This window comes from Bufo gargarizans, chromosome 3 (assembly GCF_014858855.1).
Source record: "Bufo gargarizans isolate SCDJY-AF-19 chromosome 3, ASM1485885v1, whole genome shotgun sequence".
Taxonomy (NCBI): Eukaryota; Metazoa; Chordata; class Amphibia; order Anura; family Bufonidae; genus Bufo; species Bufo gargarizans.
In genome coordinates, this window is record NC_058082.1 from 106,723,372 (window position 1) to 107,011,729 (window position 288,358).

At 46.5% G+C, this 288,358-nt stretch overlaps 5 protein-coding genes across 5 annotated transcripts; all 5 read right to left on the reverse strand.

The window, feature by feature from the left end:
- Positions 1-20,721: 20,721 nt before the first annotated feature.
- On the reverse strand, positions 20,722-30,213 carry LOC122931419 (MYG1 exonuclease-like). Its single transcript, XM_044285492.1, has 8 exons — positions 30,176-30,213; positions 29,909-30,062; positions 24,745-24,857; positions 24,504-24,663; positions 23,798-23,947; positions 21,903-22,025; positions 21,584-21,765; positions 20,722-20,908 (listed from the first exon to the last, which is right to left on the reverse strand). The coding sequence occupies exons 1-8, from the start codon at positions 30,211-30,213 to the stop codon at positions 20,749-20,751; spliced, it is 1,080 nt and encodes a 359-aa protein (XP_044141427.1). The 3' UTR covers positions 20,722-20,748.
- Positions 30,214-47,280: 17,067 nt separating this feature from the next.
- On the reverse strand, positions 47,281-51,508 carry LOC122931420 (MYG1 exonuclease-like). Its single transcript, XM_044285494.1, is given in 7 exon segments — positions 47,281-47,542; positions 48,221-48,402; positions 48,537-48,659; positions 50,414-50,563; positions 51,120-51,279; positions 51,361-51,481; positions 51,484-51,508. Coding segments are annotated over 7 exon segments (921 nt in total). The 3' UTR covers positions 47,281-47,382.
- Positions 51,509-81,582: 30,074 nt separating this feature from the next.
- LOC122932238 (MYG1 exonuclease-like) lies at positions 81,583-100,761 on the reverse strand. The gene is made up of 7 exons (XM_044286531.1): positions 100,503-100,761; positions 86,041-86,153; positions 85,789-85,948; positions 84,711-84,860; positions 82,837-82,959; positions 82,521-82,702; positions 81,583-81,844 (listed from the first exon to the last, which is right to left on the reverse strand). The coding sequence occupies exons 1-7, from the start codon at positions 100,722-100,724 to the stop codon at positions 81,685-81,687; spliced, it is 1,110 nt and encodes a 369-aa protein (XP_044142466.1). The 5' UTR covers positions 100,725-100,761; the 3' UTR covers positions 81,583-81,684.
- Positions 100,762-110,494: 9,733 nt separating this feature from the next.
- PFDN5 (prefoldin subunit 5) lies at positions 110,495-119,182 on the reverse strand. The gene is made up of 6 exons (XM_044286369.1): positions 119,068-119,182; positions 116,519-116,621; positions 116,401-116,432; positions 115,787-115,861; positions 115,536-115,641; positions 110,495-110,818 (listed from the first exon to the last, which is right to left on the reverse strand). The coding sequence occupies exons 1-6, from the start codon at positions 119,137-119,139 to the stop codon at positions 110,748-110,750; spliced, it is 459 nt and encodes a 152-aa protein (XP_044142304.1). The 5' UTR covers positions 119,140-119,182; the 3' UTR covers positions 110,495-110,747.
- An 8,510-nt stretch (positions 119,183-127,692) lies between these two features.
- On the reverse strand, positions 127,693-230,644 carry ESPL1 (extra spindle pole bodies like 1, separase). The gene is given in 32 exon segments (XM_044288289.1): positions 127,693-128,718; positions 130,349-130,494; positions 130,496-130,514; positions 130,602-130,685; positions 131,903-132,018; positions 132,268-132,372; positions 134,429-134,599; positions 139,957-140,112; positions 148,429-148,551; positions 163,085-163,212; positions 163,286-163,461; positions 164,359-164,572; positions 164,746-164,916; positions 165,818-166,193; positions 166,294-167,282; positions 169,000-169,109; positions 170,591-170,747; positions 170,841-170,969; positions 172,735-172,906; positions 176,176-176,295; positions 184,598-184,732; positions 186,584-186,723; positions 186,821-186,974; positions 198,452-198,596; positions 199,906-200,148; positions 214,876-215,069; positions 218,644-218,780; positions 219,627-219,747; positions 224,243-224,347; positions 226,184-227,263; positions 227,563-227,662; positions 230,564-230,644. Coding segments are annotated over 31 exon segments (6,399 nt in total). The 5' UTR covers positions 227,644-227,662; positions 230,564-230,644; the 3' UTR covers positions 127,693-128,516.
- Positions 230,645-288,358: the final 57,714 nt, after the last annotated feature.

Sequence of the window (288,358 nt, forward strand, 5' to 3'; positions counted from 1 at the left end):
TACAACCAAACAGAACGCATTTTGGCGCACTCCATTTCGCTCAGTTCAGTTTTGTCCCTATTGACAATGAATGGGGAGAAAACTGAAGTGTTTTCATCCGCTATTGAGATCCTATGATGGATCTCAAAAGTGGAATTGAAAACAGATGTAAAAGTATCCTTACACTGGTTAAAGCGGTTGTCCAGACTTTAAGTGACAGTCTATCCTCATAATAGGATCACAGGATGCTTGGCAGGGGGTCCAGCACCCCACATCCTTGCCGATCAGCTTTTCCGTGTAGCTCTGTCACCAGCGCTAATCACAGCTCTCATTGACTTCAATGACAGCAGCAGTGACAAGCGCTGGACTCTACAATGCTGATCGTGCAATGAAGTTTCAGCTGATCAGTGTGCGGGAGAGGTGTCCAATTACTGACAATCAGCTATAGATGAACTGTCCTGAGAATGGACTATCACTTAAAAAAAGCTGGACAACCCTTTTTAACAGGAACCAAAAAGACCACCTAAGTCACTATGTCCAGGCTACAACAGCAGACAGGTATAGAAGAAATACTAGATAGAACAGAAGATGGGCTCCAGATACTGGAAATACTTCCATTAGTCTTAATTTCTTTGCTCTTTTAGGTCAGACTATCCTGCGAGAGAGATTAAGATCAGCTCAGAGAACATCTAGGAGAGACAGGCAACATCCCAATGTCTCCGGAGTCAGAGCTCCACCTCGGCAATTACCATCTGCCAGGGAGAGAAGCCGCTCCCCAATAAGAGCTGAGCCGGCCGAAGACCCCCGACACCATCTGGGGAGAGCAGCCGTGAGAGTGCCGAGTCCACCACCCCCGAGTTCCACCATCCTCGGCCCATACCACCGAGCCGCAGGACCAGGGAGATGCAGCCACCCAGGAGGTCTCCCATACACCCTGCAGAAAGCCTATTTGACATCTTAATACAGAGGATGGGCACCATGAGACCTCAGGCCATACCACCGCCAGAGCCCCCAACACCGGCTCCACTGGGTGTGCCCCACCAGCCTCCACCAAGCTCCAGGGCCCAGCAAATTGGAGACCTCCCTGCAAGGACCATCAATGCAGAGGAGAGACAGTCATGCATCATCTGCCTCACCGATTTCATCCAGGGTGAGCAGGTGACATCCCTGCCCTGCGGCCATTTATTCCATCCTACCTGTATCGCCCAGTGGCTCCAAAACAGCCACCACTGTCCCCTGTGCCGCAGGGACTGCTTTTAGCGGCTCAAAAAACATCACCATCTTCTGTCAAATACCACCAAGACAGAAAAAAACTGCACGGGGCGCCGAGGGGGCGTGAAAATTGCTGTAAGAGTCTTTGGAGTTTTCCCAGGTAAGTGACTTTTACATGTAGCAAAATTTACATCATTTTCTCACTTACCCTTTTCTTGACATATATATTTGTTTTTTAGATTCCCACCTATGGGATGACTCCATCTTGGTCACCATCCAATTTCATGCACATAAACAGCAATGACAAAACCACTGCAGGTGCCGTGTTCTGCGGATGTAGCACCTGGGTCAGTCTCTGGACCTCCTGATCTGCAAAACTCTCTTCTACTCCTCAAAAAAACACTAAATCAACACCGACAGCATCAGAGGAGAGACCTGCAAGGCTGCCTCATATCCACCTACCTCTCACCTGAAGAACATCACCTAAAGGTGGAGAACACACTTTCGTCCACTGCATCTACAAGGCCTACAAGACTTGATAATGAGTATCCCTTCTCCAAGTTCCAAATTCCTGCTTGATGCATCAGCACCTGCTATGGGGACTTTCTAATGGACTGTAATAGACCACGTAACATCTCTGGTCCATCTCCACTGCTTGATGAATAAATATTGCTGGTGACTTATCGTACTTCTGCTCGTCCATTCTTAGTGATGAGTGAATGTTTCTTTCTCCATCTTTCTGATCACAGCGGCTGCCTTCCATTTTCCCCCAGCAAGGGGCAGGGCTTGCTCCCTGTAATACTGCATGGGCCTCCTCCTTTTTGGGTGCTGTCCCCTCCAGGTACTCCCTAGACTTGAGTCATCAAATTGTGTTTTCTGACGTTTTTAACAGGAACCTGTCATGTCACACGGTCAAATAATCATTTATTTATGTCCAGTGTTTGTCCAACAACCCACAGGTGTACTTTTTAGATCTAAAGGTGTAAACCACATTACAGTCATGCGACATATTAAGGTGCACCAATTCATACACTTGGCGCAGGCACACAAAGCAAAGCCAGACTTAAAACCAAAACAACCTTAAATTATAAATTACCCCCTTAATGCTTGAATAGGTTATCGTGCTCTATGCATATGAAAAGAGCGCTTTAGTTGAGGAGACTTATAGGCCATCGATGCTCCTCTGGAATTCTGGGAAGAAAGGTATGCAAATGTAGCATCCAAGAACTGCCCATGTAACATCCCTTGCGAAGGAAAGTATTTGGCTCCACCTTTAGGGTACTTTCACACTTGCGGCAGGACGGATCTGACAGGCTGTTCACCCTGTCGGATCCGTCCTGCCGCTATTTCGCCATGCCACCGCTCTATCGCCATTGACTATAAATGGGACGGGGCGGAGCTCCGGCGCAGTACGGCAGTTCGCAGCAAGAGGCCGCCGGACAAAAAAGTCGGACATCCAGGACTTTAAGTGCGGCGGCCTTTCGTCGTGCACTGCCGGAGCTCTGCCCCCGTTCCTATTTTAGTCAATGGGGACGAAGCGGCAGGCACAGCGATAGGACGGATCCGACAGGGTGAACAGCCTGTCGGATCCGTCCTGCCGCAAGTGTGAAAGTACCCTAAAGGTGGAGCCAAATCCTTTCCTTCGCAAGGGATGTTACACAGGCAGTTCTTGGATGCTACATCGCCTGACCAATTATTATTTTTTAACGATAAGGCCCGCTGGGCAGAGTTAACGATAGCGGCTCTGGCAGATAATCTAACAGCGTCTGCAGAGACATCTGCTAAAAAGTCTGCTGCCTTAGCAATAACTGTTCTCTGGGGACTCCATCTTTAATCTGAGACTCGAGCAGTTTGATCCATAAAACCAGGGCTCTGGCTGTGCAAGTAACGGCAATATTAAGAGGCCCCCAGCGATTCCCATGTACGTCTCAAAAAAACTGTCTGCCTTCCTGGGGCCGATCCCAAGATTGACAATCTGACTCCTCAAAAGGGATACTTCCGGGACTTCTGGTTCCGGCGCCGCCATGTGAAGTCGCTTGGAAGTGAAGCTCCCCAGTTATCCACCACAAATCGTGACAAAGTGCCCGGGCGTCCCTCTTTCAGTAGTGAGAAGGAAGATCATAGGGTGCGACCACTTTGTATGGATCGTTATCTTGTGAACATGGGCAAAAAACTGAAGAGCAGAGTGCTTTCGTCGCCGCTGCTACAAGACGAGACATCTAACAACATGGCGCTGGCGCCGACCCCAGATGCCGCGGACGTGGCCGGGATCCAAACCCAGACTGGGCAACTAACAGAGGGGAATGAGGTACAAAACGATATACCTCACTCCCTGATAAAATATATCGATTACAAAGCAATCGCAGTGGAAGTAGCTGCTCACCTAGCTCCAGACCTGCGGGAAACTCTGGATACAGGATACTGTACAACAGCATGATACCAGACTTGATGTGGCCGAATCCAGAATACAAGTGATGGAAGACACTGCAGAATCGATCCTGCACAAGCTACAAAAAGTCCTCACAGAGAATAAAAGATTGGGAGAGAAGGTGGAAGATTTAGAAAACCGCTCCAGACGCAATAACCTGAGGCTGGTGGGGCTACAAGAGTCGGTTCCGGTGGGAGATCTAATGGCCATATGTGAAAATGAACTGCCCGGTATCCTGGGAATTTCGCGCCATTGCAAGGTGGAGCGCGCACATAGAGTGGGCCCGAATAACCGTAGCGACGATCGTCTGCCCACCAGACCTAGGCAGGTCATCATGTGGTACTTAGATTACTCTGATAAGGAACTCATCCTCAGAGCATATAAAGCACGCAAAGGCCCTATTATATTGAGAGGGGCAAAAATCCTGTTGTTTGGGGACTATTCTGCGGAGGTTTCTAAGAGGCGGAAGGCTTTCTCTCCGATTTGTACCCAGTTGCATAACAAGAATATCAGATTTGCTTTGATTTATCCGGCTTCATTGCGAATTTACCGCCCAGATGGCTCCTCCACGCTATATCATTCCCCTGATGAGGCGTCCAGATCCCTGGAAAGAAATGCGTCACCTCCTCGGGGACTGCAGAGATCGCCGAGACGTCACGACCGAGACGAGAGATCTAATGCTCTAACAGATGACCCGCCGATGCAGGGATCACATGAACGTTCCTATGCAGGCCGAGCCAGTTTAAGACAACAGCGCGAGATAAGATGAACTGGCATCTGGATTTGGCACTACATTCTATTGTACAGGTCCAAGATAAAACGTGGACTGAAAAGCGCTAATATCGGTGTGTTTGTCTGGTGGGTCGGCCTTCTATATGGGAGAAGCCGGGGGCGATTTCGCTCTTGAGGGGATGATCGAAGTTCGTTTAATCCCTAGGGCCCGGTTTCTGCGATGTGGGAGGTGGATGCACCACACTAATATATCTGGCTATCACATCATGAACAAGACTTACTCATTTGACGACTTACCTGAAGCCATGGCTGAGGTAATGTGATGGAGCAATACTTTAGTCGTGTGATACTATACTATATAATCCAATTGTTATTGTGATCTGCCTGGTTTGGAAAGCTAGCTACCATAAATATACAGCTGGGTCAGAAGAGGGAAGTACGTTTATAGTCACAGGGTGGTTTGGGGAGTGGAGCGAACATGCGCTCGCTTACACATGGGGAAAAAGTGAAGGTTCAGGAAAACAAAAAATGGCCTTCAAGGCCATATTTAGGGCCTAGAGCTCTTAAGTTTAATACCTGTTATGTTGTTTTCTGTTATTGCTTTCTGGGGGGATTTTGGGTAAAGTTGCTTGCTCTTGAAAATTGGATGTCTACCTCTTCCCGCCTCTATATGCAACTTAGCGTTCGGTGGAGACCTCCATGAGAATAGTCTTCTGGAACGTTAAGGGGCTGCGCTCCCCTCAAAAGCGTAATAAGATACTAAGGCACCTGAAAAACCTCCGAGCCGATATAGCCCTCTTGCAGGAGTCCCATCTGGTAGAGGAGGATTTTGACAGAATGAAGAAGACATGGGTGGGAACTGTGCTGGGTTCTGCAGCGGTCAACCGCAAAGCGGGGGTCTTAATACTAGTACATAAAAATTTGTCCTCAGTTGTGTTAGATCGGTCGTGTGATGATGAGGGGAGATGGTGCATGGCAAGAATTTCGTTGGGAGTGGACGAACTTACGATCTACAATGTCTATGCTCCTAATGGAGACAACAGGCCTTTCCTATCTGAACTGGCTGGGGTCATTATCAAAGACGCGTCTGCCAATAAGGTAGTAGGCGGGGACTTCAACGCTGTGTACTCCTTGAAAGAAGATAGAAAATCCTCTAGGATATCTAGGGAAAAGTTGTCCATAGTGGAAGGAGCTCTGGTAAACTTTGTGGAGGATACGGCGTTGATAGACTCTTGGCGGCTTTTGAATCCTGACAGTAGGGAGTTTACTTTCTACTCTAATCCTCATGACTCGTGGTCGAGAATCAATTACCTTTTTACCTCAGGTAATCTATCTAGTAGAATTACAGGAACCAAGATTCATGACTTAATCATATCTGATCATGCCCCCATCTCTATAAATATTGCAGAACAACAGCCTAGAGGTTTGGACATTCTATGGAGATTCACGTCATTTTTATACCATGATGAGAATTTTCAAGATTTACTTATGGGTTGGTTTTGGGAGTATAAGGGAGATAATAGTTCCCATCAGGATTCACCGTCCATCTATTGGGATGCGGCCAAAGTGGTGTTAAGAGGTCGTATTATGGCATACACCCGGGGAATCAAAAAGAAAGTAGCACATGAATTGATAAAGTATAGTAAATTGCTTCGTTCAGCATATACTGAACATACGTCCAATCCCTCCGATCAAAATAGAGCAAAATGGAAAACAGCCAGGGAAAATTACGAGCTATGGTATGAAAGAAAAGCAAAGACTGACATGTCAATCTCCACGGCCAAGTTTTTTAGAGAGGGGAATAAGTCAGGTAGATTATTGGCGTCATTAGTGAAAAATGCTAAGCGACAGCACCACATAACGTCTATTGTAGACTCTAGGGGTGAGTTACATAAAAAACCAGAGAAAATAATTTCTGTTCTACGTGACTTTTATGCAAAGCTATATGAAGATCCGGGACTGATTGACCCAATGTCCGAGTTCTTTCTGAAATGCACTAATCTCCCTTCGCCATCGCAGACCCAGCTAGAGGCTTTAAACTCACCTATTACTGATTCAGAAGTTATGAGGGCAATTAAATGCTCGAAATTGCATAAGGCGCCAGGTCCTGATGGGTACTCAATAGAGTTCTATAAGATGATGGCAGGAGAAATAGAAGAACCTCTCGCAAAAGTTTTCAACGGTATACTCACGGGTTCACCTTTGTCTACATCTGATAATGTAGCATATATCAAATTGATTCCCAAGCCCGGAAGAGATGCTCTGCTTCCATCGTCGTTCCGTCCTATCTCACTTATCAATGTTGATTTAAAACTAGCCGCCAAAATAATGGCTGACAGACTTTCATTTATAATGCCTGACTTGGTGTCCCCATCGCAGTCGGGATTTATTAAAAATAGAGCAGCGGTTTCTAATATCCGCAAAGTTCTCACAGTGCTGGATGCAGTGAGAGGGACATCTGATAAATCAATTATGCCTTCATTAGTTGCATTTGATGTGGAGAAGGCATTTGATAATGTGAGATGGGATTGGTTAGGTAAAGCGATGGACAAAATGCAGATTCTTGGTCCATTCAGAACCTTCATTTCGGCATTATATAATGATCCTAGAGCTAGAATATCGACTCCTGGATTCCTATCAACAACTTTTAACTTGGCTAGAGGAACACGTCAGGGATGTCCCCTCTCGCCTTTATTGTTTAATATAGCCCTAGAGCCCCTGATCAGATTATTAGAGGAAGGGAATATTTTTCAAGGTATAAAAGTAGGGAAGAGCGAAGTGCGTACATCGCTATTTGCGGATGACTTACTCATTTTTCTGGCTGACCCGTTGATGGACCTTGAAAAAGTGTTACAGCTGTTATCATCTTTTGGACCGGTGTCAGGCTTTAAAATAATACTGGACAAGTGTGTATTACTCACATTGAGACCTCCCTCGCCAGAATTTAAGCTACCAGAGTCATGTAGTCAAATAGTAGTAGCTACTACACATATTAAATACTTGGGTATTAAAATAGGGAGAACCCCTGAATCACTTTATGCTTTAAGCTACATACCATTATTTAAAGCAATACAAAATTATTTGGAGAGGTGGAAAAACTTGCCACTGTCTTTAACGGGCAGAAGCCACCTAATTAAGATGATTTGCTTCCCTAAACTCTTGTACCCCATGCAAACATTGCCGTTACTTTTGAGACACTCTGACATCAAAGGTGTGCAATCCATGTTCACATCCTTTTTATGGTCTGGGAGAAAGCCTAGAGTGTCCTTATCTAAACTGATGTTGCCTAGACACCAAGGGGGCTTGAACATCCCAAATATAAGACTGTATAATTTAGCTTGTTTGTTCAGACACTGCCTAGATTGGATGCACAGATCTCACCATTACTCAAACACCTCTCTGGAACAGCAACTGGCTGGTGGTTGGCCATTGTTAAATCTGTTACATACGAGGAGACAGATACTTCCATCCCATCTAAGACACTCACTGATATTAAAAGACACCATGGTAACATGGAAAGAGGTACGTAAGATAGCCAAGAAATCATTCCTGGCTTCTAGATACCTGGAATTATGGAAACATCCAGAGTTCCCCTTAGGGGCTCAAAACAAAATGTTCAGGACTTGGAAGTCCAAAGGAATACACAGACTCTTGGATGTTCTTCATTTGTCTGAGAAAAGATATCTGACATTTCCAGAGCTATGTGACAGATTTGGCCTTGAAAAATCTCAGTTCTTGGCTTACCAACAGCTTATGCATTTCTGCAAACAGAGGTTACTAGATGTCTCTAGCGAATGTGCAAATCAATCCCTAGCATTTTCACTAACGCATGGGGACGGTAGACACTCTATTTCCCACATATATAGCAATATCAGAGAGTCTGCAGACAAAAAAGTAGTTGCCGGCCTCTTTAAGAAATGGGAAAGGAAACTTAAAAAATCCTTGCCAGTGGAAGAGGTGTTGGATGGGATGGATGAGAGTTTGTAAGGCGGTGCCTTGTGAAAAATGGAGAGAATCACACTTTCGCCTTATACACTCAGCGATTTATGCATTTAATATCTTAAGAAAAGCTCCTAAAACAGACTACTTGACTAAATGCCCGAAATGTGATGCAGACCGAGCAGATTTGCTACATTGTGTTTGGGAGTGTTCACATGTCCAAACCTTCTGGAAGGAGGTGTCTGATTGGATCAGGGGTACATGGGGGGAAACTTTGACTTACAGTCATGAGACACTCCTTTTTCATATATTTGATGAAGCCTCTAAGCCTAAGTTGATAGTGGAGGTTGCTCTTCTGACATCTCTCCGAGGCCTTTTAAACAACTGGCTTAAACCGACTATCCCTCAAAATAGTGAACTAATTTCCCAGATGTCCCATTTTATGTATATAGACAAACTGGACACGGAACATCAAAAAGAAAAAAAGACGAGGGGTTTCTTTCGTAAATGGCAAACCTTTATTGAACGACACCTCTCACGGGGGGATGTCGGAGAGCTGATGGCATCCTTTAGATATACGGAGTGGTATTCAAAAGCGGTAATGAATGGGAGCATAGGGAGATTGCATATAAGAAACTAGGGAATGCATAACACATCATTATACTTTTGAAACATACTGTACTGACAATACAGTAAGAGAAGGGGGTTGAAGGATCAGACATCCTTGAGCATGGGGTGGGAGGGCTAGGGAGGGAGGGGTTTTGTTGAATGTTATTTTACTTATAATTTTCTTTTTCTCTGCAAGGCATGTATCATACTGATCATACTATCGTGATGTTTCAACACTATGACTGATACTCTGCAATGTAAACAGTATACTTTATTCAATGCTCTGCGACATGCAGTGAAAATGCTATGTAAGAGATTTTATTTTGAACAAAATAAAGAAAAATTTGTTTAAAAAAAAAAAGGGATACTTCCGCTTCACAGATGAGAGAATAAAACTCAGTTTAGAATGTCATATGCCCCAGTACATACCCTCCATCCATACCGCAGGGGTAGGAGGCTCCTTCTGGTCACCAGTACTCTCCACGACCTTCAACAGCCTGGATCTGGACCTTCCCAAAAAAGATCTCGGCTTGTGGCTGGGTATCTGAATTTAATCTGGTCTGCAGGAACAAATCTCACATGCTCTCGCGCACACATGACCCACCCGGCCCGTCCTCTTATTATAATATGACTCCACACCCCCAGCTTAGCGTGCCGCACGGGGAGCCTGTCTGAACTGCCGGAGATGCCCGCAACAGCAGGAGGCATTTCCACCCAGTTAGTACACGGGGTGAGGGAAGAGTGAGGCGGAGGTGGACTAGGCAGCTCATTGCGTGTCTCCTCGGCACGTACTAAAGTCAGGCTACAAGTGGGAAGATGAAGGCAGACGCTCAGTACAGATGCCCTGCTTCCCAGTATAGTGCCCAATGGTGCGACCCACATCTTTGGGGTTAAGGAGCGGGGAAGCATCCCGGCACCCCCAGCTTAAAAAAACAAAAAACTCTCAGATGCCCAGGGAGAAACTCCCCTCTATGGCTATACCTGTAGGATCCACTTCCTAGGACAGGAAACCACTGAGGAAGAGAGGGGCTCCTTTTTTATATCTGTGGGTTTCCTGTCCTGGGAGGCAGAACAGCCTGCCTGATCCGTTTAACCCTTTACATGTACGGCGCTCGAGCGATGTGCGAACATGGCTGCCGCTCACACATGCAGCGAACGTCATGGCCAGGATGTCTCTTGTGTCAAACAGCAGAGACCTGGGACTAATTACCATGACAGCAATAATGCCGATCACGGCAATTAAAGGGTTTAGATGCTGTGATCAAGCGAGATAACGGCATCTAAATGCGCAAAAACGCAGAAGCTACCGATGCCCCGTGCGGCCAGTGGAGGCATCAGTAGTTGCACTGAACACGATGAGCCTTGCTGACTAGGCTGATCGTGTTCATGCTGCAATTCTTATTTTGGCCACCAGATGACAGGCCAGGATAAGAAGTGAGCAATTTCCAATGTAAACCCCATTTTCAAAATCCCTGATAGTATATAATGATAAATTTAAAAAAACATAATTTAGGCTAGTTTCACACTAGCAGCAGGGGAGCATGGCAGACTGTTCCAGCTGTCTGATCCGTCCTACCTCTAGTTCACGTGTGGCCCCCGGACTGCCGCTCTGTCTACATTGACTATTAAGGGGGCGGGGGCGAAGGTCTGGCGGCAGCCGGACTAAAAGTACTGCATGTCGTAGCTTGACAAAGGCTCCATTGAGAGAGCTGAAATGCTGTTGGATGTAATAAAATCCACCTTTTTCACCGATTTTGTTCTACTGTTCCTGGCCCAGGAATTCAAGTGGGATTTGCACCTGGCAACCTAAAGAGTGCTGCTTCTTAGACAAAAAAAAACTATACATAAGGGGTATTGGGGTATTGTTGTAATCGGACTGACCCAGAGAATGAAGGGCACAGGTCAGTTTTGCCACAAACGAAAAGCCATTGGAACAAAACCTATAAAACTGGAGGAACTAAGTCCCCCCCCCCCCCCTAATTCCATCCCATTTGGATTTTTTTTTACCGCTTCCCACTACGTTTTATGCCATAATTAATGGTGGCATTAGAAAGTACAACTTGTCCCACAAAAAAAACTACACACAACACACTCCAGTATTGAAAGGGTTAACACAAGTGTGAACCTACCCTTATAAATAATGTTAATCGAAATGAGACACTTTCTGTCCCTGTGAACTAGGGTTTCTGACATGGTTATACTGGGGGAGATGTATTGGGGGACATTGACACTTGGTGTTTGGTATATCTAACATACACCTCATAAAAACCTGTATATGTGAATAAAGCTGAACCTGCCGCCCTGTGTAAGGAAGGCCTATCACAGGGACAAGTTAACCCCTCCTATACTCAGGGGTTCAAGACCCCATGATGGCCAATGGTTACATGATTTCCTTTGGTGCTGGTTAAATCAATAAGTCTTAGGACTCGCCATCAGGTTGCACATTACCCCTTACAAGGCACACAGGGGGTTAATGCCACTGTTCTACAGCGGGAGGCCGAGCGCACCGCTGTGGACCGGGGTGCTCGGTCAGACATGCAGAGGGGGAGCGGAGGAGGCTCCCGCTCCCAACACACCTACCGCCATGATCCACCCCTTTCGGGAGTAGACGCGCTGCAGTAAGAGCGCGCCACTCCGGAGGGGGTTAACCGTGCTTTTGTCTGCCCGGCCCGCGTTGATATCGGCCCGCGGGGTGAACACCCCCGTCCGCCCATTTGCGCTGCTCCAGCCCCTCTGTGACCCGGCTGGTGGCCTCTCCTGAGGCTGTGCGCAGGGGGGGCACTCTCTTTGGATCGTCGCTTAGCGGGCGGCTGGGCTGCAGTCTTCTTCCCAGGAGGTGGGGGGCACTTTGGCGCGAATTCTTCCCGCCCTACTTCCCACTCCCCCAGACACCTGCTGAGCTCCGCCCACCGGTCCTCAAGACAGCTATAACCCTTCCTGGCCAGCCACCTCTTTAGGCCATCATCTAATTACTGGGGTTCTACCTCTAGTACACTGTGCCATAATGTGCAGGAATTTAACCCCTTCCTGCCTCTTGTCATTGAGGCCGGCTTCCTAGTTAAAAAAAAAAAAAAAGTGCTTTCATACGGGTCCCCCTCCTCAGCCCTCATCACCGCAGGACCACCCTGTCTGTGTGGTCCCAGCCTGGGCCCGTGTCCTATCTCGGATAAGGAGGACCTTGCATAGTTCCCAATCCGCCCTCCGGGGCCGTTTGGTTGATAACTCTCCACCTTCGCAAATCCCGTGGACAGCTGAAGTATTCCCAATCCACCCTCCGCTCCGGGTCGTTTGGTTTATAATTCTCCACCTGCGCAATTCAATAAAGGACCTCTGGCATTCCCAATCCACCCTCCGGGGTCGTTTCGTTGATTATTCTCCACCTGCGCAATTCAATAAAGGACCTCTAAGAAAGACATTCCCTATCCACCCTCCTGGGTTGTTTGGTTGATAATTCTCCACCTGTGCAATCAAGTGAGGGTCCACTGGAAGCTCCCATCCACCCTCCTGGGTTGTTTGGTTGATAATGCACCGCCTTCGCGATCCGGTGGAGGGACCTCTAGAAGTTCCCATTCCACCCCCTCGGGAGTTTGGTTGATAAGTCCCCACCTGCGCAGTCCACAACTGCCAGGGGCGAGATTCTGAGGGGTAGCCCTATGCGCAAGCGAACTACAGCAGGACATCTTTCTTCTCGAATATCTCCGCACCCCCACCCTTCCTCCCTGGGTCAACCTCCTCACAGGGGAGGGTCCGTCCGGGGGTGGGGTGGGGTAGAATCACTGATTCAGACTCGGACATGAGTCCGAAGCAATCTCCCGAGATTGCGTCTAAGGTGGCCAGCAGTACTTGTCGTATGCATTACCCCCTTCCTTAGGCGGAGTAACTGCACTACTTCGGGATACAGTACCTGCCTTATACATTGTCCCCTGCCATAGGTGGACTAAGTACAATAACATGGGGTTCGGTACCTGCCATATGCATTAGCCCCTTCCATTGGTGACGCAATGACATCATCACTGGTTACCTTGTGTGCTGTATGCATTACCCCCTTACTTAGGTGCAATAATTGCACTCCCACGGGGTACAGGACTCGCCATATGCACTAGTTCTTGCCGGGAGCATTCGCCCCCCTTCATAGTTGGAGTATTCTCCCTACCGCTGGCTAGTACTTGCCGTATGCTTCCACCTTCCTTAGGTAGGTAATTGCACTACCATTGAATAAGGTTCCGACTGTCGCGCTATCCTTCCATAGGCGGAGTGTTGCACATCACCGTGCTTTCTGTTACATTACCCCCTTCCACATGTGATCCACTAGCGGGGGAATAACTAAACATCTTCGGATGCTGCAATTCTGCGGCACCACAGCTCTAGGTTCCTTCGCTTATTTCACAAGGGGGCGTGGCAACAGTCAGTACTTGCAGGTGCCTAGTACTCTTACTCTAGTGCTATATGGGTGCCACCAGTGGACACGGTGGCTATTCCTCATTGTATCCTTTTCCTTTGGTGCTGGTTTTGCGCATGATTATAACATCCTCTGTCTTCTCAGGGGGTTTCCTAGCATCACTTATGTATCCTAGAGACCCCCATCTCCATGGGCCCCCGTTGTTCCAGTCGGTCATGATATTGTCCGCATCAATACGTAATGCGTACTCCATTGCACATATATGATGAGTACGTTCCAGCGAGTCGAGTGTTTCACTGACTCCGTATTCTCTATCCACCACTCCCCCTTCTCTGGGAAAGTGGTTATGCTGGCACTCTGGTTTAGCTGCTACAGCTTGTTCTCCTCCACAGGTGCAGCATTACCCTGGCAGTTGCGCCTGTTCAGCGCCCTTCCAGGCAGAGTTTTTAAGGTTAGCTCTACTTAACTGGGGCAGTATGGTACGTGGCTTCTACGGATAGCCTCAGTCCTCCCCCTCAGTTTTGCGCTGACGGGGCAAGAGTTGGCTATTACTGTGGGAGCGGTATTGCGTTACAACTACATGCTTGGGTTATTACTGCAGCTCTTTCATCAGGCTGTGGACTCTTTTAGCACTGAATTCGGTGGCCTCTGCGGGTAGCCCCCTCCTCTGCTGGGGTATGGGGCTAGCAATACAGTGTGACTCCCCTTGCCTGGCTTCCTCCTCAGGCGGAGTTTTTGCACTTCCACTTAATCTTTGGCTATTTCTGTATAGCGCCGGTCTCAGACAGGGAATGGGCTTAGACCTAGCCTATTCTTCTGTCTTTTCCTCCTCTGGCTCATGGTTCATAGCCACCCCCCATGCCTTGGTAGTTCCTACGTTACTACCTTCCCTCATCTGCATTTGCACGGGGCATTTGTTTGGTGGTCTTCCATTCTAGGCACGCTCCGGTCCCGACTGGTGGGCTGTGGCGCCCTCCACATGCCTCCTTCTACAGGGACTCTTCCATTGGTCTGGGTGGGCTAACGGTATCTACAGTCTACAAGTTTTGAGAATTACAGAAATATTAGTTTTCACAGTTTGCTGCTAAACTGCTTTTAGATCTTTGTTTCAGTTGTTTCTGTGATGTAGTGAAATATAATTACACGCACTTCATACATTTCAAAGGCTTTTATCGACAATTATGACATTTATGCAAAGAGTCAGTATTTGCAGTGGTGGCCCTTCTTTTTCAGGACCTCTGCAATTCGATTGGGCATGCTCTCAATCAACTTCTGGGCCAATTCCTGACTGATAGCAACCCAGTCTTTCATAATAACTTCTTGGAGTTTGTCAGAATTAGTGGGTTTTTGTTTGTCCACCCGCCTCTTGAGGATTGATCACAAGTTCTCAATGGGATTAAGATATGGGGAGTTTCCAGGCCATGGACCCAAAATGTCAACGTTTTGGTCCCCGAGCCACTTAGTTATCACTTTTGCTTTATGACACGGTGCTCCATTGTGCTGGAAAATGCATTGTTCTTCACCAAACTGTTGTTGGATTGTTGGAAGAAGTTGCTGTTGGAGGGTGTTTTGGTACCATTCTTTATTCATGGCTGTGTTTTTGGGCAAAATTGTGAGTGAGCCCACTCCCTTGGATGAAAAGCAACCCCACACATGAATGGTCTCAGGATGCTTTACTGTTAACATGACACAGGACTGATGGTAGCGCTCACCTTTTCTTCTCCGGACAAGCCTTTTTCCTGATGCCCCAAACAATCGGAAAGAGGCTTCATAGGAGAATATGACTTTGCCCCAGTCCTCAGCAGTCTATTCACCATATTTTCTGCAGAAGATCAATCTGTCACTGATGTTTTTTTTGGAGAGAAGTGGCTTCTTTGCTGCCCTTCTTGACACCAGGCCATCTTCCAAAAGTCTTCGCCTCACTGTGCGTGCAGATGCGCTTACACCTGCCTGCTGCCATTCCTGAGCAAGCTCTGCACTGGTGGCACTCCGATCCCGCAGCTGAATCCTCTTTAGGAGACGATCCTGGCGCTTGCTGGACTTTCTTGGACGCCCTGAAGCCTTCTAAACAAGAATTGAACCTCTTTCCTTGAAGTTCTTGATGATCCTATAAATTGTTGATTGAGGTGCAATCTTAGTAGCCACAATATCCTTGCCTGTGAAGCCATTGTTATGCAACGCAATGATGGCTGCACGCGTTTCTTTGCAGGTCACTATGGTTAACAATGGAAGAACAATGATTTCAAGCATCACCCTCCTTTTAACAGGTCAAGTCTGCCATTTTAACCCAATCAGCCTGACATAATGATCTCCAGCCTTGTGCTCGTCAACATTCTCACCTGAGTTAACAAGACGATTACTGAAATGATCTCAGCAGGTCCTTTAATGACAGCAATGAAATGCAGTGGAAAGGTTTTTTGGGGATTAAAGGGAACCTGTCACCGGGATTCTGTGTATAGAGCTGAGGACATGGGTTGCTAGATGGCTGCTAGCACATCCGCAATACCCAGTCCCCATAGCTCTGTGTGCTTTTATTGTGTCAAAAAAACGATTTGATACATATGCAAATTAACCTGAGATGAGTCCTGTCCCTGACTCATCTCAGGGACAGGACTCCTCTCAGGTTAATTTGCATATGCATCAAGTCGTTATTTTTACACAATAAAAGCACACAGAGCTATGGGGACTGGATATTGTGGATGTGCTAGCAGCCATCTAGCAACCCATGTCCTCAGATCTATAACCCAAATCCTGGTGACAGGTTCCCTTTAAGTTAATTTTCATGGCAAAGAAGGACTATGAAACTCATCTGATCACTCTTCAGCCCATTCTGGAGTATATGCAAATTGCTATTATAAAAACTTAAGCAGCAACTTTTCCAATATTTATGTAATTCTCAAAACTTTTGGCCACGACTGTACACGAAAGCTTCCCACCTTTCTCTCCAGAGCCAGAGTACCGGAAGCATGCAACGTGGACGCCCTGATTTCTTCTTGGCGTTGGTTCTCCCCCCCTACGTGTTTCTTTCCCTCCTTCCCAGGGTTCTACGGAAGATCAAGATTGAGGACATTCCGACAAATCCTAGTTGCGCCGAATTGACCCTGAGGCGCGTGGTACGCCGACCTCGTTCTCCTTCCTGGAGACGTCCCTTGGTCACTGCCACTCAGAGACATTCTCAGGGTCCGGTCTTACATCAGCATTTAGATGACGGCGTGGCCATTCTGACGTGCAGAGGTTTTTTTCAGCGGATGTCATCTGCACTATGATTCAGGCCAGGAGCCTGCATCGCCCAGGATCTATTATGGGACCTGGAGGTCCTTCCTGGGCTTCTGTGAAAGCCGGGACATCCCCTCACTCGGTTTTTTTCCCTCCCCACGGTCCTATCCTTTCTACAATAAGGGTTGGATCTTGGTTTAGCCCTCAGTTCCTTGATGGGTCGGCTGTTGGCGCTTCTGCCCTGAGGCAGCTTTCCAGCGTCCTCTGGTGCCCATGGAAACCTTCCTTCAGGGAGTGGCACATACGGTTCCTCCGTAACGTCCTTACCGCCTGGGGATCTGAATATAGTTCTCTCAGCGTTCCAGTCTTCTCCCCTTGAGCCCTTGCGGGGGTTCTCACTCCGGGTCCTGTCCTAGTAGGTAGTTTTTATTGTGGCTATCACATACATTAGATGAGTGTCTAAGTTGGGAGTGCTCTCTTGCAAAAATTCCCTTCCTGTTTCCTTACAAGGATAAGGCGGTTCTCCGGCCCATTCCTTCTTCCCCCGAAGTGGTCTCTGACTTCCATATCAATGAAGAAATTGTCCTTCCTTCACTGTCCCTCTTCTTCACACCCTACGGAAGGGAGTTACATTATTGGACGTTGTCAGAGCTCTAATCCTTATTTGCAGCCTCCAGTCCCTTCCGGTGTACGGAACCCCTTTTGTCTTCCGGAGGGTCCTCGCTAGGGATTAGCAGCCTCCAAGGTGGCGATTGCACGTTGGATTCGGTCTGCAAGTGCTGAAGCATACCGCTCCCGGATCAGGGTTACGCCCTTAGGTGTCACAGCTCACTCTGTGACACCTAAGGGCGCTTCTTGGGCTAGGAGGAATCGCGCTTCGGCTGCACAGTTGTGTAAGGCAGCTACCCAGGGCCGGCGTCATAACCCGGCATCCCCCGACAAGTGCCCAATGCTCCAGGGGGGGCCCACTGAGCTGCTATGAGCACTTCTATGAAAACAGATAGAAGCTCTCACTGCTGTCATTTCACTTACACAGTACCCCTTTAGTGGGCCCTCTGAGTCACATGGGTCCGGCTGCAGCAGAGACTCAGACACGCCCCTTCTACAAAGGACATGCTGCCTGAGGAGAGAGACCGCAGGGCTGGAGCAGAGAAGTGTGAAGACAGTCTGAGAGTAAGTCTGTGCTGTGACTGTCTCTTCTCTGTGGGACACCCCTCCTGTCCATCCAGGGCCCTTGTCTCACTACTCTGCCTCTCATTATGGTGGCATCTGAACCGCATTCACCATAAGGACCTTCTAACGTCACAGGGTCATGTGACTGTGCCCCCTTATACCCTGCATTGTGCCCTCTTACCACACCCTGTGCAGTGCCATAATAACTACATGGCCATAACTGTATCCCCTTCCCTGCCCACACCACTTTTTTTAGACCTGGCACGAGCGAGAAAAGATACAGATTGCAGTGCTAAGGACCTTTGCACCACAATCTGTCAGAAATACGCCTAATATAGACATATTTCTATATAATAAATGACCACCTAACTGTATTATTATTCGGGGGTAGGGTTAATATCTTTATATCATATAGATTCTAGTGTATTATAATGTGCCCGGTATTTCCCAGTAGAAAATTATCCTTGGGAAACACAGTCCTAATCCCTGACCACCAGGACCAGCTAGCGCTCTGTCATTACATGGCGGCCTCCCCTCTCCGCCACGCTGCTCCGCTGTGTACTGGGGCTTATTCTGACACCTAGGGCTGGGCTCACATCCTATTGGTGCCATCCATTTAATGTATACCAAAAATGTATGCGTTAACAGATGCCTCAGACTGATGCCGTACAGTGGTGTCCGTTCACCTAGACAGTTCCATGGTAGAAAAAACATATGTTAACGTATGCATTTTTTACTTGACTCTGCAGGATACAAAAACATGGAGTGCTGCCCATTTGTATACATTAAACCGATAGGAAAAACGTAATGTGAACACACATTTGGAAAGAGGGAAGGGGGGGGGGGGGGGTCGCGTACTAAAATTTGCTGTGGGGCCCAGTCAGTTCTAGCTACATCACTGCACATCTCCTTCTCTCCTTGAGGCCTGGCCCACTGCTGCAGCGGGCCGGAGGAGTGAATGACAGGACCGCCGGCTCCCCTGCGCTCCAGCAATGATAGGTGAGGGGGCATTCATTACACTGTGAGGGCCCCTTACACAGTATAATGACTCCCAGTGCCTCCCATTTAGTATAATGATCCCCATTGACCCTCCATTTAGTATAATGACCACCAGAGCCCCCATTCAATATAATGATCCCCAGTTCCCCCTCCATACAGTACAACCCCCAGTGTGGGGGCGACTGGGGGGGGGGGGTCATTATTCTGAATGGAGGGCCACTGTGGGGTCATTATACTGTGAGGGCCCTTTACATAGTATAATGACCCCCAGTGTCCACCATTTAGTATAATGATCCCCAATGACCCTCCATTCAGTATAATGACCCCCAGAGCCCCTTCCATACAGTATTCTCCCAGTGTGGGGGCTACTGGGGGGTCATTATTCTGAATGGGGCGCATGGGGGTTATTATTCTGAATGCAGGGCCACTGGGGGGTCATTATACAGTTGGGGGGGAATTGGGGGTTAATTGTACTGTGTGAAGGGCCACTAAGTGGTCATTATACTGTATGGGGGTCATTATACCATGTGGGAGCCACAGGGGGACATGTAAATGTAAAAAAAATGCCTCATGGGGGCCCACTGGGATTTATCGCCCAAGGGCCCACATGAACCTGGAGCCGGCCCTGCGGCTACCAGTCCCCCTTACACATGTTCACAAGAAATTACCAGGTGCATACTTATGCATCGGCGGTCGCTGCTTTGGGCCACATGGTCTTGCAGGCAGCAGTTCCTTAGATGCCTGCTTCCATGGGTCTGTGGATTTTTCCCTCCCTGTGGACTGCTTTTGGACGTCCCACGGTTCCTGTGTGTCCCACGGTTCCTCGACTATGGGCGAGAAAAAGAAATTTTTGCATAACTAACCAGTAAAATCTCTCTCGCTCTTCATTGGGGGGGACACAGCACCCACCCAGTATTGTTGTCCGGCCACAGTTGTGGCTGTTGCTGGTTAGAACTCCGTTGGGTCCTTGGACATGGTTGGTGTTCCACGTGTTTTTCTTTGGTTGGCTTGCTTCTCCTACTGCTTGTACACAAACTGAAGCTCTCTGTCCAGGCTGGAGGGGGTATAGCTGCCAGGGTAGGAGCTAACAGCTTTTACTAGTGTCAACGCCTCCTAGAGGACATACCTATACCCACGGTTCCTGTGTCCCCCAATGAAGAGCGAGAAAGAGATTTTTTGGGTAAGTTATACAAAAAAAATCTCCTTTTTTGAGTAGAAGTCTAGAATCCTTATATTATGCAGTATCTTATTGCTCTGGTATCGGAAACAAGAAGACCCTTCACTATGGTGACTGCAGTTGTGATCAGTTGTTTGCCTCAGTTTCCATCACCCCTGGAAAGGAGCATACTGCTCGTATATACACTTTAGAAGACAAGAAATCGATTTTCTTTCTTCCCGGGTGTGCTGAGAGCATGGATCCTCATCTTCTATCATTTATATACCATTTACAGCCTATAAAAACTTGCGTCATGTCCAAAGATACAAAATCGACATGAAATATTGCTGCAAAGTAAGCCAACCAATAGTTGATATATAGTTAGACAAAAAAAAAAAAAGTGCCTATCCCTGCCCCACATTTATCATCTAGCCTGAGCCCCTAGGATGAATTTGGTGCGTGTCACTGATCTATAGTTTCCACCGTCTATAGGATTAGTAAAGCGCCCCTATGTGCTCTCAACATACATCTCAGCCTTCTGTTTATATAAGAAAGTGCAGCCTGCCATGCTTTACTATACAACTGACAAAGAGTAAGCTGACATACCACCCCTCTTGGCCTCCACTGGCTGAACTAGGGGCCAAAGGCTAACTTTTCTCAGCATATACATTAAACGTATGGTTCACGCTAGTAACTATGCCCGTGTTTAAACAAACCCATCTAAGGGTCAAAAAGGGCTACTGTGACCGACTATCCTGTTGAGTGCCTCAGGTTGTGCATGTACATGAACAGTCACACAACATGGTCAATACAAAAATATTTAGTGATGCCACATGGTATAAATACAAATTGTAGATTTTTCAGCATTGAATAGTACAGTTGGCTGTATCCTACGTAGTAACAACTCTAGGACGTCAATGCTTTCCGTGCCATCTCCAGAGCACCTTCCTGTGTCTCGTTTCCACCGATGAAGCCGCTGGCATGAACAAAGATGCAACCAGGAATGCCACTGATGGAGGAGAGATCATCTGCCCGAAGACCACGCCAATCCTCTGGAAGAGAAAGCCTAGGGAAGAGTACAAGAACGGTGTTTCCAAAAAGAACAAGGAAACCAGGACATCCGATTCTTCTAGAAAACCATCAACTATTCTCTTACATTTCAATGAGACTCATCTAGAAACAAAAATTTCAATTACACCAAATGATCAAAAATATCTAACAATGTGATTTTTAGAATAAGTAAAGCCCATTTTTCCCTCTTAAAGGACCCATCTGTGAATAGTATACGTGCTCAGACACAGAGAAGGTCATAAGTTTGTGTGTGATATAAAAGGTCCTCTACTCAGTTTGCTTTACTACACCCCTTTAATAGATCCCTTAGGGTCCATTCACACGTCCGTAGTGTATTGCAGACCCCTAATACACCCAGCCGGCACCCCCCATAGAACTGCCTAATCTTGTCCGCAATTGCAGACAAGAATAGGACATGTTCTATTTTTTGCGGAGCCGCGGCTCGGAAGTTCAGGGCCGTGGCACGGAAATGCAGATGTGGACAGAACACTGTGCTGTCCGCATCTTTTCTGTCCCCATAGAGAATGAATGGGGACAGATGCGGACATGTGAATGGACCCTTAAGGTAAGTTAATTACAAGTATTTGTTATCCTGTTATTTATGCAATTCCTTTATCTAGAAGAATATAATGCCCCATAACCAAATATGATAATTCATATTACTACTAACCGATTCTGAAAGGTGTTGGGACCTGTGGGAACACACTGCACCCTCCACTTAGCGCTCTGATCTGGATAGATCACGTATTGAATTTGTTTCTCCAGATTGATTTCTTTTTCCACTTGGAATAAGTGCTCCTTCCATGGGCATCCACCTTGGGCCAAGATCACCACTTCTCCACTGCCATCCGCCTGTAAGAGACAGCAGTTGTCACTGCACATTACTGCCCCTAGAGGCAGACCAGAGACAAGTACACTGTCACTATGCTCAGGATTGGTCTCTGTTCCAAAATGCTGAGGCAAAAAAAAATCAACCACGGCTACTGAACCTGGAATCGCTGCCTGATGGCTTCTTCCACCAAAGATCGAGCCGGCAGCCAAGAACAGTGGTAAAAGTCCAAGCGTGACACGAACTCTGTCCCTGCCAGTTCCATCGCCTTCTTAAATCCAGCCTACAAAGTAAATTAGTGAGAATACACATTACAATGCGAGCTGCATGTTCAAAGTTGTACAATTTATGCCATTTCCTCCACATAAGCGCCATGTACATTAAGACGAAAACAGTCACATAGTGAAATCACTCAGGCAGTGGGAGAGATAAGGCTGCGAGCCCCACCTATAACAGGCCATGTGACACAGGCTACCAGGTGGAACAGAATGCTACCAGCAGTACACAATGGCACATTCTAAACATATCAAGAAAAATAACTGAAATAAAGTGGCCTAAGATGGGAGGAAATGCTAAAAAAACGCCAAACCCTGTGGCGGGTTTATAACCGGGGGAGTAACTCCTCCGCATGTGATCCGTTGCTAGCGGCAATCCCCAGTTATAGGTGGAGCTTGCAGCCCCATCTCTTCTCCCACTGCATGAGTGATCTCACTATGGAGGTATGTGGGAGCTTGGCTGCGAGTTAGCTCTTAGCACCATTCAGTGTTCACACACCATAGGTGGTCTAGTGGTAGGACCCATGCCACACTGAGATACCTTGACGGTGTTGCAAAAAGGGCTCCGATGTGTTCCTGGCTGGAATACATTGGCTAAAGTCTGTTTTTAACATCAGCCTGAGGGATTAGCCAGTGTTGTCAGTTGCATATCATTGTGGTGCACCTTTTGCAGTAATTTATGTATTTGTATATTTTCATCCACACACTGCTCCATCTTGTGTAGGATGCCTTGTGGTTCATGTGGTCCGCTGCAGACATCCTCCATTGTAAGCATTTTTATTTGCTGGGGATTGCCACTAGCAATGGATCACAAGCGGAGGAATTGCTCCCCCCGGTTATAAACATGCTACAGTGTTTGGGGTTTTTGAGCATTTCCTCCCACTTAGGCCACTTTATTTTAGTAATAGCCATAAAATGCATCTGTATAGCGCCACCTGCAGTTTGTTTGTTTTTCCTTATTTCTTTGACCTGCTCACTGAGATGGCCGCACATGCTCAGTTTCATCCTTCAGCTGCCTCCTGAGCTGTGATAGGCAGAGCATGGACACGCCCCCTTAGCTGCAGCAAAAAAGACACTCCCCTTGAGCTGTCAGCTTGATATGAGTCTAGCAGAGCAATGAATGAGGAGATCTCTGGATCCATGTGAGGTACAGGGCTGGTTCTATTGTCATGTACTATAGGATGTCCGGTTTTTATTTTTTACATTAGTTATTGGATAACCCCTTTAAAAAAGGTATTATTGGCAGCTTTGATAACTAACACAACCCTTTTAACATTTAGGCTCCAGGTACATCTGTTAATGCTCCCGATGCCAAGTGTAACGGCCCTTAGTGATAAAAGATTTCCAAAGAACATTAGCTTTTGATATGGATACAAACAAAAAAACTGGATTTTCCAGTGTCTACATGTTGACGACTTATCCTCTGGGTCTTCAGCAGCAATTTTTGTATAATGCACTACAGGGGAAGTAATTATTTTGTGGGGTGTACATCTCACAAAAACACCTAAAAATTACTACAACTGAATGTTTTTTGGCAAAAAATAAAAATTCACACTGAAAAAAGTACATGTGGCAACAATCTAAAACACTGCACATACAATGGCGATTTTGAACACACAGTGAATGATACGCTCAGTATGTGAACAAATACTAAATGCACTCATTGCAATAGAATATATAAAAAATATCCACACACACATCCACATATCTCCACACACACACACACACACACACACACACACATTCTAGGAAACGTAACCACAATAGCAGGTCCTATTACTTCTGTGTCCTGATCAGGTTCATTCCAGCGTGGGTTGAGATGTCCAACTCTGGAGCTCAGGTTGGTGGTGATGTTGTATCTCTGCTCCCCATCAAACTGGGATACTCCATTGTCTATAGCATCGATTTCTTCAACAAAGTTCTCATACATCTAGGAAATAGAAAATATTAAATAGAACAGTCCTATGCTTGTCGGTAATGTGGAAGAGACTAGGACATGTTCTATATTTTTGAGAATGCCCTGGAATGGACATACGGATGTGGACAGCACACAGAGTGCTGTACGCATCTTTTGCAGCCCTACTGAATTGGTCCGCATCCGAAAAATATCTGAGTCAACTTTCTACAAGATTTATGGTTAGCAGAAAATGCCAGTGATGGCTAACCTCCGACACTCCAGCTGTGGTGAAACTACAACTCCCAGCATGCTCTATTCATTTCTATGGAGTTCTGAGCACAGCCAAGCAGGTGTACATCTCGGGAGTTGTCGTTTTACCACAGCTGGAGTGCCGGAGGTTAGCCATCACAGCTCTAGAAGAAAAGCAGCTTTTGCTGTCCATAAGCAACCAATCACAGCATAGCTTTCACTCCCTATTCTGCACTTCTAAAATAAAAGCTGTGCTGTGATTGGTTGCTTTGGGCACCAGAGAGTTACTCTTTCAAACTGTTTTATAAATCCTCCCCTGCTTCAGTTTTGGGTCACTCGCCTTGTCATATAGGATTGGTATAATAGGGTCCTCCTCATCGGTTCCCAGGAGTGTGGCTAGTATCTGTGTGCCAAAGTGGGCATATACCAGGCCAGCGCTGCTCAGCTTGGTAACCCACGGCTTGTCAGGATATAGGCTGTTCATGGTTTCACAGAAAGATCTGCAAGATTTCAAAACATGTAGATGTTACAAAGTCAAGAAAAAAAAAAAGGACAAAAGACATAGATAGATGTAGTTTCACCTCTGATGGTGGTCGTAGCGGTTCCGGGAAGGGAACCGCTCGCCGCCCACATCGACAACTACATCACACTGCGATAAAAGCTGCGGGTCCCGGGTTCTAACAATCTCTGCATCCTGATAAAGGGCAATATACGTATTATATTCTTCATTTCATCTCAGAGGCTTCATGTACATTACATAGCAACAAGCTAGTCAGCGGTTAAAACAGTGAGGGTCCTGCTCGCAAGAGCTTACAATCCATCTATCCACATGTACACAAACACGCACATTTCACTCCACTATTCCCTTTGGGTAGGTGGTTTTCTGGATAGAATTTGACATCACTCCATGTATACCACTTCCCGTCCTGGATCTTTATCTTCCTCCTTTCTTGGGACTTTGACCACAACAAACTGTTTCGCTTGACTTTCTCATTCATTCCATTCACTGCGATCAGAGAGGGAAGCGGGTGAGAGACTCCATTACAGGATCACACATGTGGACTTCTTTATCTAGGTCTATCAAGAGAACAATACAGCTGTCATCCTAAATCTACTACTATTCTACTACCAGATAACACCTCACAGCAGCAATAAACTGACCATGGATCACCTATCTATATTAGGAGTTTTATCTCTGTGCCGACTTCTACAGAAGGACAGTAATTTTGTATATAGTTTTCTAGGGCATAGTACTGCTTAAATAAAAAAAAAAACACAGCCAAATAAATAGTTTTCTACGAATATTGAGTAAAAGTAAAAAAAATAAAATTATGGAAGCGTCCCTTTAAAGTTTGGGTGTCAGAAAGGAGGCCATGGGGGTGCTCCATCGTCAGGACACTGCCCTGTCACATACAGTTGTGTCTGCACATTACATCCCCTTTTATACTTAATGCACTCTTATGGGGTTTGTATGTCAGATAAGCTCGGCTATTTTACGGCAAGAGAACCCCATTACATATCCCTCGGCATGGTGCCTACTGGGTTGGGTACTTTCACACTTGCGTTAAAGTTTTCTGGTATTGAGTTCCGTCCTAGGGGCTCAATGCCAGGAAAAACAAAAAAAATAATCAGTTTTAGCCTAATGCATTCTGAATGGAGCTGTTTGCACACGGATTTCTGGATTCGGCAGGTAGTTACGTCCCTTAACTTACTGCAACAGCCAGATGTGAGGCTGATAACCACATGACTTGTCATACATTTTCTGATGCAGTGCTACATGTATGCATGACCGGTACACTGAAGCCAAACAGCGCACTCTGCTGGTAATGCAGCATATCACAATTAAAATACTTAAATAATGCAGCGTGGTCCTGTCTCTACAGAAGACCTTAAAGGGAATCTCCAGGAATAAAATAAATAAGTTACATTATTATAAATATGTTCCCAAATACCTTTCATTAGTTATAATGGCTCATATTGTCTGGGGAGCAATCATTAGGAGAAATAAAATGGCTGCTGTCCCATTAGTACTTACAAAACCCGTCCTAAATCAGACAGCAGGACTTCAGAACACTGAGATAAAGAGCTGCCTCATCCTCCTCTCCTACTTGTAAGGGATTATTATCCTGAATACAGATAGGACCTTCAGCTGAATCTCTGTGGGAAAGGAGTTCACGAGGAGACAAAGTACGGACAAGAGGTGGGGAAAATGATCAGCAGCACTTGTATGCAGTCTCCATTACTATAGCCCCACATTACCGCAGTCTGACTGTCCCTCATGAACTCCATTTCCCACAGACATTCAGCTGAAGATCATATTAACTGTATTCAGGATCACAATTACTGATAAGTAGGAGAGGATGAGGCAGCTCTTTACCTCAGTGTTGTAAAGTAACTTGTCCTGCTGTGCGATTAGGACATGACAGCTGTGTCCTAATAGGACGGCGGCCATTTTATTTCTCCTAATTGTTCCCTAGACAAAATGAGTCATAACTAATTAAAAAGGTATTTGGGAATGTATTTATAATGTAATAATTAAGTATTTTCTTAATTCACAGGTAACCCTTTTAACAAAAGTACCTGTGCAACCTACATCTAAGGTGGCAGTGGAGGTACGGGGAAAGCATAAATAGCCTGTATTACAAAGTGCATAATTCCTTTGTTCCTATAGGAGATAAGCCCCATCCAGTGTGGTCCATCAGCTACATAGTCCCCTTAAAATAGACATGCACACTCGGCCATGCACGGTTATTATGGAGTCGAGTGAAAAAGTGGACAACCTGTAATAAGTTTTACGACTAGCACACCTTCTGTTTTAATGCTTCACCATTTCCAGGATCTCTGCTTGCCATCTATGAATAGGGACTCAGTCAACATCAACAGGTTGCCTTCTTCTCTCGCCATGACATGTTGCTAGACCGCCTTAGTCATGCGACATCACCTCAGATGAGAAAAGGATTCCCAACAGTGATGTCATGAAGACCCCGGCATAATTTTAAAGGCAAATTAAATTTGAAAAGTGGGTCACATTTTGTCCCGTGAAAACTGGCTGATCCTCCATTTCCATAGGACCCCAATATATCCATGACCAGCTGTAGTTCCATCCCCTGCCCACACCAAGGCTTGCCTGGCATTCCTCCCTGGACCAGCATCCTTGGCATTAGGCCTCATGTACACGACTATGTATTTTGTGATCCACAAGATACAGACGACAGACATTTTTTGTTAGTTTTTTTTTACTGATCCACTGATTTCAAAGTGTCCGTGGTCTGCATTTAGTGGCCAAGTATAGGACATGTTCTATCTTTTTGTAGAACAGACATACAGATACTTAAGATACATGGATCATCCGCACTTCATCTGCTGGTAGGTAGTTCATGTTAACCCTTTGTCTTCTGGGTTACATTTCTGTATGTGGTTTTTCAAACTTTATAAAAAAAAAATATATAAAACTTTTGAATGAGAGAATTTCTGGCACACCCCTTTACGCTGTTGGCACTGCTAAACCAACAATAGCTTTATTGTTTAAAGGGAACCTGTCACTAGATTTTTGTGCCCTAGACCCCCAGCATTGTGTAATACTGCTGGGCTAAAAGGGTTCTCCATAAGTTCAGTAGTGATTATCTATCCTTACTGGATGTCAATGTCAAATGGGCGCCACCCCGCTAATATGCCGTTTTCAAGAGCTGCTGTGCAGGTGTAGTCACCACATCTGGTTACTGCAGCACTGCTACTGTTCACTTGAATGCTGCAGTAACCAGGCATGGCCTCTAGGCGGTGTACAGAGCTGGCAGACAGCAGCTCCTGAAAACAGCTGTGCGGTAGCAGTGATCTGATACTGGTGATGTAGCCTAAGGATAGACGATCTGTACATTTTGCTGTCAGATCTCACCATTAGAACAATGGGGGACATTTACTATTCATGTTATGCCAGAATTATGGTGTAAAATATGACAAAAATAATGGCATTTTGATTTGCACCAAATAGATCAGCTCTTTTTTTATTTTATTTTTTTCACCAGAAAGAATGAAACATGCCAGAACAGTGTTTTGAATGTTAAAGTGTGCATGGCTACTAAATTGGCTTATATTGCCCCCCCATTTATTAACTTGTGTTCGGCTTATGAGGTGCAAAATGTAGTGCCAAGTTAAGCCTGCTTCTGTGGTAGTGTAAATTGCTAAAAAGGCAGACAGCAGACCAGATAGACGTGACTTTTATTAAAAACATTTTACATGTCTCATATTGGCCCATACAAAATCAGTTGAGCACAGATGCATCGTCACAAATACAGATAAATATCTGATTTTAACACTTTGGCATATATAAAAAATAAAATAAAATAAAATAAAAAGTGTGTCTGGGGGGGGGGGGGGGGGGGTGGGCTGGTGAGCCTCTCTTCCTCTGTGGTTTTCAGCTTCCTTAGGGTGATCACAAAAGGAAGAGAGAAACACTTCCTGGCCCTTGTTTACATAAAAGACTACTTTGGGGAGAAATGCTGGATTGGGGCGCAGAGTAATGCTGTCCTCCTGAATGGACATATAAGGAGGGATGATGGAAAAAGCTTGCACCTAATTTCTTGGCCGATGTGATGGCCACTAAGACACATTTTAATGTTAGAATCTTAATGGGGACTTCAGAGAGGGGTTCAAAGGGCGCTTTAACCAAAGCCTGAAGGACCAGGCCAAGGTCCCAAGGAGGGACCCTAGAGATCCTAGCCGGGATGTTCCTAGCAAGGGCCTTACAGAATCTAAACAATCAAAGGATGAGAAGCTAGACTTGAATCAAAAGAAACTTAGGGCCAAAATCTGAACTTTTAAAGGTACTTAAGGCCAACCCCTTAGCTAAACCGCTCTGGAGAAACTCTAAAATCCTAGGAATGCCAAGCCGACAAGAAGGTGAATGAGAAATCCTTAAAAACGTAAAGAAAAACGACCATACTCTAGCGTTGGGGGGGGGGAATGTATCACTGGGCCTTGACACAAGAGATCCTGAGTTTCTGGAAGGACCCATGGCTCCCTGACAGACAGTAGTTTTAACCAGGTGATCCATGCTCAACAGGGCTATCAAGATCACAGAAGCTCTGTCTTCCCTTATTTTGTTCAACACCCTGGGAATCAATTGTAATGGAGGGAAAGCATACAGAAGACCTCTGCCCCAGGGCTAAAGGAAGGCATCTACTGCTGTGGGAAAATCCCCTGTACAAAGGGAATATAATTTTTTCACCTTCCTGTAGCAAAGTGGTCCATGTCTGGCAACCCCCACAGGCTTACTATCTTTGCAAATATGTCCTGATTCAAGGACCACTCCCTCTGGTCTAGTATGTATCAACTTAGGTAGTCTGATTTTCAGTTGTCTATACCCCCAATATGAAGGGCTGATATTGGAAGGGAAGGTGTTGTCACCAAGGGAAATATTTGATTCGTAATTCCCATCAACTCCTTGGATCCTGTTACCCCCTGATGATTTAAGTAGGCCACCACGGAACCATTGTCAGACAAAACCCTTAAATGCCGGTTCTGAAGCCAAGCCAGGATCTTCTGCAGAGTCTTCAGAACTGCTGTCAATTCCTTTGCATTGGAAGAAATCTCCCAATCTGCACTGCCCAGGATCCCTCAAAGACTCTGTCCAGAACATGGGCCCCCCACCGAGACAGACTGGCGCCTGTAGTGATTAGTAAAGGGTTTACCACCTTCCACAGGACCCCCTAATCTATATTCTCCTGTATCAACCACCATTCTAGTCACCGATGGGTCTTCCTGGAGATTAGAATCTTGCTGTTCAGCTCCTCTGGTCTCCCTGACCATGACTGGAGAATCTCCCACTGGAGATCCCTGGAATGAGCTTGAGCCCACAGAACTGCTGGAGTCAAGGTACCGAGGACGGACATAGCTTTCTTGACTGAAACGCAAGGGCATAGAATTAGATCTCGCACCAATGACCTTATTTTGTTCATTTTGTCCAAGGTCAGAAAGTATCTCTAGGAGGTCAAGTTGAGCAAAATCCCCAGTAACCTCTGCGACTGTAGGGGGATCATCTTGGATTTCTCCATGTTTACTATCCAACCCAATGATTACAGGATCTGAATTACTTGGTCTGCCTTTGAAAGACAACTCTGCCTACTATAAAAAAAAAAAAAAAAAAAAAAAAAAAAAAAAAACGTCCAGGTAGGGAACAAACAAGATGTCCTCTCCTATGTGAGCAGCCATCTCCACCACCAACTTGGTAAATATGCAGAGAGCCATAGAAATCCAGAATGGAAGCACCTGGAACTGAAAGTGTCTTACTCTCCCCATGTAGCTGGCCAGCTAAGACCTGTCCTGCGTTGCTAGTATAGCTATACGAGTCCTAATATGTGTTTAGTACTGCTAATAAAGCTTATTTGAACTGAGTCCAGACATCATAGGAATAGCTATAGACAGATCGACAGACAGAAAATTAGGCAAAAAAAAATAAATTTAAAAAAAATCAAGAGAATGGGGGGAGCTTGTGCTCCACAGTATGAATGTAGCAGAGGTCATACATGCGTGCTGCCTCTCATTCAGCTCTATGGAGATAGTTGAGCTCCATTCAATGGGGATCATGGGCCTCTGTTCTTGTGATTGAGAACTGGACCCACGCCCATGAGTGAGGCATGGATGGGAATGATTGCACTTCCTACACATGATCTAAGGGGCAGTAATATTTTTTAGGAAAGCGGCGAGATCCCTTGCCCGCAGAGCTATTGTGCAGTTTTGATTTTATATTATATCAGGGATAGAGATCTTTCAGCACTCCACTTGCTCTGCTTTTTTTCAGAAATTTCAAAGAAGTCAATAGGGCATGCTGGGAATTGTAGTTTCACAACAGCTAGTGTGCCGATGGCTGCTGACCCCTGTGTCATGGGTACCATTGCTGCTCAAAAAATAATAGGTGGTGGTCTTCTACTGTATTCCACATGGAGATGATTAAAGGGGTCAGTCACTTTTTGAAGCCCCCTTTACAATGCCATAAACAAGTGGGTGCTGGGAAACCTGCTGTCCATGGACTCCATGTACAAACAGTGGCCACCAGAAGCAGCCGCGTCTACAGCAATCAAGATGGCGGAGGTTACGTCATTTACCCGCGTGCCCGGCTGTGTCCTCTTCTGTGCCAGCTCAGACAGCATTCAGCGCATGTGCAGATACAGGGGGTCCTGCTGCATGTCTGCACATGCGCTGAATGCTTTCAACTGCCATTTTCATTACTATGAACGTGATGCTGGAGTCAACTGTTTACACACAGAATCCATGCAAGGGGCCCAAGAACTGGTGAGCTGCACTAGGAGATGGGGGAAGAGATGGATTTCCTATGTCAGTGCCCCGCAGTGTACGGCATAAAGGGGGTCACCCATTCAGTCCATTGAAAATAAATGGCGGCACGCTCCCCTGGATGCCATATAACCAATGTATTCTCTATGTAACATGGACCCCATAGAGCAACATACAGAGACACAATGAGGGCCTACACTGCACAGTCCTGAGCGGCAGGGACTCTGTGCCCAGATTCATCCAGACTGGAGATTGCTACGTCACACCTGATCTTCTGGGCCCCGGAGTGAGATGGACCAGATATATGAAGGGGAAGATGATGCTTAATAAATCCGACACATCCCAGGCCCACAAAGTCAAATCCATGTCCTCTAGGAGCTGGATTAGACAGGAGTTATAATTTATGCCGGTTCCTGGTGTAAATTATAGTAAGTCCGGGGGAAGCTTCGCTCCTCACCTTTTTGAACCACTTTGCTAAATTGTCGAGAAGCACAAAAAGTCGCATATTATGGTGTAAATACAGCATGTGCCACAATCTGACTTTTTTCCGCCACTATTGTACACACAAACTTAATCATGTGGTTTCCCTACAGACAAAGCCGGGAGGGGATCCAAAAAGAAAAAGTTTAATATCAGGGAAGTGAAAAAAATAAGAGACTAATAAACTAGGAGATAACAACCATTTTAGATACTGAGCAGTTGGCAGGAAGCATCATGGCCGCCAGGCTGTGGTGATGTCACAAAGCACTGACCTACAGCAGGTTCCTCTGTATGACATCACAATGTTCAGGAACCTAGAAGACACCTCTGCACAGTCAGCTCAGCGCCATTTTCTTGAGTTCACACCTCGGTGTAAACTGCATTTTGGCTCCGGAAGAGAGAACTGGATTTTTCTTCTAGTGTTTGCTTCCGATTGTTTTTTTCCTTTGATATTTTTCCCTTAAGGCCCAATAATATCGGGGCCACTTGAGGACAATTTCATCAGGTCCGGCTCGGGAAACCAGAGATGGGATCCCGGGAATTACGACAGCTAAACGCCGATAACAACTCCTGGCTCAGTCGGCCCGAGAACGAGGGTAAGTGATGCTCTGAAGAAGAATTAGGCAGACTTTTGCAGCATACGGGTAGGCTACCCGACACTGCTAGATTTGAATGTGCATTTCCCTTTAAGCCAGTCAGGCCGGTTACCGGCAATCCTTATCACAGCCAGCAGAGGGAGCCCCCAGTTCAGTATAAATAGGCTAGGGCCTAGCTCAGGAAGAGAGAAGTTTCCAGACTCAGTGCAGAGAGGGTTCCCCTCCTGAGTCCGTATGCATAGAAGTCAGAAGGGTATAGCTAAACAGCCTGAAGACACAGAATACCACAGAGGCCAATCTGATAAAGCAAGAGGTACTCAAGATAACAGATGAGGTACTAGATAAAGACAGCTTCAAGGATACGCCAGATAGAGGGCATTAGACCTTGGAGAAAAAGTCACATGTTTCAGGACTAGTCAGGAATAGTGTGCAAGCCGCCTGTACTGCATCTCCTGTAATTAACACTCTGTAAAGAACATTGCTATAACCGGCCAGTCTGTACTTCTAAGAACCAGCTGTATTCAAATAGAAACCAACTGTCTTCCTTGGAACTGCGCTTCCAACTGCGTCCATGTATGATTCTCACTGACGTTCAGTAAAAAGTTCCCGTTTTGGTTGGCTAACCCGTGGTTGCTTCATTCTTCTACATTACTATACACGGCGTGTCACCGTTTAATTGACACTGGCGTCACGAACATTAAATACCCGCCTGTTCCGGTATCTGACCAGAATTGAAGACGACAGTGGATCCCAGGTTAGTGGGTAAATCTGCACTACAAAGCCCAGCATACACTACTGACCCCCTGGGACACTGCACTTTAATTTCATTATCTGTAGTGGGGACAACCAGTCTAAACTCCAACAGGACACATGGGTGCAACTATGTCATCTGGTCATAACCGAGATGTAAAAGGGGGTGAACATTGAGATGTTACAATAATACAACCGCCTGCATCTGTCATAAACGGATCCGGTTGTATTATGACTTACATTGTGTGTCAGGACGGATCCGTCTTGCTCCACACCACTTTGCGGACAGATTCTGTCCGCAATGGGAGTGCAACCAAACAGAACGCATTTTGGCGCACTCCATTTCGCTCAGTTCAGTTTTGTCCCTATTGACAATGAATGGGGAGAAAACTGAAGTGTTTTCATCCGCTATTGAGATCCTATGATGGATCTCAAAAGTGGAATTGAAAACAGATGTAAAAGTATCCTTACACTGGTTAAAGCGGTTGTCTAGACTTTAAGTGACAGTCTATACTCATAATAGGATCACAGGATGCTTGACAGGGGGTCCGGCACCCCACATCCTTGCCGATCAGCTTTTCCGTGTAGCTCTGTCACCAGCGCTAATCACAGCTCTCATTGACTTCAATGACAGCAGCAGTGACAAGCGCTAGACTCTACAATGCTGATCGTGCAATGAAGTTTCAGCTGATCAGTGTGCGGGTCTGCGGGAGAGGTGTCCAATTACTGACAATCAGCTATAGATGAACTGTCCTGAGAATGGACTATCACTTACAAAAAGCTGGACAACCCTTTTTAACAGGAACCAAAAAGACCACCTAAGTCACTATGTCCAGGCTACAACAGCAGACAGATATAGAAGAAATACTAGATAGAACAGAAGATGGGCTCCAGATACTGGAAATACTTCCATTAGTCTTAATTTCTTTGCTCTTTTAGGTCAGACTATCCTGCGAGAGAGATTAAGATCAGCTCAGAGAACATCTGTGAGAGACAGGCAACATCCCAATGTCTCCGGAGTCAGAGCTCCACCTCGGCAATTACCATCTGCCAGGGAGAGAAGCCGCTCCCCAATAAGAGCTGAGCCGGCCCAAGACCCCCGACCATCTGGGGAGAGCAGCCGTGAGAGTGCCGAGTCCACCACCCCCGAGTTCCACCATCCTCGGCCCATACCACCGAGCCGCAGGACCAGGGAGATGCAGCCACCCAGGAGGTCTCCCATACACCCTGCAGAAAGCCTATTTGACCTCATAATACAGAGGATGGGCACCATGAGACCTCAGGCCATACCACCGCCAGAGCCCCCAACACCGGCTCCACTGGGTGTGCCCCACCAGCCTCCACCAAGCTTCAGGGCCCAGCAAATTGGAGACCTCCCTGCAAGGACCATCAATGCAGAGGAGAGACAGTCATGCATCATCTGCCTCACCGATTTCATCCAGGGTGAGCAGGTGACATCCCTGCCCTGCGGCCATTTATTCCATCCTACCTGCATCGCCCAGTGGCTCCAAAACAGCCACCGCTGTCCCCTGTGCCGCAGGGACTGCTTTTAGCGGCTCAAAAAACATCACCATCTTCTGTCAAATACCACCAAGACAGAAAAAAACTGCACGGGGCGCCGAGGGGGCGTGGAAATTGCTGTAAGAGTCTTTGGAGTTTGCCCAGGTAAGTGACTTTTACATGTAGCAAAATTTACATCATTTTCTCACTTACCCTTTTCTTGACATATATATTTGTTTTTTAGATTCCCACCTATGGGATGACTCCATCTTGGTCACCATCCAATTTCATGCACATAAACAGCAATGACAAAACCACTGCAGGTGCAGTGTTCTGCGGATGTAGCACCTGGGTCAGTCTCTGGACCTCCTGATCTGCAAAACTCTCTTCTACTCCTCAAAAAAAGACTAAATCAACACCGACAGCATCAGAGGAGAGACCTGCAAGGCTGCCTCATATCCACCTACCTCTCACCTGAAGAACATCACCTAAAGGTGGAGAACACACTTTCGTCCACTGCATCTACAAGGCCTACAAGACTTGATAATGAGTATCCCTTCTCCAAGTTCCAAATTCCTGCTTGATCCATCAGCACCTGCCATGGGGACTTTCTAATGGACTGTAATAGACCATGCAACATCTCTGGTCCATCTCCACTGCTTGATGAATAAATATTGCTGGCGACTTATCGTACTTCTGCTCGTCCATTCTTAGTGATGAGTGATTGTTTCTTTCTCCATCTTTCTGATCACAGCGGCTGCCTTCCATTTTCCCCCAGCAAGGGGCAGGGCTTGCTCCCTGTAATACTGCATGGGCCTCCTCCTTTTTGGCTGCTGTCCCCTCCAGGTATTCCCTAGACTTGAGTCATCAAATTGTGTTTTCTGACGTTTTTAACAGGAACCTGTCATGTCACACGGTCAAATAATCATTTATTCATGTCCAGTGTTTGTCCAACAACCCACAGGTGTACTTTTTAGATCTAAAGGTGTAAACCACATTACAGTCATGCGACATATTAAGGTGCACCAATTCATACACTTGGCGCAGGCACACAAAGCAAAGCCAGACTTAAAACCAAAACAACCTTAAATGATAAATTACCCCCTTAATGCTTGAATAGGTTATTGTGCTCTATGCATATGAAAAGAGCGCTTTAGTTGAGGAGACTTATAGGCCATCGATGCTCCTCTGGAATTCTGGGAAGAAAGGTATGCAAATGTAGCATCCAAGAACTGCCCATGTAACATCCCTTGCGAAGGAAAATATTTGGCTACACCTTTAGGCTACTTTCACACTTGAGGCAGGACGGATCTGACAGGCTGTTCACCCTGTCGGATCCGTCCTGCCGCTATTTCGCCATGCCACCGCTCTATCGCCATTGACTATAGATGGGACGGGGCGGAGCTCCGGCGCAGTACAGCAGTTCGCAGCAAGAGGCCGCCGGACAAAAAAGTCGGACATCCAGGACTTTAAGTGCGGCGGCCTTTCGTCGTGCACTGCCGGAGCTCTGCCCCCGTTCCTATTTTAGTCAATGGGGACGAAGCGGCAGGCACATCGATAGGACGGATCCGACAGGGTGAACAGCCTGTCGGATCCGTCCTGCCGCAAGTGTGAAAGTACCCTAAAGGTGGAGCCAAATACTTTCCTTCGCAAGGGATGTTACACAGGCAGTTCTTGGATGCTACATCGCCTGACCAATTATTTTTTTAACCATAAGGCCCGCTGGGCAGAGTTAACGATAGCGGCTCTGGCAGATAATCTAACAGCATCTGCAGAGACATCTGCTAAAAAGTCTGCTGCCTTAGCAATAACTGTTCTCTGGGGACTCCATCTTTAATCTGAGACTCGAGCAGTTTGATCCATAAAACCAGGGCTCTGGCTGTGCAAGTAACGGCAATATTAAGAGGCCCCCAGCGATTCCCATGTACGTCTCAAAAAAACTGTCTGCCTTCCTATCCATAGTGTCTTTTAACTGACCCAAATCAAAGGGGAGGGAGAATCTACGGGAGACCTTTGCTATAGGAACATCAATCTTTGGGGCCGATCCCAAGATTGACAATCTGACTCCTCAAAAGGGATACTTCCACTTCACAGATGAGAGAATAAAACTCAGTTTAGAATTTCATATGCCCCAGTACATACCCTCCATCCATACCGCAGGGGTAGGAGGCTCCTTCTGGTCACCAGTACTCTCCACGACCTTCAACAGCCTGGATCTGGACCTTCCCAAAAAAGATCTCGGCTTGTGGCTGGGTATCTGAATTTAATCTGGTCTGCAGGAACAAATCTCACATGCTCTCGCGCACACATGACCCACCCGGCCCGTCCTCTTATTATAATATGACTCCACACCCCCAGCTTAGCGTGCCACATGGGGAGCCTGTCTGAACTGCCGGAGATGCCCGCAACAGCAGGAGGCATTTCCACCCAGTTAGTACACGGGGTGAGGGAAGAGTGAGGCGGAGGTGGACTAGGCAGCTCATTGCGTGTCTCCTCGGCACGTACTGAAGTCAGGCTACAAGTGGGAAGATGAAGGCAGACGCTCAGTACAGATGCCCTGCTTCCCAGTATAGTGCCCAATGGTGCCACCCACGTCTTTGGGGTTATGGAGCGGGGGAAGCCTCCCGGCACCCCCAGCTTAAAAAAAACAAAAAACTCTCAGATGCCCAGGGAGAAACTCCCCTCTATGGCTATACCTGTAGGATCCACTTCCTAGGACAGGAAACCACTGAGGAAGAGAGGGGCTCCTTTTTTATATCTGTGGGTTTCCTGTCCTGGGAGGCAGAACAGCCTGCCTGATCCGTTTAACCCTTTACATGTACGGCGCTCGAGCGATGTGCGAACATGGCTGCCGCTCACACATGCAGCGAACGTCATGGCCAGGATGTCTCTTGTGTCAAACAGCAGAGACCTGGGACTAAATACCATGACAGCAATAATGCCGATAACGGTAATTAAAGGGTTTAGATGCTGTGATCAAGCGAGATAACGGCATCTAAATGCGCAAAAACGCAGAAGCTACCGATGCCCCGTGCGGCCAGTGGAGGCATCAGTAGTTGCACTGAAGACGAGCCTTGCTGACTAGGCTGATCGTGTTCATGCTGCAATTCTTATTTTGGCCACCAGATGGCAGGCCAGGATAAGAAGTGAGCAATTTCCAATGTAAACCCCATTTTCAAAATCCCTGCTAGTATATAATGATAAATTTAAAAAACATAATTTAGGCTAGTTTCACACTAGCAGCAGGGAAGCATGACAGACTGTTCCAGCTGTCTGATCCGTCCTACCTCTAGTTCACGTGTGGCCCCCGGACTGCCGCTCTGTCTACATTGACTATTAAGGGGGCGGGGGCGAAGGTCTGGCGGCAGCCGAACTAAAAGTACTGCATGTCGTAGCTTGACAAAGGCTCTATTGAGAGAGCTGAAATGCTGTTGGATGTAATAAAATCCACCTTTTTCACCGATTTAGTTCTACTGTTCCTGGCCCAGGAATTCAAGTGGGATTTGCACCTGGCAACCTAAAGAGTGCTGGTTCTTAGACAAAAAAAAACTATACATAAGGGGTATTGTTGTAATCGGACTGACTCAGAGAATGAAGGGCACAGGTCAGTTTTGCCACAAACGAAAAGCCATTGGAACAAAACCTATAAAACTGGAGGAACTAAGTCCCCCCCCCCCCCCCTAATTCCATCCCATTTGGATTTTTTTTTACCGCTTCCCACTACGTTTTATGCCATAATTAATGGTGGCATTAGAAAGTACAACTTGTCCCACAAAAAAAAAAAAAAAAAAAAAAAAACACACACAACACACTCCAGTTTTGAAAGGGTTAACACAAGTGTGAACCTACCCTTATAAATAATGTTAATCGAAATGAGACACTTTCTGTCCCTGTGAACTAGGGTTTCTGACATGGTTATACTGGGGGAGATGTATTGGGGGACATTGACACTTGGTGTTTGGTATATCTAACATACACCTCATAAAAACCTGTATATGTGAATAAAGCTGAACCTGCCGCCCTGTGTAAGGAAGGCCTATCACAGGGACAAGTTAACCCCTCCTATACTCAGGGGTTCAAGACCCCATGATGGCCAATGGTAACATGATTTCCTTTGGTGCTGGTTAAATCAATATGTCTTAGGACTCGCCATCAGGTTGCACATTACCCCTTACAAGGCACACAGGGGGTTAATGCCACTGTTCTACAGCGGGAGGCCGAGCGCACCGCTGTGGACCGGGGTGCTCGGTCAGACATGCAGAGGGGGAGCGGAGGAGGCTCCCGCTCCCAACACACCTACCGCCATGATCCACCCCTTTCGGGAGTAGACGCGCTGCAGTAAGAGCGCACCACTCCGGAGGGGGTTAACCGTGCTTTTGTCTGCCCGGCCCGCGTTGCTATCGGCCCGCGGGGTGAACACCCCCGTCCGCCCATTTGCGCTGCTCCAGCCCCTCTGTGACCCGGCTGGTGGCCTCTCCTGAGGCTGTGCGCAGGGGGGGCACTCTCTTTGGATCGTCGCTTAGCGGGCGGCTGGGCTGCAGTCTTCTTCCCAGGAGGTGGGGGGCACTTTGGCGCGAATTCTTCCCGCCCTACTTCCCACTCCCCCAGACACCTGCTGAGCTCCGCCCACCGGTCCTCAAGACAGCTATAACCCTTCCTGGCCAGCCACCTCTTTAGGCCATCATCTAATTACTGGGGTTCTACCTCTAGTACACTGTGCCATAATGTGCAGGAATTTAACCCCTTCCTGCCTCTTGTCATTGAGGCCGGCTTCCTAGTTAAAAAAAAAAAAAAAGTGCTTTCATACGGGTCCCCCTCCTCAGCCCTCATCACCGCAGGACCACCCTGTCTGTGTGGTCCCAGCCTGGGCCCTGTGTCCTATCTCGGATAAGGAGGACCTTGCATAGTTCCCAATCCGCCCTCCGGGGCCGTTTGGTTGATAACTCTCCACCTTCGCAAATCCCGTGGACAGCTGAAGTATTCCCAATCCACCCTCCGCTCCGGGTCGTTTGGTTTATAATTCTCCACCTGCGCAATTCAATAAAGGACCTCTGGCATTCCCAATCCACGCTCCGGGGTCGTTCGGTTGATTATTCTCCACCTGCGCAATTCAATAAAGGACCTCTAAAAAAGACATTCCCTATCCACCCTCCTGGGTTGTTTGGTTGATAATTCTCCACCTGTGCATTCAAGTGGGGGTCCACTGGAAGCTCCCATCCACCCTCCTGGGTTGTTTGGTTGATAATGCACCGCCTTCGCGATCCGGTGGAGGGACCTCTAGAAGTTCCCATTCCACCCCCTCGGGAGTTTGGTTGATAAGTCCCCACCTGCGCAGTCCACAACTGCCAGGGGCGAGATTCTGAGGGGTAGCCCTATGCGCAAGCGAACTACAGCAGGACATCTTTCTTCTCGAATATCTCCGCACCCCCACCCTTCCTCCCTGGGTCAACCTCCTCACAGGGGAGGGTCCGTCCGGGGGTGGGGTGGGGTAGAATCACTGATTCAGACTCGGACATGAGTCCGAAGCAATCTCCCGAGATTGCGTCTAAGGTGGCCAGCAGTACTTGTCGTATGCATTACCCCCTTCCTTAGGCGGAGTAACTGCACTACTTCGGGATACAGTACCTGCCTTATACATTGTCCCCTGCCATAGGTGGACTAAGTACAATAACATGGGGTTCGGTACCTGCCATATGCATTAGCCCCTTCCATTGGTGACGCGATGACATCATCACTGGTTACCTTGTGTGCTGTATGCATTACCCCCTTACTTAGGTGCAATAATTGCACTCCCACGGGGTACAGGACTCGCCATATGCACTAGTTCTCGCCGGGAGCATTCGCCCCCCTTCATAGTTGAGTATTCTCCCTACCGCTGGCTAGTACTTGCCGTATGCTTCCACCTTCCTTAGGTAGGTAATTGCACTACCATTGAATAAGGTTCCGACTGTCGCGCTATCCTTCCATAGGCGGAGTGTTGCACATCACGTGCTTTCTGTTACATTACCCCCTAACTAAATATCTTCACATGCTGCAATTCTGCAGCACCACGGCTCTAGGTTCCTTCGCTTATTTCACAAGGGGGCGTGGCAACAGTCGGTACTTGCAGGTGCCTAGTACTCTTACTCTAGTGCTATATGGGTGCCACCAGTGGACACGGTGGCTATTCCTCATTGTATCCTTTTCCTTTGGTGCTGGTTTTGCGCATGATTATAACATCCTGTCTTCTCAGGGGGTTTTCTAGCATCACTTATGTATCCTAGAGACCCCCATCTCCATGGGCCCCCGTTGTTCCAGTCGGTCATGATATTGTCCGCATCAATACGTAATGCGTACTCTATTGCACATATATGGTGACTACGTTCCAGCGAGTCGAGTGTTTCACTGACTCCGTATTCTCTATCCACCACTCCCCCTTCTCTGGGAAAGTGGTTATGCTGGCACTCTGGTTTAGCTGCTACAGCTTGTTCTCCTCCACAGGTGCAGCATTACCCTGGCAGTTGCGCCTGTTCAGCGCCCTTCCAGGCAGAGTTTTTAAGGTTAGCTCTACTTAACTGGGGCAGTATGGTACGTGGCTTCTACGGATAGCCTCAGTCCTCCCCCTCAGTTTTGCGCTGACGGGGCAAGAGTTGGCTATTACTGTGGGAGCGGTATTGCGTTACAACTACATGCTTGGGTTATTACTGCAGCTCTTTCATCAGGCGGTGGACTCTTTTAGTACTGAATTCGGTGGCCTCTGCGGGTAGCCCCCTCCTCTGCTGGGGTATGGGGCTAGCAATACAGTGTGACTCCCCTTGCCTGGCTTCCTCCTCAGGCGAAGTTTTTGCACTTCCACTTAATCCTTGGCTATTTCTGTATAGCGCCGGTCTCAGACGGGGAATGGGCTTAGACCTAGCCTATTCTTCTGTCTTTTCCTCCTCTGGCTCATGGTTCATAGCCACCCCCCATGCCTTGGTAGTTCCTACGTTACTACCTTCCCTCATCTGCATTTGCACGGGGCATTTGTTTGGTGGTCTTCCATTCCAGGCACGCTCCGGTCCCGACTGGTGGGCTGTGGCACCCTCCACATGCCTCCTTCTACAGGGACTCTTCCATTGGTCTGGGTGTGCTAACGGTATCTACAGTCTAGAAGTTTTGAGAATTACAGAAATATTAGTTTTCACAAAGTTTGCTGCTAAACTGCTTTTAGATCTTTGTTTCAGTTGTTTCTGTGATTTAGTGAAATATAATTACACGCACTTCATACGTTTCAAAGGCTTTTATCGACAATTACATGACATTTATGCAAAGAGTATTTGCAGTATTGGCCCTTCTTTTTCAGGACCTCTGCAATTCGACTGGGCATGCTCTCAATCAACTTCTGGGCCAATTCCTGACTGATAGCAACCCAGTCTTTCATAATAACTTCTTGGAGTTTGTCAGAATTAGTGGGTTTTTGTTTGTCCACCCGCCTCTTGAGGATTGATCACAAGTTCTCAATGGGATTAAGATCTGGGGAGTTTCCAGGCCATGGACCCAAAATGTCAACGCTTAGTTAGTTATCACTTTTGCTTTATGGCATGGTGCTCCATCGTGCTGGAAAATGCATTGTTCTTCACCAAACTGTTGTTGGATTGTTGGAAGAAGTTGCTGTTGGAGGGTGTTTTGGTACCATTCTTTATTCATGGCTGTGTTTTTGGGCAAAATTGTGAGTGAGCCCACTCCCTTGGATGAAAAGCAACCCCACACATGAATGGTCTCAGGATGCTTTACTGTTGGCATGACACAGGACTGATGGTAGCACTCACCTTTTCTTCTCCGGACAAGCCTTTTTCCTGATGCCCCAAACAATCGGAAAGAGGCTTCATTGGAGAATATGACTTTGCCCCAGTCCTCAGCAGTCTATTCACCATATGTTCTGCAGAAGATCAATCTGTCACTGATGTTTTTTTTGGAGAGAAGTGGCTTCTTTGCTGCCCTTCTTGACACCAGGCCATCTTCCAAAAGTCTTAGCCTCACTGTGCGTGCAGATGCGCTTACACCTGCCTGCTGCAAATCCTGAGCAAGCTCTGCACTGGTGGCACTCCGATCCCGCAGCTGAATCCTCTTTAGGAGACGATCCTGGCGCTTGCTGGACTTTCTTGGACGCCCTGAAGCCTTCTAAACAAGAATTGAACCTCTTTCCTTGAAGTTCTTGATGATCCTATAAATTGTTGATTGAGGTGCAATCTTAGTAGCCACAATATCCTTGCCTGTGAAGCCATTGTTATGCAACGCAATGATGGCTGCACGCGTTTCTTTGCAGGTCACTTTGGTTAACAATGGAAGAACAATGATTTCAAGCATCACCCTCCTTTTAACAGGTCAAGTCTGCCATTTTAACCCAATCAGCCTGACATAATGATCTCCAGCCTTGTGCTCGTCAACATTCTCACCTGAGTTAACAAGACGATTACTGAAATGATCTCAGCAGGTCCTTTAATGACAGCAATGAAATGCAGTGGAAAAGTTTTTGGGGGATTAAGTTAATTTTCATGGCAAAGAAGGACTATGCAATTCATCTGATCACTCTTCATAACATTCTGGAGTATATGCAAATTGCTATTATAAAAACTTAAGCAACAACTTTTCCAATATTTATGTAATTCTCAAAACTTTTGGCCACGACTGTACACGAAAGCTTCCCACCTTTCTCTCCAGAGCCAGAGTACCGGAAGCATGCAACGTGGACGCCCTGATTTCTTCTTGGCGTTGGTTCTCCCCCCCTACGTGTTTCTTTCCCTCCTTCCCAGGGTTCTCAGATCAAGATTGAGGACATTCCGACAAATCCTAGTTGCGCCGAATTGACCCTGTCGCGCGTGGTACGCCGACCTCGTTCTCCTTCCTGGAGACGTCCCTTGGTCACTGCCACTCAGAGACATTCTCAGGGTCCGGTCTTACATCAGCATTTAGATGACGGCGTGGCCATTTTGACGTGCAGAGTTTTTTTTCAGCGGCTGTCATCTGCACTATAATTCAGGCCAGGAGCCTGCATCGCCCAGGATCTATTATGGGACCTGGAGGTCCTTCCTGGGCTTCTGTGAAAGCCGGGACATCCCCTCACTCGGTTTTTTTCCCTCCCCACGTCCTATCCTTTCTACAATAAGGGTTGGACCTTGGTTTAGCCCTCAGTTCCTTGATGGGTCAGCTGTTGGCGCATCTGCCCTGAGGCTCCTTTCCAGCATCCTCTGGTGCCCATGGAAATCTTCCTTCAGGGAGTGGCACATACGGTTCCTCCGTACCGTCCTTACCGCCTGGGGATCTGAATATAGTTCTCTCAGCGTTCCAGTCTTCTCCCCTTGAGCCCTTGCGGGGGTTCTCACTCCGGGTCCTGTCCTAGTAGGTAGTTTTTATTGTGGCTATCACATACATTAGATGAGTGTCTAAGTTGGGAGTGCTCTCTTGCAAAAATTCCCTTCCTGGTTCTTCACAAGGATAAGGCGGTTCTCCGGCCCATTCCTTCTTCCCCCGAAGTGGTCTCTGACTTCCATATCAATGAAGAAATTGTCCTTCCTTCACTGTCCGTCTTCTTCACACCCTACGGAAGGGAGTTACATTATTGGACGGTCAGAGCTCTAATCCTTATTGGCAGCCTCCAGTCCCTTCCGGCGTACGGAACCCCTTTTGTCTTCCGAAGGGTCCTCGCTAGGGATTGGCGGCCTCCAAGGTGGCGATTGCACGTTGGATTCGGTCTGCAAGTGCTGAAGCATACCGCATCCGGATCAGGGTTACACCCTTAGGTGTCACGGCTCACTCTCCCAGAGCAGCGGGCGCTTCTTGGGCTAGGAGGAATTGCGCTTCGGCTGCACAGTTGTGTAAGGCAGCTACCCAGGGCCGGCGTCATAACCCGGAATCCCCCAAGTGCCCAATGCTCCAGGGGGGGCCCACTGAGCTGCTATGAGCACTTCCATCAATACAGATAGAAGCTCTCACTGCTGTCATTTCACTTACACAGTACCCCTTTGGTGGGCCCTCTGAGTCACATGGGTCCGGCTGCAGCAGAGACTCAGACACGCCCCTTCTACACAGGACATGCTGCCTGAGGAGAGAGACCGCAGGGCTGGAGCAGAGAAGTGTGAAGACAGTCTGTGCTGTGACTGTCTTCTCTGTGGGACACCCCTCCTGTCCATCCAGGGCCCTTGTCTCACTAATCTGCCTCTCATTATGGTGGCATCTGAACCGCATTCACCATAAGGACCTTCTAACGTCACAGGGTCATGTGACTGTGCCCCCTTATACCCTGCATTGTGCCCTCTTACCACACCCTGTGCAGTGCCATAATAACTGCATGGCCATAACTGTATCCCCTTCCCTGCCCACACCACTTTTTTTTAGACCTGGCACGAGCGAGAAAAGATACAGAATGCAGTGCTAAGGACCTTTGCACCACAATCTGTCAGAAATACGCCTAATATAGACATATTTCTATATAATAAATGACCACCTAACTGTATTATTATTCGGGGGTAGGGTTAATATCTTTATATCATATAGATTCTAGTGTATTATAATGTGCCCGGTATTTCCCAGTAGAAAATGATCCTTGGGTAGCACAGTCCTAATCCCTGACCACCAGGACCAGGTAGCGCTCTGTCAGTACATGGCGGCCTCCCCTCTCCGCCACGCTGCTCTGCTGTATACTGGTGCTTATTCTGACACCTGGGCTGGGTTCACATCCTATTGGTGCCATCCATTTCATGCATACCAAAAATGTATGCGTTAACAGATGCCTCAGACTGATGCCGTACAGTGGCGTCCGTTCACTATACAGTTCCATGGTAGAAAAAACATATGTTAACGTATGCATTTTTTACTTGACTCTGCAGGATACAAAAACATGGAGTGCTGCACATTTGTATACATTAAACCGATAGGAAAAACGTAATGTGAACACACATTTGGAAGGAGGGGGGGGGGGGGGGGCGCGTACTAAAATTTGCTGTGGGGCCCAGTCAGTTCTAGCTACATCACTGCACATCTCCTTCTCTCCTTGAGGCCTGGCCCACTGCTGCAGCGGGCCGGAGGAGTGAATGACAGGACTGCCGGCTCCCCTGCGCTCCAGCAATGATAGGTGAGGGGGCATTCATTACACTGTGAGGGCCCCTTACACAGTATAATGACTCCCAGTGCCTCCCATTTAGTATAATGATCCCCATTGACCCTCCATTTAGTATAATGACCCCCAGTGGGGGCTCATTATTCTGAATGGAGGGCCACTGTGGGGTCATTATACTGTGAGGGCCCTTTACATAGTATAATGACCCCCAGTGTCCACCATTTAGTATAATGATCCCCAATGACCCTCCATTCAGTATAATGACCCCCTAGAGCCCCTTCCATACAGTATTCCCCTAGTGTGGGGGCTACTTGGGGGTCATTATTCTGAATGGGGCGACGGGGGTTATTATTCTGAACGCAGGGCCACTGTGGGGTCATTATACAGTTGGGGTGGGAATTGGGGGTTAATTATACTTTGTGAAGGGCCACTAGTGGTCATTATACTGTATAGGGGCCACTGGGGGTCATTATACCATGTGGGAGCCACAGGGGGACATGTAAATGTAAAAAAAATGCCTCATGGGGGCCCACTGGGATTTATCGCCCAAGGGCCCACATGAACCTGAAGCCGGCCCTGCAGCTACCGGTCCCCCTTACACATGTTCACAAGAAATTACCAGGTGCATGCATCGGCGGTTGCTGCTTTGGGCCACGTGGTCTTGCAGGCAGCAGTTTCTTAGATGCCTGCTTCCATGGGTCTGTGGCTTTTTCCCTCCCTGTGGACTGCTTTTGGACGTCCCACGGTTCCTGTGTGTCGTCCCCCCCCCCCCCCCCCAATGACTATGGGCGAGAAAAGGAGATTTTGGTATAACTAACCAGTAAAATCTCTTTCTCGCTCTTCATTGGTGGGGGATTACAACACCCACCCAGTATTGTTCTCCGGCCACAGATGTGGCTGGTGCTGGTTAGAACCCCGTTGGGCCTTTTGACATGGGTGGTGTTCCACGTGTTTTTCTTTGGTTGACTTGCTTCTCCTACTGCATGTACACAAACTGAAGCTCTCGCTCCAGGCTGGAGGGGGGTATAGCTGCCAGGGTAGGAGCTAACAGCTTTATCTAGTGTCAACGCCTCCTAGAGGACATAGCTATACCCACGGTTCCTGTGTCCCCCAATGAAGAGCGAGAGAGATTTTATTGGTAAGTTATACAAAAAAAAATAATAATCTCCTTTTTTGAGTAGAAGCCTAGAATCCTCATATTATGCAGTATCTTATTGCTCTGGTATCAGAAACAAGACCCTACACTATTGTGGCTGAACTAGGGGACAATGGCTAACTTTTCCCAGCATATACATTAAACGTATGGTTCGGTGCTAGTAACTATGCCCGTGTTTAAACAAACCCATCTAAGGGTCAAAAAGGGCTACTGTGACCGACTATCCTGTTGAGTGCCTCAGGTTGTGCATGTACATGAACAGTCACACAACATGGTCAATACAAAAATATTTAGTGATGCCACATGGTATAAATACAAATTGTAGATTTTTCAGCATTGAATGGTACAGTTGGCTGTATCCTACGTAGTAACAACTCTAGGACGTCAATGCTTTCCGTGCCATCTCCAGAGCACCTTCCTGTGTCTCGTTTCCACCGATGAAGCCGCTGGCATGAACAAAGATGCAACCAGGAATGCCACTGATGGAGGAGAGATCATCTGCTCGAAGACCACGCCAATCCTCTGGTAGAGAAAGCCTAGGGAAGAGTACAAGAACGGTGTTTCCAAAAAGAACAAGGAAACCAGGACATCCGATTCTTCTAGAAAACCATCAACTATTCTCTTACATTTCAATGAGACTATCATCTAGAAACAAAAATTTCAATTACACCAAATGATCAAAAATATCTAACAATGTGATTTTTAGCATAAGTAAAGCCCATTTTTCCCCTCTTAAAGGGCCCATCTGTGAATAGTATACGTGCTCAGATACAGAGAAGGTCATAAGTTTGTGTGTGATATAAAAGGTCCTCTACTCAGTTTGCTTTACTACACCCCTTTAATAGATCCCTTAGGGTCCATTCACACGTCCGTAGTGTATTGCAGACCCCTAATACACCCAGCCGGCACCACCCATAGAACTGCCTAATCTTGTCCGCAATTGCAGACAAGAATAGGACATGTTCTATTTTTTGCGGAGCTGCGGCCCGGAAGTTCAGGGCCGTGGCACGGAAATGCAGATGTGGACAGAACACTGTGCTGTCCGCATCTTTTCTGTCCCCATAGAGAATGAATGGGGACAGATGCGGACATGTGAATGGACCCTTAAGGTAAGTTAATTACAAGTATTTGTTATCCTGTTATTTATGCAATTCCTTTATCTAGAAGAATATAATGCCCCATAACCAAATATGATAATTCATATTACTACTAACCGATTCTGAAAGGTGTTGGGACCTGTGGGAACACACTGCACCCTCCACTTAGCGCTCTGATCTGGATAGATCACGTATTTAATTTGTTTCTCCAGATTGATTTCTTTTTCCACTTGGAATAAGTGCTCCTTCCATGGGCATCCACCTTGGGCCAAGATCACCACTTCTCCACTGCCATCCGCCTGTAAGAGACAGCAGTTGTCACTGCACATTACTGCCCCTAGAGGCAGACCAGAGACAAGTACACTGTCACTATGCTCAGGATTGTTCTCAGTTCCAAAATGCTGAGGCTAAAAATCAACCACGGCTACTGAACCTGGAATCGCTGTCTGATGGCTTCTTCCACCAAAGATCGAGCCGGCAGCCAAGAACGGTGGTAAAAGTCCAAGCGTGACACGAACTCTGTCCCTGCCAGTTCCATCGCCTTCTTAAATCCAGCCTGCAAAGTAAATTTGTGAGAATACACATTACAATGAGAGCTGCATGTTCAAAGTTGTACAATTTATGCCATTTGCTCCACATAAGCGCCATGTACATTAAGACGAAACCAGTCACATAGTGAAATCACTCAGGCAGTGGGAGAGATAAGGCTGCGAGCCCCACCTATAACAGGCCATGTGACACAGGCTACCAGGTGGAACAGAATGCTACCAGCAGTACACAATGGCACATTCTAAACATATCAAGAAAAATAACTGAAATAAAGTGGCCTAAGATGGGAGGAAATGCCAAAAACACCAAACACTGTGGCGGGTTTATAACCGGGGGAGCAACTCCTCCGCATGTGATCCGTTGCTAGCGGCAATCCCCAGTTATAGGTGGAGCTTGCAGCCCCATCTCTTCTCCCACTGCATGAGTGATCTCACTATGGAGGTATGTGGGAGCTTGGCTGCGAGTTAGCTCTTAGCACCATTCAGTGTTCACACACCATAGGTGGTCTAGTGGTAGGACCCATGCCACACTGAGATACCTTGACGGTGTTGCAAAAAGGGCTCCGATGTGTTCCTGGCTGGAATACATTGGCTAAAGTCTGTTTTTAACATCAGCCTGAGGGATTAGCCAGTGTTGTCAGTTGCATATCATTGTGGTGCACCTTTTGCAGTAATTTATGTATTTGTATATTTTCATCCACACACTACTCCATCTTGTGTAGGATGCCTTGTGATTCATGTGGTCCGCTGCCGACATCCTCCATTGTAAGCATTTTTTTTTTTTTTGCTGGGGATTGCCACTAGCAATGGATCACAAGCGGAGGAATTGCTCCCCCCGGTTATAAACATGCTACAGTGTTTGGGGTTTTTGAGCATTTCCTCCCACTTAGGCCACTTTATTTTAGTAATAGCCATAAAATGCATCTGTATAGCGCCACCTGCAGTTTGTTTGTTTTTCCTTATTTCTTTGACCTGCTCACTGAGATGGCCGCACATGCTCAGTTTCATCCTTCAGCTGCCTCCTGAGCTGTGATAGGCAGAGCATGGACACGCCCCCTTAGCTGCAGCAAAAAAGACACTCCCCTTGAGCTGTCAGCTTGATATGAGTCTAGCAGAGCAATGAATGAGGAGATCTCTGGATCCATGTGAGGTACAGGGCCGGTTCTATTGTCATGTACTATAGGATGTCCGGTTTTTATTTTTTACATTAGTTATTGGATAACCCCTTTAAAAAAGGTATTATTGGCAGCTTTTAGGATAACTAGCACAACCCTTTTAACATTTAGGCTCCAGGTACATCTGTTAATGCTCCCGATGCCAAGTGGAACGGCCCTTAGTGATAAAAGATTTCCAAAGAACATTAGCTTTTGATATGGATACAAACAAAAAAACTGGATTTTCCAGTGTCTACATGTTGACGACTTATCCTCTGGGTCTTCAGCAGCAATTTTTGTATAATGCACTACAGGGGAAGTAATTATTTTGTGGGGTGTACATCTCACAAAAACACCTAAAAATTACTACAACTGAATGTTTTTTGGCAAAAAATAAAAATTCACACTGAAAAAAGTACATGTGGCAACAATCTAAAACACTGCACATACAATGGCGATTTTGAACACACAGTGAATGATACGCTCAGTATGTGAACAGATACTAAATGCACTCATTGCAATAGAATATATAAAAAATATCCACACACACATCCATATATCTCCACACACATTCTAGGAAACGTAACCACAATAGCAGGTCCTATTACTTCTGTGTCCTGATCAGGTTCATTCCAGCGTGGGTTGAGATGTCCAACTCGGGAGCTCAGGTTGGTGGTGATGTTGTATCTCTGCTCCCCATCAAACTGGGATACTCCATTGTCTATAGCATCGATTTCTTCAACAAAGTTCTCATACATCTAGGAAATAGAAAATATTAAATAGAACAGTCCTATGCTTGTCGGTAATGTGGAAGAGACTAGGACATGTTCTATATTTTTGAGAATGCCCTGGAATGGACATACGGATGTGGACAGCACACAGAGTGCTGTACGCATCTTTTGCAGCCCTACGGAATTGGTCCGCATCCGAAAAATATCCGAGTCAACTTTCTACAAGATTTATGGTTAGCAGAAAATGCCAGTGATGGCTAACCTCCGACACTCCAGCTGTGGTGAAACTACAACTCCCAGCATGCTCTATTCATTTCTATGGAGTTCTGAGCACAGCCAAGCAGGTGTACATCTCGGGAGTTGTCGTTTTACCACAGCTGGAGTGCCGGAGGTTAGCCATCACAGCTCTAGAAGAAAAGCAGCTTTTGCTGTCCATAAGCAACCAATCACAGCATAGCTTTCACTCCCTATTCTGCACATCTAAAATAAAAGCTGTGCTGTGATTGGTTGCTTTGGGCACCAGAGAGTTACTCTTTCAAACAGCTTTATAAATCCTCCCCTGCTTCAGTTTTGGGTCACTCGCCTTGTCATATAGGACTGGTATAATAGGGTCCTCCTCATCGGTTCCCAGGAGCGTGGCTAGTATCTGTGTGCCAAAGTGGGCATATACCAGGCCAGCGCTGCTCAGCTTGGTAACCCACGGCTTGTCAGGATATAGGCTGTTCATGGTTTCACAGAAAGATCTGCAAGATTTCAAAACATGTAGATGTTACAAAGTCAAGAAAAAAAAAAAGGACAAAAGACATAGATAGATGTAGTTTCACCTCTGATGGTGGTCGTAGCGGTTCCGGGAAGGGTCATACTCGCCGCCCACATCGACAACTACATCACACTGCGATAAAAGCTGCGGGTCCCGGGTTCTAACAATCTCTGCATCCTGATAAAGGGCAATATACGTATTATATTCTTCATTTCATCTCAGAGGCTTCATGTACATTACATAGCAACAAGCTAGTCAGCGGTTAAAACAGTGAGGGTCCTGCTCGCAAGAGCTTACAATCCATCTATCCACATGTACACAAACACGCACATTTCACTCCACTATTCCCTTTGGGTAGGTGGTTTTCTGGATAGAATTTGACATCACTCCATGTATACCACTTCCCGTCCTGGATCTTTACCTTCCTCCTTTCTTGGGACTTTGACCACAACAAACTGTTTCGCTTGACTTTCTCATTCATTCCATTCACTGCGATCAGAGAGGGAAGCGGGTGAGAGACTCCATTACAGGATCACACATGTGGACATCTTTATCTAGGTCTATCAAGAGAACAATACAGCTGTCATCCTAAATCTACTACTATTCTACTACCAGATAACACCTCACAGCAGCAATAAACTGACCATGGATCACCTATCTATATTAGGAGTTTAATCTCTGTGCCGACTTCTACAGAAGGACAGTAATTTTGTATATAGTTTTCTAGGGCATAGTACTGCTTAAATAAAAAAAAAAACACAGCCAAATAAATAGTTTTCTACGAATATTGAGTAAAAGTAAAAAAATAAAATTATGGAAGCGTCCCTTTAAAGTTTGGGTGTCAGAAAGGAGGCCATGGGGGTGCTCCATCGTCAGGACACTGCCCTGTCACATACAGTTGTGTCTGCACATTACATCCCCTTTTATACTTAATGCACTCTTATGGGGTTTGTATGTCAGATAAGCTCGGCTATTTTACGGCAAGAGAACCCCATTACATATCCCTCGGCATGGTGCCTACTGGGTTGGGTACTTTCACACTTGCGTTAAAGTTTTCTGGTATTGAGTTCCGTCCTAGAGGCTCAATGCCAGGAAAAACAAAACAAAAAAATCAGTTTTAGCCTAATGCATTCTGAATGAAGCTGTTTGCACACGGATTTCTGGATTCGGCAGGTAGTTACGTCCCTTAACTTACTGCAACAGCCAGATGTGAGGCTGATAACCACATGACTTGTCATACATTTTCTGATGCAGTGCTACATGTATGCATGACCGGTACACTGAAGCCAAACAGCGCACTCTGCTGGTAATGCAGCATATCACAATTAAAATACTTAAATAATGCAGCGTGGTCCTGTCTCTACAGAAGACCTTAAAGGGAATCTCCAGGAATAAAATAAATAAGTTACATTATTATAAATATGTTCCCAAATACCTTTCATTAGTTATAATGGCTCATATTGTCTGGGGAGCAATCATTAGGAGAAATAAAATGGCTGCTGTCCCATTAGTACTTACAAAACCCGTCCTAAATCAGACAGCAGGACTTCAGAACACTGAGATAAAGAGCTGCCTCATCCTCCTCTCCTACTTGTAAGGGATTATTATCCTGAATACAGATAGGACCTTCAGCTGAATCTCTGTGGGAAAGGAGTTCACGAGGAGACAAAGTACGGACAAGAGGTGGGGAAAATGATCAGCAGCACTTGTATGCAGTCTCCATTACTATAGCCCCACATTACCGCAGTCTGACTGTCCCTCATGAACTCCATTTCCCACAGACATTCAGCTGAAGATCATATTAACTGTATTCAGGATCACAATTACTGATAAGTAGGAGAGGATGAGGCAGCTCTTTACCTCAGTGTTGTAAAGTAACTTGTCCTGCTGTGCGATTAGGACATGACAGCTGTGTCCTAATAGGACGGCGGCCATTTTATTTCTCCTAATTGTTCCCTAGACAAAATGAGTCATAACTAATTAAAAAGGTATTTGGGAATGTATTTATAATGTAATAATTAAGTATTTTCTTAATTCACAGGTAACCCTTTTAACAAAAGTACCTGTGCAACCTACATCTAAGGTGGCAGTGGAGGTACGGGGAAAGCATAAATAGCCTGTATTACAAAGTGCATAATTCCTTTGTTCCTATAGGAGATAAGCCCCATCCAGAGTGGTCCATCAGCTACATAGTCCCCTTAAAATAGACATGCACACTCGGCCATGCACGGTTATTATGGAGTCGAGTGAAAAAGTGGACAACCTGTAATAAGTTTTACGACTAGCACACCTTCTGTTTTAATGCTTCACCATTTCCAGGATCTCTGCTTGCCATCTATGAATAGGGACTCAGTCAACATCAACAGGTTGCCTTCTTCTCTCACCATGACATGTCGCTAGACCGCCTTAGTCATGCGACATCACCTCAGATGAGAAAAGGATTCCCAACAGTGATGTCATGAAGACCCCGGCATAATTTTAAAGGCAAATTAAATTTGAAAAGTGGGTCACATTTTGTCCCGTGAAAACTGGCTGATCCTCCATTTCCATAGGACCCCAATATATCCATGACCAGCTGTAGTTCCATCCCCTGCCCACACCAAGGCTTGCCTGGCATTCCTCCCTGGACCAGCATCCTTGGCATTAGGCCTCATGTACACGACAATGTATTTTGTGATCCACAAGATACAGACGACAGATATTTTTTGTTAGTTTTTTTTTACTGATCCACTGATTTCAAAGTGTCCGTGGTCTGCATTTAGTGGCCAAGTATAGGACATGTTCTATCTTTTTGTAGAACAGACATACAGATACTTAAGATACATGGATCATCCGCACTTCATCTGCTGGTAGGTAGTTCATGTTAACCCTTTGTCTTCTGGGTTACATTTCTGTATGTGGTTTTTCAAACTTTATAAAAAAAAAATATATAAAACTTTTGAATGAGAGAATTTCTGGCACACACCTTTACGCTGTTGGCACTGCTAAACCAACAATAGCTTTATTGTTTAAAGGGAACCTGTCACTAGATTTTTGTGCCCTAGACCCCCAGCATTGTGTAATACTGCTGGGCTAAAAGGGTTCTCCATAAGTTCAGTAGTGATTATCTATCCTTACTGGATGTCAATGTCAAATGGGCGCCACCCCGCTAATATGCCGTTTTCAAGAGCTGCTGTGCAGGTGTAGTCACCACATCTGGTTACTGCAGCACTGCTACTGTTCACTTGAATGCTGCAGTAACCAGGCATGGCCTCTAGGCGGTGTACAGAGCTGGCAGACAGCGGCTCCTGAAAACAGCTGTGCGGTAGCAGTGATCTGATACTGGTGATGTAGCCTAAGGCTAGACGATCTGTACATTTTGCTGTCAGATCTCACCATTAGAACAATGGGGGACATTTACTATTCATGTTATGCCAGAATTATGGTGTAAAATATGACAAAAATAATGGCATTTTGATTTGCACCAAATAGATCAGCTCTTTTTTTATTTTATTTTTTTCACCAGAAAGAATGAAACATGCCAGAACAGTGTTTTGAATGTTAAAGTGTGGGGGGCGTGGCCTGCGCGTTGATGGCGGCGGCTGCTTGAGACTGTAGCTCCGCTTCCCGCATATCCACAGCGGCTCACATACTACTTCTGAGAGGTCCTGGCATATACTGCGCTCTCCTACCTGATTCCCAGAATGGGGAAGATTCGAAAGAAGCAGGCACCGAAGAAAATGACGGAGTTCTTCCCCAGAACTCCACCGTCAAGCGCCGGTCCTGAGGGATCTCCCGCCTCTTCTCCCCGGCACTCTGTGACTTCTGCTCCCTCTCCTGCAACGGGCAGAGGCCCATCGCTTCTCCTTTCTGCTGCAGATGGGGTTCTCCCGATCACAGAGGACACTCTGCGTACATTACTGGATTCCTTGAGAACCTCGCTGAAAGCGGACATCTCCAGCATGTTTAAAGATCTGCAGCGTGATATACAGGGAGTAGGTGACAGAGTCACACACGTGGAAAACAAAATGGCTGAATATGCTGTGTCACACAACTCACTGATTGATGCGCATGAAGCGCTGGAGGAGGACGTGGCGGCCATAAAAGAAAAGCTCCAAGATATGGAGGATCGCCATCGGCGTAATAATGTGCGCATTAGAGGAATCCCGGAGACGGTAGGCCCAGCAGAGCTGGAATTTTATCTGCAAACCCTGCTTAAAGAAGCTGTGCCTGAATTATCTGAGCGAGACTTGCTGATTGATAGAATCCACCGCATCCCTAAGCCAAAGGGACTAGATCCTTCTCTTACGCGTGACGTTATAGCGCGAATTCATTTTTGAATGTTAAAGTGTGCATGGCTACTAAATTGGCTTATATTGCCCCCCCATTTATTAACTTGTGTTCGGCTTATGAGGTGCAAATGTAGTGCCAAGTTAAGCCTGCTTCTGTGGTAGTGTAAATTGCTAAAAAGGCAGACAGCAGATCAGATAGACGTGACTTTTATTAAAAACATTTTACATGTCTCATATTGGCCCATACAAAATCAGTTGAGCACAGATGCATCGTCACAAATACAGATAAATATCTGATTTTAACACTTTGGCATATATAAAAAATAAAATAAAATAAAAAGTGTGTCTGGGGGGGGGGGGGGGGCTGGTGAGCCTCTCTTCCTCTGTGGTTTTCAGAGTCGAAAAGCCCCCCCCCCTCCCCCCCCCCATCATCCATTCCTCAGACTTTCCTTGCTTGCTTGGCTGAAAAGCATATGCGATCTTCATGTTTAATTATATCTTCTGTTTTTTTTTTTTGCATACCTCGTGACAATATCCAAGAACAGTCACCAACACCGAAGTAAAAAGGGTGGGAAATTTAGGGGTGCTGTCATGGACTCTTGAAAATCAAATTACCGGTAAGTGTAATTATCATTTTTCCCCTATTGTCCATGACAGCACCATGAGAGATCCCAGAAAAAAGTAGGGTGGGACCACGGCCTGGAGAACCTTGCGACCAAAGTCAGAAGGAGAAGAAAGATCCAACCTATTAGTGCTTAAAGAAGTTCAAAGGAGATGACCAAGTTGCAGCTTTGCAGAGGTCTTGGATTGAAGCTTCTGCTCTCTCTGCCCAAGAAGTTGCCACCGCTCTTGTTGAGTGAGCCGACCATCCCCGGGGGAAATCTGCTTCCATAGGGAAACATAATGCTAAACAGATAGCCTGCCTTATCCACCTTGCTAATGAACTTTTGCTAGCTGATTTTCCTTTATTAAGGCCTGCAAGTTGTATAAAACAAAGAAATTGTCTTCCTCCACCCCTTGGTAACCTCTAAGTAAGCCAGTACACATCTCCTAAAATCCAAATGATAGAGTTCAGCTTCCTTAGGGTGATCACAAAAAGAGAGAAACACTTCCTGGCCCTTGTTTAAATAAGAGACTACTTTGGGGAGAAATGCTGGATCGGGGCGCAGAGTAATGCTGTCCTCCTGAATGGACATATAAGGAGGGATGATGGAGAAAGCTTGCACCTAATTTCTTGGCCGATATGATGGCCACTAAGACACATTTTAATGTTAGAATCTTAATGGGGACTTCAGAGAGGGGTTCAAAGGGCGCTTTAACCAAAAGCCTGAAGGACCAGGCCAAGGTCCCAAGGAGGGACCCTAGAGATCCTAGCCGGGATGTTCCTAGCAAGGGCCTTACAAAATCTAAACAATCAAAGGATGAGAAGCTAGACTCGAATCAAAAGAAACTTAGGGCCAAAATCTGAACTTTTAAAGGTACTTAAGGCCAACCCCTTAGCTAAACCGCTCTGGAGAAACTCTAAAATCCTAGGAATGCCAAGCCGACAAGAAGGTGAATGAGAAATCCTTAAAAACGTAAAGAAAAATTACCATACTCTAGCGTGGGGGGGGGGGGGGGGGATGTATCACTGGGCCTTGACACAAGAGATCCTGAGTTTCCGGAAGGACCCATGGCTCCCTGACAGACAGTAGTTTTAACCAGGTGATCCATGCTCAACAGGGCTATCAAGATCACAGAAGCTCTGTCTTCCCTTATTTTGTTCAACACCCTGGGAATCAATTGTAATGGAGGGAAAGCATACAGAAGACCTCTGCCCCAGGGCTAAAGGAAGGCATCTACTGCTGTGGGAGAATCCCCTGTACAAAGGGAATATAATTTTTTCACCTTCCTGTAGCAAAGTGGTCCATGTCTGGCAACCCCCACAGGCTTACTATCTTTGCAAATATGTCCTGATTCAAGGACCACTCCCTCTGGTCTAGTATGTATCAACTTAGGTAGTCTGATTTTCAGTTGTCTATACCCCCAATATGAAGGGCTGATATTGGAAGGGAAGGTGTTGTCACCAAGGGAAATATTTGATTCGTAATTCCCATCAACTCCTTGGATCCTGTTACCCCCTGATGATTTAAGTAGGCCACCACGGAACCATTGTCAGACAAAACCCTTAAATGCCGGTTCTGAAGCCAAGCCAGGATCTTCTGCAGAGTCTTCAGAACTGCTGTTAATTCCTTTGCATTGGAAGAAATCTCCCAATCTGCACTGCCCAGGATCCCTCAAAGACTCTGTCCAGAACATGGGCCCCCCACCCAGACAGACAGGCGCCTGTAGTGATTACTAAAGGGTTTACCACCTTCCACAGGACCCCCTAATCTAGATTCTCCTGTATCAACCACCATTCTAGTCACCGATGGGTCTTCCTGGAGATTAGAATCTTGCTGTTCAGCTCCTCTGGTCTCCCTGACCATGACTGGAGAATCTTCCACTGGAGATCCCTGGAATGAGCTTGAGCCCACAGAACTGCTGGAATGCATGAGTCAAGGTACCGAGGACGGACATAGCTTTCTTGACTGAAACGCAAGGGCATAGAATTAGATCTCACACCAATGAGCTTATTTTGTTCATTTTGTCCAAGGTCAGAAAGTATCTCTGGGAGGTCGAGTTGAGCAAAATCCCCAGTAACCTCTGCGACTGTAGGGGGATCATCTTGGATTTCTCCATGTTTACTATCCAACCCAATGATTACAGGATCTGAATTACTTGGTCTGCCTTTGAAAGACAACTCTGCCTACTATTAAAAAAAAAAAAAAAAAAAAAAACGTCCAGGTAGGGAACAAACAAGATGTCCTCTCCTATGTGAGCAGCCATCTCCACCACCAACTTGGTAAATATGCAGAGAGCCATAGAAATCCAGAATGGAAGCACCTGGAACTGAAAGTGTCTTACTCTCCCCATGTAGCTGGCCAGCTAAGACCTGGCCTACGTTGCTAGTATAGCTATACGAGTCCTAATATGTGTTTAGTACTGCTAATAAAGCTTATTTGAACTGAGTCCAGACATCATAGGAATAGCTATAGACAGATCGACAGACAGAAAATTAGGCAAAAAAAAAACTAAGAAAAAAAAATCTAAATCAAGAGAATGGGGGGAGCTTGTGCTCCACAGTATGAATGTAGCAGAGGTCATACATGCGTGCTGCCTCTCATTCAGCTCTATGGAGATAGTTGAGCTCCATTCAATGGGGATCATGGGCCTCTGTTCTTGTGATTGAGAAATGGACCCACGCCCAGGGCCGGATTAAGAGCATCATGGGCCTGGTGCTGAGGATTTTGCTGGGCCTTTTTATGGAAATATATACATAATATATAAAATCATAAATAACATAACACATTAAAGGGATACCGTCACCAGGTTTCACCCCTGTCAGCTAAAAATATGCTGATGTTCAGGGCGTCTTCACGATTCCTAATGTGGGCTTATAAATGTCATATGTGGGCTTATTTAGCTAAAAAACAGCTTTTACTAACCTGTCAGTCAAACAAATAAGGTGCCCGAGGGGATGTTAATGGATGCAAGGTGCCGTCTGCACCTGCCGCCGTTCGTGCCAGACTTCTGCGCCGCCTCCCGCCCTCCCCCTCCTGCTGTAAGATCTCGCGCATACAAGGGTTGAGCGAAGTGCCGGCGCATGAGCACTTTGCTGTAAGAAGCCAAATGGAGAAGTCCGCACGGCGCATCAGGCAGAGCCCTGTGCGCAAAATCTTACAGCAGAAGAAGGGGGAGGGAGGGAGGCGCAGAAGTCCGGAAAGGCGGCGCTGGGCACGAATGGCGGCGGGTGCAGACTGCACCTTGCTCCATTAACATCCCCTTGGGCACCTTATTTGTTTGACTGACAGGTTAGTAAAAGCAGTTTTTTTAGCTAAATAAGCCCACAGATTACATTTATAAGCCCACATTAGGAATCATGAAGACGCCCTGAACATCAGCATATTTTTAGCTGAGGGGTGAAACCTGGTGACAGAATCTCTTTAAAGAAATTACTGTTTCTAGCTGCTGTGGACTGTGGACTAGCAGCTAGAAACAGTAATTTCTTTATGTGTTGTTATTTAGACTGAGCTCAGTCTCAGCATGCTTAGGCTACTTTCACACTAGCGTTCGGCTGTCCGCTTGTGAGTTCCGTTTGAAGGCTCTCACAAGCGGACCCGAACGCTTCCGTCCAGCCCTAATACATTCTGAGTGGACACGGATGCGCTCAGAATGCATCAGTCTGGCACCGTTCAGGCTCCGCTCAGCAGACGGACACCTGAACGCTGCTTGCAACGTTCGGGTGTCCGCCTGGCCGTGCGGAAGCAAGCGGATCCGTCCAGACTTACAATGTAAGGCTACTTTCACACTAGCGTTCAGAGCGGATCCGTTCTGAACGGATCCACTCATATAATGCAGATGGTGGCTCCGTTCAGAATGGATCCATCTGCATTATATTGTCAAAAAAAATGTCTGTGAAATTAGCCTGAACGGATCCGTCCAGACTTTTACATTGAAAGTCAATGGGGGACGGATCTGTTTGAGGATTGAGCCATATTGTGTCATCTTCAAACGGATCCGTCCCCATTGACTTAGGCTACTTTCACACTAGCGTTCGGGTGTCCGCTTGTGAGCTCCGTTTGAAGGGGCTCACAAGCGGACCCGAACGCTTCCGTCCAGCCCTGATGCAGTCTGAATGGACGCGGATCCGCTCAGAATGCATCAGTCTGGCACTGTTTGTCCTCCGCTCAGCAGGCAGACACCTGAACGCTGCTTGCAGCGTTCAGGTGTCCGCCTGGCCGTGCGGAGGCAAGCGGATCCGTCCAGACTTACAATGTAAGTCAGTCAATGGGGACGGATCCGTTTGAAGATGACACAATATGGCTCAATCTTCAAACGGATCCGTCCCCCATTGACTTTCATTGTAAAAGTCTGGACAAATCCGTTCAGGCTACTTTCACAGACATTTTTTTGACAATATAATGCAGACGGATCCGTTCTGAACGGAGCCACCATTTGCATTATATGAACGGATCCGTTCAGAACGGATCCGCTCTGAACCGAACACTAGTGTGAAAGTAGCCTTTTAGCCAGTCAGTAATTTTCATAGTGCTGTTATGATTTATGGACACAGCTCTCAGCATGCTTAGCCAGCCATCTATCTGGCTGTGCTTCTTGAGAGTCACAGTCCACAGGCTGTTTCTGAGCCTGCTGAGAGCTGTGTCCATAAATCATAACAGCACTATGATTGCCCTGATACACTCATCTAGTTGGAAGGCAGGGCATCTCATACCTGCTGCAGCCTGCCTCCAGAAGCTCCTGCTGCTGCCTGCTGTCTCCGGCTCTCCGTGTGGTGTGTGGGCTGCCTGTGACCCTGTGACCCTGTGACCCAGCGCCTGTGGGCCGTCGCCGTCCTGTGCTGGCCTGGTCGAAACTGTGGTGCAGGAGGAATAATCGCGGGCACATTACTGAGTTCATTTCTGGCGGGCATTATTTATAGGAACCGCACCAGCTGTTCTGACGTCCTGCCTCCGGCTGTGACGTATATCCGGTGGCAGTGGCAGGACGTGAGAGCAGCTGGTGCTGTTCCTGTAATGACGCGGCCCGCCAGATATGAACTCAGTGCGCCCGCGATTATCCCTCCTGCACCATGCGGATGCGCTGTGTACAAATCGGCAAAAGGCCGCTCCCGACGGCCTTTTGCCTGGCACGGATGGGCCTATTTTATGGTAGGGGCCTGGAGCTGCAGCTCCATCAGCCCCTACGTTAATCCGGCCCTGCCCACGCCTATAAGTGAGGCATGGATGGGAATGATTGCACTTCCTACACATGATCTAATAGACAAGGGGCAGTAATATTTTTTAGGAAAGCGGTGAGATCCCTTGCCCGCAGGGCTATTGTGCAGTTTTGATTTTATATTATATCAGGGATAGAGATCTTTCAGCACTCCACTTGCTCTGCTTTTTTTCAGAAATTTCAAAGAAGTCAATAGGGCATGCTGGGAATTGTAGTTTCACAACAGCTAGTGTGCTGATGGCTGCTGACCCCTGTGTTATGGGTACCATTGCTGCCCAAAAAATAATAGGTGGTGGTCTTCTACTGTATTCCACATGGAGATGATTAAAGGGGTCAGTCACTTTTTGAAGCCCCCTTCACAATGCCATAAACAAGTGGGTGCTGGGAAACCTGCTGTCCATGGACTCCATGTACAAACAGTGGCCACCAGAAGCAGCCGCGTCTACAGCAATCAAGATGGCAGAGGTCACGTCATTTACCCGCGTGCCCGGCTGTGTCCTCTTCTGTGCCAGCTCAGACAGCATTCAGCGCATGTGCAGATACAGGGGGTCCTGCTGCATGTCTGCACATGCGCTGAATGCTTTCAACTGCCATTTTCATTACTATGAACGTGATGCTGGAGTCAACTGTTTACACACAGAATCCATTCAAAGGGCCCAAGAACTGGTAAGCTGCACTAGGAGATGGGGAAGAGATGGATTTCCTATGTCAGTGCCCCGCAGTGTACGGCATAAAGGGGGTCACCCATTCAATCCATTGAAAATAAATGGCGGCACGCTCCCCTGGATGCCATATAACCAATGTATTCTCTATGTAACATGGACCCCACAGAGCACCATACAGAGACACAATGAGGGCCTACACTGCACAGTCCTGAGCGGCAGGGACTCTGTGCCCGGATTCATCCAGACTGGAGATTGCTACGTCACACCTGATCTTCTGGGCCCCGGAGTGAGATGGACCAGATATATGAAGGGGAAGATGATGCTTAATAAATCCGACACATCCCAGGCCCACAAAGTCAAATCCATGTCCTCTAGGAGCTGGATTAGACAGGAGTTATAATTTATGCCGGTTCCTGGTATAAATTATAGTAAGTCCGGGGAAAGCTTCGCTCCTCACCTTTTTGAACCACTTTGCTAAATTGTCGAGAAGCACAAAAAGTCGCATATTATGGTGTAAATACAGCATGTGCCACAATCTGACTTTTTTCCGCCACTATTGTACACACAAACTTAATCATGTGGTTTCCCTACAGACAAAGCCGGGAGGGGATCCAAAAAGAAAAAGTTTAATATCAGGGAAGTGAAAAAAATAAGAGACTAATAAACTAGGAGATAACAACCATTTTAGATACTGAGCAGTTGGCAGGAAGCATCATGGCGGCCAGGCTGTGGTGATGTCACAAAGCACTGATCTACAGCAGGTTCCTCTGTATGACATCACAATGTTCAGGAACCTAGAAGACACCTCTGCACAGTCAGCTCAGCGCCATTTTCTTGAGTTCACACCTCGGTGTAAACTGCATTTTGGCTCCGGAAGAGAGAACTGGATTTTTCTTCTAGTGTTTGCTTCCGATTGTTTTTTTCCTTTGATATTTTTCCCTTAAGGCCCAATAATATCGGGGCCACTTGAGGACAATTTCATCAGGTCCGGCTCGGGAAACCAGAGATGGGATCCCGGGAATTACGACAGCTAAACGCCGATAACAACTCCTGGCTCAGTCGCCCCGAGAACGAGGGTAAGTGATGCTCTGAAGAAGAATTAGGCAGACTTTAATTTCATTATCTGTAGTGGGGACAACCAGTCTAAACTCCAACAGGACACATGGGTGCAACTATGTCATCTGGTCATAACCGAGATGTAAAAGGGGGTGAACATTGAGATGTTACAATAATACAACCGCCTGCATCTGTCATAAACGGATCCGGTTGTATTATGATTTACATTGTGTGTCAGGACGGATCCGTCTTGCTCCACACCACTTCGCGGACAGATTCTGTCCGCAATGGGAGTGCAACCAAACAGAACGCATTTTGGCGCACTCCATTTTGCTCAGTTCAGTTTTGTCCCTATTGACAATGAATGGGGAGAAAACTGAAGTGTTTTCATCCGCTATTGAGATCCTATGATGGATCTCAAAAGTGGAATTGAAAACAGATGTAAAAGTATCCTTTCACTGGTTAAAGCGGTTGTCCAGACTTTAAGTGACAGTCTATCCTCATAATAGGATCACAGGATGCTTGACAGGGGGTCCGGCACCCCACATCCTTGTCGATCAGCTTTTCCGTGTAGCTCTGTCACCAGAAGTCACCAGCGCTAATCACAGCTCTCATTGACTTCAATGACAGCAGCAGTGACAAGCGCTGGACTCTGCAATGCTGATCGTGCAATGAAGTTTCAGCTGATCAGTGTGCGGGAGAGGTGTCCAATTACTGACAATCAGCTATAGATGAACTGTCCTGAGACTGGACTATCACTTAAAAAAAGCTGGACAACCCTTTTTAACAGGAACCAAAAAGACCACCTAAGTCACTATGTCCAGGCTACAACAGCAGACAGATATAGAAGAAATACTAGATAGAACAGAAGATGGGCTCCAGATACTGGAAAAACTTCCATTAGTCTTAATTTCTTTGCTCTTTTAGGTCAGACTATCCTGCGAGAGAGATTAAGATCAGCTCAGAGAACATCTGTGAGAGACAGGCAACATCCCAATGTCTCCGGAGTCAGAGCTCCACCTCGGCAATTACCATCTGCCAGGGAGAGAAGCCGCTCCCCAATAAGAGCTGAGCCGGCCCAAGACCCCCGACCATCTGGGGAGAGCAGCCGTGAGAGTGCCGAGTCCACCACCCCCGAGTTCCACCATCCTCGGCCCATACCACCGAGCCGCAGGACCAGGGAGATGCAGCCACCCAGGAGGTCTCCCATACACCCTGCAGAAAGCCTATTTGACATCTTAATACAGAGGATGGGCACCATGAGACCTCAGGCCATACCACCGCCAGAGCCCCCAACATCGGCTCCACTGGGTGTGCCCCACCAGCCTCCACCAAGCTCCAGGGCCCAGCAAATTGGAGACCTCCCTGCAAGGACCATCAATGCAGAGGAGAGACAGTCATGCATCATCTGCCTCACCGATTTCATCCAGGGTGAGCAGGTGACATCCCTGCCCTGCGGCCATTTATTCCATCCTACCTGCATCGCCCAGTGGCTCCAAAACAGCCACCGCTGTCCCCTGTGCCGCAGGGACTGCTTTTAGCGGCTCAAAAACCATCAGCATCTTCTGTCAATACCACCAAGACAGAAAAAAACTGCACAGGGCGCCGAGGGGGCGTGGAAATTGCTGTAAGAGTCTTTGGAGTTTGCCCAGGTAAGTGACTTTTACATGTAGCAAAATTTACATCATTTTCTCACTTACCCTTTTCTTGACATATATATTTGTTTTTTAGATTCCCACCTATGGGATGACTCCATCTTGGTCACCATCCAATTTCATGCACATAAACAGAAATGACAAAACCACTGCAGGTGCAGTGTTCTGCGGATGTAGCACCTGGGTCAGTCTCTGGACCTCCTGATCTGCAAAATTCTCTTCTTCTACTCCTCAAAAAAAGACTAAATCAACACCGACAGCATCAGAGGAGAGACCTGCAAGGCTGCCTCATATCCACCTACCTCTCACCTGAATAACATCACCTACAGGTGGAGAACACACTTTCGTCCACTGCATCTACAAGGCCTACAAGACTTGATAATGAGTATCCCTTCTCCAAGTTCCAAATTCCTGCTCGATCCATCAGCACCTGCCATGGGGACTTTCTAATGGACTGTAATAGACCATGCAACATCTCTGGTCCACCTCCACTGCTTGATGAATAAATATTGCTGGCGACTTATCGTACTTCTGCTCGTCCATTCTTAGTGATGAGTGAATGTTTCTTTCTCCATCTTTCTGATCACAGCGGCTGCCTTCCATTTCCCCCCAGCAAGGGGCAGGGCTTGCTCCCTGTAATACTGCATGGGCCTCCTCCTTTTTGGGTGCTGTCCCCTCCAGGTACTCCCTAGACTTGAGTCATCAAATTGTGTTTTCTGACGTTTTTAACAGGAACCCGTTATCATTTCACACGGTCAAATAATCATTTATTCATGTCCAGTGTTTGTCCGACAACCCACAGGTGTACTTTTTAGATCTAAAGGTGTAAACCACATTACAGTCATGCGACATATTAAGGTGCACCAATTCATACACTTGGCGCAGGCACACAAAGCAAAGCCAGACTTAAAACCAAAACAACCTTAAATGATAAATTACCCCCTTAATGCTTGAATAGGTTATCGTGCTCTATGCATATGAAAAGAGCGCTTTAGTTGAGGAGACTTCTAGGCCATCGATGCTCCTCTGGAATTCTGGGAAGAAAGGTATGCAAATGTAGCATCCAAGAACTGCCCATGTAACATCCCTTGTGAAGGAAAGTATTTGGCTCCACCTTTAGGGTACTTTCACACTTGCGGCAGGACGGATCCGACAGGCTGTTCACCCTGTCGGATCCGTCCTGCCGCTATTTCGCCATCCCCATTGACTATAAATGGGACGGGGCGGAGCTCCGGCGCAGTACGGCAGTTCGCAGCAAGAGGCCGCCGGACAAAAAAGGCGGACATCCAGGACTTTAAGTGCGGCGGCCTTTCGTCGTGCACTGCCGGAGCTCTGCCCCCGTTCCTATTATAGTCAATGGGGACGAAGCGGCAGGCACAGCGATAGGACGGATCCGACAGGGTGAACAGCCTGTCGGATCCGTCCTGCCACAAGTGTGAAAGTACCCTAAAGGTGGAGCCAAATCCTTTCCTTCGCAAGGGATGTTAGACAGGCAGTTCTTGGATGCTACATCGCCTGACCAATTTATTTATTTTTTTAACCATAAGGCCCGCTGGGCAGAGTTAACGATAGCGGCTCTGGCAGATAATCTAACAGCGTCTGCAGAGACATCTGCTAAAAAGTCTGCTGCCTTAGCAATAACTGTTCTCTGGGGACTCCATCTTTAATCTGAGAATCGAGCAGTTTGATCCATAAAACCAGGGCTCTGGCTGTGCAAGTAACGGCAATATTAGGCTTAAAGGAGGCCCCCAGCGATTCCCATGTACATCTCAAAAAACTGTCTGCCTTCCTATCCATAGTGTCTTTTAACTGACCCAAAGCAAAAGGGGAGGGAGAATCTACGGGAGACCTTTGCTATAGGAACATCAATCTTTGGGGCCGATCCCAAGATTGACAATCTGACTCCTCAAAAGGGATACTTCCGCTTCACAGATGAGAGAATAAAACTCAGTTTAGAATGTCATATGCTCCGGTACATACCCTCCATCCATACCGCAGGGGTAGGAGGCTCCTTCTGGTCACCAGTACTCTCCACGACCTTCAACAGCCTGAATCCGGACCTTCCCAAAAAAGATCTCGGCTTGTGGCTGGGTATCTGAATTTAATCTGGTCTGCAGGAACAAATCTCACATGCTCTCGCGCACATGACCCATCCGGCCCGTCCTCTTATAATATGACTCCACACCCCCAGCTTAGCGTGCAGCATGGGGAGCTTGTCTGGACTGCCGGAGATGCCCACAATAGCAGGAGGCATTTCCACCCGGTTAGTACACGGGTGAGGGAAGAGTGAGGTGGAGGTGGACTAGGCAGCTCATCGCGTGTCTCCTCGGCACGTACTGAAGTCAGGCGGGAAGATGAAGGCACAGCCGCTCAGTACAGATGCCCTGCTTCCCAGTATAGTGCCCAATGGTGCCACGTCTTTGGGGTTATGGAGCGGGGAAGCCTCCCGGCACCCCCAGCTTTAAAAAAAAAACACAACCCACTCTCAGATGCCCAGGGAGAAACTCCCCTCTATGGCCATACCTGTAGTATCCACTTCCTAGGACAGGAAACCACTGAGGAAGAGAGGGGCTCCTGTTTTTTATACCTGTGGGTTTTCTGTCCTGGGAGGCAGAACAGCCTGCCTGATCCGTTTAACCCTTTACATGTACGGCGCTGGAGCGATGTGCGAACATGGCTGCCGCTCACACATGCAGCGAGCGTCATGGCCGGGATGTCTCTTGTGTCAAACAGCAGAGACCTGGGACTAATTACCATGACAGCAATAATGCCGATCACGGTAATTAAAGGGTTTAGATGCTGTGATCAAGCGAGATAACGGCATCTAAATGCGCAAAAACGCAGAAGCTACCGATGCCCCGTGCGGCCAGTGGAGGCATCAGTAGTTGCACTGAACATGATGAGCTTTGCTGACTAGGCTGATCGTGTTCATGCTGCAATTCTTATTTTGGCCACCAGATGGCAGGCCAGGATAAGAAGTGAGCCATTTCCAATGTAAACCCCATTTTCAAAATCCCTGATAGTATATAATGATAAATTTAAAAAACATAATTTAGGCTAGTTTCACAATAGCAGCAGGGAAGCATGACAGACTGTTCCAGCTGTCTGATCCGTCCTACCTCTAGTTCACGTGTGGCCCCCGGACTGCCGCTCTGTCTACATTGACTATTAAGGGGGCGGGGGCGAAGGTCTGGCGGCAGCCGAACTAAAAGTACTGCATGTCGTAGCTTGACAAAGGCTCCATTGAGAGAGCTGAAATGCTGTTGGATGTAATAAAATCCACCTTTTTCACCGATTTTGTTCTACTGTTCCTGGCCCAGGAATTCAAGTGGGATTTGCACCTGGCAACCTAAAGAGTGCTGCTTCGTGATTGAATATATATATATATATATATATATATATATATATATATATATAAAAGTTTAAATTTATTTTTACACCAGTTAGACAAAAAAAAACTATACATAAGGGGTATTGTTGTAATCGGACTGACCCAGAGAATAAAGGGCACAGGTCAGTTTTGCCACAAACGAAAAGCCATTGGAACAAAACCTATAAAACTGGAGGAACTAAGTTCCCCCACCCCCCCAATTCCATCCCATTTGGATTTTTTTTTACAGCTTCCCACTACGTTTTATGCCATAATTAATGGTGGCATTAGAAAGTACAACTTGTCCCACAAAAAAAAAAAAAAAAACACACACAACACACTCCAGTATTGAAAGGGTTAACACAAGTGTGAACCTACCCTTATAAATAATGTTAATCGAAATGAGACACTTTCTGTCCCTGTGAACTAGGGTTTCTGACATGGTTATACTGGGGGAGATGTATTGGGGGACATTGACATTTGATGTTTGGTATATCTAACATACACCTCATAAAAACCCGTATATGTGAATAAAGCTGAACCTGCCGCCCTGTGTAAGGAAGGCCTATCACAGGGACAAGTTAACCCCTCCTATACTCAGGGGTACAAGACCCCATGATGGCCAATGGTTACATGATTTCGTTTGGTGCTGGTTAAATCAATATGTCTTAGGACTCGCCATCAGGTTGCACATTACCCCTTACAAGGCACACAGGGGGTTAATGCCACTGTTCTACAGCGGGAGGCCGAGCACACCGCTGTGGACCGGGGTGCTCGGTCAGACATGCAGAGGGGGAGCGGAGGAGGCTCCCGCTCCCAACACACCTACCGCCATGTCCACCCCTTTCGGGAGTAGACGCGCTGCAGTAAGAGCACGCCGCTCCGGAGGGGGTTAACCGTGCTTTTGTCTGCCCGGCCCGCGTTGATATCGGCCCGCGGGGTGAACACCCCCCGTCCGCCCATTTGCCCTGCTCCAGCCCCTCTGTGACCCGGCTGGTGGCCTCTCCTGAGGCTGTGCGCAGGGGGGGCACTCTCTTTGGATCGTCGCTTAGCGGGCGGCAGTCTTCTTTCCAGGAGGTGGGGGGCACTGTGGCGCGAATTCTTCCCGCCCTACTTCCCACTCCCCCAGACACCTGCTGAGCTCCGCCCACCGGTCCTCAAGACAGCTATAACCCTTCCTGGCCAGCCACCTCTTTAGGCCATCATCTAATTACTGGGGTTCTACCTCTAGTACACTGTGCCATAATGTGCAGGAATTTAACCCCTTCCTGCCTCGTCATTGAGGCCGGTTTCCTAGTTACAAAAAAAAAAAATGTGCGTTCATACGGGTCCCCCTCCTCAGCCCTCATCACCGCAGGACCACCCTGTCTGTGTGGTCCCAGCCTGGGCCCGTGTCCTATCTCGGATAAGGAGGACCTCGCATAGTTCCCAATCCGCCCTCCGGGGCCGTTTGGTTGATAACTCTCCACCTTCGCAAATCCCGTGGACGACAGCTGAAGTATTCCCAATCCACCCTCCGCTCCGGGTCGTTTGGTTTATAATTCTCCACCTGCGCAATCCAGTGAAGGACCTCTGCAGGATTTCCAATCCGTCCTCCGGGGCCTTTTGGTTGATAATTCTCCACCTGCGCAATTCAATAAAGGACCTCTGGCATTCCCAATCCACCCTCCGGGGTCATTTGGTTGATTATTCTCCACCTGCGCAATTCAATAAAGAACCTCTAAAAAAAGACATTCCCTATCCACCCTCCTGGGTCGTTTGGTTGATAATTCTCCACCTATGCAATCAAGTGGGGGTCCACTGGAAGCTCCCATCCACCCTCCTGGGTTGTTTGGTTGATAATGCACCGCCTTCGCGATCCGGTGGAGAGACCTCTAGAAGTTCCCATTCCACCCCCTCGGGAGTTTGGTTGATAAGTCCCCACCTGCGCAGTCCACAACTGCCAGGGGCGAGATTCTGAGGGGTAGCCCTATGCGCAAGCGAACTACAGCAGGACATCTTTCTTCTCGAATATCTCCGCACCCCCACCCTTCGTCACGCTCAGACACACCCTCCCTCACAGAGGAGGGTTCGTCCGGGGATGGGGTGGGGTAGAATCACTGATTCAGACTCGGACATAAGTCCGAAGCAATCTCCCGAGATTGCGTCTAAGGTGGCCAGCAGTACTTGTCGTATGCATTACCCCCTTCCTTAGGCGGAGTAACTGCACTACTTCGGGATACAGTACCTGCCTTATACATTGTCCCCTGCCATAGGTGGACTAAGTACAATAACATGGGGTTCGGAACCTGCCATATGCATTAGCCCCTTCCATTGGTGACGCGATGACATCATCACTGGTTACCTTGTGTGCTGTATGCATTACCCCCTTACTTAGGTGCAATAATTGCACTCCCACGGGGTACAGGACTCGCCATATGCACTAGTTCTCGCCGGGAGCATTCGCCCCCCTTCATAGTTGGAGTATTCTCCCTACCGCTGGCTAGTACTTGCCGTATGCTTCCACCTTCCTTAGGTAGGTAATTGCACTACCATTGAATACGGTTCCGACTGTCGCGCTATCATTCCATAGGCGGAGTGTTGCACATCACCGTGCTTTCTGTTACATTACCCCCTTCCACATGTGATCCACTAGCGGGGGAATAACTAAACATCTTCGGATGCTGCAATTCTGCGGCACCACGGCTCTAGGTTCCTTCGCTTATTTCACAAGGGGGCGTGGCAACAGTCAGTACTTGCAGGTGCCTAGTACTCTTACTCTAGTGCTATATGGGTGTAGTGTACGGGAGAGTAATACCCCGTCACTACAGAAGGGTCACTTGGGTACTGTCGTTCCCCCTGTATTTATGGGGAGGTTGGTATAAAATATCTTGTTAATGTAATGCTGTGTACTTCCTGTTACTGTGAAATGTGCATGTGCAGGCCGGCTAGGGTGTCATTCCAGCTCTGAGTCACTAGAGGGAGCTAGGGAACCCTAGTTTATATAAGGCCCAGTCAGGAAGTTGTAGTAGGACAGACAGTGGGAAAAGGAGTCAGAGATGATCCTGTGTCTGAGGCAAGGCCAGGCTATGGGCCTGTGAGAGTAGTGCAGGCCTGAAGCCTGCCGACTAGGAGAGGGTAGTAAGCCCTGTAACCGGGTTCCGGATCCAAGGAAAAGGTTCCCCTCCTGAGTCATCATCCGTTTAGCTGAAACATCAGAAGCAAGCAACCAGCCGGGACACAGAATACTACAGAGGCCAATCTGATAAAGCGAGAGGTACTCAAGATAACAGAGGAGGTACTAGATAAGGACAGCTTCAAGGGTACGCCAGATATAGGGCACTAGACCTTGGAGAATGAGTCACATGTTTCAGGACCAGTCAGGAATAGTGTGCAAGCCGCCTGTACTGCATCTCCTGTAATTAACACTCTGTAAAGAACATCGCTATAACCGGCCATTCTGTACTTCTAAGAACCAGCTGTATTCAAATAGAAACCAACTGTCTTCCTTGGAACTGCGCTTCCAACTGCGTCCATGTATGATTCTCACTAACGTTCAGTAAAAAGTTCCCGTTTTGGTTGGCTAACCCGTGGTTGCTTCATTCTTCTACATTACTATACACGGCGTGTCACCGTTTAATTGACACTGGCGTCACGAACATTAAATACCTGCCTGTTCCAGTATCTGACCAGAATTGAAGACGACAGTGGATCCCAGGTTAGTGGGTTAATCTGCACTACAAAGCCCAGCATACACTACTGACCCCCTGGGACACTGCATCGCTCTTTTTGGCGTCACGAACAGGATCTGCATACTTCTGAAGTGCAGAGAAGTGTGAACTGTGTGCTTTAACTATTCCACCACCGTATTGCGAGGACTGTACCCTTTATTTCCAAGCCGGTGGATTAAAATTGTGCCTGGGAGGAATCAGAGGCGCTGTACTGTGTTGCGCTACCCCCAGAGAGAAAAATCGTATTTGTGGACTGTGATTTATTGGACTTTTAATCAACCTGCTTGCTGTCATTGAATTGCAGCATCAGGACATCTAAAATGGCCGCCGACGCCATGAGGCTTTTTACTGCGCCATCACGATGCACAGAGGCGCGAATATTTGGCGCCAAAACCCTCCAAGAAGGAGGAGGAGATTGCCCTGGAGCGCCACCCACCTTGAAGAGTGATGATGCGGCTGACTTCCCTGAAGAGTTACGCCTGGGAGGCGGGCCTCAGATGGAGGTAGACCGGCCCAGTGTGTGGGAGGAGTCAGTGTCGACTCTGCACCCAGTGAGAGAAGAGATGGCGATGGCGTGCGCTGAGGAGCTGGAAATTGAGGCCACGTGTGAGTGGGGCGCCACTCCACCGAACTATCCCGAGTTAGAGGCATGGGACCCTCTAGCCTGGACGGCCCCCTCTTGGGGACAAGCCATGGATTTGAGCATAACCCGTCCCCGGTCCCCACCGATCCGTCGCCGGCACGCGCAATGGCCGACCATCATGGCCGAATTGAAAGCCGCGGTGGCCAAGAAGAATACCAGCCGGAAGAAGAGGTTCGAGGAAATGGCCAAGTCCATCCAAGGGGACTCCTTCCCGGGTAAGGCCCAGCTGGAAAGGCGCCGCGGGATCGTGGTGGCCTTTGATAAGGAGAGGGGATACGGGTTCATCCAGGAGTTGGGAACTGGCCGGGACTTTTATGTTAACCGGCGGTCGGTGAAGCGTCACTACCTCCCGGAGCATCTTCACAACTTGACCATGGGAGAGATAGTGGAATATACACCAGCCGAAAGCTTACGGGGCCCCTACGCTACCGCCGTCACTCGCCCGAAGGCACCGGCTGAGACTTGGGACCCAGAGAAGGAGGAAATAAACCCGAGTGAGGCCGAGGAACCGAAAGATGGGCCGGCCCGAACCACTCACCGGCACAGTCAGATATATTTAAGCAGCAATGTCTTCTGGGAGCCTATCATCTTGCAGGGGCCAGAGGAACCATACCCCCCTCCCGATGCGGTGAGGCGAGAAGAGGAGAGAGAGAGGCTGGACAGCTGCCAGCGGGCGGAAGAATGTGCAGAGGCCCGACGTCAAGCAGCAGCTGCCACCGTTACCCCAGAGGCCACTGTCACCGGACCTCCGGTAGCCCCGATGACCTGCACCAAGGCTGACATAGAGGCTCTACGCAAAAGAGTTTACTGGGTGGAGGACCTCGGGTACGCAGGATGCGTGCAGTGTATCCCGTTTCCCAGAACGGATGCAGAAATGGAGGCAATGAAGGACAAGCCTCCCCCTTTAAAGATCGTCAGAGGAGATGGATTCCAGATGTGGCCGGCCTTACCAGAACAGTTGCTGCAAGATCCGTTCATCGAGTCTTCATCAGAGGAGGAGTATGACACTCGTCTGTGAGTAGGCCTTTCTTCATGTCTGTCTCCATAATGGCCGTTTTGTCCCTCCGGTTGGCAGAGCTGGTCAAGCTTGCTGCCAGTTATACACGGCCGGTGGTATTCTAACTGAATGATAGTGCCACTGCATACCACAGCTTCCAGCTGCCCATGTTGCGTTTGGGACATCCGGTCTGCTGCTAATATCCCAGTTGTGCCTTAAAGTTTGCACCAATTTCCCCTTTTTACCCCCATTTCAGGTTGAAAAGACATTTTTATGTCAGCACTGTTTTAAAGGGTAAGCAGGACTTGCCAGGATAACATGGCCCTGGTATTGTCAGAGTCCTGTATTGTCATTTTATATATGTGCTGCTGACAGTATTTAATAACCGTTTTTTTTATTCACGTATATGTGCCCAGAGATGGACTTCCTATGTGCAAGCCTCTGAGAGGTTAATTTTATTATGGACTTATTGTCATGGACTATCCTGGTTCTTTAAACATCCGCTGTGCCAGGTCAGCGCCCCCGTTCCACTCACTATCCTGAGAAGAAGAGAACGACGCCCCTTGTCACCGCACTTCACCTTTGCCAATTGGGTCTGATATGAGTGTAATGGACATATATGTATGCCTGCATGTGTCTTTCTCTATTTCAGGTCATGATTCCAGTTGGGCGGGCCCTGATGGAGTACGAGGTCGTACTCAGCTTAAAGCAGCGGGGTATGTAGTGTACGGGAGAGTAATACCCCGTCACTACAGAAGGGTCACTTGGGTACTGTCGTTCCCCCTGTATTTATGGGGAGGTTGGTATAAAATATCTTGTTAATGTAATGCTGTGTACTTCCTGTTACTGTGAAATGTGCATGTGCAGGCCGGCTAGGGTGTCATTCCAGCTCTGAGTCACTAGAGGGAGCTAGGGAACCCTAGTTTATATAAGGCCCAGTCAGGAAGTTGTAGTAGGACAGACAGTGGGAAAAGGAGTCAGAGATGATCCTGTGTCTGAGGCAAGGCCAGGCTATGGGCCTGTGAGAGTAGTGCAGGCCTGAAGCCTGCCGACTAGGAGAGGGTAGTAAGCCCTGTAACCGGGTTCCGGATCCAAGGAAAAGGTTCCCCTCCTGAGTCATCATCCGTTTAGCTGAAACATCAGAAGCAAGCAACCAGCCGGGACACAGAATACTACAGAGGCCAATCTGATAAAGCGAGAGGTACTCAAGATAACAGAGGAGGTACTAGATAAGGACAGCTTCAAGGGTACGCCAGATATAGGGCACTAGACCTTGGAGAATGAGTCACATGTTTCAGGACCAGTCAGGAATAGTGTGCAAGCCGCCTGTACTGCATCTCCTGTAATTAACACTCTGTAAAGAACATCGCTATAACCGGCCATTCTGTACTTCTAAGAACCAGCTGTATTCAAATAGAAACCAACTGTCTTCCTTGGAACTGCGCTTCCAACTGGGTCCATGTATGATTCTCACTAACGTTCAGTAAAAAGTTCCCGTTTTGGTTGGCTAACCCGTGGTTGCTTCATTCTTCTACATTACTATACACGGCGTGTCACCGTTTAATTGACACTGGCGTCACGAACATTAAATACCTGCCTGTTCCAGTATCTGACCAGAATTGAAGACGACAGTGGATCCCAGGTTAGTGGGTTAATCTGCACTACAAAGCCCAGCATACACTACTGACCCCCTGGGACACTGCATGGGTGCCACCAGTGGACACGGTGGCTATTCCTCATTGTATCCTTTTCCTTTAGTGCTGGTTTTGCGCATGATTATAACATCCTCTGTCTTCTCAGGGGGTTTCCTAGCATCACTTATGTGTCCTAGAGACCCCCATCTCCATGGGCCCCCGTTGTTCCAGTCGGTCATGATATTGTCCGCATCAATACGTAATGCGTACTCCATTGCACATATATGATGAGTACGTTCCAGCGAGTCGAGTGTTTCACTGACTCCGTATTCTCTATCCACCACTCCCCCTTCTCTGGGAAAGTGGTTATGCTGGCACTCTGGTTTAGCTGCTACAGCTTGTTCTCCTCCACAAGTGCAGCATTACCCTGGCAGTTGCGCCTGTTCAGCGCCCTTCCAGGCAGAGTTTTTAAGGTTAGCTCAACTTAACTGGGGCAGTATGGTACGTGGCTTCTACGGATAGCCTCAGTTCTCCCCCTCAGTTTTGCGCTGACGGGGCAAGAGTTGGCTATTACTGTGGGAGCGGTATTGCGTTACAACTACATGCTTGGGTTATTACTGCAGCTCTTTCATCAGGAGGTGGACTCTTTTAGCACTGAATTCGGTGGCCTCTGCGAGTAGCCCCCTCCTCTGCTGGGGTATGGGGCTAGCAATACAGTGCGACTCCCCTTGCCTGTGCGACTCCCCTTGCTTCCTCCTCAGGCGGAGTTTTTGCACTTCCACTTAATCCTTGGCTATTTCTGTATAGCGCCGGTCTCAGACGGGGAATGGGCTTAGACCTAGCCTATTCTTCTGTCTTTTCCTCCTCTGGCTCATGGTTCATAGCCACCCCCCATGCCTTGGTAGTTCCTACGTTACTACCTTCCCTCATCTGCATTTGCACGGGGCATTTGTTTGGTGGTCTTCAATTCCAGGCACGCTCCGGTCCCGACTGGTGGGCTGTGGCACCCTCCACATCCCTCCTTCTACTGGGACTCTTCCATTGGTCTGGGTGTGCTAACGGTATCTACAGTCTAGAAGTTTTGAGAATTACAGAAATATTAGTTTTCACAAAGTTTGCTGCTAAACTGCTTTTAGATCTTTGTTTCAGTTGTTTCTGTGATTTAGTGAAATATAATTACACGCACTTCATACGTTTCAAAGGCTTTTATCGACAATTACATGACATTTATGCAAAGAGTATTTGCAGTATTGGCCCTTCTTTTTCAGGACCTCTGCAATTCGACTGGGCATGCTCTCAATCAACTTCTGGGCCAATTCCTGACTGATAGCAACCCAGTCTTTCATAATAACTTCTTGGAGTTTGTCAGAATTAGTGGGTTTTTGTTTGTCCACCCGCCTCTTGAGGATTGATCACAAGTTCTCAATGGGATTAAGATCTGGGGAGTTTCCAGGCCATGGACCCAAAATGTCAACGTTTTGGTCCCCGAGCCACTTAGTTAGTTATCACTTTTGCTTTATGGCACGGTGCTCCATCGTGCTGGAAAATGCATTGTTCTTCACCAAACTGTTGTTGGATTGTTGGAAGAAGTTGCTGTTGGAGGGTGTTTTGGTACCATTCTTTATTCATGGCTGTGTTTTTGGGCAAAATTGTGAGTGAGCCCACTCCCTTGGATGAAAAGCAACCCCACACATGAATGGTCTCAGGATGCTTTACTGTTGGCATGACACAGGACTGATGGTAGCACTCACCTTTTCTTCTCCGGACAAGCCTTTTTCCTGATGCCCCAAACAATCGGAAAGAGGCTTCATTGGAGAATATGACTTTTCCCCAGTCCTCAGCAGTCTATTCACCATATGTTCTGCAGAAGATCAATCTGTCACTGATGTTTTTTTTGGAGAGAAGTGGCTTTTTTGCTGCCCTTCTTGACACCAGGCCATCTTCCAAAAGTCTTAGCCTCACTGTGCGTGCAGATGCGCTTACACCTGCCTGCTGCAAATACTGAGCAAGCTCTGCACTGGCGGCACTCCGATCCCGCAGCTGAATCCTCTTTAGGAGATGATCCTGGCGCTTGCTGGACTTTCTTGGACGCCCTGAAGCCTTCTAAACAAGAATTGAACCTCTTTCCTTGAAGTTCTTGATGATCTTATAAATTGTTGATTGAGGTGCAATCTTAGTAGCCACAATATCCTTGCCTGTGAAGCCATTGTTATGCAACGCAATGATGGCTGCACGCGTTTCTTTGCAGGTCACTTTGGTTAACAATGGAAGAACAAAGATTTCAAGCATCACCCTCCTTTTAACAGGTCAAGTCTGTCATTTTAACCCAATCAGCCTGACATAATGATCTCCAGCCTTGTGCTCGTCAACATTCTCACCTGAGTTAGCAAGACGATTACTGAAATGATCTCAGCAGGTCCTTTAATGACAGCAATGAAATGCAGTGGAAAAGTTTTTTGGGGATTAAGTTAATTTTCATGGCAAAGAAGGACTATGCAATTCATCTGATCACTCTTCATAACATTCTGGAGTATATGCAAATTGCTATTATAAAAACTTAAGCAACAACTTTTCCAATATTTATGTAATTCTCAAAACTTTTGGCCACGACTGTACACGAAAGCTTCCCACCTTTCTCTCCAGAGCCAGAGTACCGGAAGCATGCAACGTGGACGCCCTGATTTCTTCTTGGCGTTGGTTCTCCCCCCCTACGTGTTTCTTTCCCTCCTTCCCAGGGTTCTCAGATCAAGATTGAGGACATTCCGACAAATCCTAGTTGCGCCAAATTGACCCTGTAGCGCGTGGTACGCCGACCTCGTTCTCCTTCCTGGAGACATCCCTTGGTCACTGCCACTCAGAGACATTCTCAGGGTCCGGTCTTACATCAGCATTTAGATGACGGCGTGGCCATTTTGACATGCAGAGTTTTTTTTCAGCAGCTGTCATCTGCACTATAATTCAGGCCAGGAGCCTGCATCGCCCAGGATCTATTATGGGACCTGGAGGTCCTTCCTGGGTATCTGTGAAAGCCGGGACATCCCCTCACTCGGTTTTTTTTCCCTCCCCACGTCCTATCCTTTCTACAATAAGGGTTGGACCTTGGTTTAGCCCTCAGTTCCTTGATGGGTCAGCTGTTGGCGCTTCTGCCCTGAGGCTCCTTTCCAGCGTCCTCTGGTGCCCATGGAAACCTTGCTTCAGGGAGTGGCACATACGGTTCCTCCGTACCGTCCTTACCGCCTGGGGATCTGAATATAGTTCTCTCAGCGTTCCAGTCTTCTCCCCTTGAGCCCTTGCGGGGGTTCTCACTCCGGGTCCTGTCCTAGTAGGTAGTTTTTATTGTGGCTATCACATACATTAGATGAGTGTCTAAGTTGGGAGTGCTCTCTTGCAAAAATTCCCTTCCTGGTTCTTCACAAGGATAAGGCGGTTCTCCGGCCCATTCCTTCTTCTCCCGAAGTGGTCTCTGACTTCCATATCAATGAAGAAATTGTCCTTCCTTCACTGTCCCTCTTCTTCACACCCTACGGAAGGAAGTTACATTATTGGACGGTCAGAGCTCTAATCCTTATTGGCAGCCTCCAGTCCCTTCCGGCGTACGGAACCCCTTTTGTCTTCCGGAGGGTCCTCGCTAGGGATTGGCGGCCTCCAAGGTGGCGATTGCACGTTGGATTCGGTCTGCAAGTGCTGAAGCATACCGCACCCAGATCAGGGTTACGCCCTTAGGTGTCACAGCTCACTCTCCCAGAGCAGCGGGCGCTTCTTGGGCTAGGAGGAATTGCGCATCGGCTGCACAGTTGTGTAAGGCAGCCTACCCAGGGCCGGCGTCATAACCCAGAATCCCCCGACAAGTGCCCAATGCTCCAGGGGGGGCCCACTGAGCTGCTATGAGCACTTCCATCAATACAGATAGAAGCTCTCACTGCTGTCATTTCACTTACACAGTACCCCTTTGGTGGGCCCTCTGAGTCACATGGGTCCAGCTGCAGCAGAGACTCAGACACGCCCCTTCTACACAGGACATGCTGCCTGAGGAGAGAGACCGCAGGGCTGGAGCAGAGAAGTGTGAAGACAGTCTGTGCTGTGACTGTCTCTTCTCTGTGGGACACCCCTCCTGTCCATCCAGGGCCCTTGTCTCACTAATCTGCCTCTCATTATGGTGGCATCTGAATCGCATTCACCATAAGGACCTTCTAACGTCACAGGGTCATGTGACTGTGCCCCCTTATACCCTGCATTGTGCCCTCTTACCACACCCTGTGCAGTGCCATAATAACTGCATGGCCATAACTGTATCCCCTTCCCTGCCCACACCACTTTTTTTTAGACCTGGCACGAGCGAGAAAAGATACAGAATGCAGTGCTAAGGACCTTTGCGCCACAATCTGTCAGAAATACGCCTAATATAGACGTATTTCTATATAATAAATGACCACCTAACTGTATTATTATTCGGGGGTAGGGTTAATATCTTTATATCATATAGATTCTAGTGTATTATACTGTGCCCGGTATTTCCCAGTAGAAAATGATCCTTGGGAAACACAGTCCTCATCCCTGACCACCAGGACCAGGTAGCGCTCTGTCAGTACATGGCGGCCTCCCCTCTCCGCCACGCTGCTCTGCTGTATACTGGTGCTTATTCTGACACCTGGGCTGGGTTCACATCCTATTGGTGCCATCCATTTCATGCATACCAAAAATGTATGCGTTAACAGATGCCTCAGACTGATGCCGTACAGTGGTGTCCGTTCACTATACAGTTCCATGGTAGAAAAAACATATGTTAACGTATGCATTTTTTACTTGACTCTGCAGGATACAAAAACATGGAGTGCTGCACATTTGTATACATTAAACCGATAGGAAAAACGTAATGTGAACACACATTTGGAAAGAGGGGGGGCGCGTACTAAAATTTGCTGTGGGGCCCAGTCAGTTCTAGCTACATCACTGCACATCTCCTTCTCTCCTTGAGGCCTGGCCCACTGCTGCAGCAGGCCGGAGGAGTGAATGACAGGACCGCCGGCTCCCCTGCGCTCCAGCAATGATAGGTGAGGGGGCATTCATTACACTGTGAGGGCCCCTTACACAGTATAATGACTCCCAGTGCCTCCCATTTAGTATAATGATCCCCATTGACCCTCCATTTAGTATAATGACCCCCAGTGGGGGCTCATTATTCTGAATGGAGGGCCACTGTGGGGTCATTATACTGTGAGGGCCCTTTACATAGTATAATGACCCCCAGTGTCCACCATTTAGTATAATGATCCCCAATGACCCTCCATTCAGTATAATGACCCCCCAGAGCCCCTTCCATACAGTATTCCCTAGTGTGGGGGCTACTTGGGGGGTCATTATTCTGAATGGGGCGACGGGGGTTATTATTCTGAACGCAGGGCCACTGGGGGGTCATTATACAGTTGGGGTGGGAATTGGGGGTTAATTATACTGTGTGAAGGGCCACTAGTGGTCATTATACTGTATAGGGGCCACTGGGGGTAATTATACCATGTGGGAGCCACAGGGGGACATGTAAATGTAAAAAAAATGCCTCATGGGGGCCCACTGGGATTTATCGCCTAAGGGCCCACATGAACCTGGAGCCGGCCCTGCAGCTACCGGTCCTCCTTACACATGTTCACAAGAAATTACCAGGTGCATGCATCGGCGGTTGCTGCTTTGGGCCACGTGGTCTTGCAGGCAGCAGTTCCTTAGATGCCTGCTTCCATGGGTCTGTGGCTTTTTCCCTCCCTGTGGACTGCTTTTGGACGTCCCACGGTTCCTGTGTGTCGTCCCCCCCCCCCCCCCATTGACTATGGGCGAGAAAAGGAGCTTTTGGTATAACTAACCAGTAAAATCTCTTTCTCGCTCTTCATTGGTGGGGGATTACAACACCCACCCAGTATTGTTCTCCGGCCACAGTTGTGGCTGTTGCTGGTTAGAACCCCGTTGGGCCTTTTGACATGGTTGGTGTTCCACGTGTTTTTCTTTGGTTGACTTGCTTCCCCTACTGCTTGTACACAAACTGAAGCTCTCGCTCCAGGCTGGAGGGGGGTATAGCTGCCAGGGTAGGAGCTAACAGCTTTATCTAGTGTCAACGCCTGCTAGAGGACATAGCTATACCCACGGTTCCTGTGTCCCCCAATGAAGAGCGAGAGAGATTTTATTGGTAAGTTATACAAAAAAAAAAAAAAAAAAATCTCCTTTTTTGAGTAGAAGCCTAGAATCCTTATATTATGCAGTATCTTATTGCTCTGGTATCAGAAACAAGACCCTACACTATTGTGGCTGAACTAGGGGACAATGGCTAACTTTTCCCAGCATATACATTAAACGTATGGTTCAGTGCTAGTAACTATGCCCGTGTTTAAACAAACCCATCTAAGGGTCAAAAAGGGCTACTGTGACCGACTATCCTGTTGAGTGCCTCAGGTTGTGCATGTACATGAACAGTCACACAACATGGTCAATACAAAAATATTTAGTGATGCCACATGGTATAAATACAAATTGTAGATTTTTCAGCATTGAATGGTACAGTTGGCTGTATCCTACGTAGTAACAACTCTAGGACGTCAATGCTTTCCGTGCCATCTCCAGAGCACCTTCCTGTGTCTCGTTTCCACCGATGAAGCCGCTGGCATGAACAAAGATGCAACCAGGAATGCCACTGATGGAGGAGAGATCATCTGCCCGAAGACCACGCCAATCCTCTGGTAGAGAAAGCCTAGGGAAGAGTACAAGAACAGCGTTTCCAAAAAGAACAAGGAAACAAGGACATCTGATTCTTCTAGAAAACCATCAACTATTCTCTTACATTTCAATGAGACTCATCTAGAAACAAAAATTTCAATTACACCAAATTATCAAAAATATCTAACAATGTGATTTTTAGCATAAGTAAAGCCCATTTTTCCCCTCTTATAGGGCCCATCTGTGAATAGTATACGTGCTCAGATACAGAGAAGGTCATAAGTTTGTGTGTGATATAAAAGGTCCTCTACTCAGTTTGCTTTACTACACCCATTTAATAGATCCCTTAGGGTCCATTCACACGTCCGTAGTGTATTGCAGACCCCTAATACACCCAGCCGGCACCACCCATAGAACTGCCTAATCTTGTCCGCAATTGCAGACAAGAATAGGACATGTTCTATTTTTTGCGGAGCCGCGGCCCAGAAGTTCAGGGCCGTGGCACGGAAATGCGGATGTGGACAGAACACTGTGCTGTCCGCATCTTTTCTGTCCCCATAGAGAATGAATGGGGACAGATGTGGATATGTGAATGGACCCTTAAGGTAAGTTAATTACAAGTATTTGTGAGCCTGTTATTTATGCAATTCCTTTATCTAGAAGAATATAATGCCCCATAACCAAATATGATAATTCATATTACTACTAACCGATTCTGAAAGGTGTTGGGGCCTGTGGGAACACACTGCACCCTCCACTTAGCGCTCTGATCTGGATAGATCACGTATTTAATTTGTTTCTCCAGATTGATTTCTTTTTCCACTTGGAATAAGTGCTCCTTCCATGGGCATCCACCTTGGGCCAAGATCACCACTTCTCCACTGCCATCCGCCTGTAAGAGACAGCAGTTGTCACTGCACATTACTGCCCCTAGAGGCAGACCAGAGACAAGTACACTGTCACTATGCTCAGGATTGGTCTCAGTTCCAAAATGCTGAGGCTAAAAATCAACCACTGCTACTGAACCTGGAATCGCTGTCTGATGGCTTCTTCCACCAAAGATCGAGCCGGCAGCCAAGAACGGTGGTAAAAGTCCAAGCGTGACACGAACTCTGTCCCTGCCAGTTCCATCGCCTTCTTAAATCCAGCCTACAAAGTAAATTTGTGAGAATACACATTACAATGAGAGCTGCATGTTCAAAGTTGTACAATTTATGCCATTTGCTCCACATAAGCGCCATGTACATTAAGACGAAACCAGTCACATAGTGAAATCACTCAGGCAGTGGGAGAGATAAGGCTGCGAGCCCCACCTATAACAGGCCATGTGACACAGGCTACCAGGTGGAACAGAATGCTACCAGCAGTACACAATGGCACATTCTAAACATATCAAGAAAAATAACTGAAATAAAAAGTGGCCTAAGATGGGAGGAAATGCCAAAAAACCCAAACCCTGTGGCATGTTTATAACCGGGGGAGCAATTCCTCCGCATGTGATCCGTTGCTAGCGGCAATCCCCAGTTATAGGTGGAGCTTGCAGCCCCATCTCTTCTCCCACTGCATGAGTGATCTCACTATGGAGGTATGTGGGAGCTTGGCTGCGAGTTAGCTCTTAGCACCATATAGTGTTCACACACCATAGGTGGTCTAGTGGTAGGACCCATGCCACACTGAGATACCTTGACGGTGTTGCAAAAAGGGCTCCGATGTGTTCCTTGCTGGAATACATTGGCTAAAGTCTGTTTTTAACATCAGCCTGAGGGATTAGCCAGTGTTGTCAGTTGCATATCATTGTGGTGCACCTTTTGCAGTAATTTATGTATTTGTATATTTTCATCCACACACTGCTCCATCTTGTGTAGGATGCCTTGTGGTTCATGTGGTCCGCTGCAGACATCCTCCATTGTAAGCATTTTATTTGCTGGGGATTGCCACTAGCAATGGATCACAAGCGGAGGAATTGCTCCCCCCGGTTATAAACATGCTACAGTGTTTGGGGTTTTTGAGCATTTCCTCCCACTTAGGCCACTTTATTTTAGTGATAGCCATAAAATGCATCTGTATAGCGCCACCTGCAGTTTGTTTGTTTTTCCTTATTTCTTTGACCTGCTCACTGAGATGGCCGCACATGCTCAGTTTCATCCTTCAGCTGCCTCCTGAGCTGTGATAGGCAGAGCATGGACACGCCCCCTTAGCTGCAGCAAAAAAGACACTCCCCTGAGCTGTCAGCTTGATATGAGTCTAGCAGAGCAATGAATGAGGAGATCTCTGGATCCATGTGAGGTACAGGGCCGGTTCTATTGTCATGTACTATAGGATGTACGGTTTTTATTTTTTACATTAGTTATTGGATAACCCCTTTAAAAAAGGTATTATTGGCAGCTTTTAGGATAACTAGCACAACCCTTTTAACATTTAGGCTCCAGGTACATCTGTTAATGCTCCCGATGCCAAGTGGAACGGCCCTTAGTGATAAAAGATTTCCAAAGAACATTAGCTTTTGATATGGATACAAACAAAAAACTGGATTTTCCAGTGTCTACATGTTGACGACTTATCCTCTGGGTCTTCAGCAGCAATTTTTGTATAATGCACTACAGGGAAAGTAATTAATTTTGTGGGGTGTACATCTCACAAAAACACCTAAAAATTACTACAACTGAATGTTTTTTGGCAAAAAATAAAAATTGACACTGAAAAAAGTACATGTGGCAACAATCTAAAACACTACACATACAATGGCGATTTTGAACACACAGTGAATGATACGCTCAGGGTATGTGAACAGATACTAAATGCACTCATTGCAATAGAATATATAAAAAATATCCACACACACATCCACATATCTCCACACACATTCTAGGAAACGTAACCACAATAGCAGGTCCTATTACTTCTGTGTCCTGATCAGGTTCATTCCAGCGTGGGTTGAGATGTCCAACTCGGGAGCTCAGGTTGGTGGTGATGTTGTATCTCTGCTCCCCATCAAACTGGGATACTCCATTGTCTATAGCATCGATTTCTTCAACAAAGTTCTCATACATCTAGGAAATAGAAAATATTAAAGATTTACACAATACATCCACGTATTGACTTCTTTAAAGAGTACGGACACTTTTGGGGCATTTTCTTTACTGAAAGGCATGTAGTTTCTCTACAAAAGTCATATTTGTAATTTCTTTTTTTTTTTAAACACATTTTCGACCTCTTGGCTTCTGTAGCTTCTATGTATTACAATACACAGCCAGAGCTCATCTGATGGCTTGGTCCCCAAATGGGTCCATAACTTGCAAGAAAAATTCAACTCATATGTCCAAAATCCGGAAACCTCAGACAGTCACTGCTAGATGGATTGTAAAGACTGCCTTGGAGCTCATGCACACGCTCGTTGCCGTTTTGCAGATCTGCATTTTGCGGAACGGAAGGTCCAGACCATAATAGAACAGTCCTATACTTGTCGGTAATGTGGAAGAGACTAGGACATGTTCTATATTTTTGAGAATGCCCTGGAATGGACATACGGATGTGGACAGCACACAGAGTGCTGTACGCATCTTTTGCAGGCCTACTGAATTGGTCCGCATCCGAAAAATATCCGAGTCAACTTTCTACAAGATTTATGGTTAGCAGAAAATGCCAGTGATGGCTAACCTCCGACACTCCAGCTGTGGTGAAACTACAACTCCCAGCATGCTCCACTCATTTCTATGGAGTTCTGAGCACAGCCAAGCAGGTGTACATCTCGGGAGTTGTAGTTTTACCACAGCTGGAGTGCCGGAGGTTAGCCATCACAGCTCTAGAAGAAAAGCAGCTTTTGCTGTCCATAAGCAACCAATCACAGCATAGCTTTCACTCCCTATTCTGCACATCTAAAATAAAAGCTGTGCCGTGATTGGTTGCTTTGGGCACCAGAGAGTTACTCTTTCAAACAGCTTTATAAATCCTCCCCTGCTTCAGTTTTGGGTCACTCGCCTTGTCATATAGGACTGGTATAATAGGGTCCTCCTCATCGGTTCCCAGGAGTGTGGCTAGTATCTGTGTGCCAAAGTGGGCATATACCAGGCCAGCACTGCTCAGCTTGGTAACCCACGGCTTGTCAGGATATAGACTGTTCATGGTTTCACAGAAAGATCTGCAAGATTTCAAAACATGTCGATGTTACAAAGGCAAGAAAAAAAAAAAAAAAAAAAAAAGGACAAAAGACATAGATAGATGTAGTCTCACCTCTGATGGTGGTCGTAGCGGTTCCGGGAAGGGTCATACTCGCCGCCCACATCGACAACTACATCACACTGCGATAAAAGCTGCGGGTCCCGGGTTCTAACAATCTCTGCATCCTGATAAAGGGCAATATACGTATTATATTCTTTATTTCATCTCAGAGGCTTCATGTACATTACATAGCAACAAGCTAGTCAGCGGTTAAAACAGTGAGGGTCCTGCTCGCAAGAGCTTACAATCCATCTATCCACATGTACACAAACACGCACATTTCACTCCACTATTCCCTTTGGGTAGGTGGTTTCTGGATAGAATTTGACATCACTCCATGTATACCACTTCCCGTCCTAAATCTTTACCTTCCTCCTTTCTTGGGACTTTGACCACAACAAACTGTTTCGCTTGACTTTCTCATTCATTCCATTCACTGCGATCAGAGAGGGAAGCGGGTGAGAGACTCCATTACAGGATCACACATGTGGACATCTTTATCTAGGTCTATCAAGAGAACAATACAGCTGTCATCCTAAATCTACTACTATTCTACTACCAGATAACACCTCACAGCAGCAATAAACTGACCATGGATCACCTATCTATATTAGGAGTTTTATCTCTGTGCCGACTTCTACAGAAGGACAGTAATTTTGTATATAGTTTTCTAGGGCATCGTACTGCTTAAATAAAAATAAATAGTTTTCTACGAATATTGAGTAAAAGTAAAAAAATAAAATTATGGAAGCGTCCCTTTAAAGTTTGGGTGTCAGAAAGGAGGCCATGGGGGTGCTCCATCGTCAGGACACTGCCCTGTCACATACAGTTGTGTCTGCACATTACATCCCTTTTATACTTAATGCACTCTTATGGGGTTTGTATGTCAGATAAGCTCGGCTATTTTACGGCAAGAGAACCCCCATTACATATCCCTCTGCATGGTGCCTACTGGGTTGGGTACTTTCACACTTGCGTTAAAGTTTTCTGGTATTGAGTTCCGTCCTAGGGGCTCAATGCCAGGAAAAACAAAAAAATAATCAGTTTTAGCCTAATGCATTCTGAATGGAGCTGTTTGCACACGGATTTCTGGATTCGGCAGGTAGTTACGTCCCTTAACTTACTGCAACAGCCAGATGTGAGGCTGATAACCACATGACTTGTCATACATTTTCTGATACAGTGCTACATGTATGCATGACCTGTACACTGAAGCCAAACAGCGCACTCTGCTGGTAATGGAGCATATCACAATTAAAATACTTAATGCAGCGTGGCCCTGTCTCTACAGAAGTCCTTAAAGGGAATCTCCAGGAATAAAATAAATAAGTTACATTATTATAAATATATTCCCAAATACCTTTTATTAGTTATAATGGCTCATATTGTCTGGGGAGCAATCATTAGGAGAAATAAAATGGCTGCTGTCCCATTAGTACTCACAAAACCCATCCTAAATCAGACAGCAGGACTTCAGAACACTGAGATAAAGAGCTGCCTCATCCTCCTCTCCTACTTGTAAGGGATTATTATCCTGAATACAGATAGGACCTTCAGCTGAATCTCTGTGGGAATGGAGTTCACAAGGAGACAAAGTACAGACAGGAGGTGGGGAAAATGATCAGCAGCTCTTGTATGCAGTCTCCATTACTATAGCCCCACATTACCGCAGTCTGACTGTCCCTCATGAACTCCATTTCCCACAGACATTCAGCTGAAGATCATATTAACTGTATTCAGGATCACAATTACTGACAAGTAGGAGAGGATGAGGCAGCTCTTTACCTCAGTGTTGTAAAGTAACTTGTCCTGCTGTGCGATTAGGACAGGTTGTGCGTGTCCTAATAGGACGGCGGCCATTTTATTTCTCCTAATTGTTCCCTAGACAAAATGAGTCATAACTAATTAAAAAGGTATTTGGGAATGTATTTATAATGTAATAATTAAGTATTTTCATTTTCTTAATTCACAGGTAACCCTTTTAACCAAGTACCTGTGCAACCTAAACCTAAGGTGGCAGTGGAGGTACGGGGAAAGCATAAAAAGCCTGTATTACAAAGTGCATAATTCCTTTGTTCCTATAGGGGATAATCCCCATCCAGAGTGGTCCATCAGCTACATAGTCCCCTTAAAATAGACATGCACACTCGGCCATGCACGGTTATTATGGAGTCGAGTGAAAAAGTGGACAACCTGTAATAAGTTTTACGACTAGCACACCTTCTGTTTTAATTCTTCACCATTTCCAGGATCTCTGCTTGCCATCTATGAATAGGGACTCAGTCAACATCAACAGGTTGCCTTCCTCTCTCGCCATGACATGTCACTAGACCGCCTCAGTCATGCGACATTACCTCAGATGAGAAAAGGATTCCCAACAGTGATGTCATGAAGACCCCGGCATAATTTTAAAGGCAAATTAAATTTGAAAAGTGGGTCACATTTTGTCCCATGAAAACTGTCTGATCCTCCATTTCCATAGGACCCCAATATATCCATGACCGGCTGTAGTTCCATCCCCTGCCCACACCAAGGCTTGCCTGGCATTCCTCCCTGGACCAGCATCCTTGGCATTAGGCCTCACGTACACGACTATGTATTTTGTGATCCACAAGATACAGGTGAGAGACATTTTTGTTCGTTTTTTTTACTGATCCACTGATTTCAAAGTGTCCGTGGTCTGCATTTAGTGGCCAAGTATAGGACATGTTCTATCTTTTTGTAGAACAGACATACAGATACTTAAGATACACGGATCATCCGCACTTCATCTGCTGGTAGGTAGTTCATGTTAACCCTTTGTCTTCTGGGTTACATTTCTGTATGTGGTTTTTCAAACTTTATTAAAAAATAAAATATAAAAAACTTTTGAATGAGAGAATTTCTGGCACACACCTTTACGCTGTTGGCACTGCTAAACCAACAATAGCTTTAATTGTTTAAAGGGAACCTGTCACTAGATTTTTGTGCCCTAGACCCCCAGCATTGTGTAATACTGCTGGGCTAAAAGGGTTTTCCATAAGTTCAGTAGTGATTATCTATCATTACTGGATGTCAAATGGGCACCACCCCGCTAATATGCCGTTTTCAAGAGCTGCTGTGCAGGTGTAGTCACCACATCTGGTTACTGCAGCACTGCTACAGTTCACTTGAATGCTGCAGTAACCAGGCATGGCCTCTAGGCGGTGTACAGAGCTGGCAGACAGCAGCTCTTGAAAACAGCTGCGCGGTAGCGGTGATCTGATACTGGTGATGTAGCCTAAGGATAGACGATCTATACATTTTGCTGTCAGATCTCACCATTAGAACAATGGGGGACATTTACTATTCATGTTATGCCAGAATTATGGTGTAAAATATGACAAAAATAATGGCATTTTGATTTGCACCAAATAGATCAGCTCTTTTTTTATTTTATTTTTTTCACCAGAAAGAATGAAACATGCCAGAACAGTGTTTTGAATGTTAAAGTGTGCGTGGCTACTAAATTGGCTTATATTGCCCCCCCATTTATTAACTTGTGTTCGGCTTATGAGGTGCAAAATGTAGTGCCAAGTTAAGCCTGCTTCTGTGGTAGTGTAAATTGCTAAAAAAAAGGCAGACAGCAGATCAGATAGACGTGACTTATTAAAAACATTTTACATGTCTCATATTGGCCCATACAAAATCAGTTGAGCACGGATGCATCGTCACAAATACAGATAAATATCTGATTTTAACAATTTGGCATATATAAAAAATAAAATAAAAAGTGTGGGGGGGGGGGGCTGGGGAGCCTCTCTTCTTCTGTGGTTTTCAGAGTCGAAAAGCCCCCCCCCCCCCATCCATTCCTCAGACTTTCCTTGCTTGCTTGGCTGAAAAGCATATGCGATCTTCATGTATAATTATATCTTCTGTTTTTTTTTTTTTTCATACCTCGTGACAATATCCAAGAACAGTCACCAACACCGAAGTAAAAAGGGTGGGAAATTTAGGGGTGCTGTCATGGACTCTTGAAAATCAAATTACCGGTAAGTGTAATTATCATTTTTCCCCTATCGTCCATGACAGCACCATGAGAGATCCCAGAAAAAAGTAGGGTGGGACCACGGCCTGGAGAACCTTGCGACCAAAGTCAGAAGGAGAAGAAAGATCCAACCTATTAGTGCTTAAAGAAGGTCAAAGGAGATGACCAAGTTGCAGCTTTGCAGAGGTCTTGGATTAAAGCTTCTGCTCTCTGCCCAAGAAGTTGCCACCGCTCTTGTTGAGTGAGCCGACCATCCCCGGGGGAAATCTGCTTCCATAGGGAAACATAAGATAGCCTGCCTTATCCACCTTGCTAATGAACTTTTGCTAGCTGATTTTCCTTTATTAAGGCCTGCAAGTTGCATAAAAACAAATAAATTGTCTTCCTCCACCTCTTGGTAAACTCTAAGTAAGCCAGTACACATCTCCTAAAATCCAAATGATAGAGTTCAGCTTCCTTAGGGTGATCACAAAAGGAAGGGAGAAACACTTCCTGGCCCTTGTTTAAATAAGAGACTACTTTGGGGAGAAATGCTGGATCGGGGCGCAGAGTAATGCTGTCCTCCTGAATGGACATATAAGGAGGGATGATTGAAAAAGCTTGCACCTAATTTCTTGGCCAATGTGATGGCCACTAAGACACATTTTAATGCTAGAATCTTAATGGGGACTTCAGAGAGGGGTTCAAAGGGCGCTTTAACCAAAGCCTGAAGGACCAGGCCAAGGTCCCAAGGAGGGACCCTAGAGATCCTAGCCAGGATGTTCCTAGCAAGGGCCTTACAAAATCTAAAACAATCAAAGGATGAGAAGCTAGACTCGAATCAAAATCTGAACTTTTAAAGGTACTTAAGGCCAACCCCTTAGCTAAACCGCTCTGGATAAACTCTAATATCCTAGGAATGCCAAGCCGACAAGAAGGTGAATGAGAAATCCTTAAAAATGTAAAGAAAAACGACCATACTCTAGCGTAGGGGGGGGGGGGGGGGAAATGTATCACTGGGCCTTGACACAAGAGATCCTGAGTTTCCGGAAGGACCCATGGCTCCCTGACAGACAGTTTTAACCAGGTGATCCATGCTCAACAGGGCTATCAAGATCACAGAAGCTCTGTCTTCCCTTATTTTGTTCAACACCCTGGGAATCAATTGTAATGGAGGGAAAGCATACAGAAGACCTCTGCCCCAGGGCTAAAGGAAGGCATCTACTGCTGTGGGAGAATCCCCTGTACAAAGGGAATATAATTTTTTCACCTCCCTGTAGCAAAGTGGTCCATGTCTGGCAACCCCCACAGGCTTACTATCTTTGCAAATATGTCCTGATTCAAGGACCACTCCCTCTGGTCTAGTATGTATCAACTTAGGTAGTCTGATTTTCAGTTGTCTATACCCCCAATATGAAGGGCTGATATTGGAAGGGAAGGTGTTGTCACCAAGGGAAATATTTGATTCGTAATTCCCATCAACTCCTTGGATCCTGTTACCCCCTGATGATTTAAGTAGGCCACCACGGAACCATTGTCAGACAAACCCCTTAAATGTCGGTTCTGAAGCCAAGCCAGGATCTTCTGCAGAGTCTTCAGAACTGCTGTCAATTCCTTTGCATTGGAAGAAATCTCCCAATCTGCACTGCCCAGGATCCCTCAAAGACTCTGTCCAGAACATGGGCCCCCCACCCAGACAGACTGGGGCCTGTAGTGATTACTAAAGGGTTTACCACCTTCCACAGGACCCCCTGATCTAGATTCTCCTGTATCAACCACCATTCTAGTCACCGATGGGTCTTCCTGGAGATTAGAATCTTGCTGTTCAGCTCCTCTGGTCTCCCTGACCATGACTGGAGAATCTCCCACTGGAGATCCCTGGAATGAGCTTGAGCCCACAGAACTGCTGGAATGCATGAGTCAAGGTACCGAGGACGGACATAGCTTTCTTGACTGAAACGCAAGGGCATAGAATTAGATCTCGCACCAATGACCTTATTTTGTTCATTTTGTCCAAGATCAGAAAGTATCTCTGGGAGGTCGAGTTGAGCAAAATCCCCAGTAACCTCTGCGACTGTAGGGGGATCATCTTGGATTTCTCCATGTTTACTATCCAACCCAATGATTACAGGATCTGAATTACTTGGTCTGCCTTTGAAAGACAACTCTGCCTACTATTAAAAAAAAAAAAAAAAAAAAACGTCCAGGTAGGGAACAAACAAGATGGCTGCTCACATAGGAGAGGACATCTCCACCACCAACTTTGTAAATATGCAGAGAGCCATAGAAATCCAGAATGGAAGCACCTGGAACTGAAAGTGTCTTACTCTCCCCATGTAGCTGGCCAGCTAAGACCTGGCCTACGTTGCTAGTATAGCTATATGAGTCCTAATATGTGTTTAGTACTGCTAATAAAGCTTATTTGAACTGAGTCCAGACATCATAGGAATAGCTATAGACAGATCGACAGACAGAAAATTAGGCAAAAAATTTAATAAAAATCTAAATCAAGAGAATGGGGGGAGCTTGTGCTCCACGGTATGAATGTAGCAGAGGTCATACATGCGTGCTGCTTCTCATTCAGCTCTATGGAGATAGTTGAGCTCCATTCAATGGGGATCATGGGCCTCTGTTCTTGTGATTGAGAACTGGACCCACGACTATAAGTGAGGCATGGATGGGAATGATTGCACTTCCTACACATGATCTAATAGACAAGGGGCAGTAATATTTTTTAGGAAAGCGGCGAGATCCCTTGCCCGCAGGGCTATTGTGCAGTTTTGATTTTATATTATATCAGGGATAGAGATCTTTCAGCACTCCATTTGCTCTGCTTTTTTTCAGAAATTTCAAAGAAGTCAATAGGGCATGCTGGGAATTGTAGTTTCACAACAGCTAGTGTGCCGATGGCTGCTGACCCCTGTGTCATGGGTACCATTGCTGCCCAAAAAATAATAGGTGGTGGTCTTCTACTGTATTCCACATGGAGATGCTTAAAGGGGTCAGTCACTTTTTGAAGCCCCCTTTACAATGCCATAAACAAGTGGGTGCTGGGAAACCTGCTGTCCATGGACTCCATGTACAAACAGTGGCCACCAGAAGCAGCCGCGTATACAGAAATCAAGATGGCGGAGGTCACGTCATTTACCCGTGTGCCCGGCTGTGTCCTCTTCTGTGCCAGCTCAGACAGCATTCAGCGCATGTGCAGATACAGGGGGTCCTGCTGCATGTCTGCACATGCGCTGAATGCTTTCAACTGCCATTTTCATTACTATGAACGTGATGCTGGAGTCAACTGTTTACACACAGAATCCATTCAAAGGGCCCAAGAACTGGTAAGCTGCACTAGGAGATGGGGAAGAGATGGATTTCCTATGTCAGTGCCCCGCAGTGTACGGCATAAAGGGGGTCACCCATTCAATCCATTGAAAATAAATGGCGGCACGCTCCCCTGGATGCCATATAACCAATGTATTCTCTATGTAACATGGACCCCACAGAGCACCATACAGAGACACAATGAGCGGCAGGGACTCTGTGCCCGGATTCATCCAGACTGGAGATTGCTACGTCACACCTGATCGTCTGGGCCCCGGAGTGAGATGGCCCAGATATATGAAGGGGAAGATGATGCTTAATAAATCCAACACATCCCAGGCCCACAAAGTCAAATCCATGTCCTCTAGGAGCTGTATTAGACAGGAGTTATAATTTATGCCGGTTCCTGGTGTAAATTATAGTAAGTCCGGGGGAAGCTTCGCTCTTCACCTTTTTTTTTTTATATTCTTTATTTTCAGTTTTCAAGAAAAAAAAGAATACAAATTAACAGTGTTTACATAGAATTGGCCATCAATAAATCTTCTCCCATAACACTTATAGTACATCTTGGTTGACTGCTGACATCAGTTATGGGTTTAAATTCAAACAGTTATCGTATACTCCTCTTAGGTGAAAGGTAATACAAGTTATCCTGCTGTAGTTAGTCAAGTGTCCTCCCTTAAACCTTCTGCGTAGGTTATGAAGAGGAGCCCCAATACAAGGCCAGAGAAAGAAGGAAAAAAAAAGAAATTAGACAAAAGATAAAGAGACAGTAGTAGACAGTGATTGAAGACAGAGAAAGAGAAGAGAGGGAGGAAGGGGAGTGTAGGGGGGGGGGGGGACCTTTTTGAACCACTTTGCTAAATTGTCGAGAAGCACAAAAAGTTGCATATTATGGTGTAAATACAGCATGTGCCACAATCTGACTTTTCCGCCACTATTGTACACACAAACTTAATCATGCGGTTTTCCTACAGACAAAGCCGGGAGGGGATCCAAAAAGAAAAAGTTTAATATCAGGGAAGTGAAAAAAATAAGAGACTAATAAACTAGGAGATAACCATTTTAGATACTGAGCAGTTGGCAGGAAGCATCATGGCGGCCAGGCTGTGGTGATGTCACAAAGCACTGACCTACAGCAGGTTCCTCTGTATGACATCACAATGTTCAGGAACCTAGAAGACACCTCTGCACAGTCAGCTCAGCGCCATTTTCTTGAGTTCACACCTCGGTGTAAACTGCATTTTGGCTCCGGAAGAGAGAACTGGATTTTTCTTCTAGTGTTTGCTTCCGATTGTTTTTTTCCTTTGATATTTTTCCCTTAAGGCCCAATAATATCGGGGCCACTTGAGGACAATTTCATCAGGTCCGGCTCGGGAAACCAGAGATGGGATCCCGGGAATTACGACAGCTAAACGCCGATAACAACTCCTGGCTCAGTCGGCCCGAGAACGAGGGTAAGTGATGCTCTGAAGAAGAATTAGGCAGACTTTAATTTCATTATCTGTAGTGGGGACAACCAGTCTAAACTCCAACAGGACACATGGGTGCAACTATGTCATCTGGTCATAACCGAGATGTAAAAGGGGGTGAACATTGAGATGTTACAATAATACAACCGCCTGCATCTGTCATGAACAGATCCGGTTGTATTATGACTTACATTGTGTGTCAGGACGGATCCGTCTTGCTCCACACCACTTCGCGGACAGATTCTGTCCGCAATGGGAGTGCAACCAAACAGAACGCATTTTGGCGCACTCCATTTCACTCAGTTCAGTTTTGTCCCTATTGACAATGAATGGGGAGAAAACTGAAGTGTTTTCATCCGCTATTGAGATCCTATGATGGATCTCAAAAGTGGAATTGAAAACAGATGTAAAAGTATCCTTACACTGGTTAAAGCGGTTGTCCAGACTTTAAGTGACAGTCTATCCTCATAATAGGATCACAGGATGCTCAGCAGGGGGTCCGGCACCCCACATCCTTGTCGATCAGCTTTTCCGTGTAGCTCTGTCACCAGCGCTAATCACAGCTCTCATTGACTTCAGTGACAAGCGCTGGACTCTACAATGCTGATCGTGCAATGACGTTTCAGCTGATCAGTGTGCGGGAGAGGTGTCCAATTACTGACAATCAGCTATAGATGAACTGTCCTGAGAATGGACTATCACTTAAAAAAAGCTGGACAACCCTTTTTAACAGGAACCAAAAAGACCACCTAAGTCACTATGTCCAGGCTACAACAGCAGACAGATATAGAAGAAATACTAGATAGAACAGAAGATGGGCTCCAGATACTGGAAATACTTCCATTAGTCTTAATTTCTTTGCTCTTTTAGGTCAGACTATCCTGCGAGAGAGATTAAGATCAACTCAGAGAACATCTGCGAGAGACAGGCAACATCCCAATGTCTCCGGAGTCAGAGCTCCACCTCGGCAATTACCATCTGCCAGGGAGAGAAGCCGCTCCCCAATAAGAGCTGAGCCGGCCCAAGACCCCCGACCATCTGGGGAGAGCAGCCGTGAGAGTGCCGAGTCCACCACCCCCGAGTTCCACCATCCTCGGCCCATACCACCGAGCCGCAGGACCACGGAGATGCAGCCACCCAGGAGGTCTCCCATACACCCTGCAGAAAGCCTATTTGACATCTTAATACAGAGGATGGGCACCATGAGACCTCAGGCCATACCACCGCCAGAGCCCCCAACACCGGCTCCACTGGGTGTGCCCCACCAGCCTCCACCAAGCTCCAGGGCCCAGCAAATTGGAGACCTCCCTGCAAGGACCATCAATGCAGAGGAGAGACAGTCATGCATCATCTGCCTCACCGATTTCATCCAGGGTGAGCAGGTGACATCCCTGCCCTGCGGCCATTTATTCCATCCTACCTGTATCGCCCAGTGGCTCCAAAACAGCCACCGCTGTCCCCTGTGCCGCAGGGACTGCTTTTAGCGGCTCAAAAAACGTCACCATCTTCTGTCAAATACCACCAAGACAGAAAAAAACTGCACGGGGCGCCGAGGGGGCGTGGAAATTGCTGTAAGAGTCTTTGGAGTTTGCCCAGGTAAGTGACTTTTACATGTAGCAAAATTTACATCATTTTCTCACTTACCCTTTTCTTGACATATATATTTGTTTTTTAGATTCCCACCTATGGGATGACTCCATCTTGGTCACCATCCAATTTCATGCACATAAACAGCAATGACAAAACCACTGCAGGTGCCGTGTTCTGCGGATGTAGCACCTGGGTCAGTCTCTGGACCTCCTGATCTGCAAAATTCTCTTCTTCTACTCCTCAAAAAAAGACTAATCAACACCGACAGCATCAGAGGAGAGACCTGCAAGGCTGCCTCATATCCACCTACCTCTCACCTGAAGAACATCACCTAAAGGTGGAGAACACACTTTCGTCCACTGCATCTACAAGGCCTACAAGACTTGATAATGAGTATCCCTTCTCCAAGTTCCAAATTCCTGCTTGATCCATCAGCACCTGCCATGGGGACTTTCTAATGGACTGTAATAGACCACGTAACATCTCTGGTCCATCTCCACTGCTTGATGAATAAATATTGCTGGTGACTTATCGTACTTCTGCTCGTCCATTCTTAGTGATGAGTGAATGTTTCTTTCTCCATCTTTCTGATCACAGCGGCTGCCTTCCATTTTCCCCCAGCAAGGGGCAGGGCTTGCTCCCTGTAATACTGCATGGGCCTCCTTTTTGGGTGCTGTCCCCTCCAGGTATTCCCTAGACTTGAGTCATGAAATTGTGTTTTCTGACGTTTTTAACAGGAACCTGTCATGTCACACGGTCAAATAATCATTTATTCATGTCCAGTGTTTGTCCAACAACCCACAGGTGTACTTTTTAGATCTAAAGGTGTAAACCACATTACAGTCATGCGACATATTAAGGCTACTTTCACACTAGCGTTCGATCGGATCCGTTCTGAACGGATCCGCTCATATTAATGCAGACGGTGGCTCCGTTCAGAACGGATCCGTTTGCATTACCATGAACAAAAAAAAAAAAAAAAAAAATTTGATCCGTTTTGACTTTATATTGAAAGTCAATGGGAGACGGATCCGTTTGAAAATTGAGCCATACTGTGTCAACTTCAAACGGATCCGTCCCCATTGACTTACATTGTAAGTCTGGACGGATCCGTTTGCCTCCGCACGGCCAGGCGGACACCCGAACGCTGCAAGCAGCGTTCAGGTGTCCGCCTGCTGAGCGGAGCGGAGGACAGACGGAGCCATACTGATGCATTCTGAGCGGATCCGTATCCACTCAGAATGCATTGGGGCTGTACGGATCCGTTCGGGGCCGCTTGTGAGAGCCTTCAAACGGAACTCACAAGCGGAGCCCCGAACGCAAGTGTGAAAGTAGCCTAAGGTGCACCAATTCATACACTTGGCGCAGGCACACAAAGCAAAGCCAGACTTAAAACCAAAACAACTTTAAATGATAACATATTCAAGCATTAAGGGGGTAATTTATCGTGCTCTATGCATATGAAAAGAGCGCTTTAGTTGAGGAGACTTATAAGCCATCGATGCTCCTCTGGAATTCTGGGAAGAAAGATATGCAAATGTTGCATCCAAGAACTGCCCATGTAACATCCCTTGCGAAGGAAAGTATTTGGCTCCACCTTTAGGCTACTTTCACACTTGCGGCAGGACGGATCTGACAGGCTGTTCACCCTGTCGGATCCGTCCTGCCGCTATTTCGCCATTGACTACAAATGGGACGGGCGGAGCTCCGGCGCAGTACGGCAGTTCGCAGCAAGAGGCCGCCGGACAAAAAAGTCGGACATCCAGGACTTTAAGTGCGGCGGCCTTTGGTCGTGCACTGCCGGAGCTCTGCCCCAGTTCCTATTTTAGTCAATGGGGACGAAGCGGCAGGCACAGCGATAGGACGGATCCGACAGGGTGAACAGCCTGTCGGATCCGTCCTGCCGCAAGTGTGAAGGTACCCTAAAGGTGGAGCCAAATACTTTCCTTCGCAAGGGATGTTACACAGGCAGTTCTTGGCTGCTACATCGCCTGACCAATTATTATTTTTTTAACCATAAGGCCTGCTGGGCAGAGTTAACGATAGCGGCTCTGGCAGATAATCTAACAGCGTCTGCAGAGACATCTGCTAAAAAGTCTGCTGCCTTAACAATAACTGTTCTCTGGGGACTCCATCTTTAATCTGAGAATCGAGCAGTTTGATCCATAAAACCAGGGCTCTGGCTGTGCAAGTAACGGCAATATTAAGAGGCCTCCAGCGATTCCCATGTACGTCTCAAAAAAACTGTCTGCCTTCCTATCCATAGTGTCTTTTAACTGACCCAAATCAAAGGGGAGGGAGAATCTACGGGAGACCTTTGCTATAGGACCATCAATCTTTGGGGCCGATCCCAAGATTGACAATCTGACTCCTCAAAAGGGATACTTCCGCTTCACAGATGAGAGAATAAAACTCAGTTTAGAATGTCATATGCCCCAGTACATACCCTCAATCCATACCGCAGGGGTAGGAGGCTCCTTCTGGTCACCAGTACTCTTCACGACCTTCAACAGCCTGGATCTGGACCTTCCCCAAAAAGATCTCGGCTTGTGGCTGGGTATCTGAATTTAGTCTGGTCTGCAGGAACAAATCTCACATGCTCTCGCGCACATGACCCACCCGGCCCATCCTCTTATTATAATATCACTCCACACCCAGGCATTTCCACCCAGTTAGTACACGGGGTGAGGGAAGAGTGAGGCGGAGGTGGACTAGGCAGCTCATCGCGTGTCTCCTCGGCACGTACTGAAGTCAGGCTACAAGTGGGAAGATGAAGGCAGACGCTCAGTACAGATGCCCTGCTTCCCAGTATAGTGCCCAATGGTGCCACCCACGTCTTTGGGGTTATGGAGCGTGGAAGCCTCCTGGCACCCCCAGCTTAAAAAAAGAGGGGCTTCTTTTTTATACCTGAGGGTTTCACACATGCAGCGAGCGTCATGGCCAGGATGTCTCTTGTGTCAAACAGCAGAGATCCTGGGACTAATTACCATGACAGCAATAATGCCAATCGCGGTAATTAAAGGGTTTAGATGCTGTGATCATGGCATCTAAATGCGCAAAAACGTGGAAGCTACCGATGCCCCGTGCGGCCAGTGGAAGCACCAGTAGTTGCACTGAACACGATGAGCCTTGCTGATTAGGCTGATCGTGTTCATGCTGCAATTCTTATTTTGGCCACCAGATGGCAGGCCAGGATAAGAAGTGAGCAATTTCTAATGTAAACCCCATTTTCAAAATCCCTGATAGTATATAATGATAAATTTAAAAAAAAACATAATTTAGGCTAGTTTCACACTAGCAGCAGGGGAGCATGGCAGACTGTTCCAGCTGTCGGATCCTGTCCTGCCTCTAGTTCACGTGTGGCCCCCGAACTGCCAGCTCTGTCCCCATTGACTATTAAGGGGGCGGGGGCGAAGGTCTGGCGGCAGCCGAACTAAAAGTACTGCATGTCGTAGCTTGACAAAGGCTCCATTGAGAGAGCTGAAATGCTGTTGGATGTAATAAAATCCACCTTTTTCACCACAAGACCAGCGTGCTGCCCTCATTTCACCGATTTTGTTCTACTGTTCCTGGCCCAGGAATTCAAGTGAGATTTGCACCTGGCAACCTAAAGAGTGCTGCTTCTATCTATATCTATCTATATCTATATCTATATCTATATCTATATATATATATATATATATATACACACACACATACACACACACACACACACATATACATATATACACACACACACACACACTCCAGTATTGAAAGGGTTAACACAAGTGTGAACTTGTCTTACCCTTATCAATAATGTTAATCGAAATGAGACACTTTCTGTCCCTGACTAGGCTTTGTGACAGGTTATACTGGGGACATTGACACTTGGTGTTTGGTATATCTATCGCACACACCTCATCAAAACCTGCCGCCCTGTGTAAGGAAGGCCTATCACAGGGACAAGGTAACCCCTCTGCAGCCCAAAACAAAGATGGCCTTTGGCTAATAGGCAGCGGTGAGAAGCTGGAGCATGGCGGGGACTAGGAGGGTTAACCCCATAGGACCCAGCACACGGTGGTATAGGCGGCCGCCTATAGGCGCACCTGTCAGAAGGCGGCACTCACTCTGTACGGCTCCAGCGTCCCCAGCAGGTAACACGCCAGCGCCTCGTCGCAGTGGAAGGTCCCGTTGTGGGTGCCGATTTTCAGCGCCATGGGTCGTTCCTCCCGTCGGGGCCGCTTTGGGTCTTCCGGCATCAAGAGTGGAGAGAAGCCGCCTGCAGAGACGGAGAAGCTGGAGCGGCGGAGCAGATGGACCGTGCGGGACTGCACGACCCGCCACACCATGTGGAACCAAATAGACCGTGGAGCGGAAAGGGTAAAGGTGTGGACCCAACACTTCCGGGCGCCGCTGCAGCCATGGAGAGTCAGGGAGCTTGCCCATAGTAGCGCTCTGTGCGGCTCCTACCCCGGCCCTGCTATCCTGATTTTATAGCACTAGTCAGCCCTATTAACCAGTTCCTGACCAGACATTTTCTCATTCTCTTTAGTACATGCATCCAAAGCTATACCATTCTTTACCTTGTGCTTTTTTAAAATAATCTTTGCATCTTTTTTACCATTTTTAATTCTAAAAAAAAAGAGGGGGGGGGGGGGGTTGTCTGTTTTTTTTTTTTTTTTTATAGCACAAAATTAAAGGGGTTATCCAATATCTACCACATGCCCCTCATATAGATATAGATTATACTTACCGGACATGGCCGCCGATGCATCTCATCCTCACCATCACAGCCTGCTATTGGCTGCTCCACCGTGGTATTGGGGGTGCATGTGTTAGACACTGGAAAACCCCTTCAAACTAAAATACTTTATTTTTTTTAATGTACTCTTTTCCATGATGGTGATTTTGATATAGGGGATCTGTAGAAGCCGCAGTCGGAGTGTTCTGTTATTACTATTTTTATATATATTTTAAACTTTGGCTATATCACATAGGGCTACTTGCACACTGGCGTTTTGTGCGGCTCAGTCATGGACGGATCCGTTCAGATAATACATGTTATAAGGGAAAATAATAATGATCGGGTCTCCATCCCGATCGTCTCCTAGCAACCGTGCGTGAAAATCGCACCGCATCCGCACTTGCTTGCAATTTTCACGCAGCCCCATTCACTTCTATGGGGCCTGCGTTGCGTGGAGAACGCACAATATAGAGCATGCTGCGTTGCGTGGAGAACTTCCAGCACTGCCGGGGTCACATAGCATTTATATTGATTTAGGATGCTATGTAACCCTTCCACATTCACACGTCCGTGTTTTGCGGATTCGCAAAACACGGACACTGGCAATGTGCGTTCCGCATTTTGCCGACCGCACATCGCCAACGCTTAATAGAAAATGCCTAATCTTGTCCGCAATTGCGGACAAAAATAGGACATGTTCTATTTTTTTCGAGAACGGAATTGCGGACCTGGAAGTGCGGATCCGCAATTTCGGATACGGGCAGCACAACGTGCAGCCCCATAGAAATGAATGGGTCCACAATTCCGCTCCGCAAAATGCGGAACAGATTTGCGGAAGTGTGAATGGACCGACCCCTTTCACACGGGCGAGAATTCCGCGCGGGTGCAATGCGTGAGGTGAATGCATTGCACCCGCACTGAATACAGAACCATTCACTTCAATGGGACTGTGCACATGAGCGGTGATTTTCAAGCATCACTTGTGCGTTGCGTGAAAATCGCAGCAAGCTCTATATTGTGAAAGCATCCGCAAGCAAGTGCGGATGTGGTGCGATTTTCACGCATGGTTGCTAGGAAACGATCGGGATGGGGACCCAATCTTTATTATTTTACATAGTAACATAGTACATAAGGCCGAAAAAAGACATTTGTCCATCCAGTTCGGCCTGTTATCCCGCAAGTTGATCCAGAGGAAGACCCCTCCCTAGTAGCTATAGCCTGTAATATTATTAAGCTCCAGAAATACATCCAGGCCCCTCTTGAATTCTTTTATTGTACTCACCATCACCACCTCCTCAGGCAGAGAGTTCCATAGTCTCACTGCTCTTACCGTAAAGAATCCTCTTCTATGTTTGTGTACAAACCTTCTTTCCTCCAGACGCAGAGGATGTCCCCTCGTCACAGTCACAGTCCTGGGGATAAATAGATGATGGGAGAGATCTCTGTACTGACCCTTGATATATTTATACATATTAATTAGATCTCCCCTCAGTCGTCTTTTTTCTAAAGTGAATAACCCTAATTTTGATAATCTTTCAGGGTACTGTAGTTGCCCCATTCCAGTTATTACTTTAGTTGCCCTCCTCTGGACCTTCTCCAGCTCTGCTATGTCTGCCTTGTTTACAGGAGCCCAGAACTGTACACAGTACTCCATGTGTGGTCTGACTAGCGATTTGTAAAGTGGCAGGACTATGTTCTTATCACGGGAATCTATGCCCCTTCTGATGCAACCCATTATCTTGTTGGCCTTGGCAGCAGCTGCCTGACACTGGTTTTTGCAGCTTAGTTTGCTGTTTATTAAAATTCCTAGATCCTTTTCCATGTCAGTGTTACCGAGTGTTTTACCATTTAGTAAAAATGTTATTTTCCCTTATAACATTTTTTAAGGGAAAATAATAGCTTTCCTAATACAGAATGCTAAGCAAATTAGGTGATGGACCATGTGATGAGCGCAGTGACATCACCAAAGGTCCTTTTCCTCCTAGGTCCTCAAAGAAGAAGATAGAAGTGTTGTGCATTTTCATACGTATGCAATATTATCTAATGACATTATAATCAAAATGAATGCTCATCTCATTGCCTTTAAGAATAAAAGCAGCCTGAAGCAAAGTTCTATTATGTGGCTGAGGAAGCCAAGATGAGTTCATGGCAAGTTCAGTTTATATCAAAATAATTCTGAACATAAACGGACATTGTATTTAAAAGTTATTACTAAAGATATGGGACTATCTAGAGGAGTGAACCAACTTCCTAAGACTTGTCTGTCTGCAGGGAACAAGGTTATTTCATAGATAGGCAATGACTTGATAAGGATTCATATCCTTGAGGCACACCTGCTGTATGAGGTTCAATTTATATATTCATAATTATATTATATATATCTCTGTATGGTATATTTAGTTTACAACATATGTTAATCAATAATTCATATAATGTGTTATCTATGTGTAACAATGTATCGATATATATATGTTATACCATGTATTTATCATTTAGAAGGTATTGTAGAAGGTACAGAAACATTGAAGTAAGTTTATGTTAATTGGATTTCTGAGAAGAGTAAATGTTATTTCAAAACAATAGTTATTCATGGATGTAGATAAGTGAAATGTACAAGTTCTGATGCCAAGCATCAAAGCAGTTATATAAAATTTTCATTAAGTCAACCTATATTTCAAAAAGATAGGAGAAGACATCCTACTCCAACAAGTCTGGGATATAGGTAATTAAAAGTGTCAGGAAAAGACCTTCCTCAATGATGTATGTTCAAAGGTCAAGGAGGTCGTGAGAACATATTATTAGATATTTAATTCTAACGCTTAAAAGTTGTGATGTTCATCTGAAATACCGCGGTGCCATCTGGAGGCAGATGGACAATATTATATTATTTCATTATTTGTTCTATACCATATTAGGAGTTGATATGACATCATGGTGTTATTTGCATGCGAATACACCCACCTTACCTGATTGGGAATCCCTAATCTAAAGGGGATGATTCTCAGATAAGGGGGGCGGGGGGGGGAATAATTACTCATGTGCGGAGTAGCAAGAGGCAGCCAGATAGATCCAAAAAGCCATATATCCATAGATCCATCCATTCATTCAATCAAAAAGAAAAACTTTACTAGAAGAAACTTGGATTATTATTCTTTTTGGATTACTAGGAAAGTTCTTCAGAACTGGTCCCATCTGACCTCTGTCTACCTTTGACCCGGTAATGTATATTTTGTTTACTACTCGTGATATTAATAAGATATTTATCTCGGTATATAGCCAAGAGTTCCCATATTGTGGGAATATATAGTGTTAGGTGCCTCCATAATGCTGATTATTCTCTTGGCAAAGATGCATATTGTTAATGGAAGATCTGACATTATTTGAAAAGAGGACTAAACCCGTGGAAAGTTATTTTCCTCAGTCTGATTGCCGAGCTGAATATTTTATCATATTAATATCATATATTTTTGATTGGTCATAGGAAAACAGAGTCAAGGGATAACAGTTATTTTCCTGTATATCCGTGTTTTATTGTTATACCCTGTTTGATAACAGAAGATCCTAAGTTTCTCTTGGTATATGAGTCCGTTTGTTAAAAGTATGACACTGGTCGTCATAAATCACTAAAACATACTGTGCGGATCAGATAGGGGTGTGTTTACACCATCGTGTGGTACATTTTGGGCATTATTTTGTAACTTCATCATTTCTTTTGCAATTGTATTGTTTTTATATTCTTTGTTTTTATAATAAACGATTATATATTTTTGCATATACAATTGTCCCTTTGTTTCACTGCTTGCACAAATCAAATTAAGATACTTGATAAAAAGAACTTAGAGGCGTGTTTATGTCCGCCTGAAGGATAATATAATTTTTATATTTTTTTTATTATCCTCTCTTTTATATGAAGATTGTTTCATAATGAAGATATATGACAAAGACAAGCCGACCTGCGCGAACAAGTGGATGAGGTGAGTTTAATTATAATTTTTTTTTTAACCCCTCCATCCCTAATTTACTTAGCATTCTGTATTCAGAATGCTATTATTTTCCCTTATAACCATGTTATAAGGGAAAATAATAAAATCTACACAACACCAATCCCAAACCCAAACTTCCGTGAAGAAGTCCGGGTTCGGGCACCAAACATGCCGATTTTTCTCACGCTCGTGCAAAACGCTTTGCACTCGCGCAGAAAAAAAGCGCATTTTCCCGCAACACACCCGCATCTTTTCCCGCAACGCCGTGTGAACCCAGCCTTAGAGGTCTGGAATGTATTGGATTACACTGACATAATGCTGTTAGTGTTATCCAACACATTGCAGAACTGTAAGGGTTACATAGCATCATAAATCAGTATAATGCTATGGGACCTCGTCAGTGCTGAAAGTTCAAGACGAGAGCTGTCTTAGGCTACTTTCACACTAGTGTTTTTTGCGGATCTACAAAAACGCTTCCGTTACAATAATACAACCGCATGCATCCGTCGTGAACGGATCCGGTTGTATTATGTCTTCTATAGCCATGACGGATCCACTGAGAGTCCTTAGGGGACGGATCAGTTTTCTATTGTGCCTTAGGCTATGTTCACATGGAGCAGATGTGTTGGAAATATTTATGCAACTAAAAACTGGTTCCATTCTTCTAAATAGGGTTGTTTCCGCAGCAAACCTATGGATTCCTTCAAACCACATTCACATGAATAAGCCCAGAGACTTCTGCAGCAAATCTGTTACATGTGAAAGTACAATTTCCTGTGTAATGTATACATACAGTTGCAAGAAAAAAGTATGTGAACCCTTTGGAATGATATGGATTTCTGCACAAATTGGTCATAAAATGTGATCTGATCTTCATCTAAGTTACAACAATAGACAATCACAGTCTGCTTAAACTAATAACACACAAATAATTAAATGTTATCATGTTTTTATTGAACACACCATGTAAACATTCACAGTGCAGGTGGGCAAAGTATGTGAACCCTTGGATTTAATAACTGGTTGAACCTCCTTTGGCAGCAATAACTTCAACCAAACGTTTCCTGTAGTTGCAGATCAGACGTGCACAACGGTCAGGAGTAATTCTTGACTATTCCTCTTTACAGAACCGTTTCAGTTCAGAATATTCTTGGGATGTCTGGTGTGAATCGCTTTCTTGAGGTCATGTCACAGCATCTCAATCGGGTTGAGGTCAGGACTCTGACTGGGCCACTTCAAAAGGCGTATTTTCTTTTGTTTAAGCCATTCTGTTGTTGATTTACTTCTATGCTTTGGGTCGTTGTCTTGTTGCAACACCCAGGTTCTGTTGAGCTTCAGCTGGTGGACAGATGGCCTTAAGTTCTCCTGCAAAATGTCTTGATAAACTTAGGAATTCATTTTTCCTTCGATGATAGCAATCCGTCCAGGCCCTGACGCAGCAAAGCAGCCCCAAACCATGATGCCCCCACCACCATACTTCACAGTTGGGATGAGGTTTTGATGTTGGTGTGCTGTGCCTCTTTCTCCACACATAGTGTTGTGTGTTTCTTCCAAACAACTCAACTTTGCTTTCATCTGTCCACAGAATATTTTGCCAGTACTGCTGTGGAACATCCAGGTGCTCCTGTGCAAACTGTAAACGTGCAGCAATTTTTTTTTGGACAGCAGTGGCTTCCTCTGTGGTATCCTCCTATGAAATCCATTCTTGTTTAGTGTTTTACTGTATCGTAGATTTCGCTAACAGGGATGTTAGCATATGCCAGAGACTTTTGTAAGTCTTTAGCTGACACTCTAGGATTCTTCTTCACCTCATTGTAGCAGTCTGCGCTGTGCTCTTGCAGTCATCTTTACAGGACAGCCACTCCTAGGGAGAGTAGCAGCAGTGCTGAACTTTCTCCATTTATAGACAATTTGTCTTACCGTGGACTGATGAATAGCAAGGCTTTTGGAGATACTTTTATAACCCTTTCCAGCTTTATGCAAGTCAACAATTCTTAATCGTAGGTCTTCTGAGAGCTCTTTTGTGCGAGGCATCATTCTCATCAGGCAATGCTTCTTGTGAAAAGCAAACCCAGAACTGGTGTGTGTTTTTTATAGGGCAGGGCAGCTGTAACCAACACCTCCAATCTCATCTCATTGATTGGACTCCAGTTGGCCGACACCTCACTCCAATTAGCTCTTGGAGATATCATTAGTCTAGGCCAGTGTTTCCCAACCAGCGTGCCTCCAGCTGTTGCAAAACTACAACTCCCATCATGCCTAGACAGCCTTTGGCTGTGCAGGCATGCTGGGAGTTGTAGTTTCACAACAGCTGGAGGCACACTGGTTGGGAAACACTGGTCTAGGCTAACCATGGCACTCCAGCTGTGATCAAACTACGACTCCCAGCATGCTCCATTTATGTCTATAGAGTTCTGAGAGCAGCCAAGCAAGCGGGGCATCTTGGGAGTTGTAGTTTTACCACAGCTGGAGTGCCAAGGTTAGCCATCACTGGTCTAGGGGTTCACATACTTTTTCCACCTGCCCTCTGAATGTTTACATAGGTGTGTTCAATAAAAACATAGGTAACATTTAATTATTTGTGTGTTATTAGTTTAAGCAGACTGTGATTGTCTATTGTTGTGACTTAGATGAAGATCAGATCACATTTTATGACCAACTTGTGCAGAAATCCATATCATTCCAAAGGGTTCACATACTTTTTCTTGCAACTGTAAGACCATTTACTGTAATGTTTCATTCATGCCTCCAGAAGTTACTTTGTTTGTTACTCCAGCTGTGACAGTAAAGATCCCCGAATGCCTCAGTATCACCATGTAAAAAGCAAAAAGATACATTTGGAGGGGCAGCGCAAAAAAAAAAAGGCGGTGCACGCCTCCAGGGACTAAATCCAAATACTTACCAGACGACAAATGAATAGGAAGAAGGCAGCACTCCAAAATAAATCAATGTTTTATTCACCCAATACCAGCCTTATTTTGGAGTACTGCCTTCTTCTCATTAATTTGCCATGTATACAGGACGCAGGCCTCCGCATTTATAGGATGGCGGCGATCGCATTACTGCTTCCTCAGGGGGTTCCTGACCACCTCCACTTCAGCACAGACATTAAAGATGTGCAGATACAGACCGCACAATCCCCTGTATCTTGTGCATGCACTGGACGCCTCCAGTTACCGTTCAGCACCGCTACGGCCAAAGTTGAGGAAGCCAGGCACATGCTGCGGTCATCTTGCGGAGGAGTCCAGCTTCCTGTATACATCGCCAGTAATAGGGAAGCCGGGGTAAAATACAAAGTCATGTATTATTGCAGGAATGGAACGTACTGTTTATATGTACATTTCTGGAAAAAAAAAGGGGCATAAATTGTCTAACTCCTTAAAGAACTGTTGAGACTTGGTCTGGGGATGATGGGTGCTGTGGGTGTATAAGGTGTGATTTCCCTAACTGTTACCACTTACCTGTACTTTCACTGTATTTCCTATACAAAAGCATGAATTCATTTTTTATTGCATGTAAAGTCAATGAATTCATACATTGTCTTAGATTAGTCCATGCTGTTTGCAGGGCCCTGTAATCTCATGCTATACCAGTAATGCACTGGCTGGATCCTGCCTATACGTCATATGAACGTACCTCTACATTTGTCATCTGCATCCACAATCTTCCAGGGGTCACAGAAGTTGGGGCTACGATCATCAGCTGAGGCTGCGTTTCTATGTCTCCATTTTGGCATGCTGGGATTGCTCCTGATGTACTTGCCAAACACATCTATGGAGGCCAAAAGTATGTCCTTTTGGTCTCCATCTGGTAGACTTAGGCCCCTTTCACACGGGCGAGTCGAACGTATTGCACCCGCACTGAATCCGGACCCATTCACTTCTATGGGGCTGTGTACATGAGCGGTGATTTTCATGCATCACTTATGCGTTGCGTGAAAATCGCAGCAAACTCTATATTGTACGTTTTTCACAGGCCCCATAGAAGCGAACTTGGGCTGCGTGAAAATCGCAAGCAAGTGTGGATGCGGTGCGATTTTCACGCACGGTTGCTAGGAGACTATCGGGATGGGGACCAGATCTTTATTATTTTCCCTTATAACATAGTTATAAGGGAAAATAATAGCATTCTTAATACAGAATGCATAGTACAATAGTGATGGAGGGGTTAAAAAAAATAATAAACAATTAATAAACTCACCTTAATCCACTTGAACGCTCAGCCTGGCATGTCTTCTTTCTTTTTTGATGAAAAGGACCTGTGGTGAAGTCACTGCGCTCATCACCATGGTGATGGACCATGTGATGAGCGCAGTGACATCATCAAAGTCCTTTAGCCAGGTCCTGAAGAAAGTAGGAGATCCGCTACGCGATCAAGTGGATGGGGCGAGTTAAATTTATTTATTATTTTTAACCCCTCAATGGACAGTTTACTAAGCATTTTGTATTCAGAATGCTATTATTTTCCCTTATAACCATGTTATAAGGGAAAATAATAAAATCGACACAACACCGATCCCAAACCTGAACTTCTGTGAAGAAGTCCGGGTTCGGGTCTGGGTACCAAACATGCCGATTTTTCTCCCGCGCGTACAAAATGCATTAAACCGCAAAACGCGTTAAACCGATTTGCACTCGCGTGAAAAATCTGCGCATTTTCCTGCATCTTGTCCGGCCCTCACACGTGACACCCGTAGTGTCAGTAGACCGACTTACATAGGCGTCCGTTAACTGTATATAGCATGAGCTTTTATGTTCTAGTCCTTGGGTCATAGTTGCGTTAAACAGATGCCCAACAGTGTCGTCCATTACCCATAGGCTAGAATGGCATAAGCTTTTCACGACATACCAGTCAAACTGATTCCATTCTAGCCTAAGAGTGATGGATGCCATGCAGCAATCGACTGTTTAATGTATACGTCGGCAGCTTTTTGCCGAGTATACGTTAAAGGGGGTTATCCTGGAAATATTGACGACCTATCCTTCATTGGATATAAGGGGTTGCCATGGGCACAGAACACCTTTAGCAGTTTTTGATGAATGGTTGTACTTTTCCTGTGGAAACAATCTAGTACTCCGCTTAATACAGGTGACTGCAGGCTCAGTAAAGGTCTATAAGTTTCATGTGGAGGGGGTTCCTGTCTAAGGGCCCACACATACGACCGTATGCATTTTGCGGTCCAAAAAAAAAATTACGGATGACGTCCGTGTGCATCCTGTATTTTGCGGAACGGAACAGCTGGCCCCTAATAGAACAGTACTATCCTTGTCCGCAACGCGGACAATAATAGGACATGTTCTATTTTTTATTGCAGAACGGAAATACGGAAACAGAATGCGCACTGACTAATCAGAATACAACTGATGCCCAAATAACTACATGAATCGTTTTGTCGAGTCTGGATGCCTTTATATCATATCCAAAAAAATAAAAAAATGAATAAATTAACCCCTTGGCTGAGAAAGCAGTAGAAGTGTCACACACACAGTCTCTGAGGCGACGCTCGGCTGGTGCTGGTTGTAGTAAAGGGGTTTACTGCATTGGCAGGTACGGCCAGGTATACCAGTGATCACCCCTCACTGCAGGAAGATGGGGCAGCAGCTGCTGTGAAGAGGATCCGTGCCAGGCGCTCGCTGTAGACTGGACTAGGCCTTGGATGTGCCAGCCTGTGCCGCTGACAACTGCTGGAGTTTTATGCTCATCATTTCTATCACGGCTGTAGGAGGAAGCAAAAGGGGGTTAAAATCTGCACATGAGAAAATTCACTACCTGACAGAAGATCAAGGTTTTATGGGGAGTGACCGCTATTGTGGAGCTCGGCACAGACCAAGAACTGCCTAAAAATATAAGGTTGGGTCTATTACAGGGGTGTCAAACTCCATTTTGCCAACGGGAGCATCATCCGCAGCCTTATGATCGTCTGCAAAGGGCCGTTAGTAATTCTGCGACTGTATAAATGTTGTAGCTACATTTATAGCGCGTTGAAGGCAACCATAAGGCTGATGTTAAGATATTCTTAAAGGGAGTCTGTCACCTCCATATACAGTGCTTACATGGCTCTGTAGCACACCTATACAGGATTGTAACGGTACCTTTGTTCTTTTCTTTAGACTTGCACCAGCAGGAAAAACTGAGTTTAATTCATATGCAAACGAGCACTCGCAAGTGCCCAGGGGCGACGTTCAGTGTGTAAGTGCCCAGGCTGCTCTGCCTTCTTTTCACTTTACCCCTCCCCAGCCTCTGCCTTTGCCCGCCCTCCAAGTCTCTTGCCTCATCGATAGGTCCGGACTTGGAGGGCGGAAAATGGAAGAGGCTGGAGGAGGAGTAAAGTGAAAAGAAGGCAGAGCAGCCTGGGCACCTACACACTGAACGCCGCCCATGGGCACTTGTGAGTGCTCGTTTGCATATAAATTAAACTCAGTTTTTCCTGCTGGTGCAAGTCTAAAGAAAAGAACAAAGGTACCGTTACAATCCTGTATAGGTGTGCTACAAAGCCATGTAAGCACTGTATATGGCCATATGGAGGTGACAGACTCCCTTTAAATAATACAGAAGGCCTGCTGCCACCAGTTGCAGTTACCTTCTTCACGCAGGAACAAAACGAAAATGGAGCATGGCAATGATCTGTGCTTGCCAATCCCATCCTGCCCGCTCAGCCATCATGTCAATGCAGTGCGCCCCGGCTGCTCTGCTACCACTGCCTGCATCGACGTGATCGCTGAGCGGCCGAGACAGGAATGGCGAGTGTACATATGCATGGGAGTGGTGACTACATTGCCACAGCGCACTGCTCATAGGAGTCACGCTGCTGCTGCGCTACTCAAATATTATGGGCCTTATTTCTCAGTAGTCACCCATATCACTGGCGGGCCACAAAAAAAAAACAAGGTCGCGGGCCAGATTTGGCCCAAGGGTCTTGTGTTTGACACATGTGGTCTATGAGATGTACAACCAGCCCAGGTCGGTAGTCCCCTTGTGAATCTTAAAAGAACATTTATTTCGTGTGCAAACCATGTTGCTCTAGGCCGGGAGTACCCCTTCTTTTTACATTTCCTATCGAGTAAGTGCTACAGATAAGTTCCAAATGCTGATGCTCTCCATTTCCTCCAAAGCCAAGTAAATCTAAAGTGGCTACTCACCACTCCATTCCAGCCCCATGCCTGTAAACTTCTGGACTGGGCCACGCGCACTGATCTGGCCAATCACTGGCCTCAGTGGTGATGTGTCCCTAAGCAGTACACAGCTGCAGGATCAAGATCCACTTGGGGACATGTCACCGCTGAGGCCAGTGATTTGCCACAGCAGCGCACGCGACCCCGTCCAGATGTGTACAAGGCAAGGACTGTCTGTAGCCGGGCCAAACCCTCAGCACTGGAACAGAGCAGCGGGAAGCAGGTCAATAACGTCTTTATTTTAGGATTACTGCTCTACTCGCCAAAATTAAAATTTGACATAAAAGCTGGAATAGTTAAAAGGGTTATCCCGGGAAAATTATTACTTGTGCAGTGAATGTCAAACTAAATATTACTGCAATATACACACAATAAAAATGTTGTTGGCGTTTCTATGTACATGACATTTTCCGCTCTGGTAACGCCTTTGCTGTTTCTTCTGTTGCTGAAATTCTGGTCCACCTTCTTCTGCATGTACTAACATGCTCAGTGTCTTCTCTGCTCCTTCCCTCCTCTTAGTGCTGGCATAGTGGTCTCATAGTAAGGCCCCCTGCACACGAACGTGTGCTTCCCGTTGCCATATTGCGGATCCGCAATACACAGGCACCGTTCCGTGCGCATTCCGCATCACGGATGCAGACTGATTCACTTCAATGGGTCCGCAAATCCGGAGATGCGGAACAGAAGCATGGAGCGGAACCCTATGTAGTGCTTCCATGGGGTTTCATCCCGTACTTCCATTCCGCAAAAAGATAGGACATGTCCAATCTTTTAGCGGAACGGACGGATCACGGACCCATTAAAGTGAATCGGTCCACGATTCGCTACGGCTGACCTACAGTGGGTGTTTGCGCAATTTGCGGGCCGCAGCACAGCCACGGGGTGCACACGTTTGTGTGCAGGAGGCCTAAGGCAGCAGACCCCAGTCATTCATATGCCCCCACCTCTAAATTCATAGAACTGTATCGTTATATCTCAAGCTACATGGTTTGGGGGCATTGCATAGCAAAGTACTATTTATTAGTAGAATCCCTGGGTCTGTATGTCTACTATGCAGGGAGACAGGAGAGCTGACTGCAATGTACTTCTGGGAGATGGAGATGCTTCACTGTAGGGCTGCAGTAAACGAATATTTTTGTAATCGAGTATTCTATCGATTATATTTCTCGATTCATCGAGTAATCTAATAAGAAAAAGCTACTTAAAATAACGTACGTAATTAGGTATGTATAAAGTTATTGGTTTGAAGGGGTTAATAACTTTATACATGCCTAATGCCAAGGTGCTTCCATTAACCCCTCCAAACCAATAACTTTATACATGCCCATTGGGTTTGGAGGGGTTAATGGAAGCACCTTGGCATTAGGCATGTATAAAGTTATTGGTCTGAAGAGGTTAATGAAAGCACCTTGGAGGTGCCTTCATTAACCCCTCTCTAAACCAATAACTTTATACATGCCAAGGTGGTGCTTGCAGCCTCCATTAACCACTCTCTCTCCATCTGCCTCCCCCCAGCCTCTGATCTGGCCTCCCCCCCCCCCAGCCTCTGATCTGCCTCCCCCCTCCCCCCAGCCTCTGATCTCCCTCCCCCCAGCCTCTGATCTCCCTCCCCCCAGCCTCTGATCTCCCTCCCCCCAGCCTCTGATCTCCCTCCCCCCAGCCTCTGATCTCCCTCCCCCCAGCCTCTGATCTCCCTCCCCCCAGCCTCTGATCTCCCTCCCCCCAGCCTCTGATCTCCCTCCCCCCAGCCTCTGATCTCCCTCCCCCCAGCCTCTGATCTCCCTCCCCCCAGCCTCTGATCTCCCTCCCCCCAGCCTCTGATCTCCCTCCCCCCAGCCTCTGATCTCCCTCCCCCCAGCTTCTGATCTCCCTCCCCCCAGCTTCTGATCTGCCTCCCCTCCCTCCCCCCAGCCTCTGATCTGCCTCCCCTCCCTCCCCCCAGCCTCTGATATGCCCCCTCTGGTAACGCAACCCCCCCCCCCCCCCTCCCTCCCTCCCCAGTATTAATCATTGGTGGCAGTGGCCACAGGGTCCCCTCCTCCCCCCCATCATTGGTGGCAGTGTCTGTTCCGATCGGAGCCCCAGCAGTGTAATGCTGGGGCTCCGATCGGTTACCATGGGAGCCAGGACGCTGCTTAAGTCCTGGCTGCCATGGTATGTTAGTAGTGAGCAGAGAGCAGCGCATTATACTCACGTGCGCTGTGGCCGCCGGTCGCTCCTTCTCATAGGTCTGTGCGGCGCATTGCTAATGCTGTGTAAGCATTAGCAATCCGCCGCACAGACAGAAGAAGGAGCGACCGGCGGCCACAGCGCACGTGAGTATAATGCGCTGCTCTCTGCTCACTACTAACATACCATGGCAGCCAGGACTTCAGTAGCGTGACTCCTGGCTGCCATGGTAACCGATCGGAGCCCCAGCATTACACTGCTGGGGCTCCGATCGGAACAGACACTGCCACCAATGATGGGGGGGAGGAGGGGGACCCTGTGGGATATGGCCGGCACATTCATTGGTGGTGCAGTGGCCACAGTCCCTCCCCTCCCCTCCTCTCTTCCCCTCCTCCTCCTACTTGGTCTTCAGCGGCAGCCGCGCACAGTGGGGAGGGAGAGACTCCCTCCCCCTCCCCCTCCCCCTCCTCCCTCAGCTGTGCCGGCCGCTCAGTCCTGCCTCTCTGGCTCCGGAGGACATGGAAGCGGTGAGTGAGACGCTTAATTTCACTCCCGCTCCGTGATCTGAACGATTCCTCGATGCAGGGAAACTGCATCGATGAATTTTTTGACTCGATTTAATCGAGTTATTCGAATAATCGTTTCAGCCCTACTTCACTGGCATATGGGACGAGCTGCTGCCCACCCACAGAAAGGGAAGAGACAAGAGCTGAGCAACCAGAGGTGAATTAGAAAAGTTACTCCAGACATATCTGCTTTTCTCTTAAATCCTGAGATAACCTGTCTCAGGCTAGGGTTCCAGCTTAAAAGGATTTTCTGAGACTTTACTACTGATTACCTATCCTCTGGATAGGTCCTCAGTATCTGATCGGTGGGGTCTGACCCCAGTCTCAGAAAAACCCTTTAAAATTTTGAATGCAGTTTTTGAAGCCAAAGCCTTTCCTGTATATGTGCACTCAGTTTAGGATCCACTCCTGGCTTGGCTTCAAAAACCACATGAAGAAACCTGAACGCGCTCTCCTTCGTGGCCATCTTTATTGCCTCATATAGATGGAGGAGCTTTATCTACAGAATACTTCCACACTTCATTACCTTGCTTCATAGCATGTTTTTCCTGCAGAGCCGGCTGAATCTTCTCAATTTGCTTCGTAAGGAAATCAATCTTTCTCTTGAAGAAATCTTTGGCATCATCCGCAGTCTAGACAAGAGATTCAGATCGTGCAGAAGATTAAATATAGTAGTAATATTCCATTCACTGACATGGAAAAGTCCAGCATGACAGGTAGGTAGCCAAAGGCTCCCAAAGCTGCATCCACAGAGGGTGAATAACGAAAAACTCTTACCTTATCTACATAATATCCAGTACCCACATCTATGAGCACATTGGATACGTCGGAGAGTGTACCCGGCACATACATCTGCAGGAAGGCCTGGTTAAGAAACGTATAGCAACCGACTAGGAGGTCGAACTTACAGTTTTAGCTCTAAAATGCCATACTCAATGATTTTAAAGTGTGTTTTTTTTTTTTTGCCTGTATGAGTTGGCAGCTTCATAAAGTACATTAGTGTATAACAAGAGATAACCACTTACGAAATGCATCCTGGGAGGTCAATCAGATGATCGCCCCAGGTCCTGCCCCTGGAAACTCTAGCAAATAGCTGACTTTGCCAAAAGAAACCGCTCCCAGGAAATGAACGACGGTCACAGGACAGCTGAAATCCATCAGAGCCCTGGCTCCCCCAGTGCCCGTATACCCCAATATGGCACATGTACAGAGGTCGTCTCGTATAGCTGCAGGGATGCCTTACATTTATGGTGCAGGGCACAAAGGGGTTAATGATCACTGTTCAGACTGTCACAAATAGTTAGGCTTTCCATACAAAGTAAAAACCCCTCCAAGCTAAAGCAGAGAATCTCACATTCCCCATGTGATATCAACGCCAGTGAAAAGGATACAGAACTCGTCAGAGGGACAAGAATTAGTTTCCCTGTAAAAAAAAAAGAAGGACAATGTTATTGAATATAAAGGGACACCGGCCACCAAGGAAAGGCTGCACAGCGTACGGTCACTTACCTTCATTGCTCTTATGTAACACGCTCAGACAATCCTTCGCCTCTACATACTTGGTTTGCACGACTTTCAGCTGAGCGATGGAGGAGGACAGGAACTCCACTTCCTAGCAGTAAAAACAAGAGGAATTAGGGCAACTGCAGCATTTAAAGGGTTATTCAGCCCAGCGCGGGCCGTCAGTATTAGATCAGTGGGCAATACTACCGTTCACCTGGATCAGAACTGCAATACCATCTACTACCACTGCTAAAAGGATGGCGCTCTGAGTACAATGAGGGTCCAGAGTGATGACACTAAGGGCACATGCACACAAACGTGCGCCGCAAACAAGGGGTCCACAATACAAGGCCTCCGGCGGTGTGCTCGCTGTATCACAGATGCGGACCCATTCACCTCCGCAATCCGGAAGTAGCAGAGTGCTTCGGTGGTTCTGTCCGTGCCTCCGCACCGCAAAACAACGAAACGTGTTCCATTTTCTTTCAGTGCGGACGGATCATGGACCCATTCAAGTTGAATGGGTCTGGATCAGTTTGCGGCAGACGCATGGATGATGCCCGTGCATTGGGGACCACGTTCGTGTACATGAGCCCTGAGCAGTAGGTGCTGAGTAAAGGTGGGGAGGGGGCTGGCGAGAAGGCTGGTATCACACTAAACACAGCTTTTGTCCGTTTTTTTGGAGTAGCAAAGAAGTTGCAGCCAGATGTTATAGGTTGACCCATGGAAAATGAGAACATTCCCTACAGAGGCTTACTGCCTTTTTTTTGTTTCTTGGAGTCCTTTTTAAATCTCAGCATGCTCTGGGTGGGACATTTTAATACAGATTTCTGTGCAGAAAAAAATAAAATCCAAAGAAAACAGTGTGAAAGCACACCAAGGCCGGTTTCGGATGAGAGGGAGACATATTTCCCAGACTGAACACTGCTCCTCTAAAGTGAACTCACAGCATCAGAAATCATTACGATTAGGGATGAGCAAATCGACTTCAGATGAAACATCCGAAGTCGATTCGCATAAAACTTTGTTCTAATACTGTACGGAGCAGGAGCTCTGTACATTAGAATGTATTGGCTCTGATGAGCCAAAGTTATTGCTTCGCGAAGTCTCGTGAGACTTTAGGTAATAACTTCATAAATTAATCTGTACTGTATAAAAAACATTTCCCAAACTCGGGTTCGGTTCCAAGTGGTACTTCGGAACCAAACCCGAGTTCAGGAAATGTTTTTTTTACAGCACAAATAAATTTATGAAGTTATTACCTAAAGTCTCACAAGACTTCGCGAAGCAATAACTTCAGCTCATCAGAGCCAATACATTCTAATGTACAGAGCTCCTGCTCCGTACAGTATTAGAACAAAGTTTTATGCAAATCGACTTCGGATGTTTCATCTGAAGTCGATTCGCTCATCCCTAATCGTAGTGATCTCCGATGCTGTGGGTTCCCATCTCACTCTACTGAACTGTAGTTACCGCATTACGTGACTACAATTCAGCAGACTCAGGAAGGAAACCATGATGATGCTGCGGGTAGAATTTAGAGGAGCAGTGGTCAGTCCGGGACTTAATACGCTCATCTGAGGCTGGCCTAAGGCCTCCATCACACGAGTGATACGGATTGGTTCAGGGTGCGTTCAGTGAAACTCGCACCATTTTGAAAGCAAGTTCAGTTTTGTCTACAATTGCGTTCAGAGTTTAGTTTTTTTTGGGCGCGGGTGCAATCAGTTTTGATGCGTTTTTCATGTGAGTGAAAACGACTGAAGGTTTACAAACGACATCTCCTAGCAACCTTCAGTGAAAAACGCATCACATCGGGACAGCATCCGGATTACATGTTTTTCACTGAAGCCGCATTCACTTCTATGGGGCCAGGGCTGCGTGACGTGAACGCATAGCACCCGCACTGAATCCTCACCCATTCATTTCTATGGGTCTATACGCAGCATGTTCTACGTTTTTCACGCAGCCCTGGCCTCAGAAGTGAATGGGGCTTCAGTGAAAAATGCATCGCATCCGGAAGCAGGTGCGGATACAGTACGGTTTTCACTGATGGTTGCTAGATGTTGTTTGTAAACCTTCCGTTTTTTTTTTTTTTATCACACGCATTAAAAACACACCAAAACGCATTGCGCCCAGGCGGAAAAAAACTGAACGCAATCACAGACAAAACTGACTGAACTTGCTTGCAAAATGGTGCGAGTTTCTCTGAACGCATCCGGACCTAATCCGTCACCTCGTGTGAAAGGGGCCTTAGACTGTAATGCCTTAGCACAATGACAGGTGAAGGGGCCACACACCCTCCACGGATCGGTGCAGTGCGGAGCCCTCATCAGTCATATTCAACTGATCTGCTACCTGCAGCCCTCCTGCTGTTGTAGAACTACAACTCCCAGCATGCAGCTGTATATGCTGAGCAGCTCCTCCTACACAGAAGTCCCCAGGAGCAGCCGGTGGTGGAGGGACTACAAGTCTCAGCCGGGGCCGCCTGGAGACAGGCAGCTGACAGCACACTACCGGTCACTTGCTGCAGTGAGGAGCCGCTCGGGCGCCATTCTTACCTGATCCAGCTGACTTTTCAGTCCCTCGAGCTGCTGCAGAGACAGATCCGTAATGTTCACAGTCTGCGCCATCTTGGAGGAGGAAGAAGCGCTCCACCTTGTGGCGTTCACGTTACGGCAGTTAGCGCGACTCTCGCGTGATTTCCTGCCATGAGGACCGCTCTGGTGGCTCGGGCCGTCTCTTTGGTAACGCTTTCGCGTGGGGTCGTAATGCGCAGGCGCAAGCGTGTGAGCTTTCGACTGAAGAGTTTATAAAAGGCTAGTCTGAAAACGCATGTACGGTCCTGACCCTAATTTAAAGGGGTTGTCTACTTTTTTCCGTTAATGCAAAGTGCCTAGGTCCTGATAGAATAAGAGCACTCTGGCTTCAGCCAATCACTAGCCTCATTGGTCTCAGGCCATGCAGTGATTGACAGCCGCACTGGATCAGAGCAGGCCGGACAGATGAATGTAAGTCCTGTTATTATCAGGGCCCAGGCAGTTTGCAAAAAAATAACATGGACAACCCTTTAGCCCTCAGTAACCCTGCGGGGGGAAAAGACCCCTTTACAGTGGCCAAGTGAAAGTGTTACCCCAGAGAGCGCCCGGTGATCAGGGCTATTCCCATCTCATACATTGATGGATATTGCTTTGCAAATGTTTCAGAAGGCAGCGGCGCTCCAGCAGCCCCTGCGGTCTTCTTACTGTTTACCACTGGCCCAGTGATGTCATGACTAGTATCAACTGGCATGGGCGGGGCTAAGCTCCATTCAAGTGAAGAGCTTAGCCCCGCCCAGGCCAGTGATACTAGTGGTGACGTCACTGGGCCAGCAGTAAACAGTGAGAAGACCGTGGGGCTGTTGGAGTGCCGCTGCCTTCTCAAACAGCTGATCGGCGGGGGTCCCAAGTGTCAGACCTTGGTACCTCCTGATGAAGCCTACGCGGCGAAACACATGTCGAGGATGAGGCATTTGGGGACCAATTGTCCCCGCGAGCAGCAGGAATAAGGGTATGTAATATGGAGACATTGTTGATGTCTAGACTGGCGGAATTACCTGGTGATAAGTAGTTACCAAGATTACAGGCTTTGTCCATTAGGCCTCATGCACACGACAGTATTTTTTCACGGTCCGCAAAAACAGGGTCCGTAGGTCCGTGATCCGTGACCGTTTTTTCGTCCGTGGGTCTTCCTTGATTTTTGGAGGATCCACGGACATGAAAAATGAAAAAAAAATCTAAGTCAAGTTTGCCATTGAAATGATAGGAAAAAACGGACACGGATCACGGACACGGATCACGGACACGGATGACAATCTTGTGTGCATCCGTGATTTTTCACGGACCCATTGACTTGAATGGGTCCGTGAACCGTTGGCCGTGAAAAAAATAGGACAGGTCATATTTTTTTCACAGCCAGGAAACACGGATCACGGATGCGGCTGCCAAACGGTGCATTTTCCGATTTTTCCACGGACCCATTGAAAGTCAATGGGTCCGTGAAAAAAAACGGAAAACGGCACAACGGCCACGGATGCACACAACGGTCGTGTGAATGAGGCCTAAGTCATACAACAAGATAACGCCGCAGTCTGACATTCAACTTGCTTTCTAGATTGAGGCGGGTGAAGGGAGTCTGATGTGATATTTTGCCATTACCATTATTGTTATCCATTACAAACTTGATGGTCACCCGACTCTTCATTATTTTGTGGACTGCGGCTGCATCAAGGTGCGATTTTCCTCCGATGCAATTCTCCGCATTGTTGAGCCCATTTTTTAGAGGCTCGTTTTTCTGTATCCCATCCCTATTGACTGCAAGTGATATTTATTGTCTGATGTAATTTAATAAAATTATATTTTTTTAATAAACAATATCCTCGTTTTTTGGTGTTTGCCTTATGTTGTTCTTTTTTGAGGATTGATGTGTTGCTATTGTGGGGTGTTGTAGGTCTAATAGTTATTATCAGGGCCCAGGCAGTTTGCAAAAAAATAACATGGACAACCCTTTAGCCCTCAGTAACCCTGCGGGGGGGGGGGGGGGAAAGATCCCTTTCCAGTGGCCAAGTGAAAGTGTTACCCCAGAGAGCACGCGGTGATCAGGGCTATTCCCATCTCATACATTGATGGATATTGCTTTGCAAATGTTTGAGAAGGCAGCGGCGCTCCAACAGCCCCGCGGCCTTCTCACTGTTTACCGCTGGCCCAGTGACGTCATGACTAGTATCAACTGGCCTGGGCAGGGCTAAGCTCCATTCAAGTGAAGAGCTTAGCCCCACCCAGGCCAGTGATACTAGTGGTGACGTCACTGGGCCAGCAGTAAACAGTGAGAAGACCGCTGGGCTGTTGGAGTGCCGCTGCCTTCTCAAACAGCTGATTGGCGGGGGTCCCAAGTGTCAGACCCCCGCCAATCTGATGCTGATCTATCCAGAGGATAGATTATCAGTTAAAACAAACTGCAGAACCCCTTTAAATATGGCTGACTTCCTTGCAGAGGATAATGATCTATCATCAATTGGCTAAAACAATCATTTGTCGTTAAATTCCACCCGACGTTCCTTTTGGTTGACATCATCCGTTTTGATCAACTTTAGACTACTGTGTATGGCCACCTTTATCCCATATGCTGCGGACAGAGGAGATTATCCTAAAGTGGTTTTGCAATGAAAAATATTCTACAGTTTTCAAACGAGCAGCTGGATCTGAATACTTAATAATAATTGCATGTAATTAAAAACTTAGCATAGCCACTGGGTTACTCAATGAAATGTATCTGTATAGCACCACCAGCTTTTTGTCGCTTGGGGACAACAGCTGATTGACAGTGGAATAGATATGACCCCCCCCATCTAATACTGATGGCCTATGTTGAGGACAGATCTTAAATATACTGACACCATAAACCCCCTTTAACTACACAATGTAATATTACAGGTAGGTATAGTGAGTAGTTTACTATACATTTAGGCTACTTTCACACTAGCGTTCGGGTGTCCGCTTGTGAGCTCCGTTTGAAGGCTCTCACAAGCGGCCCCGAAGGCATCCGTCCAGCCCTGATGCATTCTGAGTGGACGCTCAGAATGCATCAGTCTGGCAGCGTTCAGCCTCCGCTCCGCTCAGCAGGCAGACACCTGAACGCTGCTTGCAGCGTTCAGGTGTCCGCCTGGCCGAGCGGATCCGTCCAGACTTACAATGTAAGTCAATGGGGACGGATCCGCTTGAAGATGACACACTATGGCTCAATCTTCAAACGGATCCGTCCCCCATTGACTTTCAATGTAAAAGTCTGGACGGATCCGTTCAGGCTACTTTGACACTTAGAATTTTTTTTACAATATAATGCAGACGGATCCGTTCTGAACTGAGCCACCATCTGCATTATATGAGCGTATCCGTCTCAGACGGATCCGCTCTGAACGCTAGTGTGAAAGTAGCCTTAGAAATATCACTAGTTTTAGGCCCCTTTCACAAGGGCAAGATTTCCATGCGGGTGCAATGCATGACATGAACACATTGCACCCGCACTGAATCCGGACCCATTCATTTCTATGGGGCTGTGCACGAGCAGTGATTTACACGCATCACTTGTGCGTTTCGTGAAAATCGCAGCAAGCTCTATTTTGGGCGTTTTTCATGCAACGCAGGCCCCATAGAAGTGAATGGGGCTGCGTGAAAATCACAAGCATCCGCAAGCAAGTGCAGATGCGGTGCGATTTTCATTCACGGTTGCTAGGAGACAATCGGGATGGAGACCCGATCATTATTATTTTCCCTTATAACATGGTTATAAGGGAAAATAATAGCATTCAGAATGCATAGTACAATAGCGCTGGAGGGGTTTAAAAAATAATTTAACTCTCCTTAATCCACTTGTTTGCGCAGCCGGGATCTCTTCTGTCTTCATCTGTGAGGAAAAGGACCTTGGATGACGTCATTGCGATCATCACATGGTCTGTCACATGATCCATCACCATGGTAAAAGATCATGTGATGGACCATGTGATGAGCGCAATGACGTCAAAGGTCCTATTCCACAAAGGCGACAGAAGAGATGCCGGGCTGCGCGAACAAGTGGATTAAGGAAAGTTAAATTATTTTTTTAAATCCCTCCAGCCCTATTGTACTATGCATTCTGTTTTCAGAATGCTATTATTTTCCCTTATAAACATGTTATAAGGGGAAATAACACAATCTACACTACAACTAACCCAAACCTGAACTTCTGTGAAGAAGTTCGGGTGTGGGTACCACATTCAGTTTTTTTATCACGCGCGTGCAAAACGCATTGCACCCGCGCAATAAAAGCTGAACAACGGAACAGAATCGCATTAAAAACTGACTGCAATTGGGTACCTACTCGCGTGGGTTTGCCGCAACGCATCCGGACACGCTCGTGTGAAAGAGGCCTTATAGGTACGCATACTGCATCTTGCATGTGTACCCAACTGTGCAGCATCCACAATAAATAAAACCAGTCCCGCATACTTGCAGATATGCCCAGGGCAGGCCCCTGGTCGGTCTGTGACAACTGCCTTAAGAAAACACAGCCAACATACCTCAGAGAAAACAGCAGCAGACCTCAGGATCAGGGCTTAGAACACAAGTAACTGGAGGTGGACATGAAGTCTAATACTTAGCACCCATTTGTATTGAGATCATGTTGTGTGTATTTAGCCCTGTTAATTGAGCCCCTAGCAGCAATAGCCTAAAAACGAATTCACGCTGAATACGGGCATGTTGGTTAATCAGAAAGACTAGACTAGAGCCTGGCACGTCTGGTAATAGGTACGCAATATGTTAGTAATATTAACCACTTCAACCCCGCTAGCTGAAACCCCCTTAATGACCAGGCCACTTTTTACACTTCTGCACTACACTATTTTCACCGTTTATTGCTCGGTCATGCAACTTACCACCCAAATGAATTTTACCTCCTTTTCTTCTCACTAATAGAGCTTTCATTTGGTGGTATTTCATTGCTGCTGGAATTTTAACTTTTTTTGTTATTAATCGAAATTTAACGATTTTTTTTGCAAAAAAAATGATATTTTTCACTTTGTTGTAAAATTTAGTAAAAAAAGACATCCATATATAAATTTTTCGCTAAATTTATTGTTCTACATGTCTTTGATAAAAAAAAAAAAAATGTTTGGGTAAAAAAAAAAAAAATGGTTTGGGTAAAAGTTATAGCGTTTACAAACTATGGTACAAAAATGTGAATTTCCACTTTTTGAAACAGCTCTGACTTTCTGAGCACCCGTCATGTTTCCTGAGGCTCTACAATGCCCAGACAGTACAAACACCCCACAAATGACCCCATTTCAGAAAGTAGACACCCTAAGGTATTCACTGATGGGCATAGTGAGTTCATAGAACTTTTTATTTTTTGTCACAAGTTAGTTTTGTCACAAGTCTCATATTCCACTAACTTGTGACAAAAAAAATAAAAATTCTAGGAACTCGCCATGCCCCTCACGGAATACCCTGAGGTGTCTTCTTTCCAAAATGGGGTCACTTGTGGGGTAGTTATACTGCCCTGGCATTTTAGGGGCCCATATGCGTGAGAAGTAGTTTGCAATCAAAAATCTGTAAAAAAAATGACCGGTGAAATCCGAAAGGTGCTCTTTGGAGTGTGTGCCCCTTTGCCCACCTAGGCTGCAAAAAAGTGTCACACATGTGGTATCGCAGTACTCAGGAGAAGTTGGGGAATGTGTTTTGGGGTGTCATTTTACATATACCCATGCTGGGTGAGAGAAATATCTTGGCAAAAGACAACTTTTTTAATTTTTTTATACAAAGTTGGTATTTGACCAAGATATTTCTCACCCAGCATGGGTATATGTAAAATGACACCCCAAAACACATTGCCCAACTTCTCCTGAGTACGGCGATACCACATGTGACACTTTTTTGAGGCCTAGATGCGCAAAGCGGCTCAAATTCCTTTTAGGAAGGCATTTTTAGACATTTGGATCCCAGACTTCTTCTCACGCTTTCGGGCCCCTAAAATGCCAGGGCAGTATAAATACCCCACATGTGACCCCATTTTGAAAAGAAGACAACCCAAGGTATTCAATGAGGGGCATGGCGAGCTCATCGAATTTTTGGGCACAAGTTAGCGGAAATAGATTTTTTTTGTATTTTCTCACAAAGTCTCCCTTTCTGCTAACTTGGGACAAAAATATAAATCTTTCAAGGACTCAATATGCCCCTCACGGAATAACTTGGGGTGTCTTCTTTCAGAAATGGGGTCACATGTGGGGTATTTATACTGCCCTGGCATTTTAGGGGCCCTAAACCGTGAGAAGAAGTCTGGAATATAAATGTCTAAAAAATGTTACGCATTTGGATTCCGTGAGGGGTACGGTGAGTTCATGTAAGTTTTTTTTTTTTTTTTTTACACAAGTTAGTGGAATATGAGACTTTGTAAGGGGAAAAAAATAAATAAAAAATTTCCGCTAACTTGGGCCAAAAAAATGTCTGAATGGAGCCTTACGGGGGGGGGATTCCCTGATCACCCCCCTGTAAGGCTCCATTGAGACGTCCGTATAATTTTCACGGATCGGATCCGCAAAACACATATGGACGTCTCAATGGAGCCTTACAGGGGGGTGATCAATGACAGGGGGTGATCAGGGAGTGTATATGAGGTGATCACCCCCCTGTAAGGCTCCATTCAGACGTCCGTATGTGTTTTGCGAATCCGATCCATGTATCCGTAAAAATCATACGGACGTCTGAATGGAGCCTTACAGGGGGGTGATCAGGGAGTCTATATGGGCTGATCAGGGGTTCATAAGTGACAAGGGGGGGGGGGGGGGGGGGGGGGGGAGTAGTGTAGTGGTGTTTTGTGGTACTTTACTGAGCTACCTGTGTCCTCTGGTGGTCTATCCAAACAAAAGGGACCACCAGAGGACCAAGTAGCAGGTATATTAGACGCTGTTATCAAAACAGCGTCTAATATACCTGTTAGGGGTTAAAAAAAAAAAAAAATCACATCTCCAGCCTGCCAGCGAACGATCACCGCTGGCAGGCTGGAGATCCTGTCTCTTACCTTCCGATCCTGTGTGCGCGCGTTCACAGGAAATCACGGCTCTCACGAGATGACGCGTATATGCGGCACTCTGCGCAGAGCTGCCGTCTGCGGTTAAAGGGGTTGTCCCATCTTGGACATGTGGGAGCATATCATTTGGATATGCCCCCAATTTCTGATAGATACAGGTCCCATCTCTGGGATCTGCAGCAATTCTTAGAACAGACTCCTCACCGCACAGGGACCGCTGCCCTCTATTTATCTTTAGGGAGTGCCAAAAGTAGCCAAGCGGTGTGCTCAGCTATTTTCGGAAGTTCCATTTAATTATATGGGTAGTGCACGGCACAAGTGCAGAGACCGCTCCATTCACTTCTATGGGGCTTGCGGAAATAGCCAAGCCAGCGCTCAGCTATTTTTGGCACTCCCATAGAAATGAATGGAGGGGAGCTGCGCATGCGTGGTGCGTCCTGCATTACTTTAGGGCTCTGTTCTAAGGATAAGTGTGGATCCCTTTGATGGCAACTAGTTCACACTTGTTTCCTTTGGATGGGATCCATTCTCAGTTTTTGGAAAAAATAAATAAACATATGTCAAGCAATGCAAAGCATATTGCGGTTCTCTAGTACTGTGTAGGTCCATTGTGCACCAGAGCCAATCTCATCACAAGCAGCAAATGCGGGGTCTGCTCCCATGTTAGCAGGAATGATAAGTTATCTACTGCAGTATTAGGCCTCTTTCACACGACCGTTTTTTTTTTCCGTTTTGCGGGCCGTTTTTTGCGGTCCGTATACGGAACCATTCATTTCAATGGTTCCGCAAAAAAAACGGAATGTACTCCGTGTGCATTCCGTTTCCGTATTTCCGTTCCGTTTAAAGATAGAACATGTCCTATATTTGGCCGCAAATCACGTTCCGTGGCTCCATTAAAGTCTATGGGTCCGCAAAAAAACGGAATGCATACGGAAATGCATCCGTATGTCTTCCGTATCCGTTCCGTTTTTTGCGGAACCATCTATTGAAAATGTTATGCCCAGCCCAATTTTTTATATGAAATTACTGTATACTGTATTTGCCATACGGAAAAACGGAACGGAACAACGGAACGGAAACGGAACCACAACGGAAGCAAAAAACGGAACAACGGATCCGTGAAAAACGGACCGCAAAACACTGAAATGGACATACTGTCGTGTGAAAGAGGCCTTAACCTGTATCTGATAATTTAGGACTAATTAAAATAGAAAATTGCGGCACACTTGTGATCCAGCGCAGAGACCGCATTGAAGCCACAGGAAGATAATAGGCCGAAACGTCCGGTCACATAATCCAATACCAATAATCAATTGCGCTTCAGAGATATTACTGGATCATGAATTCTATGTGATGCGATACGAATAAAATGCCTTAAATGGCAAATGAAGAGCGGTGTGGCGCAATTTTCTATTTTACTTGCTACGACTGACAAGTCCTTGCTGCACTGGCCACTACGGTGTGCGGTGCTCTACCTTTAAGATAATTTAAGACTAAACTCAGAGCCCAGGAAACTCAAACTAAAGACCAAGCGTAAGGAAGACAGAAGACGTTGTCTTTATTATGCAAGTTTATATATTTCCCTGAACACATTTGCACATTAGAAACATTTTCTTAAACTTTCATCTCTAAAATGTAGTCAGGTATAAATATATACTTCAATATATAAAACAGCCCCAGTGAGCCTGTGCAGAAATAGTGTACTCATAAATATCAGAACTTAATCTGTTTCCAGTAAAGAAAAAGGGAGACACCCCCTTGCTTTACACTGCTCTGATCCAGAGGGTCTGGTCCCCTGCATGTAAGCTTCCCAATGGGGTCAGGTGTGCTCAGTGGTGACATTTCCCCAAGCGGCATATGACCCAGCAGTAAGGCCAGTGACCGGCAGCAGTGGCGCACGTGACCCTGTTTGGTAGTTTATATGCTGAGCCAGACCCTTGGCGCTAAAATATTAGCCAGCAGGTAAGAACTGTATTGCATTTAATGACTTTGACTCCTCCTCCCTACATACAAACAGTTTAAAGGGGTTTTCTGGGATTTTGATACCGATGTCCGATCCTCAGGATAGGTTATCGGTATCAAAATCTCAGAAAAACCCTTTAAACATAGGAAATTAAATTTTACTAGACATTAAAATAGCATTTACATTGTTTACATTTTGGCCGCCTTCACGCCTGTCAGTATCTGGTCCGTGTTTTACTTGGTCAGTATTTGTAAGCCAAAACCAGGAGTGGAAAGTACAGAGAAAGTGTAATGGAAAGGTGTGTCTCTTCTATGTAAGTTCTCATTTTGGCTTGCAAATACGGATAAAAATACTGACCAAACGCTGACCGCGTGAAAGAGGCCTTTTTCGGCACTATAAATAGATTTCTATACAATACATTTAATGTTAAATAGGACTGGGACTATGTCATTGCAGGGCCACAGGTAAACCATAAGCTACAGGAGCTGCGCCAATGATGTACTTCAGCTTGGGAGCCTGGCGAGACTCCGATAAGTATTTCAGAAGTGATGCGCCGGGTCCTGCCTTCAACCATCCTTGCAGGAAAGCCACCGTGTACCGGTCAATTTCTCGGTCTGTGACGTCCCACAAGTTCCCGACCACTAGGGGGCTGCATTAAAAAATAAATGTATGAAAACACATTACATAATATTTAAGCCTTTCTTCAAAATATTACTAGGGATTTCCGATGGGCAAGTCCTAAAACTTAAAGGGGTTCTGCAGTTTGTTTTAACTGATGATCTATCCTCTGGATAGATCATCAGCATCTGACCGGCGGGGGTCCGACACCCGCCGATCTGCTGTTTCAGAAGGCACCGCTGCGGCCTTCTCACTGTTTACCGCAGGCCCAGTGACGTCACGACTAGAATCAACGGCCTGGGCGCGGCTAAGCTTCATTCAGGTAAACAGAGCTTAGCCGCGCCCAGGCAAGTTGACGTCACTGGGCCGGCGGTAAACCGTGAGAAGGCTGGAGCGTCGCTGCCTTCTCAAACAGCTGATCGGCGGGGTCCCAGGTGTCGGACCCCCGCCAGTCAGATTCTGATGATCTATCCAGAGGATAGATCATCAGTTAAAACAAACTGCAGAACCCATTTAAGCTAAAGAGACATACTAGGTTATACTCTTCCTTCTTGCTTTCCAATAATGCAATCCAAAAATGTGGGAAAATATAATTCTATTACGGATATCCCAGATAGTAGTTAGGTCTCTGGACGAGGGGCTTCCAGTACCCCTGTTTGCACTTCGAAGTGCGTAAGCCGAGTCTGTGCCTCTACCCTTAACCATGTCCCATTCTCAAGCAATGGTCGTCGAGAACTTGTCACCTCTCATGACTGGTCTGTTGTAATTAGTAACAACTTACATTCCCCTTGCAAAAATAAATTTTAGGGCATCTTTTTTTTTTTATATAAATCTATGTTGTGCCATTCTATTAATTCTACCAGAAATTCTTTTTTTGCAGACTGTTGGCAATTCATTCAATTCTAGAAAGATTAATAGAAGAATTGCACAACAGAGTTATAGGAAAAGATGCTGCAGAATTGTTATTATATGGAGAATTCAAAGTTTTCTAAATCCGACATGTCAGGAGAGGTAACAGCTCCCTTTTAAGATGTAGGGGCCAAGGGACCAATTATTTTCTTCCGGATTTCTATGCAGCATTTTACTGAAGCCTGCAGTTTCGAAATAATCTCCTGATAAAGGGGTATTAGGCCCCTCATCTTCTGTTATCACTAGCAAATTTCATAACATTATGCAGTGGGAATCTAACCTCTGGGACCCCAGTTATCCAAGTGAATGGGGCCTTATTGTAGTTCCTTACACAGTGGCTATGGCTTAAAGGGGTATTCCAGGTTTTTGCGATTGACAGCCTATCCTAGGAATATTCTACTCCCCTATCCCCCCCACTGTGTAGTGTATGGAGCAGGTTACTGCAGTGTGGCTTCCAATTAAGTCAATGGGAGAAGTGCTGCAATAACCAGTGCCGTCCACTACACACTGGATGGAGCCGTGTAGTGACGGAGCTATTCTGAAACAGCTGTTCAGAGGGGGTATGGGGAGTTGGTGCCCCGCCAATCAGATATAGATGACCTATCCCCTGATGATAGGCCATCAGTAACAAAGACCTGGAATACCTATTTAACTAATGCAGTAGCCCCTTGATTCGAAGCATTGGTGGTGCTGGGGTCAAACAACTACACAGAGACTTTACTTATTCAGAAACTGATAGACAGTAGACTTACCACCCGGCCATTAAGTATTTCAAGACTATCCCAGCTCCTTCCAGGTTTCCTCGAACTGCCAAGGCAGCACTGCTACATCCAAACAGCAGCACTACTGCATTACAGTCTAGTCGCTGCAGAGTCGGAGCATCCAGGAAGTGTGCGCCCTGCGCCATGCCCCACGTAACTGTGTAGAGGACACGTTGTAGTCATACAGTTAGTAGCCAGTGGTATCATAACTTATACAGACGATGCTAAAACCTCATATACTTACATATACAGGTCCTGTTTTGTCAGGGCAGACTGGACCTCATCAGATTTTGGAGCAGATCTAATCACTCCTTTCCATCCTGGTTCACTGCAAAACAATTCAGAGGGTTAAAAAAGGACAAACCATCATTCATATAAAAATAGAATGCTCTTATATTCTAATACTAGCAATAAAACCCATAGTGTGAAAAAAATAAAATAAATACAACGGGCTCTAGAAAATTCTGCCCTCTCTTATGCCCACACCCTGTCCTCTATGCGCCATCACTGTCCCATGTGTCACCACTCTGCTACCTATATGCCTATTGTGCAAAAAATACAGCGGGGTCTAGAAGACTCTGCCCTCTCTTAAGCCCCCACCCTGTCCTCTATGCGCCATCACTGTCCCCATGTGTCACCACTCTGCTACCTAAATGCCTATTGTGAAAAAAATACAGTGGGGTCTAGAAGACTCTGCCCTCTGTTATGACCCCACTCTGTCCCCTGTGCGCCATCCCCATCCCGTGCGTCACCAAGCTGCTCCCTGTATGCCTATTGCGCAAAAAAAAAAAAAAAATATCTTGGTTGACATTGCTTTCATAAAAGTACAAAATACAGAACCATTTGCAGGATGAGAATCCTCCCAGGGCAGAAGATGTGGACCCCCTTCCGCATGTAGCTTTATAGTTTATGTTTTTTTTTTTTTTGCTTCCCCCATATGTATTATACCAATTGTAAAAACCCTCTGCATAATAGACGTCTACGGGCTGCAAAACGGATCCGTCCCGTTTCCGTTATGTAGGGGAGTCCTCTCCTGCATAACAAAAACGGGACGGATCCGTTTTGCAGGCCATAGACTTCTATTATGACGGAATGAATAATGGAATGCCTCTAAAAGGTTATGGTCCGTGGGAACGGAATCCATAACGCAATTCTGCTTTTACCACCAAACGAAGCGTGAACGAATTTCATAACATCAGAGCTGGCTTTAATTAGTAAGTGCCTTGTATTAACTTTGTTTATATGATAAATGCCATTTGCCTCCAAGTTAAAAAAATAAAAATAGATATAAATGTATAAAATACAAGTTTTAATATTTTTCCCCACAAATCTATATAATCAATCTGCACATCTCCTCCTGCTCTATAACATGCTGCCTGCAGACTTCACTGCCTTATGTGGTGACAGGGTCCCTTTAAAACACCAACCCAATAAAGGAGCTTGCAGTAAGGGATGCTTGTGCTAGATATGACTTTTGAAGAACGTTATACAGATTTTTGTCTAGGAATAGCAGCTTGTTTATGTGGCAGTTTGTGGTGAACTTACTTTTTGAACCAATCTCTGAAACGCTCCTCTGTGCCAGGTAGGTTGGAGTGAGGATTAAGGACATAAAAGGTTTTCTTCGGATCAACCCCATGAACAAGGACACTCTGAGGCTGGTGCTGCAGGAAGAACAAAGACCGTTTAAAGCTGAAGGTGCCAAACCAAAACCCACTGCCCCTAATCAAAAGGCACAATGCCAGCTTTGATTTTATAGGAGCCACAAATATGTTCTTGCAATAAAATGAAGGAAGGCTGAAGACATTGTGTTCTTAATTCGCTGCCAATGTGGGACACCAGCATGCACTGCCAGTTTTCCATACTTTAAAATGGATTCAATCCCAGCAAGAAGGGTCACAGCAGCAGTGTACCTTTTTCAGAAGTCCATAGTTAAGCAGAAAATGCAGGGATGGAAGACGAGTCACTGATCTGGTGAGCAGACATGGCATACTTTCCCAAGGCAGCTTCTGAAGGTGCTGTAGAAGGGTTATACAAAAGGGTTAGAAGGAGGTCAATAGTAATAAAGTATTACGCTTAATGCTTTCTAAGCGAAGTAGGACATGTACAGAAGATGTTGAAAAGGGGTTAAAGGGTTTTTCTTTTGATTACCACCACTTATTCCCTACCCCAAGCGATAATGAGAACGGAGTTCAAGAAGCGCTTCATGAGACCGTGCACAACCACTTCATTCTCATGGGGTACTTCAGGACCTCCTGTCTCCTGATGGCAAGGGATCTGGAGCTCTGTACAAGAAAATCAAAGCTCCGACTATTAGGAGCAAATTAGGAAACCAAAAGCAACAAAATGTTTGCCTTGGTAGACATTCACATTCAGAAGGATGCTCCACAAATAATATTGTTTACAGTTAAATGGTCAATAACTTTCCATACAACTTTGCACAAATCAGTAGTACAGACGGATTTAAGAAAGTTTGTAATACATCTTCTCAGAAAGCAATGCCTCTTTCTCCAGTTAGCAGCTCCTTTCCTCCTCTCTTTCCTAAACGAACACTAACTCCTAATTACGTGATAAACCAGTCTTGTGAGTCCAAAATAAACCATCAACTCTGTGAAGGATCAGATTACATGCTGCCAAGTCTAGGGAGCGGGGGAAAGACAATCTCCTTATGCAGTGTATGAGAGACAAACCAGCAGCTGGTATCCACCCAGTAGCTCAAGGAGAACAGGTAACTGGAGATGGAGCCTGCAGAGGGAACTGGTGAAAAATGCAGGACACAAGCCATTTAATGGCCTGATGGTAATATTACTCACGTACACCACATGGCAGCTTATTCTCTAGTCATCGGAAAGTGTATTTTGCTGTAACTTCAGATCATTATTTCAAATATTTCAGTATTTACACTTAGTTCCAAAATGTTCTCTCTCCATATAGTCCAGATTTTTTTTTTGAGGTGGTTATTTAATATATCTAATAATATCATCTAATAATTCAGCAACCGGGGTCAGATACCCGGCCCCCAGTAATCACATGATCGCTAGGACCAGAGCAGGAAGTGGCATTGCTGAGATATATATAATATAAAAAGGAAAAAAGTGTGGCAGCACCAGTACAAAAGAGATAGGACGAGTGCTATGTCCAGGGTTATCACTGCTTACCCAAAGTATGTAGATGATCCAGTAGAAAAATACAAAAAGTTTATTCAGCCTCACTGTGGCTGAATAAACTTTTTGTATTTTTCTACTGGATGTGCTGTCCGTCTCTCTCTCTCTCTGAACACTGTGTACACGTAAAGTTGATGGCAGGGATGGTAAAATAAAGAGAGCAGGGAGATGACAGCCACATCCATGATTAGCATGCACCTGCTAACTCTGCAAGGACTTTCAGGAACGTTCATGCAGAGTTAGATGCAAATGTTTAAAATCTACAGACAGGCAAGCAGTTAAAAGGGTTTTCCGAGATGATCTATCCAGATAGGTTATCAGTATCTGATTAGTGGGGATCCGACACCCGGGTCCCCTGCCAATCAGCTGTTTGAGAAGCTCACCAAGCACAGCGCCGTACATTGTATAGCAGCTGTGCTTGCTATTGCGCTTCAGCCCCATTTGCTTGAATGAGGTTGAGCTGGACCTAGGCCTTGTGACAGAAGAATATGTCGTCACTGGCCTAGGAGAAGGCTGTGGCACTACTGCAAGCACAACTGCCTTCTAAAACAACCGATTAGAGATGAGCGAATTCATTTACTGGTAAAAGGTGAATTGCGTTATGGATTCCATTACCAAGGACCATAATGCAATTCTATGATGGAATGCCTTTAGAGGCATTCTGTTATTCATTCCGTCATAATAGAAGTCTACGGGCTTCAAAACAGAGACTAAGAAAATCCATTTATTCAGATAAGCTGCCCCAGAGAGGCAGTAATCGTACAGTGTGGCCCAGACCTTATGGCCTGAAGGCGTTGGATAGCTTCACGCTTGAGCTATCTTGTCACTTAGAAAAGTTTTCAGACAGCCTGTCCTAGTAATCTTTCTACTGGAAAAAGTATAGCATCAATATAAAAATATTGTGGCTCACCTTATCCAATATGAGAACCAGATGCCCTTCAGTATGTTCCATTTTCAGTTTCAGCCTATCCACAGCTTTTTGAAAAAGTTCCTCAGCCTGTTCAAACTTTGAGGTACAAAATCCTTGGACCAAAGATCGGATGTGCTGTGGGCGTAAATGGTGGCAGGCTCCTAAAATGACCTGCAGAGAATGAGCACAACCATCTATAATTCACCAATATATTTTGTACTAACCCCTGGATTTCTGCTGCAGATTAAAACAACCGCTGTGGGACTGTCTATGATGGTTATGGCCACCTACTATGGGTTTTAGTTTCAAAAAGAGGCAATTAAGCTTTTTTCTGTGACGTGTAAAAATCCACAGTGTATAATGAGGACATTATACAATGTGGATGCGGACAAATGTAGGCAGATCCCACATGCAATGCGGTGCGTGTACATATCCTTCTCTGTACAAATAAAAAATTCATACAATTTTTTTTATATACTTTGTCAATTCTTCATCACCATCAAGATAGCTGGATTTTTGTACTCACCATAAAATCATCCTTTTCTCTTAGGATGCATTGGGGGACACAGCACAATGGGTATATGCCCAGCTGCCACTAGAAGTAAAAAGTGTTGGCTCCTCCTATCTGGGCTATACCCAGTGCAGATGCAGGAGCAAACCAGTAGGTAGAAAAGCAGTAGGAGCACAAGAAAAAACTGTTAGCCAACAAGTCCTAAACCAGAGCGGACCAACAGAAAAAAAAAAAAAACAGCCACAAAGGGTGAGATCTGTGTCCCCCAATGCATCCTACGAGTAAAGAATTTTACGGTGAGTACAAAAATCCAGCTCTCTCTTGAATGCATTGGGGGACAAAGCACCATGGGACGTCCTAAAGCAGTCCACGAGGGAGGGCAGAAAACAGCCATGCAACGCAACTCACGGCTGCTTGCAGAACCCTGCGACCCAAACTGGCATCAGCAGAGGCCAAGGAGTGGATGTGATAAAATTTGGAAAACGTATGGACAGAGGCCAAGGTGGCGGCCTTGCAGACCTGGGAAGCTGAGGCCTGATGTCTAACCGCCCAAGAAGCCCCGACCGCCCTAGTGGAGTGAGCGGTCAATCGAAAGGGAGGAACACGACCCATGGCAACATAGGCCTTCTAAACTGCCGACCTAATCCAACGGGATATGGTGGCCTTGGAAGCTTGCAGGCCCTTGCGAGGACCCTCAGGGATCACAAAGAGGGAGTCCAACCGGCAGAAGGGCTCAGTCAACCGAAGATAAAGGTGAAGGGCCCTAACAACATCCAAACGGTGAAGAGAACGCTCCCTAGGATGAGAGGGGGTTAGGACAGAAGGACAGAAGAACAATCTCCTCATTAATGTGGAATGAGGACACCACCTTAGGGAGGAAGGAAGGGACTGGACACAGAATAACCTTATCCTGATGAAACACCAAGAAAGGGGATCTGCAAGAGCGCACAGCAAGTTCAGTAGTCTGTGAATAGAAGTTATCGCCACAAAAAAGGAGACCTAGAAGTAATCTCCACAAGAAAGGAGACCTTAAACGAGACAAAAGGAAAGAGAAATATCCTGTAAAGGCTCAAAAGTAGAGGCCTGAAGAGCGTCCAGGACAATGTTCAAGTCCCACAGGAGGACGAAAAGGCGGAGCGACCCCCTGCAGAAAAGTTCTCACTTGGCGGCGAGAAGCGAGGGGTTTCTGGAAAAGAACAGATAGGGCCGAAATCTGACCCTTGAGAGAGGCCAGCCGAAGGCCCTTGTCAAAGCCCGCCTGAAGGAAAGATAAGACCCTGGGTATAGACAGGTAGAGAGGGTGAAACTGAGCAGCCTCACACCAGGAAAAATAAGTCTTCCAGGTACGATGATAAATTGTAGAAGACTGGGGCTTGCGTGCGTGGAGCATAGTCTGGATAACAGACTCAGAGAGACAGCAGAACCTCAGAACCGTGACCTCAACAGCCACGCCGTTAAACGCAGCTGATGTAAATTCGGGTGGAGTAGCAGACCTTGGGAAAGGAGGTCGGAACGTAGAGGGAGGCGCCACGGTGCGTCTGCGAGTAGGAACAAAATATCCACGTACCATGCATGGCGAGGCCAGTCCTTGGCCACCAGAATTTCTGGAACCCAGGCAGACTTGAGGCGTTAGAGAACCCTGGTAAGGAGTGGAATGGGAGGAAAGAGGTACACAAGACTGAACTGGGACCAATGAAGGACCAGAGCATCTGAGGCCAGCGCCTGAGGGTCCCGAGACCTCGCAAAGTAACGTGGGACCTTGTGGTTGAGACCGGAGGCGAAAAGGTCTATGTCCAGCATGCCCCAACACTGACACAGACGAAGAAACACCTCTGGGTGAAGATACCACTCTTCTGGGTCGGGGTTTTGGCGACAGAGTCCGCCTCCCAATTGTCGACCCTGGGAATGTGGACTACAGAGAGGACCGGAATGAAGGACTCCGCCCACCGAAGTATGCGAGATGCCTCTTCCATGACTCTCACGCTTCTGGTGCCCCCCTGATAATTCAGGTATGCCACCGCAGTGGAGTTGTCAGTCTGGATTCGGACTGGAAGACCGGAGAGATGGTGTGTCCAATGAGAGAGAACCAGAATGATCGCCCTGAGCTCCAGAATATTGATGTGCAGGGAGGATTCCACTGCTGACCACAGGCCCTGAGCAGAGAGGGACCCGAAGACAGCTCCCCAACTTATCAGGCTGGCGTCCGTGGAGATCACCTGCCGAGGGGGAAGAAAGGACTTGCCCAGAGATAGGGTACAAGGTAGAAGCCACCAGCACAACTCCTTGCGGCCAAGATGGGGGAAGACGAACCAGACGGTCGAGGCCCGGCTGGGACTTGTCCCAGCTGGATAGGATCGCCAGCTGAAGAGGCCTGGAATGGAATTGCACAAATGGGATTTCCTCGAAGGAGGCAACCATCCGGCCCAAGACCCACATGCACGTCCGAAGAGGTAGAGGGGACGGCTTGCGAAGGCGAACCACTGGACCTTGGAGAGCCACCACCTTGTTCTGGGGAAGGAACACTCGACAGAGGCGAGTGTCTATGGTCATGCCCAGGAAATCCATTCTCTGGCAGGGAACCAGGGAGGACAAGGGATAGTTGACCAACCACCAAAACTGAGACAGGACAGACAGGGTGATACGGAGGCTGGCCAGGTTGTCCTCCAGAGACTGAGCCTTCACCAACAGGTCGTCCAGGTAGGGAATCACTGCCACCCCTCCTCCAGGGAGGCAATTACCGACCTGAGCGACTCCATGGGGAAGTGCCGGGTCCAAACAAGGCGGTTGAGCGCCTTCAGATCCAGGATCGGGCGGAGGGAGCCGCCCTTTTTGGGAACCGTAAAAAGATTTGAATAAAATCCTTGAAAGCGTTCCGACTCGGGGACAGGAACGATCACTCCGAGGGATTGAAGGGAATGAATGGCCCGGAAAAAATCTGCCGCCTTTACGGGAGACTTGGGGGGACGTGACATGAAAAACCGACTCGCAGGAAGAGTGGAAAACACTATTCTGTAACCGGAGAAAATGATCTCCAGGACCCATGCATTGTCCACGGTTGCACGCCACGACTCCTGGAAGTCGAGCAAGCGGAGAGAGAGAAGGGGGGACCGACCTGGAGGCAATATTGCAGGCCCAAGGTCCCCCCAATGTCCAGGACATGCTTCCTGAGCAGACGCCCTGGCCAAGATGAAGGGTCAATGGTCCTGGGGAGGGGGCACGCCACGTTCCAGAGCTGTACTTACCCTCTGATGCCCTCAGGCGCGGCAGGGTCACCACATCAGCAGACTCCACACGACCCATGGGAATGCTGGCAATCCACTGCGGTGGCAGTAATGGGGACTGGGTGACCAGCGGTACCGAAGTACGCGGCCGCAGAGGGTGCAACTAAAGTGGCAACCCACGATGGAGCACCCCTTGCAGCAGGAGAAAAACCTGCATAAAGAGAAAAATAAAACAAAATAGCAGCAAGACCTGCAGAAAAAAAGCAGGTCGTGTCTGCCTCCTATAGACACTAGAAAAAAATGGGTTTGCTCCTGCATGTGCAGTGGGTATAGCCCAGATAGGGGGAGCCACTACTTTTTACTTCTAGTGTTAGCTGGGCATATACTCATTGTGCTGTGTCCCCCAATGCATTCAAGTGAAACTGTATTTGATTGCAGTCCGTGAATGAGAACACTCATTTAACCAGTCCCGCACCCAGACGAAAAGTGGAAGCAGTTGTATTAAATCTAAGCAATGTTCTGAGACCTAAAGAGCCTGATACATTGCAACAAAATATCAGAGATTTGTGCAACTGTTACTCAGAGCATTTTCTACACTGGAAAAACAAGTCACTCATGTTCTGAAGGTCCCATCAACCCCACACTATGGCTTTAGTCCACACTGCACTGCAAGTGATGACATGTCATTCCCATGGCCACTCCACAGGAATGACACATGGCCGGTGGCAGGCTGACGCAATCCCGTGAGTGGGAGCCACAGCAGTGGATCAGTAGGACCTGCAATTGTTTTACACCCTCTTCCTTCACCAGATAGGCTTAATGAGTCTTTAAAAAGTATGTTTAATCCCACAAAGTATACTCTTAAAAGGGTATTCCATGAGTTTCCTATTGATATTCTGTGCTCACAATAGGCCATTAAAGGGGTTGTCTTACTTCAGCAAATGGCATTTATCATGTAGACAAAGCTAATACAAAACACTTACTAATGTACTGTAATTGACCATGTTGCCTCCCTTTCTGGCTGGATTCATTTTTCCATCACATTATACACTGCTCGTTTCCATGGTTATAACCTCCTTGCAATCCAACAGCAGTGGCTGTGCCGGCCTCTATGGTGGTCAGGACTGTGGGACCGCACATAGGCACAGGAGATCCTGTCTCAGACACCTCAAACCTGTGCTGCAACAGTGACCATAACCCCTGGGAATGAGCAGTGTATAATGTGATGGAAAAATGAATCCAGCCAGCAATGGAGGCAATATGGACAATACAAATACATTAGTAAGTGCCTTATATTAACTTTATCTACCTGATAAATGCCATTTACTGAAGTGAATCAACCCCTTTAATATCTAACCAGCGGCAGTGTGACACCCGTACTCCAACTGATCAGGTCTTCTGTAAAAGTTCCAAAACTGCATAGGCCCATCCACTGTGTAGTAGATGGAGCTGGTTTCTGCAACATTGTTCCCAATGAAATGAATGGGAGCAGCGCTGCAATAATCAGCTCCTTCCACTATACAATAGATGGAGCTGTGCAGTTCGGTCAGCTGATGAGCAGGGGTTTAGGGTGTCAGACCCCTGCCAATCCTGAGGATAGGCCAACCGTAAAATCCTGGATAACCCCTTTAAGGCAATGTTACCTCCCGAACTACCAACCCACCAATTATACACATACAGTAGCTATTTTGTGTTCAGAGTGTGCAGGAAAAAACAAACAGGCATGCTGCGACTGTCTAATATCCTATCTAGACATTGGTAGATAGGATATGGACGGACGTATTTCCAGGAGTCACCTTCAGAAGTGCAGTTTCTTTTCTCCTCCAGCCACAGAGTGAGAGGGCCGTAGAGAGTCCTTTAGCTTCTTCTTCTAATACGGACAGTGAACATGGTGGAGACAGTAGACTCCGCCAACATCCCAGCACCTGCTCCTCTAATGACTGTATTAATGCCTACATGGGAAAGAAGCAGAGCAAAGAACGTGAGGTATTCCTACATACCCACAGACGTATGTAAATCACAGCACACACAGCTCAGCGTATGCAGGACATTCACCATAAGGCCCCTTTCACACGGGTGAGAATTCCGCGCGGGCGCAATGCGTGAGGTGAACGCATTGCACCCGCACTGAATCCAGATACACATTCACTTCAATAGGGCTGCTCAGATGAGCGGTGATTTTCAGGCATCATTTGTGTGTTGCATGAAAATCGCAGCATGTTCTATATTCTGCGTTTTTCACGCAACGCAGGCCACATAAAAGTGAATGTGTCTGCGTGAAAATCGCAAGTATCCGCAAGCAAGTGTGGATGCGGTGAGATTTTCACGCATGGTTTCTAGGGGATGAGCGACCCCATTAAAGTCTAATAACTATTTTCCCTTCTGACATGGTTATAAGGGAAAATAATAGCATTCTTAATACAGAATGCTTACTAAAATGTGGCATGAGGGGTTAAAAAAATAAAATAAAAATTAACTCAACAAGGAGGATGAGGAGAGTTACTTTATTTTTTTAACCCCTCAAGGCACATTTTACTAAGCATTCTGTATTACGAATGCTATTATTTTCCTTTATAACCATGTTAAGGGAAAATAATAAAATCTACAGAACACCGATCCCAAACCCAAACTTCAGTGAAGAAGTCCGAGTTCGGGTCTCGGTACCACATTCAGTTTTTTATCACGTGCGTGCAAAACGCATTGAACTCGCGTGGAAAAATCTGAACATCGGAACGCAATCGCAGACAAAACTGACTGCAATTGCGTGCCTACCCGCGCGGTTTTCCCCGCAATGCACACGTGAAGCACCCGAAGCACATCTGGGACGCCCGTGTGAAAGAGGCCTAACAGTTTTTAGTTTTTTTTTTTTTAAATAATCTTTTTATTGTAATTTTCAGTTATAGTACATATAAAAAGTATAACAATAAGTCATAAAAAAATATATATTAATATTAAGACAGGTGTAACTTATACGCACCTTTTAAAAATGTTTTAAATATTTAGTTTCTCTAGGGTGTTTTTATATTTTTCTACTTTATACCATTCTGTGTGTTTGAATGGAGTCAGATTTTCTATTTCGTGAGTTTGCAGGTGTGTTTTTAATTTTTTAAAGAAATGTTTATTTTTTTTCTTTGTTATTTAATGCATCTATTCTCTCCAAACACATCATGTATTTCATTTGGGATATCACTTCTGTAGTTGTGGGGGTTGTCTGGTAGATCCAGGAGTTCATGATACATCTTTTAGCTACCATCAGTACTGCATGGATTATTTGTGACGTTTGATTTTTCCGGTCTTGTTCTTTGTAATGAAATCTATAGGATTTCGGGTCTAGTGGTGGATTTATTTTCCAGTGTGCTTCTATATATTATTTTTTTGTAAGCTATCTTTTATCAGATTCATGCATTAGTTGACCCGCTGTGTGAATTCTTTTTTTTTTCTATACTTTAAATAATGGGCTGTTTTTTCCAGGAGTAAATTCTATATGGCTCCATAGTGGCATGTGTTTACATAAGAGATAAGGTAGTTTGTGAATTTTTCAGATTTTTTTTCCATGTTACCAGTGTCTCTCTTAGGACTATTGATCTCTTTGCTATGGTCGGCCAGTAGGTGTATTTTGTGTGTAAGATACTTTTGAGATCATCGGGAGCACACAACCGTAGTTATGGTCCGCATCCGAGTTTTTGCGTCCGAATCAAGAGTTTTTGCAGCTAGGATGCGGATCCATTCACTTCAATGAGGCTGCAAAAGATGCGGACAGCACTCCGTGTGCTGTCCACATCCGTTGCTCCTGTTCCGAGGCCTCGCAAAAAAAATATAGCATGTCCTATTCTTGTCCGTTTTGCAGACAAGAATACGCATGTCTACAATGGGCCGCCCGTTCCGTAAATGGCGGAAGGCACACGGGCGGATTCCGTTTTTTTGCGGATCCGCGGTTTGCGGACCGCAAAAAAACTGCACAGTCGTGTGCATGAGGCCTTAAGGAGTATTGGAATAATGCTGAGAGTCCTGTAGCCCGTCTAGAATGTGTTGACTCAAACAGGCAATATTGTAGTTGGGAATATTCGGGAGGTTAATTGTTCCTTGTTCTTTTGGTAACAGTTTTAGTAGTGCAATTTTAGTTTTTTTTGCTCTGCCATAGCAATGTTGTGAATATTTTGTTTATGTTTGTTATATCTGTATGTTTTAATAACATAGGGATGGTTCGAAGTGGCTATATTAATTTTGGAAAACAAGATTTTTGTATAACTTACCAGTAAAATCTCTTTCTTGCTCTTTATTGGGGGACACAGAGACCATGGGTATAGCTATTTCCTCTAGGAGGCGCTGACACTAGATAAAGCTGTTAGCTCCTCCCCTGGCAGCTATACCCCCTCCAGCCTGGAGAGAGCTTCAGTTTGTGAGAAGCAAGAAAAACCAACGAAAAAACGTGGAACAGCAACAATGCAGAGAACCAAACCAGGTTCCAACTAGCAACAGCCACAACTGTGGCTGAACAATAATACTGGGTTGCTGCTGTGTCCCCCAATGAAGAGCGAGAAAGAGATTTTACTGGTAAGTTATACAAAAATCTAGTTTTCTTGCCCATATTCATTGAGGGGCACAGAGACCATGGGACGTCCGAGAGCAGTCCACAGAGAGGGAAAACCACAGACACATGGAGCAAGCGCCCCTGCAGGCAACTTTACTTCTTTAATGATGAGCTGCCGGCTAAAGGACCCGTGGTGACGTCAGATCACATGCTCCAATCACATGGTCCATCACCACTGTGATGGACCATATGATTGGAGCATGTGGTCTGACGTCACCACAGGTCCTTTAGCCGGCAGCTCATCATTAAAGTAAAGAAGAGACCGGCAACTACGCGATCAAGAGGAGAAGGTGAGTTAATTATAATTTTTTTTAACCATCAATTGATCCCCTACTAAGCATTCTGTATCCAGAATGCTATTATTTTCCCTTATAACCATGTTATAAGGGAAAATAATACAGTGAATAGACTGTCACCTAGCAACCATGCGTGAAAATCGCACCGCATCCGCACTTGCTTGCGGATGCTTGCGATTTTTCACTCAGCCCCATTCACTTCTATGGGGCCTGCTTTGCGTGATAAACGCACAATATAGAGCATGCTGCGATTTCCACACAGCGCATAAGTGATGCGTGAAAATCACAGCTCATGTGCACATCCCCATAGAAATGAATGGGTCCAGAATCAGTGCGGGTGCAATGCGTTCACTTCCCACATTGCACCTGCGCGGAAATCTCGCCCGTGTGAACTCAGCCTAAACGGGCGGGAGGATCGCTTATCCCTGTGAAGAACCAGTAAGGTTCTCTGCAAGAGAGCGCCCGAACCCGGACACCCGTCTGATGGATGTGATAGCCACAAGAAAAAACTACATTCCAGGACTGGAGTCGGAGAGACATCTCCCGCAAGGGTTCAAGGGGGGGGGGGGGGGGAATTCCAGAAACAGTAATTGGTCCACCGAAGTCCCTCGAGCCGAAGAGGCTTGTGGGGAGACTGAGAACCCGGCTGAAAAACTACCAAGAAAAAAACGCCTGAATGAGGCGTGTCCAACCGCAAGCCAAGGAATCAATACATTGGATAGGTAGAAGTAGAGACGATATGAGAATCACCGGCGGTGAGGAGTTCCGTCAGCGACCGTGTATTGACGGTGTAGCAACGCTGCTCGACGGAAATTTCGACCAGACCAAGAAGAGAAAAACTCCTGCCTCGAGGAGGAAGAATCGAAGGGGTGTTCTGTTCCAGGAACGAAACTCCAGCAACGGTGGCGAGTCGCGACAGCACCCTCGCTCCGCCTGGCGAGGCGAGTCTCGCCACGGAAAGTGCAGTGAAAAGGCATGACTACCATGGCAGGCAGTAGTCAAGTCTTGAGAGGTAGTTGTAGATACATGTAGGACACCCAGGTCCAACGGGTAGGATTCACCTGTAGTAGGAGAATATGGAAAAACGTCAGAGCCCAACAGTCGGTCCGGAACGAGACTGGAAGAAAGAAAAACACAGAACCAATACCCTACATCAACGTAGATGAGGGGAAGTAGTAACGTAGGAGCTACCAAGGTTTGCGGAGAGACCGTTAACCCTGAGCCCGAGAAGGAAAAAACGGAAGGAAAAGGGGGCAGGGCGAAGCCCATTCCCCATCTGAGACAGGCGCTACACAGAAGCGCCCCATACTCCGCCTAATGAGGAGGCCATGCAGCGTACGCCACCGAATTCGCGTTAGAAGAATCCGTCACCTGACGAAGGAGCCAGGGTATGTTATGGCTACTCCAGGGCCCCCGTACCGTAGGAGCCGCAGCGTGCCCCGCCAGCACAAACTGAGGGGGCAGACTAGAGGAATCCGATAGAAGCCATGGTACCATACTGCCTCAGGGAAGGAGAGCTAACCTTAAACACTCCACCTGGGAAGGCGTCGAACAGGAACAACCGCCAAGCCAGCGTCCGTGTGGATCCCTTACCCGAGGGGATGCCCCACTGCAGCGACTGCGAACGCTAGTACCAGCGTAAAAACCGCACAGCGGAGAACACACTGCAAAGCCAAACCAGAGAGCCAGCACAACCACTTCCCACATCAGGAATGGTGGATAACATATTGGAACAGTGGAGGACCATGGATATAGGGACGCTAGGACACATGAGTGATGCTGGGCAACCCCCTGAAGAGAGAGGTTGTCATATTTCTGCCCCAAACCGGCACCAAAGGCAAAGGACACAACGTGGAAACAGCCACAGTATCCACTGGCGACACCGAAATACCATTAGAAGAAGAGTACAGGGCACCAGCGTGTAACGATACCTGCTACACCCCACTTGTAGAAGAAGCTAAGGCATCTATAGCCGTGGCGTAGTTGAAGTGCAACATCAAAGATGTGTACTCATTCCCCACGGTAGTAAATCGCTTGTGGAAGGGCAATGTTGCAATTATCCCACCAATGAAAGGGGGTAACGCTTGCGGCAAGCACTGCACAGTGGTAGTGCAAGAACGCCACCATGAAGGGTGGCAATGCAGTAATGCATCCAGCAGGAAACGAATCCAAGTAGAGAGAGAGTACGCCTCTTTCGGAAAGGGCAAGGCATATGGAGAGTCCCGTATCAATAGCCAACCTACGTAAGGGGGTAAGACATACAGTAAACATGACTGAACCAAGGATAATGCCATAGCGCCACCTATGGAAGAGGCTAATGCATACAGTAAGTACTGACCCCAGTGGGAATGCAGTTCCGCCGCCTATCTAAAGGGGAACGCTTACTGCCAGCACTGAAACTGTTCCAGTGCGGTTAGACCCCAATGGAGGGAGGTAATATCCAAGGGAGTACTGCATCCAGTAGTAGTGCAATACTCTGCCCAAGGAAGGGGGTAATGCATACAACAAGTAATGCTGTCTACCTCGGAAGATCGCACCGGAATCACGGCAGAGACCGAACCACTGATTGCCCCTTCGGACCGAACCTCTCCAGGGAGAGGAGGGTGCGACCGAGCGGGACCCTAGGCAGGAAGGGTGGGGGGGTGTGGAGGTGACAGAGGAGGAAAATATCCTGCTCTGGCCCATTGTGTGCAGTCTTAACTCTCAGAATCTTGTCCATGGCAGTCGCAGGCTCCCCGGTGGGAGCTATCAACCAAACTGACTACCTGGGGGTGGAATTGGAACTTCTAAAAGGTACACTCACCGGATTGCACAGCCCGTGCTTAACCAACCAAACGACCCGGAGGGAGATTGGGATGTCCGGAGAGCCACCAGTGTAGTGCGCAGGCGGTGCTTATCAACCAAACGACCCGGGAGGGTGATTGGGAAGATCCAGAGGTCCACCATTGGATCGTGCAGGTGGAGGATTATCAACCAGACGACCCTGGAGGATGGAATGGGAACTTCCAGAGGGTCTGCGCTGGATGGCGCAGGCGGATTTTATCAACCAGACCTGAAGTGTGGAATGGGAATTTTTAGAGGTTCTGCACCGGATCGCACTGGTGGCGAATTATCAACCAAACGGCCCCGGAGGAAGGATTGGGAATCCAGAGGTCCTGCACTGGAGACCATCAACCACACAACCCAGAGGGTGGATTGGGAATACTTCAGCTGTCCTCCCTGGATCTGCGCAGGTGGAGGAATATCAACCAACGACCCAGGAGGGGGATTGGGAACTATGAGATGTCCTCCTTTGTCCGCTATAGAACACGGGCCCAGCCTGGTACCCACAGACAGGGTGGTCTTGCGGTGATGAGGCTGAGGGGGGCCCGTATGAATGCACATTTTATTTTTATATTTTTATTTTATTGTGTGTCCGCCGGTGCATGTTCCTGGTCTGCCCAGCGGGGGAGGTCGGGACTATGCATTAGGGACGGCGGAGCGCAGAGGGACCTGAGTGAGAGCGCAGCAGTTAAATGCGCCTGCCCAGCAACGGACAGGGGTTGCACCATGTGTGTCCGCCGGTTGGGCCGGGCGAACGCCAGTGTGGGCAAAGAATATCGCGGCCGGAGCACCGAAGCGGTGCCGGCCGAATGTGCGCAGTTAACCCCCTCCGGAGCAGCGCGACCTGCGTCCGCTCCCGAAGGGTGTGGCAATGAGTTAGGTGCCACAATAGAGGACGGCGCCGGCCCTTATCAATCCGACTCCGGAGGGTGGAGGCGAGCAGAAGCCTCCTGCGCTCTCCTCCCTGCATGTGCGCTCCGGATGGCGTATTAACACCCCCCCCTTCCCCATGTGCTGATGTCCCTTCTTGGACCACAAGAGGAGTAAAGGGAATGACAAGAGGGGTGCTGATGGCTTGAGGGGAGCTGGTGATTGCCTCAGGCAGAAGGGTGGTCCTGGAAATGGTTTCAGGGCATAAGTATGCCCCTGATTGTTGAATATTATCACCACCAAGAGTGAGGGAGGGCCAGGAGGGTTAACCCTGCGTCAGCTCCCGAAGGGTAGATGCCACCTTGTAGGGGAGTGGGAGCCGCGCTCCGCTCCCTGCATGTTAATACAGAAATACGGCAGGTCCTAATTCGTGCCAGAATGCATACAGCACACCATTAACCCCCTATTGTCCTCCACTCAATCATCAACCAAACGGCCTGTGCCACAGGGGAATACTTCAGGGGTGCTGGAATGGCTGCAGGTGCTGTGCTCTGCTGAAGCCCTGTCTGTTCGCAGACTATTGCCACCACGAGGGAGGGGGGAGACCAACCCAGAGGGTCAAACATACTCACCTAGTCCTCGTGTACTCACCTCTCTTCTCTGCCGCCATTTTCACCCCTCCTATGGTCCAGCAGGGTCACCCCTTCGGCTACTGGCACCGTAGTGGCAGGACACTGGAAAAGGGTGGCTTGGATGGGTGACCCTTTGGCTGGCGGGATGCAGGGGAGCGAGGCTGCCCTGGTCCACCTTGTCTTCTGTGGGGGAGGCAGCAGTGCGGATGACCGGCACTGGCGCAATTCTACCCCGGGAGAACAGGGAGGCGAGGCGTCCACTGTTTTCCCATCTGAAAAAGAAGGAAAAAAATAAAACTAAAAAATCTTCAGGAGCTAGTCTGCAGGGAGGTCTTGCCTCCTATTGACACTAGAAAAAAACAAGCTCTTTCTCCAGGCTGGAGGGGGTATAGCTGCCAGGGGAGGAGCTAACAGCTTTTACTAGTGTCAGCGCCTCCTAGAGGACATAACTATACCCATGGTCTCTGTGTCCCCCAATGAATATGGGCGAGAAATGTTATTTTTAATAGTTGACATCGTCCAACTAATGATAGTGGTAAATCCTCCCATTTTAGTAATACTTCAGTTATTTTTTTTTTAATAAAGGGGGGTAGTTTAAACTATATAGTGTGTGGATTCATAACCTCTTTAAGAAGTGCAATCCACAGATAATAAGGCCACCAAATCATGACTTCATAGGAAATGGCCATAGAGGACGTTTTTATCGGTATCCTGTGACCATTCCCTTAGAATAAAGACGATCTAAAGCCCATTGGGTGAGTGCCGTGGCCCTATTTCCTGTGGATTGTGCACAGCACCACTACATATGAACATTTGATCCTAAACTATGCTCCACCAGGCTAGCCTAAGACCTGTTTCACAGCAAGACACTCCACAGCAGGGCCAGCTCCCTCTTCAGAAAGGGTTTAGTGGAAAGGATGAAGTGGTTTCGACTGCACGATTTTTATTACAATGAAGGCAATTTATTAACTACATACCACAAGCGGTTTTTCATCTCTCAAAAACACAGAGTCATACAATATATAGAAACAAGGCTGGAAAGGGATATTTGGGTACCTTCATGCGGCTGTCCAGAGTGGTGCGTCCTTCCCACCATTCCTTTTTATCAGTTAGATTGTTGACCGTTTTCTGTTCTTTCTGAATTTCATCAAACTCTAGTAGCGCTGAGCTTAGAGGCATCTATGGAAAAAAATAGCAGGAGAATATCATCTATATATGAGGGTAAAGGAACTTTTCTGACTACTATATCACTGAACTCACTTTTGTAGGAAAACCCCCCCCCCTCTAAAACAACCCTTAAAGGGAACCTGTCCTGTCACCTGGGTTTTGGGTATAGAGCTGAGGACATGGGTTGCTAGATGGCCGCTAGCACATCCGCAATACCCAGTCCTGTCTCCTCCGAGCTAGCGCATGCGCAGTTCGTTCCCCGAGGTTGATGCCAGCACAGGGAAGGAACACTATACTGACACTGCGCATGCGCTAGCTCAAGCATCGCGAGATTACGGCGCTCTAGCTTTGTGACATCCTGAGCAAGGAGGAGATTCAGAGGATGCGGGGCGGTGCTGGGCTCTGGAAACGTTAGTAGCCTCATTTACAATATATATATATAATATTTTTTTTTTTTTAACACAATAAAAGCACACAGAGCTATGGGGACTGGATATTGCGGATGTGCTAGCGGCCATTTAGCAACCCATGTCCTCAGCTCTATACACAAAATCCAGGTGACAGGTTCCCTTTAATACCTAATGGGTCACAAGGTGCTGGCTGCAACTCCTTTCTGCTACAGCCACAACCACATGAGGCCATTATACTTTGAGTACACTGCACGCTTTTGGAAGGCACCTGAGCTCCAATTCAGGGCAACGTTCAGTAAGTGCAAAGTCACCCACTGCATCGGTTTATACTGAGGACATTTTTTCCCCTCTTCATTATTTACTTTTCCGTTCAGAGTTTTATGAGGGCTTTTTTTTTTTGCGGGACAAATAGTATTTAACCTTCTCCCGTCACACTAACGCCGAAAGGCGTCAATGCTGCGGCGCTGCCAGGTCACACTAACGCCGATTGGCGTCATCTCGCGTGAGCCGAGATTTCCTGTGAACGCGCGCTCACAGGAGCGTGCGTTCACAGGATTCCGCAGTTCACAAGTTCATCTGCAGCCTGCCGGCCGCGATCATTGGCTGGCAGGCTGTGGATTTTTGAATCGGCCAATGAAATGGTTATGTCAGACGCTATTTTGAAAATAGCGTCTGATATAACTCCTGCCTGGTCCTCTGGTGGTCCCTTTTGCTTGGATCGACCACCAGAGGATACAGGCAGCTCAGTAAGTAGCACCAAACACCACACTACACATTAGATATTTCCCTGTCATTTATTTAACCCCTTATTTAGCTCCTGATCACCCATATTAGACACCCTGATCACCCCCTTATCCACCCCCCTGTCATTGATCACCCCCCTGTTAGGGTCCCTTATCACCGCCAGGTAGTTAGCTACTTGTTAGGTAGTTAGCGCCCTCCGCACCGCACCGCAGTCACCGATTAGTCGCTGATTAGCGTCATCGCTGTCGCTAATCAGCACTAGTACTATATAGTATCTGTAAGTGATCAATACTGATCGCAATCAGATCTATATAAGTACATTAGGGTCACCTTAGGTTCTACAAAAAACGCAGTGTTCGCCCGATCAGGCCTGATCTTGTGCGCACACTTGCGTTCAGTCCGCCCCACCGCAGTGACAGAATTTTTTTTTTCTGATCACTGCAAAAACCGTAAAATCGCTGCGCCGCTATAAAAGATCACTTTTGAGCTTTTTGGATCTTTATTAGCGATCGCAGCTTTACTTCGCAAGCACTCCTTTTTACTAAGCAGGTTTGCTCTTTTTCCTGGGTAGTCTCAGAGGAATACCCCCTAAATTTAGTGAACCCAAAATGTCAAACAAGGGGTATTCCGCTGAAGAGGCCTACAGGATTCTGACCGTGATGGATGAAAGCGATGGGGACGCCTTATCCGCTGAATCCAGTGGTTCAGAATATGAACCTGTAGACAGCAGTGGCACTCTAACGGCTAGTGAGGATGACGAGGTAGAGGTCCCTGCTACGGCCAGACGTACCCGATCCCATGTAAGAGTTCTGCCTACCCTGCATGATGATCCTCATTTGCAGCAGAGTGGTGCTAGCGCTGATCTTGTTTATGGTGCGGCATACACCAGCAGCGCAGCACAGCCTGGACCTTCTACCAGCACTGCCGTAGTCCCTGGTGAAGTGGCGAGCACCAGAAGGGCAGTTCCAGCTGGTACGGTGGCACGTGCAATAACTCCCCCGTCGCAGCCACCGCGTTCACAGGCCCGTAGAACCCTTAGTCTCCCAGAGGTGCTGGCAAATCCTAATTGGCAATCCCCTGATTCCGCCGCACCCGTATTGCCCCCTTTCACCGCCCAGTCTGGAGTTCGCGTGGAGACGGCTCATTTAGGATCGGCCCTTCAGTTTTTTGAGCTGTTCTTCACCGCGGATCTCTATGACCTAGTTGTGGCTGAAACCAACCGCTACGCCACACAGTTTATTACCGCCAATCCGGAAAGCTACTATGCCCAGCCTTTCCGGTGGAAACCAGTCACTGTTTCAGAGTTTAAATTTTTTTTGGGCCTTATCCTCAGCATGGGTCTAACAAAAAAAAATGTATTGCGGTCATATTGGTCTAAAGACCCAATACATTACATGCCCATGTTCTCTGCTGCAATGTCTAGGGCACGTTTTGAGGTCATCATGTGCTTTATGCATTTTGCAGACAATAGCACCTGTCATCCAAGAGGCCACCCTGCTTATGACCGGCTCCACAAAATTCGGCCCCTCATAGACCATTTGTCATCCAGATTTGCAGATGCGTATACCCCTAATCAAAACATCTGCATAGACGAGTCCCTAGTACATTTTACCGGGCGCCTTGGCATAAAACAGTACATCCCCAGCAAGCGCGCCCGGTATGGGGTCAAACTGTATAAGCTCTGTGAAAGGGCCACAGGCTATACATATCGTTTTAGGGTCTATGAGGGAAAAGACTCAAAACTGGAGCCGGTCGGATGTCCTGACTACCTGGGGAGCAGTGGCAAGATTGTCTGGGACTTGGTGTCACCCTTATTCCACAAGGGGTACCACTTATACGTGGACAATTTTTACTCAAGCGTGGCCCTCTTTCGGCACTTACATATAGTCGGAATTCAATGCTGTGGTACCGCGCGACCTAGTCGCCGGGGCTTCCCCCAACGGCTCGTTAGTACCCGACTTGCACGGGGGGAGAGGGCTGCCTTGTGTGACCAAGAACTGCTCGCGGTGAAGTGGAGGGACAAGAGGGACGTTTACCTTCTGTCCACCATTCACGCAGACACGACTGTCCAAATTGAACGGGCAACTGGAGTCATTGTGAAACCCCTCTCTGTCCACGACTATAACCTTCAGATGGGAGGGGTGGACTTCAATGACCAGATGTTGGCTCCCTATTTAGTGTCCCGACGCACCAGACGCTGGTATAAGAAGGTGTCTGTTTATTTGATCCAATTGGCGATGTACAATAGTTTTGTTCTCTACAGTAAGGCTGGGAGAACAGGATCCTTCCTAAAATTCCAGGAAGAGATCATTTCGGAAATCCTGTATCCAGGAGGGTCCGTGCCCCAAGGCCCTGATGTAGTGAGCCGGCTACATGGCAGACACTTCCCGTCTGTCTATCCTGGTACCCCCAACTCAACGTTCCACAAGAAAAAGATGTCGTGTCTGTAGCAGGGGTGGAATAAGGCGTGACACCACCTTTTTTTGTCCTGACTGTCCTGACCAGCCTGCCCTATGCATAGGGGAGTGTTTCCGCAAGTTCCACACTCAGGTACACTATTAGCATAGGGATTGCGTACACAGGACAGGCACACAGGGGTCTTAGGGCCCTTTCACACAGAGCTGCCACAAACCTCTCCTTTCACCTGGGACAAAGTGCATAATGCACTTCGCCACATGTTTGGGCGATTTGCGCTTTGCACATTGTCCCATGGGGAAGGAGAGGTTTGTCCAATAAAGGTAAAAAAACAAAAAAAAAAGAAAAGAAAAAATCACCGGTAAGCAAAAAAGTTATTGTTCTGTTTCAAAAGTTTAGAAAAGTTAATGTTCTCTAAAGTTAATGTTAATAAAATTATTGCGTTGCGGCCTGGTTTTTTCTTTTTTGTTTTTTTGTTTTTTTACCTTCCAGGTGGACCAAGCGATCAAGCAGCTGCAGCACTGATGTGCATTCTGACAGAAGCATTGCGCTGCTGTCAGATTACACGCAAGTCGGTGTATGCGGCGCTGCAAGACGAGATTTCTACTCTGCAGTAACAGATACGTTTGCCGAGGCATATGAGCTGAGGAGGCGGCGGTGTTCATATGCTTTGGCAAACACTTTGTATGTAAAAAAATTATAATCCCGGCAATGATTTATTCATCCACATCGATTGATGCGAATGGAGAAATCTGGTTTGCCAGGGCATACGAGCTAAGTGGGTATGGATGTAGGGCGGAGCTCCTATGTCCTGGCAGACGCCTTTCCCCTCCTTTTTTTTTTTGGGCAGAGATTTTTTCATCCACATTGATCGATGCGAATGAAGAAATCTGTGCCGTTCATTTTTTTCTTTCAGCCCAGAGGCTGAACGGAAAAAAAAATCTCATTACCTGTATGCTCAATATAAGGAGAATAGCAGAAACTCCTAATGCTGGCTATACATGTAATGATTGCGGAGACCCTCAAATGCAAGGGCAGTACAAACACCCCACAACTCACCCCATTTTGGAAAGAAGACACCCCAAGGTATTTGCTGAGGGGCATATTGAGTCTATGAAAGATTTAAATTTTTGTCCTAAGTTAGCGGAAAGTGACACTTTGTGAGAAAAAAACCCCCAAAATTTTTTTTTTGCTAAATTATGGCCAAAAAAAAATTTCTATGAACTCGCCAGGCCCCTCATTGAATACCTTGGGGTGTCTTCTTTCCAAAGTGGGGTCACATGTGGGGTATTTATACTGCCCTGGCTTTTTAGGGGCCCTAAAGAGCCAGAAGAAGTCTGGGATCCAAATGTCTAAAAATGCCCTCCTAAAAGGAATTTGGGCCGCTTTGCGCATCTAGGCTGCAAAAAAGTGTCACACATGTGGTATCGCCGTACTCAGGAGAAGTTGGGGAATGTGTTTTGGGGTGTCATTTCACATATACCCATGCTGGGTGAGATAAATATCTTGGTCAAATGCCAACTTTGTATAAAACAAATGGGAAAAGTTGTCTTTTGCCAAGATATTTCTCTCACCCAGCATGGGTATATGTAAAATGACACCCCAAAACACATTCCCCAACTTCTCCTGAGTACGGCGATACCAGATGTGTCACACTTTTTTGATGCCAAGGTGGGCAAAGGGGCGCATATTCCAAAGTGCACCTTTCGGATTTCACCGGCCATTTTTTTACACATTTTGATTGCAAGGTACTTCTTACACATTTGGGCCCCTAAATTGCCAGGGCAGTATAACTACGCCACAAGTGACCCCATTTTGGAAAGAAGACACCCCAAGGTATTCCGTGAGGGGCACGGCGAGTTCCTAGAATTTTTTTTTTTTTGTCACAAGTTAGCGGAAAATGATGATTTTTCTTTTTTTTTCTTTTTTCCTTACAAAGTCTCATATTCCACTAACTTGCGACAAAAAATAAAAAATTCTAGGAACTCGCCATGCCCCTCACGGAATACCTTGGGGTGTCTTCTTTCCAAAATGGGGTCACTTGTGGCGTAGTTATACTGCCCTGGCAATTTAGGGGCCCAAATGTGTGAGAAGAACTTTGCAATCAAAATGTGTAAAAAATGCCCTGCAAAATCCGAAAGGTGCACTTTGGAATATGTGCCCCTTTGCCCACCTTGGCAGCAAAAAAGTGTGACACATCTGGTATCGCCGTACTCAGGAGAAGTTGGGGAATGTGTTTTGGGGTGTCATTTTACATATACCCATGCTGGGTGACAAAAATATCTTGGTCAAATGCCAACTTTGTATAAAAAAATGGGAAAAGTTGTCTTTTGCCAAGATATTTCTCTCACCCAGCATGGGTATATGTAAAATGATACCCCAAAACACATTCCCCAACTTCTCCTGAGTACGGCGATACCAGATGTGTGACACTTTTTTGATGCCAAGGTGGGCAAAGGGGCACATATTCCAAAGTGCACCTTTCGGATTTCACCGGCCATTTTTTACACATTTTGATTGCAAAGTACTTCTCACACATTTGGGCCCCTAAATTGCCAGGGCAGTATAACTACGCCACAAGTGACCCCATTTTGGAAAGAAGACACCCCAAGGTATTCCGTGAGGGGCATGGCGAGTTCCTAGAATTTTTTATTTTTTGTCGCAAGTTAGTGGAATATGAGACTTTGTAAGGAAAAAAGATAAAAAATAAAAAATCATCATTTTCCGCTAACTTGTGACAAAAAATAAAAAATTCTAGGAACTCGCCATGCCCCTCACGGAATACCTTGGGGTGTCTTCTTTCCAAAATGGGGTCACTTGTGGTGTAGTTATACTGCCCTGGCAATTTAGGGGCCCAAATGTGTGAGAAGTACCTTGCAATCAAAATGTGTAAAAAATGGCCTGCAAAATCTGAAAGGTGCACTTTGGAATATGTGCCCCTTTGCCCACCTTGGCAGCAAAAAAGTGTCACACATGTGGTATCGCCGTACTCAGGAGAAGTTGGGGAATGTGTTTTGGGGTGTCATTTTACATATACCCATGCTGGGTGAGAGAAATATCTTGGCAAAAGACAACTTTTCCCATTTTTTTATACAAAGTTGGCATTTGACCAAGATATTTTTGTCACCCAGCATGGGTATATGTAAAATGACACCCCAAAACACATTCCCCAACTTCTCCTGAGTACGGCGATACCAGATGTGTCACACTTTTTTGCTGCCAAGGTGGGCAAAGGGGCACATATTCCAAAGTGCACCTTTTGGATTTCACCGGTCATTTCTTACACATTTTGATTGCAAGGTACTTCTCACACATTTGGGCCACTAAATTGCCAGGGCAGTATAACTACCCCACAAGTGACCCCATTTTGGAAAGAAGACACCCCAAGGTATTCCGTGAGGGGCATGGCAAGTTTTTAGAATTTTTTATTTTTTGTCGCAAGTTAGTGGAATATGAGACTTTGTAAGAAAAAATAAAAAAAATAAAATCATCATCATTTTCCGCTAACTTGTGACAAAAAATAAAAAGTTCTATGAACTCACTATGCCCATCAGCGAATACCTTAGGGTGTCTACTTTCCGAAATGGGGTCATTTGTGGGGGTTTTCTACTGTTTGGGCATTGTAGAACCTCAGGAATTATGACAGGTGCTCAGAAAGTCAGAGCTGTTTCAAAAAGCGGAAATTCACATTTTTGTACCATAGTTTGCAAATGCTATAACTTTTACCCAAACCATTTTTTTTTTTGCCCAAACATTTTTTTTTTATCAAAGACATGTAGAACAATAAATTTGGCAAAAAATGTATATATGGATGTCGTTTTTTTTGCAAAATTTTACAGCTGAAAGTGAAAAATGTCATTTTTTGCAAAAAAATCGTTAAATTTCGATTAATAACAAAAAAAGTAAAAATGTTAGCGGCAATGAAATACCACCAAATGAAAGCTCTATTAGTGAGAAGAAAAGGAGGTAAAATTCATTTGGGTGGTAAGTTGCATGACCGAGCAATAAACCGCTAAAGTTGTGGAGTGCCGATTTGTAAAAAAGGGCCTGGTCACTAGGGGGTATAAACCTGTGGTCCTTAAGTGGTTAAGGTTACCATACCATGTATTGATAAATGGGGGGTAAATCCTTGTGGGTGAAATTGAGAAATACAAACGCTGTTTTTTTTTGTTTTTTTTAGGATGTTCACTGCATGCTAAAATGTCTTTATTAATACCATTTTAGGGTATACATATAACAAGCACTTTTCACGTTCGGGGGGGTGTTTAGGCAACAATAGTGATTCGCAAACTTTTTTTTTTTTCCTCATTTCAGTATTTACTGCTCAGGAACAATACTTAAAGGGGTTTTTGTCACTTCAGCAAATAGGTAAGTAGCATTTACCGGTATTATGCAGAGAAAGTTTCCATGGTTACGACCTCCCTGCAATGGCAGCCATGCTTGCACATCATAGAAAAAAAAAGCAAAATGCACCAGCCTACGTGACCTCCCACCAGAGAGGCTGGGACTTTTTCTTATAGTGTGCAAGCACGGTCACCGCTGATGGATTACAGGGTGGTTGTAACCATGGAAACAAGCAGTGTGTAATGTTATAGAAGAATGAATCCAACCAGCAAAGGAAGCAATATGGATAATCACAATACATTAGTAAGTGGCTTGTATTAACCCCTTAAGAACCTCAGTCATTTTAAATAGCACAGACCCGCAGCATACATTTTCCCCTTCAGATGCTGTGGTCAAATGTGACCACGGCATCTGATGAGTCGGAAGCGGAAGACGCGCCCTTCCGCTCCGCTAACAGTGTTCTCCGACTGAGATTGGGGAACCTGTTACCTGCTTGAAATAGACCGAAGCCTACTTGAGGCAGCATTGTATTGGTATAGTGTAAATGATGTTTTCAATGATGGCTATTTAGCCATCAATGAACACAATAGGCAATCTAATGATTGCCAGTTATTGTCACCGAAGGGGACTTAACTTTTTTTTTTTTACAGCAATTAGCCCCCATAGGGGCCTCGTACATGGGATCTTTTGATCCCCTCTCCTATTCACCATAATAGAGATCTATTATGGTGAATAGGATTTTTACACACACCATTCTGCGCTATGCCTCGTGCATAGCTCAGTATGGAGAAAGCCATGGCAGGCCTGGATCCCTTCAGCGGCTGCCATGGCAACCGATCGGAGCCCCGCGATTTCACTGCTGGGGTTCCGATCGGAAGGCAGATGCAGGCGCATCAAGTGACAGGTGCTGCGATCACGGCACCCTTAAAGGGGTTAAATGGCAGGGGTGGTGCGATCGCTGCTTCCTGTTAGTCCGGCCAGATACCGGCTGTATCATACAGCCGGCAGATCACGCGTATGGAGCGGGCTCGCTGAAGAGGCCCGCTCCATTTATCCCGTCACACAAAGACGTACCTGTACATCATAATGCGTGAAGGCGTTAAAATATAACAAAATAATGGCATACTGCAAATGGCGTAACAGGCAAAAAAAATAAAAAATGCCAATTTGTCATTTTTTTGTCACTTCAACTACCAAATATTTTTTTTATAAAAAGTGATCAAAAAGTCACACACACTTCAAAATTGGCATCACTGAAAAGAACCGATCATCCCGCAAAAAATTAGCCCTCACACAACCCCGTACACATACTGCAACTACAAAAAAGTTATAGGGGTCAGAATATGGTTATAAAACATTTATTTTTTTCCGTCAAAGGTTTAAAAAAAAATTTCAGTATTAAAACGCAAGAGAAATTATATAAGTGTGGTATCGTAACCGTACTGACCTGGAGAATGAAGATAACAGGTCAATTTTACCGCATAGTGTTTTTTCGCAATTCTACCCCATTTGGAATTTTTTTTTTTTTTTGCTTCCTAGTACATGGTATGCAACCGTAAATCGTGCCATTAGAAAGTACAACTTGTCCCACAAAAAATAAGCCCTCATAAGGCTATGTAAATGGGAAAAAAAAAAAAAAAAAAAAAAAGTTAGGATTATGGGAAGGCGGGGAATGAAGGAAAAAAAAAAAAAAAAAGTTAGGATTATGGGAAGGCGGGGAATGAAGGAAAAAAAAAAAAAAAAAAAAAAAAAGGCAAACGTGGAAAATCTCAGGGTCCTTACGGGGTTTTAAGTGTAACTACTTTTTTTTTGTAATGTGTTGCGCCAGTGATGCTGACCATTTTTGTAATATACTTTCATTACTGAAATCGTACATTTCTATTAGAAATAGCTCTAAAGTGGCCCATTTTGAGCGTTAGCAGCGCTCTTCTGTCTTGTGTTTACATAACAGTGGAGACTTGCTCAGCATGGACTGTGTTATGTAAACACAAGACAGAAGAGCGCTGCTAACGCTCAAAATGGGCCACTTTAGAGCTATTTTCTAATAGAAATGTACGATTTCAGTAATGAAAGTATATTAGAAAAATGGTCAGCATCACTGGCGCAACACATTACAAAAATAAAAAAAGAATGTTACACTTTAACCTCTTAATGACTCAGCCCTATTTCACCTTAAAGGGAACCTGTCACCGGGATTTTGTGTATAGAGCTGAGGACATGGGTTGCTAGATGGCCGCTAGCACATCCGCAATACCCAGTCCCCATAGCTCTGTGTGCTTCTATTGTGTAAAAAAAACGATTTGATACATATGCAAATTAACCTGAGATGAGTCCTGTCCCTGACTCTTCTCACGTACAGGACTCATCTCAGGTTAATTTGCATATGTATCAAATCAGTTTTCTGACACAATAAAAGCACACAGAGCTATGGGGACTGGGTACTGCGGATGTGCTAGTGGACATCTAGCAACCCGTGTCCTCAGCTCTATACCCAAAATCCCGGTGACAGGTTTCCTTTAAGGACTTGGCCATTTTTTGCAAATCTGACCAGTGTCACCAAGTGCTGATAACTTTTAAACGCTTTGACTTATCCAGGCCATTCTGAGATCGTTTTTTCGTCACATATTGTACTTCATGACACTGGTAAAATGAAGTAAAAAATAAATAAAATCATTTTCATTTATAAAAAAATACAAAATTTACCAAAAATTCATAAAAAATTGCTAAATTTCCAAGTTCCAATTTCTCTACTTCTATAATACATAGTAATACCTCCAAAAATAGTTATTACTTTACATTCCCCATATGTCTACTTCATGTTTGGATCAATTTGGGAATGATATTTTATTTTTGGGGGATGTTACAAGGCTTAGAAGTTTAGAAGAAAATCTTGAAATTTTGGCTGTATGTCCACCTTTGTTGCGGCCCCACAGAAATGAATGGGTCCACATTTGATCCGTAAAAAATGCAAACCGAAAATAGGTTCATATGCATGAGGCCCAAGTGTGTATACATATGTACATAGCTCTCAGTCACTGATAGTTGACCGAGGGCGGTCTTAAAGGGCTGTCTCACTTCAGCAAGTGGCATTCATCATGTAGAGGATGTTAATACAAGCCACTTACTAATGGCTTGGTTCATTTTCCCATAACATTATACACTGCTCGTTTACATGGTTACAACCACTCTGTAATCCATCAGTGGTGGTTGTGCTTGCAGACTAAGAAAAAATGCCAGCCTCTCTGGTGGCCGGGACTGTGGGAGCTCACGTAGGCTGGTGCTTTTTTCTATAGTGTAAAAGCACGGCCATGCTGCTGGACTGCAGGGTGGTCGTAACCATGGAAACTCTCTCTGCATAAGAAATGCTATTTGCTGAACTGGCAAAACCCCTTTAAAGGGAACCTGTCACCTGGATTTTGGGTATAGAGCTGAGGGACATGGGTTGCTAGATAGCCGCTAGCACATCCGCAATACCCAGTCCCCATAGCTCTGTGTGCTTTTATTGTGTAAAAAAACCGATTTGATACATATGCAAATTAACCTGAGAGGAGTCCTGTCCCTGACTCCTCTCACGTACAGGACTCCTCTCAGGTTAATTTGCATATGTATCAAATCGGTTTTTTTACACAATAAAAGCACACAGAGCTATGGGGACTGGGTATTGCGGATGTGCTAGCGGCCATTTAGCGACCCATGTCCTCAGCGCTATACCCAAAATCCAGGTGACAGGTTCCCTTTAAGTTTGAACATCTCAGATACGGTGTTATCAAATTATATTTATTTTATCTAAATTTGGAAAGAAAAATACTGTATTTTTTGTTGCTGTCATTTTTAGTCCTCTTAATGATGTGAATATACGATCATATGTTTACTCATACCATAGAGTGCAACTGCACAGGTAGGGCTTAACAGGCCATTTGCTATGACAGGTCTTGTTGTCTTCAAATGGCCCCAGGCTACTACAGAAACAAGTTGGAATCCTGCGATTTTGCTGTGGGGTCTCCAATCAGAAGACAGAGGGAGCCCCCGCTCTCTAACCTCTCAAATGCATGGTGGCTTTTGACTGCGGCATCTGAGGGGGGGGGGGGGGGGGGGGGGGGTAGATTCTTCTATCCATTACACAACATATGAAAGTCTATGACACACTTCTGCAATTAAAGGGTTTCTACCACTTAGGTGTCACATATTTGGCTGTCAGACACTAGCGATCCGCTAGTGTCTGCTCTGGCCAACCATCCTAATATAATTGCTTTTGGGGCGGTGGTTTGGCTAAAAAAACTACTTTTATTAATATGCTAATGAGCCTCTAGGTGCTATGGGGGCGTCATTAGCACCTAGAGGCTCCGTCTACCTTCAGAAACTGCCGCCGCCGAGCGCGTCCCTCCAGCCCGCCCATCTCCTCCTGAATGCGATCCTCGTATGTATTCTGCGCATGCGCAGTGAATGTCTGACCGCTTCCTTGCTCAGACATCTCCACTGCGCCTGCGCGATGACGCCATAGTGCTCCGAGGAACAGGCGCAGTGGAGATGTCTGAGCAGGGAAGCTGTCAGACATTTACTGCGCATGCGCAGAATACATACGAGGATCGCATTCAGGAGGAGATGGGCGGGCTGGAGGGACGCGCTGGGGGCGGCAGTTTCTAAAGGTAGACGGAGCCTCTAGGTGCTAATGACGCCCCCATAGCACCTAGAGGCTCATTAGCATATTAATAAAAGTAGTTTTTTTAGCCAAACCACCGCCCCAAAAGCAATTATATTAGGATGGTTGGCCAGAGCAGACACTAGCGGATCGCTAGTGTCTGACAGCTAAATATGTGACACCTAAGTGGTAGAAACCCTTTAACAAGTGAAGTTTATAGAATCGCTGACAAAATAAATGTGCCCAGTTTCAAAACCCTTCCACTGTGTGCAATTTCATCCAGATAACACAAGTCAAGATGATGATTCGGTTGCTATAACCTTTCTAAAGTCATGTCTGGTGTGTGAGTAAATACGGAACGTACGGACACCAGACTTCATAGTAGCAGCGCCCATATGTTCCTTATCTACCTTTCCACAAAACACACTTGAGAAAGGTCACAACAACCGAAATGTCATCTTCTCTTATGTTACCTTGATATAATAAGATACTGGAAGATTTATGGAAGTAAAATTATGTAGTCAGATGATTCAAATAATATTCACTTGTTAACTGCAAAAGGAGTGTGCCTTGGACTTTTGTATATTGCGCACAATTAAAGGGGTTCTACCAGGTGTTATCCCCTACAGCAGTCTTCCTCAACTCCAGTCCTCAGGACTCGCCTGTGGGTCATGATTTGAGAATATCCCATAGAATACTAAGGAAATCCTGAAAACATGACTGGCAGGTAGACCCTGAGGACTGGAGTTGAGGAACACTGCCCTACAGCACTTGGTCATCTCTGGTAGCCCAGAGTATGAATGGAACAGCAGTGTGCATACAAGGACTGTAGTTCCATTAGGATGGGGACATGTGACCTCTGTTCTCAGGATCGGTGGCGGTCTAAACGGTCAGACCCCAAGTGATCAATTAGGGGATAACAAATACTTGGCAGGTGGTGCCAAGCATTAAAGTTATCCCATAACTGATCGCAGACAACTTAAAGGGGTTTTCCTATCCGCTGGATAGGTTATCAGTATCTGATCAGAGGTGGGGGTCCGACAACCGGGACTCCTGATGATCGATCAGCTGTTTGATAAGGCACTGCCACTCGTAGTAGCGCCACAATCTTCTCTCTACTCACCAAGCACAGCGCTGTACATAGTATAGTGGATGTGCTTGGTATCACAGCTCAGCCCCATTCATTTCACTAAAACTGAGCTGCACCTAGGCCACGTGACCGATCAATCTGATGTCACATGACCTAGGAAAAGATGCGAGAAGGCCGCTGCGCTACTACGAGCGCCGATGGCTTCTTAAACAGCTGAGCAGTGGGGGTCCATGGTGTCAGACCCACCACCGATCAGAAACTGATGAATGGTCCATTGGATAGGTCATGAGTTAAAATAAAAAAAACTTTAGGGGGACATTAACAATAGTGTTTTTGTTTTCCGGTATTGAGTGCAGTCACAGGAGCTCAATACCGGAAACAAAATAATCAGTTTTATCATAATGCATTCTGAATGGAGAGCATTTCATTCAGGATGCATCAGTTCAGTCCCTTTTACGTTTTTGGGACGGAGAAAATACCGCCGCATGCTGCAGTTTTATCTCCGGACAAAAGTCCTGAACACTTGCCGGCATTAATTTACATTGAAGACTATTAGTGCCGGATTTGGCATTAAGTGTTCCAGCAAAACTGATCCGGCAGATTTTTTTTTTTTAGACTGGATCCGTTTTGTTGGATGAAACCGGAGAGACGGATCCGGTATTTCAATGCATTTGTCAGACGGATCCGCATACGGATCCGTCTGACAAATGCCATCAGTTTGCTTCCGGATTCGGCGGGCAGTTCCAGTGATGGAACTGCCTGCCAAAATCCTCTGCCGCAAGTGTAAAAGTACCCTAACACTTGCTTTCAAGGCATGTTTGATTCACTGGTATTAGGCCTTTGCATGATCTAACAATTATATTAGACAGTGTTGTCATTTCAATTCCTAGATTCAAGCATTACCTTCAGATGTGCTGTAGGTATTTGTACAGTAACCGGAGTATTTCCCCGTTCAACCCTACAAAGTAGCAACGTATCTCCAGGATTCCTGGTCTGGGAGTCCGCTAGAGTCAGGATGCACACCGCCGTGTCTGGAAAATACCAGGGCTTTGTCAGTGATCTCACAACTCTCAGAACACAAATCCAGGTCTGTAAGAAACATACTTGCTGGGATCTGTTGGATCTGCTCCTTGAACGTATCTGCTTGTAGGGACTGTTTTGGGAACTGGAAAAGGGTCTCAAGCTGTAAGAGATACTGAACCCTGGGGTCTTTGTGATCATCGAGAGACATGCACTGTAACTTGTCGGTCAGATCATCTAAGCCCTCTTTCTTTAGTTTCCTAAGGGATTAAGAAAGCATCATTCATGGATAAATGCCCAAGACACATTTACATAAAAAAAAAAAAAAAAAAACACACATTAAAATGATGTATGAAATTAGAACATTGCAGCTTTTTTTCCGTGAACATTGACCGTTTTGAATATATTCTACATGAACAATAAAAACTAATTTTTCCTTACAAAATAAGGGTTGCCACATTTCACAAATCATAACATTTACAGTACTTTTGGGTGAGACTTGTCATTTTCTTGGGGCCATTTTTGATTGCTTTTTATTCTGTTTTTAGTAGAAGAGATAAGTAGCACCAATTCTGTACCTTTTTTTTACTGTATTTACAGTGACCAATAAATGTATTAAATGGAATTTGTCTACAGTTTTGACCATGCTAAACTGCTGACAGCACTAGGTAGGGGCTGGGTAGAGCAGGACAAACATACCTTTTTTGGAGCCTTTATTATTAGAAGTAATAGGAATAAAAAAAATTTATGCTGCCAAATTCTGCTCTTGCAAGTGCCCGTGAGGCAGAACTTCACTGTGTAGTAGTAAGGTGCTTTACAGCCTTTGCCTTCTGTTCTGGGTGACATCTGTAGCATCCAAGCAGGCGATCACTACAGACACCACTCAGCGCAGAGGGGAGTTACTGTAAAGCAGCTCAATGCAGAGAGCACCTCCTGGACACTTGCAAGAGCAGAATAAAACTTCACGTCCACACTACTCCTGATGAAAAAAATCTCATCTAAGAGGTATGTTTTTACTAGTATGCAGAATATGGGCACATATTAGTGACGCGTGTTAGGCTTTTTGTACTAAAAGTTAGTTATGCCCTATGGAAAGAATTTAACAAATCTTCTTAGAAGCTATCCTTATGATCACAATCAATTTATGAACACGTTACCTTAGCTTCCGATGAATGTCACTGAGTAACTGATGTCTTAAAGTGATAGCAACAGATTCCCCAACTAGAAGTGCAGTCATATAAGGGTCTTGTCCTCCGGAGCAAAGAGCAAGAAGTCGGCATATCCTAGAATATAAGTCACAGGGAGGAAAGTGGGCTACAGACTCCAAAGCCTCCTGGAGAAGAGAAGATACTGACTCCAGATCAGAGGTACCTGGTGAAAGCAAGAAGACAATCAAACAATTCACAAATAAAATGTAACAAGCAATTATAAAAGAACATTTTCATTTGGATACAGTTTCCCACCGTCTAATGTAAAATGTAATAATGAATCATGAGTCAGGCCAAAATCTATAATAGTTTCCATTTCATTTGAATTTTACTTACTGAATGTATCTGGTAGAGAAGAAGAAAGTCCAGAAAAGCTGAAAATGTTTGTATCCGTTTCCCGTTGTCTTGTTCCTGGAGTCCAGCTCTGCCGATCAGCTCCAATATCTCTTCTAAGAATTTCACACTCTGCTACCTTCTCCTTTTTGGAGTATTTTTGTCCCTTGTAACCTAGAGGGTTTGTGGTATATTTAAACATATTGCAAATATCACATTATACACTATACAATCAGCTCATGTTCTGCCCACATCACGTTCCGAGCCTACATCCCAGGTATACAAGGGAGCATCTCCAGTAGAAGGCTGCGTTGTACCCCACTGTATAGGCACACAGTGAGATATGTTGCTAACAGGCTCCCATTATTTAAACAAATATATAAAAAGGTTTACTGCATGGTATACATGTTTAACTGCATGTATGAAACAATGTAGTCCTTTATGCAATACAGCAAAAACAAGTATACCAAAGTAAACTGGCCAAAAGGACACTTACAGCATCTGTTGGGTTAATGGAGCCCTATGGATAGTCCGGGAGCTCTCCAGACATACTTTAGCTTCCAAACCTGATATGAACAAGGCCCATGCAGCATAGTGCATAACAAATAGGCATTCCGTAAGAGAAGTAAATATCTTATAAATCTCTCTCTCTTCAAGGGTATTTCTATTTGAAGGAGTATAATAAAGACCATATAACTCATTCAATATCGTACCCTACTAGGCGACATCTTGCTGCCAGCATGGGTGATGGGCCAAAGAAATTAACCTTAAGACGTTAACCAGCCCTGTATACAAAAAAATGGTCATTTGCTTTAATGCAAATGTTTGTAGACAGGTGATCAAAGATCACCAACACCAGTCATGGTCATTTGTGTATACCCTCTTTTTAACCATGGTGGGAAATGCAATCCCTTCAGAGAAGTCCTTTAACACCGTCATCTCCATACAGAATGTACAACTTACCTGTACATCTAAGTAGCAATGATTATTGCGTACACCAGGGATTTTCAGGTTTTCACATCAGACTGCAATTTAAGAGCCTTTCAAAACAGTTAGGCAATATCCAGCAATTTACCTCTTGGTGGTTTTGGCTCCTCTGTATCAGATGCCCGCAGTTCATCAATACTAAGATCTAACAACTCAGGTTCTTCCTCTATCGATCTCAAAACGTCCACAGAAGGAATATCTGTTTTCCCTTGTGGACGGCGCCTTTGCGTGGCAGGAGAGCTGCTCTCTTTTGGGGCTTTTTTTGTGCTTCCTCTTCCTGTCCTGGCCCGACTCTTTGTGATCACTTCATCATCAGAGTCTGAAGCAGTTGGCACCACACCAATCTTTGTGCTCCCTCTTGCTCGAGTGCCAGGTTTTGCACGCTCCACTGGCCTTTTACTGTTCCAAGTTGGGTCATTATCAGTGTCATCTGGCATTTCCAAGTCACTGTCGCTGAAATCAACCTGAAAAAACGGTGCAAGGGAATCTCATTTGAACATTAATCCTTTGACATAAGGTATAGAAGAAGATGAACAGGTAAAACAGATTGACTTATACACTCACCTTGATCACTGTTCTCGTCTTGCGTCTTCTTGGAGCTCTTGGTTCTAGTTCTGGCTGGGGAAACTCTTCATTATAGACGGTGACAGAACTCTTTTTGGTAACGGTTGATAGAGCAGGCTTGGGTTGTGAGGTCAGATGCTCCTTACGCAGAGGAGTTTGAGCCTTGGAAAGCGCAGACTGAAATGAGGAATCCGGTTCCTCCGGAGAAAATATATCACTGAGATCTGCCGAAGACCTCTGAGATCCTTTCCTTTTATTGATGGGTGCATTAAAACTGTTGACATTACTCTTCAGACTGACAGCTTTTTTTCCTTCTTGCTGTTGTCTCCAGCCCCATACTTGCATGAAGAGATCTGCAATGCATCCACCATGTTTTGTCGCCAGCTTGTAAAAGGAGTCCATTGCTTTGACTACTAAAAGACTCGCCATCCAGTGCTTGGGAAAAGTAGTTGGACGGGAAGAAACAAAGCGTAAGCCATCTTCTAACGTCCCCTCAGGAAGGCTGGGAGGAGGACTCAAAGATACTATATCCTGGTACACTCGAGCGGTGAGCTCATCAGCAATTCCAAGGTCTCCATCATTTGCACAGAGAAGCCCATTCAAAATTTTAGAGAATCGAAGGTTTATGGACTGACAACGCTTCAGAGCTGATCGTAACAAGGCTCGGCTCTGGGGGTCATTCTCTGCTTGAGCAACCTGCCACCTTGTGCATAGCAGAGAGAGGACAAGGTCAGAGCATAAGGGACATGTGCAGTCTATTGTATGTGACACAAACTGAGGAGGGCTCTTCATAGAGGACAGTGCAGTCGTAGGCGATTCTGGATGCTTTGGCAAGTCTCTGGTATCCACAAAATTAAACTGAACACCCTTCAGGAAGTCATCCTTTGGAGGGCTAGGTGTAAATGCAGGCACCTTCCCTTTTTTATTTGACTGCTTCCCTTTAGAAAGTTTTATTTTCACTTCTTTTTGTTGAGATTTTGCTGAAAAATCTAACAGAGGCCAAGTGAAAAAAATGTTGGTGAAACTGCACATGTAAAACACGTATCATGCTTAAAGACTAGACAGCTTTGGGGCAATGTTTTTTTACACACATTCATTTAAGCCATATTTGTATCAGTTTGATTAGAGTTTAGCTATAATGAGTGTTTATGTGGTGAAGAGATCAGATATAAGGCTTCACACGAGTCATCAGCTGACGGAACTCCGGATGGACACAAACTGCGGAAAATTTTTGATAAAGACCAATTGGTCTTAACAATCGCACGCTGATGAATCCCCTTGTTGTTGAAGGGAAATGGAGGAACTCCATCCCTTCCCTATCAGCGGATGATTGGAATGAAGCGCTGCTGACTCCAACGCGGGTCTCCCCGTCAGTCACTAATAGGCTGATTCAGCTGTTTATCCTGCATAGAAGTTATCTTACGCCTGTCCGATTGCATAAAATGGGTAGACTGCCACATAGTAGGTGTCATAGGTGTCATCAGGACGGGGCAGATTTTTGGCATCTCATGTGGGACTGCTCGCACTTAAAGAGCTTCTGGGAAGCAGTGGTAGGAGTACTGTCCGCTATAGTCCCAAATGCAGTGCCGCTGTGCCCTAAAAGCTGTTTACTCGGTATCCTAGATGAGGAGGTTTGGGGTCATCACCACAGGATTCTTCTGAGTGAAACCTTATTCTTTGCCAGGAAAGCCATTGCCCTGAGATGGATGGATGATAGAACACCTACGCTAGGCCAATGGAAAGCGCTGGTCAATCAGGCTGTCAGCATGGAAAAGGTTGTCTATACCCACAGGAAGTGTCCACAAAAGTTTGACAAAGTGTGGGGTGAATGGTGCGCATCTCCTTTGACTGTGCATAATGCTTGTATGTACTCGGCTGCCGATGTATAATATTATGCCTATGTGTATTGAGGTTATGTCTCCTCTACTATGCAGCCTCTAGACGCTATTTGACTTGGTAAACCTTCTTGCTGTACCGGATCTACTGCAACACTGTCCTGTACTGCCGTGCTTGCACTGTATCCCCTGCGTGGGATTTACCCTGGATTTACTGCTCCTTTACTTTTGTTGATGTAACATGCCTTTCTTGTTAAACTTCAATAAAACGAGTTTAAACAAAAAAAAAAGACCAATTGGTCTAATTTTAGCCCAAAAGGAGTAAAATGCCATAATAAAAAAAAATAAAGTTGCCCCAAACGTGTCTATAGCCTTTAAAGGGGTTGTCTCACTTCAGAAAATAGCATTTATCATGTAGACAAATACAAGGCACTTAGTAATGTATTGTAATTGTCCATATTGCCTCCTTTGTTGTCTCGATTCATTTTTCCATCGCACTATACACCGCTTGTATCCAGGGGTTATGGGCACCATTGCAGAACAGATATGATGTGGCTGGGATTGAAGCTGCCACGCATGCTTGCCTATGTGAGCCACCAGAGAAGCCAATGCTTTTTCCTATAATATGCAAGCACGACCATCGCTGCTGGACTGCACGGTGGACATGACCCCTGTATACGAGCAGAGTATAATGCCAGCAAAGGAAGCAATGTGGACAGTGACAATACACTAATTAGTAAGTGCCTTGCATTAACTTTCGCTACATGATAAATGCCACTTGCTGAAGGGACACAACCCCTTTAAAGCAATGCAATGTCATGTTACTGATAACACTGAGTGAAAGGTGTCGATGAAAACAAGTTTAGCTTACCTGTACAAGACTCCATAAGGAAAACCACATATTGCAAATCATCCTCACATTGCTGAGTCTCGGCACGTAAACCCTCTAGCTCAGCTTTTCTCACCAAAAAGTCTGCACAGCTGTAATGGCAAAGACATCAATAAAAATAAAAAAAGTTCTCTTTTACGTTCAGATGGTTTCTTTTTGGCACTGCTGATCTCCATGTGAGGTGGGCACAGTTCACATTCAACTGCATTTATTTCATGAAGGTGATGGCGCTGCCAAATACAGAGAGTAACTGCCAAGTGAGGCCAGGAAATATCAGGCTCTTCTCATGAAACCACAAATCCAAGTTCCAGCAGGGTTAGCCCTATAACTAACGATCCTTCTGCAGAGGTTAGAATTTTGTGCACATAGTGAAGATCCACCAGGAATAATCTTTAAAATTTTTATTATACTTACAAAAGAGATTAATTAAAAAGCTTTAAACAAACTTCCAAGTTCGTGGATCCACCTGACCCAGAATTCGCCTATTTGCTTCGTCAGGATGCTTGTTTAAAGCTTTTTAATTCATCTCCTTTGTAAGTATAATACATTTTTTAAAGATTATTTTCTAACCTCTGCAGAAGGATTGTTCGTTATAGGGCTATCCCTGCTAGAACTCGGATGTTTGGTTGCATGAGAAGAGCCTGATATTTCCTGACCTCACTTGGCAGTGCGATCACCTTCATGAAATAAAGATATCAATATATTTCACTACTTCAAAAAGGTACAAACCACCCATGAAAATGTACAAATTCTACCAATAACAAAAGGAATACACATCTTACTTGAACAAAAATGTAATGTCCCCTTAAATAATGTATCTAAGAGTTTAGAAGGGGTTTTCTGAGCTGCGATACCAAGCACAGCCGCTATCAAATGAGCGGTGCAGTGCTTGGTGAGCAGAGAGAAGGCTGCAGCATTACTACAAGCATCAATGCCTTCTCAAACAGCTGATCATCGGGGGTTCCGGGTGTCGGACCCCCACCGATCAGATACTGATGGCCTATCCAGAGGATAAGTCAGTAAAGTCTCATAAAAGCCTTTTAAAGGAGTTTCCAGGATTAGAAAAACAGGTCTACCTTCTTCCAAAACGGGCACCATTCCTGTCCATGGGTTGTGTCTGGTATTGCAGCTCGGCTCCATTAGACTCAATGAGGCAAAGCTTCAAAAACACACACAACCTGTGGACAGGGGTGGTGCTGTTTTTGGAATAAAGCAACCATGTTTTTCTAATCCTGGACAACCCCTTTAAGTTCAGAACAGATGGCAGGTGAAGCTAGAGCATCAGCTGCACAGGATCTTTGCAGGCGAGGTTTCGGTATTTGATGGCTGCCTGAGCAAGTGACCCACCCCGACTATCCTGCAGCATCACCTGACATCAGTTCGTAGAGTTACAGTTCAATAAACACAGGTAAAATCATGGAGGATCATAGTATGAGCTCTATGACGATGACGACCTCAAAGTGCAAAATATCTTTATTATACCATTATAAAACTATAGAAAAAGAACGGCACGGGAATATAATACACGATTAACACCAAGCTTGTGGTAGAGGGTAACTACTTAGCTACTTACTGCCGCATGCTATGAAGACTTTTAGCTAATCTTAGTCCCTCCAAGCAAAAAGACTTTGCCTCTGAAACACTGCCAAGACGGCTCAGGGTGCTGATCAGATCCTGGGAGCAACTCAGCAGATCAGCAAGTACCTGCCACTTCTGGAGAAGGTTCTCTCCTAATCAGGGTCCAAAAAGACAAAAAATTTTGATTTAAATAATTTTCTTAATTTCCTATCCACCTCATTCAAAGCAAACTACATTTCTCGTACCATTGTCCACAAAGCGTGTATCAGAAGTGGCCTTCGGAGTGGACAGAACATCATTTCCAAGTAAAAGAAGAACAATACTCCTAAGCAGCTTGTGAGCTTCTGTTAGCGCAGTTTCCGAGTTATGCCATCCTGTAAGTACAGAAAACAGAAGATTCAGAGTCCAGATAACAGGATAATCTACAGGCACTCTACAGTATTGCCATTCTGAAAGAGGTCGCCCTTCTACAGAACATATACCATGAATCACCCACTGGGAACCTGTCACCTGGATTTTGTGTATAGAGCTGAGGACATGGGTTGCTAGATCGCCGCTAGCACATCCGCAATATCCAGTCCCCATAGCTCTGAGTGCTTTTATTGTGTCCAAAAACGATTTTATATATGTAAATGAAGCACGTAAGAAGCCCAAGCAGCTGCTACTAACATTTCCGGAGCCCAGCACCGCCCCGCATCCTTCAAATCTCCTCCATGCTCCCCGACATCACAAAACTAGAGCTCCGTAATCTCGCAATGCACAAGCTAGCGCATGTGCAGTGTCGGCATAGTGTTCCTCCTCTGTGCTGGCACCAGCCTCATGGAACGAACTGCGCATGCGTTAGCTCACGCATTGCGAGATTACAGCGCTCTAGCTTTGTGACGTCTGGGAGCAAGGAGGAGATTTGGAGGATGCGGGGCGGTGCTTGGCTCCTTCACAGTGGGCGTAGCTGGACTCATCTCTCAAGCATGGAGGAGACAGGACTCAGCTAAGGTTAATTTACATGTCTATAAAATCTTTCTTTTTTTTTTTACACAATAAAAGCACACAGAGCTATGGGGACTGGATATTGCGGATGTGCTAGCCAGCGATCTAGCAGCCCATGTCCTCAGCTCTATACCCAAAATCCAGGTGACCGGTTCCCTTTAACAAAGAGGCAGAATAATAAAAAAATTAAAAGCTGCATTACTCACCTCACCCATCCTCCCCTGTTGCTGCCATTCTACCGCTTACTAGGCTGGTCTCCTCTTTCTGGTCCTGGCTCAACATGCAGGAAATGGCAGGAGATACCTAATCAGCAAACCATTGGCAACAGCAGTGACCCACCTCAGAAATACCCCTTCATTCAGTGTCGAGTAGGGACCAAAAGTGGAGACGAAGGAGGACCATGGTAAGCGTCAGAATGGCAGCAGAGGGGAAATTGGGGAGGTGAGTAAGGATACTTTCACACTAGCGTTTTTCTTTTTTGGTGTTGAGTTCCATCCTAGGGGCTCAATACCGGAAAAAAACAGATCAGTTTCATCCCCATGCATTCTGAATGGAGAGCAATCCGTTCAGGATGCATCAGTTCAGTCCCTCCTACTTTTTTGGCCAGCATGCAGCAGTTTCCTCTCTGGCCAAAAAACTTGAACACTTGCCGGAATGCCGGATCCGGCATCCATTTCCATTGAAATGTATTAGTGTCGGCAAGTGTTCCTGCAAAACGTATACAGTTTTTCCGTCTGCGCATACCTTTAAAAAAATGCAAAAAATTTAATAAATACCGGATCCGTTTTTCCAGATGACACCGGAGACGGATCCGGTATTTCAATGCATTTGTCAAATGGATCCGGATTCGTCTGACAAATGCCATCAGTTTGCGTCAGGCTTGCCGGATCTGAAATGCAGTTTCGGCGACGGAACTGCCTGCTGGAATCCTCTGCCGCAAGTGTGAAAGTACCCTAATGCGTGTTTTTTTATTTATTTTTTTATTAAAAAAATAAAGATAAAATAATTTTAAAAATGCTGCAGATAACCACTTTACGTACACATGAATATGCCTTTAGTTAAAAGTAGCTTGTCCTAGGTACAACATTCAATTTTCTAATTGAAATAGACATACAAATTATTGAATCTGCCATAAAGCTATTTTCACATTACCATGGGAATGGAGCCGCTTGTAGAGATCCTGGGGCAGAATTGAAGGTGGAAGCTTAAGAAACAATGAAAGCTCTCGCAAAATTTGAACCTTTAGCAGGTACCAAGCTTTGGAAGACTTTTGCAGAGATGGGTGTTGGAGAAGATTCACAAGGAGCTGTACTGCTTTCTCCACCTATAATGCAGCAAGTAAAACAGTTAATCCCACTTAGGCCTCATGCACACGACCGTTGTGTGCATCCGTGGCCGTTGTGCCGTTTTCCGTTTTTTTTCACGTTTTTTTTCATTTTCCATGGAAAAATCGGAAAATGCACCGTTTGGCAGCCGCATCCGTGAGCCGTGTTTCCTGGCCGTGAAAAAAATATGACCTGTCCTATTTTTTTCACGGCCAACGGTTCACGGACCCATTCAAGTCAATGGGTCCGTGAAAGAACACGGATGCACACAAGATTGGCATCCGTGTCCGTGATCCGTGGCCGTAGGTTAGTTTCATACAGACGGATCCGAAGATCCGTCTGCATAAAAGCTTTTTCAGAGCTGAGTTTTCACTTCGTGAAAACTCAGATCCGACAGTATATTCTAACACAGAGGCGTTCCCATGGTGATGGGACGCTTCTAGTTAGAATACACTACAAACTGTGTACAAGACTGCCCCCTGCTGCCTGGCAGCACCCGATCTCTTACAGGGGGATATGATAGTACAATTAACCCCATCATATCCCCCTGTAAGAGATCAGGGCAGGGCTGCCAGGCAGCAGGGGGCAGACCCCCCCCTCCCCAGTTTGAATATCATTGTGCGGCCCCCCCCTCCCCTGTTGTTAACTGTTGGTGGCACAGTGCGCGCACCCCCCTCCCTCCCTCCCTCTATTGTTTTAATACATTGGGGCCAGTGTGCGCGCGCCCCCCCAACCCCCCCTCCCTCCCTCTATTGTTTTAATACATTGGGGCCAGTGTGCGCACCCCCCCCAACCCCCCCCCCCCCCCCTCCCTCCCTCTATTGTAATCATCATCGGTGGCAGCGGAGTAGAAGATTTTCATACTTACCTGGCTGCTGGCTGCTGCGATGTCTGCGTCCGGCCGGGAGCTCCTCCTACTGGTAAGTGACAGATCTGTGCGGCGCATTGCTGTCACTTACCAGTAGGAGGAGCTCCCGGCCGGACGCAGACATCGCAGCAGCCAGCAGCCAGGTAAGTATGAAAATCTTCTACTCCGCTGCCACCGATGATGATTACAATCGGGGGAGGAAGGGGGGTGGGGGTGTGCGCACACTGGCCCCAATGTATTAAAACAATAGAGGGAGGGAGGGGGGGTTGGGGGGGCGCGCGCACACTGGCCCCAATGTATTAAAACAATAGAGGGAGGGAGGGGGGTTGGGGGGGCGCGCGCACACTGGCCCCAATGTATTAAAACAAGAGAGGGAGGGAGGGGGGGGTTGGGGGGCGCGCGCACACTGGCCCCAATGTATTAAAACAATAGAGGGAGGGAGGGAGGGGGGTGCGCACACTGGCCACCAACGAGTTAACAACAGGGGAGGGGGGGCCCACTGGCCACCAATGAGTTAAAAACAGGGGGGGGGGTCTGCCCCCTGCTGCCTGGCAGCACCTGCCAGGCAGCAGGGGGCAGTCATGTACACAGTTTATTTGTATATTCTAACCTGAAGCGTCTCCATCACCATGGGAACGCCTCTGTGTTAGAATATACTGTCGGAAATGAGTTTCACGATGTAGCTCATATCCGACAGTATATTCTTTTTAAATCAGATAATTTTTTATTTGCAGTTTTTCAATACAGTACAATAGGTGCCAACACACCCAAACCCCCCCCCCCCCCCTCCCTTCCCACCCCCCCCAACATTCCCCTTCAAGGCAAGAGCAGTACACCACGTTTCGTTATCCTGAAAAGCTCAGTTCAGTGTGTAGATTAATCCATGACAGAAAGCATAAAACATGGCAATACGGCTTTGTAGATGTGCATAAACTCCTGGGCAATCATGTACCCAATCATACAAAGAATTTAACATACATTTGGCCCCTTGCAAACATTAATCTCAGACACTTCTTAGACTAGCGTTTCATCCATACCTTCCCAAACCCATTCCCTATTCACCTCTCCACTCCCAAGCCCACTCATACGTTCACACCATCCCTCACACTTGAATATTGTAATGTTGAATCCAGAGTGACCAAATTTTTTCAAATTTTTTTAAACTATTCCTTTTATGGTCCGACAGTATATTCTAACATAGAGGCGTTCCCATGGTGATGGGGACGCTACAAGTTAAAATATACCATCGGATTGGAGAAAACTCCAATCCGATGGTATAACAGAACTCCAGACTTTACATTGAAAGTCAATGGGGACGGATCCGTTTGAAATGGCACCATATTGTGTCAACATCAAACGGATCCGTCCCCATTGACTTGCATTGTAATTCAGGACGGATCCGTTTGGCTCCGCACGGCCAGGCGGACACCAAAATGACTTTTTTTTCATGTCCGTGGATCCTCCAAAAATCAAGGAAGACCCACGGACGGAAAAACGGTCACGGATCACGGACCAACGGAACCCCGTTTTGCGGACCGTGAAAAAAAACGTCCGTGTGCATGAGGCCTTAGAGGACCTTTCACTGGTCCTGACATAATATTAGTACCGGGCAGTGTAGGGCATGATCAGTAGATGTCCCCGCATTAAGGTATTTGAGATCAGCCGCTCCATTGGGGCGCTGTGCCCCTCGTTCTCTTTTGCCACCCTGTATGCTAATTAGTAGCATCAGTACAGAGAGGAGAAGACGGACGTGTTTCTCAAGGGACATCTCCTTCTCCCTATGAGCTGCCCAATCGCAGCGGACAGCGTCACAGCCAGGGAGAAGGTGACGCCCCTTGAGAAATTCTTTTTGAATCAAATCGTTTTTATTAAACCCCGAAAGACAGAAGTTTACAAATCAATACAATGTCTTTTCTTACTCCATCCACATTACAGAATCAGTGTACATCAGTATCATATCAGTACCAATACCCTTACAAAACTAGTATCTGCATGAACTATATACTCATAAGAACACAATAACCCTTGAGAAATTCTAACTTTATTAGGGCCGGTTCATAAGGAGATTTTTTGAAACTGATGTTGGAGCGTTTCCGCCTCGAAACAGCATCCCATTAATTTCAATAAAAAATAAATTTAAAAAAGCAGCAGCATTCCTGGGGCGGAATACGCTCTGAATCTTCCATTGAAATAAATGGGAAGAATAAAAAGCAGCGCCATATGTTTCTATGCAGCTTCTGGGTGCTTTCTGTGCAGTTTTTAGTGTGGATGCACGGCAAAACCACGTGCTGAAAACACCTAGTGGTTAAAAAAAATAAATAAATACAAATAAATAAAAAACAACAATAAATAATGTTGAAAACTGCATCGAAAACCCCACAAAAAACATGTGGAAAGTACCTGGTTTGTCACTCGGCAAAGATGAGCATGAAGCAGCTGACAGCAACAGTCAGTCAACACGTAGGCTTCAGAGGAAGCATCAGCTCGCAGCAAAGCCGCTTCTGCCTCCTGCAGGGTAACCTGGAAAAATATAATTAAATACAAGGGGTCAGGATAAGGCTACTTTCACACTCGCATTTTGGGTGGATCCGTTATGGATCTGCAAAACGGATCAGTTAAAATAATACAACCGCATGCATCCGTCATGAACGGATCCGGATGTATTATCTGTAACATAGCCAAGACGGATCCGTCATGAACTCCATTGAAAGTCAGAGGGAGACGGATCAGTTTTCTATTGTGCCAGAGAAAACGTTTGGCTCAGTTTCGTCAAGCGGACAGAAAAACGCTGTAGGCAGCGTTTTGGTGTCCGCCTCCAGAGCGGAATGGAGACGGAACGGAGGCAAACTGATGCATTCTGAGCGGATCCTTTTCCTTTCAGAATGCATTAAGGCAAAACTGATCCGTTTTGGAACACTTGTGAGCCCTGAACGGATCTCACAAACGGAAAGCCAAAACGAGAGTATGAAAGTAGCCTAAGGTACAATGAGCCAGATACAATGATAACCACTAGAGCCTCATATTAGTACGTTAGAATGTGTTACCAAAACAGTATATCGCTGTATTTCAGATGTGTGTGTATATGTATGTACGTATATATTGATACTCAATTATTTATTGCCTTTATATGTTTACACAATGTTTTTAATTATTTATGCTACCAAATGTATTTGTGGCCCGAACCTGTCAATGCAATTATGTAATTTCCTGTTTTTTGTATAAATCCTGGTGTGTGCCACTCTTCTGGGTCAGCCTGAAGAAGCCGATGGAGTGTCGGGAAACGCATAGCTAAACTAAGACCCGATCACTTTGTTTATGTCTAGTTTTATACTAAAATAAAGTGTGGTTAAATCTTAGCGCCCCGGTAGTACTGCCATTCTTTACCTAAATTTACCTCTGATCACCAGGACCTACTCTGGATGCCTGCGGCAAAAGGGAGCTGCTTCGATACCGCACAAGCTATTCCACATACGCTTTTCCAGTTTTGTGCCTGGCGTGCACAACCTGATCTGGCGAGTTACGATCCCTGACAATTAGGGGCACTCTACGAAAAACCGTTTACACACGGGGGGGGTCCTTCTCTATTCTCTTCTATATGCAGGACTGGGACACTAAAGCTAAATTCACATGTTCAGAACTTCATGAGGATTTAGTATCTAAATACCATTAAAATTAACATTAGGCATCCAATGGACTTTGAAGGGAACCTGTCACCGGGATTGTGTGTATAGAGTTGAGGACATTGTTTGCTAGATGGCCGCTAGCACATCCGCAATATCCAATCCCTATAGCTCTGTGTGCTTTTATTGTGTAAAAAAACCTGATTTGATACATATGCAAATTAACCTGAGAGGAGTCCAGTCCCCGAGATCAGTCACATACAGGACACATCTCAGGTTAATTTGAATATGTATCAAATCCGTTTTTTTACACAATAAAAGCACGCAGAGCTATGGGGGTGGGTATTGCGGATGTGCTAGCGGCCATCTAGCAATCCATGTCCTCAGCTCTATATACAAAATCCCAGTGACTGGTTCCCTTTAAACTCCATTCACATGCAAAAGAAAAAATCTCAGATTTTTGTCTAACAGAAAAAACAGAATCCACAAGAAGAGTATGTCCATCATTCTTATGGATTCTAAATGAAAACAATACATGGAACTGCAGCAATTCCGTGGCACAAATGCAAGAATCAGCCTCGGATCCTCCTGTAAAACACACGCTGGATTGCCCATATGCAAATTCCCAACATGTGAACTTAGTCTTAGGAAACCATTTCACCATGTAACACAGGAGTCAGAAAATCTATTCTCTCATTGCCAGGAAGTTTGTATGTTCTCCTGTTTACCTCACGTTATTTGGTGTATAGGAGTCTGGTGGGTCTTCATACAGCCTGCCACAGATACCAGGCGCCTGTGTAAAATATACTAAACCAATCTAGAAACTACTGAATCAGAAGGGCCACTTTCAAGACACATTTAAAAGGGGATGTCCGGGTTCAGAGCTGTACCCGGACATCCCTCCATTTTCACCCCGGCAGCCCCCCTGACTTGAGCATCGGAGCAGTTCATGCTCCGATGCTCTTCTTTGCCCTGCGCTAAATCGCGCAGGGCAAAGGCATTTTCAGGAGTTCCTGTGACGTACCGGGCTCTCCATGGGGCTGCCTGGAAGCCTGGTGACGACACCGGCACTGATGGGCGGGCTTTAGCGCTGCCCTAGCCTGTAAAACGGCTAGCCCTATAGCACGCCCATCAGAGCCAGTGACGTCAACGAACACGCTGCCGGGCGGAAACCTCCGCCCGGCAGTGCGTTATTGTAAACAAAAGAGCCTGTGCCCTGTGCAATCCAGCTGGGTGAAAATATGGTTCAGCTCTGAACTCGGACAACCCCTTTAAAGCTAATGATCCAGCCTAATGACAAGGCTGGCAGATGACGATCAGAATGGAGATCTAAGCATGGTGGAGAGCTTTATACACTAGTGAGAAGGTGTAATGAGCAACAAAGCAGAGGTCTTCATATAAAGACACGAAGATCAACCTTGCTTGTGCATCCTCTTGGTTAAAATAATTGGATTTTTTGTACTCACCGTAAAATCCTTTTCTCGTAGTAGGCATTGGGGGACACAGCACCATGGGTATATGTCCAACTACCACTAGGAGGCACTAGACACAAAAAGTGTTGGCTCCTCCCAGGTGGGCTATACCCTCTCCACAGGCACGAGGCTATTCAGTTTGTACCAAAAGCAGTAGGAGAGAGAAGAAAAGCAAGGAACCAACAACTCCCGTACCGGGAAAGATCAAGAGACCAGCCCGGAGAAGCGGAAGTAAAAACATAGGGTGGGATCTGTGTCCCCCAATGCCTACTACGAGAAAAGGATTTTACGGTGAGTACAAAAAATCCAATTTTCTCGTGCATGGCATTGGGGGACACAGCACCATGGGACGTCCCAAAGCAGTCCCTGAGGGTGGGAAAAGAAGAGACGTGCCACCGGCTGGGCATACAGGTGCAGGAGAATGTGACCATGTGACCCAACAGGAAAAAACACGGAATGGGCAAGAGGTCTCATAACAAGGAAGAAACCTCAGAAGAAGCAGGGAAGACTGCCAGCACCCCAGGACAAATGTCTGGAAGAAAATCCCAAATGCAAGAAGGTGGCAAAAGGGAACACCAAGCGCAGCCAAGGGCTGGAGAAAAAAATTAGGACAGCACTGCGTGTTGGATCGACCCAACGCCCTACATTGTCTCAGACCCATAAACCTGTGGCCATCCCCTGAAAGGCCAGGGGAGAAAAGAAACAGGGAAGCACTGGAAACCAAACGAGTGAGGGAAGCCATAGCAAGGCTCACATGTGAAGGGAGAGGGACTCCCCTCACCGCAAGGCCAGGTGAAGAAGCCAAGCGCCCCATGTAAAGGCGAAAACCCAAGGCTGCTAGAGGAAACTGCCAACCCTTGGAGAAGGAGGGGGTTGTAGGTAAAAGCCAGGAACAAAGAACGATCGCTCCTGCGTCCCCAAAAACAGGAAACGAGGCACAAGCCTCCGAAAACAAGATAGCACTGTAAAGCGCAAGACCAGAGGAAACTCTGGGCATGTGAAGTATCATGGAAAAAAGGAACCAGAGACAGGCCCAGGCAACCTTGGCAGGAACACACTGGACTGACAGACATGGGAGTAGAAGAAGAGCACTCCAAACAGCCTAAGGAGGAAGGGGTCTACAACAGGAGGAGGTCCCTCCCGAAGGAGACCATACGGTGGAATTGCAAACCGTAGCACCAAACCACTCAATACCAGGTACTTTACGTGGGAGGATGGAAAAAAAAGACAAATCCCAAGAGGACCTCAAATGAACAGGGACAGGGACTCCAGAAAGGAGTACCCAGATGGGGGCACAAGGAACCAGGAGCTGAACCACCGGAAGACAACGCAAGCCAGCATATCCAGGAAAGGCGAAAAGAAACCGCCATAGGGGAAGGGACATTGGCCATGGACAACTAGCCGCACCAAAAACATTGACCAGCAAACCGTAAACATTGTCCCAGAGAGGGCAAGTACAGCAGCTCGGAGGTACCACAAAACGACAGACATCGATATGCATAAGGAATGCAGAAGTCGCCATGAAAAAACCGGGGTAGCCTACATAGAAATGTAGAAACCAGCTGCGACCGGCATACAGAAAACTTCCAGGGGGGAGAAAGTACCAGACAGGTGCAGACGACAGCAAGGTCCAAGAGGACTGCCCCTTCGCCATGTAGCACAACTAAGCAGAAAATACAAGGGAATACCGAAAACACCTGGACCCAGAAGGAACTACGGGGCCCTGTCCGATACCAGAGCAATCAGCTGAAAATTCAGACAGGTGTGTGTGGCGCTCAGAGGTCCTGTCCTTGACCCGTCAGGGAGGACGTCCAGCAATGATAAAAGCCGTGGACCCAGAAGGATACCGTGAGGCGGACATCCAGCGATGACCGAAAACCACTGCCGCGGCCGATGCTCACCAGCTACATGTCCAAACAAGGTAGAAGATCCAGTGGAGATCCTTGTACTACACCAGGAATGGCCCGCTCAGCAATAGGAAACAATGTGAGTACTCCCCTATAACATGGGGTAACGCGGAGCACAGCATACCGTAGGACCTTAAAGAGAAAGCAAGAGCAACTCTAGCACAAAGGCCAACAACCACCTGGCCATGGAGTAGGAGGTTGAATGAGGACCACCCGCCGGACCAGACAGATCAGTCATATACTGGAGCTACCAGAAGCAGCACTAGACCGATAAGGTGGGGGATGGGCTGACCCACCCCTGCCAGATATGGTAACCATGCACATGCTGAACAAGGGTGACCTGGTGCTGACAGTGCCTTGAGCGGCACAAGGAGACCAATGAGGACGACAGTAACGGAGTGGCAGACGTACGGAAGAACCAAACGGATGGAACCAACATCTGCAGCACAGATTAGAACCCGTGGGCAGAAAACACCTAGTAAGAAAGAAACTGTCTGGGCCACAGATCGCACCACAGGGCCCAGCACTTGGGGTACTACAAACACACGCCTAAAATAAAGGTAAAGTGGCTGCATGTTGCCGACCAAGGAGAGTGGAAACATAGCCACAGCATCTGGGGATGCGACAGCATTCGAAGGGTACAGGTACACAACCTGTAAAGTAGAAATATGGCTGTGAAGAGGAACTTCATTTAAGATCGAAGCAATGTGGCCGCATGGTGCACCCCAGACCCAGAGAGGTGCAACAGCAACTGCGTTAACAATGGAACCCATAGGGCCGCACGGTACCACAAAGAACAAGACAGGTGCACACTACAATCAGGTAGGTGCAATGGCAACAGAAACAGGGCCGCATAGTACACCATAGAAGCCAGACAGGTGTAACGGCTGCAGCATCAAAGACGGTTCAGGAACTCTACCTATGAAGGAAGTAAGATGGCTGTTTGGTGCACACTATGATGAGGTAGGTGCAATGGCCACGGCAACTGGAGGAGGCCTCAAAATCTCGTCCTGTAAGGGAGAGAAAATGCCACATGGTACACCATAAAGCCGGACAGGAGGAACGGCTACCACATCCGGAGATGGTGCAGGTACTCTACCTGTTAAGGGATCAAGGTGGCAGGGAACAGACAGGTGTAACTGAACCGGACAGGGGCAACTCTATGGCAATAGAAAGTGGCCTCTATATCTCGCCCGTAGGGAGAAATGTTGCCGCCTGGAAGACAATAGAGCCCGCCAGGGGTATCGACCACAGCACCGGAGATGGCGTAGGTACTCTACCTATGAAGGGAGCAAAATGGCTGGGAATAGACAGGTGCAATTTCAACGGCAATTAAAGGCGGCCTGTAAATCTCGCCAGAAAGGGAGAAATAGTGCCGCACGGAACACCATAGCGCCAGCCAGGGGAATTGGCTACAGCATCAGGAGATGGCGTAGATACTCTACCTATGACGGGAGCAAAGTGGCTGGGAACAGACAGGTGCAATTGCAACGGCAATCGAAGCGGCCTGTACATCTCGCCCGGAAGGGAGAAATAGTGCTGTATGGAACACCCCAGAGCCAGCCAGGAGTAATGGCTTCAGCATCTGGAGTAGGTGTAGGTACACTACCTATGAAAAGGGGCAAGGCAGCTGTACAATTGCTCTTAACTCCCCAACCTACAGGAGGCGATAGCCGAGCTAACCGCTTGCCCAGAACAGGAACCCCCTGTAATGAGGTAGAGTGGCGAACACCACCACCAGGATGGGGACCCTGTGGAAACACTCTCAAATATGTAGAGGATAGCCCCTGGTATAGGGGAACCAGGAAGGCTTGTCAGGGACAGCCTATGGCAGTGGTGCAGGCATCCCCCTGTTAAGGAGAAGGCGTACGTATCAGAGACACCGCGTAGGTGACTCAGTATGCTAAACACGGGGACGGCTGCCTTACCTGTGCGGTTGAATACCTGTGTGGTCAGGGGAGCACCATCCGAAAATCCACTAGAGGGGATACCAACCCTGGGTAGGAAAGGTTCCTCCGTCCACATTCGTCTTGACCTCCCAGAGGGCTTCTGTATGGAGGAAGACCGCCTGATGCTCTGTTCCGAGGGAATCGGCGCAGAGGTGTCCCCAGAGGCAACGGATGGGGTGACAGGAAGGATTCGTCACCAGCCTCAGGCCTGTCCTGGGGGGGATCCGAGGATGCCGAGGAGGGGTGGTACCCCGTTGAGACCACCCGAGGGAGTACCGTGAGCTACCCCTAGCCGAACCCGGGTGCAGGTACCCCTAACTGAGCGTGCCCCATCTGCAGGGAGGACCCTGGGAGGGCAGAGGTGGCCGCAATTTGGATTGGTAGCGGCCAGCGACACCGCCAGGGAGAGGCGGTCAAGGTTCCCATGGCATTGACACGGAGGGAGCCCATTCATGGGGGACCGACACAAAGGGATTGTTCGGGGAAAGGATCTGGGAAGAGGTACTGCACCCAGCAGGGACAGGCTGACCGCACGGCAGCCATTGTTAGACCCAGAGAGGTGCAGACAGCGGACGCACGTGAAAACACGTGGCGACCGAGGAGAGGCTGGGAGAGGAGATGCTCAAAAAGCAGCCAGCAGAGGCTGTCTATCCTGACCCGGACGCCCTGTTCCCCCAAAGAGGCGCTGCAGCAGCTTGTCCCCCCAAAAGAGGTGGTCAGTAGGGCTGCAGGGGACATAAAGCAATTGAGGGGAGGGAAGGGGTTAACCACCCCCTTCAGCAGAAAAAACACGTTAGCCCAGGAAAGGGTGAAGAGATAGCCCCTCCCAAGGGCCGGGCGGGGCTCAGAAAAGCCCGGGAAGCAAGGAGGAGGGGCCGGGAAGATTGCGGCCTAGCAGGCCCAAAAGCCGGGGCCTCGATTTATTAAGGCGGCCGGGAATGGAGCGAGGGGGGCGGGGCGAACCGCGGCCGACAGAGGGCCCACCGAATCATAAAAATAGGTGAGGAGGGTAGGGGGGGAGAAGCGACACCTAGGGACAGGTGGATCAGGGCAAACGGAGCACCTGGGAGCCGGGAACGGGCCACAGAAGATGAGGCCTAGTCCCGGCAGAAGCCGGGGACTAAAGTAGCGGAGAAGCCAGGGAGAAGACTGTGTGGCCAGGGAGGAGAGAAAAGACCAACCAAGGGGGAAGAGAAGGGAGGGGAAACAAGAATATAACCCCCCCCAGAAAAAAGGGGGGGTTGGCTAGGGGGAAGATGGAGGCTCCCCAGGACCCCCAGCTAAGGTGGATCCCATCCCCCTGGCCACAGGAGGGAACCTAACCCTGGGGCAGGGACACAGGGGAGTATACTCACCATCAGATATACTCACCATCCGATGTCTTCGGGCGCAGCAGGGTCACCCCTTCGGCAGACTCAACACGGAAACCGTGGGAATGCCGGCAAGCCACTGCGGATGCAGTCCGTGGGGACTGGGTGACCGGCGATGGTACCGAAGTACGCGCCCGCAGGGGGGCAACTAAAGTGGAACACGATGGAGCCCCAGCCTGCAGCAGGTATAACGGTGGAGAACACCGAGACCTGCGGAAGAGAGAAAAAAGAAAAGAATAAAAATAAAAAACAGCAGAACCTGCAAAAAAGCAGGACAGGTCTGCCTCCTACGGACACTAGACTAAAACTGAATAGCCTCGTGCCTGTGGAGAGGGTATAGCCCACCTGGGAGGAGCCAACACTTTTTGTGTCTAGTGCCTCCTAGTGGTAGTTGGACATATACCCATGGTGCTGTGTCCCCCAATGCCATGCACGAGAAATATATTTTTTTAAATTTATTACATGTTGTCATCTTTTACAACCAAGCTGGAGGAAGAGACTTACCTTTGCATAACCAGGACTTTTCAGATAAAACAGAATTTTAGTGACATGACACAGGGCTCCGGCCGCCCGGATGTCATCACCAAGGGAACAGCATAGATGCCTCACTAGCAGAAAGCTCTTTATGGCCTGCATAGGCTGAGGAAAATAAAATGGAAAAGGTTATCTGCGTAATATATACGGTTGGCATGAAAATTTAGCCCTTACCTACTATCAATTTCCATTATTTTGCTCTTGGACATTGTATGGTTTATAATGAACAAATGACAAATAAGTTTATAAGTAGCTTAAAGGGGTTGTCCAGGGTCTAGATTAGCCATCAATATCAGATGGCTAGCACCCTCGCCAATCAGCTGTTCTCAGCAGCCACCAGCTCCGGAAATAAAAGCGCTGGATGAAGCTGGAAGCAGAAAGTTCTGTCACTGTGTAGAGGTCCGGCCAGGTTACTGAACTCAGCAAATGGGACCTGAGCCGCAGTAACCCGACACTAGCACTACATAGAGCTTTCGGCTTTCAGCTCTGTCCAATTTTGGCACAACTGAACAGCTGCTTGGTGGGGGTGCCAAGTGTAGGACTACCACTGATCTACTACCGATGACCTATCCTTAGGACAGGCCTTCAATATCTACAATCCAGAAAACTCTTAAAGGGGTTGTCTCATCAAAGACAGTGGGGGCATATCACTAGGATAAGCACCCATTGTCTTATTGGTGCGGGTCCCACCACTGGGACCTGCACCTATATCGAGAACGGAGCTCCGAAAGTGTTGGAGGGCTCACTACATATTCGCAGCCGCCCTCCATTCATTTTCTATGGCGCCGCAGCTCGGCTATTTCCGTCGGTCCTATAGAAGTTAATGGGATCGGTGGCAGGTCATGCACGGTGTGCTCCCATTCACTTCTATGGGGAGTATGCTTCATGGTGGCCAGACCGTAGTCCTCCAGCCACCACCTTGCAGAGCTCAATTCCAGATATGGGTGTGGGTCCAAGTGGTGGAACCCGCACCTATAAGACAATGGGGGCATATCCTAGCAATATACCCCCATTGTCTGTGATGAGACAACGCCTTTAATAGATGGCTTTGAGAGACCAATATAACAAAAACATAAGACCGGTGCACTCTGCGGTCTTACTAACCCTCATACTGGTGTAAAATTAAGATATTAGCCAACATATCCTACTTGGAGGACATGTCTGAGCCCGAGCACCGCGCCAAGGTTTCTCAAGTAGCTCAGGACCTAACGCTAAATCTACCTGGGCCGTATGGGCAATACCAGGAGCCAGTGGGCGAATTACAGGAGCGCAAGGTCTGACTCACAGCAATCTCCCAGTAACCTCCAGCATGTGACCATGCATACAATGGGAGGAGGGAGAGCGCTCTGAGCCCCACCCAAGACTGGCTGATATAGCCCCGGCCTCACATGTGCACCAGAGCTCTCTCCCTCCTCCCATTGTATGCATGGTCACATGCTGGAGGTTACTGGGAGATTACAGGAGCGCAAGGTCTGACTCACAGCAATTCGCCCTTTGGCTCCTGGTATTGCCCATATGGCCCAGGTAGGTTTAGCGTTGGGTCTTGAGCTACTTGAGAAACCTTGGCACGGTGCTTGGGCTCAGACATTTCCTCCAAGTAGGATATGTTGGCTAATCTCTCAATTTTACATCAGTATGAGGGATAGTAAGATCGCAGAGTGCACCTGTCTTTGTTATATTATCTTTACTGTTTATCACATCCACACATTTGCTATCCTGTGTAGGATGTCCATTGTGGTACTTGTGGTCCGCTGCAGGCATCCTACATTGTATGCATTTTTGCTGGGGATTGCCATTAGCAGCGGGCCACAAGTGCAGGATCTGCCCTCTGTATAGATGCACCACTGCATATGGGGTTGAGCACTTCCTGCTTTTTAATACCACGCCAAATTGTACTTTGAGAGACCAAGCATAACAGAGTAAATGAACAGCTAATAGCAAAATTAAGGGGTTCACCTTTCCCATGAGTCGAAATAGAGAGCCCAATAGATGCAGCGAGAACACGGTCTGTTCACTGCTATTAAGGGATGGAACTTTGGATCCTGAAAGGAGATCTTTCCACAGGTCCAGAGCTTGATCCAGACCTTTCATGGGTCCTATTCCCCAAAAAAGCAAAAGCGTTAAACATTGTAGATATAAAAGATTTACAGAACTGTTGTTTTTTATAATGAAACCAAATAAGCTCTCTCTCACCTGCCTCCCCAGCCAATGTAAAACAGATGCCATCTCTGGCAGACTGGTCATCATGAAGTTTGTCTTCATAGTTGAGGTCATTAGGCTCATAGTCTATACCAGTCCATTGTAACTGGGCATCCAGCTTTTCTTTCCTTTGTTGCTCCTCCAAACCCTGTATTTTCAGCACCATTAACAATTTATATGAAAAAAAAAAAAAATCATGAATTAACAGTGGACCAATTACACTACAATAGATATGTACATTTATTGGGATCCCGTCACCAACATTAAAGGGGTTATCCAACCCCTATAATGACCCGCCTAATGCATGTGCTCCTCATAGTTTGTACTTAACCGGCTCCCTGGCACCCGCATCGCTCCTGTTGCCCGCACGGCTGCCGCATCTCCCCATCGTGCGGATCAAAACATCCGGCGACGGGGTGGGGCAGCCAATAGCAGGCATTATGGGGACAAGCCTCCCGAGTGTCACACGCAATACTAGGGTGGCTCGCCCCTGTTGTGGCCTGCTATGGGCTGCCCCCTCCACCTGACCAGGCCACACTCTCCCAGAAGGGTGTCTGCGTCCCCCATTTCCTCTGCCTCTCCGCCACCTTCCAGAGAGTCTCATTTAGACTTGTCCTCATTGGAAGAGGCATGTTCCGAGGAAAGGTTGTCAGATGCGGACTGTCTCTCTCCTGAGGACCAGTCTTCCAAATTGTCCTTCATGGTGGACAATCTCATTACAGCGGTTATAGAAACCTTACAGGTGGAGGACCCCACAGCCTTATCGCCCGGTTCGAGGTTTTCCTTCAGGCGGTCCTGTCACTCGCCCAAATGTTTCACCAACCACCTGGATTTTGATTCCTCTCTTTTTCAAGGAGTGGAATTTTCCCGATAGACGTTTCGATTTACCAAAACGTTTAGATTTCCTTCATCCATTTCAGGAGGATCTGGCTAAGTAGTGGTCGTCCTCTCCTACAGTTGACCCGCCAGTATCCAGCTTGGCAAAACATACCACTTTGCCTGTAGCGGATGGGGCTTCCTTCCGATATCAGGGATAAAAAAAATTGAATCCTTCGCAAAATCATCCTTTGAAGCAGTGAGTACTGCCTCTACATGGGTGAGCGGGTAAACAAACTACGTCAGGGTCTCTCTTCGGGGGAACCCTCGGAGGAACTTTCTGATATTGCCCTGCAGCTCTCCAATGCCAGTTCGTACATTTGTGAAGCCTCTATGGATGCGGCCAGACTAATGGCCTGCTCATCAGCCCTTTTAGTGGCTATTCGCCGTACCCTATGGCTCTGCTGCTGGGCAGCAGACAATGCTTCAAAGCGGGCATTGATGGCCCTCCCCTTTACCAGCAGCAAACTTTTTGGCAAACGAGACTAGATCATTTCTGATGCTACAGGTGGCAAGAGCACTCCTTAACCACAAAACAGGGCGCATTTTAACAAGTCAAAAAAACGTAGACCTATTTGTCGTCCCTTTCAAAGTTTTTCCAGCCCCAAGCGGCCAAGCAACAAGTCCACCCCGGATCAGAAACACAAGCATTCCTTCAAACCCCGTCCTTCCTGGCATCCCCGCTAACAGGGCTCCAAGTCCTATAACCCCAAGACCTGCTCTGCATGATTTGCGGTCTTCAGCCCCCCCGTCGAGTGGGCGCCCGACTTCACAGCGCTCCAGACAAAAAAAATATCAAGGAGCCATTGGCTCCTAACCCAAAGAAAAAATTTGTCGCCAAATATAAAATTAAATTATACCGTAATTTATATGTATTTTTTATAAGACCTGTCTTACCAAGGGTTGTCTCGATTCCAAAATTGATTCAATTTCGATACCATAAAAAAGTATTGCGATACTCTATACCACGCAGAAGAAAAAAACCACCAAAAAAGCTGCAAGTATTCCGCATTTCATGGAATGTCTGGACCATAATAGAACAGTCCTATCCTATTTAAGGGGACAAGGTGATTTAAAAAAAAATGGCTAATTGTGCGTTTATTTTTTTTTCTGCTAGGGCGTTCCTCGCATAGGAGATATTTTAAAATATTTTAATTAATCAATCACACTTTTGGGCGTGGCGATCTGTAATATGTTTATTTTTTATTTATATATTTTATATGTAAAATTGGGAGAGAGGGTGATTTAAACTTTTAGTATTGTTTTTTTTTTAGCCCCCTTAGGTCCCTGAGTTCAGTCATTGCGTCCATGGAAACGATGTAGTACCTGTCCTCGATAGACATCAAGGATGCTTATCTCCACGTCCCCATTTGCATCAGTCACCAGAAATTTCTCCGGTTCAGAGTGGGTCCCTTTCACAACCAGTTTGTGGCCCTCCCGTTCAGCCTGGCCACAGCTACCAGAGTCTTTACGAAGATTCTGGCGGCAGTCATGGCCCTGCTCCATGACAAGGGTATAGTGGCGATTCCATACTTGGACGATATCCTAATAAAGGGTCCATCATTCCAGGCAACAGCAGACAGCTTGCGCATCGTCCTGGACACCCTGCAACGCTTCGGATGGATCCTGAATTGACCAAAGTCCTGTCTTTATCCATCTCAGCGTCTAACCTTTCTGTGCATGTTACCCGACACCTGTCAGGCCAAGGTACTCTTGCCCCTGGAGAAGCTATCCACTCTCAGTCTTTAGATTCTCCCCTTGTGGCGGCCCCGTCCTCTTCCCATTCATCACAGCATGCGGGTTCTGGGTTTCATGGTCTCTGCCTTCAAAGCGGTGCCCTATGCTCAGTTCCATACCAGGACTCTTCAGCGAGCCAGTCAAACCAATTGAGATAGTTTCCCAACCTCCTTGGATCACTACTCCGAAAGGCTAGGCCCTCGGGTGGTGGTAGGTTTCCCAGATGCTGACATCGGGCTGCTCTTTCCTTCCCCTCCGCTGGACGGTGGGGTGTGTTGGAAAATCTCTCCATTCAAGGTGTGAAGTCACGCGAGGAGCACTTGTAACATCCCAGAGTATGTTACCAAACTCTTTCTACCTGCTACATCATAGCCAGTTTAGTATATCTAGACTGGAATAGTTCATTCCAGTCTACTCCCCCCCCTCCCCTGTGAGCAGAAGTGGGCTGGTCCCATGTCCTGTCTCATGAGGAGGAGGTTCTAGTGAGTGTTCCAGCTACCCCCGTTTGGGGTAGGCTGTTAGTAGGAGCTCCCAGAAACAGGGACCCCAAGACAGGATCAAGCCTCGGCTGAGGCCAACGATCACCCTTCCCAGCCTGAGCCATCAGCCTCAGCTGGTTGACAAGCAAGCAGCCACCTCCAGCCTCCAGGAAGAAGCATTCCCTGTGAGCATAGCTGTGAGTACATATCCAGAGTCCAGGAGAATTCCTCCTCAGCTTGTCAGGCCCATAACAAGCAGAAAACAGACAGACAGAGCAGAAGATAAATACCTGCCAGATTCTCCAAGCATATAGTATAGGAGCAGAAGAGATATTAATCCCTGCCATACATTGCCAATACCTGCTGGGACCTAAAGACTGTTGCTGTAACTTGTACGGATTTACGCTGCCCTTAAGTAAAGCCAAGTTGAATTATCCTTCAAGTCTGGATCTCATTCATTCCTCAGTTACTCCTATTAACACTCATTTTATTGCAAGTGAGACAGGATCCAGGAGTCCAGCCGTACCAAGGTAGGAGACACTGTTGACATTACACAGAGACACTATCCCCACTCTGGCATTCCTCACCTGGTACGTGAGTTTTAACATCTTAAAGGGCCCTGCAACAGTACCTGCGCAAGCTGCAATTGGCGTCACGAACAACTCAAACTTATATACACATATCCTGACCCACTGCATCATTGGCCACCATACCAGTGTCCTACTCATTGCACACTTCCTCCCAATCAACATTCTGGAAATGAGGGCAATTAGTTTCTCCCCGCTTCATTGAACCGACCATCTCCGGGGTCGTCCGGTTCAAGTTCAACTCCACGGCTGTGGGGTACCTCAGTCACCAGGGCAGCACCCAGGGCCCGGCAGCCATGGCGGAAAAAGCACAGATTCCCGCTGCAACCACAAGGTAGAGAACTTCGATGCACGGTCCAAGGATCCCATGGCCCTGGCATACAATTCTGTGGAATTAGTTCACGTTCCCTTACGTGTTCCCCCCTCTTCCCGCGTCTCCTCCAGAAAATCAGGTCTGAAGGACTGCCCGTCACCCCCGAGCGGTCACGCAGAGTGTGGCACGCATACTTAATCGCCCTCCTTACCGACATACCCTAGCGTCCTCCCCTTCAGGAGCACCTCTTGTTGCAGGGACCAATATTCCACCTGAATTTAAGGTCTCTACAATTAACGGCATGGCTGTTGAAGCAGTTGTACTAAGGGCTCGGTTGTCCAGACAATGATTTGTGCCACAAAGCAGTTGTCCTCTTGAATTTACCACCGGGCCTGGAAGTCCTACTTTTGTTGGTGCGAGCATCACCATCTTTCTCCAATTCAATTCTTGTTGCCGCGACTCTTTTCTGGCATGTTGGGCATGGACTTGGGGCTGGCTCTTCTCTCCCTCAAAGGGCAAGTTTCGGCTTTCTATTGTTTTTCAGCGGAACTTGGCTTTCTGCAGGGAGTTGCGCAAGCTGCGCCCCCCCCCTTACAGTCCTCAGTTTCATCCTTGGGATCTTAATCTAGTGCTCAGCGGCACGCTCTCCAGTCTTCACCGTTTGAGCCTTTGCAGCAGGTGTCCCTTTGCTTCCTGTTCTACAAGGTGGCCTTTTTGGTGGCGATCACTTCCATCCATAGGGTGTCGGAACTAGCGGCTCTTTCCTGTTGGTCGCCCTTCCTGATCCTCCATCATGACAAAGTAGTCCTTTCATCCGAAGGTTGTGTCAGCATTCCATCTCAATGAAGAGATCACTCAACCTTCCTTTTGTCCTGCCCCGTCTCATCCTCGTAAGCAGTCGCTCCACATTCTGGATTTGGTACGAGCCGTTCGCATCTAACTGTCCCAGACGCAATATTTTCGACAGACTGATTCACTGTAATTCCAGAGGGGCCAAGACTTCCATTTCCCGATGGATTTGTTTGGCCATTGTGGAAGCGTACAGTATCAGTGACCAGGACCAACCCTTTCGCGTTACTTCTCATTTTGCTCGGGCAGTGGGGGTCTCTTGGGCAGTGCATCATGGGGCTTCGGCCCTTCAGGTATGCACGGCGGCTACCTGGTCATCTTTGCACACCTTTTCCAAATTTTACAGAGTACACACCTTTGCGTATTCTCTGGGGCGTCGAGTTTTGCAGACGGCGGTTCTCCGATTGGCAGGAGGGTTTATTGTTATGCCCACCCCTGGGACTGCTCTGTACAGTCCCATAGTCAATCCTGTGCCCCCCAATGATACGGATGAGAAAACTAGATTTTTGTACTTACCGTAAAAAATGGATTTTTTGTACTCACCGTAAAATCCTTTTCTCGTAGTAGGCATTGGGGGACACAGCACCATGGGTATATGCCCAGCTGCCACTAGGAGGCTGACACTAGAAACAAAAAAGTGTTGGCTCCACCCAGGTGGGCTATACCCCTCTGCTAGAGCCAGAACAACTCAGTCAGTACCAAAAGCAGTAGGAACGCCACACCTGAACCAAAAAGAAACGGAGTGCCAACAAGTCTTGAACTGGGGAACCCGACAACCACAAGCAAACGCCGGAACCACGAACAAGAACAAATGCTCCAAAGAAAGGGAGGGATCTGTGTCCCCCAATGCCTACTACGAGAAAAGGATTTTACGGTGAGTACAAAAAATCCATTTTCTCGTGCGTGGCATTGGGGGACACAGCACCATGGGACGTCCCAAAGCAGTCCCTGAGGGAGGGAAGAAGATCGCCAGACGGCAACCTAAAGCACCGCTGCCTGCAGAACCTTACGCCCCAGGCTGGCATCAGCAGAAGCCAGGGAATGAATGTGGTAGAATTTAGCAAAAGTGTGAACTGACGCCCAGGTGGCGGCCCGGCAAAGCTGGGCAGCCGAAGCCTGATGACGCACCGCCCAGGAAGCTCCGACTGCCCTAGTCGAATGAGCGGTCAACCTGGAAGGGGGAGCGCGACCCTTCGCGGCGTAGGCCTCCTTGACAGCCGACCGAACCCAGCGAGAGATGGTGGCCTTGGAGGCAGGCAAACCTTTACGAGGACCCGCCGGAACCAGGAAAAGAGAATCCGAACGACGGAAGGGTTCCGTGAGGCGAAGGTACCAGCGGAGGGCCCGAACAACATCCAGGCAATGGAGAGACTTCTCCCGAGGGTGAGAAGGATTAGGGCAGAAGGAAGGAAGGATAATCTCCTCATTGATGTGAAACGGGGTGACAACCTTAGGGAGAAAAGAAGGAACGGGACGCAAAACGACCTTGTCCCGATGGAACACCAGAAAAGGCGACCGGCAGGAAAGCGCCGCCAGTTCGGAAACCCGACGGATAGAGGTGATAGCCACAAGGAAGGCAACCTTAAATGACACAAACGACAGAGAGATGTCTGCCAAGGGCTCAAAAGGAGAGGACTGAAGAGCATCAAGAACAAGATTCAGGTCCCACGGCTCCACCGGAGGACGAAAAGGAGGGGCTCGGCGCGCGACACCCTGCAGAAAAGTCTTAACCTGAGCCCGCGCGGCCACAGAACGTTGAAAAAGGACCGAAAGGGCAGAAATCTGCCCCCTGAGAGAAGCCAGGCGAAGCCCCTTATCAAAACCAGCCTGAAGAAAGGCCAGAATATTAGGGACCGAAAAAAGGAGAGGACGAGAACGTGCGGACTCGCACCAAGCAAAATACGCCCTCCAGGTCCGATAGTAAATACGGGCCGACTGGGGCTTCCGAGCGCGAAGCATCGTCTGAACGACAGAGTCCGAGAGACCACGGGCCTTCAGGATCGCGGTCTCAACAGCCACGCCGTCAAACGAAGCTGCGGTAAATTCGGGTGGAACAGAGGGCCCTGCGAAAGGAGATCGCGACGCAGGGGAAGACGCCATGGAACGTCGGCGAGCAGGAACACGAGATCTGCGTACCACGCCCTGCGGGGCCAATCTGGGGCCACCAGAATCGCCGGCACCCGGGCCGCCTTGAGACGCTTGAGCACTCGAGGCAGAAGAGGGATGGGCGGAAAGAGATACAGAAGGTCGAACTGGGACCAAGGCAGAACCAGGGCATCGACCGCAAGAGCTTGCGGATCCCTGGACCGCGCAACATAGCGCGGAAGTCTGTGATTCAGGCGAGACGCGAAGAGATCCACGTCCGGAACTCCCCACCGGAGACACAGTTGATGAAACACTTCCGGGTGGAGAGACCATTCGCCCGGGTCGACGAGCTGACGACTGAGAAAGTCTGCCGCCCAATTGTCGACCCCGGGAATGTGGACGGCGGAGAGAACGGGAACGTGTTCCTCCGCCCATCGCAGGATCTGAGAGGCCTCTCGCAGGGCCATCACGCTCCTGGTGCCCCCCTGATGATTCAGATAAGCCACGGCGGTGGAGTTGTCCGTTTGAATCCGGATCGGGAGGCCGCGCAGACGGGAAGTCCAGTGCGACAGTGCTAAGAAAATTGCCCTGAGTTCGAGAACGTTGATCTGCAGGGAGGATTCCTGAACAGACCACAGACCCTGAACCGTGAGGGACTCGAACACCGCTCCCCATCCCGAGAGGCTGGCATCGGTCGTGATCACGCGCCAACTGGGGGGGAGGAAGGACCGGCCCAGGGACACCGTCCGGGGAAGCAACCACCAGGAGAGATCCAGGCGAATCTGAGGAGGGAGACGAACGAGGCGCTCGAGACCCTCCGGGGACTTGTCCCACCTGGACAAGATGAACATCTGCAGGTCCCGAGAGTGGAATTGGGAATAAGGAATGGCTTCGAATGAGGCCACCATCCTCCCCAGGACGCGCATACATGTCCTGATGGTCAGAGAGGACGGCCTGCGGAGAAGATGTACCCCCGCCTGAAGAGAAGACACCTTCTCCGGGGGAAGGAACACCCGCCCGAGGCGAGTATCGAACAGCATTCCCAGAAAGAGCATCTTCTGGCGTGGGACAAGGGAGGACTTGGAGTGGTTGACAAGCCACCCGAACTGAGCAAGAGCCGAGAGGGTGATGCTCAGGCTGGACAGATTGTCCTCGGGAGACGGGGCCCGAATCAGAAGGTCGTCCAGGTAAGGCACCAGGGCGACCCCCCTGGCACGAAGAAGAGCCACTAGGGGAGCTAACACCTTGGTGAAAACCCTTGGTGCGGAGGCCAGACCGAAGGGAAGGGCTACAAATTGGAAATGAAGCGAACCCACCGCGAAGCGAAGGAACCTTTGATGGGAGAGGGCGATGGGAACGTGGAGATAGGCATCCTGAATGTCGACCGACGACAGGAACTCGCCCAACTCCAGGGAGGCGATCACGGACCGGAGGGACTCCATGCGGAAATGACGGACCCGGACAAACCGATTGAGCGCCTTCAGATCCAGGATAGGGCGGAGTGAGCCGTCCTTTTTGGGGACGGTGAACAGGTTCGAGTAGAAGCCCCGAAAACGTTCTGACTCTGGAACCGGAACGATGACCCCCAGAGCGCGCAGGGAATGAATGGCCTGAAAAAAACTGTCTGCCCGGGCGGGAGACATGGGGGGGGACGTCAAGAAGAAACGACTGGGCGGAAGGTCGGTGAATTCGATTCTGTACCCAGAAGAGACCACCTCGAGAACCCAAGCGTCTTCTACGTTTGCCCGCCAAACATCCCGAAAGACAAGCAGGCGCCCTCCCACCATGACGGGGATCGAGTCATGCTGAAGGAGGCTTAGTGGACTGGGGACGAGCGGGCTTGGGCTTGGCGTGCCAAGAGGGCCTGGACTTGAAGGAAGGCCTGGAAGGCTTCTTGTCAGATCGGGCAGGAGGGGCCCGAGAGGACCGAAAGGACTGCGTCCGGGAGGACGACCCGGGGAAACGACGGCGGCGAGGCTGATTCTGAGGAAGAAGAGAACTCTTACCTCCAGTGGCCTCGGAGATGAGCTCCTCTAAGCGTTTCCCAAAAAGCTTTCCACCGAGAAAGGGAAGAGAGATAAGAGCCTTCTTAGAGGCGGCGTCCGCCGCCCAGGAACGAAGCCAGATGGTGCGGCGGATAGCCACAGAGTTGGCGGCCGCACGCCCAGAGCGGCGAGCCGATTCCATAGAGGCGTCACAAAGAAACTTGGAGGCCTGATAGATCTGGGAGGCAAGCACTGCCAAGTCCCCCTGGTCAGAGTCAGCAGGTAAGGCACGGAGAAGCTGCTTTGCCCAAACAGCGCATGCCTTGGCGACCCAAGAGGCGGCAAACGCAGGGCGGATGGCGGCGCCCGCCGCTATGAAAACAGACTTGGCCAAGGAGTCGACCCGTTTATCAGCGGGATCCGACAAGGAAGCCGCATCAGCCAGGGGAAGTGTAGTAGCCTTCGCCAGACGAGCGACCTGAGGATCCACCAGGGGGGGAATCGTCCAGAGATTGACCGAATCCTCAGAGAAAGGATAAGGGACATCAGAAGCCTTGGTGAGATGAAGGCGCCGGTCAGGGTGACGCCACTCCTTGGCAAGGAGAGCGTCCAGATCCTCGTGATTGGGAAAAACCACCGTGGACCGCTTAGAGCGGCGGAAGGACACCGCCTCCAGGGAGGAGGACGAGGGGACGTCCTGTACGTGGAGTGCGTCCCGAACGGCCCTGATGAGATCCTGCACGGCTGCCGACATCGCCGAACACCGCTCAGATTCAGAATCTGAAGCGGAGGAGTCCCCAGGAGCGGCGGAAGCGGCTGAAGAAGAAATCTCACCGGACTCAGACCTAGCCGGGGAGCGATCCGGGGAAACTGAGGAGGAGTGGGACCCAGCCGAGACCGTACGTGGTCGTTTGCGGGACCGAGAGCCGGAGCGAGGATGGGAACCATCGCCAGGCGCATCACCAGCGGTAGAGGCCCTGCCAGAAGCGGCCGCAATCTGGGCAGGGAGACTGTCCAGAGACTGTGCCAGGGATTGGGAGAGGCTAGCAAGGCTACCTATGGCCTGGGACAGGGTAGCAGCCCATTCCGGGAGAACCGACAAGGTAGAGGCCGCAGGAGCGGACTGGGCGGGCCCGGGGGTGAGGCACTGCACACAGAGGGACGTAGGCTGGCCGCATGGGAACTTCCTATTACACACAGAGCAGGCGTAATGAGTGGAAATGGCGGCAGGGGGAGTGGGGGCCTGACCAGAGGAAGACATGATGGCGGTGGTGGAACCTGAAAAGAAGAAGTCAGCCAGAGGCTGCCTACCACGACCAATGGTGCTGTGTCCCAGAAAAAACGAGCGCTGGAGATCCGGAGCGCAGGAGGATATGGCGACGCACGCGACCGCTCAGCCCAGGCACAGAGAAACCGTTCGGCAGAAGAACCGCCCCCCTAGCAGCCCGCGCTGGCGCTGGATTGGGCCGAAGGAAGAGAGACCTCGGGAGGAACGCCCACAAGGGGAGGGGCAAGAGAGGAAGCCCGGGAAGCGCAGGAGGCGGAGACGACGCCCGCCCACGTGACCGCGGCCTAGGCCGAGCAAAAGCCGCGGCCTCTAGTATGCGCTCCCCATCCTCAGGGCGCAGTCGGACGCAGAGGAAAGCGCCGCCGCCGGCAACCCCCGCCCGCCAGCGCAGGAATAAAACAGACAGCGCCGAGGACAGGCAGAGGAGAGGACACAGCCACCGAGGTAGGAAAGGGCGAAGGCCGAAAATGGCCGTCTTAAAGGAGCCGATCTCCATTAAAAAAGGCTCCAGAAGGGAGACCCCCCTGAGAAGGAGAGTGAAGGAGAGGTGCCCCCCCAAAGGCCCAGCTATACTAGGGGAAGATGGGTTGGGGCTGAAGCTCATACTCACCCTCCGATTAGTTCAGGCGCAGCATGACCACCCCCTCGGCGGACTCAACACGGAACCGTGGGTCCGCCGGAATCCACTGCAGAAGCAGGTCACGTTGGGGACTGGGTGGCTGCAAGGTACCGAGTACGCGCCCGCAGGGGGGCAACTAAGGTGGAACACGATGGAGCCGCCCCTGCAACCTGTAGAGGAAAAAATTAAAAGAAATAAAAATAAAATAAAAAATTAGCAGAAAAAGGACCTGCTAGCAGGTCATGTCTGCCTCCTACGGACACTAGAACTAGACTGAGTTGTTCTGGCTCTAGCAGAGGGGTATAGCCCACCTGGGTGGAGCCAACACTTTTTTGTTTCTAGTGTCAGCCTCCTAGTGGCAGCTGGGCATATACCCATGGTGCTGTGTCCCCCAATGCCACGCACGAGAAATTTGATTTAGCTTAGTCCCTGGAGGAAGGGTATAGTTGTAGGGAGGAGCTCACACTTTTGTACTTAGTGTCCGCCGCCTAGTGGCAACAGCTATAACCATAACCAAGCCCAACGGAAGAGAAACAGATTTTACGGTAAGTACAAAAATCTAGTTTTTTAGCTATTCGTAATTTAGAGATGAGTGTTAGATGGACACACAAAGTGAAAGTAAGATTCTCAGAATGTAATCCTTTATGACAAAGCTGCTTAATATTTTTAATAAAGACAAATTGAAAAAGCCCAAAATGAGTAAAAATACAAATCATGAAAACAAATTGCCCCAAACTGTCCCCAAAGGTGTACATAATGACCAACTGGAGGTGAACACAGAGCAAGACCTTGAAAAGCTTCAATTACCTCACGCATGTTGGCTTCGAGAGTGCAGATATACTGCCACAGCAGTGCTTGGGCTTTTATATCCAACAAACATGTCTGGTTTTCTGAACTTTGTGAAGCGGAATCAAGAAGCCTGAGACAATCCTGCACCGCATCTAAAGCAGTACTGGGGAGGAAAAAAAAAAACATTGACCCATCATAAAGACACTGAAGGCATCTCATAAAATATTTGTTATATTGGCAAGAGCGCCTGTGATCTCCTCATATAAACTAACTCAACATCCGCTCAACATCGAAGTGGCAGAATAGCACAGTCGTTGCAGCAGAGGAACCATGGACCTAGTAGAACTCCTGTATCCTACAAGCACTTAAAGAGGACCTTTCATTGGTTTTTCTGTTAGAAACTGGTATGCTTAGTAGAAAGCGCTTCCCCTACAGATGCCAACACATTTTTTTCTAATATACCCCCCCCATTCGTAGCCAGGGAGAAAAAAAAAAAAAAAAAAAAAAAAAAAAAAAAAAAAAAAAACAGCTCACCTTCTCCCAGGGAGAAGGAGACGCCCATTGAGAAACCCTGCCATCTCCTCCAACCTGTACCGATACTCTAAATTAACATACTGGGCGCCAAAAACAGCAGGGGACAACCCCGGAACGGAGGGGTATTTTAGAGAAAAAAAAAAAAAGTGCTTGCACGTGTAGGGGCCGCATACCAGTTTCTAACACAAACCCATGAAAGGTTCACTTTTTTTTTAACAAGTCTCTTTTTATTGAAAAGGCATGTCAGGTTACAAGTAATATAAAACACTATATTGATGACATTATGAAGACCTACACACCATGAAAGGTTCACTTGTAAGCAAGGATCAGCAACCTATGGCACTGCAGCTGAGGTGGAACTAAAATTCCCAGCATGGACACTTTCTGGGAGTTGCATTTTCACCACAGCTGAAGTGCCGGCGGTTGCTGAGCCCTGTCTTAAAGGGAATTTGCCTGTATACGGTCCTATCGTACGGTACTGACAAAGACTCTTGTAGTTACTTTTGTAGAATCACTGTTTAATCAGTTGTGAGCAAAGCTCTCGCATTCATGAGCATTGGCTCCTGATGACCTCTCAATGCTTATTGACCGCTTTCTCCCTATACTGTGCATTAGTGGCGGGTGCGCTGGGGAGCTACAGCTCATGAATATGAGGTCTCCTCAGCACGTGCACATCACAGAGAGGACTTCAGCACTCGACACTAATTTTATGAAAACTACAGCAAGAAAACAGTAAATGACAGCGCTGGAATCAGGGCAAGTGTCACTACTTTATACTGTCCAAAGATATGGCGGCAGACACCATACCACAGAGTCCCTTTAACAGCAAAGACATTTATCTATCTTCTTGTATAACTCCATTTCAGCCAAAATAACACAAGCTAGCAACAGCATGAACACTACAGCTTGCTATGTCACATTACTTCTGATCATATTACCATTCAGTCTGTCCCGAATAGTCATGGTAGCAGAGAACCTGAGCAAGCTCGAGAAGGAAGGCTGGACGGTGAGGAGAGAGGCTGCTGTCTTCAGCGCAGAGTTCAAGGAGGTCACAGATTGTATTATAACGCTCCTGTCCAGTGTCCCCATGGACAGATTTATATCCCTTCAGCTCTTCCGATAGGAGGCAAAGCATCAGTTCAGGATCCATAGGATAATCAGCAAGTCCATCCTTCAATGTACTGTGAATAGGTATAAAATAATACAGTTTAGAGTGTTAAGTGTTGTAAAGCTAAACAGGACAAAACTAGACATATGGAAACTGCCTAACTTATCAAAAGGTGCACACAGAATAAATCTAAAAGGCATGGTTGCAGTTCTTTACATTAATATTGTATGCCAAAAATTGTGCATACCATTAACCCTTTCGCTACCCGGATTGATAGGCAAACATGGCGCCCGCACGAACATGCATCAGGCGTCATGGCCGGCAGGTCTCTGCTGTTTCAATCAATTATCGCGACCATCAGTAATGCCAATTGCAGTAATTAAAGCCTTTAGATGCTGGGATCAAGTGAGATCACGGCATCTAAATGGTCATAAACCCGGAAGTTCGCGCTTCCAGGGTTGTTACCGGCATCTTTTAAAGCCAGTGAGGTTGCCGGTAATTGATTTGAATGCGCTCAGCCTTGCACAAGAGGTTAAAGGCATTTATGCTGCATTTCTTATTTTGGCCACCAGGTGGCTGGCTAACATAAGAAATGAGCAATAGCCAATAATAAATGCATTTTAAAGATCCACGATTGTCCAAAATTAAAAAAAAATTGATTTATACGTTCAAATACGAGCTTCAGTTTATTACAAAAAAAGTTTAACCTCTTCCGGACACATGACGTACCGGTACACCATGTTGTCCCGGTACTTAAGGACACATGACTTACCGATACGTCATGTGTATCTCCGATCACCGTCGTAGTTTGTGGCTTTTACAGGTTGCGGCGGGTGGCAGGCGCCATCGGGTCCCCATGGGGCTGTAGGGGGGACCTGATGGCATGGAAGGTAGCGCAATGCCATCCTGAGGCATCGGCGCTGACTTCCTGTGACGAGCCTGTGAGATCCAGACCCCTGGATCTCTCAGGCCGGAAGCTGTATGAGTAATACTCACTGTATTACTCATACAGCCAATGCATTAGAATACAGAAGTATGGAAATGCATTGTAAAGGATTAGACCCCCAAAAGGTTAAGTCCCAAAGTGGGACAAAAAAAAGTTCGTAAAATCAGTTTTGAATACCTTGAGGGTGTAGTTTCTAGAATGGGGTCCTTTTTGGGTGGTTTCTATTATGTAAGCCTCACAAAGTGACTTCAGACCTGAACTGGTCCTTGAAAAGTGTGTTTTTGAAAATTTCTGAAAAATTTCAAGATTTGCTTCTAAACGTCTAAGCCTTGTAACATCCCCAAAAAATAAAATGTCATTCCCAAAATGGTCTAAACAAAGTAGACATATGGGGAATGTAAAGTAATTGTTTTTGTAGGTATTACTATGTATTATAGAAGTAGAGAAATTGAAACTTGGAAATATGCTATTTTTTCAAAAAATTTGGCAAATTTGCTATTTTTTTTACTCCATTTTACCAGTGTCATGAAGTACAATATGTGACGAAAAAACTATCTCAGAATGGGCTGGATAAGTCAAAGTGTTTTTAAGTTCTCACCGCATAAAGTGACACTGGTCAGATTTGCAAAAAATGGCCTGGTCCTTAACCCCTTAAGGACATAGGGCGTACCGGTACGTCCTATTTCCCAAGTCCTTAAGGACCAAGGACGTACCGGTACGTCCTAACTTTAAAATCGGCATTCCGGCGCCCCAGGGGTTAATTTGAACAGGATGCCGGCTGAAATCATTCAGCCGGCATCCTGTCAAAACGCCAGGGGGGGGGGGGGTCATGTGACGGTGATCGCAGACCTGCGGTTTGATGCGCTTTTTTCAGTTTCTGATCCCCGCGGTCCCTGACCGCGGGGATCAGAAACTTCAGAGTGCCTAAAATCAATATAGTGCACCCCCCCCCCTGCACGATTTGATGGCGGCGGGTGGTGCAGGGGGGGTGTCGCAGGCGGTGGGGGCGTTGCGGGAGGTGCGGCAGGCGGGATCGCGATCCCCCGCCCGCCTCCCATTGCATAATCGTTGGTGTACAGTGGGTATACCAGGGTGCCAGCACATTGCTGGCACCCTGGTATAAACGGCTGACATCGTCGATGCGATGTCAGCCGTTTAACCCTTTCCATACAGCGGTCCGTACGGACCGCTGTATGGAAAAGGTTAACAGCGCAGGGAGCTCCCTCCCTCTCCGATCGGAGGGCTGCTGTGCCTTTGCAGCCCCCCGATGGGAGAGGGGGAGAGAGCCCCCTGAAGCCCCGTCCTCACCCTTCCCCGTCTGCGAAGTTGTGGCAGACGGGGAAGGTTCCCATGGCAACAGGACGCCTGCTCAGGCGTCCTGCTGGCCATGGTGCTGAACAGATCTATGCTGAAAGCATAGATCTGTTCAGTGTAAGTAAAATACAGTACAGAAACCTATATAGGTTCTGTACTGTATTTTACAGACATCAGACCCACTGGATCTTCAAGTACCAAGTGGGTCTGGGTCAAAAAAATAAAAAAAAAAAGTGAAAAAAGTTAAGATAAAAATAAAAAAAAAACATTTATCACTGAATAAAAATAAAAAAAATACACTACACATTAGGTATCGCCGCGTCCGTAACGACCTGATCTATAAAACGGTCATGTTACTTTCCCCGCACAGTGAACGCCATAAAAATAAAAACTGAGAAAATTGAAATTGTGTAAAAAAAGAAATGTAAAAGTGTAAAAAAAGAAATTTTTTGCCATCTTGCGTCACAAAAAGTGTAATAGCAAGCGATCAAAAAGTCATATGCACCCCAAAATAGTGCCAATTAAAACTGTCATCTCATCCCGCAAAAAATTAGACCCTACTCAAGATAATCGCCCAAAAACTGAAAAAACTATGGCTCTTAGACTATGGAGACACTAAACAATTATTTGGTTTTAAAAATGAAGTTATTGTATAAAACTTACATAAATAAAAAAAATGGTATACATATTAGGTATCGCCGCGTCCGTGACAACCTGCTCTATAAAATTACCACGTGATCTAACCTGTCAGATGAATGTTGTAAATAACAAAAAAAAAAAAAACGTGCCAAAAAATCTATTTCTTGTTACCTTGCCGCACAAAAAGTGTAATAGAGCAACCAAAAATCATATGTATCCTAAACTAGTACCAACAATACTGCCACCCTATCCCGTACTTTCTAAAATGGGGTCACTTTTTTGGAGTTTCTACTCTAGGGGTGCATTAGGGGGGCTTCAAATGGGACATGGTGTCAAAAAAACAGTCCAGCAAAATCTGCCTACCAAAAACCGTATGGCATTCCTTTCCTTCTGCGCCCTGCCGTGTGCCCGTACAGCAGTTTACAACCACATATGGGGTGTTTCTGTAAACTACAGAATCAGGGCCATAAATAATGAGTTTTGTTTGGCTGTTAACCCTTGCTTTGTAACTGGAAAAAAAAAAATTAAAATGGAAAATCTGCCAAAAAAGTGAAATTTTGAAATTGTATCTCTATTTTCCATTAAATCTTGTGCAATACCTAAAGGGTTAACAAAGTTTGTAAAATCAGTTTTGAATACCTTGAGGGGTGTAGTTTCTTAGATGGGGTCACTTTTATGGAGTTTCTACTCTAGGGGTGCATCAGGGGGCTTCAAATGGGACATGGTGTCAAAAAAACTGTCCAGCAAAATCTGGCTTCCAAAAACCATACGGCTCACCTTTCCCTCTACGCCCCGCTGTGTGGCCGTACAGTAGTTTATGGCCACATATGGGGTGTTTCTGTAAACAGCAGAGTCAGGGCAATAAAGATACAGTCTTGTTTGGCTGTTAACCCTTGCTTTGTTAGTGGAAAAAATGGGTTAAAATGGAAAATTAGGCAAAAAAATGAAATTCTCAAATTTCATCCCCATTTGCCAATAACTCTTGTGCAACACCTAAAGGGTTAACGAAGTTTGTAAAATCAGTTTTGAATACCTTGAGGGGTGTAGTTTACAGAATGGGGTCATTTTTGGGCGGTTTCTATTATGTAAGCCGCGCAAAGTGACTTCAGAGCTGTAGTGGTCCCTAAAAATTGGATTTTTGTAAATTTCTGAAAAATGTCAAGATTTGCTTCTAAACTTCTAAGCCTTGTAACATCCCCAAAAAATAAAATATCATTCCCAAAATAATTCAAACATGAAGTAGACATATGGGGAATGTTAAGTCATCAAAAATTTTGGGGGTATTACTATGTATTACAGAAGTAGAGAAACAAACTTTGAAATTTGCAAATTTTTCCAAAATTTTGGTAAATTAGGTATTTTATTATGCAAAAAAATTAATTTTTTTGACTTTATTTTACCAGTGTCATGAAGTACAATATGTGACGAAAAAACAATCTCAGAATGGCCTGGATAAGTCAAAGTGTTTTAAAGTTATCAGCACTTAAAGTGACACTGGTCAGATTTGCAAAAAATGGCCTGGTCCTTAACCCTTTCATGACCAAGGGTCATTGATGCCCCAATGTCCAGGTCAAAATTTACAAATCTGACATGCGTCACTTTATGTGGTAATATCTTTGGAACACTTTTACTTATCCAAGCCATTCTGAGATTGTTTTCTCGTGACACATTGTACTTCATGATAGTCATATATTTGAGTCAATATATTTCACCTTTATTTATGAAAAAAATCCCAAATTTACCAAAAATGTGGAAAAATTCACAATTTTCCAAATTTCAATTTCTCTGCTTCTAAAACAGAAAGTCATACCTAATAAAATATTTATTACTTAACATTCCCCATATGTCTACTTTATGTTGGCATCATTTTGGAAATGTCATTTTATTTTTTAGGACGTTAGAAGGCTTAGAAGTTTAGAAGCAATTCTTACAATTTTTAAGAAAATTTCCAAAACCCACTTTTTAAGGACCAGTTCAGGTCTGAAGTCACTGTGGGGCTTACATAGTGGAAACCCCCATAAATGACCCCATTGTAGAAACTACACGCCTCAAGTTACTCAAAACTGATTTTACAAACTTTGTTAACCCTTTAGGCGTTCCGCAAGAATTAAAGGAAAATGGAGATTAAATTTCTAAATTTCACATTTTTGGCCGATTTTCCATTTTATAAAAAAAATGTCTTTAACACATTGAGGGTTAACAGCCAAACAAAACTCAATATTTATTACCCTGATTTCGCGGTTTACATAAACACCCCACATGTGGTCGCAAACTGCTGTACAGGCACACGGCAGGGCGCAAAAGGAAAGGAATGCCATACGGTTTTTGGAAGGCAGATTGTGCTGGATTGGTTTTCTGAACGCCATATGTTTTTTATTTTTCTGCCGATAGTCTTGTGCAGGGGCTCGTTTTTTGCAGAAAGTGTTGAGGTTTATATTGGTACCATTTTTGGGTACATAGGATTTTTTGATCATTCATTATTACACTTTATGGGGCAAGGTGACGCAAAAATTGGCTGTTTTGGAACAGTTTTCATTTATTTATTTTTACAGCGTTCATCTGAGGAGTTAGGTCATGTGATACTTTTATAGAGAAGATCGTTACGGTCGTGGCAATACCTAATATGTATACTTTTTCTTATTTATTTTAGTTTTACACAATAATAGCATTTCTGAAACCAAAAAAATGATGTTTTAGTGTCTCTATAGTCTGAGAACCATAGCTTTTTTATTTTTTGGGCGATTGTCTTAAATAGGGTATAATTTTTTGCGGGACGAGGTGGCGGTTTGATTGGTACTATTTTGGGGGTCATACGCCTTTTTGATCGCTTGCTGTTGCACTTTTTGTGATGTAAGGTGACAAAAATGGCTTTTTTTTACACATTTTATTTTATTTTTTTTATGGTGTTTATTGGACGGGGTCTATCATGTGATATCTCTATAGAGACGGTCGTTACGGACGCGGTGATACCTAATATGTGTCGTTTTTTTATTTTTCTTTTTTTTTAGGAAAAAAAGGCATTTTTTTAATTTTACATTTTATTATTTATTTTTTTTCACATTTAATTTTTTTTATCAAGTCCCTCTTGGATCATGAAGATCCAGTGGGGCTGATGGCTGTACTATACTTTGCAATGCTCTTGCATTGCAAAGTGTAATACATTCAGATGCCCTGTAGGTGGCAACAGCAGACGCTTTTGCAAAGCGTCCGGTTGCCAGGGCAACCATCGGGGCTGCCATCGCAGCGCAGCAGCCCCGATGGTGGAGAGAGGGAGCCCCCTCCCTCCATTAACCCCATAGATGCCGCTGCCGGCATCTCTGGGGTTACAGCAGAGTGTCAGCATAGAGCTGACACTCTGATGATGGCGGCGGTTTAGGAATGGAGCCGCCGCCATCAAGCACAGCATGGGGGCAGACCGAGGGGGGGGGGGGGTGGGGGTCTGGCAGCGCTGGAAGGGGGGGGGGGGGCCTTGAAATTGTCACGGCCAGCAGGAGGGGGCACTGGAGGACACACGATGGGGCACAGATGGAGGGGCACTGTGGACATGGAGATGCGGCAAAGATCAGGTGGCGCCTGCACAGATCGGGGTGGGGGGGGGCTGCACGGATGGGGGGGGGGGGGGGCACGAGGACACTGATTTCAGGCTCTGATCTGCAGAGCGCAGATCAGAGCCTGAAACCGGCATTTTTTCACTGCCGTGATCCGATTGGTTAGTCTGCACAGACTAACCAATCGGATCGATTGCCGGCAAGGGGCCACTCTGATTGGTCCCTTGCCGGCATTACTGCACTGTATGCTGTCCGTGACAGCATAGAGGGCAGGGGCAGAAGCTTTAATCCAAGCGCTTTGCAGCGCTTGGATTAAAGAGCTGCCAGAACGTTTATATACGTGGTAGCTGCACGGGGTATGTGCAGCTATCACGTATATATACAGATTGCGGTCGTGAAGGGGTTAAGGTGAAAATGAGACCGGTCCTTAAGGGGTTAAGGTGAAAATGAGCTCGATCCTTGAGTTAAAAATTAAATAAAAAATATACAAATAAAATTTTGATAGAGAGATAGATATCTATCTATCTCTATCACCCACCTTTCCATATAATACAAATTATACACCTCACAGGTATCGCTGTGAGCGAAAATGGCCGTACTTTTAAAATAAAAAATATTTTTCCAATGCAACAAATGGCTTAACAGAAAAAAGGGTAAAAATGGCCAATTTGCCATTTTTTCATTGCTTCTCTTACCCCCAAAAAATAAAACGTGATAAAAAAAAGTCACACACACCAAAATGGTACCAATAATTGTTATTTTTTTTTCAAAGTTTACATTTATTTTTACACTATTTAAACTAGGGGTGCACCGAAATGTCGGCCACCGAAAATATCGGCCGAAAATGCACCTAATCCATTTCTGCCGATATTTGTACATATCGGCCGAAAATAGCGGGGAGGGACTGGGAGGAGGAGCTGGGGGCCGGTGCGTTCACTGTGCTCCGGCCCCCAGCTCCAGTAGTTATAAAATGTGTGCAATTAATAAGCATTCTATTCATGAGGCCCCCTCTGCAGTAGAACATTCAATATAGCCATCCTACTCACAGGGCTGTTATCTTAATGCTGGCCGGCCGGGCAGACGAGCGGCAGCGTCACGACTGACGTCACATGCCTGCGCCGCCTCCTTCATTCAGAAAGTAGGCCGGGCACATGACGTCAGTCGTGACGCTGCCGCTCGTCTGCCCGGCCGGCCAGCATTAAGATAACAGCCCTGTGAGTAGGATGTGGCTATATTGAATGTTCTACTGCAGAGGGGGCCTCATGAATAGAATGCTTATTAATTGCACACATTTTATAACTACTGGAGCTGGGGGCCGGAGCACAGTGAACACACCGGCCCCCAGCTCCTCCTTCCAGTCCCTCCCCGCTATTTTCTATTAATTGTACACATTTTATAATAACTAGTCTGTACTGGAGCGGCAATGGGTTCTGTGGATGGCACTGTTATGGGGTGGGTGGGGGTCTGTGGATGGCACTGTTATGAGGTGGGGGGTCTGTGGATGGCACTTTTATGGGGTGGGTGGGGGTCTGTGGATGGCACTGTTATGGGGTGGGTGGGGGTCTGTGGATGGCACCGTTATGAGGTGGGTGGGGGTCTGTGGATGGCACCGTTATGAGGTGGGTGGGGGTCTGTGGATGGCACCGTTATGAGGTGGGTGGGGGTCTGTGGATGGCACTGTTATGGGGTGGGTGGGTAATATGATTTATTAAATTCATGAAAAAGAATTATTAATAAAATCATAAAAAAAAAAAGTATTTTAAAAGTATTTGGGCAAAAAGGCAGTTTCAGTTTCGGTCAAGGGGTATCCTGAATTTTCGGACCAGAATTTTCATTTCGGTGCACCCCTAATTTAAACATTAAAAAAACTATACATATGGGGTATTCTTGGAATCGTACTGACCCAGAGAATGAAGGGCATGGGTCAGTTTTGCTGCAAATGGAATGCTGTGGGAAGAAAACCCGTAAAACTGAGGAATTGCTTTTTTCCCCCCCAAATCCAACCCATTTGGCTATTTTTTAACGCTTCCTAGGGCTGACAAAAATGACAACCGGCATTCCAATACACTCTTTATTACACAAAAAGGAGGGCATCATACACACCCTTGAAAAATTATGACTGAAGGCATGCTGGTGACCCTCAAAAACATTAGGGGCGAGGGCCTGCTACTGATCTGACCATGGAAAAAATTATGTGCGAGGGCCTGCTGCTGAGCTGACCTTCTAAAACATTAGGAGGGAGGGCGGCCTAAGTATGTTGATATGATGGAGGAGGACGAGAAAAGGAAGATTGAACCATATACCCTTTTTAGTGGTGGAAGGGGTGCATGGGAATACAGTGTATTCAATAAACCATAAAAGCCACATTTAAAGTGCCTTTATGTTCAGCCGCTTTCCTCTGGTGGAGTAGAGAAGTCAGGGGCAATCAAGGCCTTGTTCATTTCGATAAGAGTCAACCTGTCAGCATTTTCAGATGCACTTATCAGTTATTATGCCCCCAGCAGCACTAAATACCCGCTCTGACAAAACGCTGGCGGCAGGGCAGGCCAGCACCTCCATGGCGTAGAGCACCAGTTCGTGCCACGTGTCCAGATTGGACACCCAATAGTTGGAAGGCACAGAGGGATCATTGAGGACGCTGATACGGTCTGCTACGTACTCCATCTCCCAAAATGTTTCCCTCCTTGTGACAGTAGGCCGCGCATAAGAGTGAGGGTGCTGGCCCAGGCCTTTGAGAGTGTTGCCCTGCCTCTGTTGGAACTGCTGTGTGTTCCCCCTCCTCGGTTGCACAAGGAACTACGTACTCTGCTGCCGGCGTTGTCAGCTGGAAATTTTTGGACCAATTTTTCCACAAGGACCTTTTGGTATTGCACCATTTTGCTAGTCCTCTCCACCACGGTAATGAGAGATGAGAAGTTCTCTTTGAAGCAGGGGTCGAGAAAGGTGAACAATCAGTAATCGGTGTTGGCCAAAATGCATATAACACGAGGGTCACAGGAAAGGCAGCATAACAAAGTCAGCCATGTGTGCCAGAGTCCCAACAGACAAGACTTCGCTGTCCTCATCGGGAGGATGACTCAATCTCCTCATCCTCTTTGGCCCATCCACGCTGAACAGATGGAATAAACCCGCTATGGGTACTACCCTCTGTAGCGGAGGCAACCGTCTCCTGCTCCTCCTTATCATCCAATTCGCGCTGAGAAGACGAACTGAGGGCGGTCTGGCTAGCACCCTGTGTACTGTCTTCCCCCATGCAAAGCGTCCGCCTTCATTGTGAGCTTTTCAGTAGACACAAAAGTGGGATGGTTACGCTGATAATAGCGGCATCGCCACTCACCATCTGTGTTGATTCCTCAAAGTTGCGTAAAACCTCAAAGGTCAGACATCCATGCCCACTCGTGAAGAGCAGAAGCTGACTGGAAAGGCGACAACCATGCTGCAGCTGGTATTCCACTACTGCCCTCTGCTGCTCACAAAGCCTGGCCAACATGTGGAACATGGAGTTCCAGCGCGTGCTCACGTCACACAACAGTTGGTGATCTGGCAATTGAAAGCGCTGCCAGACCGGCGGCAGCTGTAAATGACTTTCGGAAATGAGCAAACACGCGACGCACCTTCACCAGTAGCTCAGGCAAATTGGGGTAGGTTTTGAGACACCGCTGAACCACTAAGTTGAACACGTGGGCTAGGCATGGTGTGTGTGCGAGTGTCACGGAAGGTGTACAGAAAACTAGAAGACACAAAATGAAGATCCGACTGACTGGATCCAAAACTAAGGAACAAAAGGGAGAGCCCTGCAACAGACCTGGCTCTCTCCCTAACTGCTCAGCCTATGCAAAAATCTCAATGGTAGATGCTCGCATATCCTCGTACCTCGACTGTATAACACCTGAACACCCTATAATAGTGAGGGGACACGACCACCGGCTCCCTACACTTGATACAGAGGGAGTCAGGGTCACCTGGGATCCAGCAAACCAGAAAACACAAATGAATGATCAAAACTTATCTGTAGAAGACTCAGTAGTAGCATCCAGCATGCATACACTCCAGGAAGTTGTATAAACCGCAAAGTGATGCAGTATGGGAAGGGATTTAAAGGGATGCAATCAGTGCAACTACATGACAGCTGAGAGAGGCTAACGAGATGAAAAAACGAAAGCAAAACAAAAAGGAACCTCAAAGAGGAGGTTCTGAAGGACGTCTGTCAGAGCTTCTCAGATGTCTGGTGGTGACAGTGAGCTTGCCGAGCTCCAAAGCTGCCACCAAGTTACGGCCATTATAAGACACAACCATGCCTGGATGTAGGTTGAGTGGCAAGACCCACAGCTCAGTCTGGTCCCTTATACCCTGCCACAGCTCTGCGGCAGTGTGCTGTTTGTCACCTAAGCAAATAAGTTTCAGCACGGCCTGTTGTCGTTTCCCCACTGCAGTGCTACACTGCTTCCAGCTGCTGACTGATGGCGCTGCAAGATGACAATTCAGAGGTGGAAATGGAGGAGGAGGTGGAGAAGGGGGGGTTGCAGCCACTGATGTAGGTGGTGGCAGAAATCTTGATGGAAGTAGGGCCCGCAATCCTTGGCGTCTGTAGCACCTGTGCCATCCCAGGGTACGAATCGCTCCCGGCCTCCACAACGTTCACCCAGTGTGCCGTCAGGGAAATGTAGCGTCCCTGGCCACAAGCACTTGTCCATGTGCCAGTCATTACGTGGACCTTCCCAATAACTGTGTTGGTCAGGGCACGGGTGATGTTACAGGACACATGCTGGTGTAAGGCGGGGATGGCACACTAGTAAAAATAGTGGCGGCTGAGGACTGAGTAACGAGGGACGGCCACCGCCATCAGACTGTGTCCACAAGCCTAAATGGCAACATTTCCAGGGCAATCAATTTGGAAAGGTGCGCATTTAGTGCTATGGTCTGTGGGCGGCTGGATGGGGATTTGCGCTTTCGTTCAAAGGCCTGGGGTATGGACATCTGTACGCTGCGCTGGGACACAGAAGTGGATGTGCTAGCCGATAGTGCTTGCGAAAGTCAAGGTGCAGGGCGGGAGGCATCCGGGCTTGAGTCTTGGACAGGAAATTGGCCAGCACGTAACAAAAGGGGAAGAGGAGGCAGTGGTGTGAGCTGCAGACACTGATTGTGGACCCAGGCGTTCGGCCCACCTATTAGGGTGCTTTGATGCCATGTGGGGGATCATGCTGGTGAGGTTGCTAGTGTTCACACCCCTGCTCATTTTGGTACGGCACAGGTTGCAAATGACAATTCTTTTAATCGCCCGCACTTTCCTCACAGAAGACTGGGGAACACCTACCCCTTGGCAAGGGAGATTTCCGCAAGGGGGTGCTCCGGGGAGCAGTTTCGGGCCTGTTAGGTGTGGCCCGTTTCCCCCTTTTGCCAACCCCACTGCCTCTCCCAGTCTGTTGCGGTGCTGCGGATCCCTACCCCTCTGTACTGCTGTTCTCGCTCGGCTTGCCACCTTCCCAGGTTGGGTCAGTGATTTTATCGTCCACAACTCCTCTTCCTCACTCTGGTCATCCTTCTGACCTAACAACCACCTCACTTATTGACAACTGTGTCTCATCCTCATCATCAACCTCTTGAGACACTAATTGCCATTGACTTATTGGCAACTGTGTCTCATCATCATCCCCCTCGTGAAACACTAATTGTCCTTCCCCACCGCCATCTTCTTCTGACTGTGGATGCTCAAGAGTTTCGAAATCAGGGCACAAGATCTCACGTCCCTCTTCAAGCAGACTTAGAGAGAGGCCCAAATTAAGGAATGGCGCTGAAAAGAGCTCCTCGGAATATCCGAGTGTGGGATCACTTGTTTGCAAAGACTCTCCCCATAGTGGGAGGAAGGAGTATCAGGGTGAGGATTCTGTTGACCAGACTCTTGGCTACTGAGACTGGACTTTGTGGAAGACAGGGTGGTGCTTAACCGACTGAAAGCATTATCTGCTGCAATCCAACCAACCACCTGCTTGCACTGGTGCGACTTCAAGGAGTGGTGTCCTTCGCCGCCCTGCAAACTGGGACATGAAACTAGGTATCGTGGATGAGTGTGTTTCTTGTGCTCGGCCAGCAGGCAGTTTCACCACGCCCAGGGCCACGGCCTCTGCATGCTCCATAAGCAGCACAGCCACTTCCCTGTCCCTTACTGCTTGCCTTCATCATATTAAATGGCATATATGCTTGCAAGTATGTCACACGTACAGTGGCGCAGTTTTTTTTATAGGGTATGCCCAAATAAATTACAGTCAATGTCACTGATATTTGGGATGCAGAAACGTTATACGGGAGATGTAGCGCATGTAATGTAACTGTCTGCAGCGGACACCATCTACGGAAAAAGTACACTGTCAAATATTTTTCGGCTGCGTACATGTTACACAGGAGATGTAGCGCAGATAATGTTGCTTTCTGCAGTAGCCAAACAATTGCAAGCTATTTAGCGCAGGTTGCGCTAAAAATATATATTGCTGCCAGACACAATAGTCCTTAAAAGGACTTTTGGGTCTCTAACACCAACCCTGCCTAACAAAAAAGATAAAATTAAATTCCCTACACTATCTGTCCCTTATACAGCACAGCTCTCCCTGACTAAGACTGAGCCGAACCACGTGTCATTGGGTGCTTTATAGCAGCGGTCCCCAACCGCCGGGCCGCGGAGGATTGTCAGCAGGGCTGCAGCGATCAGTGCCGTCTTTATCGCGGTACTAACAAAGAGCTTCCATTATAGAAGCGCTTCATTAGTACAGGAGGACCAGTAAGCGGTGAAGGATCTGTACTCACCGCTTCCTGGTCCTCGGGTCGGCTATCGGCTGTTCAGGGCTGTGCACAGCATGAGGTCACAGCACAGCAGGAAGAAGAGGATCGCGATGGTGACCAGGAGCTGGAGAGGTAAGTGTTTTTTTTATTTTATTTGCGCTGACATAAGGGCTGATGGCTGACCTGGTGGCAGACATGGGGCCGGGGGGGGGGGGGGGTTTGGGGCTGATGGCCAACATGGAAAGGGGGGGGGGCCGATGGCCGGCATGGAAAGGGGTGGGGGCCGATGGCCGGCATGGAAAGGGGTGGGGGGGGGGGGGGGGCGCTGATGGCCGACATGGAAAGGGGGGTGGGGGGGCTGATGGCCGACATGGAAAGGGGGGTGGGGGGGCTGATGGCCGACATGGAAAGGGGGGTGGGGGGGGCTGATGGCCGACATGGAAAGGGGGGTGGGGGGGGCTGATGGCCGACATGGAAAGGGGGGTGGGGGGGGCTGATGGCCGACATGGAAAGGGGGGTGGGGGGGGCTGATGGCCGACATGGAAAGGGGGGTGGGGGGGGCTGATGGCCGACATGGAAAGGGGGGTGGGGGGGGGGCTGATGGCCGACATGGAAAGGGGGGTGGGGGGGGGGGCTGATGGCCGACATGGAAAGGGGGGTGGGGGGGGGCTGATGGACGACATGGAGGGGGGGGGGGGCTGATGGATGGCTAAAGGTTGGGGGGGTTGATCTGAGGCATTGGGGGTCTGATTGCTGGTCTGACCTGAGGTGTAATGAAAAATATTTTTCTTATTGTTCTACTCTAAAACCTAGGTGCATCTTATAGGGTGAAAAATATGGTACGGTGCAGCAGAGACCGTAGTCAGTTTATATAGTGTTATATATTTTAATATGCACCGTGTGTTTTGTTATGTGCGTGAGCCAGTCAGCGCCGACTAGCACCCCCTAAGCCCCGCCCCAGAATCCCCCTCCCCACCCGGTCCCTGAGAAAAAAAATGGTCTTGCATGAAACTGGTCCTGGTGCAAAAAAGGTTGGGGACCACTGCTTTATAGCACCCAAAGACGCGTTCTGGCCAGCCAATCACTGTAATGCAAGTAACCAACATGCCTACTGGCATTACAGTGATGGCAGTACTTACCTGCACATTTATTGCCAACAAACGTGCGGGGAGGAGACTCGAGCATTGTGCTCGAGCACACGTGGTATTAGGCCAAACATTGCGATGCTAGAGACGAACTTGTGTTCGGCCGAGCATGCTCGCTCAACACTACCGGTATCTTAAGACGCATTTTACGACTACCCACCTTCATTTTTCTAGACACTTTATAAAGAGCTCCAGCACATGAACGTGCACGACCTGTGCCCGTATTACAGGCCGCAAACAGCGGTTGCGCAATATACGGGCACCGGCTGTGTGTGCTCAGTATTCACTTGAATGAGTCCGCAAGATACAGAGCGGAGGCTCATGGAAGCACTACGGACCGCTATGTGCATGAGCCCTAACTGGACGACTTGCTCTACTTTTTTGTCCCCAGATTTTGCCAAATCTTCCCCAATTGTCTAAATGATCTCACTCACTGCAGACGCAGATCTTCATCTCCATTCCTTGCACCATCAATTTTAAGCCTGACCCATTGGGCAACCGGTTCCGCCATCTGCTGAGACACTTGGGAGCGCAAAGCGCGTAACCAAAGAGTAACAGCTGCCAGACCAAGAGCAGAGTTCCCAGCCTTCTTGCAACTCTCCACAAGCAGCTTAAAGCAACGGTGCACCTGCAAAAACACAATATCATAATTGAAAACAAGCACAATCATAACCAATTTTGAGATTTAATGACCAATGTCTTATATTTGTATTTATAAGAAACTTATATTCTGATAAATCACAAGTATATGCAATACTTAAAGGGAACCTGTCACCATTTTGTGTATAGAGCTGAGGACATGGGCTACTAGATGGCCGCAATACCCAGTCCCCATAGCTCTGTGTGCTTTTATTGTGTAAAAAAACTGATTCAATACATATGCAAATTAACCTGAGATGAGTCCTGTACGTCAGATGAGTCAGGGACAGGACTCATCTCAGGTTAATTTGCATATGTATCAAATCGTTTTTTTTACACAATAAAAGCACACAGAGCTATGGGGGCTGGGTATTGCGGATGTGCTAGCGGCTATCTAGCAACCCATGTCCTCAGCTCTATACACAAAATCCCAGTGACAGGTTCCCTTTAAAGGGGATGCCCAGGCAATAAACAGTATTGGTCATTAATTTTACTTTGTATATACCTTTCAGTTTTCAATATAATTTATGTACCCGTGTTGTCTGTATCTAAACTGCAGAAAGATGACCTCATCCATTGCTCTGCTGCTCCTCTGTCTTCCAGTCCCATGAGCTTACACTGCTTGATTTGCCTGGACAGTAAATAGTAGAAATCCTTCCCCCCAGTCAAGGAGTATGCGCTCCTTGCAGAGGGTCCATAGCCAGGACTGGGGAACGGACTTGGTCTCCTACTGACTGCCCATGCAAGTCAGTAAAGGTGATACAGTCAGACTCTCCAGACCTAAAGACAGAAGAGCAGAGCAATGGACTTGACATCAGCGGAAGGACTGTCTTGCGGAGTGGATGGGGTCATGTGAAAGGGGTTCAGATAGGTAAAGAACATGCATTACAATCTGAAAGCTAAAAAGTCAAGTTAATGACCAATGCTTACTGTTGTCCAGAGAACCCCTTTAAATCCAATAAGACATTTTGTCTAAGAACGCTGGGTAGTAATAAGGCAAAAGCGAAGTATAATCCGTGTGATCTAAGATGCTGTGAGCACCAGCCCAACTGTGGGTCTATTGTCTCACCACATGATCATCTGGGTATGGGACAGTAGACCGGCCGTCAGGCTGGAGCTCACAGATTCACTGATCACTGGGATCCAGCGAGTTTGGGTCAGAATTGGAAATGCCACTGTCACAAGGACTGTAATTGCACATTTTAAACTAGTCTAAAAAGGACCTATCGCCTAGTAAAACTTTTAAATTTACCTACATGCTTCAGTCACTATAAGGCCTCATGCACACAACAGTGCCGGTTTTGCGGTCCACAAACTGTGAATCCGCAAAATACAGATATTTTTTTGCAGACCCACTGACAATGGCTCAGTGGTCTGCTTTCCGCATCTATAGGTTCGTTCCGCCAAAAGGATGGAACATGTCCTATATTTGGTCTCAAAATGTGGCCCACTAACCCATTGAAGTCAATGGACCCGCTAAGAACACGGATTGCAAAATACATACAGTTGTGTGCACGAGGCCTGGCTGATTAAAACTAAGAAACAGTGACAATCTTTAAAACAGACAAAATTAAGGGTGCAATACAAGATGCATTATAGGGTTTGTCCCACAATTAAAGGGGTTCTCCACTTTTGCTATATTGCTGATCTATCCTCAGGATATATAGCAAAGAACAGGGGTGGAGATAGATTTTTTTTTTTTTTATGTTACATTTTATTACACAAAATCTCAAAATGGTGTAAAGTAGAACTGGCTTAGTTGCCCATAGCAACCAGATTTCACCTCATTTTTGACAGCTCATTTAGAAAATGAAAGGTGATATCTGATTGGTTGCTATGGGCGCCTACACCAGTTCTACTTTACACCAGTTTGATAAATCTCCCCCATACTATATAGAACACACACAGTGAAAGGGATGCCGTAATAGGCAGAACCCTTCTAATCCAGTCCCCTACAGCAATGTGTAAATTGCTGCAACACAAAGTAATTATTTTATATTGTAAACTTAATCCAAATACTTTGAGATACAATGAATGCACGGCGCTATATAAAGCAGAAAATCAACCAACATGATCCAAATGAATCAAAATGTGGGTGTCTAAAAATAAACATAAATGGAATAATAAGATACAAACACCCGTGTGCAGCTAGGCTAGAATTGCTTGCGGTTTGAGATTTTGTATAATAAAATGTATTAGGGTCCATTAACACATCCGTATGTGTTTGGCGGATCCGCAGAACACAGACACCTGCAATGTGCATTCTGAGGACTGGACATCGCCGGCACCCTCATAGAAAATGCCTTTTCTTGCTCGCAATTGCGGACAAGAATAGGACATGTTCTACTTTTTGGTGGATCCGGACAGCACATTCCGGCCCCATTGAAAATTAACGGGTCCGCACCTGTTCTGCAAAATTGCGGAACAGATGTGCACCCATTTTGCGGACGTGTGAATGGACCCTTACATTGTCAATTATTGAAGAGTGCTTCCTCTGTATATACCTTCATCCCTGTTCTTTGCCATGTATTCAGACTTGGATTGGGGAGGTTGGTAGCACCATAATCATATTAGCTGTGCCAGTCCATTGTCTTGTTCTATCATCAATATCAGATCGGATATGCGTTTGTGACTTTTTAAAGGGCATCTGTCAGCAGATTTGTATCTAGGACACTGGCTGACCTGTTACATGTGCACTTGGCAGCTGAAGGCATCTGTGTTGGTCCTATGTTCATATGTGCCAGCATTGCTGATAAAAATTATCTTTTAATAGATGCAAATGAGAAAGCTCTGCTTTCTCTGCAACTACCGTGCCCTCTCCAAGTGTGGCGAGGGTGGGCCAGCAGGTTTAGCAAATTTATCTTCATTTATGCCAGTTTTCTGGAATAAAAGACTGAACTCTACAGCAGTATGCAGCTGTCGTAGATTTCAGTTTAGGTGCACAGAGTGCTAGTGGGTGCACCTAATTTATTACAAGGTCTGCGCCTCACCAGAAATTAGACGCATTCTCTAATCTCTAGCAGTGCAGGGATCATCAAGACGCATGTAGAAAATGCCAGTCTTGATAAATCTTCCCCAATGTGTCTCATGGCACCACCGTGAAAATGTGCCTACTGGCGCCATGAAAAGCAGCTTCTAATACTTACTGGCTGTCCTGCAGCTCATGTGCAAGCAGAACCGAGACACATTAGGCCGATATTTGGAGGGTGAATTAAAAGGACACCTGAGGGCGTCATAAAAGGCAAAAAAAAAAAAAAAAAAAAGCTATTTTCTTAAATGATTCCAATATAAAAATTGCTATGTTTTACCCGATGTCAAATTAAGGAATTTATATTAATTTATGGAAAAACCCTTTAAATTTTTACTAGAGTAGATACAGAAGAAGCAGGCAAATAGGACTGCAGTGCACGATTTTCATGAGAAGTCAATCTATGGCCCAGTAGACACAGGCAAGGCTGCAGAGGTTTATCAGGACGAGAAGTTCTATACGTGTCTGTGCCCTTCAGCACTATTCCAAATAACAGGGCCATTCCTTTAAACTGTTGGCTGTAAGCATAGCTTACCCTTTCCAGAGCCAGCTCCGGTTCACCTCCCGGCCCTGCTCCTGCGAGTCTCTCGCAAAACGGAGACACCAGATCCAAGGCTTCTTGATATTTTTTCTGGCTATAGAACCAATAAGTCATATTATGTACACAGGAAGCTGTGGAAACACAAACGCTGACTTTTAGGGGTTGTCCATGAAAAACATTCTGCAGTTTTCAAACCAGCACCTGGATCGGAATATTTTCGCAATTGCATGCATTTACAAATGTAATATAGCCAGTGAGCTAGTCAATAAACTGTATCTGTATAGCGCCACCTGCTGTTCTTTTTCTTATTTCTCTGTCCACCTAACTGAGGTGGACGCTCATGCTCCGTCCCATCCCTCAACTGCCTCCTAAGCTGTGATAGGAAGAGATCTTCAACAGAAAGGACACATCTCAGCTACAGCAAAAAAGGACACCCCCCCCCTCCCTTTTAGAAAGATTGGAATCTACTATAGGATGTCTGATTTTCATTTTTTTTACATTAAAGCGGTTGTGCAGCTTGTTTGTATTGATGACCGATCCTCAGGATAGGACATCAATATCTGATCACCGTGTGTCCGACACTCAAAAACCCTGCCGATGAGCAGAGGAGGCGGTGCCCCATGTGAGCGCTGCTTCCTCTTCATTACACTGCCCCTCGTCTCGGAAGTGCAGCATAATGACTTGTACTTGTAATTACACTACGCCGCCGATACAGGGGAGATGACGCGTAATGTAATGAAGAGGAAGCAGTGCTCACATGGAGCGCCACGTCCTCTACAAACAGCTGAGGTCCCGGTGTCAGACCCCCAATCAGATATCGATGACCTATCCTGAGGATAGGTCATCAATACAAACAGGTGGCACGACCCCTTTAATTATGGGATAACCCATTTAAGACATGGATTTTGAATGGAAAAAAATGTTCCAATTCCAAGTCAGTTTTGTATTAACACAGACATTGTGGGTGAGTAATAAACCTGTTATATTTAAGAATTCTGTGGTGTCTTGAGCAGAAAGGCCCCGTATGGCGATCAGCATCCTGGACACGCCGTCTTTGCAGGCTCCCATCAGTAGCTGCAACTCATCGGTTTTCACGTCCTACAAAGAAACCAAATGACAATTTCAAACTCCTACAGAGGAGTCAGGTTCAGGATATCAACCTATCGATGCAGGTACTCCTTCCATAATGTAGACTGTACTCGCTACAGTGGTGCAGAGCCACAATCTGCCAACCTGTGATATTACACACAATGGTCAAGAGCGGACCCTACTGACTCCTATGGGAGAGTGTTCTGGGCAGAGGGCATTGTACAAGGGAAGACTATATAAGAGGTGACATCACCTATTGTAAATGATGGACCCTGTCTTATCTGTACACAGAGGTGATATCATTACTGGCAGGGTCAGAATGACAGATAAGCAGATAACTGCAGGAAAGTCATCAAGAAGTGGCACCTATTACACATTCCCTTTGAGAGACCCTCTGCTTGAGGATATAAAAAATAAATAAAAAAAAGCACAATATTTGTATAATGAAGTTTAGGGCTGCAACGATTAATCGATGTAATCGATTATATTCGATAACTGGATTCGTTGTCGACGAATCCAGTTATCGAATAATCGCCGATTCGTTGCTATTCGGGCGGGCGGGCGCTGCATCTTTATTTTACCATTTTACAATGACGCTCCCGCTCCTGTAACAGCCAGGCAGAGCGGACGGCGGCGTAACGTCACTCACTCACGTGACACGCCTGCTCCGCCTCCTTCATTCATGAAGTGGGCGGAGCAGGCGCGTCACGTGATTGAGTGACGTTACGCCGCCGTCCGCTCTGCCTGGCTGTTACAGGAGCGGGAGCGTCATTGTAAAAAGGTAAAATAAAGATGCAGGCATCGGGGCCGGGGCTGTTAGGGGGAAGGGGGAATCTGTCTATGGCACTGCTATGGGAAGGGGGGGAGGATCTGTCTATGGCACTGCTATGGGAAGGGGGGGAGGATCTGTCTATGGCACTGCTATGGGGAGGGGGGTCTGTGCACTGTTATGAGGAAAGGGATCTGTGCACTGTTATGAGGAAAGGGATCTGTGCACTGTTATGCCCATAACAGTGCACAGATCCCCCTCTCCATAACTACGCCGTCCACAGATCCCCCATAACTACGCCGTCCACAGATCCCCCATAACTACGCCGTCCACAGATCCCCCATAACTACGCCGTCCACAGATCCCCCATAACTACGCCGTCCACAGATCCCCCATAACTACGCCGTCCACAGATCCCCCATAACTACGCCGTCCACAGATCCCCCATAACTACGCCGTCCACAGATCCCCCATAACTACGCCGTCCACAGATCCCCCATAACTACGCCGTCCACAGATCCCCCATAACTACGCCGTCCACAGATCCCCCATAACTACGCCGTCCACAGATCCCCCATAACTACGCCGTCCACAGATCCCCCATAACTACGCCGTCCACAGATCCCCCATAACTACGCCGTCCACAGATCCCCCATAACTACGCCGTCCAGTCCACAGATCCCCATAACTAACGCCGTCCACAGATCCCCCATAACTACGCCGTCCACAGATCCCCCATAATAGTGTCGTCCACAGATCCCCCATAATAGTGTCGTCCACAGATCCCCCATAATAGTGTCGTCCACAGATCCCCCATAATAGTGTCGTCCACAGATCCCCCATAATAGTGTCGTCCACAGATCCCCCATAATAGTGTCGTCCACAGATCCCCCATAATAGTGTCGTCCACAGATCCCCCATAATAGTGTCGTCCACAGATCCCCCATAATAGTGTCGTCCACAGATCCCCCATAATAGTGTCGTCCACAGATCCCCCATAATAGTGTCGTCCACAGATCCCCCATAATAGTGTCGTCCACAGATCCCCCATAATAGTGTCGTCCACAGATCCCCCATAATAGTGTCGTCCACAGATCCCCCATAATAGTGTCGTCCACAGATCCCCCATAATAGTGTCGTCCACAGATCCCCCATAATAGTGTCGTCCACAGATCCCCCATAATAGTGTCGTCCACAGATCCCCCATAATAGTGTCGTCCACAGATCCCCCATAATAGTGTCGTCCACAGATCCCCCATAATAGTGTCGTCCACAGATCCCCCATAATAGTGTCGTCCACAGATCCCCCATAATAGTGTCGTCCACAGATCCCCCATAATAGTGTCGTCCACAGATCCCCCATAATAGTGTCGTCCACAGATCCCCCATAATAGTGTCGTCCACAGATCCCCCATAATAGTGTCGTCCACAGATCCCCCATAATAGTGTCGTCCACAATTTGTTTTAATATGGCCTTTGAACAAAATTTTTCAAGTAAGATCATATAAACCTCTCTGTTTGGTAATTTTGTCGTTTTTTCCGATTAATCGATTAATCGTAGAAATTAATCGGCAACTAATCGATTATTCAAATAATCGTTAGCTGCAGCCCTAATGAAGTTAAAATATGCGGTGTTCTTTTTAATCTTTCTGACATGGTTCCTTCTCTTCCCTGTACTCTTGGGTGACAGTGTCGCAGACTACCAGCCTGTGCATATGGTGGTCTGAGAAGCACAAGGAAGGCCCAAGGTATTTTAAAGGGGATTGTTCACCTTTAGTGACACTTTGTACAGACCCCACAGTGTGGCTAGATCCGCAGTGGTAATCACAAAAACGTCATCCCCCACCCCTGGGTTTCTGCTTCATCTTTGGCCGGATCTGCAGGTCTCCCCACACCAGCATCCGGTTTGATGCCAGATCACCACCGCCAGTCTGGGGTTGTTTAGAAAAAGAGTCACTGAAGGTGAACAACCTCTTGAAGACAACATATCTGCTATGAACAGGGTAAGTATTATTGGCAGGGGTCAAATTGCCGAGGCCCCCACTGATCGTGAGAATAGGGCTCCTGCTCCTCAGTTTGAATGAAGCGGCGGTCTCACATGCATGCTCCATTCTGCTCTACGGGGTTCCAGAGACAGCTGAGCGCTTGGACTTGGTTACCTCAAGCAGTCTCATAAAGAAGAAAGGAATGGCGGACACGCATGTGTGTCTGCTGCTTCATTCAAACAGGGAGCAAAGTTCCCCATTATCAGCGGGGACCCCAGCGGTCAGACCCCCACCACTTATTCCCTATTTGCAGGATAGGGGTTACGTTGTAAAGAAACAAAGCCTTTGAGAGGCTCACTTTTTGGTATCCGTATAACGGTCACAACAACCGGATCACCACAGAGCCCAAAGCCGATTTAAGTTAGGTTCAGTGGAACAGTTGGGGGTCATAAGAAAGAAATTAAGGGGCTGTCTCACTATAGCAAATAATATTTATATAGAGTAATTTAATCCAAGGCACTTACTACTGTATTGTGATTGTCCATATTGCTTCCTTTGCTGGCTGGATTCATTTTTCCATCACATTATACACTGCTCGTGTCCATGGTTATGACCACGGCTGCAATCCATCAGCAGTGGCCATGCTTGCACACTATAGGAAAAAGCACCAGGCTATGCACACTCCCACAGTCCCAACCACCAGAGAGGCTAGTCCTCTTTCCTACAGTGTGCAAGCACGGCCACCGCTGGATTACAGGGTGGTCGTCATCCTGGAACGAACAGTGTATAATGAGATGGAAGAATGAGCCCAGCCAGCAAAGGAGGCAATATGGACAATCACAATACATTAGTGCCTTGTATTAACTCTGTGTACATGATTATTGCCATTTGCTTAAGAGAGAAAATGGCTGCCATTTGCCACCTTGTCTGCCCACCCATCTGCATTCATCCAGGGAAAAAAAAAAAAAAACACGGATGATGCGGCAGTGTAGCCGTATAACAGAAAAGCAGATTAACAAGCTAAACTTATTTTCCAATAAAATCCTCTGGGTTAGGCCTCATGCAAACGACCGTTGTTTCATTCCGTGTCCGTTGTTCCATTTTTCGTGATTTTCTGCGGACCCATTGACTTTCAATAGGTCTGTTGAAAACTCGGCTAATGCACCGTTTGTCATCCGCGTCCGTGATTCCAGTCCGTCAAAAAAATATAACCTGTCCTATTTTTTTCACAGCAAAACGGTTCGCGGACCCATTCAAGTCAATGGGTCCGTGAAAAAACGCGGAGGCACACAAGATTGTCATCCGCGTCAGTTTTTTTCCTATCATTTGCATTGCAAACTTGACTTAGATGTTTTTTTACTTTCCTTCATGTCTGGGGATCCTCCAAAAATAAAGGAAGACACACGGAAACGGATCACGGAACAACGGAACCCCATTTTGCAGAACGGAACACAACAGTCGTGTGCATGAGGCCATACTTTAATGTACGGTGCAGGGGAGAAGCAGCAAAAGTCCAAGGCAGCGAAAACCTGCAGCAGATTTCGTGGACAGTGTTTTCAGCTACTTGTGGAAAGTTTTCATAACCCCATCCACATGCAGTATTGTACTTTTCTGCAAATCCACGGCCTGTAAATTCAGACAAACCGTACAGCAAAAGCTTTCATAGCACAGTCCACAACAGCTTGTACCACAGTCTAACCCCGGACTTCCACATACAAGTCACAACCAGCATCAACCTCATGTCTGGTACCTTGCAGTTTTGGAGAAAGGAGCAGGCCACGTTTGTAAACTGCTGAAGGCCGCAGAACTGCTGCTGTTTTAAGGATCGGAGTAGGCGAGACCCATCACTAGGAACCTGAGAGAAAAATACACATGCAATAGTGCACAGCAAATGTAGCTGAAGTGTTAATTATGGTTTGCACAGACAAAATGATGACTTCCAAGGCAATCTTTCTATATATGGGTATCCTTCTTTGGGATCTAATGTGGTGGCATAGATCAGACTTTACCAAAATTTTAAGGAGTTTTCAAGATCTTCATACTGATGACCGATCCTCAGGATAGGTAATCTGTATCTGATCAGTGGGGTCTGACACCCTGATCAGCTGTCTAAAAAGGAACCGGCGGTCGCAGTACTGGAGCACAGCACAGCATTATACATTGTACTGCGGCTGTGCTTGGTTTCGCAGCTCAACCCCATTTACTTCAATACACCTGAGCTACTCCTAGGCCACATGACCGATGAACCTGACGTCACGTGGCCTAGGCCAGGGAACTAAAACTACAACTCCCACCATGCCCTGCTGTAGGCTGATAGCTGTAGGCAGTGTGGGCATGATGAGAGTTGTAGTTTTGCAACAGCTGGAGAGCCGCAGGTTAGCCATCCCTGGCCTAGGCCACGTGACGTAAGGTTCATCGGTCATGTGGCCTAGGAGTAGCTCAGGTGCATTAAAGTAAATGGGGTTGAGCTGCGAAACCAAGCATAGCCGCTGTATAATGTATAATGCTGTGCGGTGTGATCACGGAGAAGGCTGTGGGAGACACCAGAAGACCAGTGCCTTCTCAAACAGCGTAATTGGCAAAGGTTCCGGGTGTGGGACCCCCACCGAACAAATACCGATGGCCTATCCAGAGGACAGATCATCAGTGAAAGTCTCGGAAAACCCCTTTAAAAACCACTATAGTCACAAGCTGAATCCCACACCACTTCCAGTGCTGTTCTCCAGCCTCCCTAAGAAACTTGAAAAGTTAGTAAATAGGGGACAGATGGAAAGGGGTACAACTGCAGATCAGACTACACAGCATTACCATGGAGGCACATAGGTCTGTATGGGAGCTGTAGACCCAAAACACCTTTTTTTAAATCAAGGCCATTTGCAAAGTTGCTTCATTTTAGATGCATTAGCAAAAGTGGCTGCAAAGGTGTACATAGCATTTACAGGGGTACTCCACTACCAAGACGTTATCTCCTATCCAGTGGGCATAACTGTTAGATTGGTGGGAGCCCAATTGCTGGGACTCCCATGGATCTCTATGTCCAATGTTTGAATGGAGCGATGGACAAGCATAAGCACCACCGTTCTGTCCAAAGTCTATGGGACTGCCGAATATAGCTGCTCTGCTATTACCAGTAGCCCTGCAGTGTGAATGGAGAGGTGATGTGCATACTCAACCATCATTCCACCCAAGTGTGGGACACAGGACCCCTGTTCTCATGACCGTTAAGGGTCCCAGTGGATAGGGCATAATACTTCTTGTTGGGCCTCATGCACACGGCTGTTACCTGTATTGCAGCCTGCAATATACGGGCCCCGGCCGTGCGCACACCACATCACATATGCGGACCTATTCACTTGTATGGGTCCACAATTCGGAAGGTGCGATGCAGAACAGAGGCACAGAAACCCATGGAGAGCTTCCGTGGGGTTTCTCTCCGTGCCTTGCACCGATGCAGACGGTTCACGGACCCATTCAAGTCTGGACCCGTCTGTGGAGGCTGCACAGATTTTTCCCGTGCATTGGGAGACCCTTATGGGAACACCCTTTTATATTATACTAATATATCATTACATACATATTAGGAGCAGATTATCATCTCTTATAAAGAACAAAATCACTGTATGAATCACTTATATTGACAAAAGATGGAAAAACTGCTAACTACTACCCTCACTGGAATTAACGTACATACCACAGAAACTTGTTTCTCCAATAGCTTAAAGTGTGCCTCAAGAAATCTGGCCAGACTAAGAACAGCGTGTGCTCCCTGCTTCGCCGAGTCGGAAGCATGCTTGAGGCGACCATCCAGACATGAAACTGTAAACTGACAGCACTCACTGAGGGCATGGCACTGCCAACCATCCCCAAGGGAGGAGACCCTATCAACAGTCTCTGCCATCTGCGTCAGACGCTTCCCAATCTCAAAGGACTTTCTCCACTCATGGATTTCTATGGCAAAGTTTAAAAGCCCCAGTGCAGATTGGCAGCAGCCATCGGACTCCTTCAGACACGGAATGGCTTGCTGGATGACCTCACTGGCCTGGTGGAGGCAGCCGCTTTTACAGAGCACCCGAATCCTCTCCAATGTTATGTCCACCAGCGACAAGGCCCACGGGTGGGTTAATTTCTTCTGAGTCTGTAAAGGTTTAATCAACAGATTTTCCAGGCTTTCACTAAGAAAACAGGCATCACTTTGGCTGCAAGATTTCCCTTTGGCTTCAAAGGCCAAAGTGGCATATTTGGCATGGCGAGAAATGGTAACGGGAGAGTCGGCATGAGAAGACGACAGCTCCACCAACATGAGGAACCGCAGCGAGTGTAGGCGCAGACACAGGACTTCCCGGTTATACGGGCTGACACCGGATTTCTGCTCACGTTCTCCTGCCGCCTTCCACAGACACTGAAAGCTGCTTTTAGCAACAGCTGCAAAGTCACCGCCATTTTGGTGCTGTGAAGGGCAGTCACTGAGGTAGAGATATAGGAGATCCGAGAGCTGCGTGTAGGCCTGAAACGCAGATTCGTGTGCGGAGACATTCTTCAGGAGGTGAAATAATATCTTCTCCAAATAGAAAGGCGTTCGCTGGGGGCTGGACACGCAAAAGCCCCGACTCGCCAGTTCTACCAGAGGCACCAGGCTTTGTAGATGCTGTCCATTGCAGGTGGACTCTGCGGCCCAGTGGTTACAGGCACGCAGAAGACGGTCACAGACAACGCGCTGATCTGATAGCTGGTCTGGACGGGACGGCTCGCAGGGGACATCTGTCATACATGACTGAAAGGCAAGACGTGTTGTATTAGTATTACCATCCACATACAAAGAACAGAAATAGCATTCACGTGAGCAGAAATCCGCAACGTAAACGGACATACAGAGAAAATCCACAAGTTATGTGCGGATTTCATTGCAGAAAATGTCCACAGCGCGGGGATGAGATTTGATACCAATGGCATCACCTTTGCTCCTATTGTGTGGCTATGTTAATAAGGAGCTTTTTCTATGCAAAAACAGGGCGACTCACAGTTTGTAGGCCACAGGGTCAGAAGACTCCCTCCCGCTGCCTGAACACTTACCTCAAGTTCTGCATGCAGTTTCACTACCTCCTCCAGTGAGGAGGTCAACTTTATAAAGTCTGCTGCTTTAAAGGCCTTCATCTATACTTCAAATATGTATCTGTAGGGAAAGAATAAAAGTAGATTAAAAAACAAACTAAAAACCATAACAGGCTCTTGTCTAGCTATGGCTACTGTGTATAACAGTGATGGCGAACCAAGGGAACGGGTGCCAGAGACGGCACTCAGAGCCATCTCTGTGGGCACCCACACCCTGGAAAAAGTCTATGGTGTACCAATATGCCTTAGACTTCTCCTGCCATTCAGCAGCGCAGGCGCACTATGAACAGCACAGGTAGCGGACTGAATGTAGGCAGGCTATTGTAGATAAATGATAAAGTACATGGAAGATATTCTATATTGGACTGTAGTATTCAAGGTAAATTGCTGTGTTGGCATTTTGCGATGAATAAGTGGGTTTATGCTGCAGACATGGGTTGCTAGATGGCCGCTAGCACATCCGCAATATCCAGTCCCCATAGCTCTGTGTGCTTATATTGTGTAAAAAAAACGATTTGATACATATGCAAATTAACCTGAGATGAGTCCTGTCCCTGACTCATCTCACATACAGGACTCATCTCAGGTTAATTTGCATATGTATCAAATCGTTTTTTTTACACAATAAAAGCACACAGAGCTATGGGGACTGGGTATTGCGGATGTGCTAGCGGCCATCTAGCAACCTATGTCCTCAGCTCTATACCCAAAATCCTGGTGACAGGTTCCCTTTAAAAGGAGTATTCTAGGGGAATCATTTTAATAAAAAACTGAGTGGTAGGGTAAAATGACAATCTGCACTTGATCGCCCTCGCCCACTGTGCTCCTCCAGTCTCATCTTCAACACACAAGCAATGGCTTGGACTGCTGGCTTACTGGCTGAGGCGGGATCACATGGGTGTTGGAGCCTCAGTTGCATATTTTGGCATATTTGCTAGAAAATATAGCGCAGCATGCAGTGGGGGGTTTTTTTCAGCACAATTACACCATGGCGGAACTCCTACAGACCTCATAAGTAGAGATGAGCGAACTTCTGTTTTAAGTTCGGCGTCTAAAGTTCGGGGGCGGGTTAGCGGAGAATCCCGATCTGGAACCGGATATGGATTCCGACTTCCGTTGTGGTCCGTGGTAGCGGAATCAATAATGGCCGATTATTGATTCCGCTACCACGGACCACAACGGAAGTCGGAATCCATATCCGGTTCCAGATCGGGATTCTCCGCTAACCCGCCCCCGAACTTTAGACGCCGAACTTAAAACAGAAGTTCGCTCATCTCTACTCATAAGTCATAAGGGAACATTGGGCGCCATTGGTGTCCGTCATTATAGATCTGGTGCTCCCGAATTTTTGGTTTTATGCTCCTAGGACTGAACAGAAAACCAGAAATGTCACTGCAGATGTGAACTAAGGGTCTGCTTAGGGCTCTGCCCGATCTTCAGGCAGGACGAGCACAGATAAACGTACTGATCGGCAATAGTTTGCTTTGGTTTATTACACTGGCGTTTACAATGTAATAGGGGCTTTACACAGGCAATGTCCTTCAGCACCTCACAAATGATGAGGCAATGGGGGCCACCATTGAGAGCCACACCTATCTCCTAAAAGGAGCCCCGAAAGTGGTGGAGGGCACACTGCACATGCACAGCCCCTCTCCATTCATTTCTATGGGGCCACCGAAAATAGCCGAGCACTGGCTCGGCTATTTCCATCGTGCCCATAGAGGTGAAAGGGAGTGGTGGGTACTCTCCCATTCACTTCTATAAAGAGCACACTTGGTGGTGGCCGGCCCGTAGTCCTCCAGCCAATCTCAATATATGGGTCCATTCATACGTCCGCAAAATTGGTCCTCAATTTTGCGGAACTGGTGCGAACCCATTCATTTTCAATGGGGCCGGAATGTGCGCATTTGCAAAAAAATAGAACATGTCCCATTCTTGTCCGCAATTGCGGACAAGAAAAGGCATTTTCTATGAGTGCCGGCCATGTGCAGTCCACAAAATGAGGAACACACATTGCCGGTGTCCGTGTTTTACGAATCTGCAATTTGCGGATCCGCAAAACACATACAGATGTGTGAATGGACCCTACGTCCAGATCTCAGCGTTGGGACCTGCACCTATCAGACATTGGGGGCATATCCTAGCGAGATGCCCTCATTGTCTCAGATGAGAAAACCCATTTAAACCCAAATTAAAAGGGTTTTCTGTGACTTATATACCGAAAACCTATTCTCTGTATTCCTCTGGACAGGTCATCAGTATCTGATTAGTGGGGGTCGGACACCCAGGACCCCTGTCAATCAGCTGTTTGAGAAGGCAGCAGTAATCCTGTGAGCGCCGCTGCCATCTCTGATCACCAAGCACAGCGCTGTACATTGTATACTGGATCTGCTTAGTATCGCGCTCAGCCCCATTCACTTCTATGGGGCTGAACTTCGCCTAGGCCATGTGACCGATGAGTGTGAGGTCACTCGGCCTAAGGAAAGCTGCGAGAAGGACGAGGATCTACTGGAAGCTGATCGGCAGGGGTCCCGGGTGTCAGACCCCCACAGAGCAGATGCTGATAACCTATTCTGAGGATAGGTCACATCAGTATTAAAATCTCAGAAAACCTCTTTAACAACAGCAACAAAAAGATAGTTCTAGGTCCTTCTATGATTAGGCCTGAAGAGGGCAAGCTCCTATACAATCCCAGGCAGGCTCCAGGATAACTGACTTATAATAGACAGGAATAAAGCCCTCTTCTGGAGGCAGTGACGTCAGCTTATGACGTCATGGAAAACAGACAGAGAGGGAATATCACTGATAAATGTGAAGCCATGCACTAACACGGCTCGTGTCCCCCGCACCAGAGGGACTGCTCACATCTGCCTGGAGACGGACTGTCCAGTACACAAGACTGGCAGTTACACACGGTAATGGCGGCCGTGAACCGTCACTCCACTCCCAGCCCCAGCCATACCGGTCTCCGGTCAGCAGGCTCCGCTCTCCGCCGCACTCTGCTCCGTTTTGACTTTCGCCCCGGATCCCGCCTGCACTATTTTCAAATCTCGCTCTACAGCCAACCAGCGTGCGCCATAGGCGGCGTGTCGTCACGTGGGAGCAGCCCCGGGGCATGCCGGGAACTGTAGTCTCTGACAACCTGTGTGACTTCGCAGTGAGACGCTTTGGTATTTGGCAGGGCCGGGGAAGTTGTCCTAGTTCTTGTTGTGTACATGTACTGTAGAGGAGATCTGTGTAGGGGAGGGGAGCAGCTGATATGTGGGGGCTGTGCTGCTTGTCATGTAGTTTTTTTTTTTTTTTTTAATGTTGGTCCCACAGCTAACTTACATTGATGACTGAAACGCCATACCTCCTGACTTTATGGACGGTCAAAGGGGGGCACTTAAAGGGAGTCTTTCACCTAATCTGAGCGTTTTAGACCACTCAGATCAGGTTTTAGACTCCGACCCTCATTACAATGGTACCCTTGTTTTCTGTGTCCCTCGTCCAGATCATGAAAAAAACACTTTTTAAACGTATGCAAATTAGCTTCTGAGGGTGCCCAGGGGTGGCGTTACTGGGCGATGTGCCCAGAAAAACACACCTTTCAGGCCCTCTGCCTCCAGCCGGCGGACGTCACGAGCAGCAAGAGAAGAAGTCAGGCTGGGAGCTGGCCCGCACCGGCGCACTGCTCTGCCCATTATGGGCAGAGGAACAGCTATTGCGCATGCGCTGGCCAACTAAAGACAGCCAGTCGGCGCATGCGCAATATGAAAAGCTGTTCCTCTGCCCATAATGGGCAGAGCAGTGCGCAGGTGCGGGCCAGCTCCCAGCCTGACTTCTTCTCTTGCCGCTCGTGACGTCCGCCGGCTGGAGGCAGAGGGCTGAAAGGTGTGTTTTTCTGGGCACATCGCCCAGTAACGCCACCCCTGGGCACCTTCAGAAGCTCATTTGCACACGTTTTAAAAGTGTTTTTTTCATGATCTGGACGAGGGACACAGAAAACAAAGGTACCATTGTAATGAGGGTCAGAGTCTATAACCTGATCTGAGCGGTCTAAAACACTCAGATTAGGTGAAAAGACTCCCTTTAAGGTTCTTTGGGTGAAAGATCCATTTTTCTCTGCACATTTATACACTTCAATAGTTTTCTCTTACAAAATGGCACAAAAATGATTTGAATGTACAAATTTCTAAAATCCCAACTGCATCAAATAATGAAATAATATATAAGATGGGCTCTAATATACAGAGAGGAACCAGACAAACACGTTCTGGGTAAATATTTTGAATGTAATAATGCAAATGTATACATTGGATCAAAAAGAGGGACATTTAAAGGGGTTGTCCGAGTTATGAAAAAAAATAATTTAGCACTGAAAATCTGATATACAACCGAGCTAAGCAAGTTTTATGGGAAAAAAAAATATAATATATTTCCTTATTTTCCTGGTTCTTTTCTGGCCCTTTGTTTACATGCAATAAAAACAACCTCTGCCCCTCCCCCTGCACTGCTAAGGGAGTGAATACAAGAGCTGCCCTGAGTGACATGTCTGCCTGCTGGGAGACTCTGGAGCATGTTGTATGTGTAGGACTACAGGTCCCAGCTGTATAATGACACTGCTAAGGGAGTGAATACAAGAACTGCCCTAAATGACATGTCTGCCTGCTGGGAGACTCTGCAGCATGTTGTATGTGTAGGACTACAAGTCCCAGCTGTATAATGACACTGCTAAGGGAGTGGATACAAGAGCTGCCCTGAGTGCTGGGAGAATCAACAGCAACTTGTAAGTGTAGAACTACAAGTCCCAGCTGTATAATGACACTGCTTATACACACAGGATCTCCCCCCTACCTTCTTGTGCAATGCTCTCTCTAGTATGTCAGCTTCAGTGCCCAGCATTGTCTCCTCACTGCCTGCAGAGCTGTGCAGCTGAAGGGGTTAAGAATCCTAGCAGAGAGTAGACGGCAGTGAAGGGGGGCGTGGCCAGCACAGTGACGAGAGAAGCTGACATCACAGGTCATGTGACCCTCAGTGAAATCTGAGAAACCAGCCACTGGAGATAAAGTGAGTTAATTGCATGATTTTCCTAGTTTATGACGTAAAGTCATGATTTTATTAAGGACACGGAGGCGAGTATTGCATTTTCTTTCTTTACTGAAATTCTATAGCAGCACAGAGAAAAAACCTTTACCACACAGGGTAACCATGGCAACAAACCCTCCCCTAACCCAGTATAAGAGTCCTGGCATCCAACAGCTCCTCCTCTTTCTTTGATGAAGACACATCCTCAAAACCGTCATGAAACAAACAGGACCGACTCCAACCGCGAAGAACTCAATCCGAACACATCCAACCGGGATGACTGTAGAGACAAGGCAATGGAACAAAACTCGACCTCAAGCACCAAGAATACCCGTGCTGTTATCCTAAGGAAAAAAGCAGATAAAGAGAACATAGGTAATGTAAGTTTAATGTACTGTAGAACTAAATGAACAGACCAATGCAGCAGTCAAGCAGGACAATATAGAAACAAGGCAAATGGTGAACATTAATAAATATTAAGAAACATGGAGCATAAAACAGCATCTATAGAAAAATACACCAATTATATATAAAAACATCATAGTAGAAAAATAAGGGTGGGAAGAACAGATAGGGGAGGGGCAATACTCGCCTCTGTGTCCTTATTAAAATCATGACTTTACGTCATAAACTAGGAAAATCATGCAATTTTATTACATGACACGGAGGCTCCTATTGCAAGTTTAAAGCTGTTGAATAACCGAAGAAAATGCATGAGTGGATGGTCGGAAATAAATCTCACGAAATGTGGAAACTCGAGACCAGTTTGCCAACCGAAGAATATCTTCTAAGCGGGCACCAGCAACCGCCATAGATGTAGAAGCAGCACCTCTAGTGGAGTGAGCTGTGAAAACAGAAGTATCCACTCCAGCCAGGGGAGCACCCAGGAATTTTGTCTAGGGGGGGTCCGAAAGGCAAAAAAATGTGGCATGTGTAGTGTGCTGTGCTAATTAAATTTTTCAAAGCCCCCTTTATCTTTAAAACTGCAGGGACGGGGGGGGGGGGGGGGGGGGGGGTGTAGCGTGTTGCGCTGATTCTTTTACTTGGCGATTCTAAAAGCTCTGCAGGAAAAGAACAATGCGGCTCACGAAGCGCGCCGCACATTTTTTTGGCCTCGCCCATTATTAAACGCCCCTCCTACATATAATAGGCCACTCCCAACAAACACTGTACAGCTGACATTCTATAGTTGCGGCCTGTCTCTACACATCATACTGAGAGAGGGGGGGTCTGTCCTGGCTACACTGCATGCTTCACATCATACAATAGACAGCCGGCTGCAGCCAGGAAGCTCCTCCTCCGCTCTCCTCCCTCCCCCAATCCTGCTCAAGGCCTGTGGTTCCCCCCACCATCTGCCTGCTGCCCCCCTTGGCTGTCCTCACCCAGCTCTGAATCCTCCTTCTGCAAATGGCAGGGGAGGAGCCGGAGCATCTCCTCTCCTACATAGTGCCCCATACCTCTTACATCCAGTGATGTCACCTTTGTTGTAGACGTTCTCTTTCCTCATCTTCTCCATTCAGACCAGACCGCCATGATGATTCTTCAGCATCTCCCGTCTCTGCAGAGATTAACAAACAGACATTAGTTTCCCACATTTCCATCATCTTCACATCTTCTGAACCCCCTTTCCTGCCACCCCCAATACTGTGCCCGCTGTGCCCCCAATACTATACTGCTGAAACAGTCCCCCTGGAAATACTACTACCACACAGATAGTGCCCCCAATACTGTACCCGCTGTGCCCCCAATACTATACTGCAGAAACAGTCCCCCTGGAAATACTGCTACCACACAGATAGTGCCCCAATACTGTGCCCGCTGTGCCCCCAATACTATACTGCAGAAACAGTCCCCCTGGAAATACTGCTACCACACAGATAGTGCCCCCTTCAACAATTATTGGCACACAGTGCTCTAAAAAAATAACTGCGCCCAGACACTAATAGTATAAAGATAATGTCCCCCAAAAATGATTGTACCCCCGCTTAGTACCCGCTGTTGAGCTAATGTCCCCATAATGTATGCCAGTATAAAATACCCCTATATAGTGCCCCAGTAAATGCCCTCATAGTGCTCCTCTCCCCTTCCCCATAGTGTCGCCCATAATATGCCAGTAAAAAATGCCCCTTCTAAGTGCCACCATATGCCCCAATAGTGCTCCTTTCCCCCATAGTGCCTACCATAATGTGGCAGTAAAAAAAATGCCCCCTTAGTGCCACCAGATGCAATAATGCCCCCATAATGTGCCAATAAGAATAAAGAACCCTTTAGAGCCCCCACTTCCCCTTAGTGCCCCCAAATAATGCCCCTATAGTGCCACCAGATGCCCCATAGTGCTCCTCTCCCCCATGGTGCCCCCCAAATAATGCCCCCATAGTGCGGTTCTCCCCTTTAGTGCCCCCATAGTGCCGTTCTCCCCTTTAGTGCCCCCCATAGTGGCGTTCTCCCCTTTACTGCCCCCCATAGTGGCGTTCTCCCCTTTACTGCCCCCCATAGTGGCGTTCTCCCCTTTACTACCCCCCATAGTGGCGTTCTCCCCTACGGTCTACTGCCCCCCATAGTGGCGTTCTCCCCTTTACTGCCCCCCATAGTGGCGTTCTCCCCTTTACTGCCCCCCATAGTGGCGTTCTCCCTTTACTGCCCCCCATAGTGGCGTTCTCCCCTTTACTGCCCCCCATAGTGGCGTTCTCCCCTTTACTGCCCCCCATAGTGGCGTTCTCCCCTTTACTGCCCCCCATAGTGGCGTTCTCCCCTTTACTGCCCCCCATAGTGGCGTTCTCCCCTTTACTGCCCCCCATAGTGCAGTTCTCCCCTTTAGTGCCCCCATAGTGCAGTTCTCCCCTTTAGTGCCCCCATAGTGCAGTTCTCCCCTTTAGTGCCCCCATAGTGCAGTTCTCCCCTTTTTTTGTGCCCCCGTAGTGCAGTTCTCCCCTTTTTTTGTGCCCCCATAGTGCAGTTCTCCCCTTTTATAGTGCCCCCCATAGTGCAGTTCTCCCCTTTTATAGTGCCCCCATAGTGCAGTTCTCCCCTTTTATAGTGCCCCCCATAGTGCAGTTCTCCCCTTTATAGTGCCCCCCATAGTGCAGTTCTCCCCTTTTATAGTGCCCCCCATAGTGCAGTTCTCCCCTTTTATAGTGTCCCCCATAGTGCAGTTCTCTCCTTTTATAGTGCCCCCCATAGTGCAGTTCTCCCCTTTTATAGTGCCCCCCATAGTGCAGTTCTCCCCTTTTATAGTGCCCCCCATAGTGCAGTTCTCCCCTTTTATAGTGCCCCCCATAGTGCAGTTCTCTCCTTTTATAGTGCCCCTCATAGTGCAGTTCTCCCCTTTTATAGTGCCCCCCATAGTGCAGTTCTCTCCTTTTATAGTGCCCCCCATAGTGCAGTTCTCCCCTTTTATAGTGCCCCCCATAGTGCAGTTCTCCCCTTTTATTGTGCCCCCCCATAGTGCAGTTCTCCCCTTTTATGGTGCCCCCCATAGTGCAGTTCTCCCCTTTTATTGTGCCCCCCCATAGTGCAGTTCTCCCCTTTTATTGAGCCCCCCATAGTGCAGTTCTCCCCTTTTATAGTGCCCCCCATAGTGCAGTTCTCCCCTTTTATTGTGCCCCCCCCATAGTGCAGTTCTCCCCTTTTATAGTGCCCCCCATACTGCAGTTCTCTCCTTTTATAGTGCCCCCCATATAGCAGTTCTCCCCTTTTATTGTGCCCCCCCCATAGTGCAGTTCTCCCCTTTTATAGTGCCCCTCATAGTGCAGTTCTCCCCTTTTATAGTGCCCCCCATAGTGCAGTTCTCTCCTTTTATAGAGCCCCCCATAGTGCAGTTCTGACGTGAGGAATTGCAAGATTTCCGTTACAGGGGCTGAAACGGGATCCAAGTCCCTTGCCAGGCACCAGTCAGTCCAAGATCGCCAGGCAGCACGGTAAGATCTCCTGGTCCCAGGTGCCCATGCGCTCTCCAGAAGACGTCTAGTTGCTTCCGGAACATCCGAGACGTCCCAGGAACCCCTGAAACTCTGCACGCGAGCAGGCTTAGAGAACCGTCCAGCACGAGCGGATGTTGGCGACCTGCCGGGTCGAGTAGAAGGTCCGGGAACGATGGTAGGAGTAAGGGAGGTTGGATCAGACACTCCAGCAGCTGAGGGAACCACGATTGGGCCGTTCAGAAAGGAACCAGAAGCAACATCTCGGCTCTCTGAAGATGCAGTTGAGCTAGGACTCGTGGGATCATCATGAATGGTGGGAACGCATTTGACAGAAGACTGGTCCAAACCTGGAGAAACGCGTCCACCGCGTCCGGATCCGGCCTCCAGCTGTAGAATCTCGGAAGCTGGGTATTCAGGCGAGAAGCGAAAAGGTCGATGCACATAGGACCCCATCGAGAAGAAATGGAGGAGAACATCATCCCGTCTAATCTCCAATCGCTGGAATCCACCAGAAAACGAGAGGACCAATCCGCGTGAGTATTGTGCAAACCCGGAAGGTATTCTGCCACAACAGTGATGTCCTTCTCCAGGCAAAACTCCCAGAAGTCCCTCGCTAGATGGGAAAGAGCCGAAGAACGTGTCCCTCCCATGGCGTTGACATAACGCACAGCCGAGATTTTGTCCATCCGCAGCCTGACACATGCGCTGCGAAGCTACGAATAGCAAAGGAGCCAGCCAGTAGCTCCAGAGAGTTGATGTGTAGATTTGTTTCTGCAGGGGACCAACGGCCGCCGGTGGTAACGCCGTTGCAGTAGGCACCCCAGCCCAAGAGACTGGCGTCCGACTCTATCGTGAAGTCGGGTTGTGGGCCGAAGATAGCCTTGCCGTTCCAGGCATCCAGATTGTGGATCCACCACCGCAGTTCGTCCCTGGTCTCGCTTGGATGGAGGAGGATAGTAGGCCTATGACGCGGGCAAGCTGACGTAGAGAGACTTGTGGGAAAGACAATGTCCGGTGAAGTTCCTTGCGAAAAGAACGAACCATGGTGGAAGGAGGACTGAGGGACTCTGTGGTAGAGTCGACCCGAAAACCCAGAAACTCCATGGAGTGAGACGGGACTAGGCAAGATTTCTCCAGGTTGATGAGAAACCCTAACCGGGAAAGAAGATCCATCAAAGTCGACAGGTGCTCCAGAAGGAGGTTGCGATCCTGGGCCATGAGAAGGATGTCGTCTAGATAAATAATAAGACGAATCCCACGACTGCGGAGGAAGGCCACAACCGGCCGCATCAGCTTGGTGAAGCACCAGGGAGCTGATGACAGGCCGAATGGAAGGCAGGTAAACCTCCAAGTTTCGCCGCCCCAATGGAATCGCAGAAGGTCCCTGGAAGAATCCGCTACCGGTACCGTCAGGTAGGCGTCCTTCAAATGGAGCTTGGCTATCCAGTCGTTCAGGAGAAGCATGTCCCGGAGAAGGTGAATGCCCTCCATTTTAAAATGGCGATAACGGACATAGTGATTCAGGGGACGGAGATTGATCACCGGGCGCATTTGGCCGTCTTTTTTGGCCACCAGGAAGACGCTGCTGATGATTCCGGCGGAAGTGGAGGGAGCCCGCTCTATCGCGCCTTTCCGAAAAACAGAAAGCAGTTCCAAGTGTAGAAGACTTTGCTTCTGTAACGGAAGACAAACAGGGTGGGGAATGGGAATCTGTACAGATGGAACAATCAATTCTATATGTAAGCCCTGAACCATGGACAAGACCCAAGGGTCTCCGGTAACAGTCGACCAAACATGGGAAAAACGATGGAGTCTGCCTCCTATCCAAATTGCTGAAGAAAACAGGTTGACTTACCGAGGGGTCGACGATAGGAAGAGCCTCTGGATCTCCATGAGGAACCGCAGGACGGGAAGAATGCCGGAGGTTGTCTTGTGTCCTGGGAGGCACAGTACGAGTAGGAGCCTCGACCCGCAGAACCGCGGGACTGGAATGATGCACGGCCGGACAGACGGCCCCTGGAGCTGCCGGCCCTAGAAGAGACCCGCCCGTGAAAGACGCGTCTCATAGACAACTGGGCCTTATCAAAGGCAGTGAAGGCCCCTGCAAAACGACCAAGGTCTTTGATTAAGGAGTCTCCGAACAGGAGACCCTGTACATCCTTGCCGGCCTCTGTGAGGGCTAAATTAGAGAGCTTCGGCTCAATTTTAAACAGTATAGCGTTACGCCTCTCGATAGAAAGAGAGGTATTGACATTACCGGTGATACACACCGCTCTCTGGACCCATCCACTAAGTTCCTCAGGGTCAATGGCTATATTCTGGGTCCTGGCAGATTCTGCCATTTCAAATATCTTGGTCAGAGGGCCCAAAACGTCAAGTAATTTTTCCTTGACAGGCCTTCAAGGCCGTTTCCAAACCCCTACGCGGATTCCATCCGGACTTAGCCAGGAATTGCGTCATTTTCGGATTTACCGAAGGGGTCTCGCCCACCTTGCTAGGAATAATTGGCCTAGGGCATTCTGCCCTTAGCTTATTTCTTGCCTCCTTGGACAGGGGTTGGCGAACCCGAGACTCTAAATATCTCGCCATATGGTCGGATGGTAACCATTCGGCGGAACGAGGGTGGTGTAGAGCGTCTGGGTCAAAAAGGGACTCTCCTGACGGGTCAAGGACCGCAGAGGTAGGAGTAGGAGGCGGGTCAGAAGGGGTGACCATAGGTTTCACCAAGGTGGTAGAGGTGCCCGGGAGGATCTCCTCCGTGTAATCAAGCCCCTCTTCTCCAGAAGATATATCTTGTAAATTTGCCTCCTCATCGGTTATTACTTCCGATTCAGAATCGGGTTCAGGGTGCGCTCTGGCGCATTTCCAAAGCCTCGCTTTTCTGCCCGGTGGGCATGGGCTCTTTTGCGCGATTTATGCGCGCTCTCAGTGGTGGATTCTTGCACACCGGTCATAGGGTTTCTGGAGGCATTCGGCTCAGGCACAGGGTGACTGTGCTGACGGGCAGGGCGATGATGACACTTGGTGGATGTATGACCCTTAAGGCCCCTTTCACACGGGCGAGTTTTCCGTGCGGGTGCGATGCGTGCTAGGAACGCATTGCACCCGCACTGAATCCTGACCCATTCATTTCTATGGGGCTGTGCACACGAGCGGTGATTTTCACGCATCACTTATGCGTTGCGTGAAAATCGCAGCATGCTCCTCTTTGTGCGTTTTTCACGTAACGCAGGCCCTATAGAAATGAATGGGGTTGCGTGAAAATCGCATGCATCCGCAAGCAAGTGCGGATGCGGTGCGATTTTCACGCATGGGTTCTAGGTGACAGTCTATTCACTGTATTATTTTCCCTTATAACATGGTTATAAGGGAAAATAATAGCATTCTGAATACAGAATGCTTAGTATAATAGTGCTGGAAGGGTTAAAAATAATAAAAAAAGTTAACTCACCTTCTCCTCTTGTTCGCGTAGAGGCCGGTCTGTTCTTTAGCTGTGGCTGAAGGACCTTTGATGACGTCAGATCACATGCTCCATCACCATGGTGATGGACCATGTGATTGGAGCATGTGATCTGACATCACCTCAGGTCATTCAGTCCACAGCTAAAGAACAGACCGGGGATCTACGCTAACAAGAGGAGAAGGTGAGTTAACTTTTTTTATTATTTTTAACCCTTCCAGCACTATTATACTAAGCATTCTGTATTCAGAATGCTATTATTTTCCCTTATAACCATGTTATAAGGGAAAATAATACAATCTTCAGAACATCAATCCCAAGCCCGAACTTCTGTGAAGAAGTTCGGGTCTGGGTACCAAACATGCGTGATTTTTCTCACGCGAGTGCAAAACGCATGACAATGTTTTGCACTCGCGCGGAAAAATCGCGCATTTTCCCACAACGCACCCGCCTCTTATCCGGGCAAAAAACATGACGCCCGTGTGAAAGAGGCCTAAGAGCCTCAGAAATGGAGGTAGAAATGGCGCTGGATACAGAGCCCATGGCAGCTTGAATAGCAGCTGCAACCGAGCGCTGCAAATCAGATGCCTGTAGTGACACAGAGCTAGATGGTAAACTATGGCTCAGAGGAGGAGGAGATACAATTTCCTCAGGACACTCAGGCAAGGAAGGGTTAACTGGGATATTGCCCTCTGCCATGATCAGACAAATAACTAATAATTAATAGGCCGTACAAAGAAGAAAACAAGAAATTTGCCTCCTTAGAACGATATAGAACCCTGCTAGCGATCCGGTGCAGCCACGACTCCGGGAGCGTGAGGTGCAGGGGAAGATGGCGGCCGAAGTCTCGCGAGAATTCGCGAGACTTCCGGTCAGCCCCCAGAAGCCAGAGAGCCGTCCCGCCGAGCACAGAAGCGGGAAGGCGCGCAGGAGAAGGAAGAAGAAAGCCGACCCAAGATGGCGAGGGGGAATGGCCAAGCGGTACAAGCGGCCGGAACAAGTAGGTGAAAAGAAAAAGGGGGGAAACGGAAGGGGAGACAGACGAACCGAGGGATAAAAAATCCCAGGGGAACGAACAAAGGGAAAAAGGGGTGGGGGGAGCAAACAACCGAGGAAGCGACTAAAGAAAACAAGCAAAAACACAGAATAAATATGAGGTCCAGCAGACCAAGGCCACAGATGAGGGGAAAAACCCCAGTGACCTAAACAAAATTACAACAATCTCACAGTGATAATATAAAGCAGCAATACAACACAGAATAGTACTTATCTTGATGTGGAGCAGCAAAGAAAGAGGAGGAGCTGTTGGATTAAGGGAGGTCTTGTTGCCATGGTTACCCTGTGTGGTAAAGGTTTTTTCTCTGTGCTGCTATAGAATTTCAGTAAAGAAAGAGAATGCAATAGGAGCCTCCGTGTCATGTAATAAAATTGGAAAGCTGTTATATTTGCTTAGTTAGGAACATAGAAAGAACAAAAAAATAACTTGGATAACCCCTTTAACCACTTCAACCCCCCTAGCTGAAACCCCCTTCATGACCAGAGCACTTTTTACACTTCTGCACTACACTACTTTCACCGTTTATTGCTCGGTCATGCAACTTACCACCCAAATGAATTTTACCTCCTTTTCTTCTCACTAATAGAGCTTTCATTTGGTGGTATTTCATTGCTGCTGACATTTTTACTTTTTTTGTTATTAATCGAAATTTAACTCTTTTTTTGCAAACAAAATGACATTTTTCACTATTAGTTGTAAAATTTTGCAAAAAAAAATACATCCATATATACATTTTTCGCTAAATTTATTGTTCTACATGTCTTTGATAAAAAAAAAAATGTTTGGGTAAAAAAAAAAAAATGCTTTGGGTAAAAGTTATAGCGTTTACAAACTATGGTACAAAAATGTGAATTTCCGCTTTTTGAAGCAGCTCTGACTTTCTGAGCACCTGTCATGTTTCCAGAGGTTCTGCAATGCCAAGTTCAAGAGCAGTGAGACTCTGGAACTCTCTGCCTGAGGAGGTGGTGATGGTGAGTACAATAAAGGAATTCAAGAGGGGCCTGGGTGTATTTCTGGAGCTTAATAATATTACAGGCTATAGCTACTAGAGAGGGGTCTTCCTCTGGATCAACTTGCGGGATAACAGGCCGAACTGGATGGACAAATGTCTTTTTTCGGCCTTATGTACTATGTTACTATGTTACTAAGACAGTACAAACACCCCACAAATGACCCCTTTTCGGAAAGTAGATACCCTAAGGTATTCACTGATGGGCATAGTGAGTTCATAGAACTTTTTATTTTTTGTCACAAGTTAGCGGAAAATGATGATTTATTTTTTATTTATTTTTTTCTTACAAAGTCTCATATTCCACTAACTTGTGACAAAAAATAAAAACTTCCATGAACTCACTATGCCCATCACGAAATACCTTGGGGTGTCTTCTTTCCAAAATGGGGTCACTTGTGGGGTAGTTGTACTGCCCTGGCATTTTAGGGGCCCAAATGCGTGCAAAGTAGTTTGAAATCAAAATCTGTAAAAAATGACCGGTGAAATCCGAAAGGTGCTCTTTGGAATGTGTGCCCCTTTGCCCACCTAGGCTGCAAAAAAGTGTCACACATCTGGTATCGCCGTACTCAGGAGAAGTTGGGGAATGTGTTTTGGGGTGTCATTTTACATATACCCATGCTGGGTGAGAGAAATATCTTGGCAAAAGACAACTTTTCCCATTTTTTTATACAAAGTTGGCATTTGACCAAGATATTTATCTCACCCAGCATGGGTATATGTAAAATGACACCCCAAAACACATTGCCCAACTTCTCCTGAGTACGGCGATACCAGATGTGTGACACTTTTTTGCAGGAAATCTCGCGTCTCGTGAGATGACGCTTATATGCGTGACTGTGCGCAGAGCTGCCGCCTCCGGAACGCGATCCTGCGTTAGGCGGTCCGGAGGCGGTTAATGAACAAAGAGTGACTTGGGTCAAAAAGAGGGACACTTGGGAGGTCTGTAACTCTTCCCCCCATATGGCTGGACATGTAAAGCAAAGATTGCTTGCCGGCTCCCCACTCATTCTCCTGCAGGCCAGCGATGCACCGCTGGACTCCCATGATGTCAACATCCATTTTTACCTCACTGCAGCCAATCACTGGCCGCTGCTGAGACAGGATCCCTTGTGTCAGGTGACCATTTCCATACCTCCCAACTGTCCGGGATCCGGCGGGATCGTCCTAGATTTTTTCTGCTGTACCGTGGTCTCGTAATGGCTGAGGTATGTCCCGCTCTCAGCTGAGAGCGGACACAGATACATACAGTATTGTAAATGGGGCACATCTGGTCATAACTATTGTGAAAGCACAATGTGGGCATAACTATTGTGGAAGCACAATCTGGGCATAACTATTAATTTGTCATGATTTTAGGGGAGCCATCACTGCTGTGGCGATGTCAAACTGGATGTTGACATCAGGGGATGCCTCGCTACTTTGGGTAGGCACAGTCTCCACTAACCCTGTGTCGCAGGTCTGGTTTTTTGGACCCTCACCCGTTTTCTGACTATCGCAGTGGGCTCGCGCACTGGTGTCCTGTATGTCTGTTAGGCAAAATGTATTTTGATTTGAACCTTACCTCATTCTCCAGTACTGGAAGGGCTAAACCCTTGGTTCTGTGTGCAGCTGCTTCTAATGTGTTTATCAGCTTCTGTTATATATGTTTTTCTGTTGACCCATTCTCTGCCTGAGCAATAGCTTTACTAGTCTTCTAGTTCCTGCTAAAGTGTGCTTTATTTAATTGCCTGTGTACTGACTTCTGCCCGATTCCTGGATTCTGACCCTTTGCTGCCTGACCGGACCTGTTTACCGTATTTAACCTTTGCTGCCCTGGACTTGGACCTGTTTCTTGGATTTTCATGTACTCTGTCTGCCTTGACCTAGGCCTGCTACTGACTGCGAGTTCACCGTTGTCTTTGGTACTATGCACCAGAGTCTCTTGACCCCCTAGGGTTAGCAGTCAACCACACAGAGACTACTCTAAGAGGTAGTGGCCCGGACTTCTGCCTATCACTCGTAGTCCAGTGGAACATGTCAATCTGATCTTGTCAATACCTTTGTCACTTTGCTTTCCATGCAACAATCATTCCAGTGAGTGGTAAGACTTTTTTTTTTATTGTGTATGGCTGGGAATTAAGAATCGCTCTTTCAGTATCTGTTCCCCCCCGGTTTTACGGCAGCTAACCTGGTTTGTTACTGTAAAGTTCTATTCACCCTAATAGAGCTCAATTAGGGTGAATATGACAAGGGATTAAAAGATCCCAGGTTCTAGCCCCCTAAGGGGGGAAATAGTTATTAAAGAAAAAAAAAAAATATTAAGTTTAAATCACCCCTTTCCCATTTTTACATATAAAATATACACTGCAAGTCGCCACTGTAACCCTCTGTTTGTCTGTTGGAATATTGTGGATTTTGGGGTACTTTTTAATGCGTTATAAAAAAAAAAGTGGTTTTACTGTCTCGAGATGATTAGGTTACCTACAGTGTCTGACCTGATTATCTCCCAGGCAGAGGGGAGACATTGTGTGGGACTGTCCCGGATTGTGTGATTATTTCTATTGGTCTGTGTGGGGGCATTGTACGTCCTGTATGGGGGTCTTTATACACAATGTGGTTTTACTGTCGGGAGATAATTAGGTTACCTACAGTGTCTAACCTGATTATCTCCCAGGCAGAGGGGAGACATTGTGTGGGACTGTCCTGGATTGTGTGATTATTTCTATTGGTCTGTGTGGTTGTAACGCAGTTCTCCATCAGGTCCACGGGGGAGGGCCCCTTACATGGAGACATGTATATAAGGCCAAGGGTGGCACCAATAAATGTTGTTCTTCTTACCCTCAACTCGCAGCCTCGTCTCGTGTTGTAGGGAACAGCTATATCACTACTAGCTCTTGTAAGAGCTGCACAGCTACTGGAAATCGCAACTCGGTTTGGAAGTCTCGGGAGCAGCTCTACAGCTGACCAGGGGAGAAGGACGTCGCCAATGGTTGACACCGTTACAGCCACCAATAAAAAGCCTTTAGCTTTGATTATAGCACGCATTCGCTGTGGCATTGTTTTGATAAGCTTCTGCAATGTCACAAGATTTATTTCCATCCAGTGTTGCATTAATTTTTCACCAAGATCTTGCATTGATGATGGTAGAGTCTGACTGCTGCGCAAAGCCTTCTCCAGCACATCCCAAAAATTCTCAATGGGTTTAAGGTCTCGACTCTGTGGTGGCCAATCCATGTGTGAAAATGATGTCTCATGCTCCCTGAACCACTCTTTCACAATTTGAGCCCGATGAATCCTGGCATTGTCATCTTGGAATATGCCCGTGCCATCAGGGAGGAAAAAATCCATTGATGGAATAACCTGGTCATTCAGTATGTTCAGGTAGTCAGCTGACCTCATTCTTGGAGCACATACTGTTGCTGAACCTAGACCTGACCAACTGCAGCAACCCCAGATCATAGCACTGCCTCCACAGGCTTGTACAGTAGGCACTAGGCATGATGGGTGCATCACTTCATCTGCCTCTCTTCTTACCCTGATGCCCCCATCACTCTGGAACAGGGTAAATCTGGACTCATCAGACCACATGACATTCTTCCATTGCTCCAGAGTCCAATCTTTATGCTCCCTAGCAAATTAAAGCTTTTATTTCTGGCTTGCCTCACTGATTAGTGTTTTTCTAACATCTACACAGCTGTTCAGTCCCAATCCCTTGAGTTCCCTTCGCATTGTGCGTGTGGAAATGCTTTTACTATCACTATTAAACATAGCCCTGAGTTCTACTGTTGTTTTTCTTCGATTTGATTTCACCAAACGTTTAAGTTATCGACGATCACGATCATTTAGGATGTTTTTTCCCGCCACATTTCTTCCTTGAATACGATGGGTCCCCACTATCCTTCCAGTTTTTAATAATGCGTTGGACAGTTCTTAACCCAATTTTAGACGTTTCTGAAATCTCCTTAGATGTTTTCTCTGCTTGATGCATGCCAATGATTTGACCCTTCTCAAACTGACTAACATCTTTTCCAGGACCACGAGATGTGTCTTTCGACATGATTTTTTAAGAAATGTGAAGCAACTCATTGCACCAGTTGGGGTTAAATAACTTATTGCCAGCTGAAAGAAATTTGCCAATGCAGTAATTATCCAATAGGAGGCTCATAACTATTTGCTTAGTTAAATCCAGGTGGTGACTTTTTTTTGGGACAGGCAGTGTATAAACAATAAATAACCATATTACGTATCACCACATCCAAAAAGTCCAAACTATTAAAATATTTAAAAAAATTTCCTATGCGGTGAAAGCTGTAACAGAAAAAAAAACGCCTGATTCGCTATTTTTTTGTCACGACCCAAAAAATAGGATAGGACTGTTCTATTATCAGCCAGACGTTCCATAAAATGCGGAATGCATGCAGCTTTTTTGGTGTTTTATTATTTTCGCGTGGTATCGAGTATCGCAATACTTTTTTATGGTAGCAAAATCTAATAGAAATGTTGGTATCGTGACAACCCTAGTTACACGTTGTGTCTCCCTGCCTCCTTACTTGTTCCTAAATCCTTCCATGTGTCTCTTCTAAAGTCAACTGTTATTCTAGACAATCTACTCCTGATTCCTCTTCGGTCAGAACTGAAGGCACGTACAAAGTTAAGAACATTCTGGGTATGAAGAATAGAGGTAAAACCTTCTTCCTGATAGACTGGAAAAGGTTCTGGTCTGAAGGAGAGGTTGTAAGAGCCTGTAGAGAATATTGATGTTCTTGTTCTGCTGAAGAGGGCAATGTTTTCTGATTTAAACCTCGCCTCATTCTGCAGTATTGCAACGGTTAAACCCTCCTTTAGTTGTGTGTGCAGCTGCTTGTAATGTTTAGATCAGCTTCTGCTATACACTCACCTAAAGAATTATCAGGAACACCATACTAATACGGTGTTGGACCCCCTTTTGCCTTCAGAACTGCCTTAATGCTACGTGGCATTGATTTAACAAGGTGCTGATAGCATTCTTTAGAAATGTTGGCCCATATTGATAAGATAGCATCTTGCAGTTGATGGAGAGTTGAGGGATGCACATCCAGGGCATGAAGCTCCCGTTCCACTACATCCCAAAGATGCTCTATTGGGTTGAGATCTGGTGACTGTGGGGGCCATTTTAGTACAGTGAACTCATTGTCATGTTCAAGAAACCAATTTGAAATGATTCGAGCTTTGTGACATGGTGCATTATCCTGCTGGAAGTAGCCATCAGAGGATGGGTACATGGTGGTCATGAAGGGATGGACATGGTCAGAAACAATGCTCAGGTAGCCCGTGGCATTTAAACGATGGCCAATTGGCACTAAGGGGCCTAATGTGTGCCCAGAAAACATCCCCCACACCATTACACCACCACCACCAGCCTGCACATTGGTAACAAGGCATGATGGATACATGTTCTCATTCTGTTTACGCCAAATTCGGACTCTACCATTTGAATGTCTCAACAGAAATCGAGACTCATCCGACCAGGCAACATTTTTCCAGTCTTCAACAGTCCAATTTTGGTGAGCTCGTGCAAATTGTAGCCTCTTTTTCCTATTTGTAGTGGAGATGAGTGGTACCCGGTGGGGTCTTCTGCTGTTGTAGCCCACCTTTCTTTCCCATTCTGACATTCAGTTTGGAGTTCAGGAGATTGGCTTGACCAGGACCACAACCCTACATGCATTGAAGCAACTGCCATGTGATTGGTTGACTAGATAATCGCATTAATGAGAAATAGAACAGGTGTTCCTAATAATTCTTTAGGTGAGTGTATATGCTGTGCTGTTTGTCTTATTCTCTGCCTGAGCAATAGTCTGCTGGTTCCCACTAAGGTGTGCTGTATCTGATTGCCTACCCTTGTACAGACTTCTGTCCAATTCCTGGATTCTGTCCCTTCTCTGCCTGACCCAAACTATGCTTGTTTACTGTATTGACCCCTTGCTTCTTGCCCTGACCTTGGCCCTGTTTCTCAGATTTGCCCGTACTCTGCCTGCCCTGACCTCGGCCTGTTATTGACTACGAGTTTGTCCTTTAAGTGCTACCCACCCATGTCTCTTGACCCTCATGGGTCAGCAGCCAACCACACGGCAACTATTCCAAGAGGTAGCAGCCTGGTGTGTTCCTTGCAGCGAAGGCCAAATCCCTGTATAGGGGTTAAAAGGTGAAAACTAGTGAAATGCCAGAATGACACACTTAGGTTTAGCCTAAGGCCAAATCCTTTGGTTGGCAGTTTGCACAGTGGTTCTAGAACCACTGTCCATTAACATGTTTCCACCATGAAAGAGGAGGTGTGATGGTGTGGGGGTACTGTGTAGGTGATACTGTTGGTGATTTATTCAAAATTCAAGGCAAAATTAACCAGCATGGCTACCACAGCATTCTGCAGAAACATACCATCCTGCTTAGTGGGACCATTATTTGTTTTTCAACAGTACAGTGACCCCCAAATTCACCTCCAGGCCATGTAAGGACTATCTGACCAAGAACGAGAGTAATGGAGTGCTGAATGAGATGACATGGCATCCACAATCACTTGACCTTAACCCATATTGAGATGGTTTGGGATGAGTTGGACCACACAGTAAAGGAAAAGCAGCCAAAAAGTGCTCAGCATCTCTGGGAACTCCTTCAAGACAATTGAAAAACCATTCCAGGCGACTGTCTTATGAAACTGATTGAGAGCATGCCAGGAGTGTGGAAAGATGTCATCAAAGCAATATGGGGTTACTGTGAACAATCTCAAACAAAAAACATATTCTGGTTTGCTTAACCCCTTAACAGTCACATTACAATTGGTAAAACCCTCCCAAAAAATATCACCTTTTTTATTGTAGATTTAGAATCTCTGTCTGAATTTAGTCAGCGCACAACTTATTGGACACAAGTGAATTTTAACCCCTTAGTAATATGACTAATTGTAGCCTTAAAGGATAACTGTCATTTTTTATTTATTTTCTAGTTCATTAGAGCTAGGCATGTATACCTGAGTTAGTCTGTCAATGATTGCCAAAATATCTGTAATTACCTTATAATAACAGCTTTCATTAATGTCCCCTGTCTCTTTCCACTGCTCCCTTAAAAGACTGTTGCTATGGCTTTCTGTCTCCGGCTAGGAAGACAGAGGGGCGGTCTTTCAGACTGCATGCCCGCATTAGGCTTCAGAGTGAGGAGGCGTGTCTCTCAGTAATTCAATCTGATTGGCTGGCAGGAAGCTGCTGGCTATAGCAAGTTTGCATGTGACCTGAGGGAATGCAGTTTTGGCCTCAGAGAACTGGCAGAGGAGCCATCTTGAGAAGGTCCTCATAATGTAGGATTCAAAACAGCCGTAACTAAGGGTGAAAACTCAAGGAAAACAGTGGTAAGTGAAGAAACTAAAGATTGCTTTATGCATAATGCAGCAGTAGCATATGCTAAAATAGATTTTTTGATGAAAATATGACAGTTATCCTTTAAAGACCAGTAACATAACAGTCATAACTTTTTATTTTTTCTTCAGTTAAGCTGTGAAAAACCTTGAATTTTGCGTTGTATTTTTTTAGGAACCATTTTGGGGTTCATATAGTGTATTAAACTTATATTATTTTATTTTAGGGGAAAGAAAAAAACTGCAATTAACTTTTTTGTGGGATTTATTTACTGCGTTCACAGTATAAATAACATAACTTTATTCTATGGGACACGATGATTATGATGATACCAAATTTATATATTTTTTACCCCCTCTTCTCTAGAGGAAAAACATAAATTGAAAGGTGTGTCCAGCCCAGGGTCGTTTCTTGGGCTGGGTGGCCGCCCGGGGCGCTGTCAGAAGGGGGGCGCCGCAGGGCACAGCAGGAGATGAGCTCTGTGCTTCCATTTTGGAAGCACTCACTCATCTTCATAGTCATCTGTATCGCCGTCCTCAGGACGGCGATACAAATGTCTGTGCTGCGGCAGGGGAGGGAGAGGTGTGTCCCCTCCCTGTTCCTTTGATAGGCTGCCAGCACTAGGCCGGCAGCCTATCAGAGGCCGGTGTAGGCGGCGCGATGATGTCATCGCGCCGCCTGAGCCAGCGAGGGACACAGGCCAGAAGAGGCCTGCATCACATCGCTGGTGGAGGTAAGTATACGTTTTTTTTTTGTTTGTTTTTCTTATATATATGTACAAATTACAATACTGGCACATAAGGGGGGCTGCTGGCACATAAGGGGGACTACTGGTACATGATAGAGGGGCTACTGGGACATAAGGGGGACTACTGGCACATGGGGGGCTACTGGCACATAGGGGGGACTACTGGCACATGGGGGGGACTACTGGCACATAAGGGGGGCTACTGGCACATAAGGGGGGCTACTGGCACATAAGGGGAGCTACTGGCACATAAGGGGGACTACTGGCACATAAGGGGGACTACTGGCACATAAGGGGGGCTACTGGCACATAAGGGGGACTACTGGCACATAAGAGGGGCTACTGGCACATAAGGGGGGACTACTGGCACATAAGGGGGACTACTGGCACATAAGGGGAGCTACTGGCACATAAGGGGAGCTACTGGCACATGATAGGGAGGCTACTGGCACATAAGGGGGACTACTAGCACATAGAGGGCTACTGGCACATAAGGGGGACTACTAGCACATAAGAGGGGCTACTGGCACATAAGGGGGGCTACTGGCACATATAGGGGGCTACTGGCACATGATAGGAGGCTACTGGCACATAAGGGGGGCTACTGGCACTTGATAGGGGGGCACTCTGGCTACTGGCACATGATGGTGGGGGGGCTCTTATTACTGGAACATGATTGGGGGGCATCTATTGGGGCACTTATTACTGGCACGTTATTGGGTGGCACTATAGGGGCATCTACTGAGACTAAAAAGAAGGAGTATTTTATATGGGGGGCTCTGAATAGGGGCATTTTATACTGGGACACATTATGGTGGGTACTATGGGGAAGGGGGGAGAGGAGCACTATGGGGGCACTGAGAAGGGGTATTTTATATTGGCACATTATAGGAACATTAGCTCAACTGGGGACATTACAAGGGGGTATGTTTTGCACATTATAAGAATTATTTCTACTGGGGGGGGCATTATGGTGGGCTTTATTACTCCCCCATGGTATGACCCCCTAGTAGCAGCACCAGCCTCTCCCTGCTCTGCTATTCCTCTTCCCTTTCTCCAAATCCTTATTATGAAATCTTTCTCATTAGGATAAAACACATCAGCTCCGCCGAGCCCCCGGCCAAAGTGTTGAAGTGGTGTCCGAGATCCCTAAGGGCCAAGCCAAGTAATTTTAGGTTTTTATGTGGAGTATGTTTATGTTATACACATATAGCCTACACTGTGCCACACAATATACAGTATACCGCTACACTGTGTAGGGGTTATACTGTTTATTGTACAGCATGGCACAGAGGTTATATTGTCCGGGATGGTGTAACCTCCATGCAGTTTATGTACAGTATACAGTAATCCGCCTTGCCATCTATGCTTTGAATCTGGTTTTATGTTACTTGGTTTTTGTACATTTACTTGCGTGTGCTAGTTGAGACCTGCTGTGATTGGGTTTTAGTTAGTTATTAAATGCTAAGGCTACTTTAACACTTGCGTTCAGAGCGGATCTGTCTGGTGTCTGCACAGACGGATCCGCTCCTATAATGCAGACGATGGTATCCGTTCAGAACAGATCCATCTGCATTTTTTTTTATTTTATTCTAAGTGTGAAAAGTTGCTCAGACGGATCCGTCCAGACTTTACATTGAAAGCCAATGGGGGACTGATTTGTTTGAAAATTGAGCCATATTGTGTCAACTTCAAACGGATCCGTCCCATTGACTTACATTATAAGTCTGGACGGATCCGTTTGCCTCCTTTATTCTATGGGACACAATGATTATGATGCTACCAAATTTATATATTTTTTACCCCCTCTTCTCTAGAGGAAAAACATGGAATGAAAGGTGTGTCCAGCCCGGGGTCGTTTCTTGGGCCGGGTGGCCGCCTGGGGCGCTGTCGGAAGGGGGGCGCCAGCAGGGCACAGCAGGAGATGAGCTCTGTGCTTCCTAATTCAAGTAGCAGCGCAAACCCAAAGGATCTTCTGCTGCTATCTGAACAGTGCAGATGCTTACTGTACATGCGCCGCTCCACTTACGGGTTTACCCAGACGTGAGTGGCATATGCACAGTCAGTATCTGTTCAGGTAGCAGCAGTAGAGCTGCTACTCAGAGCAATGGCGCAGGTTTGATATTGACAGGGCCAGGTGATATGTCTGATCCTGTTAACCAAGGGGAGGGGGGGTCTCTTAAACAGCACTGCTAGCCCCTCACAGCTCAAGGAGGCAGATTTTTTTGATGGATTTGATTTGTATGAATCTATTCGGTCATCACTAGTCTAAATAATTTTACATACTCTGAGATGTGGCCACCTGAATGCACTCCTATTATCCCACCTATTCCACAGGCTGCTTTTAAACCCTTAAGGACCCGTGCCGTACATGTATAGCACAGATGTCCATGACTTAAGGACAAGCACCGTACATGTATGGCGCGGTGATCGGGCGGGTGCAGGAGTTGCGCCAACCGGATCCGTGGCAGGGGTCCGGGAGTCACGGATAGCTGGACCCCTGCTGCATGCGCCGGCATTGGTGAAATCACCGATGCCGGCGCATTAACCCTTGATGTGCCGCGGTCAGCGCTGACTGCAGCACGTGCAATGTACTTGCGGAGATCGGAGCTGCCATTGGGTCCCTGCGTTGCTGATAGCAGGGAAGGCAGCCCGATGTCTTCCTTAGGCATCGTGGTTGCTTTCCCTGGATCTCACAGGCAGAAAGCTGTAAGTGTATTACAGTGTGTAATACACTTACAGCCAATGCATCACAATACAGAAGTATTGTAAAGCGGATCAAACCCCCAAAAGTTGGAAGTCCCAGAGTGCGACAAAAATAGAATAAAAAATAAATTTTTGCAAAAAAATTTAAAGTTTTAAGTAAAAATAAAATAAAAAAGTGTCCTTTTCCCAAAATAAAGTAAAAATAAATTTGGAAAAAAAGGGAAAAAAAGAAAAGTAGACATATTAGGTATCGCCACGTCCATATCGACCAGCTCTATAAAAATACTACATGACCTAACCCCTCAGATGAACCCCGTCAAAAAAATTAATGTAATAGCAAGCAATCAAAAAGTCATATGCACCCCAAAATAGTGCAAATCTAACAGTCATCTCATCCCACAAAAAATGATACCCTACCTAAGACAATCGCCTAAAAAAATTAAAAAAAACTATGGCTCAGACTATGGAGACACAAAAATTATTTGTTTTTGTTTCAAAAATGATATTATTGTGTAAAACTTAAATAAATAAAAAAAGTAGACATATTAGGTATCGCCGTGTCCGTAAGAACCTGCTGTATAAAAATATCACATGATCTACCCCCTCAGATGAACACTGTAAAAATAAAAAGTGTGTCAAAAAAGCCATTTTTTGTCACCTTACATCACAAAAAGTGTAATAGCAAGCGATGAAAAAGTCATATGCAGCCCAAAATAGTGCCAATCAAACTGTCATCTTATCCCGCAAAAATGATACTCTACCTTAGACAATCGCCCCCAAAAAATAATAATATATGGCTCTCAGACTATGGAGACAATAAAATGCTTTTTTTTTTGTTTAAAAAATTATATTATTGTGTAAAACTTAAATAAAGAAATAAAGTAGATATATTAGGTATCGCCGCGTCTATAAGAACCTGCTGTGAAAAAATATCACATGACCTTAACCCCTCAGGTGAACACCATAGAAAAAAATAAAAAGTGTCAAAGAATCCATTTTTTGTCACCTTACATCACAAAAAGTGTAATGTCAAGCGATCAAAAAGTCATATGCACCCTAAAATAGTACCAATCAAACCGTCATCTCCTATCGAAGAAAATGAGCCCCTATATAAGACAGTCGCCCAAAAAATATAAAAACTACCGCTTTCAGAATGTGGAGACACTAAAAAATAATTTTTCATATTTGGTATTGCCGGGTCCGTAGCAACCTGCTCTATTTATAAAAATAGCACATGATCTAACCTGTCAGATGAATGTTGTAAATAACAAAAAATAAAAACGGTGCCAAAACAGCTATTTTTTGCTACCTTGCCTCACAAAAAGTGTAATATAGAGCAACCAAAAATCATATGTACCCTAAAATAGTACCAACAAAACTGCCACCTTATCCCGTAGTTTCCAAAATGGGGTCAATTTTTGGGAGTTTCTACTCTAGGGGTGCATCAGGGGGGCTTTAAATGGGACATGGTGTCAAAAAACCAGTCCAGCAAAATCTGCCCTCCAAAAACCATATGGCGTTCCTTTCCTTCTGCACCCTGCCGTGTGCCCATACAGCAGTTTATGACCACATATGGGGTGCTTCTGTAAACTACAGAATCAGGGCAATAAATACTGAGCTTTGTTTGGCTGTTAACCCTTGCTTTGTTACAGGAAAAAAATTGATTAAAATGAAAAATCTGCCCAAAAAGTGAAATTCTGAAATCTCATCTCCATTTTCCTTGAATTCTTGTGGAACACCTAAAGGGTTAACAAAGTTAGTAAAATCAGTTTTGAATACCTTGAGGGGTTTCGTTTCTAAAATGGGGTGGTTTTGGGTGGTTTCTATTATGTAAGCCTCACACTTCAGACCTGAACCGATCCTTAAAAAGTGGGTTTTGGAAATTTTCTGAAAAAGTTCAAGATTTGCTTCTAAACTTCTAAGCCTTCTAACGTCTCCCAAAAATTTAATGGCATTCACTAAATGATCCAAACATTAGGTAGACATATGGGGAATGTAAAGTATTACCGTAACTATTTTTGGAGGTATTACTATCTATTATAAAAGTAGAGAAATTGAGATTTGCAAATTTTTTATTTTTTTTTATAAATAAAAATGAAATATTTTGACTCAATTTTGCCACTGTCATGAAGTACAATATGTGACGAGAAAACAGTCTCAGAATGGCCTGGATAAGTAAAAGCGTTTTAAACTTATCACCACATAAAGGGACACATGTCAGATTTGCAAAAAATGGCCTGGTCCTTAAGGGGTTAATTAGGTGATACATATAGCTGAGTTGGCTTAAAATGCGCACCAGAGGCCGGCGGCGCATGGAGCAAGACGCACACTAGCTGAGCTCCGGTGCCATTAAGCCTAACTAGCGGCTCACAGCGTTAATATAAGGCTTTTCAGTGAGCTGAACTTTTCCCCAGCTGGAGACGGATTTAGAGCAACATGGTGAAGCCAAAAAAGAAGCCGACATCGACCAAACTCACCGAGTTCTTCCCGGCGGTAAGCGGCAGCCAAGATGGCGCGGGTGGAAGCGCGGCCCTATGCACAGCAGCGGACCATATCCACGTGAGCCCGGCAGCCTCTCCCTCGCTACAAGCGAACATCGGATCCCCAGGGATTCGGATGATGACACCCCAGTGTGACCATGTTGGCGCTCAGAATGCCGTTACCGCAGCTGTAGTCACAGGTAATGGGGGACAGCAGCATAGCATGCTAAAGGGGCAGAGTGAAAGCCCAGGGGCACACAGCAGATCGGCTCTGTTGAAGTATCAGGAAGAGCTCCTACTTTCCTCTGAGTCAAGAAGGGGAGATAATCCCCTGACTGAATCCATGCTTATTTCATTGATGGGAGACCTGAGGAAGTCCCTACAAGCGGACATTAAAGAAATGATTGTGCCCTTGCAAAGAGAGATAATAGCTGTCGGACACAGAACGTCTCATCTGGAAAATAAAATGGCGGAGTTTGCCAGAGCGCATAACGATCTGGTAGATACACAGAATGAAAAAGAAGAGGAACTAAAGTTTCTGAGAGCAAAAGTGATTGATTTGGAGGACCGTTCTCGTAGAAATAATATACGGTTCCGCGGCATTCCCGAAACGGTCAAGCAAGAGGAGCTGCTCGTTTTTATAACGGACTTATTTGTGGCCTTACTACCGGACCTGTCACAATCTGAATTATATATTGATAGGGCTCACAGGATCCCTAAGCCCAAAAGTCTGCCAGCTGAGGTGCCAAGGGATGTCTTAGCGCGGATTACCTTCTATCACGTAAAGGAGAGAATAATGGCGGCTGCCAGAGAGAATCCTAACTTGCCGGATAGATTTCAAGCTGTGTCCCTTTATACGGATTTGTCAGCTGCCACGCTGACTAAGAGGAGAGAATTTCAGGAGGCGGCCAGAATTCTTCGGCATCATGGCGTTCAATACCGGTGGGGATTCCCGGCGAAGCTTCTCATATCATACAGAGGCAAGAAATTTGTGGCTTCAACAGTGGATGAGGCAGTGTCGTTATTAGACAATTGGAACTTGTCAACAAACATTCCACAAAGATCCAAGGCTTCTTCTCCGACTAAGCTGGATGGCGAGTGGTCTGAGGTGACCAGTGGACGCACACCAGATACCTGAAGAGGTTGTATGCGGGGATGAAGGATTCAATTCCGTTATTGCCAATTCACAGACACTGTGTCATTATTAGGCTTAAACGGTCGTTGGTGGTTTCTGTAACCCCCGTTAGGACGCAATGGGGTCGGCGTCCGGATTTGACAAAGTTGAGGTTTACTTGTTTAATGTTTTGTTTTTTCTTGTGAACCATGGTCCGGTCTTGTGTACTCGTATTATGCATGCTTACTATATGCAAGGCTCATTGAAGGGAAGTGGAAATGGGGAATGGGAGCCTATATTGAATAGCTCTTATTCTTACTGTCAAAATGGTGATTAAGCTTACTACTGTGAATGCAAAGGGTCTTAACAGTCCCTTTAAAAGATCTCAGCTGTGGAGAAATGCGCTGCTGGATAATTCAGATGTCCTGTGTGTGCAGGAGACGCACTTGGTCACAGCTGATGCACATAGATTTAAACATAAAAGATATCCGTATGTGTTCTCATCCACCCTAAAGGATAAGAAAAAGAGAGGAGTATCAATAGCCATAAAAGATTCCGTGGCATTTAAGTTGGTTGACTCAAAAATAGACACTGGGGGGCGGTATATTATTTTGGTATGTGAGATCAATAACATTCCATTAACATTGGTAGCACTATATGCGCCAAATAAGGGGCCTTTGAAATTTATTCGTAAATTGCTTAACGTGGTCTCAGGTCTCAAAGCTGGTTCCTTATTAGTTATGGGGGATTTTAATTCACTGATGTGGCCAGCGCTAGATTCTTCGGCAGCAGAGAAGCAAGACTCGCCATCCAAACTTTTCTTAGCCACGCAAAAGGAAGGATTGGTTGATATCTGGCGGGCCAAACATGCTGACGAACGGGATTATAGCTTTTTCTCCCAGAGACATAAAACTTATTCTAGGATTGATCTCATTTTCTCTGATTTGGACACTCTGCCTAAAGTTATTTCTTGTGACATAGGTTATATTAGTTGGTCTGACCATGCCCCAGTTCATGTTTCGCTTATGGAACGGTTTAGGTCAGGCACACGTACGGCATGGCGTTTAAATGAGAGAATTCTTCATTCAGCAAAATACACTGAAGGGTCGCATAGATCTATCAAAGAATTTTTCTCCTATAATGATACAGGGGACGTTAATATCAGGTCGGTATGGTGTGCCCATGAAGCTTTTGCTAGGGGGCACTTTCTTAGTTTAGCAGCTAAAGACAAACGAGAAAGGGAAGCTCATAGGGCTCGGCTGGTCAACTCTATCATTAGGCTTAGCTCCCTAAATAAGAAAGTGTTCTGTGCAACGCGCGAACTAGAACTGAAACAACTGAGACAGGAATTGCATGACCTGGATTTACACAAGTATGATCTGGCGCTCAGACGGATGAAGGCCCAATACTATGGGAGGGATAACAAGGCGGGTTCTTTATTGGCTTCTAGGCTAAAAGCGAGGCAATGTAAATTGAAACTTCCCTACATACTTAGCGGCACTGGTACAAAAATTTTTGATCCTCAATTGATAGCTGAGGAAATGGCTGTGTTTTACTCGTCACTTTATAATCTTAAACTAAATGACAAAACGGTCCAGCCATCATCGGAGGGAATCAATAAATTCCTAGAGGGGGTGAAATTACCTGTAATTTCCCAATCTCACCTGGAGGTTCTTAAGGCAGAAATTACGGATGAGGAAATAATTAGCGCCATTAGAGGTTTGAAACCTAATAAGGCTCCTGGTCCGGATGGCCTTACAAATAGTTATTATAAGGAATTTAAGGATTACCTAGTAACTTCGCTTAGGAAACTTTTCAATGAGGTAAGGAAGGGGGGGGATTTCCCGGCTGAAATGCTGGAGGCTACTATTATCACATTGCCAAAACCTGGGAAGTCTCCAGATAAACCAGAGAATTTTCGTCCAATCTCTCTGTTGAATACAGATTTAAAACTGTATGCAAAGATCCTAGCGGTGAGATTGGCGGAGATTCTTCCTAGCTTGGTCCATGCTGACCAAGTGGGATTTGTAAAAGGCAGGCAATCAGCAGATGGCACTAGGAGGTTCATAGACCTGATTGAACTGGTGGAACGGCGTGGAACGCCTTCTCTGCTTCTATCCCTGGATGCGGAGAAGGCGTTCGACAGGGTTCATTGGGGTTATCTGGATAAGATATTAGATAAATTTGGAATTGTGGGGGAAGCGAAAACAGCGATATTGGCTATGTATTCTAAACCGTCGGCTAAAGTTCTGACTTCTGGTTTTATGTCTAAGGGGTTCCCCATCACAAACGGAACTCGTCAAGGGTGCCCGTTATCACCCCTAATCTTCACCTTGGTCATGGAACCACTGGCAGAATATATTCGGGGGGCATGTAATGTATCGGGAGTAAAAGTTGGAGGGATGGAACATAAAATAGGATTATTTGCGGATGACGTCATTTTAGTGTTGACCGACCCGGCCAAATCCTTAAGTGCAGTTTTGTCCATTCTAGAGGAATTTAGCACAGTTTCATACTACAAACTCAATGTTAACAAGTCGGTAGTGTTAAATATGGGACTGGCCCCTGCTGATCAAGTATCCATAGCTTCTAAATTCCCGTTTAAATGGGCGGAAGATAGTATTACATATTTGGGGGTAGAACTGCCATTCCCTTCTAAAAAGCTATTTAAAGTCAACTACGAACCGCTGGTGGGTACAATAGCTGAGGATATTAAAGCGTATGCAGGTACTGAATTATCATGGGTAGGTCGGATTGCAACGATAAAAATGATGGTGCTGCCAAAAATTTTATGTGTTCAGGAATGTTCCAATTTCGGTGTCCAAAAAATATATCGCGAAATTGCAATCTTTGCTGCTGCGTTTCGTATGGAAAAATGCCAGGCATAGGGTTGCGGCTGCCACCTTATATAGACCAATTGCCTTGGGAGGTCTTAGTTTTCCCAATTTACTTTATTACCACTATGCGGCACTCTTGACGCCCATGAGACAAAGTCTGATAGATCCGAATCCTCCATTATGGGTGCAGATAGAGACAAACACGTCGGATATTAACAATATTGGGGTGACTTTACAATGCCCATATATTGATCCGTCGAGTAGAGAATCCAAATCAGCTTTGATCAAGGCAGGGTTAGTGTTGTGGAAGAATGTAATTTTAGCTAAAGAGTTAATTCACATGAAGAGATTGGATATACCGTTGGAAGCTATAGAGCAGATGATTCCAGATATTTCATTTAGCTTGTGGAGGCAGAAAGGAATTAAAACAGTAAGAGAGGTGTGGTGTGAGTCCGGGATGCAGCAATTTTCTGATATATCTCGTACATTTGAGATCCCTAATAGAGAGTTTTACAAATATCTGAGGCTGAGATCCCTATTGAGGTCTTTACCAGAGGAGGTGGGTAGCTCTGACTCATTATTTGCCATATTCTTCAGCAGTAAAAGTAGTAAGGAGAAGGGTATTTCTAAGTTTTATCGGTTACTCCTGGAAGCTTATAGCAAAGAGACCGTAACAGGTTTAGACAAATGGGCCAAGGATTTGAATATGCCTACAGATCAAATTGCATGGGAACATATATTCACGCTCTCCCAGAAGCACTCTAAGTGTTCGTACCACCTGGAGGCTACTAGGAAAATAATATACGGATGGTATATGACGCCAGAAAGGTTGTCCTTAATATACCCAGAAGTGTTAAACGTGTGCTGGAGATGTGGGAAACAAGGGGGAGGTATGATGCACATTTTCTGGGAATGCGCAAAATTGAAATCCTTTTGGAAGGAAGTGTCCAGCATGCTTCTCTTGCTTTCTAACTCAATTCTCCCCTTTACCCCAGATTTGGTCTTATTACTTAATGGGTTGCATTTAGTGCCAAAGGCCTATCGTACGATAGTTTTTCATATTTTAACGTCAGCTAAAATTCTTATAGCTAAGTACTGGAAATCTGATAAAGTTCCGTGCATCTCAGAGGTAATCAATCGGGTTAGCTTCCATTGTGAAATGGAAGGCACCCTGGCTTCGTGTCAGGGCAGGTTTAAACATTATTTGAATAACTGGGGGGAGTGGAGAGTGAAATTCCCCACTACCAATGGGTAAAGGAGAGTGTCGGGGAAATCTTTGGGAGTAGGTGATCTGTATGTGTCATGTTGGGTGGCGCCAAAGCGCAAATGAGCTGAAGGTCATCAAGAGACCTTTGAGTCACCAGTGAGCGTTTTGTAACTTCTAGTCATGCATAACACATAACTGAGCAGAGGGTATAATTTTTGGACCATGGCCGGGTTATTGATGTTTGTGTTTGTTATATTCCCTATGTCCCTCCTGCCCCACCCATTTGTTCCCCCCTTTCCTCCCCTTAACTTGATACGGGCAATCAATGTCGGAAGCGTTATCTGTATAAAATGCTATTGCTAGCTGCCTGTATTACTTTGTTCAAAACTGAATAAAAATATTGTGAAAGAAAATGCGCACCAGAGGTAACAGCAGCACAGTGTCTCCCTTCTGAATGTAGATGCCCACTGGCATAGGGGTAGGTATTAAACAGAGTAGGTTCTTGTCTGGAATGAGGTCAGCTTGCCAGGGTAGGTGGGCTCAGATCCAAATATTTTTGCTAATAACCTTATATTTTTTATCATATTAAATGCGGTATTAGTTAAAGAGGTTATCCAACCCCTAAAACGCCTCCCCATACACCTGGGCCCCTTACAGAGGTTATACTTACCTGGCTCCCCGACACCCACATCACTTCTGATTTCCGCACGGCCACTGTTGCATCTCCCCATCACGCGGATTAAAACATCTGTCGTCAGGGGAGGGTGGCAGCCAATAGCAGGCCGCGACAGGAACGAGTCTCAGAAGAAATGCGGATGCCGGGGAGCCAGGTAAGGGTACTTTCACACTAGCGTTTTTCTTTTCCGGCAATGAGGGCTCTATCCCGGAAAAGAACTGATCCGTTTTATCCCCATGCATTCTGAATGGAGAGCAATCCGTTCAGGATGTCTTCAGTTCAGTCTTTTTGACTGATCAGGACAGAGATAAACCGCAGCATGCTACGGTTTTATCTCCGACCAAAAAAACTGAACACTTGCCTTGATCCGGCATTTTTTTCTATAGGAATGTATTAGTGCCGGATCTGGCATTCAAAATACCGGAATGCCGGATTCATTTTTCCGGATGACACCGGAAAGACGAATCCGGCATTTCAATGCATTTGTAAGACGGATCAGGATCCTGATCCGTCTTACAAATGCCATCAGTTGGCATACGTTTTGATGGATCCAGCAGGCAGTTCCAGCGACGGAACTGCTTGCCGGATCACTCTGCCGCAAGTGTGAAAGTAGCCTAAGTATAACCTCTGTCAGGGGCAAGGGTGTATGGGGAGGCATTTTAGGGGTTGGATAACCCCTTTAATGTATAGATTTTGCAGTTAGTTTTGAAAGTGTTATTGCACTCTGATAATACTTCTGTCCATATGTAAAAGGTGAACTAAGTCTCCAAGGGCAGCCAAATGTATACAGTATTTCCTAATAGTTCTCCCAAACCACTGTCTTTTGATTCTGGATGACGTTATCATTTAATAAGAATGGCATTTTTAATAAAGTGGTACAACTTGTAATTAATTTTGTGTAAACTCTCTCAATAAGGTTTATGTCTGTTCCATGGTAGACATTGGGTATGGAAATAAAAATAATAAATTCCTAGGCAAATAGGAAAGTTATTGAATTGCCTTTTCATGTACTTACTGGTATCATTCAAGGTTATGAGTGGTCCCTTTCAGTATTCATTCAGCCTTTGTGGATTACTGTTCTAACCTATGTATCTCAAATTCCACATCCACAATTGCTTTCCCGAATCTGGACAAGGATCAAAGTCATGTTGTGGATAATCCAATTATTTGGAATAAATTATGACTGTTATTAAATGGTTTCCTAGTGGTTAGACTACTGGTATTGATAGGCTGCCAATAGAGTGGTATGTACATTCCTTGGAGGATCTGGCCCCTATCTCATTACAAATCGAGACGTCTTTAAGAAGGGAGCACTCCCGTCTTTTGTGAAATAAGAGAACATAGTTGTCCCTGCTACTTGTGAAGAACCTGGAGTTTTCAAATATATTTATAGACGTCAGTCTGGATTTGACATTAAGCATAGATTTTTCACGGGATGCTCTGAAGATTTACATGGCATCTACATTAAATATTTGCTTGAAATAAACCCTGTGCAATTTCCTATTATTGGTATTACTCTCCAGTGCCGTAAGTAATATATGGTATAGCACTGAGCAGAAAGCTTGTTCAGCACAATAAAGACAATGTATCCCCTATGCACTGGTTAGGGGAGAAGTGTCTGATTGTTGGGGGTCCGACCACTGGGGCCCTAGCTGATCACAATAATGGGGGTCTGTGCTCTTCGTTTGAATGGAGAGGCAGACATGCATGAGTGTGGGCTGCTCTATTCACCACTATGGGACTGCCAGAGAAAGCGGAGTTCAAGCAGCCCCATGGAAATAAACGGAGTGGCAGCGAGCGCGCATGACCGTCCCTCCATTCAAGCGGGAGAGAGTAGGCCCCTGGTTTCAAGATCTAAAGGGGCCCCAGCTGTCAGACCCCAATGATCAGACACTTATCCCCTATTCTGTTGATAGGGGGTAAGTTGTCTTCATGGGACAACCCCTCTAAGCTGACGTTTGGCTGGATTATGAATAAGTTGGGTCGGTGATACGCATCATCATGCTGTTGCGCCGATTTGCATCTTTCAGGTGAGCGCAATCGGTCCTCTGATTACCATCGTAGAATAGATGTATACATACCTAGACTTTTAACAAGTACGCACCTCCCGACGAAGCCAGGAGGTGAAACGCGCGCCGAGGTGTTTTTTTTCCTGGTTGCGCTGTATCCTGCCTACATCATGTCTCGGGGTATGTATCTGTAAATTCATTTTGCCTATATGCTTGCAACTATTTTACTGCAGATGATGGTGCCATGGGGCACTTTGCTAGATGTTATATCCATTGCTTTATGTTTGCATTGGACATATTCTGCATTGTAGTTGGTTTATGGCTATAGCACATACACTACTGCATTATTCTGATATATCATATCCCAATACATAAATGGTGTGTGTTATAACTGGTATCGTGCCATTTCATTAACCATTATTAGACATGTGGTGGGACACGTGACACCAGGGTGCGCTCTCTAGAGGGGTTTTCTTCCCCCCTCTTTTCAGCAATACTTTCTCCGTGTACTTTTATTGGAGTCATGTATTAATACAGCTTGTCATATATTTGTATCTTGGACCAGTATTTTAATTTCTTATTTTTGCTCGTAGTTTTGAAATAAGGCCTGTCCCTGAGGCCCACAAGAGGAAATTATACTGGGGGTCCATCCTCTGTGTATATAGGACCTCATGGGCCCTGTTTTATTAGGGGTCCATTATTGTCAGTGCTTGGGCCCACAGGAGGATCCTCTGGTGGGCCTGTCCAACCCTGTCTATAGGTCTGAACATGAACAAAATATATGGCATGTGACCGCTGCGGCCAGTGATTGGCTGGAGCGGTCATGTGTCAGCATGGCTCATCATCACTTCAGCAAGGTAAGCAGAAACTGGTGGAGAAATTAAATGGTGAGTGTGGGCTTTTTTTACTTAAGTTTTTTCATATGTCTGGGTTTTTTTTAAGTTAGGAAGCATGTAATTATAAAAATTACCTACTGTCTAAGGGTGGCCTGAAACACAGTTTAGTTCAAGGCTTTTTTTAAGGTGTTTTTTTTTTTTCCACCAAAAAAGTTTGACTTGATTAGCATTTTCTTGAGTCGTTTTTGCCCATATACTGTGTTTTAGCCTCTGGCATTTTTTTGCACGCCTGGCATTTTGTTAGATCAACGTATGTGCCTCCTTCTGTTGTCACCTTCACTGTAGAGGTGTATGGAGAAAAAAGTAGTGTTAAAAAAATGTCATGCAAAAGCGCCATCACAAATGCTAAGGCTACTTTTACACTCGCGTTTTGGGTGGATCCGTCATGGATCTGCAAAAACAGATCCGTTACAATAATACAACCGCATGCATCCGTCATCAACGGATCCGTTTGTATTATCTGTAAAGTTGCCAAGACGGATCCGTCATGAACTCCATTGAAAGTCAATAGAAGACTGGTCCGTTTTCTATTGTGTCAGAGAAACTGACCCGTCCCTATTGGCTTACATTGTGTGCCAGGACGGATCCGTTTGGCTCAGTTTCGTCAGAATGGAGACTGATCGGAGGCAAACTGATGCATTCTGAGCGGATCCTTTTTTCCATTCAGAATGTAATAGGGCAAAACTGATCCGTTTTGGACCGCTTGTGAGAGCCCTCAATGGAAAGCCAAAACGCTAGTGTGAAAGTAGCCTAACACACATTAACCACCTCCCGACCGCTGTACGCGTATATGCGTCCGGGAGGTGGTTGCTTTATTCCTCCTGGACGCATATACGCGTCTTCTCGCGAGACGCGAGATTTCCTGTGAACGCGCGTGCACAGGCGCGCGCGCTCACAGGAACGGAAGGTAAGCGAGTGGATCTCCAGCCTGCCAGCGGCGATCGCTCGCTGGCAGGCTGGAGATCCGAATTTTTTAACCCCTAACAGGTATATTAGACGCTGTTTTCATAACAGCGTCTAATATACCTCCTACCTGGTCCTCTGGTGGTCCCTTTTGTTAGGATCGACCACCAGAGGACTCAGGTAGGTCAGTACAGTCGCACCAAACACCACACTACATTACACTACACCCCCCCCCCCCCCCGGTCACTTATTAACCCCTTATAAACCCCTGATCACCCATGATCACCCCATATAAACTCCCTGATCACCCCCCTGTCATTGATCACCGCCCTGTCATTGATCACCCCCCTGTCAGGCTCCGTTCAGACGTCCGTATGATTTTTACGGATACATGGATCGGATCCGCAAAAAGCATACGGACGTCTGAATGGAGCCTTACAGGGGGGTGATCAATGACAGGCGGGTGATCACCCATATACACTCCCTGATCACCCCCTGTCATTGATAACCCCCCTGTAAGGCTCCATTCAGACGTCCGCATGCGTTTTGTGGATCCGATCCATGTATCCATGGATCCGTAAAAAATCATGCGGATGTCTGAATGGAGCCTTACAGGGGGTGTGATCATTGACAGGGGGGTGATCACCCTGATCATCCCCTGTCATTGATAACCCCCCTGTAAGGCTCCATTCAGACGTCCGCATGCGTTTTGTGGATCCGATCCATGTATCCATGGATCCGTAAAAAATCATGCGGATGTCTGAATGGAGCCTTACAGGGGGGGTGATCAGTGACAGGGGGGTGATCACCCTGATCACCCCCTGTCATTGATAACCCCCCTGTAAGGCTCCATTCAGACGTCCGCATGCGTTTTGTGGATCCGATCCATGTATCCATGGATCCGTAAAAAATCATGCGGATGTCTGAATGGAGCCTTACAGGGGGTGTGATCAGTGACAGGGGGGTGATCACCCTGATCACCCCCTGTCATTGATAACCCCCCTGTAAGGCTCCATTCAGACGTCCGCATGCGTTTTGTGGATCCGATCCATGTATCCGTAAAAAATCATGCGGATGTCTGAATGGAACCTTACAGGGGGGGTGATCATTGACAGGGGGGTGATCACCCTGATCACCCCCTGTCATTGATAACCCCCCTGTAAGGCTCCATTCAGACGTCCGCATGTGTTTTGTGGATCCGATCCATGTATCCATGGATCCGTAAAAATCATGCGGATGTCTGAATGGAGCCTTACAGGGGGGTGATCAATGACAGGGGGGTGATCAATGACAGGGGGGTGATCAGGGAGTCTATATGGGTGATCACCCCCCTGTCATTGATCACCCCCCCCCCCCCCCCCGGTAAGGCTCCATTCAGACATTTTTTTGGGCACAAGTTAGCGGAAATTTTTTGTTTGTTTTTGTTTTTTCTTACTAAGTCTCATATTCTACTAACTTGTGTCAAAAAATAAAATCTCACCATACCCCTCACGGAATCCAAATGCGTAAACATTTTTAGACATTTATATTCCAGACTTCTTCTCACGCTTTAGGGCCCCTAAAAAGCCAGGGCAGTATAAATACCCCACATGTGACCCCATTTCGGAAAGAAGACACCCCAAGGTATTCCGTGAGGGGCATATTGAGTCCATGAAAGATTGAAATTTTTGTCCTAAGTTAGCGGAAAGTGAGACTTTGTGAGAAAAAAACAAAAAAAAAATCAATATCCGCTAACTTATGCAAAAAAAAAAAAATTCTAGGAACTCGCCATGCCCCTCATTGAATACCTTGGGGTGTCTTCTTTCCAAAGTGGGGTCACATGTGGGGTATTTATACTGCCCTGGCTTTTTAGGGGCCCGAAAGTGTGAGAAGAAGTCTGGGATCCAAATGTCTAAAAATACCCCCCTAAAAGGAATTTGGGCCCCTTTGCGCATCTAGGCTGCAAAAAAGTGTCACACATGTGGTATCGCCGTACTCAGGAGAAGTTGGGGAATGTGTTTTGGGGTGTCATTTTACATATACCCATGCTGGGTGAGAAAAATATCTTGGTCAAATGCCAACTTTGTATAAAAAAATGGGAAAAGTTGTCTTTTGCCAAGATATTTCTCTCACCCAGCATGGGTATATGTAAAATGACCCCCCAAAACACATTCCCCAACTTCTCCTGAGTACGGCGATACCACATGTGTGACACTTTTTTGCAGCCAAGGTGGGCAAAGCGGCACCTTTCGGATTTCGCAGGCCATTTTTTACACATTTTGATTGCAAGGTACTTCTTACACATTTGGGCCCCTAAATTGCCAGGGCAGTATAACTACGCCACAAGTGACCCCATTTTGGAAAGAAGACACCCCAAGGTATTCCGTGGGGGGCACGGCGAGTTCCTAGAATTTTTTATTTTTTGTCGCAAGTTAGTGGAATATGAGACTTTGTAAGAAAAAAAAAAAAAAAAAAAATCATCATCATTTTCCGCTAACTTGTGACAAAAAATAAAAAAGTTCTATGAACTCACTATGCCCATCAGCGAATACCTTAGGGTGTCTACTTTCCGAAATGGGGTCATTTGTGGGGTTTTTCTACTGTTTGGGCATTGTAGAACCTCAGGAAACATGACAGGTGCTCAGAAAGTCAGAGCTGTTTCAAAAAGCGGAAATTCACATTTTTGTACCATAGTTTGTAAATGCTATAACTTTTACCCAAACCATTTTTTTTTTTTGCCCAAACATTTTTTTTTAATCAAAGACATGTAGAACAATAAATTTGGCGAAAAATTTATATATGGATGTCGTTTTTTTTGCAAAATTTTACAGCTGAAAGTGAAAAATGTCATTTTTTTGCAAAAAAATCGTTACATTTTGATTAATAACAAAAAAAGTAAAAATGCCAGCAGCAATGAAATACCACCAAATGAAAGCTCTATTAGTGAGAAGAAAAGGAGGTAAAATTCATTTGTATGGTAAGTTGCATGACCGAGCGATAAACGGTGAAAGTAGTGTAGTGCCGGAGTGTAAAAAGTGCTCTGGTCATGAAGGGGGTTTCACCTAGCGGGGCTGAAGTGGTTAAATGTGTTTTTTTTTTTTTGGAGGTCTATGGGAACATGCTGTGACTGGGAAGAAAAACATTAACACAAAAAAAGTACATCAAGGGCGAAAAAAATGCCACTACAAAAAAAAATATATATATATGTGTGAACCCGCCATTAAGCACATTTTTATGTTAAACATATTTTTACTTACTATTTTTTAACATTTTACATACTTCTATTTATATATATAAAATATGAAATTTCGCAATCTTCACTATAGCCACTGAGCCACGTAGGTTGGCACTTCCTGTTCTGTACAGATCTCTTTTCTTTTCTACTCCACTCCCTGCGCAATGACCTCTGCACAGGTCACAGAGCATGCCTAGAAAACTCTCCCAAAGAAGTCACTGACATTCATATTACATGTAAAAAATACAATTTGGGACATTTAAACCCCATCCTCAAACTGCCCAAAAAGTCCACTTTGCATTTATGCAGCCCTTGCCTCTTTCATGATCAGGTTTGTGTGATTGTCTTGCCAAAATTGGCACTGTTGGCAATGTGTGAAACTAGCCTAAACCTTAACTGTTAGGATAGGGCTACATGACAACATTTGTCAAGCAACTATTTGTCGCAGCAATGTTGCGCAACATTTTTGGTAATGATAGTCAATGGGGTCACACTGCAACTTGTGACATGCTGCGACTGCGTCACAACAGTCGCACAAAAATCCTTCCAAGTTGGATTTTTGTGCGCCTGTGGTGTCACAGTGGCAGCATGTCATAGTGCGACACCATTGACTATCATTACAAAAAATGTTGCGTGACATTGCTGTGACACATAACAATGTAGTTGTACCCTTTTTGTCGTGCGACAAATGCCGTTGTGTAGCTGTACCCTAAATGCTGTTAGCAGCAGCTCAGTTGCCTGCAATGCAGGAAGTGGCAGAGCTACAGCGCATGGGCACGGAGTAAACCAACTCTTAACAAGCTCTGCCTCGAATGCCACCAGAGGAGCATGTATGGCCTATAAGTCTCCTCACGCCAATTAAGGTGCGCTCTCCCCAAGGAGATATAGTACCCCCCGAATCAGGGAGTAAACCTGAACGTCCCAATCAGAACAGACAGCACACTGCTGGGACACAACTAAAGAGGGAGAAATCTGGCCGTACCTGACCACCTAATTAGAATTCTACCACCACAACCACATTTCTGAAGAAAAGAACGACCTAGGCGTCTGATAATGTCATCAGTTTGGAAAGATGCATTCCCCAAAATTGAATTAAATTGCAGACAATTATGTTTTAGATGATCTGACGCTTCAGCTGTGTTTATGTTGGTGGGAAAACCTCTAAGTTCTTGGAAATGTTCCTTTAATAGTTCTTTAAAAAAAAAACTCTATCGGTGGTGCTGGTATTGTATTTATGCGTTGATTAGAATAACATGCACTAATATAGGCAGTGCAGTGTAAATGTGGATCCTGTACAAGGAAAATATATTTCAATGTGTAGAAATCATACATTATGTTGCAAAACAGATTCATCTACCAAACATAGTATGTTGGCAGTAACATTGGCCTATATATCAAGCCGTTCCAATAGTCAAATGATCACCATGGGTACAGCTTGTATTGACAGAAGCTCCTGGTGGGGCAACACATTTCCCCTGTAGCAGCCACTTCAAGGGTAATGTAGTCTTACGTGTCGTGCAGTCAGTACTTTTATTATGGAATTATCAGGGGTCTCAAACATACTGGCTACATGCGGCCCCTGGGCAATTCTATGCAGCATGGCAGTTTACTGTGGGCCATGGGAGCCTGTCCACACCGCTCAGCCTCATGGGCTGCGATGACATCACTGTGACCTCATGCGCCAGATGGGGCAATGACGTCGTCACAAACTCCTTCATCCTGACAAAGATGTTTGTAATAATTTCATCACGCTTCCTGAGACCTTGCGCAGGATTTTGGGCGATTTCGTCGCAAAACTAGTGGGTATACTACATGGGGAACATTGGGCATTATACATACTGGCACTACAGGGATTAGAACGGAATAGGGCATTAGAACTACAGGGGGCGTTATAAATACTGGGGGCTTTATAAATACTAGGGCTACCACAGGGGGCATTATAACTACTGGAGCCACTACAAGGGGCATTATAACTACTGGGGACACTATAGGGGACTCTATTACTATTGTGCTCTCTACAGGGTTGCCTTATAGATTGGCATTATTAACTGTCGGGTATATAAAGCAAATGCTTTATATAAATATAAAAAAAATAATAATATCGGGTCAAAAGAAAAATTACGCAAACTATATTGACCCTTGAGATGGACATAAACATCTCAAAGAGTTCAATCGAGAACCTGATTATTTTGTGCAATCAGTAAAACAGGGTACAAGCGTCTATGCAAAAATATAAATGGTTTATTATACAATAGTTTAAAATACAATCAAAAATGAATCAACACAAATTGCAATAATATATAATGATATGCAGTACCCAGAATTCACCACTATATGATACCAACATAACTGCTGTGGGCTCTAAAGGGGTGCCTTATAGAGGGGCCTTGTTAATTCTGGAGGCACTATAGGGAGTCCTTACTTCTACTAGGGGCATTACTATTGGGCAAAATATGGAGGGCATTGCTATTAATGGGGGCACTCTTGGGAAGCATTAGAATACTATTGCAGTCTATGGGATTCTGACAGCCTGCCAGACACAGTTTGGTAGGCAGTTTGTTGTGACAGGCCTGGGAACTTTCACAAGGGCCCAAGCTGGTATAGCAACTGATTGAAGCCCTATGATTATGTTGCAGGGGCTCCAATCAGAGGAAAGATGGAGCCCCCTCCCTCTGTCTAATCCCACAGATGTTGCAGTCACTAATAACAACAGCATCTGAGGGGATCTGCATCATTGATCATCATAACAGATCTTAATAGGATGCTTATTAAAAACCCATAGACTGCAAAAGTATTCTATGGCAGTCTATGGTATAAGTGATCTGAGGATCTCAGATTCAAGCCCCCTAAGGGTACAAAAAATTACAGGAAAAAGTTTTTGAATTTTCAGTTAAACCATAAAAATTATTAAAATGCAAATCACCTCCATATTTCCATATAAAAATAAAAGAAAAAAATATAATTAGTATTGGCGAATCCAAAAATGTATTTAACATGCATGATAAATGTCGAAACAAGAAAAAAATGGCCAATTTGATCTTTTTGGTTACCTGTTCTCACCAAAAAATTATATAAAAGGTGATCAAAAAGTTATATGTACAGTCGTGGCCAAAAGTTTTGAGAATTACATAAATATTGGAAAAGTTGCTGCTTAAGTTTTTATAATAGCAATTTGCATATACTCCAGAATGTTATGAAGAGTGATCAGATGGATTGCATAGTCCTTCTTTGCCATGAAAATTAACTTAATCCCCCAAAAAACTTCATTGTTGTCATTAAAGGACCTGCTGAGATCATTTCAGTAATCGTCTTGTTAACTCAGGTGAGAATGTTGACAAGCACAAGGCTGGAGATCATTATGTCAGGCTGATTGGGTTAAAATGGCAGACTTGACCTGTTAAAAGAAGGGTGATGCTTCAAATCATTGTTCTTCCATTGTTAACCATGGTGACCTGCAAAGAAAGGCGTGTAGCCATCATTGCGTTGCATAAAAATGGCTTCACAGGCAAGGATATTGTGGCTACTAAGATTGCACCCCAATCAACAATTTATAGGCTCATCAAGAACTTCAAGGAAAGAGGTTCAATTCTTGTTAAGAAGGCTTCAGGGCGTCCAAAAAAGTCCAGCAAGCGCCTGGCTCGTCTCCTAAAGAGGATTCAGCTGCGGGATCGGAGTGCCACCAGTGCAGAGCTTGCTCAGGAATGGCAGCAGGCAGGTGTGAGCGCATCTGCACGCACAGTGAGGCCAAGACTTTTGGAAGATGGCCTGGTGTCAAGAAGGGCAGCAAATAAGCCACTTCTCTCCCAAAAAAAACATCAGGGACAGATTGATCTTCTGCAGAAAATATGGTGAATGGACTGCTGAGGACTGAGGCAAAGTCATATTCTCCGATGAAGCCTCTTTCCGATTGGTTGGCGCATCAGGAAAAAGGCTTGTCCGGAGAAGAAAAGGTGAGTGCTACCATCAGTCCTGTGTCATGCCAACAGTAAAGCATTCTGAGACCATTCATGTGTGGGGTTGCTTCTCATCCAAGGGAGTGGGCTCACTCACAATTTTGCCCCAAAACACAGCCATGAATAAAGAATGGTACCAAAACACTCTCCAACAGCAACTTCTCCCAACAATTCAACAACAGTTTGGTGAAGACCAATGCATTTTCCAGCACGATGGAGCACCATGCCATAAGGCAAAAGATAACTAAGTGGCTCGGGGACCAAAACGTTGACATTTTGGGTCCATGGCCTGGAAACTCCCCAGATCTTAATCCCATTGAGAACTTGTGGTCAATCCTCAAGAGGCGGGTGTACAAACAAAAACCCACTAATTCTGACAAACTACAAGAAGTGATTATGAAAGAATGGGTTGCTATCAGTCAGGAATTGGCCCAGAATTTGATTGAGAGCATGCCCAGTCGAATTGCAGAGGTCCTGAAAAAGAAGGGTCAACACTGCAAATACTGACTCTGCATAAATGTCATGTAATTGTCGATAAAAGCCTTTGAAACGTATGAAGTGCGTGTAATTATATTTAACTACATCACAGAAACAACTGAAACAAAGACCTAAAAGCAGTTTAGCAGCAAACTTTGTGAAAACTAATATTTGTGTCATTCTCAAAACTTTTGGCCACGACTGTACTGTAGGAAGGGGCAAGGGACCGTCGTTGACGGAAGGCATGTGTCACCGAGGTTTCTGGCCTTGGTGGAGTAAGAGCCAGTTTTCATGTGTCAGCAGCAGTTGCTGTTTGACACCTTGCTATTTAGTATAGCTGTAATAGCTGAGCCGGGACGGCTCTTACTGGGAGTAGTGCTGGGTGGGTGACTACTCCCCACGTTCCAGGCCGGGTCTTGACTGGCATATATAAAAAACTCAGCCAGCAGTGTCAGCTGGTGGTAATTACTTTTTTTCGCTGACAGAGGAGCTCTGGCAATCGCTGGATTGGGATCTGAGCCATGTGCTAGGCTGCAGGCCTGAGTTTGGAAGGTCTGCTCTGTCCTGGGCAATGCCGATCGGGTGTAAACTAACACCTAGGATTACAGGTGACTCTTTTGATGTATGAACTGTCTAGGTGTGAACGAACACCAAAACTGCAACTGGACTTTCGTACTGTTTTGCTGCCATAAGTGTAAATAATACACAGAATTTTTTTTATAGGCTTTATTTTTCCATTTTCACAAAAGAAAAATAGGGGAGAGAACAACCCCCACAACAAGGTGTAAACCTCAACCGTCACATTTAAGTTGACAGACAAGATAACAGGATTACATATAGATGATGCTCCTTCAAGCATAAAGGCTGCCTAAGCATTTCGCAACAGCCATGAAACAGAATTATTTCATTAGTTCCTATCCCCATTCACACACACATTCATACTGGCAGTGACCTGGACATATCTTAACTACTCCAGCCACATCACACTGTAACCGAGTTTGCACTCAGCCAGATATCCCAAATCTTCCTGAATTTCTCCAGTATACCCCTGGCTTCATAAGTTAGTTTATACAAAACACTGACGTTTTTGAGTTACAAACTGGTCTTATACTGCATCCGCTTGTCCTGTCTACCAGAGTGAATCCCCACCATTGGTGGAGGATGCGGGCATGAGCAGTGAGGCTGGCGTGAATGTCGAAATATTTTTTGGTTTGCATTTTTGGGCACGGTTGTATGTCATACATCAAACCAGTGGTATTACAAACCATGTCCCATGACAAAATGGAGGCTGTTGTGAAGGCCCTCATGGATGTGTTCTAGGACCTCCCTGGACGCACTTCCACAATCCAGCATGACATTGTCACGGAACCACAGGCCAAAGTCCGGTTAAAACCATACCGGGTACCAGAGGCTCGGCGACAAGCCATCTCGGAGGAAGTGCAGGTAATGCTGCAACTAGATGTTATTGAGGAGTCTAAAAGTGAGTGGGCAGTCCTATAGTCTTAATACCCAAGCCAGACGGGACATTACGGTTCTGTAACGATTTTTGTAAACTGAACGAGATTTCCAAATTCGATGCGTATCCCATGCCCCGGGTGGATGAGCTTATCGAGAGTTTAGGACAAGCCCGGTATTTTTCAGTTTTGGGCCTCACGAAAGGGTATTAGCAGGTGCCCTTAACGGAGGCTGCCAAAGAGAAAACTGCCTTCACCACACCTGAAGGGCTGTATCAGTAGGAGGTGCTACCCTTTGGTCTGCATGGTGCCCCGCCACTTTTCAACGGCTTATGGACATTGTGCTGTGTCCACATCATCGGTACGCTTCGACTTACCTGGACAATATTGTCATCCACAGTACCGACTGGGAAAGTCACCTACCCAAAGTGCAGACTGTAGTGGACTCCCTTCGGAAGGCAGGACTAACCGCTAACCCAAAAAAATGTCCGATAGGGTTAGAGGAGACTAAGTACCTGGGGTATGTCATTGGGCGCGGAGTCATCAAACCCCAAGTGAACAAAATAGAGGCAATACGAAATTGGCCCCACCAGGCAAGTAAAGTCATTTCTGGGAATGGTGGGCTATTAGATGAGGTTTGTCCCCCACTTTGCTACGGTGGCCGCGCCATTAACAGGGCTCTTGAAGGGACACAAGTCAGTGATGGTTCGCTGGGATGACCAGGCATAAGAGGCTTTCTCCGCTTTAAAGTTGGCCCTGTGCGGGTCCCCGGTTTTGGTGACGCCCGACTTCAAAAGGGAGTTTATAGTACAGACCAATGCCTCCAAAGTAGGCCTCGGTGCTCTACTGTCTCAGGAAGTCAACGGGGAGGAGCATCCCATTGTCTTCCTCATCGTAAGCTCACCCCAGCCGAGACCCGGTATAGTGGATAGAGAGTGCCTGGTTATCAAGTGGGCACTCGAGTCTCTCCGCTATTATTTGTTGGAGAGAACATTCCGCCTGGTGACTGACCACTCCCCTTTCAAGTAGATGAGCCAGGCCAAAGAGAGAAATGCCTGAGTCACCAGGTGGTTCCTGTCCTTATAAAAATTGAAGTTCTTAGTAGAACACAGGGCAGGCCGGTAGCAGGGAAACGCGGATGCCCTGTCCCGAGTATACTGTATGGCATGTGTTCACCCCCACAGGGTTGAACAAAGGGGGGGGTATGTAAGAAGGTACAAGGAATCATCGTGGATGATAGGTACATGTCACAGAGGTTCCTGGCCTCGGTGGAGTAAGAGCCGGTTTGCTGTTTGACACTTTGGTACTTAGCTTGGCTGTAATAGCTGATCCGGGATGGCTCTTACTGGAAGTAGTCAAAGTGCTGGGTGGGTGACTTCTCCCCACGTTCCAGACCGGGTTTTGCCAGGAATAAAAACCAGCCAGCACTGCCAGGTGGACAGGATTACCTTTGTCTGACAGTGGAGCTCAGGAGGTCTGTGTGCTGGGATCTGGGGCCTGTGCTGGGCTGGAGAGCGGACACCCGTGTGTCAGGGGAACAGGCCGCCTAAAGCCTGTATTTGAACTTTCTGAGGCAGAACTGCCACCAAGGTGACTTTTGTTTTATTAACTTGCCATTGCATGTAAAGTAACACCAACGCTGAAAAAGTTTTGTTTTTGGCATCATGTGTGAATAAACACTGAAGTTTGAATTACAAACTTGTATTTTGCCTCTGTACTGCACCCGCTTATCCTAACTACCAGAGCGAATGCACACAATACCCACCGGCTGGATTGGGTCACATGACTTTGATGTTGATTTTTTTACCTATATATATATATGTCACCATTTGCATGAGTTCTCTGCTTGAAAAAGGCTCTAGTATTGAGCCGAAACGTTGTACCGCACGGGTGATTAAAGGAGTCATTTGTTTATGATCTACTGGAGTGCCGTTCATTTTCTGGACTATATACACAGGAACAGAATTATTTGAACACCCTGCGATTTTTCAAGTTCTCCCACTTAGAAATCATGGAGGGGTCTGAAATTCACATTGTAGGTGCATTCCCACTCCGAGAGACAGAAATAAAAAAACTAAATTCAGGAAATCAAATTGTATGATTTTTAAAGAATTTATTTGTCTTGCACTGCTGAACATAAGTATTTGAACACCTGAGAAAATCTGTGTTAATATTTGGTACAGAAGCCTTTGTTTGCAATTACAGAGGTCAAACGTTTCCTGTAGTTCTTGACCAGGTTTGCACACACCGCAACAGGGATTTTGGCCCACTCCTCCACACAGATGATCTCTAGATCTGTCAGGTTTCGGCAGGGATGTGCACAGACAATTTGAAGGGCAGGGGCTTAAGTAAAAAAAAAAAAAAAAGGGGGCACATAATTTCAAAAAAAAATTGTACCACGAAGCTTACTTTTCTGTAAGTCCTACCTTGTTCTCCATGAATTTTTTAATACTGTAATTGTAAACATGACAGAATCCACAAATATTACTTTTTTGGTTTCACAGTACATATTATGATAAAATGAGTGATGTCATTACAAGACTCTACAGACTCTAATATGCAAAGAGACAAAGCACTACAACCCCCAGTATCAAAGGGACAACACACTACAACCACAAGTATGCAAAGGGACAAAGCACTACAACTATTGTTCTTTTGCATACTTGTTTTGTTCCTGGACTTTAAATTATATACAATATATTACCAGGGCGGGCACTGAGGGCAGACAGACACTAAAGGAACTTAGGCAGCAGACGGGCCGGCGCTTGCTCCCCTGCATTAGTCCCGCCAGGGGGTCACGTGACGTTACCGTGTCCGCTACCCAGGCAGCCCCTGCGCTAGCCTTAAAGGACTGTCACCCTGACCCTGCACTGGTGAGCGGGCGGACTGGTGAATAAATTGTATCGGTGAATAAATTGCGCTGCCGCTGGCGGGATGGAGGGGGGGGGGTCGCGTGTGGACTCGCGGCACGCTTGTAGTGGGTCAGCTTGGGCAGGGCCGTCTTTAATATTGATTGGACCCTGGCCGAGAATTTACTTGGCTTCCCACACTCTAGCAGGCAATCACGCCCCACACCCTAGCAGGCAATCACGCCCCCCACCACTATATATAATATAGCTTACAGTGAATGACTGTAAATACTTACAGTTCTAAAGACTCCAGCAGGCTCAGGATCAGTGCTCAGGGCTGGAAGTGGGCACCGCTCTGCAGTTCAGGAAGGAGACCGGGGCTCGGCTCACCCTAGCGTTACAGTGCACCCCACAGTATGCAGGATAGCACCCTATAGTATATAGCACCCTATAGTATACAGCACCCCACAGTATGCAATACATAGTATAACACCCCACAGTATGCAGTATAGCATCCTATAGCATACAGTATAGCACTCCACAATATACAGCACCCCACACGATACAGTATACAGAACCCCACAATATACAGCACTCCACAGTATACAGTAGAGCAGTATAGCACCACACAGTACACAGCACCCCACAGTATACAGTCTCATATAGCAGCCCCCAGTATATAATCTCGTATAGCAGGCCCCAGTATATAATCTTATACAGCAGCCCCCCAGTATATAATCTCATACAGCAGCCCCCCAGTATATGATCTCATACAGCAGCCCCCCGTGTATAATCCCACACAGCAGCCCCCCAGTATATAATCTCATACAGCAGCCCCCCCAGTATATAATCCCACACAGCAGCCCCCCTGCCCCAGTATATAATCTCATACAGCAGCCCCCCAGTATATAATCCCACACAGCCTCCTCCAGCATACAATCCTCAGACCCTCCCGAGTAGTCACATCCACCTCTCCAGACAGACGCTGCTGAGCAGCCATCCCTGATCTTCCTACTCTGCAGACTGTTGGCCAGTGCCTGTGATAGCAGAGCGCTGCCGACCCAAGTGACCTAGCCTTCTCCTGCAGGCTGCAGCAACACTGAGTCCTAGAAGTAAGAAAGGACCTTTGATTACCTCATATCGCTATGTTACTGGTCACATGGTGATGATGTCATGCAAGGTCCTTTCTCCCACTGCTCTCACTGTCCCACAGTTCGCTCTGGAGTGCCGGTGTTCTGTCAGAATACTATACCTTACTGCAGGGGCGGGCTGGGACGGGGGGCAGGGAGTCAATTGCCCCCTAAAGCATGTTAAAAACGTCCGTCTTTAACAAATCATTTTTATTTATTTTTTTATTCCTCAGGGCCGCACTGCCGATCACCACAGGCGGCGCGGCCCTGGATGTAATTGCGGCAGCGGTGGAAGCGCTCATCTCCATAGTCATCTGTATCGCTGTCCTCAGGACAGCGATACAGATGCCTGTGCTCAGGCTGCGCGATTACATTATTATAATCGTGCCGCCTGAGCCAGGCAGCACACAGCGGGGGACACAGGTCGGAAGAGGCCGGCATCACATCGCTGCTGATGGAGGTAAGCATTAGTGTTTTTTTTGTTTTTTCTTTACGGGGGGAGCTGGCACTATGGGGGCATCTGGCATTTCTTACAACCCCATTTTTTTGGGCGGTGGCATTCTGGGGGCATTTATTTCTTGCCCATTTTGGGGGGGCACTATGGGGGCATTTCTTACTGGCACATTATGGGGGGGCACTATGGGGGCATCTGGGCGCTCTAAAGGGGCTTTTTTTTATTGGCACATTATGGGGGCACTATAGGGGAGAGCGGCACTATGGGGCATCTGTTGGCACTATAGGGGCATTATTTGGGGCACTATGGGGAAGTGGGGGCTCTAAAGGGGCCTTTTTTATTGGCACATTATGGCATCTGGTGGCACTAAGGGGGCATTTTTTACTGGCACATTATGGGAGGCACTATAGGGTAGAGGGGCACTATGGAGGAGTGGAGCACTATTGAGGCATCTAGTGGCACTAAGAAGGGGCATTTTTTTACTGGCACATTATGGGAGGTACTATAGGGGAGAGCGGAACTATGGGGCATTATTTGGGGGCACTATGGAGGAGTGGAGCACTATTGGGGCATCTGGTGGCACTAAGAAGGGGCATTTTTTACTGGCACATTATGGGGGAGAGGAGCACTGTAGGAGCATCTGCTGGGGGCACTAAGAAGGGGCATTTTTTTGCTGGCATATTATGAGGGACACTATGGGGAAGGGGGAGAGGAGCACTATGAGGGCATTTACTGGGGCACTATATAGGGATATTTTATACTGGCATACATTATTGGGACATTAGCTCAAATGCGGGCACTAAGCAGGGGTATTTCATGTACTGTCATATTCTAGGGAGAATTATTACTAATAGGGGGTATTATGCAGATCTTTACTACTACTGGGGGGCTATGAGGAACATGGTTACTAGAATGGGCACTATAGGGGCATTATTACTACTAAGTGTGCTCTGGCAGAGAATTATTTCTATAGGTGGGATTTTGGGGGGCACCCTGGCACAGTATCAGCTTAGCAAAATTATTTTCGGGGAACATTATCTTTATACTATTAGTGTCTGGGCACAGTTATTTTTTAGACCACTGTGTGCCAATAATTGTTGAAGGGGGCACTATCTGTGTGGTAGTAGTATTTCCAGGGGGACTGTTTCTGTAGTATAATATTAGGGGTGGCAGGAAAGGGTGTTCAGAAGATGTGAAGATGATGGAAATGTGGGAAACTAATGTCTGTTTGTTAATCTCTGCAGAGATGGGAGATGGCTAAAAAATCATCATGGCGGTCTGGTCTGAATGGGGAAGATAAAGAAAGAGAACGTCTACAACAAAGGTGACATCACTGGATGTAAGAGGTATGGGGCACTATGTAGGAGAGGAGATGCTCCGGCTCCTCCCTCTGCCATTTGCAGAAGGAGGATTTAGAGCTGGGTGAGGACGGCCAAAGGGGGCAGCAGGCCACGGGCGGGTGGCAGATGGTGGGGGGAACCACAGGCCTTGAGCAGGATCAGGGGAGGGAGGAAAGCAGAGGAGCTTCCTGGCTGTAGCCTGCTGTTTATTGTATAATGTAAAGCAGGTAGTGCAGCCAGGACAGGTCTCCCCTCTCCGTATGATGTGTAGAGACAGGCCTCAACAATAGAATGTCAGCGGTACAGTGTTTGTTGGGAGTGGCCTATTACATGTAGGAGGGGCTTTTAATAATGGGCATGGCTAAAAATGGGCCACTTGACTGGATTCGGCCACCAGGACTAAGGCTGCCAGCCCTCCCCTGCCTTACCGGCAAGGAAGCAGGCATGGCAGCTCCCCCATAGCTGACAGCCTGACACCTGGGGTGGAGGGCCCCCTCCCCCGCAGCAAGCCACTTGATGTAATTGAAATTGTGGGCAGTGGCCAGCGGGGCTCAAGAGGGAGCTGCCTTGGGCCCCCCAGGAACAACTGGGCCCGGGGCAGCTTCCCCTTTTGCCACTCGTTAAAGACGGCCCTGGGCTTGGGACAACATAAAAAAAAAAAAAAAACATTAAAAGGGGCAGGGGCAGAAGGGGCAGGGCTCAAGCCCCCTTTGAGCCCTATGTGTGCACGTCCCTGGGTTTCGGGGCTGTCGCTGAGCAACACGGAGTTTCAGCTCCCTCCAAAGATGTTCTATTGGATTTGGGTCTGGAGACTGGCTAGGCCACTCCAGAACCTTGATATGCTTCTTACGGAGCCACTCCGTAATCCTGGCTGTGTGCTTCGGGTCGTTGTCATGTTGGAAGACCCAGCCATGACCCATCTTCAATGTTCTGACTGGGGGAAGGAGGTTGTTGCTCAAAATCTCACAATAAATGGCTCCATTCATCCTCTCCTAATACAGTGCAGTCATCCTGTCCCCTTCGCAGAAAAGCACCCCCCCCCCCCCAAGGATGATTTTACCACCCCCATGCCTCACGGTAGGGATGGTGTTCTTTGGATGCAACTCATCCTTTTTCCTCCAAACACGACGAGTGAAGTTTAGACCAAAAAGTTCTACTTTGGTCTCATCTGACCACACAACTTTCTCCCATGCCTCCTCTGGATCATCCAGATGGTCATTGGCTAACTTCAGACAGGCCTGGACATGTGATGACTTGAGCAGGGGAACCTTCCATGCAATGCATAATTTGAAACCATGACGGCGTAGTGTTCTACCGACAGTGACCTTTGAAACTGTGGTCCCAGCTCTCTTCATGTCATTGACCAGCTCCTCACTTGCAGTTCTGGGCTGATTCCTCACCTTTCTTATCATCAGTGATACCCCATGAGGCGAGATCTTGCATGGAGCCCCAGTCCGACAGAGACTGACAGTCGGCTTTAGCCTCTTCCATTTTTTTTAACAATTGCTCCAACAGTTAATCTATTTTCAATAGGCTGCTTGGCAATTGCCCCGTAGCCCTTTCCAGCCTTGTGCCTGCCAGGTGCTACTAAGTTAGATTTATGAGTGGAGTAGAGGTGGACTTTTTAAAGGCACAGTAACAGGTCTTTGAGAGCCAGAATTCTTGCTGTTTCTCAGGTGTTCAAATACTTATGTTCAGCAGTGCAAGACAAATAAATAGTTTAATAAATAAAAATTTTAAAAATTATACATTTTTCCAAATTTTCTGTACATTTTTTATAAATAAAGGTGAAACTTATTACCTCAAATTTACCACTAACATGAAGTACAATATGTCACGAGAAAACAGTCTCAGAATGGCCTGGATAAGTAAAAGCATTCCAAAGTTATTACCACATAAAGTGACATGTCAGATTTGCAAAAATTTGTCTGGTCACGAAGGTGCAATATGGCCAGGTCATTAAGGGGTTCCACTTACGTTTCACAGCGGGGGGCACGGGAGGCGGGGATGCCGTAAGGGATGAACGGGCAGACTACAAATAGGAGGGGCACGGTACGGCCTAATGCCACCTCAAGGGATATTAATTTCTGACATGTTAGAAACTGAACCCCTCATAACAAACATCTTCACCTTTACTTCTATATTCTATTTACTTCTAAGCAGCTGACACTTCTACTGTGCCTGATCTGGACCATCTGTTTTTTAAGGGCTCAGGGTCTGTGCAGTGGACCACAGTGCACGGGCACTGGGCATGTGCACTCCATGCTACGGATATGGACCCATTGACTTGAATGAGTCCACTTTCCACAAGATATAGCACATAATAGGACATGTCTTATCTTTTGCAGTGCGAAGTCACGGACCCGAAAGCCTACGAAAGCGCTTCGTAGTGTTTCCGAGGGGTTCTGATCCGTGCCTCCACTCGGCAAAATATAGAACATGTCCTATCTTTGTCCGTATCTTGAAGATCAAAGTCAAGTCAATAAGTCTGTATCCGTAGCACAGAGTGGACAGTTTGCGGTCTGCAATACGGGCACGGAGCCTCTACGTTCGTGGGCATGAGCGCTAAGCCAGGAGAAAAGAACATAATTACCTATATATAATATAAACTGCTCCAGCAGTTTGTGTTCTGACAGAGAACCAATTTTCCAGTGAACCACAGACTTCCTTTTCTACAGAAGAGAAAACATTTCTATGATATGAATATTTCTCAGGTTGCATTTCTTCAGGAATCATGCAGTACAGTCAGTGTAAATATATAATGTGCATCTTCACCTTTGTACATAAAAATACAGTCCAACTAGTACAGACGGCAACAAACACAATCTTTATTAGCAAATAATTAAGTTGGTTTATTATTTCCTTCCCAACATCTTCCATACATGTAGGGGGTCATTTAGACTTTTGGGGTATATCTGGCTCAGATTCTGTCACACGCCATGTTGCGGCAGAATCTGCGACTTTCCCCCACTCGCACCAGGTCTAAAAAAGAGGGCATGAAGGGGACAGGGCAGTAGGCCCGTCTCATTCATCCATTCTATTAAAATGTAAAATCTGCCCAAAAAGTGAAATTTTGAAATTGTATCTCTATTTTCCATTAAATCTTGTGGAACAACTAAAGGGTTAACAAAGTTTGTAAAATCAGTTTTGAATTACCTTGAGGTGTGTAGTTTCTTAGATGGGGTCACTTTTATGGAGTTTCTACTCTAGGGGTGCATCAGGGGGGCTTAAAATGGGACATGGTGTCAAAAAAACCAGTCCAGCAAAATCTGCCTTCCAAAAACCATACGGCGCACCTTTCCCTCTACGCCCTACTGTGTTCCCGTACAGTAGTTTGCGGCCACATATGTGGTGTTTCTGCAAACTACAGAATCGGGGCAATAAATATAGCATTTTGTTTGGCTGTTAACCCTTGCTTTGTTACTGGAAAAAATTGATTAAAATGGAAAATTTGCCCAAAAATCTAAATTCAATTTTTTTTTCACCATTAACTCTTGTGGAACACCTAAAGGGTTAACAACGTTTGTAAAATCAGTTTTGAATACCTTGAGGGGTGTAGTTTCTAGAATGGGGTCATTTTTGGGTGGTTTCTGTTATGTAAGCCTCACAAAGTGATTTCAGACCTGAACTGGTCCCTAAATAGTGGGTTTTTGAAAATTTCTGAAAAATTTCAAGATTTGCTTCTAAACTTCTAAGCCTTGTAACATCCCCCAAAAATAAAATATCATTCCCAAATTGATCCAAACATGAAGTAGACATATGGAGAATGTAAAGTAATAACTATTTTTGTAGGTATTGCTTTGTATTATAGAAGTAGAGAAATTGAAAATTTCCAATTTTTCACACATTTTTGGTAAATTTGGTATTTTTTTATCAATAAAAATTATTATTTTTTTACTTCATTTTACCAGTGTCATGAAGTACAATATGTGACGAAAAAACAATCTCTGCATAAGTCAAAGCGTTTTAAAGTTATCAGCACTTAAAGTGACACTGGTCAGATTTGCAAAAAATGGCTTGGTCCTTAAGGTGAAAATGAGCCCGGTCCCTAAGTTTTAAGGGCACACTAGATATAACACTATACACACACAGAGAATATATACAGCTGTCTGAGGTTACAAACACAGAGTACAAGTCAGTTACCGGTAGATGAATGTTCCTTTGGGTTATGATTAGTCCTTTGCTGTAGTCACATGGAGGGCAGTAATGTCAGCTGATTGCAGGTCCATCTAAACACATGGCATGATGTGACCCCCTTTCAGAGAAAGACGTCACCCGCTGGCCTGCATAGACTTTTGACCTGTAGCCAGTCCCTCCCCTCCTCTGGGAAAGGTCCCCTCCTCCTCTCTTCTGGGCTGGCAGCCAAGGACCCACAAAACCCATTAGGGCCCATATCTCCAGACCAGGAGGTCACAGGGAGATGGTTCTGGGACCAACAGACCCACCTGGGTTCCGGCTACAATTAGAGTCCAAGCATGGTACCATTATTGGGTTTCTGTGGGGAGATATATTTCTGGCACCCGAATATATGTATTCCCTGGCACCCGACCTCCAACCTATGACCATGGGCATGTTCATCGTGGCCATAGGGACACAAATATGTATCCGGTTTGCGCCTGGCCTGGCGATTCATAATTCCTTATAAATCGCCGGTTCCATGCTTTCTGCTAGATTTGGTTGAACTGGGGAATGACTTAGACCTCATGCTGAGAGATTCTTGCTGTCACATCATCTTGGTTCCTTGCTGACTGGTTGAGGTGTGAATTTGTGCGCATGTGGCCTCCTTGAAGCCAGAACCCCTGTGGAGTTCACTACCTCCGCTATCTGACAAGCAGAGGGTTGAAGCGAGAACTTATTTTGCATGTACACTGACAAAGGTAAATCAGATGAAAATCATGGCTGTCAGTAAATAATGATCCATATTCCTCACAATGGGACATCACGTTCATTGGTCACATGGCCTAGGCGCAGCTCAGCCCCATAGAAGTAAATGGGGCTGAGCTCTGACAAAAAGCATAGATGCTATACAATGTACGGCGCTGTGATTGGTGAGCGGAGAGATGGCTGCGGCGCTACTGTGAGCACTGGTGCCTTCTCAAACAGCTGATCAGCAGGGGTCCCAGGTGTCGGACCCCCACCGATCAGATACTGATCCAAAGTCAGCTTTCATTGCTAGCTGCTCTATTTCTCTCTTTCCCAAACTAAGAAAGCTTGCTGCATACATGCGTAATCTGTAATTAACCCCTTAACAACCTGTTGACAGGTTCCCTTTTAAATAAGAGGGAAATGGAGAAAAGAGTTTGCATAACTGATATTTTGAAGATTGTCACAACTTTTTACCCCATAGGGAAACTTTCGAGTCATGGTGACCAAAAGTTGTCTTGGAGCCTTAGCATAAAAGCTTAAAGCCTAGCATTAAACATTGTAACACTTACAGCCATCAGCCTGGTACTAATTTGGGGATACTATATCTCCTTATGGAGAGCACCTTAATCGTTGTGAAGAATCTTATAGGCCAGGCAATGCTCCTCTGGAATTCTGGGTAGAGGGTATGCAAATGAGCTCTTAACAAGCTCTGCCTCTGATCTCGTACATTGACTTATAGGATAGCATCAGAGGCAGAGCTTGTTAAGAGCTCATTTACATCCCTTCTGCCAGGTACTAAAAGGTTCCAGGATATAAAAGCCATTAGATAAGCATATTCAGTGCTGCTTTGCTTAACCTCTTAACTCCCATTTACCGTTCAGCTTGCAGTCAGTTAACCCTCACATCTGTGTAAAGCGTGGTTTCAGAGCCAGACTAAGAAGGTGCAGTGCAAACAATGATGAATAACATTCTGCTCTCTCACATGTTCTGCTAGATACACCCAAGTCATAGAGACATCATCATCGCCTGATCCCCGGAGTCACCACATGACCAGACTTTCTGAATAAGCCCTTTAACAGATAGACATCAACATATTTATTTCCTAATAACATTTCATGCACCGGTCAATCATTCGCGCACGTCTAGGGCCTATCCCATCATACAATTTTGTTAAAGTGTGTTTTTCTTTTTTTTTTTAAATGAATAGGAAGGAGCCGTCTGATCGAAGTGAATGTGACTGAGGAGATGTAATTACACTGCTGACTGCTGTAGTGTCGATGGCAAGCAGGTAAACCGCGAGGAGAACGCAGCCCTCGTACAAGCGCTATGCTCTCTTCATACAGATGATCAGCGGGAGCACCAACAATCTGTCATCAATATAGGACAAGCTGGGAACCACAGATAGTTCAGTGAAGTATAGGGGGTCACTAACTTTGGGGTCTAGCAAAGAGGGGGTTTAATAGTTTTGGTCAGCTCCTGTTAAGTTTAGTGTGTAACCACTGAAACATCTGCGCATGTGGTCATTTCATTAAAGAGGACCTGTCCCCTCTCCTGAGATGTCTGTTGTAGTAACTACTTGCATTCCCTAGGTGATAACAATTCTGGAGCATCTAGTCTTATTGCTCTATGTTGCGCCATTCCTCTATTATTCCTGCTAGAGGTTTACAAATAAATTGCCAGCAGTCAAGGTACTGCTGGGTGTTACCACTAGGGAGAGTGCCTATCTCTGTCTAATGAGTGCTGTTGGTGTCAGACTGTGCAGGGACACCCCCCCTACTGGTAACACCCAGCTGTACCTTTACTGCAAGCTACTAACAATTCATTTTTAAACTTCTAGTAGAAATAACAGTGGAATGGCACAGCATGGAGTCATAAGAATAGATGCTTCAATTATTACACAGGGAATGTGTAAGAGGCAGCCCTGATCATCCAGCAACATTTCCAACACATATATATATAGCAGACTGTCATGTTTCCCTCCAGCCACCAGAGGCCACTGTGGCTGAGTAGGACAGTGAGAGGAGTTGTTTCCAGAGGACAAGGAGTTAAGTTTTTTTCCCGGGCTGAGCAGAGAGCCTGGGGTGCAGGTGTTTGAGTACACAGGAAGAAGGACGCTGTGCACTGAGAGGGAGATCCACAGGGAAGATTAGAGCGATTTCTCCCTGCCAACCTGCTGTGACATGGTATCTGGAACATTAGAGTGTGTTTGCTCTCTGACTGACCTGATGTGTCCTGGTGTAGAAGAGAGACTGCTGCAGTGTGAGGCACTTACCAGAAGGGCTTGTGAGTGAATTCCAGGCCCTGCCTGATTACACGTCCAGAGCTGCTGATTATCTCTAACCAGAGTTACAGAGACTACAAAGAGAGGCCAGAGCTGAGCCACGCTGAAGCAAGCAAGCAACCAGATCGGGACCCAGACTGTATCTGCCTGCATGTGCCTGACACCGAACTGTGAGTGCACTGATGTTAACCGGAGCTAGGACATAGTGGAATAGGATTTAGTTTAGTGCACCGTAGAGGTGCACCCCGGGTAGCGGGGACAGATAGGACTACCTAGAAGAGAGTAGCCTGCTATTGTCTGTACTTGTGTTTGTGATTCATTTGTGTTCTTTATGCAAATTTCCATTATCTTTGTTGTGAATTCTCAAGCTGTTCATATTGTAAATCTGCTTCTCCGGCAGTTAGAGTTCTCCTTTAATAAAGCCGGTTTCTACTTCAGCCTCCTTGTCTGCTGCACTGTACTTGAGTCCTGCTCTACGGTCTCTTCCTCTGCTGACCGTTACAAGTGGCGCTGCGAGCAGGGTACAGTCACAGAGATGGAGGCGGCTGAAGGCAATGTGCATGATGTTAATGTGAGTACCTCAGGCAATGGTGGAACCCTTGCAAGGGCCCTTCCTATTGGCACGTTGTTCAACTTGCTACCCAAATTTGATGGCCAGAACATGACACTGTCAGACTGGGTGACAAGGTTACAGAGTGCTGTTAGGATTTACAATGTCAGCCCAGAACTACAAGTAGAAATTGCTTTGGCCGCTCTCGAGGGTGAGGCCCGAAGAAATGTTCTCCTACAACCAGAAGCCACGCGCAATACATTGCAAGAGATGGTGAGATTCCTGGAAGAAATATATGGGGAAACAGCCAGTGCAGGGCACCTCCGGGCGAAGTTTTTTTACCGGATTCAACGGGAAGATGAAGGTGTCTCTCAGTACGCTACAGCCCTACAGGAAGTGTTGGCCGAGGTACAAAAAAAAGAGGCAGATGGGGTTACTGGCATGGGACCCATAGACCGGATACTGCGGGAACAATTTATTCTGGGGCTCTACAGCAATCCCCTGAAACAGGCTCTGCGGGAACGAGTCAGAGTAGACCCTACCCTAACCTTTCGACAAATTTTGGCAGAGGCCGTGACGCGAAACAAAGAAGACGGCTATGCTTCTGGAGTAATACGGACCCAGACCGTTACACCCCCCGGGGTTACAAGAAATGAGGAAGCCCTGGTCAGAGTGGTACAAGACTTGCAGAGCTCCCTGAGTGCCATGCACGAAAAGTTGACACACCTGGAGA

Bases quoted from the DNA above. Each gene is read 5' to 3' on its own strand.
- LOC122931419 (XM_044285492.1), bottom strand. From the start codon at position 30,213: ATGGAGAAATCCAAGATGATCCCCCTACAGTCGCAGAG. The intron at 21,766-21,902 runs GTTCAGTAGCCG...TGTCTCTTACAG, and splicing joins CCATCAGGCAGCGATTCCAG to GCGGATGGCAGTGGAGAAGT. The intron at 20,909-21,583 runs GTTAGTAGTAAT...ACTCTTCCCTAG, and splicing joins CCCAACACCTTTCAGAATCG to GCTTTCTCTTCCAGAGGATT.
- LOC122932238 (XM_044286531.1), bottom strand. From the start codon at position 100,724: ATGGTGTGGCGGGTCGTGCAGTCCCGCACGGTCCATCTGCTCCGCCGC. The intron at 85,949-86,040 runs GTGAGACTACAT...GAAATCTTGCAG, and splicing joins CGCTACGACCACCATCAGAG to ATCTTTCTGTGAAACCATGA. The intron at 82,960-84,710 runs GTAATAGGACCT...TTTACTTTGTAG, and splicing joins AACCTGATCAGGACACAGAA to GCTGGATTTAAGAAGGCGAT.
- PFDN5 (XM_044286369.1), bottom strand. From the start codon at position 119,139: ATGGCGCAGACTGTGAACATTACGGATCTGTCTCTGCAGCAGCTCGAG. The intron at 116,433-116,518 runs GTAAGTGACCGT...TTTTTTTTACAG, and splicing joins GTTACATAAGAGCAATGAAG to GGAAACTAATTCTTGTCCCT. The intron at 115,642-115,786 runs GTAAGAGTTTTT...TCTCTTGTCTAG, and splicing joins CTGGATATTATGTAGATAAG to ACTGCGGATGATGCCAAAGA.